The sequence below is a fragment of the Tursiops truncatus genome, chromosome 19 (genome assembly GCF_011762595.2).
Source record: "Tursiops truncatus isolate mTurTru1 chromosome 19, mTurTru1.mat.Y, whole genome shotgun sequence".
NCBI lineage: Eukaryota > Metazoa > Chordata > Mammalia > Artiodactyla > Delphinidae > Tursiops > Tursiops truncatus.
This window is the reverse complement of record NC_047052.1, coordinates 19,400,144-19,610,877: the sequence shown is the minus strand read 5'-3', so window position 1 is coordinate 19,610,877 and position 210,734 is coordinate 19,400,144. Positions and strand designations below refer to the sequence as shown.

Below are 210,734 nucleotides of genomic sequence, written 5' to 3'. Positions count from 1 at the left end.
CCCACCCAGCCTCCCCGCAAACAAAGCTGGGGTTTCCCTGCATCCTGGGCTTCTAGCACTGCTGTAGAATGAATAAATAAATGAGTGAATGAATGTCTCTTACCTAGCTGGAAAGGTTGGGGAAGTCTCTTCTGAGAAAGTGACAATGCAGTATGATCACAGAAGAAAAGGAGGAGTTAATCAGATAACACGGTGGAGAAAGAGCATTCCAGGTAGAGGGATCAGCATGTACGAAGGCCCTGTGGCAAGAGGGAGCATGGAGGAGATAAGAAGCTCTACAGGTGGGAGAGACAGAGGAAAGGATAGCAAGGGGCTGTTTTTACTCTCTATACCCAGACCCTGAGCAAGATGGAAGCTCCCAAGGTTTTTCCAGGTGAGGAGAATGGAGGTGACTGTGACTGATGATTTAAGCATCCCTCTGGCTGCCAAGAGAGGAAGCAGAGAGGCCTCCTAAAGACACCATCACAACAGTCCAGGAAGGAGACAGCAGTGGTCTGAGATCTAATGGAGAATGTGGTGATGAGATGGACAGAGATCTAAGAAAGCTTTAGGAGGCGAAGATGTGTGGGCCTTGGTGATAGATGGGGGGTGAAGGTGAGGGTGGGGTCAGGGAGAACGAGGCCAATTCCCAGGTCTCTGGCTCTTGGGGGTGGAAGGGCAGATGGCAGTGCCCTTGGCAGAGGCTCAGGCATAGTGAGAATGTCATGGGCTGGGTATTGGTCACACTGAACTCCAGACGCCCTGGAGACATGTGTGTGTTGTGTAAGGGCTGGGGCTCCGAGGTCTCTATCTGGGAGTCCTCCTGGGATGAAGATGGGGGTGCTGCCGAGCCCAGGGCTGGGGCAGACAACAAAGAGGCCGCAGGAGGCTGGGCTGGCCAAAGATGGGAGGAGTGGTCAGGGGAGAAAGAGAGAGGAAGTGGGGCAGGGAGCTGACAGTGGGGTGAAAGCCGCAGGAAGACAACAGAGAGGTCTCGCTGTTTGAAGGCCTAGGTTCCTGGATGCCCGACGCGAGCTAGGGCAGGAAGCTAGACTGGAGACAGCGAATGCAGACAATCTTCTGGGCAAGGAGAGATGGGTGGGAGCTCCGACGGGGGGCGGCAATAAAAAGGTCTCCAGCCGCCAGGACAAGGGTGAGGGGAGAATGCGGGGGTGAGCCTGAGGAAGCCCCAAGCCAGCATCACTGCCAGTCGGACCAGCGAGGGCCTAAGCAGCCCCGACAGCCAAAGTCCGAGGGGGAGGAGGAGAGGGGAAGAGGACGAAGGCGGGCGGAAGAGGGGAGAGAGGAGAGGAGCGGGGAGAGAGGAGAGGAGGGGGCAGGAGGGGGGAGGAGGGGAGAGGGAGGGAGGCGAAGAGGGGAGGAAAGGGCAGGAGAGGGCAAGAAGCGAGGAGGGGCGGAGCGCGGGCGGGGCGGGGCGGGGCGGGATGAGCCCCCGCGCCCAACTGGTCTGGCTCGATCCTCCTTCCGCACAGTCAGGGTTTCCGTTTCCCTCCTGTACGCAGAGTAAGGGGGAGCGAGGCCGAGCCGCGGCCGCCGCCGCCGCCATGTGGCCCCCAGACCCGGAGCCCGACCCAGACCGCGAGCCTGCCGGCCGCTCCCAGCCCCACGCGGCCCTTCCCGGGCTCCGCGCCCTCCTGCCGGCGCGCGCCTTCCTCTGCTCGCTCAAAGGCCGCCTCCTGCTGGCGGAGACGGTGAGTGCGGGCCCCTGGCCCCCTCCCGGCGGCGCGGAGACCCCTGCGGCAGCTCCCGCCTGCAGCTCCCGGGCGTAGGGCTAGGGGCGCCGCCTTCTGTACGGCCGGGTCCTGGCGCCCCGCCCGGCCGGTGCCCCTCGCAGCCCCGCGAAGTTGGACTGAGATCGGCAAACTTCCGCGGTTTGGGACGGGCTCGCTGAAGCTCAGCCGCGGGTCGGAGGCGAGGCGGGAGCCGCAGGGAAGCTTGGGGAGGAGGCCCCCGACGCGGCGGCCGGGCCCCTGGGAGCTCGGCCCAGCGCTGTGTGACCTCCGGCGCCTCCGCCCTCTCTGGGCCTCTGGGACGGGCTGCGTCCCCGCATCTTCTGGCCTCCATCGGGGGCACCCCGCTCCGCATAGCCTCTCGCCACGCCCGGGCCGGGCCTAGGAGGAATCGGCCGTTCGCGAACCCCAGGTCGTTTCTCTGCTCCCTGGCCCGCTTTCTTGGGCTCAGGGAGGACCGACCGGGCCTCGAGCTGCAGGGCGGAAGCCAGAGTGGAGTCCAGCCAGCTGGGAGGGGGGACCCCCGGGATTGGGTGAGGCCCGGGCCACACAGTGGGGGGCGCGCAGGGAGGCCACCCCCACCCAGGCTGCTGAGGGGCGGCCCAGCGGGGTGACTTCATCCCCCTCCTCCCCTCCCTCGCTAGGATCCAGCCGTCCCGCCCCCGCTGAGCTCCTTCCTCCTTCCCGCCCCCGCCCCCCACCCCAGGCCCGTCAAGAGGCCTTTGTCCTCGGGACACTCGGAAAACTCCTGCACTGTCAGCCTGTGGGGTTGGGGTTTGGTGCTGGGCCTCTGTGGAGGAAAGGGGAGGAAGAGGCCAAGCGGAGGGGAGGCGGGATAAGAGTGGAGCACTTGTTACTTAGATCTCCAGCAATTTGATAATCTGTCATTACTCCCACTTTGCAGACAAGAAAGCTGAGGCCCGAGCCTCTAGGGGATTTGACATGGGTCAGTTGAGGGCCAGGGGACAGCAGGGATCAGAGAGAGGAGGGTTCTGCCGCAGCCTCTCCTTTGTACCACCCAGAGCTGATAGCAGGAGGCCGTCCTACCACCTCCTCTGCCTCTGGGGTCAGCCCAGAGGTCACCAGCCTGGCACCTGCCGGACTCCCAGATGAGGCATCACGGTCCAGGACTCGCAGCTCACACTCCAGGGAGTTGCCTCCTGGTTGGCCACGCAGCCCCACTTTGGAGATTGATGGGAGCCACTTTTTTGGAGAAGCCTTGAATCCACCATCCCCTGAGGGGACCCCAACCACACCCCACTCAGGCCCACCTCATGGGTGGGGGGGATGCTGGCCAGAGCCTAGAGGAGGCCCTCGGCAAAGCTGGGCGCCAAGAATCTAGGTCTAGGAGGATTAAGTGCGGAGGAGGGACGGATGAGGAGTGGGCACTGAAGACGCAAGGGGAGCCACTGGAGGTCACTCCTGCCCCCTCAGGTCACCTCTGGCTGCCCCCAGGCCCAAGCAAGTGGGGAGGCTGACATGGGCAGGAAGGGGGAGGAAGTTGCCACCAGGAATCAGGGACTGAGGAAACAGAATCGAGAGAGGGATCCCCAGAATCAGGCTTTGGGGGTAGGGGACAGGAAAAGGAGAGACAGAACAGCCTTTGGCAGAGGAAGTAGAGGATAGGGCCAGGCCAGGCCAGAGTCCTGTGGCCTTGCCTTCCTGGGAGGCCCTAGCAGCCTCTCAGCCCATCTCTACGCCTTAGTTTCCCATCTGTTCAAGTTGGGCTCAGCTACCTCCATTGTCATGTTCAGACCAGATACGGGTGCTCTTCAGCTCATTTGTCTGAAGCTACCACAGGGCCTCCTGTAGGGCATCTGGGTGTCATCCCCACATAGCCCCCTGGCCCACTCTGAGCTACTCAGCCATGGACCTGCTCAAACCCAGCCAGAGTGACCAAAACCAGGACAGATAAAGGCCAGCAACCACAGGGCAGTGTTGCTTAAGAACTCCAGATGTGGAGTCAGCCAAGCCAGAGTTCAAATTCTGATGCCCTCTTCTTAGCTGTATGACACTGAGCACACCACTTCATCTCCCTGAACCTCACTCTTCTCATCTGCAAAGTGGGCTGTGCAGAGCACCTGGTGCCTGGGTGGTGGTGAGGAGCTGAGGAGGCCCCACAAGCCTCAGCAGGCACTGGTCCAGTGAACAGCCCCGTCATCCCCGTCTGCTCTTCAGAGCACACGGGTCTGCAGAACTAACCAGGGGCCTCGGCATCCTCACGCATCAGTTGCCGCCCACAGTGTGTGGACAGGGCTGCAGAAAACACTTTAATTCTTAATCAGTTCCTCATTACAGTTCACCCCACCTTTCACAAAGGCTGAACAAATGATGCAGCAGGGCATGAAGTGTCAGTGTCACCACTCCCTCTCCTGGATGTTTTCGCCTTATTGTGAAAATTTGCAAATATACCAAGAAAAAACCCCATATACCCACCACCTAGGTTATACTATTTGCTTTATCACATATCTATCTGTCCATCAAAACGTTTTATTTTTTGATGCATTCAAAGTAAATTGCATGGGCTTCCCTGGTGGCGCAGCGGTTGGGGGTCCGCCTGCCGATGCAGGGGACACGGGTTCGTGCCCCTGTCCGGGAGGATCCCGCATGCCGCGGAGCGGCTGGGCCCGTGGGCCGTGGCCGCTGGGCCTGCGCGTCCGGAGCCTGTGCTCCGCGGCGGGAGAGGCCACGGCAGTGAGAGGCCCGCGTACCGAAAAAAAAAAAAAAAAAAACAAAGTAAATTGCAGACATCAGTACCTTTCAACTCTGAATACTTAAGCATGTGTATCATTAACTAAAGCACCACATTTGTGTAGTTTTTCAGGTAAATTTTTCATTCAAGCACAAATCTTGGGTGTAATTTTCTGAAACTGGCTCCTGCTTAGTGGACTGCCTTTGAGACGGCTTGGGTTTGATTTTCCCGTTGGGCACCATCTGAGTTGGTGGATTCTGCCGTAGAGCCTCTGGGGTGGGTGGGAGTGGCACAGCCCCAGGAGGCAGCTTCCTGGGGGGCTGGACGCAGGAGAGGCTGGGGCTTCCTGACTGGGTCCCGGCAGGGAGCTGGCCTGAGGTCAGGATGCAGAGCCATGCCCAGAGGCACTGGGGGCAGCACGGGTGTGCGTCTGATGGAGTTCTAATCCTGCAGCTGCAGGACTGGGCAGGTCACTTCACCTGCTGGAGCCTCCTCTAGTCCTGCCTGCAGGGAGGGGCTGTGCACAGGCTCTGACTTCTCCCTCCACCACCTCCCAGGGTCTCTCTTTCATCACCTTTGTCTGCTATGTGGCGTCCTCAGCATCCGCCTTCCTCACGGCGCCCCTGCTGGAGTTCCTGCTGGCCCTCTGCTTCCTCTTTGCTGATGCCATGCAGCTGAACGACAAGTGGCAGGGCTTGTGCTGGCCCATGATGGTGAGGGCTGGGGCCCCGGGAGGAAGGGGTTGACCGGCTATCACGGAGAGTTGTGCATTTCGGCCCTCACCCTTTCTTCAATGCACTGGAGGGGGCGTTTGCAGTTGGTTGAGCCTGGTGGGTAGGCCTGGCCTCGGATGATCCAGGCCCCACCGCACGGCAGCCACATGACCCAGGGCAGGTTGCCGTGCCTCCAGGGCCTCCAGTGTCCCTCTGTGAGGCTACGAACCCCAGACGGCATCCTCCCCCCTCGCCATCAGGTGGCGCTGGTGTTCCCAACTGGGCCCATTGGCATGAGTCTTAGCCGCAGGAATTCTAGCCATTTCCACACGGGGCAGGGCAGGTTAACTGAGGACTTGCAGGGCTTACCCAGATCTCAGCCGCCTGACAACTCTTTTTATCACCTGGGAGGGCCCAGAACCCCATCCCGGACTTTGCTGTATGAAATGGGTAAGAGAGAAGGTACAGCAAAGGCTGCACTTGAACTCTGGTCTCCTGACTTCATACCCAGTGTTCTTCCTGATGGGCTGCACCCCCTGTCCCCATTTTAGGGACCGGTAGACAGAAACCATGACACATAAATGATCTGCCACAAGTATGTGGCAAAGCAAGGTCCGGGGCCAGATCTCCCTATTGGAGAGCCAGAGGGAGCAGTGACAAGATTTCCAACTTCTCCCTGCCCGCCAAACGGGGAAGTCTGCATCTGGGCCAACCCACAGGGAGAGCTGCAGCCTGGTCCGTACCCTGTTGTCCACCTGGCAGAGGACAGCAGCCTACAGGGGGCCACTGGGCAGGGGCGGGGTGGAGGTTGGGGGAGGACCAGGGAGTGCAGGTGGGGCCAGGAAGAGCGGGAGCGCCGTGGACGCTGGACCTGGGGGCCGCATGTGTCCAGGCTGCCAGGCCCATCCTCCTCTGACGGTGGGATTCCGGCCCTGTTCTTGGCACACAGTGCCTTTCTGAGCCCCCCTCCCCTGCCTCGGCTCCCAGCGGCCCCCTTCCCATGCTGTGCCCCACTCCAGGGAGCTCACGGCGCTGTGACCATGCCCCTCTCTCCCCAGGACTTCCTACGCTGTGTCACAGCGGCCCTCATCTACTTCGCCATCTCCATCACAGCTGTGGCCAAATACTCGGACGGAGCTTCCAAAGCAGCCGGAGTGAGTAGCCACTCTACCCCTGGGAGGGGGCGATGCCCAGTGATGCCCCACTCAAGTTCACCCCACTCCTAAGTGGGTGCCCCTCTTAGCTTCTTGGGCATATTCTGCCTCTGCCTCAGTACCTTGGACTTTGACGTGGATCTCAGCGACTCCACTGTCCTCTTATTGGAGATTTACTCTGCCCAGTGTTCAAAAAGGCTGTTTGCCAAACCAAGTTAACAGCTCGTTTTTCTATCTGTCATTAACGGGAGGGGTCTGTGTCCGCCAATCTGAGCTACTTATCCAAGCAGATAAAAACAAAGCTATGAGGATGGGGCAGCGGCTGCTCCGGCTGCCCCCCCCCCATTCCCAGGCTCCCAGCTCCTGATGACACGTCCCATCCTCCCTGTCCCCTGTATCCCACAGGTGTTTGGCTTCTTTGCCACCATCGTGTTTGCAATTGACTTCTACCTGATCTTTAACGATGTGGCCAAATTCCTCAAACAAGGGGACTCCGCAGGTGAGACCGCAGCTGACAAGGCAGAAGGTAGGTAGCCACCCTGTGGGTCCCACCAGGGAACCCAGCGCATCACCTGGAACGGTTGATGCAGGGGCCCTGCTCTCCCCTGGGGACACTCGGCTAGTTTGAGGCTGGGGTAAGAGCATTTCCTCTCTCCCCATGGGCAGGAAGTGTTTTCACAGCCTGATTCTCCTATCCCTTCATGCGGCACTGATCATAAAGCCCGCCGGTCCCCTCTGGGGAGCACAGGATTCCCCAGGGCCTCAGCCTTTCCAGGAAGGGCAAGCTGAGGGCACGCCCGGCACCTCCTCCTCATGAAACCTTCCCTGACGAGCCCCCAGCGCGGCCAGTCACTCGCCTTCAACTCCCTGGACGCCGTCCACTGGGCTGCAGCGTGGCCGCCTGTCCCACAGCAGCGCCTCCGCTCCCCAGTCTCGCCTACCCCCAGCTTAAGGGCCAGCGAACCAAGCTCTCATGCTTATCCGCAGCACCCAGGCAAACACAGTCAAGCTCGGGCTTGTTTCACTTTTTAGACCCAAAGAAAGTGCCACAGACTTTTTGGTCCCTCAAGCCATCCTTCAGCTCAGAATGGCTGTTGTGCTGTTACCTGATTTAAAAAACAAAAACAAAAAACCCCTGCAAGTTAGACGGCTGGTTTTTCCATCCGTGACAGCAGCCATACCAACGTGTCGCATCCTCGGGGTGCATGTGCCCAGCTGGGGGCCCTACAGGGGTGCATCCAAGCTCCAAGCTGGTTTGGAGCTTGTGATCTCCCTCAGGCCCTCCTCAGTCACAGCCCAGGGCTCTCCCGCCCGGGGAAGCCACCAGACGAGGTGGAGGTCCCTGCCCAGGGGGCAGGAGTTACAGGGGCGGTGGAGGCTCCAGCACAGAAATGCTGGGAAGCCCAGGAGCTGACCCGGGACGGAGGGCCCAGGCCATTTACCTGCCCCTTCCTCTCCACACCCCCAGGCAGGCTTTAAATGGAGAAGCAGGTGTCAGCTCCCTGCAACTGAGTAAATCGGATGTTTGGCTCAGCACCAAACTCCCCCAGCCTGGTGTCCCATGATCCCTCGCGGCCCTTCTGTCAGCCTCTGTTGACCCAAACACCTACAGAGGCTGCCATGTGCTGGGCCCTAGGGATGTGCAGACGGGCAAGGCCAACTACCTGCCCTCAGGGAATTCAGCCCAGACAGGAATTAGATCCAGAGACAAAGTGGTGATGTACACACACGGCACAAACGGGGCACGAGGAGCCCAGAGTAGATGTCAACCATAACAGCACAACGAGAGCTAACAGAGGTAGGGATGAAGCAGCTGAGGGAGCACCCACCCTATGTGCCAGCTAGGAGGCTGTGGAGGTGACCCCATTGCTGGGTTTTGATGGATGTATAGGAGTGTGCAGGCAGAAAAAAATGGGACAGGTGGAGGGAAGACAACAGAGTATAAAGGGCAGGTGAGGTGTTTCTCTGGAACAGGTGGTCGTGTCCAGTGAGGATCAGCAGTGACATGTGGCTGGACAGAAGGACAAGGGGAGGCTTTTGAGGGGCCTGTAGGCCCCGCCTTGGAGTTGGCATCTCTCCACTGAGTGCCTGCTGTCCCCAGGCAAGTGACATCGAAACTCCTGGGGCAGGGGAGACTGAAACTATGAAATGGCTAAAAAGAAGCTTCCTGATTTTCCAGTATGTTTTAGTGTCTTGGGCAATAGCTAGCCCCATTTTGACCTGCTGAACTGCGGGTTGGGGGGCAGATATACAACCCTGACACCTCCAGGTAAGAACGGCCCAGGCAGATTTGGGAGGGCCTGGAGCCCCAGAGCAAGGGGCATCTGCGCTCCCCACCTCCATTCGACTGCACCCAGAGGCTCCCAAGCACTCGATGGTCCTCGCGCCAAGCAGACGCCACCCACGGCACCATCAGCTGCAGGAGCGGCCTGAGCCCCGGGTTCCAGCTGACAGTGCCTCCCCGGAGATGGCTCCCAGGCACCGCTGGCCCCGAAACTCCTGCCAGGCATCCTCTTTGCTTTCCTTTCAGAAGAGAATTCCGACTCTGACTCCGACTGAAGACCCGACCTGCCCTGGCAGCCTGAGCCACGCAGGCTTCCGCTCCTGCACCTCCTGACCGTGCTGGCCGGAGTGTGGCCAGGGGACTGTGCATGTTGGGAGGGAGGCTGTGACTTCCCGCACAGCAGCGGGAGTTGCTGACGGAGCAGGCCTCCTCACAGCCCCAGGGTGACGTTCCTGAGCCTGGCATACACGATGACACCCCTTGGCGCTTAGCACTCTCCAGCCTCTCTCTTCGTGAGGGCGTCGTTCTGCCACTTCTCATTTCTGTCCCACAGACCTTAAGCCCTTGAACCTCTGCCAAAAATCAGCACAAGGGGACAAAGCAGATAGAGCCTTGTTATACCACTGCAGGAAGCACGTCATGCTGTGGTGAGTGTGGGGGAGAGACAAGACAGAAACCGGCAGAGGGCCATCCCTGGGCCCCAGCGGCTTCTGTCTGCATCTGGTGCCCCTGCTCACGGCAGGCATTTTGTTGAGAACGACGCTTCCAAGATTCTTTTGTTCAAGGAGCAACAGTTCCCTCTTCATTCTTTTTTTTTTTTTTTTTTTTTGCGTTATGTGGGCCTCTCACTGTTGTGGCCTCTCCCGTTGTGGAGCACAGGCTCCAGACGCGCAGGCTCAGCGGCCATGGCTCACGGGACCAGCCGCTCCACGGCATGTGGGATCTTCCCAGACTGGGGCATGAACCCGTGTCCCCTGCATCGGCAGGCGGACTCTCAACCACTGCACCGCCAGGGAAGTCCCCCTCTTCATTCTTGAAGCAGGGAGAAAACTGGCCTTTGCTGTGTGATCTAGGAGAGAGTGGGTCCCAGTGCCCATGAGTGATACTTCACACCCTTGGAGACCATATCTTCTTCAGATGACATGCCTATTCTGGGTCTAAGACTGTTTCAAGAAGAGCTCGTAGACTAGCTTACCAGGTCCAAGAGATCGAGGGCTCCACACGACAAAGTGGCAGTGACAGCCCCCAGGGCAGCTGGGCAGGCCCAGCCAAACCCTGTCTTTCCTTGGGCCGTCAGCAGGCCAGAGGCTCTCGGGCCCTCAGGACAATGTGCTTCTGAACACCTGACCCTCACGAGGGGCGAGACGTGCCTTCTGTGTTCACCTAAGGACCTTATTATGCTGTGCATGTATCTTCAATGGGATTTTGTAACTTTATAATTTTTTTTTTTTTACACAAAAGCAGCTTCTTACATGGCATTTCCTGTGACCCAAGAGGCCTTGTGAACGAGCCAGAGCTCTGGACTCATGTTTTGGACATTTGTAATCTTTGTTCTTCTCTTGCATGTGAATCTCCTACCCTGAAAAAAGCCATAATGGATTAAATCAGACTGACTTCCTGCTTGGAGTGTGTGTGTTTGAAAAAAACCTTACACACCCGGAGCAACGCTGCCGGGTGTCATGCGTCAGCAGAGTGGTCCCACGCGCTGTGTAGATCCTGGCAGCTCCAGGTTACAGCAGTGATGCACGCGCACTTGTTCCCCACCAGGCCCCCGCTAGGCGTCGGCACGTTTACTCTACACCTCACACAATCCTCTTTCACAGTTCAGGAAACTGATGGAAGGTTCGGTGACTTGCCCAGGTCCTCGCAAGAGGCCCAGGGTCTCACCCACGCATCAGGCTCACGTCCCGTGGTAAGTCAGTGCTTTGGCCCCGGCGATGGAAAAGGATCGAGGCATTCTGCCCCAACTTTCACACACAGTGTGTTCTGAAAACACATATGAAAGTCGACTGTGCAGAAGCCAACGGGCCTGTGGGTGTGGCCCCACCTCGCCAGGCCCAGCCAGGCCCAGCCAAGCCGCCTGTGGACAGCGACACTGCAGAGTCCTCACCCCCAACTGTGGCTGTGTTCAACCCCCGCCCTACGGGCCTGTTTCAGGATCCGGGCCACAGCCTTTGAAGGGGCGGGAGGCAAGGCAGAGCGAAGAAAGAGATGACACTGTTTTTACATGTCCGTTTATTAAACAAGAACTCCTTCATGACAATTTAATACAGTATTTATTAGCGATTAGTGTTGAGAAAATTATTTCCCTCTACATACAAAAATACAGATTTGAACACTATGAAAACAATCAGGACAAGTACCATGAAAAATTGGTCCTTCAAAAGAAATAAAGAGGGAAAACTGAGGGCAGCACGAGGCTTTGTCTGCTGTCAGGGACAAACCAACAGGAACAAAGGCTTTGGGGCCCCCAAACCACTCCAAATGAATAGAGTCAAACGTGGGAGCCTGTGGGAGCCGGGTGGTGCCCACCCCAGGGCATCCACACCAGCTTCAAAAGCCAGGATGGGAGCTCTGACCTACCAACAGCGTAAACCAAAGTTTGCCAACCAGGCGTCACCTCAGGTCGCCCCGCAGCTGTGTCTACACTGTTAAAGGAAATAGACTTTTAAGAAGCAAAGTGTAGTAGTTGTTAAATTAACATTGCCCCTCTCCCAAGTATCACTGGGCCAAGTACCGAGTAATCACATGGGAATTATCAGCCATCTGACTCGACTTCCTTTGTTAGAAAATGACACATTCCGACCCTTCAAAGCGACGCACACACACACACAAAAGCTACAGTTGTATGTTTTAATAAATCCATTCCTTCATTTTAAATGGGCTCAGCGAGTTTACTCAAGACTTTTCTTGACCAGACATAACTCAGTCCTGCAGGGGTGGGAAAGCAAAAAGAGCAGCCGGCACGTCCTCTGTGTCTTAATTTCATCAAGCTTGTCACAGCAGGGGATCTATTACGTTTGGGCGGGAAACCAGGAAGGGCCACGGAACCTACCCAGGGCATCCACAAACCAATCTGAGATCCGAGTGGAAGGTGAGCCCGAGACCAGCAGAGATTCCGCCCCCCCCCGCCCCCCAGCACGTCTCACGCGGGCAGAGGGAGGCTGGCCAAGGCGAAGGACGGCGGCCTGAGCTGATCCGGAAGACAGACACCAGCCAGAGAAAGGGCTTTTTTCACCGTTTTAGACCCAAAGAAGGGGAAGTCAGAGCACCGAGAATGTTCTGTTCTTTTTTTATGGAACCACTTTCCTCTTACTGTTTGAGATGAGCAGTGGCTGTTCAAACTGAAAAAGGGGTTAAAAAATGCAAAATGCAGTTATACTGATTAATAACTATTTCACAGAAATATATTCTTACTCTCAGACTGTTTAAATAAGCAGAAACGAGATGTTGGGGAGAAAGCAGCAGAAAACAAGACAGGAAAAGCCGGGGGGTTGGGGTTTTTTTTTTCTTCTTTTTTAAGATATATAATGAAGTTTAAAGGGAAAACGACCAAACCTCAAAACCAACATTGCTGGAAGCAATATTAAAAGGACAAAATCTAAAATCATGCTACAAAAATAGTGTTATCTTGTTTAACTAAATGTACATCTTTTTTTTCTTCAATTCCATGATTGACAAGAGTGTTCATGTGACTGACACACGGAAGGCACCAAAGGTGAAGTGATTATTATTTGTCTTAAAATACATGACATAATTACCTACTTTGGGAAAAGAAAAAATACAGTCATACCTGTAATAAATAGTTAAGTGTTTTTGCCACGGGTTCCTGAACCCCTACAAATTTCAACATATACAAATAGTTTCGACCCCTAGCATTCTTTTAGAGGAAACTACATCAGAATCAAGTTATGAAAAGCACTGGTTTTATCCACATACGTCAGTTTCATCATGAGGCAGGATTTGAAAACTCGGTTTTAAACGGGTTACGGAGTGACAGTTGGAAGCAGGCGAGAGGCCTTAGCGGCCTGGGCCAGTCCCGGGAGGCGGCACAGGCATCCTGCCCTCCCGCTCCCCCAGGAACCCTTGGACCAGCCAGTTCTCCCTCCAAGCACTGAGTATCTGCCTTCCTCACATCTGCAGAAAGGAGAACAGAGTTGAAACTTGCAAAACCATTTTGGAACATGCAGGAAAGCAAAACGGCCCACGAAGGGAAGCAGACAGACCCGGCCCTGCCTGCGTGGACACCAGGCCCCCATGCTGTCCTCGTTTCCTGACCGTCCCTTCAGGTGGCTTTCCTGATAAAAGGGGTGCTTCCTACCGGGTTTCAGCAGTGTCCTCCAAAGACGACTCAGATTGGATAGTTCCAGGCTACTACTGAAACCCGTACAAACCACTGTCAGATCAATTGTGTCACACGTTCTCTCCTCTGAGGTGCAGTTATGAAAAGAAACTTTGGGCCTCTCCCTAATCCCACCAACAAAGCTGATTAAGGTCATTTGAGACAAGTTCCTACTCTAAATTAGAACCATGAAAGTTCTGATGTAGCTCACTAGAGTCCAGGCTATTAACCCCTTAATGAAGGCTCTCGGCCTTGTGTAGAATGCATCCCAAAGAAAACACAACACTCCAGGGTGTCTAGATAGCAAGTCACCCAAATTAAAGTCTTGGCATAAAAACTAGACAACAGACTAACCCTGTGAAAAAGAGAGACGATTCAAGGACCCATAAACTAGACTTTATTCTAGGCAAGTCGCCACTGATTTACTCAGCGGACTTACGGGTAATTTTTTTTCTTTACTTTTATGTTTATAGAATAATCAAAACTAGAAAGGAAAAAATAAATCCCCAAGGTTGAGAAATTATATCCAAATGGAAAAAGAATCTAGACCAAACGAAGGGAAACTATATCAGAACCCACCCCTGTGTCAAGCCTAAAAGTATATGAATGCCATTTACTGGTGTGAAGAAAAGTTAAACAAACATTCAACTTTGAGAAGAAAATCCTTCTAGATCTAACAGATATCGAGGGTATTTTCTTTCAGAGACAGTTTCTAAATAAAAGAAATGTAAAGAGCCAGATATTTCAAATGACCTTCTCAACCGACAGTTATGATTTCAGAGATATCTGCTGAGAAGAGAAGAAACAGGAGATTTCATAAAGAGCCAAGAGCATTTACAAAGCCACGGCAGGCGGTGTCAGGCCTGCGTCCTCTCTGAGGGGCACCCAAATCAGAATCCGAGTCGCCTGTCCAGCCCTGTGAGTCCCCAAACTCACACCAAGAGCCCGGCGCCAAGGCACGCTGTTCCCCACGCTGGCTCCTGCTCTCCGGTGGGCTCCAGAACACAAGACCTCGCTTTTCCAAAGAGGGCAGGAAGCACCCTGGGTGGGTAACCACGTCCAGTGCTCTTGACAGGCCCACGGCAGACATTCTGAGCCTCCCCCTCCTCCCTCTCCCCTCCCAGACCCGCCCCTGCTCCCACTTCACCAGCTGTCACCTAGCTGGTCCTGGGAATGGTTGCTGATGAAATAAGAGGGAGCCCCTGAGTTCTGCGAACTTCACTAGGAGCCAGAAAACTGTCTGGAGACCTCACACGCTAATGGCAGTCGCTGGAGCAGGAAGCAACTTTTTATTTCACTTGAGACAGTCAATCGGCAGCAGCCTAGAAGGTGTTTTCACCTTTTGCTACCTGTGTAACGTCATATTTTCCTGTAAACCAGAGGTGGAGAAAATGAAAATCTGGCACTGGCACAAAGACTTCATGGTTGCTTTGTTTTGAACATGGATGGCACAACGGGACCCACTTCAGTCGTCATGGCCTCCCAGAATCACTACAGGGGCCGCACGTTGTCTCCACACTTTATTCATCCGTTAGGACAGATTCTAAAAACGACCCACAGAACATCTTGTACAGCCCGAGATTAGGAACTTGGTCCGCCTCTTAAACACGTGGGTTTCTTCCCAAACAGCACATGCGAGTCAACAAGAAAAGGTGAGCTTGGGCCACACACACATGAAACTGGGAGGGGATATTCAAGGGTCATTCGCTGCAAGCAAGAATTCACATACACGTGCAGACAAAAGGGTTAGTGCTTCATCTCCTCAGAGGCCGCATGTGGCTTAACCCAAGATTGAATCACTAAGAAACCTTCGAAGAAAGGCAGACGGAACTGCAAACTTTAAAAGAGTAGGAAAGTTTTCAACTGAGTCACAAAGCTCTCTCCAGAAGCATCCGACACAGGGTGGGGTCGGACACACTCCATGCCTGCCCATGGGCATGAGCCTTTAGCCAAAGGGCAGTGATGGTGCCCGAAGGGCAGGGGGTGGCATCCACCTTCCAGAGCCGAGCCCTCAGAACCAGGCTGTGTCCTTGGCTTCCCTGGGGCCAGGCCGGGCTTCATCCACGCTGGCATCTTGGTTCAAGTTGCCATGGAAGACATGGCCATTGGGACTGGGCAGGCTACTACATTCTTGCCTTTCTGTGGACAAAGGGAATCTCTTGGACGACTGTTGCTGTAGAGTGAAAATCTATTTTCTTTGCTTTAAATGGAACTTCTGTTGTGAGATTTTAATCTGTAACTGGCTTTGTCTTTCCCTGGCTTTATATGGAGCCAACAAGTATCTTTAGGCTCTCGTGATTAGAATCTCCCTGTATGAAAGGGAAAAGGTACTTCCCCCCGCCCCACCCCGTGCCTTCAGCAGTGTGAAGGGAGGCTAAAGGAGAATCAGAGAAAAGAAAAAATACCGCATCGACCAAATTGATGCCAGGATAAACTTTCTCTGAAGACGTCAGTGTTTGCATCCATCTAAAACCACCAGAGTTTCCACCAAATGCTTGAGGGTTTCAACCATCCAGTCTCCAGGAACAAATTCAAACATACACAAGTCTGGCACCAACTATGAAAGCCAATATCATCCCACCAGAAAACTGAGAAACACTAAGATTGCCTCAGCCTCAAAAATGCCCCAAACCAAACTGACATGGGTCCATATTGGAACTATTAAATGCAAAAATAAGCTTCCTTCAGTCTGCAAAAAACAGTCCTTTTAAGCCCCCCAAATCTAGATTGTCTTGTTTGTACACACAGACAACATACGGAAAATGCAGGCGTCTTTCCATTCACACTGGACAACCATATTCCTTCCTTCTCACCACACTGCCACGCGTGACAGGCCTTATGACTCTGCATCACACCAATTTGCATACCTGGCCACTTCTGGTTGTAGTGGGAGCTTATTAAATATAAAGAAATATATTTACAAAAACCATGGGAGAGTCTCATGGCACAAAGGACATTAAATAGTTACAGGGGAATAAATAATTCCAAGATTCTAACACTAAGATGCAAATTATTCAATAATTCCTAAGTGGCCTATAGCACAAGGTGTCACCACTTTTTATCATCTATCAGCGTTTACAACTGCGATGGGCTTCAGAACCGTTCCTTGCAGCTGACAACACATCCTCAGGAGGCCAATAGGCTCCTTTCAACCAGATGATAAACTGGTTTTACTGAAGTAACTTGGGAAAATTGGGGCAACAACCCTGCCTGAACAGTCTTCTATTTTTCAATCTCACTTCAAAGGCGGCTTTTTTATTGAGGCCAAGTAACATAAGTCCCAGCAGGAGGTTTCTGATACAGTTCAGGGTGGTCCTTCTAAGTGGGCCCCATTTAATGCAAGGCTGAGTCTTTGTGACCCTGTTTTTAAATGGAACTCTCAAAGGGAGAGAAGCCCCATTTTGACTAAGCATATACACTCAACAAATGCAAAATAAATATATAAAATGAACAGATAAAATCCAGATGTCATAATCTCCTCAAAAATCACTACACATAATAGGTATGGAGTTTGTGAAGCATGGTTTGTACGGCCTCACAACATCCACGGGAAGAGGGCTCCGTCAGACCCGCTGTGACCAGGCCTGGCTGCCCTCTGCGGGAACAGAGGGAGGGGAATTACTGCCTGATGAGCTGGGTCTGCACCTGCAGCCCAAGGCCCCTGAGCAGACCAGGGGTTTGAACAGGTGACCTGGGTCACGGCCCTGGAAAGGAACTGCGGCAGAACTGGGATTGTATGGGATGTTCAGTTCAGGGAGCCCTAACCCCGACCCTTCAGAGACAGCACAGTACCGTTTCCTGCGGAATCCCCAGGCAAGCAGTGCTACCTGATCAAGCCACCCGCGCAGGGAAATCAGACGCTGCTCTGCTCTGCAGAACGTGATGCCGTGTGTGCACAGCTGGACACTTCTCACACAGGCTCTGCTCGCCCCACCCCCAGACCCAGACCCTCTCTCTCGTTACACCGCACGCTGCTGAAGCTGTAAACACTCACTAGGACAAGATCCTGGGGACTCTCCACGTTAATGCAAAATCTTCCAACCAGCAGTAAGCGTTTTTTTCCTCGGTCAGGGAGAAACACAAAATATTAGAGCTAGAGTGAGGTTTGTAAACATTAAAAACAGTTCAGAGTGAAAACCTGACACGTTAAAACAATTTTTCCATAAAAGATACAATTAGTCTCCAACAGAAAAAAAATAAAAAACTACAGCATCGTAGGGGCTCATTTAACTCAGTCACCACAATAATCGTCACTTTATCGAGAATCAGTTCAAAACCTTACATAACTGGAACTTTCCCCTACAGATTCCAAGATCGACATTCATGGTTACGACCCTGAGGCACAGGGACGACCGTTCCTCTGAAACATCAGTGAAAGGGTGTGTCATGGTGCAGATTCAAGTATTTTCAAATCCTAGACAGATCTACTCAGAATCACTCTAGAACTCTTCTCAGGCATTTGAAAATCAGTGCACACCCCTAAAACAGAGGTGTGTCCCCACCTGTGGTCCATGATGCCAGCAAATGGGCAAGGTTTCGGGCTGGGGGAATGGACTGTATTTCTTTCATGGCTTTTACCTGGGAAGGTAAAATGACAGAGAATCTGCAGTCCAGCCTCAAAGTATTCAGGAAAGGGAGGAAACTGGAAAAAAGATGGTCCCCACATTCCTGGAGGAGAATCTGAGATTCAGGGAGGTGATTCATTTGAGGAAGCATCAAGGGATTTCTCAGCAGGGTAGGAAACAAATGGTGACCCTCCCACAGGTCAGCAGTGCCGCGGCGCTGTGCCAAGAGGATGCCAGCTTTTCCCACCCGCCTCAAACCCCAGACCCAGCGAAAAGCTCCGCCAGCACACCCACCGCCAAGACCCTCAGTGTCTCACGTGGCTTTCCAGGCTTGTGCTGGTGTCTCGATGCCCCGGGCATGGAAAACAACGGGGAGAGGGGGATCCTGGCAGCGAGACTAAAGCTGACCTGGGGCAGCTATGGGAGCTGCCCCGGAATCACTGCTCACCGACTGTTCCAACCATGTACCTTCATTCCTTGATTTCCGCCCCCCACTCCTAGCAGCCCCCATTTAATCCAAAGTCCTGACTTGTCACAAATACATATGACAGGTGGCTCAGAGTCAGACGTGAAGCCTGTGCTCAGGGACAGTGAAGTGGACATGGCAGCCTGTGAGGCCAGCGGCTCCCAGGGCCACCAAACCAGAGGATCTGGGGACCTGTCCCGCCCACCTCTTTCTGAACAGCTGGGCACGGGACTCCCTGCCTCAGGCACCCGCCACGAGGGCCACTGTGAAAACCCTTTCCCAAAATGAACTTTTACCGAGGAGGACAAAATTCAACTTAGTCACATGAAAATCTGACGTGATGAGGGACAGAAAAACTTGATTGAAAGGACGGGCACAAGGAGCAGAGGGAAGAGGACTCTGGCGCGTCCTCACGTGTCCAGGCGCTGGATCTCGGGCCGGCTGTCCACGTCTCTGGACTCCGTGCGGGCGCGGATGTAGTCACTGGCGCTCTGCTGGCGGAGGCTGACTCTCCACTTCTGCGCGGCCAGGAACGCGCTCACCGCGTGCGCCGCGGTTGCCAAGAAGCCAAATATCTACGAAACACAAACCCAGTTAGTCCATGGGCACGTCAGCCGTCTGAGGGGTCTCTGGGCAGCTTACAATGAGCCGAGCTGCAGCAGCTCTCCCAGCTCTAACCCCAACACGCAGCCCCGCTGAATGTTCAGCTTGTCATGGCCAAGTTCATAGTCGTGTGACCCACAGAAAGGCAGGCTAAGGTCTCTTTTAAAGCAATTAGTCTCCAGCAGAAGTGGTTCTACAAGGAAACAGAAGTGCCTCTTTCACAGACCTTCATGACACTGGTACTCGGAGGAAAATACAATGTAGATGAAACACCATGAGATGAAAAATCAGGGTCTCGCTGTGTGAGCCCCAAATCAAACCGCAAGACCTGACGTTCCAAATCACAGCCCCCAGCCCCCACCTGCTATCCAGCTGCCACTCACCTGGGCAGCTCTGGGTGGGCAGCTCCAGGCTGAGAAGCAGTGGAGTTTTAATGATAAGATAATGACTGATGAATCTACTGACTAAAACCTTGGAGAGCTAACAGTTTAGCATTTTTAATAAACCTTTTAACCATCCCCCCCCCCCAATTACAAAAGTGCTACATATTCTTTGCAAATACAGAACAATAAGGAAATGCAGAACACAGAGGGAGAAACTCTTTCATTGTCTGGCCCCATCCTCCCCAACCCCACCCCGACGGCAGGCATCTGCTTCATTAACACCCCATCTCGGCAGGGAAGGCCCTTAAAAGCAACACCACTAACAGACATCCAGGGCTCCACTGGGAAGAGACTAAAGCAGGAGTTCGCAAACCTGAGTGTGCATCTGAGAGCTTGTTAAAACACGTTTCTGACTCGGCAGCTCTGGGGGAGGCCGGGAAGGGCATTTCTAACACGTTCTCGGGTGATGCTGAGGCTGCTGTTCCAGGGACCACACTTTAAGAACCGCAGCACTGAAGGAACTGGGACCTCCGTTGGCCCAGTAACAGTATCATTAGCAAAGAAAAAGCTAAAGGAGAAGGAGTAGGACACAGGCCAGGGGACCAGAGGAGTAAGGCACAGAAAGTGTACAAATCAGCCCTGTTTCAACCCGTTGAGTTCACTTACCACGGCAGCAATTTCTGCTCCGGTTTTGTGGTTTAAAGCAGCCAGTACAATGGAAGCAATAAAGAAAAAGAAAGTGCTGAGTCCAGTGTTGACCAAATCCTAAAGAATAAGACAAAATAAAATCACTTGAAAAGAAGCATTTCATGCCTTGCCCTAAACGCAACTGAAGAACTTTCAAAATAAAAAGCACAATACCCCGCCTCTCTGCTGCCTCCATATTTTAGTCTTGATGGCCCACGGGTATTGGTCACACAGAGGAAGGCAAAGAGGATAACAGTTAATGATGCTATTTGATATATCACCACAGCAAAATCCACATTTTAACCAACCACGTCATGTTACCATTTCTTTTTTTATTTTTTATGTTTTTTTAGATGATGTTGGGGGTAGGAGTTTATTAATTAATTAATTTATTTTTGCTGTGTTGCATCTTCGTTTCTGTGCGAGGGCTTTCTCTAGTTGTGGCAAGCGGGGGCCACTCTTCATTGCGGTGCGCGGGCCTCTCACTATGGCGGCCTCTCTTGTTGCGGAGCACAGGCTCCAGATGCGCAGGCTCAGTAGTTGTGGCTCACGGGCCTAGTTGCTCTGTGGCATGTGGGATCCTCCCAGACCAGGGCATGAACCCGTGTCCCCTGCATTAGCAGGCAGATTCTCAACCACTGCGCCACCAGGGAAGCCCACTTACAAGCTTTTATGTAGACATATGTTTTCATTTCTCTTGGGTCATCACATGATTTTATTTTTCCTTTATTATCTGTATCTTCCACTTTTTCTATAACAAACACTTACTACTTGCACAGTTTAAAAGGCTTAAAACTGGAATACTGCAAAAGTTAGTCAGCATCAATATCTTGAGTTCCTTGGCCATGAAACAAAATTAAGGCTTGTAGATTCACCCTTCATATTAGGGAGCAGACACAGGCATGCCTTCAGATGTGGATTTGGGGATGGGTTGGGTTTAGTCAACACTGGTGCTTTTTGGTTTTGTTTGTTTTAATGCTTTTAATGGGGCATGTACTCATCGGTCACGTGCTTCATGTCTGCCGCTGTGGTAGCTCCCCTCCCTGCAGTCTCACACCCAGCCAAATTGCTTCCTGGGGTGGGGGGGCCCAGAACACCCAAGGTTGCAGCCCCTTCTTAGGCCAGGAGATGAGGAGGAAGGGCACCCTCACACACACATGCTTTCTGGTCTCTCCTTCATTAACACACCAATAAGCACAGGTGGGAGCCGAAGTAACTCCAATAACTGATCATCGGGATCCGGCCCACAGAGAGGTTTGACTTGTACACTGTTCAAAATAGATTTGAACAAGCCAGCATTTAAACATCAGAAGACTGCACATAATAAACTTCTAAAAAAAACAAACAAAATCCATCTTTCAGCTGCTCTTGAAAAACTGTCCTGAAGGCCCATGAAGTAACACAATTGGCTGTGACTGAGTAGGAGAACAACCTCTCCATCTCCCAGACCCCTGGCCCATCTTCTCACTTGCCCATTTCCGCCACATGCGCAGCCCCAGGGGACCCTGAGTCTATGACCCTGATCCAATCCTAGAGAGTGGGCCATCCTACAACGTATCCCACCCTTCCATACTCTGTGCCCAGCGAGCACCTGTTCATCCCTCAAGGCTCAGCTGGAATCTGGCGTTTTCTCCGAATTTCCCTGACTGACCTGCTCCAGGCCCCCTGCCCCGAGGAATCCATTGTGTTCTCCCAGGCCTCACACCAAACGGGATCACCCAGAGCACACATACCACAGTAGAGTGGCATCTACCTACCCTGCGCTTTCAGTTCCCAAAACCTGGCCCAAAGCAGGTGTTCAATACCACTGGGCTCTGTGGTTAGCTCGAGTCAGCCCTACACATGGACAAGAGAAGAAGTTTACAACCACTCGGACCATACAGTGCACTGACTTGTGCTCAGATGGCCCCAGTATCAAAGGGATGATCGTAGTACTGATGACAGGGGCAGCTACCATCTACAGAGAGCCCACTGTGCGAAGCATATAACTCCCAGTGTCTCACTGAGCCCTAACCTAATTACCATCCAAAATACCTATAATAAAGGGCCTTTAGAGATGAGGAAATTGAGCCCTAGAAAGGATGAGTTTGACATAATGAAAAATATATATTTGGTCTTTGTCCCAGATTCCTTGGAATTTCCTGAGTGATAGGAGTGTCTTTCGTCATTCTTTTTTTTTTTTTTTTTTTAATTTACTTTTGGCTGTGTTGGGTCTTCATTTCTGTGCGAGGGCTTTCTCTAGTTGCGGCAAGCGGGGGCCACTCTTCGTCGCGGTGCGCGGGCCTCTCACTACCGCGGCCTCTCTTGTTGTGGAGCACAGGTTCCAGACGCACAGGCTCAGTAGTTGTGGCTCACAGGCCCAGGTGCTCCGTGGCATGTGGGATCCTCCCAGACTAGAGCTCAAACCCATGACCCCCAGGCAGACTCTCAACCACCGCCCACCAGGGAAGCCCCATCTTTTGTCATTCTTAACGAGGCCCTTTCAACTGTCCCTGAGTTTATGCTAATGAAGTGACTCTCAAGCCCCTAGATAATTTCTGGATGGGGGTTGGTTATCAGAAAAACCAGCCAGGTGATTAGAGTGTTGGAACTTTCAGCTCCACAGCCCCTGTGGGCGGGAGAGGGGCTGGAGATTGAGTTCAACCTCCAAATGGCCAAAGATTTTAATCAACCACGCCTACGTAATGAAATCTCCATAAAAGCCTGAATGACGTGACGGGGTTCCACGTGCCAAGAGGGTGCTGCCCCCCAACTCCATGGGGACAGAGACTCCTCTGGACCCTGCCCTATGCATCTCTTCCTTTTGGCTACTCCTGAGTTGTATCCTTTAGAACAAGCCAGAAATCATAAATAAAGCACTTTTCCAAGTTCTTTAAGTTGTTCTAGAAAATTATCGAACCTGAGGAGGGGCTTGTGGGAACTCCTGAATCTGCAGCTGGCCAAGCAGAAGTGCAGGTCACCTGGGACCCCATCTGTGTCGGGGGCAGTCTCACGGGACTGAGCCCTTTAACCTGTGGGGTCTGCACTAACTCTGGGAGTTAGTGTCAGAACGGAATTGAATTGCTGGACACCCAGTTGGTCTTGGAGAATTAGAGAAGTACTCAGTGTGGAAAAACTACACAGATTTGGTGTCAGAAAAAACCACATACTTGGTGTCAAAAGTGGTGTCAGAAAACAGTACCCAATGAGTCGTGGCGAAAGCCTCAGAACTCTGCAAGTGGCCCTTCTGGGGGACTGTTCTCAACTCACCACAGCACCCAGCCTGGGTTCTCAGGTCGGGAGACATCTGTGGGAGGAGCAGGGGCCACAGAGGCCACTAAGAAGGAACACCAAAGAGAAAGAAGAGAGACAGATTGTGGTGTCATCAGAGGCAAGAGGAGAGAGTAGGGCAGGAGGGACTGAGCTGAGCGTATTCCGGCGCTGAAACGGTTGGGGGCGGCGGGGAGGGCTGGGGAACAACCATAGGATCCAGAAGAACAGAGGCCCCCAGTGATGCTGACCAGAGGACTTTCAAGGACAAAGTCAGGGGAGTGGACGGGGGAGGCGAAGAGGCAGTCCTCCTGTTCGGGAAGGACACAGGGAAGGCTTTTTGGGGTGCTGACACCATCCTATCTGTTGACCCATGTTATGGCCGCAGTCTTTTATCATTCTTCACTAAACGGTACATTTACTTTTACAAGTTTTTCTGAATATGCTGTATTTGACGATAAACGCTGAGATAAGACATCAGGAAGCAGCGAAGTAGAGAAGGCGTGTGCGGACCTCCGTCTGCTTTCAAAAGTTTGGCTGCGCTTACAGGGCTTGAGGGCTCTGAGTGCCGGCTAAGGAGAGTGGGAGCGCCCGGGGTCAATGGTAGGAAGAGGATGGAAGGAGAGAGGGACGGGGTGGCAGAGGAGGCCAGGGGCACCAATCAAGGTGAACACAGGTAGAACACATGGGCCTGTGAGCTCCCAATATACAGAGAAAAACACACATCACAGAATAAGTCCCATAGAGTCACTAAAAAAAACAAACAAAAAAACAAGCTGATATTAACACACTCTTTCTGATTGCATCAAATAATGCTTGTATAAAATACATACTTTGCATTGTCCTCCTTATGTACCATTTTTCATGCATATGTGAGTCAACTTATCTCCCAAAATGGCCCAGTTTTCTAAATCTATACCAATCACACCCTACGTCACTCATCAACTGGCTCTCTTGGGGTCAAGAATACTCCTACCACCTTGTTAGGGAAACACACACACCCAAGGCCAACCCACTGTGATGATTCCAGCCGGATCAGCTCTAAGAAATCACTTTTGCTCCCGTCCCTGAGAACAGATGACCTGGGCTCCCATCAGTAAGTACCATCTCCTCGAGTCCATGAAACTTACATACTCTTTTGTTGGATAAGCAGACACCTTCACCTGCTCTAAAAGGGTGGAAATCCTGCAAAGGATCCCAAAGGACAGAAAGTGTTCTCAAGTGACCACATCACCACCCGGTCATCGGCCCTAGCCAACACCATCCGAAAGGACAGGAGGGATGTTAACTTTCCAGTGAAAAAGATGCACTTCGATATAACCCCAAAAATGTGGTTGTCAACCAGTGAAAGTCTTTCACGGTTAAAATAGAAAAATCAGGATTTCAGAAAGCTCAACAAATAGGTATTTCTGGAGATAAGATAAAGGCCAGTATGAATTAGTCAGAAATCTGAAGTATGAAGTCTTTTTTGCTGTTGTTATGGTGATCTGTGATCCTTTTTTAATTAATTAATTACCTAACTAACTGATTATTTTTTTGGCTGCGCCACACAGCTTGTGGAATCTTAGTTCCCCAACTAGGAATTGAACCTGGGCTCGTGGCAGTGAAAGTGCAGAGTCCTAACCACTGGACTGCCAGGGAATTCCCAGTGATCCTTTTTTTTTAAATTGAAATGTAGTTGATTTACAATATTATATTAGTTTCAGGTGTACAGTACAGTGATTCAGTATTTTTGCAGATTACACTCCATTATAAATTATTACAAGCTAATGGTTATAAATGCCTATGTTATATAATATAGTGAAGTATAAAGTCTTCTAACAGATTTATGGCTGTCAAATAAGTAGGTAAGACAGAATTAAGGGAGTGAAGTCAAAGCTGGTGGAAGTTTACAGGAGAATGATGTGGCTGACAGACACCAAGGGCCTCTGACTCACAGTAAGGTTAATATTTCTCATACTGGCAACAGCACCCACTGCTTTGGAGCCTATATACACACTGTCTCATTTCATTCTTAAAACAGCCCTGTAAGAAAAATATTATCATCTCAACTTGGGGCTCTAAGTGACTTGCCCAGGGTCATACCCAGCTCTTAAGATCCACCTTGGACTTGAATGCAGACAGGTTGGCCTAACTTAAAGTCAGTGGGGTTTTTTGATTTTTTTTTTTTTTTGGCTGCATCGGGTCTTAGTTGCAGCATGCGGGCTCTTGCCCCGCAGCATGTGGGATCTTAGTTCCCCAACCAGGGATCAAACCTGCGTCCTCTGCATTAGAAGGCGGATTCTTAACCACTGGACCGCCACGGAAGTCCCACCCCTGGATCTTAACCATCCTAGCAGCTGCTTCTTTGTCAAACAGGATCTCCAGCATGGTTTCATTCACAGCCCGGTCCAGCCCCTCCCTCAGAAAGTATTTATTGTGGCCTTAGAAACTCCCGGGGACCTGGGTTTCCAACGTACCTTGCCCCACAACAATGCCCTTGCCCCCATGGAGCCTGTGTGTGAGTTGGTGGGGGGGCGGTTTGTGAGGTTCTCTTGCGCTACCTGTTCATTACACTATCAGTTTAGAGCACAACTCTGTAAGCATTTTCTTATGGATAACACAGACTTCATCTTAAAAAGAGCTGAGACATTAAAATCTGTCACCAAAAACTGACAAAATGCCTCCAGTATCTTGAGGTTTTAGAGCTTTTTTCTTAGTTTTCGATGCTGGGACAAAACCATCTGAGTTTGCAACTGACAACTTTTCTAGTCCAATTGTCTTTTTATTTTTCCTCCTAAAAGAGTTTGAACAACACAGAGAGAACTCTGTCAGGAAAACCATCTCCTCTTGGTCCCCCACATGAACACCATGGGAGTGGCCCCACCAGGCAAGGTGACCAGCCCAGGCCTCCTCCTCCTGGGCTCCTGCACTCGGACCACACTTTCCACGGTGCTGCATACACCCAGCACCGGCCGCCAAGAGAGGAGCCTGCATGAGGGCAGGTGGTCTCAGAGCCCCCCACCCACCCCCAGGCACAGAAGGAGAGGCAGCTCATAGTGCTTGCCTGTGTCTCCCTAACTGGTTCCCTGTGAGCTCCTGCACGTGCTGATCTGCAAAGAAATATCAAGAAAACCGAGGGCTGTGAAGTTCCCTTTTCCGTTTGGCACAGTAAGGACAAGTTACACAAGCCCAGGAAAAGGGGCCTGGGAGTGACCGGCCCTGAGATGCCTATGCCGGTCAGAAGGTAAGGCTGTCAAACAGAGTTAAGACCCCCAAACCACAGAGGGAAGAGGACACATTTCCTCAAGACTCCCTGATCAAACCAGCAAACCGTCTGGGACCTCCCAGCTGCTTTGAATTTAATAATATTCCTAGGTTTCACAAGTTAATGGCAATTTCATTCATATTTTCAATTCTTCCTGAATCAATATTTTTGCAAACAGCTTTCGGGTCCAGTGTGAAAAATATGCAAACGTATTAATTCCATGTTCTCTTTCCCATATTCTATAAATATCAACATAACCAATCTTCTCAGAGGACCCCAAAATCGAAATGACATCTTTAAAGGGGTCAGAATAATTGTTATGTTTCTATCATTAGTGAAGATTCCATTAATTTTGTAGTCATTTTATTCAACCCAGTAAGGAAATTTAAAATTTCACAGTTGCATTACAATGGAATATTTAAGTATCAAAAAGAGCTGGAACCAAACATGCCATGGACTGATTCCTGCTTTCCCTGGGAGCCGTGCAGTACCCGATGCTTTCCTAATCTGAGAGCGTGATTTCTACTCACTGTCAGGTTCCAGTTGATCTGGGGGATCCTCATGTGAAGGTTGAGACTGAACAGAATCAGCAAGACTCCAGTCACCACAAACGCACTGCAGCTCACAAACTCAAAAAAGTAGAGGCCTTCACACGGGGAGCACTCCATGATGGTCTCTATGCAGATGAACGCGATCAGGGCCAAAATCTGGGAAGAAAATTACAAACACACATGTACGTGTACGTTCAGCACACATCTGTGGACACACATGTCCGCAGCATTTAAATAAAACTCAACCACCGCCGCCACATACAGCCCCGGAGTTTTTCCCCTGGGGACAGCAGTATCACGGTCAGGGATGTGACCTGATCCAATTCTTACCCAAGAACAGGTATAGGGGGCTTAATGAAAGGATCAGATTCCTCATGGGAACAACCAAGCCCCACCACAGGACACTGACACCAGGCTGGTGCCGTGCAGCTCCTCGTGAGGAAGCAAACAGGAACATGCCCTCAGTGGTTTCAGTCTGCCTCTGCCACGAGTAAGTGGACACTGCCTACACACGCTTCTCATGCATAGTCTCCACCACAAGGATGCCAAACATCAAGAGAGCAGGGTCCTGGTGGGATCTGCAACTACCTTGCTGGTTCAGCTGAGGTCACACAGGCTGACTGAGACCCTTGATGGCTTTAGGAGAAGGATTTGTATAACCTCCTTCCCCCATTTAGAAGTCCCACCCCAAAATAAGGCCCACCTAATTAACTCATGAGCCATGCTTTTTAAAAGTTTATCATTGGACTTGATGATAAAGAGACAGCCTGGCAGTTTATAAAAACATTTTAAATCTACAAACAATAGAATCAATTTCTTTCGGAAGGACCAAAGTAACACTCTAGCAGTATGTCCCAAGCGATGAGAGATCATGAAAGCAAACAGGTATCAATGGAAATCACCAGTTTCAAAGGGAGATTTCAGGAACAGGAGGCGGCAGAGGGGCTGAGTTAGTGGCCCTGTGATCAAGGAAAAGTCAGGTGGTCTTACACCTAAAACCAGCCCAGTCTTGGGCTCCTGGTCTGTACCCCACTTCCGCAACCGAGCGCCTCGCCGCCCACTACCTGTCAAGCCTGTGCCAGAGCTTCCAGGCCGGACCTCCCCAAAAGTCAAGGAAGCACAGGCAGGCAGCTCTGTGGTTCCAGATTTGTCCTTAGAACCAGCAACGTCAGCATCACCAGGGAGCTTGTTAGAAATGCAGAATCTCTGCCTCCCCTCCTTGACCTCCAGAGTCACAGTCTGCTTTTTGGACAACAACCCTAGATGACAGAAGTGTGGGAAGCATAGGAGGCACAGGCTGCTCTGGGGCCCTTCTCCACCTCCAGGAGTCCCACTCATGCCTTTCAGTGCCACGCTCAGCTCACATCTTCCCCACGCCCTTCCTGATTGCACCTCTCCCCGCCAGACGTGACTGATCCTACCCTCTCCCAGGAAAGCTTGCACGTCTGTGGTTGCATTCCATCTATCACACTTGCCACCATGGATCTCTCTGCCTCCTGAGCTCTTTGAGGGTAGGGGCCAGTCCATCTCCCTCCACTCCCAAGGCACCAAGCTCACTAACCTGCACAAAGCCAGCGAATGGGGGCCCGGGGAGCCTCTTCAAACCCACCCCAACAATTCCTGACGGACTTGTCAGTCTCCACATGAAAGGAAGGGAGGCTCTGCTTTTTCCATGCCTTTCTAACAATATGTGGTCTTTCCATATTTCTATTCTAAGTCAATACGTAACAATTATGGGCCTTACAGCATACTTTGTGCTTCTCCTAATGGCTCTCCTTATAATTCTCTACAGAACCAGACACTTTCATTCTCAATCTGAATTACATGCCTGACTTGCAATCAATTCGCAAAGAAAGAGTTCATATAAGGGAAACTCCTAAAAAAATTTCTCTTTCTTTTTTTTTTACCCCTGTAATTGGACCTAGTAATCTTGGGCAAGAAATAACACACATCAGTATAGAGTTACAAATGTCTCTGGTATGCTAACTTCAACCGTATTTGTGTGGGAAGGTAACATCTACATTCTTAAATATTAAAATTAAAATGGTTTCAAGAATATGCAAATCCAATAGGCAATTCAATAAATACAGACAAAATTCCCTGCTCTCTAGCTCATATGCTAATGAAGGAGTTTTTAAAAAGTAGATTAATAATGTAGCATGTTACACAGTGATAAATACAAAGAAGAAAAATCAAAGCAGGGAAGGAGAATGAAGTGTAACCAGGCAAGGGTGTTCGAAATTTTAGGCAGAGTGACCACGGAAGGTCTAAGAAGGTTCTAGATTTATTACAAAGGATATTAAAGTATACGACTGAAGAGCCAGATGAAGAGATACACAGGGCAAGGTCCAGAAGGGTCTCAAACACAGGAACTTCCGTCCCCTTGGAGTTTGGAGTGCACACCCCGCCCCCCATCACCTGGATGCGTTTTTGGTTCACCAACCTGGAAGATCAATCCTCGAGTTCAAGACTTTTCACAGAGCTTAATCTGGAGCCCCTCCCCTTTTCAGAGGTCAGTGGCTAAGGTTGAAAGTTCCAACCCTCTCATCACCTGGCTGGTTCCCCTGGCAACCAGCCCCCATCCTTAGGAGCTTTCCAAAAGTCATCTCATTAACACAAACTCAGGTGTGGCTGGAAGGGATCTGTTAAGAATATCAAAAATAGGGGACTTCCCTGGTCGCACAGTGGTTAAGAATCTGCCTGCCAATGCAGGGGACACAGGTTCAATCCCAGGTCCAGGAAGATCCACATGCTGCGGAGCAACTAAGCCCGTGCACCACAACTACTGAGCCTGCGCTCTAGAGCCCAGGAGACACAACTACTGAGCCCGTGCGCCTAGAGCCTATGCTCCGCAACAAGAGAAGCCCCTGCTTGCCACAACTAGAGAAAGCCCACATGCAGCAACAAAGACCCAATGCAGCCAAAAATTAAAAAAAAAAAAAAAAGAATATCATTATCAAACACCTCTTATCACTTAGAAAATTCCAAGGGTTTTAAGAGCTCTGTACCAGAAATGGAATGAAGACGAAACATATATTTCATTATTATAAACCACAATATCACAAGTATTCCCATGTATAAAGATACAGATACATAAATACATACATATGCACAACTATATACATACAATAATTTAATCAATCCCCCACTGATAGGTAATTAGGTGGTTTGTAATTAATAAGCTGTACACTTTTTATAAAATTTATTATATTGAAGTATAGTTGATAATGTACTGATTTCTACTGGCAAAGTGATTCAGTTATACATATATTTCCCTGTGCTAAACAGTAGAACCTTGTTGTTTATCCATTCTATATATAATAGTTTGCATCTACTAATCCCAAACTCCCAGTCCATCCCTCCCCTATCCCCCACTCCCCCTTGGCAACCACAAGTCTGTTCTCTATGTCTGTGACTCTGTTTCTGTTTCATAGATAAGTTTACTTGTGTCATATTTTAGATTCCACATATAAGTGTCAAGAGTGTTCTGCCTATGTTTTCCTCTAAGAGTTTTATAGTGTCCAGTCTTACATTTAGGTCTCTAATCCATTTTGAGTTTATTTTTGTGTATGGTGTTAGGGAGTGTTCTAATTTCATTCTTTTACATGTAGCTGTCCAGTTTTCCCAGCATCACTTATTGAAGAGACTGTCTTTTCTCCATTGTATATTCTTGCCCCCTTTGTCATAGATGAATTGACCATAAGTTCTAGTAAGCAGTATACTTTTTATTTGCCTGCACTTTGGCACAGCAAATCAAATTTCTTCCAGCACATTGAAATCTAACAATCACTGCTGAAGCAAAACCTATCAATTGGCCAATAAGAAAATAGGGACTGGGGGAATTCCCTGGTGGCTCAGTGGTTAGGACTCCATGCTCTCACTGCTGAGGGCCTGGATTCAATCCCTGGTTGGGGAACTATGATCCCACAAGCCACGTGGTATGGGGAAGGAAGGAAGGAGGGAAGGAGGGAAGGAGGGAAGGAGGGAGGGAGGGAGGGAGGGAGGGAGAAATAGGGACTCAAAGTTATACTGGAAGCCAACAACTTCAAAGCACCTAAAGAATCAAAAGTAATTCAACTTATAACAATTCTGCAGTAGACAAATACACAAGGAAAATTGCACAGAGATGTTCAAAAAGATGTAAATAAGGAATAGCTATTGCAGTTGCTAATCGGGAGATCACGGGTGTGCCCTTGAAGAGAGCCCTTTCCGTGTAGCATCTACCAACTGACCAGGAGCAAATATTTGCACAGTTGATAAGTAAACTGATATTAAAACATTGTCAGATTTCCACAACTATGGCTAATTATGATTGGCAACATCAAAAAGCGGGGGGTGGGGGGGACATAGCTGGCTGATTAAGGTAACATAAAACTTTAAAAAAATTCATAACCCCCCTGTTACCAGTGGTAGGAGTGAAAACCACCAGGACCCTTCTGAAGAGCTGTGTTAATAACAGCATGGCTCACAGTACATCCCGTTCCCCTCCCTCAGGGCACACTGTAGGGTTGGAGATTTGTGCTGAGTTTCCTGGGGCAGATTTACTCTCAAGATGATGAAGCTTATGCTCCAACATCCCATCCATCACAACTCCTTTTCCCAGGTGGTGATGGAGTAACAGTGGGCGTTTTGGGGATTCAGCAAACTGGAAGTTTTGGGGGTTTAGGATTTTTAAAAAATTATTATTTATTTTTTGGCTGTGTCGGTTCTTAGTTACGGCATGCGGGCTCCTTGTTGAGGCAGGCAGGATCTTTCACTGCGGCACACGGGCTTCTCTCCAGTTGTGGCGTGCAAATTTTCTCTTCTCTAGTCGTGGCACACAGGCTCCAGGGCGTGTGGGCTCTGTAGTTGCAGCGCACAGGTTCCACAGTGCATGGCCTCTGTATTTGCAGAACGCGGGCTCTAGTTGAGGCACCAGAGCTCAGTAGTTGCAGCACGCGGGTTTAGTTGCCCCGAGACATGTGCTGTCTGAGTCCCCGACCAGGGATCAAACCCACGTCCCCTGCACTGTAAGGTGGATTCTTTACCACTGGACCACCAGGAAAGTCCCGGCTAACTGGAAGCTGAGTGAGAGAGACGGTGAGTTTGGGTTTGGTGGTCACTTTCATGTACGGCTATTGTTAGCCTTCCCTCTGATCTGACATCATGAGGAAGAAAAAGGTGCTAAAATCCACAAGATCAATGTGCCTGACAGTACCAAACTAAAAGTGTGGGTGGTGAAGGGGGAATGGGGTTTGAAACATATGGAGCCAGAAGTTAGCATTCTTTAGAAGGAGAATTCTTCAGATCATCAAACGCCCAAAACAGTAAGTGGACAATTCTGTTTTCATTGGTGCCTAAATGGAAGTTGTGCCCTATCAGGAATATATCCAATAATGCAGAGTATGCAATTACAAACACACTATATACCTTTCCTCCCTTTTCGGTGGGAATCACATGAAACAGAATCTATCATTATTCTGGGGTTCAGGGAATTCCCTGGTGGTCCAGTGGTTAGGACTCCGCAATCTCACTGCCGAGGGTCTGAGTTCAATCCCTGGTTGGGGAACTTAGATCCCACAAGCCATGCGATGCGGCCAAAAGAAAAAAAAAAAAAAAAAAAAACACATTAAAAGAAGAAATTCCAGCAGTGATACTATAAAGAGCAACTACATATATGTGGGAGATTATTACAATTTATGCATCCCCATGTATCAGATCACATCATAAAGTACCTGACAAATCTTGAACTGATAAAGTCTGACAGTCCCCAATAAAATGGCACACAAAGTTGCCTCCAACGAATGGAAATAGCCTGAAGAAACAAATGTTCCAATGACAACCTCTTACACACATTCATCAATAAGTTGATGTATGCAGTGTAAGGGTATATTGATTGTGTAATGATGGTGCTCAATACAATGGAGTGGCAAACTAAAACTTGAGTTGTTCTTGTGTACCCCTAGATTTCAGATCGATTTTGTCTACTTTTTCAGAATTAACTGATCATACTAAAATTCAAATACCATCGATCTTAGTGGAGGCCAAAAGTAAAAACAGAAAGAAAACACTTTTAGAATTTGTAATTTTGTATGCCTCTCATTCTTAAATAGTCATTATTGCACCCAGTTTTATATCTTTAATTTCCTATCTTTTTCCTTAGAGTGGGTCTCCAAAGTCATATGAGTCTCCAGCCTCTCAAAACCTGGCTCTGCTTCTGACTGTGGGCAATCAAAGGTGAGTGGATAAGATACGTTACTCCTGGCAGCAGCCTTCAGGAACTGTAAGCCATTTCACCACGCTCCCTCCCCCGCCAGCCTGCAGTGCTCCTGGTGGGGGTGGCCTCCGAGTAAGGCTGATGGGCAGCCAGCTCCCAACTGACCTGAGATGAGTGTGTAACACAGTGGAGAAGGAAACCTCCCTTGGGTTAAGTCATGGAGATTTTAGGTTTGTTTGTTACTTCAGCATAATCCAGCTCATGCCACCTAGGAAGGGCACCTTGGCACAATGTTAAATTTGCACAACAGGTCCTGGGTATTTAGTACAAAACTGCAAATTTTTACAGGATGAATGTTACCACGCCACTCACTCTTAAAGACACCCGATCCAAATGGCTTTACAGACCAATTCTTAACAGACTGTCAAGGTAAAGATACTGCCTATGTTATTTATAAATTTATTTATTTATTTATTTTTGGCTGCATTGGGTCTTCATTGCTGCACGCAGGCTTTCTCTAGTTGCGGTGAGTGGGGGCCACTCTTTGTTGCGGTGCACGGGCTTCTCATTGCGGTGGCTTCTCTTGTTGTGGAGCACGGACTCTAGGCGCATGGGCTTCAGTAGTTGTGGCTCACGGGCTCAACAGTTGTGGCACGCAGGCTCAGTAGTTGTGGCACACGGGCTTAGCTGCTCCGTGGCATGTGGGATCTTCCCAGACCAGGGATCAAACCTGTGTCTCCTGCATTGGCAGGTGGATTCTTAACCACTGCACCACCAGGGAAGTCCATGCCTGTGTTATTTAAACTAACAAAGAAAAACATAAAATATTTGGAATTTCTGGGATTTATCTATGTGGTAGGACTGTGGATAGATGTTTTTTTTAACTTAGGCTTCTATTATTTTCCAAAATTTCTACGAGTACATGTTTTTATTTTAAAAATGAAATAATTTTATGTATATAAACACTTTGGGGAAACATCCAGATTTATTATGAGTTACGTGTTAGTGACCTCTAAGAATCATTCCTTATTTGTTTTGAAACCATTCATGAATATTTTAAAATGACATTATATACTTTAATGGAAAATGAAAGTCACTCTCCAAATCTATGTCAGTCCCATTTCTTTATCAGAAGAGTTCATCATCTCCAAGGCCTCCCTGACCTCAGACCATCCTGTTTCCTGGCCACCATTGCACTTTTAGTGCAGGGAGTGGGCACGTAAGAAACAGGGCCGCCTTCTATATATATATATAAAATATATAAACAACAAGGATGTACTGTTTAACACAGGGAACTATAGTCAATATCTTATAATAACCTATAATGGAAAAGAATCTGAAAAAGAATATATATACATATCTGAACCACTTTGCTGTACACCTGAAACTCACACAATATTGTTCGCTTAATTTAAAATAAATAATTCACACTGTATTTATTTCAGTAAAAAAAAAAAAACTGTCACTTTTTCCAACTTCTGAAATACTGTCCATTGGTTTTTTTGTTGTTGTTGTTCTCACTTATAAATAAAACAAACTGTATTTCAGTAAAAAAGAAAAAAACAATTAAATATAAATTTCTTTTAACAAAAAAGAAAGGAAAAGAAAAAGGGCAGCCTTACTCTCACCAATGGGATGGCAGGGACCCTCCCCCCATGCCTCCCAAGTGAACAGTACTGTCCTGGGTATCTATGAAGGCAACTTGGAAGGTTAGACAAAATCCTAACCTTCCTTGATCACCAATTTATCAAAGGATTTAATGAAGCTCATTTTAAAATACACCTGCAAGCAAAAATCACAGTATGTAAAAACAATTTTCAGGGGACTTCCCTGGTGATGCAGTGGTTAAAAAGCCGCCTGCCAATGCAGGGGACATGGGCTCAAGTCCTGCTCCGGGAAGACCCCACATGACACGGAGCAACTAAGCCCGTGTGCCACAACTACTGAGCCCGCGCTCTAGAGCCCATGAGCCACAACTACTGAGCCTGTGTGCCACAACTACTGAAGCCCACGTGCCTAGAGCCCGTGCTCCACAACAAGAGAAGCCACCACAATGAGAAGCCCACGCACTGCAACGAAGAGTAGGCCCCGCTGACCACAACTAGAGAAAGCCCACACACAGCAACGAAGACCTAACGCAGACAAAAATAAATAAATAAATTGGGGGGAAATAAATAAAATAAAAATAATTTTCAGGACTCTTAAAAACCACCAGGTGCAAAAATGACTCTCCATTTGAAGATGTCTCTCACAACGTGAATCCGTGGTGGCTCCTATGCAGCCAGACAACTTCTTCAGTGACCCTGACAGCTCGGTGGCACCTGGGGGCTTGCTGTGCTCAAAGTCTGTTCCAATCCAGCCAACACACCCCATGATACACGCACGGACAGGTAACTAACCAGGTACCAGGAGCTCAGGGAAGGGTTGAGGTTTGGAAGGCAGAGGGTCACTGAGGGTTTGGGGAACAGCAGAAGGCTCTAGAAGGCTTCCTGGAGAGCACTGGACTCAGTGATGTTAGAGAAAAAGCAAGAGAGGAACATTTGTGCATGGCAGTGCCTAGCTTTCCAACTGAGTTCCTTGGTTGGGGGTGAGGTGGAGGGTAGGGACAGAACCCAGTCCCTCACCCAAGTACCTTTGTTTTAGAGGTTCTTAAACTCTTCTGACCAAAGAACAGGACACCTGTTAATAGTCTCCTGAACCAACACTACAGGAAGCATAGCTTGCAAATCAGCAGTCTGGTTTATACACTGGGAAAATATTTCTGTTGTGCTTTTTAAAAAGAAACTTTTTTTTAAGTTTGAAAACTGTGGCAGTCTGACCCTTCCAGTTGCAGAGAAGCAGTCCTGAATTTGCACAGTGTGGTTCGGTGTGGTCCCCATGGCCACCCACCTTTGGGTTTTCTCACGCTAAGCCCCATGCTGTTTCCATCATAACAACATCCCTCCTGGTCTTGGGGTCCTCACAGCACATCGGCATATTAACAGTTCTGAAAAGGCTCATAGTAAAAAAAAAAACCTGTTTACCTTTATTTGATGTGCGGATTATGTTACCTGAACACAGAATGTTTTTATTCCTCAGCATACCTATTAATACTACATAGCGGAAAAAAGAAACTACTACATAGTGGTGTTTGGAGAGAAATGAGTTAGGGAAACACAAAAAGCATGTGCTGGTCAGTATTCAACGTTGTCAGGTCATACACAATGTAAACTCACAGACTAAAATACAGAAGCTCATTTCCTCAGCAGGGTAGCAACTAGTAAGGACCCTGTTAACTGAGTGACACACACACACACACACACACACACACACACACAGCAAGGTCCAAAGTACCTTCAGAATCAGACCAAACTCTAATCAGCTCTAGCACGTTCAAAATGAAAATGTCTCTCTTCCACCAGTACTGAAAAATTATTTGAGAGATGAGACATGGCTTGTATTTAGCCACAAAGATCCAACAGGCAAGTTGTTAAAATGCCACTTCTGGAAGACCCCACGATGTGCAGAAGAGAGAACCCAGAGAGGGCAGCAGAGCGCACTTCAGGAAGCAGCTCCATTCTTATCACTCCCAGTGGATGCTTAGACTGGGTCCTGGGGCCAGAACTGCAGAAGAGGCACAGGAGCCCTTTCCCTTCCATCTTTCTGAGTCTGGAGGCCAAGGAATTGAAGTTGCTCTATATAGGGCCAAACAACAGATCACCTTAAAGCGTAAGCTCCCAGGCCAGAAGCCATGCGGCCTGATCTGCAAAGGGTCTCAAATAACTAGCTGTGCAGTGCCAGGCACCTCAGATTGACAACGGCTTGCATTTAGGGAGCATCACTAATGTAATTAGGATGCTCTCAGGCCCTGTGCTGGGCACGGTCCATTTGTCATCTCTGATGCTCATGACCACACCTCCATGGTGTGGCCCAGAAGCTCTGTCCCAGGCCCCAAAGGTAGTTTCTCCACATACCTCGTTCTTCTATACCAGATGCCTAATGGTTGATTTATCCAGGGTCTAGAACCTCCCCACACCCTTGGCCATGGGAAAAAGCATCAGTGTATAATTTCTCTTCAATGAACACAGCAGGAGACCCGGGGAGCCAGTGTCACGCAGGTCTCTGACAAAGCACACAACTTGATTACTCAAAGGGATCTAACAACAGTAACGTCTCACTTTTTTTAAGCAGAATAATCCATGAGTTGCTCCGCTCAAGGGACGCCATCCCATGAGGAAGGGAGATTTAAGGTATTACCCTCCTCTCCCCTGAGACAATAGAGCAATGAGCAAATATTTTTTAGTTCTGAAACAAAGGAGCTAATTACAGGTGTAAGTTATTTAACCTTCAATCAATACTTTTTGCGCATGATCTTTGGTTCCATTGTTTTTCTCCAGCTAAGTAAACAGTGTCCAAGGTACGGATTTGAGAGATGCAGAGAATTAAAAGAAAACTACCTGCTCTGGAAATGCAGGGACGCCCCCAGGAGCTACAGCCACCCAGGCCGGCAGGGAACACTAATTAGGCAGTAGTTAAGCAAAGGAGCCAAGGGGCAGAGGCAAATACGTTCCTGATTGTTGAGAAGGAAGAGATGAGGACAAAAGAGAGGGAGGCTGCCAAGGGCTCCGGGCAGTCAGAAGAAAAGAGGGGACCAGAGAGGCCAGTTCTGCCAGCCACACTCCAGGCTGTGGTCACTTCAAACCTCTGAGGGCTTTGTTTTTGACTGAGGACAGAAGGACTCAGGCTGTTGCTGCTCCAGGGAGCTGTCTGTTGGTTGGTCTGAGCGTGGCCCAATGTCACAAGGCCCACTTCAGCCAGTGCTCTGACATGTTTTTCAAGCTGGGTTCTCCTGTGTAAATAATTTTGCTATTTTGGAATCCTAAAGCCATATGTAAGTTAGGAGCTGAACTCAGCAGACTGCAGTTCGATTTCTTTTTCTGGCAAGACTCTCACCTTTCACATAAATTATTATACTTAACAGCATAAGCGAGCTCTAACGCACACGTATTAAACCCCCACGTTACTTGTTGGCAACGGCTGGCCATAGCCTATGACCGTCTCAGACAAATTAAAATAGGCTTATTTGGGGACATCCAACAACTTAAAGCACACACACAGTATTATCCAATGAAGTGCAAAACACATTTCCTTGTTTTTTTTTTAAAAAAAAAAAAGTCTTGAAAACTTTATTATGTGGTTGATGATATAACTGCACATGATTTCAGAAAACCACAGGACGGTCAGCATCTTTTTTGCCAAAAGAATGCCCACAACATTCTACTGCAAATGCCATCCTGGCCAAAAAGCTACATTTTCAGACCATTTAAATTAGTAATGGAGCAAAAAAAATGCACATGTAGAGGACACAGGAAACAAGCGCCTTCAAACCATACACATCTGAAGATGTTTAACTACACTGCTGGCATTTGGACTTTCTTCTCCCCCTTCCTTTCTCATATCCTAGCTTCATGCATGAAGCTGAAATCCCGGGAAGCAGTGTCACATCCCCAAAGTGATTCAAAAGCAGAACGCAACCCCCACCCCCCCCCACCCCCCCCCACACACCCCCGCTCCTTGCTCTCTCTGCTTTAATTCCCGGGCGTCTCCCGGCCCCAACATCTCTGACAAACCACCTTGACAGATGGGAAAAAGGGGACAGCTTTTCTCAGTGAATGAGAAACCAGCAGGCCATGAGCAGCTTTTTGCTAAAGATTAATTTAGGCCAAAATAGCGACCTGCATAATTTAAGAGGCAAGGAGGACGTGCGCCTAGAAAACCCAACTCAGCCTTAAGATCTACAGCCGTAAAGGCCCCCAGCACCTCAGCATCATCCAACTGAGGAAGGGTCCCACAGGAGAGGAGGCAACTTAAGTGGCCGAAGCCCAGGGCCCTGCGCACAGATTCAGAGACTTAAGAGACTCAGGTACCTTCCTCCACACCTTAGCACACAAATCAAGGCACTACGGTTCAGCAGAGTCTTTGTAAACTGGTGTCCCTAGCGCCACAGACAATAAAGACAGTGTCCCTAGAATGTGTGATCCGGTGGTCCTCCTAAAAAAAAACCAACATTTGCTGAGTCCTTTTACTGTGGGTCAAATGCTGTGCTGGGCACTGTCACAAGATTCTCCCCTTTTATTTAACCTCCATCCAATCCTGGGAGGAACATGGTTGGTTTGCTTGGGGTTTTTTTTGTTTGTTTGTTTGTTTGTTTGCGGTACTCGAGCCTCTCACTGTTGTGGCCTCCCCCGTTGCAGGGCACAGGCTCACACAGGACGCGCAGGCTCAGCGGCCATGGCTCATGGGCCCAGCCGCTCCGCGGCATGTGGGATCTTCCCAGACCGGGTCACGAACCTGTGTCCCCTGCATCGGCAGGGGGACTCTCAACCACTGCGCCACCAGGGAAGCCCCGGTTTGCTTGTTTTTAATTGAGATGTAATTCACCCATACCATAAAAATCATCCATTTAAAGTGTACATACAATTCAGTGGTTTTTTAGCATATTCAAAGTTATGCAACCATCACCATTATATAATTGCAGGACATTTTCATCACCTCAAGAGAAAAATCCTTTGTTTGTTTTTTATTTATTTTATTTATTTTTGGCTGCGTTGGGTCTTCGTTGCTGCGCGCGGGCTTTCTCTAGTTGTGGCGAGCAGGGGCTACTCTTCATTGTGGTGCGCAGGCTTCTCATTGTGGTGGCTTCTCTTGTTGCGGAGCACGGGCTCTAGGCGCGCGGGCTTCAGTAGTTGTGGCACATGGGCTCACCAGCTGTGGCTCACGGGCTCTAGAGCACAGGCTTCAGTAGCTGTGGCACACAGGCTTAGTGCTCCACAGCATGTGGGATCTTCCCAGACCAGGGCTCGAACCTGTGTCCCCTGCATTGGCAGGCGGATTCTTAACCACTGTGCCACCAGGGAAGTCTCAGGAGCATCGTTTTTAATCCCCATGCTGTTGATGAGGAAAATGAGGGAACCATGTTAAGCACCCCATCCAGAATCACGAAGTCTCCAGCAGAGCTGAGGTGAAACCCAGTCCCTGAAGCCCTCACAGCACTGGCTGCCACAGCACTGATCACCCCTCCATCCACCCGTGGCTTCCGCCACTCCCTTCCCGTCCTACCAGCCCGCAAACAGTGGGTGCTCCCCAGGGCTTTCCCTCTGCTGCTTCCTCACCAGATAAGTGTACCCAACAGACTTCCCTGATCCTGACTCCCACTCCCAAATCTACTTCTCTAGTCTGAGCCCCGGATCCAGGCTGCAATACTGTCCCACTGGGCATCTCCACCTAAATGTTCCCAGGCACCCACAAATGTAAGAGCAGAAATCTCCTTCCCTGATGCAGTCAATGGCACCACCAGCCATTATCAATAGCACTCAGCATAGTAGTTAAAGAGCTGGGACTCTGGAGTCTCACAATCCTGAGTTCTGATTTCAGCTCTGCCACTTATTAGCTCTGTGCCCTGGGCACACTGCTTCTCTTCTCTGGGCCTCTATGGCTGCTTCGAGGATCAAACGTAAGACATTTAGCGCCACGCCCAGCACACAGTGAGTGTTAAGTAAATGGTAGCTGTTGTCATTACTATGTGAAAGGTCCAGCAGAACTCAGATACAGCCTCTGTCTTCACCAAGCTGACTCTTGTGGGGAAATGTGCCCATGTTGTAACGTATGTCAGAATTTCCTTGTGAAGGCTGAATGATATTCCATTACATGTATATACCACACTCTGTTTATTCATTCATCTGTTGATGGACACTTGGGTTGCTTTTACCTCTTGGCTACTGTGAATAATGCTGCTATGAACATGGCTGTAGAAATATCCATTTGAGTCCCTGCTTTCAATTCTTTTGAGTACATACCCAGAAGTAGAACTGCTGGGTCACACAGTAATTCTACATCTAATTTTTAGGAGTCAACAATTTAAGCTCAGGGCTTCCCTGGTGGCGCAGTGGTTGAGAATCTGCCTGCCAATACAGGGGACACAGGTTCGAGCCCTGGTCTGGGAAGATCCCACATGCCACGGAGCAACTAGGCCCGGGAGCCACAACTACTGAGCCTGCGCGTCTGGAGCTTGTCCGCAACAAGAGAGGCCGCAACAGTGAGAGGCCCATGCACCGCAATGAAGAGTGGCCCCCGCTCGCCACAACTAGAGAAAGCCCTCGCACAGAAACGAAGACCCAACACAGCCAAAAATAAATAATAAATAAATAAATAAATAAAAATTTAAGCTCAACATCACTAATCATTAGAGAAATGCAAATCAAAACTACAATGAGGTATCACCTCACACCAGTCAGAATGGCCATCATCAAAAAATATACAAACAATAAATGCTGGAGAAGGTGTGGAGAAAAGTGAACCCTCTTGCACTGTTGGTGGGAATGTAAATTGACACAGCCACGATGGAAAACAGTATGGAGGTTCCTTAAAAAACTAAAAATAGAACTACCATATGACCCAGCAATCCCACTACTGGGCATATACCCAAAGAAAACCATAATTCAAAAAGACACATGCACCCCAGTGTTCATAGTAGCATTATTTACAATAGCCAGGACATGGAAGCAACCTAAATGTCCATCAACAGAGGAATGGATAAAGATGTCGTACACATATACAATGGAATATTACTCAGCCATAAAAAGGAATGAAATTAGGTCATTTGTAGAGACATGGATGAACCTAGAGAATGCCATACACAGTGAAGTAAGTCAAAAAGAGAAAAGCAAATATCATATAATGCATATGTATGGAATCTAGAAAAATGGTATAGATGATCTTATTTGCAAAGCAGAAATAGAGACACAGACGTGGAGAACAAATGTATGGATACCAAGGGGGAAAGGGGTGGAGTGGGAGGAACTGGGAGACTGGGATTGACACATATACATTATTGATACTATGCATAAAATAGACAACTGACGGGAACATATTGTATAGCACAGGGAACTCTACCTAATGCACTGTGGTGACCTAAATGGGAGGGAAGTCCAAAAGGGAGGCTGATTGTATGGCTGATTCATTTTGTTGTGCAGTGGAGGCTAACACAACATTGTAAAGCAACCACACTCCAATAAAAATTAATAACATAAATAAATAATTAAAAATAAAAATAGCTGTATCCATTGAAAAGGGCTAGAAACAATAACTCAATAACAATGAGCACCTCAAGTGCCCAGAACAAGGTCCTAAATATTATTTCCCACTAACAAACGGAAACTTCTTGGAGAAATGACTGATTCCAGGTCTGGGACAGGACGTACACAAGACAAGCATATCAGAAAGTGAGGATGCTATTAAAGACTACTGAGACTGAGTCAGAAGGACACAAGTGAACTCGAAGGGGCTGCCAATGGCCAACAAGAGGACAATATAAGCATCAAAGTATTTATTTATTCATTTATTTATTTAATTAAAATAACACCCAAATCTTGGTTTCTAAATACCATTCTTTTTCACTGAAAGGAACCAGGGCTCCTTGGAGAATTGCAGGGCTGAGGAACAAGAGTCTGAGATGAGCTTGGAAACCTTGTGTTAGAGAATGAAGGGAACATGTGTAAAGGACATTGGAGCCAATTCAAAGGGGCTCTCATTGGCCAAATCCAGGACAATTCGATCATCAAAATAAATAATGATAATTAAGTATTAAAACCCACGACTAAAATATGAACTCATGAGTCCACACTGATATAAACAAACAGGGAAGAAGGGAAAACTCTTCTGTAAGACTGAAAATCCTGTTAATAAATACAGAAAGAACAATGGATTTATAAAATTGCCATTTGGCAGCCATCATAACAATACTTGATTCAAGCAAGAATCATCAATGGATATTAAAACCACTGAGTGAAATGCTGGAGAAATTACAGGATATTTACATGGTCTAAAAGTATCTCTCCACAAAAATACTTACTAATTACATAGAAAAAAACAGTAACCTCACAGTAGGGAAGCCTGGAAGACATCATTTTAACTAAGTTAAGATCACCAGCGAAGGAACGAATCTGTATCATTTGCTTCTAATACCATGGACTGAAAAGAATACCTCTGTGGTATTCCTGACAATACTACAAAACAAACAGAATCTAAACAGGAGAATACGTCAGACAAACCCAAATTAAGGGACATTCTACAAAATAACTGGCCTGTATTCTTCCAAAATGTCAATGTCATGAAACACAAAGGCTCCAGACCAAAGGAGATTAAAGAGACATGACAAGTGAATGCAACACCAATCCAGGACTTTCTTGTACTATAAAGAACAGTTTTGAGACAACCAGGGAACAAGACTAAGGTGTATAGTTTAGCAATAGTATTGTATCAACGTTAATTTCCTGACTTCTATCATTGTACTACGGTTACTTAAAAAGTGGTCTTGTCTTTAAGGATTCTGAAGTATTTAGGCATAAAGAGCCATCAAGTCTGCCACATATTCTCAAAAGACTTAAAATATTATAAAAATATACATATGGGGCTTTCCCTGGTGGTGCAGTGGTTGAGAGTCCACCTGCCGATGCAGGGGACACAGGTTCTTGCCCCGGTCCGGGAAGATCCCACATGCCGCTGAGCGGCTGGGCCCGTGAGCCATGGCCGCTGGACCTGCGCGTCCAGAGCCTGTGCTCCGCAACGGGAGAGGCCACAACAGTGAGAGGCCCGCATACCGCAAACAAACAAACAAAAAACAACATATACACATGTGTACATACACACATATAAACAGGAAAATAGAAAGGATGAAGCAAATGTGGTAAAAAGTTAACATTTGGAGAATCTAGGTAAGAGTATACATCATTCTGTACTCTTGCAACCTTTATGTAGTACTGAAATTATTTCAAAATAAAGTATTTTTAGATGACCACAAAATACTGAGATATATTAAATACATAAAAATTCACAAGTTTGTATGGACATTACCAGGGGGAAAAGCCCATTGTTCATTCACCTTTGGAAGTTGCTCAAGCATCAGCTTGTTATTACGAAAACTGATAAATAAAGGAAAAGAATCAAGCATGTACCTTGCCTTTCCTGTACAAACTGTATTTCAGGGTAATCAAATGGATAATGAGGGAAAGTTCCTTACAGAATTCCAGCTAATAAATGCAGAAGGATGGATAGATTTAGAAAATCACCATTTTGTAATGGACAAAGGCCAGAGTTTCTCAATCCATTTGAAAACTAGAAGATGTTAACTTTGCTGGACTCAACCAAAAAGCTTTTTTTTCTGTCTGCTCACTTATCAAAATCATTCTTCTATCTTCCATTTGAGTCATCCTCCACGAAAGCTTTCTCTGGCTCTTTCTTCCGCCCAAACCAGTCTTCTCTCTCTCTCTGATTTCCTGTAGCTCTTGGTCTATACCAGTGGTTCACATCCTTGGTGCACTGGGGGATCGTTTCAAAATTCTGATACCCGGGTTTCCCTGGTGGTGCAGTGGTTGAGAGTCTGCCTGCCAATGCAGGGGACGCGGGTTCGTGTCCCGGTTTGGGAGGATCCCGCATGCCGCGGAGCGGCTGGGCCCGTGAGCCATGGCCACTGAGCCTGCGCGTCCGGAGCCTGTGCTCCGAGCGGGAGAGGCCACAACAGTGAGAGGCCTGCGTACCGCAAAAAAAAAAAAAAATTCTGATACCCACACTGTACCCACCCTGTACTCCAGTACAAGGTTTTTGCAAACTCAGCACTACTGACACTGTGGGCCAGATCATTTGTTGTAGGGATGGTCCTGTGCACTGCAGATGTATAAGCAGCATCCCTGGCCTCTACCCTCTAGATGCCAGTACTCACTCCAACCCCAGTGGTGACAACCAAAAACTGTCTCCAGATATTGTCAAATGTCCCCTGGGGGATGGGGGCAAAACCTCCTCCCACCTCCAATGGGGACCAGTGACCTAGGCCACGCTCATTAATGGCTGTTAGGCTACTAGGTAAAAGGATGATGAGGAATTTTAAATAGATAGATCAGACATCAGACTCACAACACTTGCATCTGAAACCAAGTCCCCCTAAAATTGAGTTCCCCTGCAGAGTTTATGATTAACCTCTCTATCCAAAACTTTATGCCCTTTCTTGTCTCGCCCCTGTTCCCCTCGGGACTGAGGAGTGTCAGAGAAAAGGGGGGACTGAAACCAAGCAGGACTCTGCAGGACTTTCCTGGGTACAAAAGCCCCTCTGTGCCCCTGGTTCTTGTTTGTAGAAGAAGGCTTTAGTCTCCTAGGTCTTCTGAAGAGCAGACTCAACAGTTACTAATTAGAGAAAAGAGGGAATGCAGAAACAAAGGAAAAGCAGTTAAGCAAGAAAAGTAATGATGGCTTTTTTTTTTTTTTTTTTTTTTTTTGGCTGTACCACATGGCTTGTGGGATCTTAGTTCCCTGACCAGGGACGGAACCCATGCCCTCAGCAGTGAAAGCGTGGAGTCCTAACCACTGGACCGCCAGGGAATTCCCAATCATGACTTAAACAATAGTTCAGCGGTAAAACAGAGTCTTCCTCAAGGGATATAGATAACAATCTGATGCATACCTTTGAGTTAGTCTGCAGAAAACTAAGATCCATACCCAGGTGGAGTTTGGTGGCTACATGTAGTTCACAAGCACGGAGCCCCCAGACTGGCGATTAAGATTTCCAAAACATCACCCTGTTACCACCAACTAATCAGAAGAAAGTCCATGAGCTGATCATGCACCCTGCAACCCTCACCCCTAATGTAAGCAGATAGGGTGGGGGATGGGGGTCTCTGGAGAAAGAAAACAAGGCATGGTTTTCTTGACATAAGAGAAGCCGTTTTTGACCTAAGCTATTCTGTGATCTAAGCCTGGGCACAATGCTTGCCCTTGAACAGGTCTCATTATTAATGATCTTAAGGGAACAAAAGAATGCAGAAACACACAACTGTTAGCTGGCAAGAGAAGTAACAGTAGCAAAGATAATTTACCAGTTGTAAAGACTCCCAGTTTTGTTTCAATGATAAAGATTAGCCTGAAGTGCTCAAGCACCAGATGGGCTGGAACCTAAGGGATGATGAGGTTGACCTTTTCTGACCCTTGAGATTTCAATCAACTAAAGCTTGGACCCTGTCTACCACCCAAGCCCATTCATGAATATGCATGAACCCTTAGCTTAAAACTTCCCCAGTTATGTTGTTGGAGGGGGAAATACTGCCTTGGGAAAGATCCCTGGTGTTCTCCCTATTCGCTGCAAATAATAATGAATCCTTCTTTCTCCCAGTCTTGGCTTGGCTGTGTCTTTTGGTTTGACACCCACCAAGAGGCAAACCCAGTTTTTCGGGTAACACTAATGTTGCTTTTTAAAACCCTTCCTGAAAGCCACTGGGGAGTTTGGGTCTTTTGAGGATGAGCTGCCCGTTCTCCTTGCTTGGCACCCTGCTATAAATGTTGTACTTTCCTTCACCACAACCCAGTGTCAACAGATTGGCTTTGCTTGGTGTTGGTTCCGTAACACACCCACCAATCAGCCTCTTGTCTCTAAAAAGTGACTCAGTGAGACCCTACTGCCTGCTGATGTGGAGGCAGTAGGCCATACACAGCAGTACCTATAAAGATTTCTTGCAGGTCCCCTCCCCCCAAATCAAGCCTCTAGAGTCAACCAGCTTACAGGAAATAGAAGAGTTAGAGAAACGTGTTAAAACTGCACTAGAGGGGCCATCAGCCAAATCCAAAATGTGGGAAATTCTACATAACAAATTAGCTCATTTCATCAACAAATAAACAGCATAAAAGGAGAGGGAAGCTGTTGCAGACTAAGAGAGATTAAAAATACAAAGCAACAGAAGCAATGTGTGGATCTTGTTTAGATCCTAATTCATTCAAACCAAAAAGGCATTTTTGAGACCACTGGAGAAGAATGTACACATACTGGATATTAAATGATACTAAGGAATTAAGATTATTAATTATTTAGATGTGATAACTGTGAATGTATCATTTGGGGAAAACCACCTTTAACTGTTAGGGACGCATACTAAGCATTTACAGTTGAAATGCTACGGTATCTGAGACTTGCTTTAAAATACTACAGCCAAAAAAACGAGAGGAGTTGAAGAAACAAAAATGCAAAATGTTGATAGCTGTTGAAGCTGGGTGAAAGGTATACTAGCTGATGGTTAATTTTATGTGTCAACTTGAGTGAGTCACAGGGCTCGAGTCACAGGGCGCCCAAATTAAACATTGTTTCTGGGTGTGTCTGTGAGGGTGTTTCTAGGTGAGATTAGCATTCGAATCAATTGAGTAAAGCAGACTGCCTTCCCCAGAGTGGTTGAGCACCATCCAGTCTGTTAAGGGCCTGTATAGAATAAAAGAGGAAGGGGGATTTGTCTCTTTTTCCTGCCTCACTGTTGAGCTGGGACATCTCATCACATCTTTTCCTGCCCTTGGACTCATCATCAGCCCCGCTGGTTCTCAGGCCTTCAGACTCGGAGTAAATGACACCACTGGCTTTCTTGGGTCTTTAGCTTGCAGATGACAGATCAAGGAACTTCTCGGCCTCCATAACCACATGAACCAACTCCTCATAATAAATCTTTTATATGCTACTGGTTCTGTTTCTCTGGAGAACCCCGATTAATACTAGTAAATGTTTGAAAGTTTCCATAATAAAAAGTTAAATTTTAAAAAGAATATTGAGGGACTTCCCTGGTGGCGCAGTGGTTGAGAATCTGCCTGCCAATGCAGGGGACATGGGTTTGAGCCCTGGTCTGGGAAGATCCCACATGCCGTGGAGCAACTAGGCCCGTGAGCCACAATTACTGAGCCTGCGCGTCTGGAGCTTGTGCTCCGCAACAAGAGAGGCCGCGACAGTGAGAGGCCCGCGCACCGCGATGAAGAGTGGCCCCCGCTCGCCGCAACTAGAGAAAGTCCTCGCACAGAAACGAAGACTCAACACAGCCAAAAATAAATAAATAAATTATATATACATAAAATAAATAAAATTAAATTAAAATTTTTAAAAATAAAAAGAATATTGAAGGACATATCCAGAATATATAGAGGACTCTCAAATCTTTACAATAAGAAAACAATCCATGGGAGTTCCCTGGTGGTCTAGTGGTTAGGATTTGGCACTTTCAGTGTTGCGGGCTGGGTTCAGTCCCTGGTCAGGAAACTGAGATCCCACAAGCCAGGCAGCGTGGCCAAAAAATAAATAAATAAATAAAATAGAAAGAAAGAAAGGGAGGGAGGGAGAAACGGAGAGAGAGAGAAAGAGACAGAGAAAGGAAGAGATGAAAGAAAGGAAAGGAAAGGAAGGGAGGGAGGGAGGGGGTAGGGAGGGAGGGAGGCAGAAAGGAAGAAAGAAAGGAAGAGAGAGAGAAAGGAAACAACCCAATTAAAAGGTGGGTAGAAGGAACTTCCCTGGTGGTCCAGTGGGTAAGACTTTGTGCTCCCAATGCAGGGGGCCTGGGTTCAATCCCTGGTCAGGGAACTAGATCCTGCATGTATGCCACAACTAAGAGTTCGTATGCCGCAACTAAGAAGTCTGCATGCTGCAACTAAGACCTGGTGCAGCCAAAGTAAATAAATAAATATTAAAAAAAAAAGTGGGTAGAAGATATGAACAGACACTTCATGAAAGAAGATACCAAGATGGCAAATAAGCACAAGAAAAGATCCTTAACATAATTAGCCACTAGGGAAATACAAACTAAAATCACAATGACATGCCACTTCACACTCACTACAATGGCTATAATTTTTAAAAATTTTAAGTCAATATCCAGTGATGGTAAGGTGCAAAAGTGACTAGGACTCTCATACACTACTGGTAAGGATGTAAAATAGTACAGCCACTCCGAAAATGTCTTGGCAGTTTCTTATAAAGTCAAACATACACTTGCCATATGCCCCAGTAACCCCCCTCCTAGGTAACTGCCCTAGAGAAATGGAATTTATGATCCTATACCTAAATGTAAATGTTCATAGCAGCTCTATTTATAATCGCCCCCAAACTGGAAACAATCCAAATGTCCTTCAGTGGGCAAATGGATAAGCAAACAGTGGTATGTCCATAAAATGGAACACTACTCAGCAATAAAAAGGATCAAACCGGGCTTCCCTGGTGGTGCAGTGGTTGGGAGTCTGCCTGCCGATGCAGGGGACGCGAGTTCGTGCCCGGGTCCGGGAGGATCCCGCATGCCGCGGAGCGGCTGGGCCCGTGAACCATGGCTGCTTAGCCTGCGCATCCTGCGCGTTCGGAGCCTGTGCTCCGCAACAGGAGAGGCCACAACGGTGAGAGGCCCGCGTACCGCAAAAAAAAAAAAAAAAAAAAAGGATCAAACCATTGATACGTGTATCAACATGGAAGAATATCTCAAATACACGATGCTAAGTGAAAAAAGCCAGGCTCAAAAGGCTACACACTGTATGATTCTATTTACGTGACATTCTGGAAAAGGCAAAACTACAGGGATCGAAAAAAGATCACTGGTTGCCAAGGCTTGGATCGAAGTAGAGAGAGGGACTGACAACAAAACTGCAGCATGAGACAATTTTGAGGGGTGATGAAAGCATTCTGAGCTATGCAGTGGTGGACACATGGATATATGTTTGTCAAAATCAGAACTGTACACTATAAAAAGTGAATTTATTGTATGTAAATTAAAAATAAAGAAAAACAGAAAAAAGAAAATGCTATGAAGCCTGTTGGTAAAGAGAGGCATGTATAAAATTGTTGTGTTATAAATCAATTTGTAGTTAGTGTGCGTGTATTTGTGCATGTGTATGTACACACCCATATTTACACATGTTAATAAATACACACACAGACAAAAGTATTATATGTGCAATGTGAATAATGCTCATCTCTGATTAGCCAGATTCCAGGAAACTTGTTTTCTTCTTTTAACTTACTGATGTTTTCTGATTTTTTTTCTAAAATAAATTAGTATTGCTTTTATTATTTCTTTTTTAAAAAATAAATTTATTTATTTATTTGTTTTTAGCTTTGGCTGTGTTGGGTCTTCATTGCTTCGCAAGGGCTGTCTCTAGTTGCGGCGAGCAGGGGCTATTCTTTGTTGCAGTGCGCGGGCATCTCACTGTGGTGGCTTCTCTTGTTGTGGAGCACAGGTTCTAGGCACGTGCGCTCAGTAGTTGTGGCTCGTGGGCTCTAGGGCGCAGGCTCAGTAGTTGTGGTGCAAGGGCTTAGTTGCTCCACGGCATGTGGGATATTCCCAGACCAGGGATCAAACCTGCGCCCCCTGCATTGGCAGGCAGATTCTTAACCACTGCATCACCAGGGAAGCCCCTGTGATTTCTTTAAAAAGTAACTTTAAGACAAGCAGATAAAAAGAAAAATGCAAGCTCCTCTGAGATGCTTTTCCTGATTCCTCCACAACTAACCTTTTGCCTTGCACGCCTCCCCTCCATCTCCTCCAAGCACCTACCACAGCCTCAATTCTCTCTGTAGCCTCAGCCTCCCCTGTTGATGAGCTAAAGTGCCTCATCACCCACCTTGTTCCTGTGTTCACTCCAGTTTACTCCAGGAGGCGCCTGTCTCAGGAATCATGTCCATCTGGTTCCTTGCTCTATCCCAACAGCCACCCCCAACAGGCACTCAGTAAAGAGCTGGTCAGTGACTGACCAAGCAACTGGGAATGAACATGCATCTAATGACCAGTAAACCATATCTACAGGTAACTGGACACAATCCAAAGGGTGATAATTAATGTTTCAAGTCAGCTTAGAATATGGACTCAGGTGAAGGGCCTTTGGGATGACGCCTGCCCACTTAAGTTTCTAGAAATTATTTGGGAGAAAACATACAAGCCTAGCTTATCACTTACCATATTTGTGGATAAGAGGCTTGGAACTGTTAATACTTAAAATGAGAACTTTCAGAATCATCCCAACATGTGGTAAGGTGGACTCTAACTGGTGCATATTTAAGGTTCAAAGAGTCAGCTGTAGGAATACAGAAGAGCAGAAATCAGACTTGATAAAAGAGGTCAAGTGAAAACAGACCTGGTGACTTGACGTGACATTAGTCTTGCTGAAGCTAAGAAGAAGTAAACGACAAATTTTGGTGGCAGGGGTTGAGCTGAGTGATCACAAATCTTTTCTCATCTAGGACCCTCCATCTTCACATCTACAGGCTGAAGTCTATTCATTAGTTTGAAAAGATATTAAGTCCAAAACTTATTACAATGGATATTTTTATGATTCCCTTCACGTGCCAGGAATATCCAGAGTGATATTTTAAACGTCCTTACTTCAAAAATAAACAACAACATAAACAAACCAAAATATCACAGCATTCTAACTTCTCCCTAGCCTAAGCAGACCAAGGTCCTAGCAGCCTGCAAGCCAGTAACCTATCTGCTAAATAAAAACATATCAGGGCTTCCCTGGTGGCGCAGTGGTTGGGAGTCCGCCTGCCGATGCGGGGGACAGGGGTTCGTGCCCCGGTCCGGGAAGATCCCACATGGGTCCGTGAGCCATGGCCGCTGTGCTTGCGCGTCCAGAGCCTGTGCTCCGCAATGGGAGAGGCCACAACAGTGAGAGGCCCGTGTACCGCAAAAAATAAATAAATAAAAATAAAAACATATCAGAAAGCTTCCAAAATATCACAACTTTGGAATTCCAGTTGCAGTTAATGGAGTAAGTACACTCTACCCTGAATGCTGCTATAATATCCGGAAACAATGCATGGAGCAGCTATTTCAGGACTCTGAAAAATAAATAGTAGTAGGTAAATGGAGGAAGAAGACCAGAATTCAAAGTTCCGCTGAGCCGGCAGTCAGTTTCCTATTTTTCCTCCAAGATTGCCCAGCTTAGACTCAAAGCAGCCTCAAATCCAGAAAAGAGAACCAGGTGTGGACAGAGAGAGCCCCAGGACAATCCCTCCTATTCTGGCTGGAGATGTGGGCAAGGGGACTCTTAACACTATAAACACTGGAGGAAATTCTGTTTTTTGTTTTGTTTTATTTTTTTTCCCTTCATTCTCTCCTATTTCAGACCCCAGGCAAGCCTGAAGTGGCATAAGCAGCTGCAGCAACAGAAGCCTGAAGATGCCTGAAACTGATGGAGGGGACTCTTCCTGTATGATCAAGAGGAAGGAGAATTCCAAGAGAATGGGTGAACCCCCATTGCTTTTTTCTATCCCTGTCTTCCCACTGCTTGGCCCCAGACAAACAGTAGTGATAGTAATTACAATAGTAACTAAAGTGGCAGCTTTCTGGACACACACCTGAAAGGGGAGTTACAGAGAACTGGAAAGTACCAAGGAGACAGCAGAAAGAGAAAGCGAATCCATAAAGCTGCTTATAAACGCGGGGCCCACTCCAAGCTGTACATGCAAAGATCTGATTCTAAACAGCATGTTAAAGACTTTAAGAATTGAACTATGGGACAGGTCACCACACAGGTCCCAGATCGGCCATTGGGCGGCACACACAAAGGAAAGATCCAATTAGTACTGCAACAGCTTTGAAACAATTGACACTGAATTCTCAACCCACAGAAGACTGGCCACAACTTGCCACCTGAACCCAATCAGGCTGACTGCCTTATAGAACAAAACAAAACAAAAATCAGCATTCTTCACAGGATTTAAACAAGACCAGAGTTTCAAAATATAATAATCAAATGTCTGTGATATAATCCAAAATTACTTGAAATACAGAAAGTAGGAAAATCCCAGCTCACATGGAAAAAGACAATCAACAGATGCCAATGCTGAGATGACACAGTTGTTGGAATTATCAGACTGTAAAGTAGCTATAACAAGAATAATCCAAGAAAAAAAGATGGACACTCTTGAAAAGAATGGAAAGAAAGTCTCAGCAAAGAAATTGAGATATAAAGAAGAACCAAATGGAAATTTTAGAACTATAAAATGCAATATCCAAAATAAAAAACTCAATGTATGAGCTTAATAGCAGAATGGAGCTGACAGAGGAAAATAATCAGTGAACCTGAAGATAAATCAATAGAAATTACCAAATCTAAACAACAAAGAGAAAAAAATGAACAGAGCCTCAGGAAACTATGCAATAATACAAAAAGGTCTACTGTTTGTGTCACTGGAGTCCCAAAAGTAGAGGAGAAAGAATGTGGAATGGAAAAAAAGTATTTGAAGAAACAATCACAGACAACTTCCCATATTTGGCAAAAAAACATAAATTCAAAGATTCAAGAAACTCATCAAACCCCAAACAGAAAAAACTCAAAGAAATTTATGCCCAGATGCATCATAAACTGCTGAAAACTGAAAAAGAAAAAGTCCTAAAAGTAGCCAGAGAAAAATGATGCATTATACATAACAAAACAATGATTCAAATGATGCAGATTTATCATCAGAAACCACAGAGGCCACAAAGAAGTGGAATAACGTTTTTAAAGTGCTGAGAAACAAACTGACAACCCAGAATTCTACATCCAGCAAAACTATCCTTTAAGAATAAAGGTGAGGGGGCTTCCCTGGTGGCACAGTGGTTGAGAGTCTGCCTGCCGATGCAGGGGACATGGGTTCGTGCCCCGGTCCGGGAAGATCCCACATGCCGTGGAGCGGCTGGGCCTGTGAGCCATGGCCGCTGAGCCTGCACATGCGGAGCCTGTGCTCCGCAACGGGAGAGGCCACAACAGTGAGAGGCCTGCGTACCGCAAAAAAAAAAAGAATAAAGGTGAGGACTTCCCTGGTGGTACAGTGGTTAAGAATCCGCCTGCCAATGCAGGGGACACGAGTTCGAGCCCTGGTACGGGAAGATCCCACATGCCGCGAAGCCACTAAGCCCATGCGCCAAAACTACTGAGCGTGTGCTCTAGAGCCCACAAGCCACAACTACTGAGCCCACGTGCCACAACTACTGAAGCAAGAGCGCCTAGAGCCCATGCTCTGCAACAAAGAAAGCCACTGCAGTGAGAAGCCCGAGAACTGCAACAAAGAGTAGCCCCTACTCCCCACAACTAGAGAAAGCCTGCCTGCAGCACCAAAGACCCAAAAATAAAATACATAAATAAATTTATTTTAAAAAAAAGAAGAAAGGTAAAATAAAGACATTCTCAGACAAAAGAAAATTAAGACAATTCATAGCCAGCAGAGGAACTCTAAATGAAATGATAAAATTTCAAATCTTCAGATGGAATAAAAATTATACCAGAAAGAAACTTGGAACATCAGGAAGAGGAGCAACAGAAATGGTAAAAAGCTGAGTAAATAGACAATTTTTCTCCTTTTGAGTTCTTTAAAATATGCATGATGGTTGAGAGCAAAATTTATAACATAGTCTGACGGGATTTTCAATGTATATGACAACGAAAACAAGGGAGGAGGGTAAAGAGGTAAAGAAACCTACGTACTGGTAATGTTTCTATATTTTACCTTAAGTAGTATAATAGTAATTATAATTAGACTGTAAAATGTTAATGTTCTGTTAATTATGTATTATGTAATTTCTAGAGCAAATACTGAAAAACCCTATGTAAAGGGATATAGTCAAAACTCAGTAGATTAATTCTAATGGAATACTGGCAAATATTCAAATAATCTAAAAGAAGAGAGTAAGGGAAAACAGAGGAACAAAGCACAGAGGGAACAAGTAGGAAATAAATCATAAAGCTGTAGGCCTAAATACAAATGTAATAACAACAACATTAAATGTAAATGGTCTAAACACACACCAAGTAAAAGATGGAGATTGTCAGAATGGATTTAAAAAACAGGACCCAACTATAATGCTATCTATAAGAAACTTCAAATAGGATGATTTAAGTAGGTTAGAAGAAAATGATGGAAACAAACAAACATCAATAAGAGAAAGCTGGAGTGGCTGTATTAATATCTGATAAAAGATACTTCATAAGTCAGAAAGAGAAAAACAAATATCGTATATTAACACATATATGTGGAACCTAGAAAAATGGTACAGATGAACTGGTTTGCAGGGCAGAAATAGAGACAAAGATGCAGAGAACAAACATATGGACACCAAGGGGGGAAAGTGGCGGGGGGGGGGGCGTGGTGGTGGGATGAATTGGGAGATTGGGATTGTCATATATACATTAATATGCATAAAATAGATAACTAATAAGAACCTGCTGTATAAAAATAAAAAGATTCTTCAGAGCATACAAAATTACCAGGGATAAAAAAAGAGATTACATAAAAATAAGTTTCAATTCACTAAGAAGGTATAATACAACCAATAACAGAGCCTCAAAATACATGAAGCAAAACTGATCAAACTGAAAGAAATGGGCAAATATAGTCGAAGACTTCAACATTCCTCTCTCCAAAGAACTAGGAGACAGAAAATCAGCAAGAATACAGAAGTACTGATGGATCAAACACTGAAACATAAGACCTAAAATAATAAAACTCTTATAAGAAAACATAGGGGAAAAGTTTCATGACACTGGATTTGGTAATAATTTTTTGGATATGATACCAAAGCACAGGGTAAAAAAGTAAAAATAAATAAACTGAACTACACCAAAATTTAAACTCTGTACACCAGGGGACACAATCAACAGAGTAAAAAGACAACTAGAGAATAGGAGAACGTATCTGCAAATCATTTATCTAGTAAGAGTTAATATCCAGAATATATGAAGTACTTCTACAGCTCAACAACAAAAAAAAACAAACAGGGCTTCCCTGGTGGCACAGTGGTTGAGAGTCCGCCTGCCGATTCAGGGGACACGGGTTCATGCCCCGGTCCGGGAAGATCCCACATGCCGCGGAGCGGCTGCGCCCGTGAGCCATGGCCGCTGAGCCTGCGTGTCCGGAGCCTGGGCTCCGCAACGGGAGAGGCCACAACAGTGAGAGGCCCGCGTACCGCAAAAATAAATAAATAAATAAATAAATAAATAAAATGCTTAAAACAGTAATTTTTACATTATGTATATTTTATCACAATTTAAAAAAGCATACAGACGTACTGAACAATATCATCAACCACCTGTATCTAACTGATATTTATAAAACGCTTCACCTATCAAAAGGAGAGAACACATCCTTCACAAGTACACATGGAACATCACCAAGATAAATAATATCTTTGATGAGAAAACATACTTTTTTTTTGGTCGCACCATGTGGCATGTGGGATCTCAACCAGGGATGGAACCCGTACCCCCTGCAATGGAACCAGAGTCTTAACCACTGTACAGCCAGGGAAGTCCTGAAAACATACTTTAATAAATTTAAAAGAAAATCACATAAAGTATGTGCTCTGATCATAATGGAACTAAACTAGAATTAATAATGGAAAGAAAATTGGAAAAATCTCCCATCTCCTGGCAATTAAACAACATGTTCTTAAATAACTGATGAGTTAAAGAGCAAGTTTCACGAGAAATTAGAAAATATTTTGAACTGAATGAAAATGAGAATACCACTTACGAAAAACTTGTGAGATATAGCTGAACCAGTACTCACTGGGAAAGTTGTAACACTGAATGCTTACCTTAGAAAAGAGCAGGGGCTTCCCTGGTGGCTCAGTGGTTGAGAATCTGCCTGCTAATGTAGGGGACACGGGCTTGAGCCCTGGTGTGGGAGGATCCCACATGCCGCGGAGCAACTAGGCCCGTGAACCACAACTACTGAGCCTGCGCATCTGGAGCCTGTGCCCCACAACAAGAGAGGCCACGACAGTGAGAGGCCCGCGCACCGCGATGAAGAGTGGCCCCCGCTTGCCACAACTAGAGAAAGCCCTCGCACAGAAACGAAGACGCAACACAGCAAAAATTAATTAATTAATTAATAAACTCCTACCCCCAACATCTTAGGAAAAGAGCAAAGATCTCAAATCAACAATCTAAATTTCCACCTTAAGAAACTAGAAAAAAAAGTAATCCTAAAATAAGTAGAAGAAAGGAAATAATAAAGAGCTAAAATCAATAAAATGGGAAAAAATAGAGAAATGTCAACGAAACAAAAAACTGGTTTTAGAAAAAAAGAAACTGGTTTACTTCTGTAGCCAGATGGCCACAGGAAAAAAAAGAAAAAAATTTACCAATTATCAGGAATAAGAAGATATACCAACAGACCCTCACAAACATTAAAAGGATAATAGAGAAATACTGCAAACAACTCTACACACATAAATTTGACAATGATAGGGACCAATTTCTTGAAAGCCACAAACTACCAAAACTCACCCAAGAAGTAAAAGATAACTAAATCTATATTCCTCATGAACAAAGACACAAAAATCCTCAACAAAATACTAGGAAATCTAATCCAGTGATATTATGTAAAAAGAATAGTACCCCACAATCATTGTGATTTATCCCAGGAACAAAAGGCTGCTTCAGTTTTCCAAAATCAGTAAATGTAATCCACCATAAAACACTTCATTATGTCAATGGATGCAGAAAAAACATTTGACAAAATTCAACATTCATTCATGATAAATGTTGCCAGCAAACTAGGAAGGGAACTTCCTCAACCCAAGAAAAGGGCATCTACCAAAAATCTACAGCTAATATCATACTTTCTGAAGAAAATGAATACTTTCCCCCTAGGATGGGGAACAAAGCAATGACCTCTACTCTCATCACTGATATTCCACATCCCACTGGAAGTGCTAGCCAGTGCAAGAAAAACAGATAGAAGGCATACAGATCGGAAGGAAAGAACAGCTGTCCCTATTCACAGACGGCATGATTGTCTATGTAGTTCCACGGGAATCTATAAAAAAGCTCCAAGGACTAATGTGTGAGTTAGCCAGGTGGCAGGATCCCAGGTTAACACACAAAAATCTATTGTATTTCTGTATCCTAGCAATAAATCATCAAAAATTGAAATTTTAAAAATATATATCAGTTACAATAGATTTGAAAAGAATAAAACGCTTACATATAAATCTAACAAAACAGGTACAGGACCTGCACAATGAAAAGTACAAAATATTGAAGAAAGAAATAAAAAATAGGTAGACAGACATACTGTGTTCATGGACTGGAAGACTCAATACAGTTGCAATATCAATTCTCTACAAATCGATCTGTAGGTTTAACACAATCCCAAAATCCCAGCAAGATTTTTCTATAGACAGAAACAAGTTGATTGTAAAATTTATATGGAAAGTCAAAGGAATGATCAAAATTTTGAAGAACTAAGCTGAAGGATTCTTGCTACCTGATTTGAGAAGTACTATAAAGCTACAGTAGGGGACTTGCCTGGTGGCACAGTGGTTGACTCTGCACTCCCAGTGCAGGGGGCCCCAGGTTCAATCCCTGGTCAGAGAACTAGATCTCACATGCATGCCGCAACTAAGAGTTCGCATGCCACAACTAAGGAGCCCACATGCTGTGACTAAGGGGCCCGCCTGCCACAACTAAGACCCAGCACAACCAAATAAATAAATAAATTTTTTTTAAAAAAAAGCTACAGCAATCAAGACAGTATAACAGCAATAAAAGGATGGACACATAGATCTACAGAACAGAGTCCAGAAACAGACATACACAAATATGGCCAACTGATTTTTGACAAAGGTGGAAAGGCAATTCAATAGAGAAAGGATAGCCTTTTCAACAGTGTTGGAACAACTAGATGTCAGCAAGTATATAAACCTCAAGCTAAATTTTCCAACTTGTATAAAAACGAACTAAATCTAGATCTAAATTAATATAAAACATGAAACTATAATTCTTAGAAGAAAACATGGAAAATTTTTCATGACCTGAGATTAGTTCTTAGATATGACTCAAAGAGCAGAATCCATGAGAAAAAAAAAAAAAGATAAACTGATTTTCGTCAAAACTAAAAACTTGTTCTGCAAGACATGGTTAAGAGAATGCAAAGACAAACCACAAAATGAGTTTAAAATATTTTCAAGTCATGTATCTGGCAAAGCTCTTATATCCAAAGTATATAAAGAATTCTTAAAACGCAACAGTAAAAAACAAACTGTCTAACAAAAAAACAGGCAAAAGACTCAAATTCTTCACCAAAGAGAACATACAGATAGCAAATAAGCGCAAAATGCTTACATCATTAGCCATTTAGGGAAATGCAAATTAAAACCACTATGAGATGCCACTGCACACCTATTACATTGGCGTTAAAAAAAAAAAAAAAGAAGGGCTTCCCTGGTGGTGGCAGTGGTTAAGAATCCGCCTGCCAATGCAGGGGACATGAATTTGAGCCCTGGTCCGTGAAGATCCCACATGCCACAGAGCAACTAAGCCCGTGCACAACAACTACTGAAGCCCACGCGCCTAGAGCCCCTGCTCCGTAACAAGAGAAGCCACCGCAATGAGAAGCCCACGCACCGCAAGGAAGAATAGCCCCCGCTCATGGCAACTACAGAAAGCCCACGTGGAGCAACGAAGACCCAACGGAGCCAAAATTAAATAAATAAAATTTGTTTTAAAAAAAGATAACACCAAGTGCTATAGCCAGGATGCAGAGCAACTGGAACTCTCATATACTGATGGTAAAATGCAAAATAGTGCAGACACTCTGGAAAACTATTCAGCAGCTTCTTATACATTTAAACATACACTTACCAGGGACCTCCCTGGTGGTGCAGTGGTTAAGACTCTGCGCTCCCAATGCAGGGGGCCAGGTTCTATCCCTAGTCAGGGAACTAGATACCGCATGGCTCAACGAAAAGATCCCACGTGTTGCAATGAACATCCCACACACAGCAACGAAGATCCCACGTGCCGCAACTAAGACCCAGTTCAGCCAAACAAATAAATAAATAAATATTCAAAAAAATAAACAAACAGACACTTAACGTATAATCCAGCAATTTCAATCCTAGGTTTAACCCCAGTGAAATAAAAACCTATGTTCACACAAAAACTGTATATGAATGTTTATAGCAGCTCCATTCATAATCACTAAAAATTGGAAACAACCCCAAATGTCCTTCAACAGTAAACGATTATAAAGAAACTGTAGTACATACCTACAGTACACAGCAATAAAAAGGAATGAACTACTGATAAAACACAACATGAATGAATCTCAAATGCATCACCTTAAGTGAAAGACAAAACCAAAAGGTTGCATACTCTGTGATGCTCTGCAAAAGACACAACTATAGTGATGGGGAAGAGATGAGTGGTTGTCAAAGGGTGGGTGTGACCACAAAGGAGAAGAATGAGGAAGTTTTGTGGGTTGATGAAACTGTTCTGTATCCTGATTGAGGTAGTGGTTATGTGAATGTATATCTGTGTTAAAACTCATAGACCTGAATGCCAAAAAAAGTCAATTTTATTGTATTTCAATTTAAAAAATAGAACATGTGGAGACCACCAACATCCTTAGCATGTCCCCAACCTCTAGAGCTCAAATTTCTGCCAGTTTTCTTATGCTCTCGGAAAGAAAATGGTGTGAACTCCCTTATTAAATTTTTTTCTTGTTGGTTTAACTCAAAACCACAATGTGACGAATTTCAAATTAGCTTTTAAATGCTGTTTTTCCAGAATTCAAAATATAGAATAAAAGCCCTTCAATTTTGCCACTCAGTCATGAAACAAAACAAAAATAATCTAAAGAAAGAAACAGATCAATTTCCAAAACGGGAACCAAAACAACAGCAAGACTGAGTCTACTGGATGGGGCCGACCAGCTAGAGTCTAAAACATAATGAATCATAATGTTCAGACATTAGCTGTGCATTTAAGACTTGTGCACTCCGCAACAAGAGAAGCCACCGCAATGAGAAGCCCGTGCACCACAACGAAGAGTAGCCCCCGCTCACCGCAACTAGAGAAAGCCAGTGTGCAGCAACGAAGGCCCAACTCAGCCAAAAACAAATAAATAAATGAAATAAATTTTTTAAAAAAGATGTGCAGTTTTCTAAATATATACTATACTTCCATAAAAAGTCCTTAAAAGCAATAACATAAATCTACAGTTATAACTCCAAAAAAAAAAAAAACAAAACCCACCACTCTGTGCCATACCCAAAAGCAAGTTATAGAACAGCATGTACAATATCCCATGTTTACAAATATGCACACACAGCAACGAAGTCTAAAACAACAGATACCTGTTAACAGAAGTTCTCCCTAGCTGATGAGAATACGGGTGATTTTTACTTCTTTCTTCATTTTTCTATAGTAGTCTTTTTTTTTTTTTTAACCACAGAGACAAATACTTTTATAATCAGAAAAATTTTTTTCTCATTTTGGAAAATAGCATTCAAGTTAAAAATGTGATATTTATACTACAGATCAATCTATATATGACTTAGGCTGTGGGCTCCTTGACATAAAGGAGCTTTGTAAGCCTCATACAGTACCAGATTCCCAAAAGACATTTTACCAGATGTGTGTCTGGAGAAGGAAGAATAAAATATGCAAGGCTTCTCACGAGAAGTGGTAACTTCTCTGGCATCTCTGAATAAAAAGAGGGGAAGAAATCAGGCAAGTGGCAAAGGTAGGTCTGGATGGAGGGAGACCTGTCAGTGATGGCAAAGAGGCAGAATAGATCCTGACACGGAAGGAAGGCAGGGAAGCAGACCGAGAGGGAGACCAGGAAATCTGGAAGAGGTGTGAAGCAAAAGACCAGTGTGCTCACTAAAAATCAGAGAGCTAACTATTCCATCCCTCTCCCCTCCCCTGCCTTCCCACCCCTAAGAGAAGTGACCCCGAGGCTGTTCCTTGCACAGGGGTGCCATGCTCAGGACCCCAAGTGCCTAACGGGGGCGGGTCCCTGACCCAAGGGCAGCCAACCCACAGGATGGCGAAGCACCTCTAATTTGGCCTGGCTAGGAAAGCTCCACCCAAATAGAGACAGTGGTAATCAGGCCAATCAGACACTCTCTGGAATTCAACCGCAGTCAGCAAGTTAGCGTCAGAGAGAGCAGACAGACCTGGGATGAACATTTTAAATAATCTATCAGAATATACTTATAAGATGTACATCAGAAAACGTAACGCCTGCAACTTTGTCTAAGCGTTCTTTTACGACTCCTCTGACCTTTTAGGAGTTGCTTTTTGGTTTATACTGTCATTTACATAAAATACCTAAGTGCACACACTGCAGAGCCTGAAAATGCTGTCCTGCACTTTTGTGCTGCTACTTAACAGTGAAATGTGGTTTGTTCCATAGGGCCTCTTACTATGGCAATTCCTTACAACAGGAGATTGTGTTTCCCACTGCTAACAAGTTAGGCAGCAATGTTTTTAACATACTCCCCTTTGCAGTCTTTTCCTCAGCCAGTTTTCTCTTCTTGGAAGTAACCAAGCAGAAGGTTCACATTTTATTAAGAAAACTGCCTTCCTCTGCGTAGTTTTCAACCTCCACTCAGGTCCGTGTCCAGACTTGCTGATGGGATTCTTTCAGGTTAACAGCACCCAGTCCTTGGCTACCTGAGACAGACACCCTGCCACGTGCTGCCCTCCACAGTGGGGCATGGCCCCTGTGCCCCTCCAGCCAGTTCTCGTCCCCAAGTTCTCAGACCAAGGCAGTCAGTGCTCACAAGCCCCTGCCAGATAAGCCCAACGGACAGATCCCCGTCCCTAAGCAGGCCCAGCTGGCAGCGGATGAGGCACTTGGCTGGCCTCGGGCTAGAACGGGGCCAGCACAGAGCTGAGCAGAGCCCAATCCTCTTTCAGATGTGATGAGGTCACAGGCTGGGCTATGAAGAGAGGACATGGGCCCTCTGTGGCCCAGGAGCCATGGGCTGCCCTTAATCCAGCAGCTAGAAAGAAAAACTGAGTCCTGCTGAGTGAAGCACTGACTCGAGTCCAAGATTCATGAGGCCCAGCTGCTTGGCCCTTCCAGGGTTCCCTCCAAGGCCTGGTGTACCTGGTCCTGCAGTCAACCCAAAGCAACCCACGTGTCTCTCTGTTCCTGGCAACTCAGAGCTGACCGACACTGCAGGGATGGGCTCAGCCTTGGGAGCAGCCCACCCAGTCAGAGGCGCCTCAGTGCTCACACCCAGACAGGAGCTCCTGGGGCGGAAAGTGTGTCAGGATATCTGCCCCGGCCTCGACTACCCAAGCACACATCATCAGTTGTTTGACGGATGTTCTAACAATAATTTAGGTTCGGAGCGGGACCGAAAGTTTAATTTCAACAACGTGGGAGCTCGTGTTTAAATGAGTCAGAAAGTTAACTTTTTATCTGTGTTCATCCATTCGGTCATGCAGTACTGACTTCATCTTCATGCACACACCTCACAGAGGACCACAGAAAAGGCCAGAAGGCCCTGCACATGCTTACCAATCTAAAAAAAATCTGTTTTAAATACCGTATCTGGAAAACAAAATTTAAAGTTCACATTTTTGTTTTATTTGGTCTTATTTTAAAAATGCACTCCCCTATCTAGCTTAATATCATGGCTAAGCCACGCCTCTAAAATAAGTTTCCCAATTAAATAATCAAGACAGAAGCTGCTTCACATGGCACCCGTGTGCCAGTTAGAAACATTCCAGTCTGGGTGGCAGCTTGGCTTGGCAAGAGGATAGCAAATTAAAAACAGCACCTGCTCTGGACTGATGAATTGGGACGCTGCCTAGTACCAGGGCATGTGCCTTGGCAAGCAGAGCATGCAGGCTGGATCTCAGCCTCCCTCACCCTCTCGGTTAGACCCACGGTGCAGTGCACAATCTGCCCAACTGTACAAAGTAGCCTTGGACAATAGAGATTTAGAGCAGGAGCTCAGGAACTTTCTTTGTTCCTCTATGACAATAATAATAATAATACGGCTAAACTAATCTTGCTAAATCCTCTACTTGGCCGGTCTTGATGATCTGATTGTCAAATATTAAGAAGTTTACAAACCGGTAGAATTTTAAAATATTGTTTTACTTTGTTTTCATTTATATTGATCTGGTCTGAGACTCAATGATAGATTTCACAGTCCATTAAAAAAAAAAAACAAAGGGACTTCCCTGGTGGTCCAGTGGTTAAGACTCCGAGCTCCCAATGCAGGGGGTCCGGGTTCAATCCCTGGTCGGGGAACTAAGATCCCACACGCTGCACGGCACAGCCAAAAAGAAAAAAACAAAAACAAAACTGCAGGTCTCCTACAGAACTCCATGGAGCTAAACACAGAGGAGACCCTTTACAAACTACTGGGCTCCCCCAGGCTTCCCTCAACCTGGCAATTCATCATTCTCTGTGGATTTCACTCATCTAACTAGCTTCGCAACCCCTAGGCCTGCAAAGTCTCAGACCAACAGCTGAAGCTTTCCCAAAGCGTCTAGTGAGGCAGGTGCAGTATCTCCCCAGCTGCCTCACCAAAACCACCTCTGAGCACAACGCCAGTTACATCCTCATCACCACCTTGGCCACCATGGCACATCTCGGGACCATGCAAACAGCCATGTGAATGAGTTCACCTGTGACAAGTGGGGGGGTCTGTCTCCCTAGCTTCAGCTCCAAAACCATACTTGAAAGGAATACAGATCGATTTGCTGGCAAATTATCCTGATGTCAATTTATTATCAGAGAAATTAAGGAACTAAAAGGCAAATTCTATCTACCAATATCAGGCTTTTGTTACAATCCAAACTTTGAGGGCTCCCAAGTCCACTGCCTGCCCCAGTACATTCACTTGGGCCATTTGTCTGGGCGGAGTAAACACCTGAACTTTTTTATTTTTTTAATGTTTATTTATTTATTTACTTAGGCTGCGCCAGGTCTTAGTTTCGGCACGCGGGCTTCTTAGTTGCAGCATGCCTGCGGGATCTAGTTCCCCGACCAGGGATTGAACCTGGGCCCCCTGCTTTGGAAGCGCAGAGTCTTACCCACTGGACCACCAGGGAGGTCCCAACACCTGCACTTTAAACAGAGTATCACAGGGGAATCCCCTGGCGATCCCAGTGGTTAGGACTCCCCGCTTTTACTGCCGAGGGCCTGGGGTTCAATCCCTGGTCGGGGAACCAAGATCCCCCAAGCCGTGTGGCGCGGCCAAAATAAATAAATAAACAGAGTATCACAGGCAAAGACTTGATTTATCATATACAGGCTTTCCTAAAACTACTATCCTAGAAAATGTCTGAGGATGTTAACTATTCATCTGTCTTCCCCGTAATCACATAAAGGGTAAGGAAGATTATCAGAATTCACAGAGCTATCCCACATCTGGCTTCACCGAAAGGAATCAAACTGTCACCCTAGAGCAGGAGCCAGTCACAGGGGAAAGAACGCCAGCCTGAGGCCCAGGTTCCAAGATGACCAACAAACTGGACAGCCATAGGTAAGTCACAACTTCTCTAGGGTCAGGTTCCTCACGTGTGAAAGTGCCATAAACGTTAGCTTCAGTATCTCTTTGATGGAGAAATAAACAATGAAAAATAAAAACAAGGAATATAATAAACCTAACTGCCACCTCTTTACTCCCACTTGCCACGGTCCTTCCCGTCCCCAATCCTCACCTGGACTCCTCAGAGTCTCTTAGCAGGCTTTGGATCATCTCATCCTTCTCAAAGCCAGTCCTCACACCCTCTAACCCAGCGACAGCCAACAAAAACACGTGAGCCGTGTAAGTAATTTTAAATTTTCTAAGAGCCGTATTTTAAAAAGTAAAAGGTAGAGTTCACTTTAATAGTAAATTTATATAGACAAAATACCACCATTTCAACATGTAATTTTACATTCTGCTTTTTTCCTATTACCTCTTTGAACTCCAGCATGTTTTTTACACCTATGCACGCCTGAAAATTCATACTAGCCACACTGCTCAACAGCCACAGCTCTGACTGTTCCTCATCTCCTTCAGAAAATCCAAATTCATTAGCCTAACAAGTCAGGCCCAAACCGGGTCCCCCTCATCCCTCCCCTTCCATACCTCTGCCTGGTGAACCATACCTGGTACTTCCTTCCCACCCGTTTCCTGGGCTTGCCCTCAACTCCCAGGACCTGGTATACTCCTTCTCCACAGGACACACCACACCTCCTAGCCAAGCCCACTGTCCCCACCCCTATTACAGCACTTGGCTCCGGTGATCAGGAAGGTTGTGTACTTTCTCTGCCTCATACCAAACCCTCCTCCAAATGGACTGTGAACCCCTTGGAGGCAGGGACTTTTGTCCTATTTATGTATGTCTAACAGTATCTGGCCCAGCCCCGACGTTCACACACATATGAAGTAGAGATTTTTTTTTTTAAGGGGGAAAATACGTTAGAATTTTTACCAACATCTAGCTACTGACCTTGATCTAACTCTAAAGTTGTCTAGCCAACTCTTAACCTGAAATTATACACATGTGTAGGGTTTGGACCAAAAATGGTTGAGAGAAAGTAGACAAGCTAAAGAAGCAACTACTGCTGGAAGAGCTGTTGCTCCTTGGGGTTTGTTTTTTTTCCACTGGCACAAAAAACTTTCAGCCTTAAACTGTTTTTCATAGCTGTGCTGGAATAAACGGGAAACCACAAAAATGAAGGCTTCCCTTGCACCAGTCATCAAATTGTAGTGGCAAGAAAGAAACCATTCAAAACTATCCACGTTTGATGAAACTCTGAACATTTTAAGTGTTTATTAACCCATTTAATTCCCAAATTTAACCAATCATTTGAAATGTTCAGAGACAAAATTCTGGATTCCAGTATTTCCTACAGACCTCTCCAATCTTCACTGGAGATGAAGGCCTCCCTTCTCAGGCCTCACAGAACGGCTGTTCTTTTATTTTCATCAGAGAGGTCCATAAAAACAAGCACAAGGACCCTCAGCCTCAATCCCAGTTGTGACTTCTTTACACACGTTAAGTGTCTGCTCTAAGGATTCTTAAAATACTGACGTGGCAGATCCTCAGTGACCCTCTCCCCCAACATGTTAATCAGAAAGCAGACAACTTTAGTAATAATTACAGAACCCCTGGTTTTCATTTTATACGTTCCTAAGCAAAAAGCTTGGCAAAGCCTCTTATGGTTTCCCCTCTTACAAAAATCTGTCTCCTAAGCAAAAGCTTCTGTTTCCTAGTAGCACTAGATACACTTAAAACTCACGGTTAAAAAAAGAAAAAAATCATTACAATGGCATTTTATTTCCATACTTTCTCCCCAATATTTTCCACTTACAACAGAGTCCAGAAGCTTATTTGCTTATAAATATATAAATGTTATTGTTCCCTTATAGATCCCATGTTTTCAAATAATTTGACCTTACAAACTATGTTAAATAATACATGAACTGTTATTTTTTTTCATTCTCCTGTGAAACAGATATGTGTATTCACCTGTTCATTCGGTGCCTCACTATGGGCCAGGCACTGTTTTAGACACTGAGGATACCTCAGGGAACTCAAAACACAAAGCCTCTGCTCTCGTGGAGTTGGTATTCTAGTTGGGTGGTAAATGCTGAGAAGAAAAGTAAAGCAGGGTGAGGGGGATAAAGAGCAGGGATGGGGGAGTGTCCTACTTTTGGCAGGTGGTCGGGGAAGGTCTCTGGAGCAGAAGAGAAGGACAGCAGTTCTGAAGAACAGAGCCAAGTGGGCATTTCTGGGAAGGGGTGGAGGGGATGGAAGAATAAACCTCAGACGCAAAGACTCTAAGGCAGGAGTATGTTACTCAAAAAGTTAATCAAAGCTTCTGGTCAAGTGAAATAAATAATCAGTACCTTAAAACCCCAGTCAAAAAAGAAACTGGGCTTACTGTGTTTAATGCAGTTTATATTAGACTTTCTGAAACACAGTTGGTACCCAGCCCCTCAGTCTGATTCTCAACCCCCACTTCTAAATTAATAAACTCAGGGCTCCCAGGGGACCCCCCCCCACACTCTGAAAACCAGTGGCAGACCCCACCATTCTATGTGAGGACACAAGGCCACACACGAGAGGTGCTGAGAGGAGGGCTGGGCGCCACCCCTGCCTTTAAGTGAGAATTTTTCACACAAAAATCCCCCCCATCAAGAAGTTAAACCGCTTCAAAATAAGATAGTTTCCAAATGCTAAAAAGGCAAGATCTTCTCCCGAAGGAGGTGTCACTTTCTGACCTCCGTACCCTTCTACTCATCTGTCCCCTCTTCAGCCAGCTGCAGGCCTGTTCCCAGCTCTGGACCACTTTGAACTGAGCCTTTGAAAGTTTAAACTGGCTCTTCGCCACCAGACAAGATGCTGAGGCCATCCCCTCGTCCGGAGGTGCCCTGCTCTCTTACTCTCTGCCTTTCCTCCTCCTTCTAGACTCTCTGAAGTCTCACCCTGCTAATGAATCCAAATCCCAGTTCATCTCGCCCTGCCTTTTACCTCTCTTGCACACACAGGAATCGTCTTATTTTCCAAACAAAAACCTCAGGACTCACTGTCAATATATGGTACTTGCTGCTCTAATTTCAATGCTTGGAATATTTCATAATTTAAAAGTACAGTAATTTTTTAAAACTTAGGATGTACTTATATATGGTCTGAGACAGCACAGAAAATTGAGACTGGGGAAATTTAGGCTCTGTGATCACAGTTACAGGCCTTTGACTATTGCGCTATGCTCTAACAAACAACTTTATTTTCCAAAGAAATACGACATCACCCTACAAAAGGATTCGGAGCTACTTCCAGGAATGAGGATGAAGAGGCAGTGAGTAATAGCTGTGGGTTGAAGGCCAGACTGCTGCTATTTCCAGGTCATTTCAACAGCTCAGGGAGCTAAATGGACCATCATGGAACATAATCAGCTTTGGCAGCCATACAGACCTCAGCCCTTAATGGGGTGGATCACATATGTGCTGCATCTCAGGTAAATCCAGCACTACCTCTAGGCTGGAAACATGCCTCTCTCCAGCATGCAGGTAAGCATCCATTCATTCTACCAGAAGGGAGAAGCATCATGGATTTGGCAGGGCATGTACACTGCCCTTGCCCCCTCTAAGCATCCTATTAAGTGCCATGACCTGGGAAAGGCTCTTAGTACTTTGTAATTAAGAAAAAAGGTCATCAGGGACTTCCCTGGTGGTCGAGTGGTTAAGAATCCGCCTTCCAATGCAGGGGACACAGGTTCGATCCCTGGCTGGGGAACTAAGATCCCTCGTGCCACAGGGCAACGAAGCCCCGTGCGCCGCAACTAAGATCCGACGCAGCCAAATAAATAAATATTTCTTAAAAAGAAAGAAAAGATAGGGCTTCCCTGGTGGCGCAGTGGTTGAGAGTCCGCCTGCCGATTCAGGGGACACGTGTTCGTGCCCCCATCCGGGAAGATCCCGCATGCCACAGAGCGGCTGGGCCCGTGAGCCATGACCGCTGAGCCTGCGCGTCCGGAGCCTGTGCTCCGCAACGGAGAGGCCACAACAGTGAGAGGCCCGCGTACCGCAAAAAAAAAAAAAAAAAAAAAAGAAAGAAGGAAAAGATAAAAGGTCATCACAATGATCATTTTGAGGTGTACAGAAATATCAAATCGCTATGCTGTATAACAGGAACTAACGTAGTGTTGTAGGTCAATTATACTTCAACATCAAACTCATAGAAAAAGAGATCAGAATTGTGGTTACCAGAGGCGGCACGCAGGGGAGAGGGGGATGGATGAGGGTGGTCACAAGGTACAAACTTCCAGGTACAAGATAAAGAAGTACTAGGGATGTGATGCACAACATGGTGCGTATAATAAACACTGCTGCTGTTATATATGAAAGTTAAGCGAGTAAATCCTAAGAATTATTCTCATCACAAGGAAAAAAAGTTTTTTTTCTATTTCTTTAATTTTGTAACTATCTGAGATGGTGGATGTTCACTAAACTTATAGTGGTAATCATTTCATGATGTATGTAAATCAAATCATTATGCTGCACACCTTAAACTTATACAGTGTCTATGTCAAATATATCTCAATAAAACTGGAAGAGAAAAAATAAATTTTTTTAAAAAAGAAAGAAAGAACCAAGGTTTCCAGGGCTATCAAGAAAGAAAAAAAATTTTTTTTTAATTTTGGCTGCACCAGGTCTTATGGTATGCAGGATCTTTTAGCTGCTGCATGTGAACTCTTAGTTGCGGCATGTGGGATCTAGTTCCCTGACCAAGGATTGAACCCTGGTCCCCTGAATTGGGGGCATGGAGTCTTAGCCACTGGACCACCAGGGAAGTCCCAAGAAAAAATTAATTTGGCCCTATGACCCAGGAGGAGTCCTGAAGGTCTTACTGAACTCAGCATTTCCCAGTGGTAAGTTCTTGTGGGTAAGCACACTGTTAACTTGGGATAAAGTGAGACCTTTACATATGTTGTAGGACCAAGTCCATATATTTTTTTTAATGTTCAGAAATGTAATGATATTGCCCTTTGATCTAGTAATAGCACTCCCTGAAATTTAACAAAAAATAGTCACAATTCAAAAGAAGAATGAAGGACATTTACTGAAGGATCCTTCCTAATAGCAAAATATTGGAAACCATGATCAGGGGATCTTATGCAGCCTTTGGAAGGGAAAAATTCCAAAGTGGTTTTCATTTGACTAAGATTTTTTCCCTAATCTCCTTCAATGTTACAATGTTTTTTTAATTGAGATATAACTGGAATATAACATTACATTAGTTTCAGGTGTACAACATAATGATTCAGTATTTCTATATATCAATATTTGTATCAATAATGATATACACATTATCACAATAAGTCTTATTTAACATGCGTCACCATATATAGTTTAAAAAAATTTTTTTCTTGTGATGAGAGCTTATCAGATCTATTCTCTTAGCAACTTTCAATTACAACTGCAATACAGTATTATTAACTATAGTAGCCAGCCCTATAGGGTAGATTCCTTTCAAATGGGAGAAATTTTTTCATTAGCATCAACAAATTTATTAAGCACCCACAATTGTGCAGAAGGTTTCTTTTTAAAAAAAAAAAAACAGGAAAATAGATTGAAAAAACTTTTAAGCTTCAAGTTTCTTCAAGATGTCTGTACTGTATTATCTAAATCATTCTCCCTAAAAGAGCCTCCAAATTAAAAGTAAGAAAGTAATAAAAGGTTAACTAAAGATTATGATTGGTATAATAGCTTTAAGGCTAACCTATACTAAGGTAGAGCTAGTAACAGCTGATGCTTTGGGAATTTTTGAATAGAAGATATCTGCATGTGGTATACAATTCAAATACAGTGAAAAATAAATCTCCCTTCCACCCTGACCCTTGGTCACCCAGTTTCCCAATTTGTACCATTCCAGAGATATTCGATAGTGGTAACAGGTTGGTGTGACTTCCATGTGAGAGACACTTTGCTAAGGACTTTGTACGGAAGGCTCACAGGTGCCAGTAACACTCTCATCAGCCCTGATTTACAAATAAGGAGACCTGCTTGTGTCCTGAAGTGAACAAGCAACTGGCCAAAAGTCTCATGGTGATAAGAGACATAAAGTCCATACTCTCAGAGCCCCTCCCCATCCCAGCCCCCAACACACACACACACACACCCCTAAACTCCATGTTCTATCTTCATGTTGTGTTGTTCCCTCTGCCCTCAAAACCAATCCTTCATCATCCCTCTGCCTGGCTAACCTGACTTTCCGTATCAATTTTAGAATCAGCTTCTCTATCTAAAAAAGTCTTGCTGGGATTTTGGGATAGTGTTAAACCTACAGATCAATCTGTGGAGAAGCGATACATATTTTTTTAATTTATTTTTTTAAAGCTTTTATATATTTTTTTTAATTTATTTTTGGCTGCACTGGGTCTTCGTTGCTGCATGCGGGCTTTCTCTAGTCGCGGTGAGCGGGGGCTACTCTTCGTTGTGGTGTGCGGGCTTCTCACTGTGGTGGCTTCTCTTGTTGCGGAGCACAGGCTCTAGGCGCATGGGCTCAGTAGTTGCAGCACGCAGGCTCAGTAGTTGTGGCTCGCGGGCTCTAGAGCACAGGCTCGGTAGTTGTGGCGCGGCATGTGGGATTTTTCCCGACCAGGGTCAAACGCATGTCCCCTGCATTGGTAGGTGGATTCTCAACCACTGCGCCACCAGGGAAGCCCAAGAAGTGATATTTTAATAACTATATTGAATCTTCCAATCCATGAGCACAGTATGTCTGCCCACTTATTTCAGTGGTCTTTGATTTCCTTCTTCGGTGTTTTGTAGTTTTCAGCATGTAGATCCTGTACATGTTTTGTTAGATTTAGCCCTAAGTATTTCATTCTTTTTAGAGCTATCATAACTGATATGGGTTGCTTTTTTTTTTTCAATTTCAGTTTCCAATGATTGATTGCTAGGATATAAAAATATGACTGATTTTTGTGTGTTGACCTTGTATGCTACCACCTTGCTGACACATTAGTCCTAGGAGCTTTTTTATAGATTTCCATGGGATTGTCTACATAGACAATCATGCCATCTGCAAATAGGGAGTTTTTCTTTCTTTCCAGTCTGAATGCCTTCTATTTATTTTTCTTGCACTGGCTAGCACTTCCAGTAGGATGTGGAAGACAGAAGAGACATGTGGTGAGAACAGACATCATTGCCTTGCTCCCCATCTTAAGGGGAAAGTATTTTCACCACTAAGTATGTTAGCTGTAGATTTCTGGCAGATGCCCTTTTCCAGGTTGAGGCAGTTCCCTTATCTTACTAGTCTTCTTGGCCACATTTATCGTGAATGAATGTTGAATTCTGTCAAAAGTTCTTTTCTGCATCCCCTGACATAATCAAGTGCTTTTTGTGCTTTAAACTGTTAGTATGGCGGATTATATCTCCTGATTTTGGAAAACTGAACCAGCCTTTTCTTCCTGGGATAAGTCACAATGATTGTCCTGTACTATTCTTTTTACATAACATTGCTGGATTCGATTTCCTAGATTTCCTAGTAGTTCGTTGAGGATTTCTGTGCCTTTGTTCATGAGGATGATGTTCATGAGGATGAGGTCTGAAGCTTTCTTTTCTTGAACCATCTTTGTCTGGATTTATAAAACAGATGTGTACTAGACACTTTCATGAGGTCTTGGATGATAATTTTACTATTTTTAATCATCATAAAAACTTAAGAGTGGTTTTAATCTTTGCTTAAATTCTGCTAGAATTTATTTGACTTCAAGTTTTTGACCAGGAAGACAACTCCCAAAGATAACAAACTGCCCAAAGGAAAATGGGACTGTTTTATAAGGAGCCACCTTAAGGTAGAAGTGAGAATCCAATGCAGTGAAACTACTTCACTGGCCATTCTGTGCACGCCCCTGCCCTGCTTCTGTATAGCCCAAGAAAGCCAGAAAGGTGAGGGAAGTGCTCACCAGCATGCGATGAAAAACTGACAGTTTCCATCAAATAAAAGATACTTATCACCCAACCCTGAAATGCAAACGCTCACATCTGTCTTTGAGTTACCTAAGAAAGCACCTGTCAAACATTAACCGTTTAGTTCTTACAATTCCTAAAATGCTCAGTCATTACCACTCACATTCTACTACGGAGGAAGCCAAGAAACAATGGGGTTAAGAGATTTCAAGGAGATCAGCAGAGCTAAAATTTGAATTTAAACATCACCTATTACCCAACTTTGTTTAAAAAATAGTCCTAGGGCTTCCCTGGTGGCGCAGTGGTTGAGAGTCCGCCTGACGATGCAGAGGACGCGGGTTTGTGCCCCGGTCTGGGAAGATCCCACATGCCGCAGAGCGGCTGGGCCCATGAGCCATGGCCTCTGAGCCTGCGTCCGGAGCCTGTGCTCTGCTATGGGAGAGGCCACAAAAAAAAAAAAAAAAAAAAAAGTCCTAAACAAATGCAATGCAATGTCAGAAGGTCAATCAGTCGTGGGAGGGGCTCAAGAAAGGGATCCAGGGACTTCCCTGGTGGTCCAGTGGTTAAGACTCTGAACTCCCACTGCAGGGGACTCAGGTTCGATCCCTGGTCAGGGATCTAAGATCCCACATGCCACGGGGCGCGGCCAAAAAATAAAATAAAATAAATGTAAACAAAAAAGAAAAAAAAAAGAAAGGGATCAGAAGCAAAAGAGCTCCTTGAGAGGTGTTTTTGGATCTTAAAAGCTGATTCTGCTCTTGGCTCTTTTGAGAAGGCCTATCCCCTCAAGGCAGAAAGTGGCAGGTCTGCTGGGTGAGGAACAGGAACTGCACACCTAGGGACAGCGCAATGGCCACTGAGAAATCAAAACCCTTGTTAAGTGTATCACTTCAGCACGTAAAAGTCACCCAAAAAGTCACCAGGCTGACCAAAGACCTCAGAAATGTCCTTGGAGTCAAGGTCTCCTCTGCTCTGTGGAACAACTCAAAATGATGTGTTCAGGAGGCAGGAAAGAGCACACCACCTGGATTCAAATCCCAGCTCCACCAACCACTAGCCACGTGACCTTAAACGAGTCATGACCTCGGTGCCTCTAACTTTCTCAACCATAAAATAAAGGTGATAACAGTAGAGTAAGCACTCATTAATGATGCCTGCTGTTGTGATTCAGAAAGTTGTCCCATCTAGGTCCTGTCCTCTTCTGACACTGTCCTAACATCATGGTATAAGCGATAGTACGCCCCACCCCAATCCCAAGAGCAAAATTCTTCTTTCAACCAAGTGCTTTGGAAAAAAAATCAAAACCAAACAATAAACAAAAGGCCCCTGGGCTTCCCTGGTGGTGCAGTGGTTGGGAGTCCGCCTGCCGATGCAGGGGACGCGGGTTCGCGCCCCAGTCCAGGAGGATCCCACATACCGCGTAGTGGCTGGGCCCGTGAGCCATGGCTGCTGGGCCTGCGCTGCGCAACGGGAGAGGCCGCAGCAGTGAGAGGCCCGCGTACCGCAAAAAAAAAAAAAAAAAGGCCCACATTAACTATTTCATTAAATGATGTCTGAGAGCTAAAAACCAATAAGCGCTCATAGAATCCACATTCAAAAGAAAGAAGAAGGTATTTAAATCAATAGCTTAAACCAACTCTTTTCCTACAAAAAGTACATTTATATTGTTTAAAATAACCACAGGAGATACACTCCCCAACTAAGAAATAGGTATGAGTTTCGTTTCTTTTTTTTGCGGTACGCGGGCCTCTCACTGTTGTGGCCTCTCCCGTTGCAGAGCACAGGCTCCGGACGCGCAGGCTCAGCGGCCATTGCTCACGGGCCCAGCCGCTCCGTGGCACGCGGGACCCTCCCGGACCGGGGCACAAACCCGTGTTCCCTGAATCGGCAGGCGGACTCTCAACCACTGCACCACCAGGGAAGCCCCGAGTTTCATTTTTAAAACATATAATCTAGGACTTCCCTGGTGGCACAGTGGTTAAGAATCCGCCTGCCAATGCAGGGGACACGGGTTCAGCCCACATGCCTCGGGGCAACTAAGGCTGTGCGCCACAACTACTGAGCCTGCGCCCTAGAGACCACAAGCCACAACTACTGAAGCCCATGCGCCTAGAGCCCATGCTCGGCAACAAGAGAAGCCCCCACAGTGAGAAGCCCGTGCACCTCAACAAAGAGTAGCCCCCGCTCGCCACAACTAGAGAAAGGCCACGCGCAGCAACGAAGACCCAATGCAGCCAAAAATAAATTAATTTTTAAAAAGATATAATCTATGAAAATGCATTGATTAATTTCCATAATATTTCAGATTAGTTTTACTATCAAATAGCATTCCATTTAAAATATCGATTTAACTTTTAAATCACTAGGAAGTAAACTGTCTTTAATTCAAATATATATAATTATAAAATTATAATTATAAAATATATAATTATAATTTGGGGGTGGCATTTTCACCAAGTTTCTTTAAAGACAGGAAGTATTAGTTAGCAACAGTGACAACTGACGTTTTATTACACACTAACTAAGCGCCTAATAAACTAGGTGCTAATTTCTACATACTACCTCATTCTCTTAATCCTTTTTGAGAGATATAGGCTCATTTTACAGAAAAACCTCAGCTTTGAGGTTGACTATTTACGGTTCTGATAGACAACTGATTGCTAGTACTGTGTAAGGTTTTAACACTAAAATGATACAGAAAGGTAAGTCTCAAACTTTAATGTGCACGAGAATCTCCCGGAGAATCTTGCTAAACTGCAGATTATGATTCAGAAAGTCTGGGGTTAGGCCTCTGATTCTGCATTTCTAATAAGCTCTCAGGTGCTGGCAATGCAGCTGACCACACTTGGAGCAAGGACCTGCAGGTGGCAATAGGCCACAAACCACAAAAAATGTCTCTAAAACCTAAAACGAAAAAAAGTCAAATTTTTTCTCAAAAACTTATATTAGAATTAGAACTTATATTAGACATATTTCTTGATGGGATTCTGAGCTTTGTAACATCTTAGAAATATCTTCAGGGACTTCCCTGGCGGTGCAGTGGGCAGGACTCCATGCTTCCGAGGCAAGGGGCACAGGTTTGATCCCTGGTCGGAGAACTAAGATGCCCCACGGCATGGCCAAAAACAAAAAGAAATATCTTCATAACGACTCTTGTCTTCTTTTCCAGTTTAAGTTGAGAGTCCACTATCTTGAAGTTTTATGGCGGTTCTTCCCCCTAAAAACCCTGATTTTTTTTTTTAACAAGGCTGAAAAGCTAAATGCATGGAACTGTTTCATGTTGCCATACCCTTCAAGCAGGTCCCCATCCTTCACTCACCCACACATAACATAACCTCTCGCTGTTTAAATTCTAGAGATTAGACAAAAGACAAGAGTTAGGCGAGATTTTAGGGGCTGGGCCCCAAAGTTCTTCCAGATGAAAAGTAAAGCTCTACAAAAAAAAAAAAAAAAAAAAAAACAGCACCTTACGAAAAGGCAGTGATAAATACCACTGGCTTCCATTTCTGGCTTTAGGTGACAAAATTCCAACAATTAGGTGATATCTAACATTTTATATAAACTACTGGATTTCATTCTTTTATCAGATCTTTTGAATGGCAAGCTCTATGTACTTTCAAAAGTCCAGAGTAAACAAAACAAGGTACTTAACAAGGCCCTAAATTCCACCTGGGCCCAGGTTGCCTCCCATCCTGCTCTTTAATTCACTTCTGATTATCAGTGCTGTACTCAAACATCAGCTAGCTGCCTCTTTTTAAAGGCAGTTATACACCTCCCCCACTCCTCCATTCACTTTGCTAACAACAATGCCTAACTACAGAACAAATATATCTCTTGGAACATTCCACTTTTCCAGATAAGGTCAGTTTAAAATTCTAGAGAGGAATAACCTGCTCCGTTTGTCTTTCCTGAGAGCCCTTCAAAAATACCCTCCTGCAATCAGCAGAAGAAGCCTTTCACCCGAGCGAGAGAGCGAGAGAGCGAGAACAGTCTATGATTCTGCAATTTACAAACACTGAGACCTTTATTTAAAGGATATCCACACATTAAATGATTCCCAAGGAACCTTTATCTATGTACTCAAGTAAGCACAAGAAGACCAATGCTTGGAAGAAACAAAATGCACATACATTACACCTCTGTGCAAATGGCTTCTCTAGATGAGAAGTCGCTGCCAGGCCTCAGAGAAAGGCCTACCTGTGTCAGGGGATATAGGGACAGTTTTTTCCGAACTGGAGTATGCTCTATTCACAGCAGAGCTAAGTAACAAACCAAAGAGGCCTGTTAGAAAACCACAAAAGAGGGGCAGAGGGGACAGGCCCCTGCCCTGAACACCCTGAAAGCTAAAAATAAGAATTCTGAGAAATGAGCTCTACCATAGACAAGCCCAAAAGAAAGTTCTCTGTTTCTGTTACCTCCAAACCTGGCTGCCCTCCCATAGTGATTTAACTCTGGGTACCAACTGGGCAATGCCAGCCACCGTGCTGGGGCGGAGGATTCAGGGATGCCGGTTCTACCTTCTGGGCTAATTAGAAGGAATCAAAACCTCTGCAGCAGGGACTTCCTTGGTGGCCAGTGGTTAAGAATCCGCCTGCCAATGCAGGGGACACTGGTTCGAGCCCTGGTCCAGTAAGATCCCACATGCCGTAGAGCAACTAAGCCCGTGCACCACAACTACTGAGCCTGCACTCTAGAGCCCGGGAGCCACAACTATCGAGCCCACGTGCCACAACTACTGAAGCCCGAGTGCCTGGAGCCCGTGCTCCGCAACAAGAGAAGCCACCGCAATGAGAAGCCCGTGAAACGCAGCAAAGAGTAGCTCCCACTCACTGCAACTACAGAAAGCCCCCGTGCAGCAACGAAGACCCAATGCTGCCATAAATAAATAACAAAAAACAAACAAAACCTCTGCAGCATAAACTGGAGACTCTGGGCAGATCTGGGCTCCCCCAATGCATCTGGACTACATGCCTCCATTCAACATTTATTTGAGCGTCTACCATATGCCCAGCACTGTGCTGGGCGCCGGGGAAGAAACCGAGCCACAGTCCCCAGTGGTGGAAGCCGAGACAAACGAGGACCATCCGGAGGAGTGGAGGATGTGCGGGCCCCGAACACCTAACACAAGTTGCTATGACCAGCAGTACCCAGGGGACAGCATGACCGCGGCCGGGTTTCGCTCACCACCAAACCCAACAGTGAAAGAGGCTCGCGACAGCGAAGGCTGGAGTAGACAGGAAGGCCCGGGGGCAGGTGTTCAGGTAGAAGGCGCACACCTGAGGCGGCAGGGTCCCCAGGGGAGGCGGGAGGGCGGCACGGGGACCCAGCGAAGGAGAGGGAGCGCAAGGACTGGGGCCATGGGAAGCGAGTGCGCGGTGGAGGCCGGCCGGGCCTGCGCCCCCTGAAGCGGGAGCAGGGAGGGAAGGCGCGCGGCTAGGCCGCCCGCCGGCACCTGGGGCCCCGCCCGGCACCTACCACTTGGGCGACCTTGAGGCAGCCAAACGCGCCGCGCAGGTAGTCCGGGTCGCAGCGCAGGCCAGCCAGCCCGCGGCGCTGGCTCACCGGCTCGGTGGTGGGCTGGTACGGACTGCTGGCGCCCGAGATCATGGAGGTGCTCGAGGCCTCGCCCTCGAAGCCGTCCAGCTCCTCGCCGCTCCGCATGCTGCCGCCCGGCCCGGGCCGCCTTGCGCGGCTGGCCTCAGGCGCCCGGAGCTAGCGGGCTCAGCGGGGCCGCCGCATCGCCGCCGCCGCCGACGACGACTAACTGCCCGCACCGCCGCCGCCTCTGCGCCCGCCGCCCGGCTGCGGCCGCGGCTCGGTCCGCTCGGGCTCGGCTCCCGCCGCCTCGGCAGCGGAAAGGGAGGGAGGCGGGAGCTGGCGGAGAGGGAAGGAGGCGGGAGCCGGCGCGGCCAGCCGGGAGGGGGCGGAGCGAATGCCCGCCCGCCGGCCGCTCGGCGGCGCTCCGCGGCTCCCGCGGGTGGAGGTGGCAGCCCGCGCTGCGGGGCCTCGGGAGGGCGGGGCGGAGCGGGGCGGGGCGCCAGGGCCTCTGGCTCCGCCCTCACCTGAGTATGCGCGGGGGTCGGGGTCGCGGCTGCGCGCCAGGCGATCATAGCGTGGGAGGGCGAAGGTCGGGGAAAGAGGGGTAGTGGGGAGCAGGGAAAATGGGGGTTGACGGAGGGTCGAGGTGGACCTAGGGGGCACGGAGCTGCTTTCCCACAGCGCTGCCTCCGTTTCTTCCCTGGAGGAAGTGGGGTCTTCTTCAGGTAGGCCAGGGGACTTATCGGTGAAGACCAAGGTGTGCTGTGCGACCCCCGTGCTGGAAACAGTACGGGGCCCAGGGTGGGCCTGACTTGGACTGTTTGACAAGAGGGGGCTAAGTGTCTGGGCTCCCACACTGGGCAACAAACCAGTACCGAAGTCAGGGACTGAACGGGACAGGGGTGAGAAGTCGGGGTGAGTGAGGTCGCTTAGTACTGGGTCTGTAAGACAGACAGGCGGCAGTATTTGTGAATAACTCCCAATGTACGCTCTGGATTCACCGGCCTGACGGAGAATGGGAGCTAGCCCACAGGAGACCCTCGGTGACTAACATTAGTTTCCTCTCTTAGCTGAAAAGGTTTTGCAATCTCTGCCTAATCACCAAGGCAGGTTAAGCACAGATTTTTGCACTGAAGGGCATTAATTAGGGACCAATTTGCAATTCAAGTGTAAAGGATAGTTTTAAGCTTAAGTAAAACACCGACTTTCTAAGAATTGTCCCTTTGGTATTGAACCCTCCCACACCACAAATATCTAGAGCTTACCATGCTTTAGACACTGAGGAAGGCACTTGAAACTGTTATTCCCATTTTACAGAAGACCAGACTAAGGTTTCAGACTGGTAGTCCCAGGCCACACAATTGGTGAGCAGAGCCCACTCACTTCCAAATTTTTTCACTACACAGTGTTGCCTAGTATATAATTCAGATGGGCTTGTGAACTTAGGAAGTGAGAAGCAGTAAATGTCATAACTCAGGAGATCTCAATTTAAAGGGCTCTCACCTTTTGGTTACCAAAGATGGGAACGACAATGACTCTAACACTCCATTCAGCCCACAAATATTTATTGGGCACTTATATGCTAAAGAATATGCTAGGACCTGGAGGTTGCCAATGAAAGATAACAAGTTGAATGGTTGGATGCAGACTCTGGCCTCTGCTTTCTCCCCGAATCCCAGTGAAAGGACAGTTACAGAGACATCTTTTAAGGGCATAAAACCACAGGGACAAAGAATGGGAAAGGAGACAATGGCAACAAAATGTTGGAAGCAGAAAAGCAAATGGGCAAGTGGTAGCTAACTTAGCAGATCCAAGAAAGCTAAACCCTAAGTTGGCACAGGGGAAGGCTGAAATGCAACCTAGGTCATATCACAGGAAAAAAGGCTCAGGAATGGGCAGCACCAAGCACATCTAGAAGTGGGGGGGTGAAAGCAGGAATTTAAAAAAAAGACCAAATGGAAGTCTTTTTAAGAAGCAAATGGGGAGGGCTTCCCTGGTGGTGCAGTGGTTAAGAATCCGCCTGCCAATGCACGCAACAGGTTCGAACCCTGGTCTGGGAAGATCCCACATGCCACGGAGCAACTAAGCCTGTGAGCCACAAATATTGAGCCTGCGCTCTAGAGCCCACGAGCCACACAAGAGAAGCCACCGCAATGAGAAGCCTGCACACTGCAACAAGAGTAGCCCCCACTCACTGCAACTAGAGAAAGCCCACGCGCAGCAATGAAGACCCAAGGCAGCCAAAAATTAATTAATTAAATTTTAAAAAAAAAAGAAGCAAATGGATCCCTGGATCCCCACCCATGACCATCCCCCAAGACTGGAATCTTTTTTCTCTGGAGAAGGTAAAACAGAGGGTCCCTTAGCTAGGGATCACTAGGCACAGTTGAGGGCAGGAGTACCATACTAAAGATTATATATATTTATGTGTGTGTGTCCTTGGATACTAAATAAAATGAAAGCAAAAAAAATTTTTTTTTTTTTTTTTTTGCGGTACGCAGGCCTCTCACTGTTGTGGCCTCTCCCGTTGCGGAGCACAGGCTCCGGCCACACAGGCTCAGCGGCCATGGCTCACAGGCCCAGCTGTTCTGCGGCATGCAGGATCTTCCCGGACTGGGGCACGAACCCGTGTCCCCTGCAGCAGCAGGCAAACTCTCTACCACTGCACCACCAGGGAAGCCCTGCAAAAAGGTTTTTAATTCAATATAAGAGTTAAAGAGAATCTCACAGGAAATAGAACCAAAAGACAAAGAGATGGAAAATGAGAGAAAAGATAAGAATATTAGAGGTATAGTCCAAGAGAATAATAGAATAATAAGACTCTAATAAAGTTAGAACAGAGAATATAGAGGGAAGAAAACAAAAAATAATAATTAAAAAAAAATTCAGTAACACTTTCCAGAACCAAAGGACATGAGTTTTGGATTTAAAAGACTCACCAGTGCCCAGCACAATGAATGAACATGAATCAGCACCAGGTACACCAGACGACCGGGGGCAAAGAGAAGATCCTCAAGGTTCCAGAGAAGAACAGAGCATGTTTCGTTATAAAGGATCAGGAATCAGAAAGGCAACAGACTTTTCCACAGCAGCTTTGGGAATGGAGTAAACCATTCCACATCCTGAGGAAAAATGATCCCCACTTAGAAGTCTGGTTCCAGCTGCAGTATCAATCGGGTATGAGGATTGATGAAGGACTCTTTTGGACATGCAAAGACTCCCTCTGTCTCTTCTTAGGAGGCTGCTGGAGGAGGACACCACCAGAACAAGGATTTAAACCAAGGAAGCAGAGGACATAGGAGCCAGGAAAGGGTGAGAGAGAGAGAGATGATAAGGGTCCTATGGTGAAGGGGACAGAGGCCCCTGTGCAGCAGGGCTGGGGGTTAAGCAGCCCAGATTGGAGCAGCCAGAGCTTCGAGAGATGTCTTCAAGATGAAATTAAGAACGTGTTTAGGGCTTCCCTGGTGGTGCAGTGGTTGAGAGTCTGCCTGCCGATGCAGGGGACACGGGTTCGTGCCCCGGTCCGGGAAGATCCCACATTCCGCGGAGCGGCTGGGCCCGTGAGCCATGGCCGCTGAGCCTGCGCGTCCGGAGTCTATGCTCCGCAACGGAAGAGGCCACAGCAGTGAGAGGCCCGCGTGCCGGAAAAAAAAAAAAAAAAAAAAAAAAAGAATGTGTTTGAATACACAGAAAAGAAAGGTTCATAGTTTCTGGAAAGTTTTGAGATAAATTAGTGATAAATGCATAGAAAATTAAGCAAATATTCATAGACGAACTGCAGGAAATAAAATGATATATAGAAAAGAAGTATGCTAAATTACATGTGAATAACATTTGCATAATTATAACAATGTAAACAATGAGTGCAGATCTAACCAAAAGTACCTGACCCTATTAGGAGGAAAAGATAGAGGGACAGGATGTGTGCATGTATGATAGGGAGAAGGGAAAGGTGGGCAAGAGACCTAAATACTCATCATCCATCATGGGAGATCAGTAGATGCTTAAAACTGAGAACTCAACAGGAAGCAGTATATGTATGTTAATTAAATATATAAAGGTAAAGGGACTTCCCTGGCGGTTCAGTGGTTAAGACTCTGCGCTTCCACTTCAGGGGGCACGGGTTTGATCCCTGGTCGAGGAACTAAGATCCCACATGCCACGTGGTGAGGCCAAAAAAAAAAAACCATATATATATATGTGTGTGTATATATATATATATATATATATATATGTAAATATAAAAATAATTGGTTAAAAGTTAAAAAACGTCAATTCTGGGGAGCAGGATATATAATGGGGGTTATAGGCCTTGTAGAACTATTTGATTCTCTCAACTATGTGCTCATATAATTTTAATAAAAGCTAAATTTAAAATGATTTTTTTAAAAAGGAACTTGAGAGTCAGATATAGTCCCTGCCAGCACAGACATGGAGACCAAGCATTGAAACCAGTAAATATACAATAGAGCATGTGCTGAGTATTGTTCATGGTGGTATGGGAATTTCCAGGAAGGATTTCATTGAGTCTGTGGGTCAGAATTTCAGCTGAGGTCTGAAATACGAAGAGCAGTTAGCAAGGCAAAGAGATGGTAAGGGTTGGTAGACGAGCATTCCCGGAAGAGGCAACAACATGTGCAAAGGCCAAGAGATAAGAAAGCGAAGTACAGTGAAGAGGCTCAAGTGCAGAATTCAAGGGTGAAAGGTGGCCTTGGGTGTCCCTGCAGGGCCTCAGGGACTATGTGAGAGGGTAGATTCTGGACTGAAGCGTGTTAAGCAGGAGAGTGGCCCAGTGAGGCCTCCTTTTAGAATGCTCTCTTTGGCTTCATCGAAGGAAGTAGATTGAGCGGAAGCAAGATAGGAGGCTCCTCTCCAGTACTTGTTAACTGTTCCCTGTTCCTGGACACTAGCCTACGTTTATTTTTAGTCCCGGGGAAAGACTCGAAATTTTTCCTTCTAGTTTTTAACAGAAGTTCACAGACTTCCAACGGGTGTTATTGGGAATCCCACATATTAAGAGTAGATAAAACTTGGTATTGTGCCTTCCTCAAGTGTTCAGTCGTAGTACAGCATGAGTCTGTGGCTATAGCTGTGCCTCCAGGTGTCTTCAAGTGCTGAAGACAAAATGAGGGTGATAAATGACAGAGAAGTGGGTCGCCTCAGGTCCCTGGCTCCAGGGTCTGATCCACATATCCAGGGCTGACTCAAGGAAACCAGACTCAGAAGAGACTGATAAAGAAACCAGATGCTGCTTTGTTAATTGTTGCCAGTGGATAGGCTTTGCCAGCAACCATAATGCTGATCCTTATCTCAGTCCCTGAACTCATCCTGAAAAAAAACTGCTCAGAGTATAGCATCCTTAGATACATGCTAAGCCCCAGTATATGCCGCTTCACCTACATCGGGCTGGCCTCTTCCCAAGCCTCTCAGCCTCTCATTTAGCGGAAGGGCAACGACCTCCAAGCCTGGGGGATTCCCCACTCTAGCCCCCCTCCCCCCTCCTCCTCCTCCTCCTTCTCCCCAAGCACACTGATTCCATAAAGCATTGGTCCTACAAGGACTTTAGAATCTGAATTCCATGAAGGGCTGGGAGCAAAACACCTTCCCAAACTGGGGTCCCTGCGTGTTCTGTCCCTGGAGGCAGTGCCTGATAACGTTGAGGAGGGAAGAAGTTCCAGTTTCACTTTGTTTCTTACTGAGGCCCCTCCCCAGGGCAACCCTTAGTGTTGGGGGTAGGGCTGCTTTTCCTGTAACTTCAATTAAGCAATAGTGCTCATCTACTACTTTTAATAAGGTCAGTAATTAGGAGGTCCCTAGAGACTCCTACTTCAAACAGAAAAATACCGTAGTTATGGAGAACATCGCAAGCATAAAGCATGCAGTGGGAAGACTGAGTTTATCACGAACAACTATCAATGTTAAGCATGAACCAAACATCCAAGAAAATCATGTTTAATGTTTCAAGACTAACAGCTTGGTCTGAAATGATTCTCTACCTTTAAAGGGCCTTTTAAAGAAAGGTACTGGTATAAACTCCTAATGTCTGAGGATTGTAGTCAAAGATGTGAAAAGCAAACAACCTCTTTTTGTGTTTGAAAGGACCAAATGTCCCTCTCCTCCTCCCGCAGTGTTCCCACGAGCCTGGAGGGAGGGGCCGGGCCTGGGCAGATTCCAGGCGGGAGCGGTTCAGGGGTTAGAGTCAACTGCTGCTTCTGAAAGAACTCGTCCCTTCAGCTGGAAAAATGCTCTCCAAGTCGTCTCTAAAAATAGTGCTCGCCGGGATTTTCCAGTTTGACATTCCTTCGGTTCCTATGACCAAGGACAACCCCGGGCCAAACCATCTGCGCCCCTTACTGGGTCCTCCGGTGGAATCCCACCCTCCGTGGGACCCCAGTTTGTTGTTCCCGCTGCCTCCAAACCCCGCTGGCACTTGATTCAGGGGAAGATTCGCCTGCTCAGCAGCTGCCTGGCTTCTCCCTGGCTGCCCTGCTCTGCTTTCTCTTCCCAGGGCAGGGGATGGGGAATGGTTTTCTGGGGAAGAAGGCAGAAAGTGTGGCTACAAGGGAATGTGGACATTGCCTACACTTACCTCCGATACCCGTGGCCATGCCGGCCTGGGCTGGCTAAACTAGCCTGTGAGCCTCTGGGAGCTGCCCAGGTAGCCAGGAGGCAACGTACATACACCAAACATTTGCTGATGGCCCACCCCCCTGTGCCAGGCACCGAGCCACATTGTGGGGCCTCAAGGCTCTCTGAAAAGAACTGTGGAACTGTAGCAGACATGCTTGCTTCTCTCTGCCTAGCACCATCTGCTGCTTTTAATAACAGCAGCCCTCCTTGTTCTGGGGCTGCTCCTCTTCTACGCCAACACCTGCCTTCCTCCTCCCAAGTGATGCCCACCTAGGAAGAGTCGGCAGCTGACCCAAGAATGACCAATTATGGTTCTCTTCCACCCTAGATTGGCTCAGGGTGGGCATGGGACCCAAGCTGAGCCAATGAGAATCCTACCCTGGGTTTTTTCTCTCTAGAATACTGGCATCTGCAAACTTTAATGTGCATAGGACTCACTCAAGGGGTAGATTTTCAGGACCTCCCCCAAGAGTCTGATGCTTAGGCCTCAGGTGGGGTACAGGAATCTGCTGCTACAATATTTACAGGACTACAAGGCCAGTACAATTGCCCAGGGTGGGAGAGGCCAGGGAAAGCTTCGAGGAGCTAAACTGGGTCTTGAAGGCTAAGTAGGAGTTCACCCAACAGCATGTGATCCTGCCAACTGCTTCTGCCTTCTTGTGACGGTCTCCTTGCGTGGCACAGATGGCCCCAGGCACTCCAGATTTTCCTCCCACCTCTCTGGTTGCTCTTTTCAGTCATTTTTATGGGCTTAGCCCCTAGAGTTCAGTGTTCCTCAGGGTGCTACCTTCATCCCCTTTCCCATGACCTTTCTCCCCCTAGACGTCACCCTTGGGCGTCCTGAATTCCATTAGGCCAGAACATAACTCATACTCCTACCTGCTGTTCCCTCTCCCACAATAAAAACATCCATTCCTTTATAAGGCCAAGAGGAGGAGGAGGAGGGAAGAGGAGGCAAAGGAGGCGGCGGTCCTTTTTTTTTTTTTTGCGGTACGTGGGCCTCTCACTGTTGTGGCCTCTCCCGTTGCGCAGCACAGGCTCCAGACGCACAGGCTCAGTGGCCATGGCTCACGGGCCCAGCCGCTCCGCGGCATGTGGGAATCTTCCCAGACCAGGGCACGAACCCGTGTCCCCTGCATCGGCAGGCGGACTCTCAACCACTGCGCCACCAGGGAAGCCCGGCGGCAGTACTTTTATCATGCTTCCTACATGCCAGAACCTGATCTACTTGGTTTTCACATATTAACACATTTAATCCTCAGAACAGCCCAGTGTGGATGGCTAGCTCCTGCATATCAGGAACACCTTCCTGAGTTCCCAGACTGGGTCAGGTATTCCTGCCCTGGCTTCCATGGCCCCTTGTATCAAAGTGTTTATTACACTCTGTTATGACTCACTGTTTACCCATCAGTCTCAGACCATGAGCTCTGAGAGGGCAAAGGCCACATTTATCTCTGTTGTACCCTCTGGGCCTGGCTCAGGGCCAGACACGGGGTAGACATGCAAGGAAGCATTTGTGCAACACAGGTTTGTATTCACCGGCTGTATGACCTCAGACAAGTTGTGAACATCTGTGGGCCTCAGTTTCCCCATCTGTAAATTGTAAAGGGTTTAGAATTGCGTCCGAGACAAAGTAGACACTCAGCAAATGTTTACGCATTATTGTTGCCATTATTCTCAACAAGCAAGGCAGGGCAAAGCATTCTGGAAAAAGGACCCAGCCTAAGCAAAGTCCTTGATGGAAAGGCTTGAGAGGTTCAGAAAGAGATGAGCAGTCTGTGTTCTTGCTCAGGCAGAAAGGGGTTAGAAGGCACGCGAAGGCAGGGGCAGGGACAGATTCTGAAGGCCCCTGCAGTCAGGGGAGCCATCAGGGCTGCACTGTGCTCTTTAAGAAGCAGGGTGCTGACATGATTGGATTTGGGTGCAAGTAAAGTGCAGATGAATAATTCAGTCTTATCTCCACTGTATCAAATGGGTAGTAGAGATTGTTGTCTTGAAAAATGTACAGAGCCCTTTATTTTTATTTTAAAATTTATTTATTTTTGGCTGTGTTGGGTCTTCGTTGCTGTGTGCGGGCTTTCCCTAGTTGCGGCGAGCGGGGCTACTCTTTGTTGTCGTGCGCGGGCTTCTCATTGCGGTGGCTTTTGTTGCACAGCATGGGCTCTAGGTGTGCGGGCTTCAGTAGTTGTAGCATGCAGGCTTCAGTAGTTGTGGCTCGCGGGCTCTAGATTGCAGGCTCAGTAGTTGTGGCGCATGGGCTTAGTTGCTCTGCGGCATGTGGGATCTTCCCAGATCAGGGCTCGAACCCATTTCCCCTGCATTGGCAGATGGATTCTTAACCACTGCGCCACCAGGGAAGTCCTACAGAGCCCTTTAAAAGAAGAAAAGTCGGGCTTCCCTGGTGGCGCAGTGGTTGAGAATCTGCTTGCCAATGCAGGGGACACAGGTTCGAGCCCTGGTCTGGGAAGATCCCACATGCCGCGGAGCAACTAGGCCTGTGAGCCACAACTACTGAGCCTGCGCGTCTGGAGCTTGTGCTCCGCAAGACAGTGAGAGGCCCACGCGCCGTGATGAAGAGTGGCCGCAACTAGAGAAAGCCCTCGCACAGAAACGAAGACCCAACACAGTCAAACATAGATAAATAAATAAAATTAAAAAAAAAAAAGAAGAAGAAAAGTCTCAGAGCCCCCAAGAGTGTATCTGTGGATGCCTAGGGGGTCCCCAGACCTATTCAGGGAAAGCTTGGGACAGCCATAAAAGCCCCAGGAGTTCAACAACCTGGTTCTTGGAGCGGGCATGGAGGCCCCCTGGATCAATGGGCACCTGAGCTAAGCGTCAAAAAACAGACAGGACTTAGGTAAGTGATCAGAGTGGGCAGGAAAGCATGATGGTAGGACACACCAAGGGTCAAGTCTGGGAAGCCAGGAGACTAGGGGAGCAAGAATGAAATACGAGCTGAGAAAAACACAAGGAAGTCCTGACAGCGGAAAGGTTTTAGGAGTTACTGTGAGTGGCCTGAATGTCACACCACCTGGCTCTTCAGTCAATATGCATGGGTAGACTCAAAGGTGGTTGGTTTGTTTTAATTAAATGTATTTATTTGGAAACAGTCTCAAAAAAACAGTTGTAAGTGCAGAATGAAGAACTTTTTTCCTCTAAACTATTTGAGAGTAAGTTGCCAACCTAATACTGCATCACCCCAAATACTTTAGTATTTATGCTTCTGTTCTATCCTCCTAAAGGAAGATGTTCTCCTCCTTCACCAGAATACGACCATCAAAACCCAGAAGTTATTCATGTTGCATTACTACCATCTAACCATTGGATCCCATTCAAGTTTTGCCAAATGTCCCTGTCTTTGTAAGAAAATGGTCCCATTGAGAATCACATGTTACCTTTAGTCGTCATGCTTCTTTAGTCTCCTTCAGATTGGAAGAGGTCCTCACACTCGCCTTGACTTTCACAACCTTCACACTTTGGAAGATTACAGCCAATTATCTTGCAGAACGTCCCTCAGTTTGGCTTGTCTGATGTCTCCTCACCATTAGATTCCGATTATACACTTTTGGCAGAAATACCCTACATGTGATGTTGTATTCTTCTCAGTACAGCCTATCAGGAGGCACAAGATTTCTGTTTGTCCTATTGCTAATGGCATTCACTTTTCGGGATTAGGCTTGTGTCTCCCAGGCTTCTCCATTACTCTTTTTTCCCCCTTGTGATGAACAAACCTGGGACAGAGTGAGCAATCGAATAAGTATTGACTGTAATGGATTATAACCCATCAAAGAAATCACATCAACTGAAATTTTGATGAGGCGGGGAATGCTGTTTCTCATTAAACTTTCAATTTATTTCATTATATCAATATAGACTCACGACTTTCTTTTCTTTTAATGGGCTGTAATCCATTACAATCTTTTTTTTTTTTTAATGCTCAAATTGTTCCTCAAATCTGGCCACTGGGCTGCTGTGTTTTTTTGACATGTTTCCATTGTTCTCTGAGCCCTTTCTTACTTTCTAACAGACATTCCAAGCTTACTTATACTGTCCCTGGCCCAGCCCTGGAATCAGCCATTTCTCCAAGGAGCCCTGATTTATTTTATTGGAGAATGGTACCTAGAAACTAAGTCTAGGCATGAGGTGTGTTCAATGGGCCGTTGCTGCTCCTAGGCCTGAGCTCTCAGTGCAAACAGCTAGGGAATATATGTATATAAACACACACTTATACATACACATATTTACATCTATATATTTTTTCTCTCTGTGTGTGTACTGAAAATCATGAGTTCACACTGATACCTCCAACTCCAATTCAACGTTCCAGTTTTCTCTCTTTCCATTCTTTGTAACTCCCTTCTAGGGCAGTGAGAAACCTGGCTACTGTCTTTCATACAGTAATTTGCTTGATCAATGCCTCTGTATTAATCCCTTTTCCATCTCCACCATCACCCCATCCCTGCACAGATGCCCCCCTACCACATGACCCCAAACTGGGCCACCCCTCTCTTGTGGAGGCTCTCTTCACCTAACTCAGGTTCTGACACCCCCTCTGGATGCCTTCCTCAGCCCACCCAGGCTGATAGCCTGAGTCAGGTCAGCCCTCTATGGGTTTGCTCTCTTCACCCGACTTGGGCTCTGACACCCTGTGTCCCCGCCCCCCTCCTAACCCCTGCCCTGTACAGGAAGCTGCCCTCTTCACCCTGCTTGGGTTAACACTCCATGCCAGGCCATTCCCTCATCCCTACCCATAGCTGGGATTCTCTTCACCCAGCTCAGTTTCCAAAAACCAGCTCTGGGTCACCACAGCTCCCCACCCCACCCCAACCTATCATGTTCTGCCCACCTAAAGGGTTTAGGGCCAGATCGGTGGGGAAGAGGAAGAGCCAGCACAAAGACCTCTTCTTTTAATTTGTGCAGAGCTGATTGTGGTGTTAGGGACAGCAGTTGGCTTGTCTCTTGCTCCCGGAAGACTACAAGCCCTGCAGGGGAGGACCCACCTGGTTCACCTATCACCAGCATCTTGAATGTCACCCACTCCTGCCCACAGTTCCTTGGAAGAGGACAATGGTTGCTGAGGAGAGGCAGGGAGGAGGCCGCAGGAGGCCCCATACCTCAACCACGTATTCGGATGCCCACGCATGCAGATAGTGGAGAGCTGCCTTGTCCAAGAAATCAGGCAGTTGCCCAGGTGATGGAGTTTATGGTGTGCTGAAAGCCTGTCTGCCCTAAAATAGCTCTTGCTCACAGTCTAAACTAGCAATTTTCTTTCTTCAGATTTAAGACCTGGTGTTTAGCACTCCCCGCGCTGGGGAAGGGTATGCAGATTAGGTAGCAGAAGGCAGGGAAGGAGCAGCAATGACACTTGGATTCTCAGTCCCAACTGCTCCTTTCTGTGTAAACTTCATAAGTAATTTCCCTCCCTGGCCTTATTTCCCCATCTTGAAAGTGGCGATTTCTAAGATCCTTTCAAACACTAAGGTCTGTCTCTCACACAATTAGTTCCGGGCTGGTTCGGTTTCAGGACTGTCTGCACACCAGGCACTGTGCTGTGCACCCATCTCAATGCATCCAGCCTCCCTGTGAGGTAGGTGAGATTGTCCTCACCACTTTCCAGATGAAGATGCTAGGATTCAGAGGTTAAGTTACTTATTTGTCACCCAAGTCCACTAGACTCGAGGTTCTCAGCTGAGTCAGCCCAGGCGTCCGGGCTGGAACTGTGGGCAATGGTTTTCCCTTTTATGTTAGAGCAGTTCTAGTTCAGCTCAACGCCAGAAACTCTTCTGGTTCCAAGTGTGGGCAGACTGGCTGGTTTGAAGCTGTGTTTGGTGATGCCTCCCTTAAGGACCCAGAGCCAGCAGCAGGGTGGTGTTTGCTGGCCTCCTTTGTGTCTAGGACCAAGCCACCCATGGGAGTCACTGGAGAAACCTGCTCTCAGGGGCAAAACCTCCTAGGGGTTGTCCTAGTTATGGCAAACCCACCAATTTGAAGCTGATTTCCCCTGAGGTAGCGAGAGGGAAGAGAAGGCGGGGACAGGAGAGAGGATACTGAGAGGCTATACGCAAAGATCACCAGAGTCCACATTCCAAGAGTCATGAAAACATGGACCTTGACCAAGCCTTAGAAACCCTGTGTGTGGATGTTCTCAAAGGGCATTCTGTGGAACCTAGAGGATGTCCACAGTCACAGTCGGCTGGGAAAGCCCACACTTGAGCCTTTCTGAAGACTCACACCAACACAGTCACCCATAAAACAAATCAAAACAAAAACCTGTTTCATTTAGTTAAAACTTGAGTCTTCTAATCCTTCTTAACCACCTATATGATATGCCCAGAACACACTTTGGGAAACGTAGATTTAGGCTTCGACAAATGCGAAGAGGAATGTCAAGAGCAAGGCTGCTGGAGAGGGGCAGAGCCTGCCCAGAACCAGGGGGTGTGCTGGCGCAGCTGCTTTACTACAAAGCAAAGCCTTGCAGTTTGCTCATCTCCTGTAGCTCTGCTGTAAGAGAGAACAGATCCTCTCAGATGGGTCTTCAGGGTGCAAAGCCACCTAACATTAACTGGAACCTATGAAATACCTCAATATGCACATATCATCTGTATACATAGTTTAAACAATTACAGTGTTTAGTTTCCCATGTACTCCAAAGTCTAATTCCAGGCTAGCATTTGTTAGATGGTTGAGTAGGTCAAAATGGATTCACACTAAAATGGCGCCAAATATTTTAAATATCAAGGACAGATGTACCACGCCATGGGCTGCTGACAGATGAACAAAGCACCCCACTCTTTAAAATCAATAACTGCCTTAAAATGGGACATAGTTAAAATCTTTAAATTTTTCCCCAAATGAAACTTAAGATCTTATAATCTGAAGTTCATATCTTGTTTGTCTAGAACGTTAAAACAGTTCCATGAAGAAGCTGATTGGGTGAGGTGGGTTTGCAGGGAGGCAGGGTGAGGAAGACAGTGGAGGCTGATGATCACTTAGGAATGTTAACTCGGTTCTACACAAAAAAGTTCAATTATATGTTCTAGGAAAACATCATACAATTGAATACCTCATATCACTCTTGAGATCTATCTTGAGTTGATTGATGAAAACAATCAAGATGGAACACAAAGTTAAACGTTCACATTACTGGAAAAAATTTTTACCTTTACCCACATAGGAATTTCTTAACAAGATCAGAAACACTTGGCAGGCTAGGCTCCTCTTGTCTGAAATGCTGCCCAAGGCTGGGGAAAAGATATCATGACCTCTCAATCCTCCCACACAGAACCCTGGCACCCAGTGATCTGGTGACCACCCCACGCCCCATTCCTAGCCTCTCAAACCCCTGCCATCTCAGCAGTGTCTCCTCTCCCTTCAAGCTGTTGAGTCCCTCAGAGCCCAGGGAGAGGCTTCTGAGCTGTCTCAACTGCGGCCTGGCTCTCTGCACCCGTGGGGGGCAATGTCCACCCACAGTGGGAGCTCTGGCTTCTTCCTCCTGCTCCCAACAACACTGCCACAGGCCTGTCATGTCCATCTCCCCCTAGTCAGAACTCACCATCTGCGCCTCATCAACCAAGTCCGAAGGAGCATCCAGACAGCACTCTGCATCCTCGTGGCTATCTGCAGGCCTTTACAGGGTAAGGAATACAGTACTAAGTAACAAGCACTGTCCTTGCCTCTGGAATCCAGGGCTCAGGAGTGGGATCCCATGGGAACTTCACCAGGTGAACGGTTACAGGAGGATATCCATCCCTCTAACCTCTATTTTCTTTAGAGATGAGATGATATTTAGACCACTAACTGTGAAATGCCATAAATGGAAAGGGTAGATTCTACAGGGGTACAAATGGGGTTGCCGGGACTTCCCTGGTGGCCCAGTGGTTAAGAATCCGCCTACCAATGCAGGGAACATGGGTTCGAACCCTGGTCTGGGAAGATCCCACATGCCACAGAGCAATTGAGCCCGTGTGCCACAACTGCTGAGCCAGTGCTCTGGAACCCGTGAGCCACAACTACTGAGGCCCGCAAGCCTGGAGGCCATGCTCCACAGCAAGAGACGCCACTGCTGTGAGAAGCCCGCGCACCGCAATGAAGAGTAGCCCCCTCTCGCCGCAACTAGAAAAAGCCTGGGCGCAACAAAGACCCAACACAGCCAAAAATAAATAATAAATAAATAAATTTATTTAAAACAAACAAACAAAAAAAAACAAATGGGCTTGCTGGAACAACATTAACTGAAGAGTTTCCTACAGGGTCAACCATCACACTGAAGACCTACTATATGCCGGGCACACGTGCACCTCCTCTAATGTTCACAATGACAGGAAAGAAATTTTATCCCCACTTTACAAAGAAAGGAGGCCTAAGAGAAGTGAAGTTCCCCAGTTTTGACTGTTTTCTTGTTCTACTTCTTGATCAATTTCTCATCTGTCTAAACTGTACTTTCCTGATTCAAAAGTAGTGAGACTTCCGTAGGTCAAAGAAAGCACCAGGATTGGAACCCACTGGAGCCCATGCCCTCCCCCTTACTTGTATATTCAGGAGTATTTGTACTGATGAAGGTCTACATCTCAGGCCAAGAGCCCTTACCACAGATGACCCCCAAAGCCATTCATGCCTTAAGAGGCAGAGATCCTTCCAAGAAGCAGAGTGGCAGGCATCCCAACCTGCCTTTCTCAGCAAAGTAACTGACTGCAATCCCATCCCCCTTTGCCTAGGTGATTGTACACCTTCCCTTTGGGTACATTCTCTGCCATTTTTCTTCCTGGCATATACCCGGAGAAAACCATAATTTGAAAAGATTCATGCAGCACTATTTACAATAGCCAAGACGTGGAAGCAACCTAAATGTCCATTGGCAGATAAACGGATAAAGAAGATGTGGTATATATATATATATATATATATATATATATATATATATATATACACACAATAGAATACTAGTCAGTCATAAAAAATAATAATGCCATCTGCAGCAACATGGATGGACCTAGAGATTATCATACTAAGTAAGCCAGACAGAGACAAATACATGATATTGCTTACATGTGGGATCTTAAAAAATGATACAAATGAACTTATTTACAAACAGACTCAAAGACACAGAAAACAAACTTACGGTTACCAGGGTGTAAGAGGGGTGGGGAGGGATAGATTGGGAGATTGGGATTGACATATACACATTACTATACATAAAATAGATAAGGAAAAAAAATAGATAAGGATCTACTGTATAGCACAGGGACTCTACTCAATATTTTGTAATGGCCTATATGAGAAAATAATCTAAAAAAGAGTGGATATATGTATATGTATAACTGATTCACTTTGCTGTACAGCAGAAAGTAACACAACACTGTAAATCAACTATACTCCAATTAAAACAACAAAAAAAAGGGAGGACTTCCCTGGTGGTGCAGTGGTTAAGAATCCGCCTGCCAACGCAGGGGACACGGGTTCAATCCCTGGTTTGGGAAGATCTCACATGCCGTGGAGCAACTAAGCCCATGCGCCACAACTACTGAGCCTGTGCTCTAGAGCCTGCGAGCCGCAACTACTGAGCCTGCGTGCCACAACTACCAAAGCCCACGCACTCTAGGGCCCTCATGCCACAACTACTGAGCCCACGTGTTGCAACTACTGAAGCTTGTGCACCTAGAGCCCATGCTCTGCAACAAGAGAAGCCACCACAATAAGACAACACGCACCACAACAAAGAGTAGCCCCTGCTCACCACAACTAGAGAAGCCCGTGCGCAGCAATGAAGACCGAATGCAGCCAAAAACAACAACAACAAAGGGAGTATTGCAATAAAGGAATTCACACGAAATTTAAAAACAAAACAAAACAAACTACATTTATCTTTTGACAAGGAAGACCCATGGCTAGGAATTTACCCTGAAGGTGCATCTCCAGAAATAAAAGCAACACACACACAAGGTTATTCATTGCAGCATTATGTAAAAACAAAAGACTGGAAATGTCTTAAATGTCTATCTATAAGAGACTGGTTGAATAAACTATGGTACATCCACATAATCAAGTACTATGCAGCCATAAACAAGAATACTATACAGCCATAAACAAGAATAGTAAACTGAACTGACATATAACTTTTAGGCAATGTTCAGTGAAAAAGTACATATTGCATGTCCACCGAAAGGGCCTAGATGCAACAGCACCCAGTAACACTAAGCATGCCTACAGTCCAGATCTTGGTTTCTAAATACCAATCCCCACTAAAAGAAACCAGGACTCGCTGGGAAAATGGCTGATTCCAGGTCAGAGGCAGGGGAAATGCAAGGTGGGCCTGGAACATCTTTTTGTGCCAGGAAGTAGGGAAATGTTCAAAGAACGATGGGGGCGAGTCAAAAGGACACAGCTGTATCTGTAAGAGTCTAGTATCCAGAATATATAAAGAACTCTTACAATTATGCAGTAAGACAAATAATTTTAAAGTGGGCAAAGGATATGAATAGACATCTCTCCTAAGAAGCTATGTAAATAGCCAATAACAACATGAAAAGATGCTCAACATCATTAGTCACTAAGGTACCATTTCACTCACTAGGATAACTATAGTTAAACAAACAAAAAACTCCCAGAAAACAAGTGTTGGCCAAGATATGGAGAAAGAACATTATACATTGCTAGCAGGAACATAAAATGGTTCAGTTGCTATGGAAAAGTTTGGTGATTTTCTGCTAAAATAGAATTATCATATGACCCAGCACTTCCACTTCTAGGTATCTGCCAAAAGAACATATGTTTACACAAAAACTTATATATGAATGTTCACAGCAGCCTCATTCATAATAACAATTGGAAATAACCCAAATATACATCAACAGATGAATGGATAAACTAAATATGGTTTTCCATGCAGTGGGACATTATTCAGCTACAAAAAGGAATGAAGCACTGACACAATGCTACAACATGGATGAACCTAGAAAACATGCTAAATGAAAGAAGCCAGATACAAAAAGGCCACATATTGTATGATTCCACTTATGTAAAATATCCAGAATAGGCAAATCCATAGACAGAAAGATTCGTGGTTGCTAGGAATGGTGGGAGGGAAGAAATGGGACTAATAGGTATGGAGTTTCTTTTTGGGGTGATGGAAATGCTCTGGAATTTGATGGTGGCAATGGGTGCACAACAGAGTGAATATACATACTAAAAACCCCTGAAATGAACTTTTTTTTTTTGCAGTCCGCGGGCCCCTCACCGCTGCGGCCCCTCCCGTCCCGGAGCACAGGCTCTGGACGCGCAGGCCCAGCGGCCACGGCCCACGGGCCTAACCGCTCCACAGCATGCAAGATCCTCCCGGACCAGGGCACGAACCCGCATCCCCTGCATAGGCAGGCGGACCCTCAACCACTGCGCCACCAGGGAAGCCCTGAAATGAACAGTTTAAAATGATGAATTTTATATTGTGAATTGTATCTCAATAAAAGGGAACAAAAAGGGGCTTCCCTGGTGGCGCAGTGGTTGAGAACCTGCCTGCCAATGCAGGGGACACGGGTTCGAGCCCTGGTCTGGGAAGATCCCACATGCCGCAGAGCAACTAGGCCCATGAGCCACAACTACTGAGCCTGTGCGTCTGGAGCCTGTGCTCCGCAACAAGAGAGGCCGCGATAGTGAGAGGCCTGCACACTGCAATGAAGAGTGGCCCCCGCTTGCCACAACTAGAGAAAGCCCTTGCACAGAAACGAAGACCCAACACAGCCAAAAATAAATAAATAATAAAAATAAAGGAATTCCCTTAAAAAAATTTTTTTTTAAAAAAGGGAAAAAAAGGACACAACTGGTTGAAGAGGCTCCCACTCATCAAATCTGGAACAATTTGAGCATTAAAAAGTATGAGTTATTAGATTATAACACTTTGAATTAAAAAAACAAAACTGTAAATTCATAGTGAAAATAACTACCCAAAAAGGGTAGAGGAAAGAAAACTCTTCTTTATAGATGAATGCCAGCTAATACATGTAGGGGAATGATGGGATAAGAAAATTACCATTTAAGAACTCCTAATGTGGTAACTGATTTAGGTAAGATCATCAGTGGATGTCATAAAAATGATGTGTAAAAAGGTGGCTGAAATCCAACATCTTCAATGGTATCACCCCACTTTGATAGATATAGGGGACACTACCTTAAACAAGGCATCGAACCCAGCAGCACCAATACAGGGACAACCTGATGTGCAATACTGGAACATACACAATCTCACTTATAGCATTCTTACAAAAAATGTTTAACCTAAATGAAATCATGAGGAAACAATAAGACAAATCCAGATTGTGGGATATTCTATAAGACAACTGGCCTGGACTCAGCTAATATATTTAGGGGTGAAATGCCCTGGTGTTTAAAACTTATTTTAAATGACTCGGAGAAAAAAGTATACGTGTGTGTATTGAGACAGATATAGGGAAGGAGGGAGGGAGGAAGAGAGGGACAGAGAAAGCAAATATGGCAAAAAGTTAGTAACTGGTGAATCTATGTAAAAGAACATGGGTATTCAATATATCCTCTTCCAACTTTTCTGTAGGTTTACAATTTTTCAAAATAAAAAGTTGGGGAGAAAAGCTGTGTAATAAATCAGCTTTAAAGAACAGAAAATTCAACATGCTTAAAGTGTAATAATCAGAAACACAATTCATCTCTAATATAAAGTGTCCGATTTTCTTAAACATACTTTACTGTTGCCCATTTCAGCAGGTGAGAAGCATTACGGTACAGCTGCTCTGAAATTCCTCTATGAATCCTCAAGGCTTCTAAATTAGTTAAGTGAAAATTTCTTACCCAATTCAGATAATCAAAAACTTATCTAATAGACAAGAAAATATGTTGGACAACTCACACCCCCTTGCACTTTACTTACAGCCTGGAACTCCACATATATCAAAATATGGTTTTAAAATATTCTTTAACAGAATTTCTGATAATTTCAAATGAGAGAGGTATACATTTTTAGCTACATGGTAGATACCTTATATGACTAGCAGACAATTCAGTGTATCTCCAGTGGGATGATTTATCATAAAGAAAGTCACCAAAAATTGTAAGCAGTCTGGATTCGTGTTTATTGAAGCCAGTAATTAGAGACATCTTCTTTTCCAGCACTAGAAAGCAAGGTTCCACATGACTGCATACTGCATCTGGACAGAGCCACACCCCTGGACTAAGGCTGGTGGGGGAATAATCTGCAGTCCTAATTTTAAGTTAAAAACACCAATAAACCTAGTATAGAGACAACAGTGAACTTTCACATACAGCATCAACATTGTTAAGGTCATGATGTACAGAGCAGTCACTTTCAACTTTGTTAAACTAATAAAACACATCTTCAGTTTAAATACTGGTTTAAAAATGCCAATCCAAAAAAAAAAAGTGCAAACAAAATTAAATAATTCTAGCAGCATACCCGTTGCATTTTTAGGAAAGACCAATTCATGGCCTTTATCGTGGCCTTATCTTCAAGGTTGGGCTTACTTCTTTGATTTTTCCATTTTAAAGACAAACAGCAGATGTAACCACTACAATGTACATAAATAGTCATAAAATTATCTTTAACAGTCTACCATACAAGTGTATTCTGCAAATGAAATGAATTTTACTTTAAAAAGTAAAGGCTGTTTATTGTTTGGCCTTTGGTTCCAATGCATGAAAATCCCAAAATAACAAAAAATATGCTCCCTCCTCCCACCCCCCCTAAAAAGAACCCTGCAGCTCCCCAAAGTTGGTAGACTTTGGCAACCACTGAGCACATGACACTATACATCAGTTTCTTCTGATCCTAGGAGTATCCACTTGTTATGAGAAACTAAAGTGATCTCCAAGAAACCTTCCTTCACAAGACAGGTGTCTTAGCATTTCTTCGGTTTTAGTACATTTTATATTGACACAAAAAGTGCTTATCAGTTTAAATGATAAAAAATAAACAAAAAGTAAAGTTTTGCATTAAAATTTAAAATCACACTGTATCCCTCTTAGGCATGTGCCGTTCGAAGAATTCTTTCTTATTTCTGAGGTCACTCATTTTGTGCTCCCTGCCCCTGCCAGCTGCTATGGAGGGATTAAGTGACCCCATCATTCGTGTGGCCACAAGCTGTTTGGCATCTATTGGTCATTACACCACAACCATCATTCCAAGTCAGTTTACTGTCATTACCTGGAAAATCTGGTAACTGGAAGCCAGAATACATTAAAAAAAAAAAAAAACTGAATTAAAAAGGGGGGAAAAAAGTGTATTTTCAACAATAAGACTGGCACAAGAAACACATTTTTATGTTTGTCAGAAAGGCAAGTAAATACTCAGCTTTCTCCTTAACAGTGTTCAGACCTTTACAGAAAAGCAACTCAAGACAGTCTTAGAGTCTTGTTATATAACATATGATATTAAGTTATGTCCAGTATGGTTAGTGGTCAGTCAAATCTGGTATGTAAAAGTAATGACATTAGGGAAGTTATGCTTAGACACAGTACAACAAACATTCATATAAAAAAAGTAAATTCCACATAAGTGAACTGTAGTTTTTCCCTTGATTTGACAACAAACGTTTTATATATTAAATTAATGGTAGTGTTTGCATTTTAATGTTCTGTGTCATGTATAAAATTAAAAGTGCCATTTTAAATCCATAGAAGTCACTTCCAGGATGATGGTGTGGCATGACAATGTGCATGAATTCGCCCTAAATGGAGACACTTGAAACACTTATTTCCATAAGAAAAAAATGCTACAGTTTATGAAAAACATAAAACAAGAGAAATTTCCATTTTCAATATAAAACATTCACACTTATTTGTCCATCTGATAGCACTGATGAGACCAGGGAGCTAGGACAAAACCCTTTTGCATCAAAGGAACTCCACGAAGGTTTCCAATGACCATAAGGCAGGGACTGGTGTAAGCCAATTAACTGGAGTGTATTTACATTGAAAACCTCCTTCAAACTTTCTGTAGCACACTGCATTATGGTAAAATGAGAGGTTGGTCACCCATTCTCTACTAGTAGGCCAGCCTGTGGTAGTTAAAAAAAAAATTATTTTTAAAAACAAAGCAGAAGCTATTTAGAAAACACAATTCAAAGTAAACTAAATTTGTAACTGCTGACTTTAAACATACCCCACAGTGACTGCCCCACGACACACACGCGTGGAGCCCAACACCTCCCACAAGGACATGGCCTGGGCTAAGCACGTGAGTCCTGGGCAGCTGCCATCTTCCCCACCCCCATACCGGCTCCACCTGACTCAGGCATCCCCACACTTAACACATCTTTCATAAGTTAAAGATGCATTCAGAACAAGTCCAATTCCCATTTTGCTTAGTGTTTAGTTTGGAAATGCTTCTGATTTTAAGTCTTAAAAATGATTATTCGACTTCTACTGAACACACAGTATTTACTAACACTGCTCATCTCCTCCTCCTCCACTTCCTGCAACATTCAGCTTCCCTACCAACACTTCTCTCATTCCTCCTTTCAGTCTTTCTCTTTCCTCGACTTTCTGCTACTTAATCTGCTTCCCAAGAACAAGTGAATCTGTTAACATGCAACTGGTCAGACTAGCCACCATCTGATCAATGACTTCCTGGTCTCATTGGCTCCACCCTGAAAGTAAGTGGGCCCTCTTTCTCTCCATCTACCTTCCCCTCCCCAAGAAGCCCAGCTGCACTTGCTGCCCATGAGAGAGCCACATGCCTGAGAGTCCAAGGGTTATCCTTCACAAAGGGGTCTGACACATAACCTTCCTAAAGGTGCATTTCACACTCGGACAAGCCAATGAAGTATTTTTTTTTTTTAAGTTCATCTCCCCTGCCCCAAAAAACTGATAGCATGTGCCATATCAGAAAAATCCTGGTCTTAGAGCAGATCAATATAGTTATTTGGTCATTTTACATATGCACTTTTTAAGGAGGATCAGGCTTCATTTTCTGTTGAAGAGTTTGTTACCATGGAGTCTGGTTTTCGAGTCATTCTATCCAGTTCTTCCTGAACATTTGTCAACACAGTCTTTTGTCCTTTAAAGAAAAAAAAAAAGCAGCAGTGATGAGAGAAGAAAAAAAAATTTTTTTTAAGTAACATTTAAAATTATACAGATTTCAAAAAAAACCTATACAGATTTCTATAATCATTTTTGGTGATAATAACTCCAATAAGAATGAGGAAAGTCTTTTTTCATTGCAATGGTTATAAGGAGACAGACTCTAATTCAGCCCTTCTTAATTCCAAATGCCACAGGTCTGGGCTCCCCAACTACATTACTGCCCCCTGCCTGGGGATGCCTTTGTGCCAAACACAAAGGCCTTTCTGAAAACCCTCTCACCCCTATGCTCTCTCATCACCATCTTCCTAGAGGTGGTATTTGAGTTTCTGGCATGCAGCAAACGACTTTCTGTACCTCAGACAGAACAGGTGTTTATGTTTTGTTACTAATTACAACTGATTCACATGGATATCCTGGAACACCATATTTCAATAAGAATATAAGACTAAGGTTGGCCATTTCGATACAGCACAAAGTTGGTGCACATACTTTTTGTTGTTGAACATTAACTGGGGCCTAGAAGTGACCCCTATTTCCTCCCAGGGAATACCAGTTTATAGCCTGGGCCAACAGATCAGACAGATTCTGAGTCTTCAAGAACTCCAGAGCACCTGAAAGCACAGGCTGACCTGACGATGGAGTGATTTCTTGAGGGTTTCCTTTGATTGGAAAACATCAATTAAGGAAAATACTCTATTAATATTACTTACAGCCAATGGAAAATTAAAACCCTTTGGAAATGGCCTCAAGCTTTCTGGGAAAATCTGTAATTCCCAAGGAACCTGTTTCTTTTGTTTCAGAGACCAAAAAGACATAGACTTGCCCTATGTGCCCACATGGAAGAACAGATGGGTGGGCTGTCACAGAGATGTCTATGTGTGACAAGGGTGGGGAGCTTCATGGAGGAGAAAATGACGACCCTCCAGTGAGACAGTGAGGGTTCACAGGCAGCTGACGGCAAGACTGGAGGCAGTAGAGTGAGCAAAATCCTTGTAAAGCAACGCAGAATATTAAAGACTAAATAAAATGTCAATGGTACACTCTAGACCATGACTTCCAATGGACAGAACTTCTACACCTGGCCCATGTACTGGGCTGACCAAAAAGTTCGTTACGTAAGATGTTACAGAAAAACCCGAACGAACTTTTTGGCCAGCCCAATATTTAGGATCTACCTCAACTCAGCCAACAGTCAGTTCTTGAGAACCTGAATATACATAAATCCCACCTTATAAGTATCAAGAAACATGCATGGTAATAAGGTAATCCTACTGTAAAGTATACTGCTCAGTGTAAGGTGGAAATCTGTTCAGAACATCAAGGGGTCCGCAGGTCAGTGAAAGCAGACACTCCTGTCCACCACCCCACCTTCCAGCACTCCTTGATCACAAGGGTCCTAAGTCTTTGGGGGCCCTTCAGTACCTGACTTCTTGGCTGTGCCCTGCACCCCACCAGCACCAGGACTTCCAGGAGAGCCTGTTTTTTTACTCAACAGACTATTGAAGAAGCTGGCCAACACCCCTTCACTTGCTGCATTATCTAAGGAAACATTAAGAAAAAAAGCATCACACAAACTGAATGACCCAATTAAACAGCAACAAACTATTTTTCAGCTTGGAATTATCCATTTGTGGTTATGATCTTCCTGGGATACTGAGCAGATTCATTCACTATGATGCCTTATACATTGCCACTGCTAAGGCTGATTATGTGTTAGCATAATTAATAAGTGGAAACCTGTTTAGATTTCCCACCTGTTCAGAGGCATAATAGATAACCTGTGCTCCATATCATCTCCCTGTCCATGAGGCAGTGTTTTTCAAAGTTTTATAAGCCCGTAACGTTCCAAAGCTGCTGTGAAAAGTTCTTATTCAGAATAGAAGACAGTCATCGAACATGCAAGAACTAAATATAATTTGAGCGTTTTACTGCAGCCAACATCTTGGGGTGTTATTAAGTCACTGGGGTAAGGGCTACTTAAACTAGTAAGTAACTGAGCTTGACAAAACAAGTGACAATTCATAAATGGTAATAATATAAACCTAATAAGCAACAAAACCGAGAACTCAAAATATACATTTTAAAGTGACTTCTTATGCTGTATTCTTCTCTGAATATAGAGGCCTAACCAAGGTCTTAAACAAAGCCAGGTGCAAGGGCCACCAATTCCAACAAAGGAAGAGGCCTTGGTCTCTGCCAACCATGAACTCCCTCTCTGAGAGAGAGGAAGTGGGAAGCAGCCCTTCTTGGGAAAGAAAACAGCTCAGCTGCCTTGAGTCTCCACCTTCCAAACCCAGCTACTCAGCCCCTAAAGTAGGAACGAGGCCTAGGACTAAACCACTCTCCAAAGAGACAGGATACATACTTTTGATGTTTGGGTCCGGCTTCTTTACTGATGTGCCTGGGGAGGCACTAGGCACGCTGGCTGGCCCTCCCCGGCCCTGGGTTCTTGGAGAGCCAGAGGGTCCTCTTGCAGGGGATTCCTAAGTCCAAAACCAGCCCAAGTCACACACAGGCATAAAAATAACAGAAGGTACATATTCCAAAAATGAAGACATGCTTCTGCAGGGTATTTTTCACAGTCTAGGGAGAAGGGTGGCAGGAATGGGAGTTTGTGCCCAGCTCAGTCCCTTTTTTAGATCCCAATTTCTCCTGAGAGAAGAGATACCAAGATAACAAAACCCGTTCACTCTAATTCCCAGAGCTGTATTCCTTCATTAGACATTTTCTGAGTTCCTACCATGTTCCTGGCCCTGGGCTTTTAGAGGGACCAAATTCCCTCCGAATATACAAAAGCTCACACAAATGTAAGCTCTCACAAATAATGGTATAAAGTTTGAAGACATGACATTGGGTCTTGACCCTCTGTTTAGTTTAAGGTACTCACGGAGGCTCTCGTGGGTGTGGCTGGCTGCTTGGCAAGGAGTGACTGCAAAGAGAGGGACACACCGATCATTAACCAAGGCCTGCAGAGTGTACTGAAGGTCCGGAGAAACACTTCCAAGTATTCCACTAGAGGGCACCATTAACAACAACCAAGTCAGAGGTTCTACACTATAAATGCAAAATATTTAAATTGAGCAATTTGGTATATGGTGAACAAAAAATATTCCCAGTAACCAGTTTTGAAACTAAAGAAGCAATGAGAGCACAAAAGGAAAAGTTGGTAAAAAAAAAAACATCAACACCCCCTGCTGACCTGCCTGCATCATCAGGCAAACCCGTGATGTGTCTAACACCACTCTCAGTGAAACAGAAAGGTGGGACTGGGTCTGCATTCTGAACTGTCAGCTTGGGTTTACTCTCCTCACCTACATAATGTGTATATCAGCTCACCTGCCTTCACGTACAGGGCTCTGTGGGACTATGTGAACTAACGGAAGTGAGGTCAGGGCGTCTGGTAAACTGTCAACATGGGAAATACTACGCCAGACAATCTACATTTGCAGACAGAGCAGGTACTTAATAAGATACTAAGCCTATCACTGTAGGAGAATCTGCAAGGCAGGAAGGGGATCCCCTGAGGGGCCCCCTACCCTGTACCAATCCTAGAAACGGGAGAGAACAAGAACTGGTGGCAACCCCTTTGTCCCTGCAAGCTCTTTGTGATACCCCCACTTCATGCCAGGGAGCTGGTTTCATTCATGAGAAGGCCTCTGCTCTGGCCTCACTGGTCTTCTTACCTGTTGCTTCATTAGGAACACCTGCTCATCCTCCGCTGCCAACTCTTTGTCGTGGACCAGCTGTGAAGTGAAGTGACACACTCATTTGTGGTCATAGACCAAGAACACCCCCAACTACTTGTCAAAATTCATGCTGAAAGGAGAATCTTGTGCTCATGTCTCAACATGGGTTTGGGGAGTCCCTGCGGAGACTGCAGAGGTCAAGTCTTTCTAGCCTGGCAAAGACCCTGTTCCAAGACCAGCCTTGGCATATGGCCAAATGACATTTTTAAGTCTGGCAGGTTCTAAACAATACCTCCCAGATCCGGGTCTGCAGGTGATCACAGGAGCAAGTGGGATCTACTAACAGTAATCCAGAGGCAGCAGTGGCAGTCCATCACTCATGCTGTGCCACCCAGAGCCAATTACATAACACGATTTCATCTAAAGACTTTTTTTAAAAGGCCCTTGGATTATTTCTTTTTACCCCCCCAAATGGTTCAATGTGTAAGACTTGTTTCTTTATGTTTCTTTTCCCATGAAAAAAACCTACAACTATTTCTTTTTTTTTTTTTTTGGTGGTTGAGGGGGGAGGCCACGCTGCGCAGCTTGTGGGATCTTAGTTCCCTGACCAGGGATCGAACCCAGTCACTCGGCAGTGAAAGCGCAGAGTCCCAACCACTGAGCCGCTGGGGAATTCCCCACCTGCAACTCTTAAAGTGATTGATTTTGGTACCTTTCTCACAGGAGGTTTCACAATAAAGTCTTCATATGCATCTTCTGGCTTCACAGTTGTGAAATTTTCATGTAAAATAGCTATTTTCTTTTCATTGTCCCAGCCTGCAGGTCTAAAGGCAAAGACACAGAGACTGACTTGCTTTTTCTGGGACTGCCTTATGGAATACTCAGCACACCGGGTTAGAGAGGACTCCTGGCTGAGATCCTTTCCCACAAGTTCTGGTCTGCAGTTGCTGGGCCGGCTTGTAGCTTTTGGCAGACAAGCCAATATTCACTGCAAGTGTAGTCCATCAGCTCAACCTCACAGGTCCTGCTCCATACTGAGTTCATGAGGCCCAAGGCCTAAGGAGCCAGAGCGAGATCTTACTGACTATACATGCTGACCCACAGGAAGTGTTCAGAGCTTTTCCACAACTCTGCTGAGAAGAACAAGGACACAATGGGGCCCTTTTCTGACAGAGTGGAGAATACAGAGCAACACATAGGATAGAGCTCAGGATAGGGCTGTTTCTCTGGGCTTTGGTATGAAGACACCCCTGTGAGCTGTTTCTCTGAGAACTCTTCTGACAACAGTTTTCTTATGGATTGGTTAATTTTACTGATGTGTGAATATGTACCCTGGAGCCAAGGGGAGTAGCAGGACCTGCACTATCCTGGGCCTCAAACCAGAGGGACACAAGTTCTTGAGGATCCTATGTGGGAGCTGCCCAGCTTGACATCGCAGGGCAGGATGGCACCCAGGTTCCATTAAGCTAAGCTGCAGCCTAGGATAAGGAACAATTGTAAAATGCCCTATATGACATACTTTTATCTAGAAGCTCTTAAAGATGGCAACTGATTGTTCCCACAGGCTTCTCATTCTCCATCCAACTCCTGCTCCACAGCTCTAGAACCAAGAAGGTGCTTAGCCAGGGCTCTCCACCCCAATGGCTCCGACGACTTCACTGGCTCCCCAACAGGCAACTACCAACAGGACCAAAGGTGCAAAGGGACAGAGCATGACCAAGATACTGCCATGACCTGTGTCACCTTCAGAAGCTCTGAGCTTCTTCTCCACTCCAGACCAGCCCTGAACACATCCAGTCTCCCTGATCCTCCCTCTCCTCAGGATCACAAGTGATTTGGGTACTGACTGACTCCAAAAGCATACCACTCACTGAGAGCTTGTGGCTTTGGTGCTGGCCTGACTGCTCTAGACAACAATTCTCTAAAATCAGTCTAAGTCTCTTGTCTGCTGTCTGGGAAGAGCCCAAGTGAGGCTCTCCCTAAATGTTGAGGAGGCAGCCTATTCGGTCCTGAGAGCTCTCAGCTTTCACACCTTCAGTCTTCTCCCAGACTCTCCCACCCTTCCACTCCTTCTGGCCTGCCTGGGACGCACCACTCACCCTCCCAGCATTACTCCTCTGCTCTCCCTGCCACATTGTCTCTACTACCCCAGTACTGCCCTACCCCTCCTCGGCTGTGTGTGTCCATTAAAGTGCCATGTGCAGGGACCACATCTCATTCATTTCTGCCCTCAGCATAGAACCTGGTCTCCGAGGAAGTGCTCAGTATTTGTTGAACGAACTGTAATTCTTTCTTAAGAGGATATCTAAGCCTAAAAGCATGATTCTAGCACAAGTCCTCTCAGGGACCACACCTTCAACATTTACTTATGCATGAACAACACCCACCATTCTCCACTGAGAGAATGACACAAATTAGGACTAACAGGTATCCAAGTCTCTGCCCAGGACAATCAGCCCCAGTGGCTCCTCAAATGTGAAACACCAGAAACACAACAGGCGTTCAGTACAGCCAAAGCCCAAGCTGATGGGATGCGAAGGAGGGCGTAGGCAGTCATCCCTGCCAATGGATGCCAATAAACCAGATGCTTCAACGGAAAACGTTCAGAATCCTCAAAGCACCAATTCCCTATACTGCAACTCCCTCACTCAGCCGGTATTCTATCAGAGTTGACAGTAAGTGGCAAAAATGTTTTAGCAACTTGCTCTCAATGAAGAAAGGCAGCACCCCTAACCTCACTCCACCCAGTTCCCCCAGACTGGAAGCAGAATGGCAACTAATCTGGAAAAGAGCAGAGATGGAAAGGTGGGTGTATATATCCCCTGTGAGGTCCAACTCCAAGCACTTTGCCCCAAGGTAGTAGAAAGCTGTCTGTATAAGAGAGAGACAGAGCCATCTTACTTGGAAGGACAGAATGTAAAGAGCAAATGTACCAGGAAGAGAAGCGTTTGAAAGCATCACCTATAAAGAACTCACATAAAAACTGCTTCCTTTTCCACAACTAAGGCAGGCGTGGTAAAGTGGAAACCATATGTTTTATGAACTATGTACTTATACAACAAGTCGAGGTTTTTCTCTTCCTTCACTGATGTGTAAATCAAGGCCGCTCCATCTAATCAATCTGCTTAAGGAAAACCAATTCACTGCAAGAGGAGACAAAAGCAAATACATACAAGCACAATCCTCAAAGTACTAGTCACAGGATACTCAGTTTTTGATCAACACACAATTAATAGAAAGTGTTAAAATGTTAAGAACTAAAAAGGTAATAGTAGCAGAAGAAGCAGGTCAAAAGCATAAAGCATGTTGATAGCGGGCCACGTAGTTCATTTCTGAACATGTAAACTGTTGTCTTCTGACCCATCAGGTTGCGTCCCAGTCAACTTAATGGTTCTGAGGGTAGCCCAGGAAAACCCTCAGCATATCCAGGGTACACAGATTCTTTCCTAGACAGATGCCCACATGTGATCAAGTTGGTCATTAAGCATATAAGAGTTGGGTACCTACATGTTATTGGCACCCTCCACTGAGCTGGACAAGCTTAAGAGCCCAAAGGAAGTAGTGGAGCCCACCCTTACCCTCCCCCGCCCAGGATGTGTGATGATGGCACCAACTGCTATTGGATTTTTACAGAAACAAGACTCAAAAGTCTGCTGACACAGCACCTCTCTCACGGACAGCACAAAACATAAACATAAAGGAAACCCTGTAGCAGCCAAAACACTATCATGTTGGATAATTAACCTCTTCTATAAAAAACGCAAAGTTTAAAAATATTTCCAAGATATGATAAAAATAATTTGCAATAAAAGTATCACATATCAGCTTTCTTCTTAATACAAAAGCCTATCAAATGTACACCATTAAAAATAAAAAGTGATCAAAAATAGGCAAAAATTATTAAGTCTCAAATTCCAACACAGTAAACTTTCAGAAAGTAAAATGATGTATACCACGGGTTCCCAACCCCGGGTCCACAGACCAGTATTGGTCCTCAGCCTGTTAGGAACCGGGCCACAAAGCAGGAGGTGAGTGGTGGGCAAGTGAGTGAAGTTTCATCTGCCGCTCCCCATCGATCGCATTACTGCCTGAACCCTCCCCTGCCCCCCATGGTCCGTGGAAAAACTGTCTTCCACGAAACCGGTCTCTGGTGCCCAAAAGGTTGGGGACCGCTGATGTACACAGTTTCACCCTGGCAAAAAACTATTCTGGATTCAGGAAGTACTTTATCTCTTTGAAGATGCCCCATCTGGAGGAAGCCTGGATTAGCACACACAGAAGGGAGCCTGTGCCCCTGGGCCCCAACACAGCGCCCCAAGGATACACTGGAGGCAGAACCTCCGTAGGTGTGACTGGATGAAGTCAAAGTGCTCGTCCCTGTAATCATGCTCCTTCTCCAGGACACTCACCGCATCACACTGCAGGTAAGATAGAAAGAGAAAGGAGTCATCTTTTTGCCTCTCTGCCTGCTAAGGATGGGAACACTGTCTTTGTTAGTAATAAAGTATCATGGCTTCAAAGGCGGCGGCCATGGGACTTCCCTGGTGGTACAATGGTTAAGACTCCGCGCTCCCAATGCAGGGGGCCCGGGTTCAATCTCTGGTCAGGGAAATAGATCGTACATTCATGCTGCAACTAAGAGTTTGCATGCCACAACTAAGGAGCCCGCCAACCACAACTAAGATCCAGAGCAACCAAAATAAATAAATTAATTTAAAAAAAAAAAAGGCGGCAGCCACAGCCCAAAGTCCAAGCATTAATTAAATAAATAGACAAGAGTGAAAAGCCACTGGAGATTCTTCTTTCATCCTGGGCCTCGGTTTCCACATCTATAAAGTAGGGATATGATAGCCCTGATCACCTCACAGTTGCTCTAAGCATCAAACAAGGTCACATCAAGAAACAGGCCCACTGGACATGGCTGTGCACTGCACACTCCACAGGGCTCCATTCTCACAGAATATGATGTGAATGGCACATGCTGCAGTTGGGCAACCTAGTGGCTCTGACTAGGATCAAAGAACTTTTGAAACCCCCCATTTTTTTGTTTGTTCTTTATTGGATTTTTTTTCTTAATGCATTTTATTTGCTGCACTGCCAAACCCAGCCAAGCGTACAATTCCCTGGCACACACCTTTGTGCACACCACCAACACTGGGATCCCCAGGTTATGAGTCAGCACGTTGTTACCAAGAGGCAGGGCAACATTTTCTTCATCAGGACCTGAGGTCAGAGGCCCTCTTCTCTGTGGGGAACCTTGACAACCTTCCTCAGGCTCAACATAGTCTTGAAAATCTTTCACAACTACAGGTGAAAAAGAAAAAGAAAATTACACACACACACACACAATAAAAAATGCACATGCCAGCTTTAGAAAACTGAAGCAGGTAGTAATAAGCACAAAACATAAAGAGTTGTGACAAACTTCCTAACTGCATCTGACTTAACTGCAATATTAGGGATTTAGGGATGGTGATACAAAACCGCAATTCTGACATTTTCAGTCAGTCTGAGCAGTATAACTTCAGAGCAGTAAAGATATTCCCCCGGTCATCTTTAATTGTATCTAACTCTTAACAATTAAACAGGTTTTTAAAAACTCCTAAGGCTTCAATAGTTCCTACTATGAAAAACAAAACAAAACACTTTTTTTGGACCATGCTGCAAGGCTTGCAGGATCTTAGTCCCGCTACCAGGGATTGAACCCAGGCCATGGCAGTGAAAGAGCCAAGTCCTAATCACTGGACCACCAGGGAATTCCCAACACTTTTCCTATATATTTTACATTTTCAAATATTAGGATAGTCGAACTGTGTTACTTCAACAGACGGGACCACTAGAATACGTTACAACTTATAAAACTCCTCAGAGTTCTCATCAGAACCACCTGAATTACCAAGAACATGCTGTTTCCATACAGCTGAGGTGCGTCCGTGCTAAAGAGCGAGGCTGGACTTACCAGCACCATCTGCATCTCATCATCCTCACTCTTGTGGACTCAGTTTCATCTTTAGGAGATCCTGAGTCACATGTGTCACGGACCTGTTCCTGCCTAACACAATAAGGGGTGAGTGATATAACATCTACTTCTTGGCACTATTTTGGCCATGGGTGCAACCCCACAGGAGGGCCTTCAAGCTGAGTGGTCCATGGTCTTGGTTAAGGCAAGTGAACACAAAGTCCACAGACCTGCACCTTTTCCTGGGTGCTTCAAGGTTATATGTCAGGCCAGAGAACAAGGACATGGTGATAAAAGCTACTTCGAGCCGGCAGCTCTACTCTTCTACACACAACATGACTAAAGGACCAAAAGGACTTTTACTCTCATCCACAACATGCTCACTGAGGAAAACACAGACAACTAGATTAAAGAGAATCTAGAGAAAAGTGCATGTACTCTTCTTCAACCACAGAACAGGTTTCGAATATTTTAAAACAGTGAGTCCTCATTTACAAAGACTTTAGGTTATTGTTATATAAGCTTCTGGAATTACCTGGGAGCACAATATCTTTCATATAATACTGGGAAAAAACCACTGCCTAAACCCTAAAGCACAGATATAACATTTCATCTCTACAACTTCTCTTTAATTAAGCTCATTCATATAATTTCATTGCCAATATAAATAATCTACTCATGGGACTTCCCTGGAAGTCCAGTGGTTAAGACTCCATGCTTCCAATGCAGGGGGCGCAGGTTCAATCCCTGGTCAGGGAACTAGGATCCTGCATGCCGCGTGGCCAAAAACAAAAAAAAACGCACAAAAACAATCTACTCAAGAGATTTTTTTTTTTAACCATCAGTGCAGTTTATTTCTTCAGATTCAATAAATGAATACTCAAGAGATCTTTACTGCATTGCACTTTGGACAAAAACAGAGAAGCATTTTCTGATGACTGTTGAAGGCTCTTAAGAAATCAAAGGCTCCCACATTTTCTCTCTTTTTTTTTTTTAAATCTGCTTTACTTTAGCTTTAGGGAGCCAAGATTGACACACAAGAAACTGCGCATGTTTAAAATGTAAATCTTATTTTTTTTTTTCTTTCTGGCATGGCTCACAGCTTGCAGGATCTTAGTTCTCCGACAGGGATTGAATCCGGGCCACGGCAGTGAGAGCCTGGAATCCTAACCACTAGGCCACCAGGGGACTCCCTAAATTTGGTATTTTTGACATATGAATACACTCATGAGTCAGTACCACAATCAAGACAGTGCGTTCGGGGGCTTCCCTGGTGGCGCAGTGGTTGAGAGTCCACCTGCCGATGCAGGGGACATGGGTTCGTGCCCCGGTCCGGGAAGATCCCACATGCCGCAGAGCGGTTGGGCCCATGAGCCATGGCCGCTGACCCTGCGCGTCCGGAGCCTGTGCTCCGCAACGGGAGAGGCCACGACAGTGAGAGGCCCGCATACCGCAAAAAAAAAAAAAAAGACAGTGCATTTATCTATCACCCCCAGAAGTTTCCTTGTACCTTTTGGTAATCTATCTTCCCCACCTGTCCTCAACACCATCCCTAACTCCAGGCAACCACTGATCTGCTTTTTTTTTTCAATACAGATGAGTTTGCATTTTCTAGAGTTATAAATGTAATTTATATGTATGTAATTAATTTACATATGTAATTACATTTAAAATATAATTGAGAATATGTACTCTTTTTAGTCTTCCCACATTTTCTCTTTAAAAGCATTTTAACAAATCTTCAAGTCAATGAAAAATACAATGGCTTAACTGTCTGGGTAATATCTATAATTGCCCAAGGTCACGTGAGGCACTCAACCGGGCTTCCAAGACAGTGAGCATGGCAGAGCCTGGAACAGGTTACAGGTAAGCTAAGTGACTGTGGGAAGGAAGGCAGGGATGGGGCAGCTCCAGCAGTCTGCTCCACGAACCTCCACTACCCAGCATGCTGTATAAACTCTGCTGTATTCTACACAGGCCATGATATGAAAATGGTTGGGAAACCCTGGGCTAGGCTATTCTCTGAAGGAATGACTGAATTATGGCTATCCAAAAACAGTAGGAAACGCACATGTGTTTTTAATAACTCAGCATTTTAGAAAATAAGCTGGAAGGCAGAGCAAATATTCATAACGGGGGTGGTGAAAAGGAATGATAAAAACATAGTGAGGACTGTGTAATTTGGATAATAAAATGTGCATTTCCCTTAGGGTACACACATACCACAGTATTAGCAGTTTCTCTCTAGGTGGCGGGATGGCCAGTATTTCACAGCAGGGGCCATCAGCCCACCAGGGGCTCCCCTTTAGCATCAGATGGGAGTGGCTATGGGAAGGAGACTGCAGAGTGCCGCCTCTTTCTCTTCTTTTCCCTCCTACCTCATTGATCACCCGTTAGTTCCACAGTTCTGAGAAGACCCAAGAGACTGCACCTAATCTTTTTCCTCTACTTGATAAGCAACTGAAACCCCAGACACAAAGCAGGAAAGACAAGACTAACCTACACACAAGCACCACCTTCTGGCAGCTTTAGGGGTTGCTCTGCCCTCCCCCTCAGACAAACCCTGCAGCCAAGCAGCTGCCACAGATTCAGGACCACTGAGGAACCTAATCCAGAAAGAGACTGGCTGGCCATGGAGCACTTTCCAAACTCAGCAGATTGGAGACTGGTGTTGGATCAGAAAGCAGGTTGGGTGACAGCCCTTTGCTCATTCAATACAATACCTAGAGTCCAATTAATCTGGAAAGTGGGAGTCCTCTAAGCAAGAGGATGGCCAACCACTTTATTAAAATGTAACCTAAAACTAGCACTAACCAAGGCACTCCTTCAACGGGTAACAGAAAGGCGTGAGTACCATTCCAAACACCTCAGAGGAAAAGTGGTGAACACACGAGAGGCTCTCAGAAGGTTAGCCAGAGCCATGAGGCACGGTTGTGGTTCCAGCAATCGCCAGCCGCCCTCCAGTGTCCTCTCCTCTTCCTCCTTACAACCAAACCGAGCACTGATACTTAGAACACACGGCCACACAGACTACATTTCCTTAGGAAATGTCTCCTTAGGAAGACAGCAGGCACACACCCTTCAGCCCTTCTTTGCGTTTCCTCCATCCTGCTGCCTGCAACACAGATGTGAAGGCTGGAGCTCTGGTTGCCAAGAGGAAGAGAACCACACCCTAAAGATGACAAAGCAGTAAGTACAAAGGAGCCAGGGTCCTTGACTTGTCTTCCTCAAGATGCTTTCCAGGCCTGAACTGCCTCTGGATTTCATTCACAGGAGAGAGAAATAAAACCCAGTCTTGTTTAGGCCACTGTTATTTTGGGCTTGTGTCACAAAGCAGCTCAATCTAATCCTAAGCAACACAGACATCAATGACCAAGACCACAAAATAAATTCAGTGTGTCATGGGAGCACAAGCTCCCCAGGAGCGGGCACCTTGTCTGCTGTATGTATCCCCAATGCCTTGAACAGATCTGGCACCAGGCAGACAGTCTCCCTATTTGGGAAAGAAAAACATCCTTGGCTCAATCTCTTCCTTTTTTTGTTTAACAAATCTTTACAAGGTTATAACTCTAGGAAAACAGATTGAGAAACTGAAATCTCCTGTGCATTAACCCACTAGTCTGGGTACGATGGTAAATGCGTAGCGAAAGGAGAACAGCTCTTCAGGCTCTGAACTATTCTCAGAAGTTGTCTTTAGGGTCTCTATTTCAGGGGAAAAATAGGCTTTATCTAGAAAGGTCAGTGTTTGAGGACAGATGTGCTGAGCTGCATAACAATCACTGCAGCACACATGGGTGTCCCAGGAAACACACATGCACACAGTAAACTAAAGAATTCTATGTTAAACTCCCTGTTTTAGCTAATGTAGTCAGGAGCAAGTGAAGTTATGACAGGAAGACACACAGCAAGAAATCTCATTTGAAAAGCACATCAAAATTTCTGAACCCTTCTGCCAGTACGTTTGAAGATCCTGTGTGCCATGCTCCAGAAGCCCTCATTAATTCACTAAAGGGAATGATGTCATCCCGTGGAAATAAGCCAGGCTAAGCCAAGACTGCCCTGGCCAAGACAGCACTGCTGATGCCACAGCTCCAGCCCCTGCCCCTCCCATTTCCCTGGCAAGTGAACAGAAGCTGATGTAACTGCACAGAAGCAACGAAAAGGAAAAACAAGCTTCTGAACCACATTAAGGAAAACAAAACAAAACAAAAAGAACTTCCTTTAAAGTTCTCTGTTCTCAAAAGGGCTTGGATGCCTTGAGTCTTAAAATATCCTTTCATTTTAATGAAAAAAAAAAGAATTTCTTATTTCTAACTAAAATCATATTTGCTGGATCCCCAAAGGAACTAAGGTAGGAACTCAAAGATTTATCTTTTGTGGGTCTTCCTTTAAACGTGTCAACAAGAGGGTCCATAGGACCTCAATGGAAATACAGGGAAATGGACTCAAGCTGCAGAGATCCCAGTAAATCTCTACACCCACTGATACTAACTCAGCAGACCACGAGTTAACAGAACAGCAAAAAGACTCACAGAACTGATCACATTTTGGGGGTGAAGGAAGAACCCTTATTATAAAAGAGAACCAATGAAAATAGTAAGGAATACTGATTTACTTTCTTCAACTGCGACAGCTGAGATAAAGACTGCTTTGAAGACTTTCTGACTACTGAATCTACAAAAGCAAATCTGAAATAAATGGTGCAAACAAAACACAAACACTCTGTAAGGGAAGCTTTGCAGCCTCTTGACACTGTGAAAAGGAAGGTGGCTGGAACCATCCAAAAAGACGAGTGAATTTTCCAATTAAGAAAATCCTGTTTTACTTACACTTCCGTTCCAGCTCCCTCATTTCTTCTGGTGGAATTTTCATTTTATCAATGTGCTCACGTAAAACACTAGCCCATTTCTGTAGAGATTCCATCATAGTCCAAGGCCTAGACATGTCTGCAACAAAAATCACCAGGGTCTCCGGCAAGAATTCAGCAGAAACTGCAAATTTCAGCAGACCTTTGTGATACAAGTCTCCATCCAGAATCCACACATTGCAGCGTGTGTGATCTAAGAAAAGAAGTGAAGCTAAGTTACTGACAATGACCATCAGCACAGCTCAAAGAGCCACATAAGGAAGAACTTAAAGGTGACAGCCACAGAATTCCACACAGAACAGAGACAGAAATCCTAACCAGAAAAGGGTCCAAGTGCTCAGTGGACAGCAACTCTTCATCAAAGTGCCTTGTGAACTGTTTAAACTATAAAATTTTTTAACAACCATAATATACTGTGTCCACATCCAAAAAGATTCCAGCAATGTCTGAGGAGTAAAGAGTGAAGGACATTTTATCTTTCAATAAGAATCAAAAGATACTAATAAAAGCTACAAATGTTCCCCGGACGACTGTGCCATAGTCTAAATAATCCATTCTTCTAAGATATCAGCAATCTGTGAGGCAGCAAGCTGTGCCGAAGAGCCTGTGGTTAAACAAGCTCTTCTTGTGTCAGTCACACTAAACAGTGTGCTCACATACCACAAAGGGTGCCAAAGAGACAGGACCTTTGTATTTAAATGCCAAGATAAACTCATTACTTATATAAACTGAGATATGAATTACGGGGTGCCTGATAATATTAAGGAATTACACTTATTTTTGATATGATAATATGATTATTTTTTTTAAATCCTAATCTTTTAGACATACATATGGAAGTAGTTACAGATAAAAAGATATAATGTCTGAAATTTGTTTTAATAATCAAATGTGGAGTGAAAAGAGAAGAGGGTGAGAATACAGCTGAAATAAAATTGACCTAGAACTTTTAACCTGAAGGCAGGTGACAGATATATTGGGGTTCATCAAAATGGTCTATGCTTTTATGTAGTTTTGTTTTCCACAGTAAAGTTAAAAACATATACAGACAAATGAGCAAGTGCTGACATTTAATGAAGCATGTGATTCTAAAATTATATCTGGAAGATCAAACTGTAGAAGATAGTTCTCCAAATTAATAATATACTTTTTAAAAAATTTTAGACATGTTTTTGAGAATTTTTTTTAATAAAAGCACCATGAGGGAGAAATCCTACTATCAAAAATATCATTTCATTAATTTCTTCCCCAATAAATTGCAACTTACCCTTTAAAAACCTGTCTTCTGTTAGCTACCTTTTTTTGGGTATAATCAATTCACTAACATGCTGTGAAAAATTTTATATTCATGACTTTATTTCAACAGTACAACAAAGGTATCTACATCTAGCTATACTTTCAACACTCTAATGCATTTCAGATAGCGGTTTTGATTTGGATTCTACGAATGCCTTCAAAAATACTGCACTGTTGGGACTTCCCTGTCGGTCCAGTGGTTAAGACTCTGTGCTCCCAAGGCAGGGGACACGGGTTCGATCTCTCGTTGGGAAACTAAGCTCCCGCATGCTGCACGACGTGGCCAAAATACAAACAAACAAACAAACAAACTGTACCTGAAGTCTACAGATTTTAATGTCTGCCCCTCACCAGACACGGTTCTTTTTTTTAGCCTTTCTTCCCACTGCCCACTACATATAACTCACCCATGTGCATGGAATTACACATACCACATGTGGCATTAAATGGATGCCCCCAACCCTTAAGTCAGAGGTCCTTTGACATGCCATGTCCTACCACAAAACAAGGACAAGCCAGAACCTATTTTCTCTACCTGGGTGATTCCTTGCAAAATGTATATTTATAACCTAGTCACACCACACAATAAAAAATACTGGGGCTAAAAGATGTTTAATTAACCACAAGTAAGGGCAACTCTTTCATCAAAGAGGAACTTGCAAGTAGGCAGCTTAAAAAAAATCCCATAAATGCAGAGATCTAAGTTTTTAAGGCAACCTTAAGGAATCTGAAATAAAAATTAACATGTATTTTAACTCAAAGGTAAGTGAATATAGTTACTTTGATCCTTGGCATGAAATATGTTTATGCCCCTTTGAAACAAGCAGCTATAGCAATGTCAGAGTATCTACACCATGTTTCATATACTTTCAAAAGGGTACTAGATCTACCACCTGTCTCAAGCACTCAGCTACACTTGACACATGCCACCTCTCATTCTGTCAACCTACAAACTGGTACCATTGCCCAATACTACAAATAAGGAAACTGAGGTGTAGAGTGGTTAAGTCAGTCACAACTAGTAACTACCGGAGTGGATTCTGAACCAGTTCTGCCTGGCTCCAAAGCCCAAGTTCTTTCCACAATAATCATCAAAGACAGGAAGCAAAACACTCAGACATATGAGGCCCCCTAGCCCAGCTCGGTGACCCCTGAGTCCCAACCCTACCTACACAAACTCCGGTGGGCCTAGGTGGGCACTGGAAAGCCTCTGCTCTCCTTACACAAGGAGAGCCCTTAACACCAGGTCTACCTCCTACCTTTCTTTCACATCCTTCAGAGAATGTTCAGTATGGCAAAGGAAGCCAGGGAAGAAGGAGCAGGAATAAAATCTTGGGGTTCTAAGGTGACTACTAAGTTAAGATTAAAGGGTTTTTCCCCTCTATTTAAATGATTCTTGGATCTCGAAGAATTAAGGTGCAAGGAAGGACCTGGGTTCAGCTTCTTCATTTTAGCAATAAGGAAATGGGGAACCAGAGGTGGTGGGGTTTGCCCCCTTATATAATCACCCCTACATCATGGTCCTTATTGTACAAATGGGTAAACGCAATTTTAAGAAAGTAATTTAATGAAGATATTTCATCCTTACACGGTAACTTTTCTACAAATAAAAAAATCTAGGCATTAATAATTATTTACTTTAGAGCCATCCAAGATCTAACACAAAGCCTAAAATTTTACAAAGGAGGTATTACTGACTAGTGGTAACCAAAAACCATTATTCCAATCCAACTCACAATCGTACTTATCACAATTTTAAATGATATCTAATCCTTATAATAGGGCTTACCACGCACTTTTTTTTTTTTTTTACCATGCACTTTTAACCATCCCAATTACCCAGAAGGTAGAAAACGATTATTATCCACATTCTAGACGTGAGAAATTAAGAGAACGTTATTACCTCTGAGCCTCTATTCTCTCCACTGGGGGAAAAAACAAAACAAAACAAAACAAAAACACACAAGCGATCAGCATTTCTACACTGTCACAAAAAGACTCAAAACTCTCTTGTGAATATCTGTTAAGCTTTTATACTCTAAACCACATCAATTTCAGATTCTCCACTAAAACCAGGCAGAGTAACAATGGTGCCCAGATCAGTCTGCCAAGTGTTTCTCTCATAGAAAAGTCCAAAGCACTTAAAAACTTCTTGGTTTCTTAATAAATTTTATCTATCTATCTATCTATGGCCATGCTGGGTCTTCGTTGCTGCACGCGGGCTTTCTCTACTTGTGGCGAGCAGGCGGCTGCTCTTCATTGCGGTGCACTGGCTTCTCATTGTGGTGGCTTCTCCTGTTGTAGAGCACGGGCTTTAGGCGCGCGGGCTTCAGTAGTTGTGGTGCACGGGCTTAGCTGCTCTGCGGCATGTGGGAGCTTACTGGACCAGGGCTCGAACCCGTATCCCCTGCGTTGGCAGGTGGATTCTTAACCACTGAGCCACCAGGGAAGTCCAAAAACTTCTCAGTTTCTTACTTTCATGTGCATTTGAAACTTTAGCCTCAGTCTCTCCTCTTAAGTAAGGGCTACCCAGAGCAGCAGGTAACAGGCCCATTCCCCATTTTGCTAACATACTCTGTAAAGAAAAATAGGTAAAGTCCTACAAAGAGATACACTTCATCTATTCCCCTGCGACTAATTCTCTTAGCCCTAAAGAGAAAATTGAGAATGCCTGGGCATGTTGCAGGAGTGGCAACCGAGGAGTCAGAGACTTGCATGGATCAATGCTTCACTCACCATCTCGGTCCTCGTCGTGGACACTGAGGTAGAGATACTCTAGGCCTCTTCCTTTTTTGCCATGCTCAGCTCCTTGAAGTTTAGTCATGAGGGTTGTTTTACCAGAACCATCTTCACCTATAAGTGATGCACGTAAGACAAAGCGTACCGCTTATTCTAGGCAAGGATGGGGAGTCTGGACATTCACACAAGGAACTTTCATGTAGAGCTTGCTATTGAGGTCTCACCTGTATTCATAAACAAAGTAGGACCTGCTGTAAGAGTGGTCAGGGTGGGGAGAGGTGATAAAGGTGGCAATTTCCAAGATCTAAAATGACAATCTACTGCAGTCATCCTTACCTCACAAGGAAAGGAAGAAGGCAGGCCCGCAGGCCCTACCTATAATTTATAAGACACGCATCTGGAAAAGTGAAAGTAAAAGGAGGGGCTAGTTTCTCACAAAATAAACTTTTACCATAAGGAAAGCAAGAAATCTTCAGAATATAATTAACCTTAAAACCTAGGGACTCTGAACTGAAAAAGTCTGATCCTGCCTCATAATCATAAAGAATGAAGCTGTTATTCACCTTTGATTTTACTACATTTCTTTCATAAGCACCCTGAAGACTAGGAAACTGATGAAAATAATTACAGACCTAAGCAAAACTCTTAAGCACTACCTTAGTAATGACCAAGCGCCTCCTCATCCCCCTCCACCCAGCTAACAACTCTCCCTCCCCCCAAAAGAAACCTTAAACATCAGCAAGAGCCACCACCAAAACACACTACTAAGCACCCCTGGGATTTAGTAATATGGAATTACAGAACATGAGAACTGAAAGGCATCCCACAGGTCCAAGTCCTCCTTTCCACCGCCAATGCCACTACCTTACTCAGGCCCTCCACATCCCATCTGGACACGGTGAGCACTCAGCCTGACTTCAGTACCTGCTCATTTTGAGCCACCTGCCACTCTGCTGCCAGCACCCCCTTTCTAAACACACATCTGGTGCCCTTGATCCCCCAATTCGTGATGACCTCTAAGGGTCTTCTGTTACCCGCTGCAGTGGTCATCAACTAAAGACCAGCCACTCACCTCAAAAACAGTGGGAAAACCACCCTCACAGTGATTCCCGTGAGAATCAGAGGATGGAGGTAAAATAAAAGGCCCTTGAGAATCGGGTGCCTTCAGGAAAAAGCATCGACTCTTCAGCCTTCCACCATCTGCCTCGAACTTACCTCATCAGACACCTTCCACAAGGAGGCTGTGGTAACTTCCAACACCCCCGCCTCGCCTTGTCACCTCTGTATTCCTCCAAACACTAACCCTCTGGGCCCCTACACGTTAACACCTACCCTTCAAAACACCTAACTCCAAACAGCAACAAGCCATATGATGTGCCCCAAATCATCTGTCTATACCCAACATGGTGTAGTGCAATCACCAACACATCTATCTGTGTCTCACTAAACTGACATTCTTGTGTAGTGTCTGAGGAATGTCTGTGCTGTCCCAGTGCCCAAACCGACAGTAAACAACCCACTCAACAAATGGGTCTGCTGTATAAATGAACCCAGCCAAACTCCCTTACTTGTATGAGGAAAGGAGACCAGAGACGCTGAGAGACCTAACCCAGGTAACCCAGCAGTGAAGGCTAAAATAATGTAGGAAAAGTCCCTGGGGAGGACTCCAAGACCTGCTGTCCTTTGCAGCGCCCCTCCCACCGTGCACCGCTCATCAAGATAGAGAAATGGCTCCTGTGGCATTTCCCCACAGCCCGATGACCCCCAGTCACCTCGTTCGCCCGCCTCCTCCGCTCACTTCATCTACTCCCTCCCCTCTCTACGCCCGCAGTTCGGTGAACTTCGAGGCTATGAGCGCAGGAAGTCAGGGACATTTAAAGCAAAGCTGATGTTGCGGCCAAAAGACTATGGAATGTGCCGACGAGCCCTTGCCAGCATCCCTGGGCTCTCGAAAAGGGGCAACGTCCTGACCTCGGCCGTGGTGGACTTGGCCACTCTCAGGCTGTCCAGCCAGGGTCTCCAGGCTCTCCCGGGCAGGAAGCAGGGGAGAGGAAGGCTGGCACCAGTGAGAGGGCGCCCGCCTCGCCCACCCCAGCTCCCCGGGCAACGCCCCGCCACCGGCGCTCACCGAAAACCAGGATGTTCTTGCCGGACGGCAGCTTGGACCTGGCGCGGGTGGACACCTCGCTCAGGATCGAGGACCTGTGGGGACAATGGCACAGCGGTCGGCCCTGGGGCCAGCCTGAACCTGACTGGCCCGCGACGGCCCGTTAAGTCTGTCCGACGGTCCGGCCCGGCCCGGCCAGCCCAGCCCGGCCGCCTCGCGGTCTCACCATAGGCTCTGGCCCTCCTCCTCCTCAGTGGTCAGGTCGCCGGCGGCCGCCACCGCGGGCCCGTTAGGGCCCAGCAGCAGCTTCTTCTCCACCCCCACCGGCGCCATCTTGCCAACTGCAGCCACAAAGAGGGCCCTCCCCCGGGCCCGCCGAGGACCCGCGAGGACCCCGCCGGCCCGCCCGCGCCTGCCGCGCCCCCAGCCGCCCGCCCCGCAGGGTCCGCGCCGCCCGCCGCGCTCCGCCGGGCTTGCGATGTCCGCGGCTCCCGCAGGGTCTTGAGGCCAACGCGGTGGCGGGAGGTGGGCGCCGGTCAGGCGGCCGCCGGGGCAGCCCTGCTCGGGGAGGCGGCGGCGCGAGCGGGAGCCACCCGGGTGGAGGGCGCGCTAGCGGCCTCTGCCGGCCGAGGGGCGCAAAGACACCCGTTCCCGGTCCTCCGTCAGCTGGCCGCTCCAGCTGCGCCGTCTGGGGCCGAGGCACCCGACGGACTGAAGCGAAAAGCTCAGGCCTTGGGATGAGATCAGTACAGGATATCTCACTAAATCTTGTCTAACTCTTTTACGGGTGAGGAACTTGAAGCTCATAAATCTTGAGAAACCTGACCAAGGATCCAGTGCTTTCTGGCTATCTTCTGATAGCATCCCGGTACTTCCAATTTTACCGATCTTAACCTGTTCTATCATGAACTTTGCTTAATCCTAATCGAACCACGAATTGAAAGACCGGCCTTAAACTAGACCCCCAAATCCTCACAAATATCCTGCTTTTCACCTCCTCCTTCCTTGACCCTATTAAGACCACGAGGTAGTGATCTTTACTGTAGTGAGTAATTCGCTTGATTTTACTTATAAACAGGTGTTTGGTTTTTCTTAATGATATTTTTCTGGGAGCCAGCATTTGACACCAGAAATAGGAGGCTTTAATTTCCTTTCTTCAGGAAAAAAGAAAGAAAAAGAGAAAGAAAGGAAGGAAGGAAGGGAGGAAGGAAGGAAGGAAAAAAGAGATATGAAGGGGGAAGGGAGGGGAGAGAAGGGGAAGGAAGAGGGTATTGGAAGAAAAGGAAGGAAAAAATACATTTCACCTATCGAGTTTCACTTTAGGTCTGGCCGCTACCTGAGGGCTCTTGCTAGCCTCTGCGGAAGCAGAGGCATTTTACAAGGCATTTCTAAATATCACAAGAAAGTAGGATATGTCAGAAAAGCAACCATGTATGTGGGATGCAGATGAGTAGGATTCTGATCCTGACTCTGCCAGAATTTTGGCAGCATGAATTATGGCAGATCCAACAAATGGGCATATCATCTGCCAACCTGAATATAAGGTTCAAACAAGACAATGGGAGTGAAAACCTATTAAGAATTATACCCTGGAAATCTAGGAAGAGCAGGAAAAGTGCTCTAAGTCATAAAAAGGTAAGCAGTGTCTGAATTTTCACAGGACAAAAGATGGAGTTGAAAACTACAGGCTAGTGAACTTCATCAGCCCTAGGTGAAATTCTCTAATGTGACCAGTTGGAAAAGGAAAAGACAGCACCAGATTTACACAGTTTCTATTTTGCAGGAATAGCAGGTAGGAGGATGCTGCAGACCTTGAAAATTCAGATTTCAACGGGGCATTTGCCGATGCACATCATAGACAAGAAAGTGAAATGTAGGCTGGATGATAGTGTTGAGGCTTGTTAAAGACCAGGCCCAGAGGGGGCTGATGAGGAAGGACCACCAGAGGAGGCTGCTAGGGACCCGGCCCAATCTCCTGCTCTGACCCAGCCAATTCAGGGTGCCATCCATGACTTGGATGAGAATGCAGCAGCACACTCACAGAAGCTGTGGATGACCTGAAGCAGGAAGGGAGGCCTAACACACTGGATGACAAACTGAGTACAAACTAATTCTAACAAGATTAAATTTAACAGGGGCCACTGAAGTCCTGTAGTGGAGTTAAAAATAAATGTGTAAGAACAAGATAGAAATTAATAAAAATTATAAGTCTTAACTATATCAACTATAATCGGAGAGTTGGTCATGTAGAATGCCAAGAAGTATCTTAGGTAAGGTCCATAAAACCTCTTTGGTCCTAGCAAAGAAGTTGATCCCCCTACTCTGCCAGTCAGGCCACATTTCTTTCTGGACACAGTTTATAAACAAAAAGGTACCCAGCGGTCAGTGACTACGCTCATAAGGGGACATAACACTGTTCAGCTGAAACAGGAAGTAGCTGGGGCTCATCAGCATGCAGGATAAAGGATGTAGAGGAGAAAGTGATAGATATCTATCTGTAACTCTCTCAAGGGCTGGTATGTGGAAAAGAGATTCAACTTTTGTGGTTCTGCAGGAGGTACTCCAGAAAAGTATATTTCATTTTAGCATAATGAAGAACTGACCATCAATTATCACCCTGTGAAACAGTAAATTCCAGGTTTCTGAGGATATATGCAAAACTAAAGTTAGCCAATGTCCAGATCGTTGTACAGCAGTTTATGCCTCCGGCAGGGAACTATAACTGAGGTCAGCCCCAACTCCAAGGGTCTGACATTATTGCAATCCCTTTTTATTCCCTGTTGAACTGGCCAGGTCTGAGTCCCTAAAGTCAAACAGTCCTCTAATATGTGATCATTCTTTGGCTTTCCTTTTGATGTGTATTCACTTACTTTACTACCAAATTCTATTTGAGGGAAAAAAGCAGTTCACATTAACCAAAAGTTAGCCAAGGGTTAGGATAAAATTTCAAGGTTTCAGAAGGCAGTATAGGTTATTTTAAATATAGTGTCAGTGACTGACACAAAACAGTGTCCCAGCTACAGTATGTCATACTCTTGGGGATGCTCTGTAAGTAGTATTTGATTTCCTGTTACATAGATAATTTCCAATCAATCAAAAAAAAAAAAAACTATTGCCAGTAAGGCTGAGGCAACAGACAAAATATTTTCCCCTTTGACCTAAAACAACATTCATACATCTTGAGAAATATACATCAAAATAACCCAGCAGACCATTTAAATCATCCCCATAGTGCTTAGGAAATACTGACAGATAATGGACTAGAGTCATTCACACTTTAAATGATACAAAGAATTTTCCTAATTGTAAATTATTCTCAAGCTTAAAATTTTTCTGCTTATTAAACCTCTGGAATTTTCATTGTGGATCAGAATAAAAGATATTTAATAAAAATTCTGCTTTATCTAAGTAAACATGGTCATGATCTGAAAGGGTGAAAGAATACATGCTTATAGGGAAATACCCTTTGGTATTTATATGAATGACATGAAGCAGTGACCCAATGAGTACATAAGCACAACTGAGCTTTCATGCCCTGATACTTGATCACTTTGCCATAGCAACAGCATTTTAGGTATAATGGAGGATGCATCAGCATGATGGAATATAAAAAGAGTAAGAAAAATAGAAGTTTGAGATCTAATAGTTTGGTTTCCAACTAGAAGAAAACTAACTTAAAAGCAAACAATAAAAAGTTGTTTTAAACAATTTTTGTTGTTGTTGTTATTGTTGTTGCTTTGGCCGTGCTGCGAGGCATGTGGGATCTTAGTTCCCTGACCGGGGATCAAACCCATGTCCCCTGCATTGGAAGTGTGGAGTCTTAACCACTGGATCACCAGGGAAATCCAAAAGTGTATTTGTTTTATAAATTATTTTAATAGTTTGATGAGCTACAGCATCACAAAAAGTAATTAAAACAGTATCCCCATTGCCACATTTCCTGCCTCATAAGAGTTTATAAGAATATTTAAAATTTTGTATTTTCAACACACTGTTTTTTAAGATATCAAACTAAAAACTGACAAGTCTTCCAATCAAGGAGCCACACACTTGGGGCGTTTGGTCAGCTTGTGGTATTTGTGAGCAAGGTCCACAGCCTTCCGTCCTTGCTGAAAGGGGAAAGACCACAAAATTAAATTCCAGTGATTTCCCATTTTCTTAACTCCACTGAAAAGGTAATTTACTTCTTCTTCAGTAAAGTTTTTACGAATTCTTCTTTTTTCTGCAATTAATGAGAATTGTAGAATACATTAGTACTTGCTGAAAAAAGAGTTCTTGAGACCCAAATAAATGCTTAACTTATTCTAAGGATATGGATTACACAGTGAGAAAAATTCATGCCTGGACTACTCATCATTTAGAAATCCACTTCAATTAAAACAAAACAAAACTGAGTGCTTACTATTAAACTAGATGCTATCACTGTGATCTCTTCAATAATTGTAACAATCCTATTGCGATAATATTCTCAAAATCCTTCAATCAAGAAACACAAAATTTTATAAACATTTGATTGTTAATTCTCTCAACATTCCTGTGAGGACAGTTAACAAACAGCTTACCTATCTTACAGATACAGTCTTCCCAAAGGGCTCCATAACTTCATAGAATAGAATCCGCGTCCCCTGCGTTGGAAGGTGGATTCTTAACCACCGGACCACCGGGGAAGTCCCTTAAGCTTTTTAATTCACTGTTAATGCACATTAACATTGTGGGTAGATGCAGATGAGGAAGAGTTTTTGTATTTCCAATTAAGTCTGCTATTTACTTTAGTAGGACCTTGAATAGCTATGCTGGGACATCCTTCGAAAATCTTGCCTTTGCATGTCATGACTGTTGGTCCATCTCTCCTCAGATAGGAGCCATAGTTCAGATCTTTTAAAGCAGGAGGGAAAAATCTTACCAGCAGAAGGCCAAGAAATCAATGAAAATAATGTCTAAATATTACTTAATGGTATTCCTTAGAATGCAGGCTCCATGAAGACTGGGATTTTTGTCTGTTTTACTCCCCATGTGTCCCCAGTGCCTAAGACAGTGTCTGACACATAGTAGGTGATCAATAAATATTTGTTGATGGAAAAATATTACTACCAGTAAAAACTTTTAAAACTTATCAATGAAGTTAATTCTTACTTGGGTCTACTGGAAAACTGTGGTTATCCGAGAAACATGATTTCAACTTCACTTGCTAAATGATTTGAACTCATTATAATCAGGACCAGATGGGTTATTATAACATTCAAGATATTGGGTCCTGGGGGTGTTCATGTAGAGCCAATCCCCACTTTTCCCCTGCAGTTGCCATCTCACTGACTTCTACACTTAAATTAGCATCTGTGCCAAATACCTCAATGGTTACCACAGCAGCATAGTTGACAGACTAGAAGAAGGAAACAGCTCTCTACACCACAAGACTCTCTTCTGTGACTTCTTTAGTGCTCCTCCTAATACTGACTGGGCATTAGAAAAAAGCAGGGAAAAATAGGCAAGAGGGCTCAGTCCTAGAGACTCTTGTTTTTCAAACCCTCTCAAGATATCAATCCATCCTAAAAGAGAGCCTTGCCCCCAAGGCTCTTTAAATACTTAAGATACTGCAAATGGTCCCTTCTCAAAAGAAGAGTCTCAAATTTGAGTGTAACCTATAACCAAATGAAAGGTGATGAATGTCTCTAGTATGAAAGGGAAATTTATTAAGAGGGGGAAAAATGGCAGTACATCAAATATTCCTGGCCTGCTTGTAAAAGAGATATAAGACCAATCTAATCACTACCTCCTCAAGATGCCTTTCTAAATTTGAAAAAAGCAGGCCAACTTATTAACTATTGGATTTTAGCTAAGCAACTCGAACCTACAAAAAAGATGTAGGTATTTACGAGCTGAAAGTGACTTAAAAATATTTAGGATCCTTCTGTATAATCAATATATAACCATAATTATGTATATTTCATGATGCTCTGCAAATGATTTTACTATGAAAAATGATTATAGAATACTTTTAGTTGTTATATATTTGCTTTTAAGACATGCTGCTCAAGAAATTCTATTATTGGGCTTCCCTGGTGGTGCAGTGGTTGACAGTCGCCTGCCGATGCAGGGGACATGGGTTTGTGCCCCGGTCTGGGAAGATCCCACGTGTCGCGGAGCGGCTGGGCCCATGAGCCATGGCCACTGAGCCTGCGCGTCCGGAGCACCTGTGCTCCGCAACGGGAGAGGCCACAACAGTGAGAGGCCCGTGTACTGCAAAAAAAAAAAAAGAAAAAAAAAAAAAATAAATTCTATTATTTGATGCCAACTCCTTGTCAAAAAGATTTCCAACTGCAACGTTTCTATGGAAAAATACCCATTTTCTAACAGTTTCTACAGAAAATATTACTTCAAAAAGTGGGCTACCCTGTAGTGGTACTGCACTTAATTTTAATTTGTATGCAGAAATTTTAACCTAGAAAAAGACCTAGTTATAAAAAGTAAATTTGAAATTTCTTTCAAGGTTTTGGCAGTGAAAATGGCCAAACAAAAGTATGTGGCAAAATGTTTCCTGGATGGATCAAGTCCAAATGTCTTCACAATAAATAACTGAATGGCTCTACAGATATTACTAATTTCAAGGTGACTTTGACAAGGAGTGTACTCAACTGCTTAGTCTTACTCTGCACATACTAATTCCATATGAACAGAAGATAATGGTAATGTTCTTTAAGTCTTGTGATAAATTTGAAATGGTGATTAACCCTGTAGTTAAAGAAAAACTCCTGTAAATTAACTCATAGTTTAGAAATATTTTAATTTTTAAACAGGGCTCTAAGGTTTATACTATTTGTCTCTTCAATTTTGATTGTTCAAAGTGCTACAGATGTGAACCAAAATCTTCCACAAAATTTGTCTGAAGCACTTGTGCATAGAATAATTTTGCTCTTAAAACAGAGAAGTGATCCGGAGGATAGAAAAGGGGATTCTGGAGAAAGACAGGCTTGCATTTGAATCTAAGTTCTGCCATTTGCCAACTCATTGGCAAATTTCAGCTATTTTCCTACTGCTATGCAACCTAAAAGAAAACAAATTAAAGTGGGAATAAAATAATACCTTATCTTACAATGTTATTATATCAAATAAAGCAAATAACATGTATAAAACACCTAACACATAGGAGGTTCTTAATAAATGTTAGTTTTCTCCTGCCCCTTCCCCAGACGGAAAGTAATAGATGAGCAAGCAACATGAAAAAGGGAAGAGGGAAGCCTCTTTTGTCAGGAAGTATGACCCTCATCAGAAGCAAGAGTTATCATTTAAAAGCCATTAATGATGTGACTGAGAACAATCATTCAGCTGTTCTTTTTCAGGAATATATGAAATTTATATTTATTTAAAAATTAAATATATTCACTTATTCCTCCAGGGGTAGTAGATTCATTATTGAGTTTTCCTCTTCTACGTGGGGTCAGCAGAATTTCTGAAAAATACAGAAAACATTTAGTGTACTTAGAGTATCAATCTGAGTAGTATCACATCAATTCCATTAGTATGATATTCCCTTTTTCCCTCTTCTAATGGGAATCCTTAGGTGGATTAGGAAGAATTTTTAAATTACTAGAGACTAAACCTACTCCCTGGGAACATTTTAAATCACAGTTGCTCAGAGACAGATTTTCTTTTTTTTTTTTATTAATTAATTAATTTATTTTTGGCTGTGTTGGGTCTTCGTTTCTGTGTGAGGGCTTTCTCTAGTTGTGGCGAGCGGGGGCTACTCTTCATCGCCGTGCGCGGGTCTCTCACTATCGTGGCCTCGCGGCCTCTCTTGTTGTAGAGCACAGGCTCCAGACGCGCAGGCTCAGTAATTGTCGGGCCTGGTTGCTCCGCGGCATGTGGGATCTTCCCAGGCCAGAGCTCAAACCTGTGTCCCCTGCATTGGCAGGCAGATTCTCAGCCACTGCGCCACCAGGGAAGCCCCAGATTTTCTTTTCAACATTATTTTACCCTTTATCTTTTAATATACTTAATGTTCTAGATCATAGTTCAGAAGGTATGGTTATAATTACAGTTTTGGGTTTTTTTTAACATCTTTCTTGGAGTATAATTGCTTTACATTGTTGTGTTAGTTGTTGCTGTATAACAAAGTTAATCAGCTATACATATACATATATCCCCATATCTCCTCCCTCTTGCGTCTCCCTCCCATCTTCCCTATCCCACTCCTCTAGGTGGTCACAAAGTACCGAGCTGATCTCCCTGTGCTATGCAGCTGCTTCCCACTAGCTATCTATTTTACATTTGGTAGTGTATATATGTCCATGCCGCTTGCTCACTTCATTCCAGCTTACCCTTCCCCCTCCCCGTGTCCTCAACTGCATTCTCTATGTCTGCGTCTTTATTCCTGTCCTGCCCCTAGGTTCCTCAGAACCATTTTTTTTTTTTTTAGATTCTATATACATGTGTGTTAGCATATGGTATTTGTTTTTCTCTTTCTCACTTACTATAATTACAGTTTTAAAATTGCTGAATTAATTACTTTTGTTACAGATAAGTGATTTCCTTAGTCCATTTTTATATCTGTCTTCAGCTTCCACAATGACTTTGTGACGATCACATTGGTATGGGCAAGAGTGTAAGAGCTTGCTAAAGGTTCGGCTATTCAGGGATTTTCCTACTGCTATGCAACCTAAAAGAAAACAAATTTAAGTGATGTATAGATGTTACAAAAAATCTAATAACAAATTTATGAAAGCAAATATCTTTATGATGGTAACTGAAGTGAAATCAGCAACTTAATTATAAATACATCAAGAAACTCCAAGTCATGTCATGTGAGAGAGTAAAGACACCAAATATAATACAGTGAAATAAGTGTTGCCATAGTGGTGTGAACAGAGTTATGGTGATATAGAAAAGCAGCATCTACCTTGGCCTAATTCTGAGCAGGAGTCACTATCAGGGAAGATATCCAAAGGAAGTGACCCTTATGCCCAGTCGTCTTTTTTTTCTTCTTCTTTTTTTTAATGTTTTACTATGGGACATTTCAAACACACGAGAATAAAGAGAAAAGTATAATTACCCACCACGTATCCATCATCCAGCTTCAACAATTATTAACTCATGGTCTGTCATATTTTATCTTCCCCCACCTACTCAGCTCTGCCCCCCATGTACACACTGGATTATGAAGGCTGCAATTTGCATTCTAGTATCATTTCATCTGTAAATACTTCATATGCATTCTTAACAGATAAGAACTCTTTTTAAAAAAAAACCACTTACTTTGTTTTATTTTTTCAATGGCAAAACCACTATCACACCTAAGAAAATTATGCTTAATATCATCTAATATCCAGTCAGTGTTCAAATTTCCCCATCATTTCAAAACTTTCTCTTTACAGTTGGTTTATTTGAATCATGATCCAAACAAGGTCCACCATTACATTCAGCTGGTATGTCTCTTGAGGTTCTTTTAATCTACCAATTCTCCTCTCTTCCTCTTTGTCATTTACTTGTTGTAGACCCTGGGTCATTTGTAATGTGCAGTTTCCCAAAGGCTGAGTTTTGCTGATTACATCCTAGCTGCATCCTTTAAAATATTCCTGTGTGCCCAAGAAACTTGTAATTAGATCTAGATGATTGATCAGATTCAGGTTCAATTGTTTTTTGTGTGTTTTTGTTTTTTTGCTTTTTCGATACACGAGCCTCTCACTGTTGTGGCCTCTCCCGTTGCGGAGCACAGGCTCCGGACGCGCAGCCTCAGCAGCCATGGCTCACGGGCCCAGCCGCTCCGCGGCATGTGGGATCTTCCCCGACCAGGGCACGAACTCGTGTCCCCTGCATCGGCAGGCGGACTCTCAACCACTGCGCCACCAGGGAAGCCCAAGTTCAATTGTTTTTAGTAGAACTCCTCACAGGTAGTATTGTGTACTTCTTACTGCATCACATTAACAGGAACATAAAGTTTGACTATCTCTCTTTTTATATTAAGATTGATCAGTAGGTTCAGGTAATGTTAGCCACATCCATCCATTATAAAGTTCTCTATCCACCTGTCACCTACAGGAAAAGTTAGCCAGGCAGAAAGTTGGCAAGGATGAGGACATTTCAAGTACAAAGAACACGTCAAAAGCACAGAAGAGTAAAAAAGCATAGTATGTTCAGAGAATCACAGTACTATGTGTGGCTGGAGTATAAGGTATGAGAGAACTGTGGGAGAAAAGTTGAGGTTGGTAAGGGTTGCAAGGGGCCAGGTCAAAAACGGTCTTGAAAGTCATCTTAAGGATTTTTAACTACTATCTTCAAGTCAATGGGAAGAACTGATGGATATTTATTAAGCAGGGAAATGACAAGATTTGTCTACAGAAAGCTCAACTGAAGGTAAGAGGATCAGTTGAGGGGTAACTTAAACAGTCCAGATAAATAAGGAGATTCTGAAACACAGCATTTGCAGGGAGAATGCAGAGATTTCTGAGGTAAAATTGGTGAATAATGAGCTGTCGGGGTAAGGGAGACATTTAGGACAATTCGATTGTAATGGATCGAATGGCAAAGTTTGGAATAAGCATGGCACATTTCTGGTGGACTTAAACAGACCAAATTGCAGTAAAATTTAACAAGTGGAAGCAGGACAAAATTCCACACAATTCTGAAAGCCAGGCAGAGAGTTTGATTTAGTGAGTTACAGAGAAGCGCTGAGGGTTATTTAGCATGGTGACATGATACAAAGCACATATGAGGAAGAGAAGTTAATAGCAATACACGTTACTTGGGGGTTGGTGAGACTTGAGACTGAAAGACTGCTAGTAATTTAGGCATGAAGGAAAAGGGGCCTGTGTGGGAAAGAAAGAAAGAACCAAATATGATAGACTAGAAATAGGGGATGTAAGGAGAAAAGATAGTTATAGATGATTCAAGGTTTGAAATCTGGGGGGCCAGAAGAATAATGGCAACACTAATAAAAATGGAGTGGCTGGAGGGGGGGCAGTTTAAGAGGGAGAAAGATGTTTTGTTTTGAATACATTAAGCTTGAAATAACAAAATATTAAAGTGAGTATGTCCTAGGTACAGCTGGATATGGAAGAATGAGGCTATAACCTGAAGTAGAAGTGAAGTGTGGAGATACAGATTTGAAAATCATTGGTAAAATGATAGATGATGCTAGCTGCATCTATGATGCTGCAGCAGAGTTGAGTAAGTGCTGTAGACTATATATTGGGGGGAGTATCTGTAGAAATTTGGCAGGAAGATAAGATAAAGGAATAAAGGTAATAAAACGGAGAGCTTTATAGACTGTAAACTTCCTGAAGTGAGGACTGAGTTCTATTCATCTCTGATTCCAGTGCCTGCTGCAGAATAAGCACTCCCTAAGTGTCTGCAAAATGAATGGTCACTGAGGGAGCAAAGCAACTAGGAAGGAACTATCTCAAACAAACTAAGGGATGAAAGGGAGTTAACAGTTATAGAGCATCCATTCTACGAACTGGAATATTTTTGACCAGAGGTTCCCAACTGTCTCACTCTGTGGCATCTTTAAGAGCTTGGTGATTGGGACTTCCCTGGTGGCGCAGTGCTTAAGAATCCACCTGCCAATGCAGAAGATACGGGTTCGATCCCTGGTCCAGGAAGATCCCACATGCTGCGGAGCAACTAAGCCTGTGCACCACAACTACTGAGCCCACATGCCGCAACTACTGAAGCCCCTGCACCTAGAGCGCGTGCTCTGCAGCAAGAGAAGCCCGCGCACTGCAACAAAGGGTAGCCCCCACTCACTGCAACTAGAGAAAGGCCGCGCGCAACAATGAAGACCCAACACAGCCAAAAAAAAATTAAAAAAAAAAGATCTTGGTGATTTTTTCACAGCACCCTTAGGCCAAAAGAAATACCAAATGTTCTGTTAGGTCCAAAACAACTCAATACGTATTTATGTTCTAACAACTTGGTAGCCATTTAAAAAAATAATAGACCTAAATTTGAAATATATATATATATTTGTATTTCATTCTTATTAATTACGATTACTTCCTAATGGGATTTGTGCAACAATTGGGTACAGCACAAGTTCTCAAAACTTGTAATCAGACTGGACACTGCCACCCTCATTTCCTGTTCCACAGATTTTCACGTGGTGCTTGCTTTTTAAAAATCACAACAACTGGGACTTCCCTGGTGGTGCAATGGTTAAGAATCCGCCTGCCAATGCAGGGGACACGGGTTCGAACCCTGGTCTGGGAAGATCCCACATGCCACAGAGCAACTAAGCCCGTGCACCACAACTACTGAGCCTGTGCTCTAGAGCCCGCGTGTCACAACTACTGATGCCCACAATGAGAAGCCACCGCAGTAAGAAGCCTGCACACCACAACGAAGAGTAGCCCCCGCTCGCCACAACTAGAGAAAGCCTGCGTGCAGCAACAAAGACCCAACACAGCCAAAAATAAATAAATTAATAAATAAATTAATTAAAAAATCACAACAACCACTGAAAACCCAGCTTCACAAAGATGTGACATCATCAAAAGAGGTGTAGTACAATCTAATGGTGAAACTGTGAACTACTTTGAGCTAGTAGTTTACGTGGTGTCCAGAAGATGTTGACCATTTTGTGTTTCACTTATAAAATTTTAAATATTGTGTAGTGCCCTTGTGAGTTCACTGCAGAGCCCCAGGGAGCTCGGGTGGACAGTTTGGGAACTATGGTTTTCAAATGAGAGGAGAGGATTTCAAGGAATGGTAGTTGACAGTGCAGAAATACTAAAGACAATAAGAATCTTTTAAAAAGTCATTGGTTTGGGGGTTAAGAAAGAGGTTTCAGGTAACCTTTAACATTAAAGTTTAGTAGAATGGCAATAAAAGAAGCTAGACTGCAGGGAGTTAAGAAGGGAAAGAATACGCTGAAAGAGAAGGGAACAAGAGCAGGAATCTGGTAATAGATGGTGGAAGAAAGAACAGATGAATACTTGAAGGGACAGCAAATCACACAAAGTATTTGGGTATTTTTTAAGATGAGGAGAAATGAACATAGTTTAAGGTGGGACAAATGGAGGTAACGAATAGAAAGGGACTAAAGAGAAAGCCTACACAAGTATTATTATAAAATGGGGAGAAAACATAGATGGGATTTGGATTATAGCTAGATATTAGTTTTAGAGTAAAAGAGATAAACCCTTCATCTAAGACAGAAGAATAGTAATATTTTGAGCCTAGTGTGGAATAGCCTCAGTTTTCTCCAAAGAGCAGGGTGCAACAGTAAGAGTAAACGAAGAGCAAATACTGGGATATGAAGGAGAAGAAGGGAGGGAATAAGCACTGTGGAATTCTGGATTATTTATAATCCAGAACATATACCTATTTATTGGCTCTCTGAAAATATAAAAAATGTTTACCTTACTCAGTAAAGTTAAACTTATAGATGGTGACAGAAAGAGAATAATAAAGTAATTTTTTAAGAGTATTAGCTGCTGAACCGGCTTGCAGGGCAGAAATTGAGACACAGATGTAGAGAACAAACGTATGGACACGAAGGGGGAAAGCGCTGGAGGGGGGTGGTGGTGCTGTGATGAACTGGGAGATTGGGATTGACATATATATACTAATATGTATAAAATGGATAACTAATAAGAACCTGCTGTATAAAAAAATAAATAAAATAAAATTCAAAAAAAGAAAAAAGAGTATTAGCTGCATTGATTCATATGAGCAAATACTGGGAACACAGACTAATGCAGATAGAAGGTATTAATTCGAGTGTTTTATGAGACCCCAGATTGTTATTTCTCCAAAGGGAATGAACTTTAAATCACACAGGTAGAACTATTACAAATTCTAGTTAATTAACATCATATAAAGCTTTAATTATGAAACAACTACAATTAAAAAAATATTTACCTGAGCATCTATACTTCAATATTTTGGAACAATTGTCTGTTGCTAGAAAACCAATGACTTCTTTATTTATTATATCTGAACATAATGTCAATGGATCTGGGGAAAAAAATTGCAAAATGAAAGATATTTTTGATTAGTGAAAAGGACCTGACATTTATAAGATTTATTAATTCTCAAGAGTTTCATAAACTGTAGCCCAGTACTCCACTTCCAGTCATCCTAGTGGATATACGGAAAGGATATCAATAAAAGGTGACTAAGGCGTTTAGACCAGAAAGAGAGTCAAAGGCATGGCTTATATGTTAGAGGGAAGATATTACTTTTAGCTATATTAATCACCTAAATATGTTTTCTTGAACAATCAAAGAAGAAACATTTTTAGTCATACCTGTTACTGGTAACTGTTGCTTTGTGTTTTTGCCAATAGGAGTTGGATGTTTAAAAATATGGTCGCTAAAAGAAAATAGACACCAGATTAATAAAAGTAAACATATTGTTTGGTATGTGAACAAATCTTTCCATAAGCAGTAGTGTGATTCTGATGTTTGACAGGCAGAAAGAGCTGGAGTCAGGATCTACCAAAATCTACCAAATTCTGCCAAAGTATGGTATGCAATGGTTATAGCCTTGTTTCTAAAAGTGGAGTTAACTACTATATATAATAAAAAATAGATAAACAATAAGGACCTATAGTATAGAACAGGGAACTTTATTCAATATCTTGTAATAATGTATAATGGAAAAGAATCTGATAAAGTATATATGTGTGTGTGTGTGTGTATATAACTGAATCACTTTGCTGTACACCTGAAACATTGTAAATCAACTCTACTTCAATTAAAAAAAAAAAAAAGTGGAGTTAAACAAGACGCCAGAGGTCAATAATACTGATGCCAGCAGAAACATGGAAAAAAAAAGTTATAAAAGAGGAAAACAGGAAGGAAGGAGAGCAAAAAAGAGGAAATAACAAATTCATTGGGCCAGAGGGCAAGAAGGTTGGCCCAAGAGCATATCCCACTACTTCCCAATTCTATATCCCTGAGAAATCGGGTTAAAATTACATGAAGAATGGTTTTGAAAAGGAAAAAGGGGGTGTGATGATGTAATCCATCTGTCTAACACTTAGTTTACCCTGCAGCCTCCCCAGAACATAGCACCATTCTCTTCAGTTTCCCTCCTAGCCCAATAACTATCAGAAGAGCAGAACACAAGAAAGGCTTTAGGAAGAAAAGCTGCAATTCCAGGTCCAGCCCCACAGGCTACCCATGAGCAAGAAAGGACATACACTGGAGGTGAGGTACAGGGAACAAATGAAAAGACAAGCCTAAACCAGATTTTCATCACTCCTTACTCCCTTTTATCAAGTTAAACTTACAAACTGGCTTTTGCTAAATTACTGATGGATTATCAATACGTGCATTGTTATTTCAGCTACAGAGGTTCAGTTTAAGTTTTCTGAGTATCCCTTCTAAAATTCAAATCTGATCTTGCCACTCAATTTAAAATCGTCAGCGGCTCCCTATACTCTATAAGTTATAACAGAAAATCTTGAGTAGTATTACATGCAAGGCCCTAGATAAACTGGCCCATACTGGCCCATCCAAACTCCTTTCCCAACATTTCCTACATTAGGCTCCTCCTAAAACCATGCTTATCATTTCTATATCCCAGTGTTTAAGAGTATGGCACATAGTACTACACACACACACACAAATGCTGAATAAATAAAAGTTAGAAACAATTATTAAACTATACCTTGATTGAGAAACAAAATTCTTTTTTTCAAAGGTTGTTTCTTCACGTAAGTTTTGATTGCAGCTTGAATTGGCTTTACATAAAGTCTTATTTTGCTTACTCTCCCTATAACAAGCATTAACTGGATTTGCACTCTTTAACAGGGTCTTCATTTGATCATCATTTGTACATGCTTTGGACATGACTTCATGGGACTTATAACTCTGAAGCTTTCTAGACTGGCTTTTATCCCTATCTTCTGCTTTGGAACCTCCACCACTGCTATCTGCATGGAGGTGTTTCAATGTATTTTGAATATTTATGTTCATAGATGAAACATAATCCTTATATTTTTCTCTTTGTACTCTTTCCTGTAATGTAAAAATAAGTAAATAATTTCAAAATAATCATTTGCTTTATAATTCAATTTACACTCCCTTTAAATAATGCAGAAAAAGTTTATGATTGTCAATAGAATATACATTATAAAGGGGGTAGTTTACATTAGGAAGGAAGGGGAGAATATTCTTTAAATGATTTGGGGACATTGGGTAGTCAACTTGGGAAAAAGATAAACTGAATACATATCTCACAATTTACACAAAAATAAAGTAAAAATTAACTAAATATTTAAATATAAAAAAATGAAATTATATATGTTCTAAAAGAAACCATGATGTTTTAATATTCTCAATGGGAGGAATACCTTTCCAAGTATTACAAAAAAATCAATAAATCATAAAAGAAAAACCTATACTTTACCACATAAAAATTTTTTTTAAGTTCTGCTAGAGATGAAGAATATTGGGGGGTGGGGACCCAGAGGAAAAAAGGGCCAAAAGCAAAATCAAATACAAATCAAAACAGCTAGAAAGAATATGTATGTCATATCTTGAGTTACAGTAGAATTTTTCTAGTAACATTTATAAAAAGCTACTACAATGAACTATGAAAAAGATCAGTAACAGTGTAGAAACATAGGAAAGGAGATGAACAGTTCACAAGAAAGGAAATATAAATAAATAGCTCTTACACATATGAAAAATGCTCCAACTCACTTTAATAAGAGAAATAAACATTAAAGGTAAATGAGATATCTTTCTTTATTTTATTTTTTTTACATTTTGGCCCCACCGCACAGCATGTGGGATCTTAGTTCCCCGACCAGGGATCGAACCCGCGCCCCCTGCATTGGAAGTTCGGAGTCTTAACCACTGGACTGCCAGGGAAGTGCCATAGACATCTTTTTTTTCTTTTTTTTGCGATACGCGGGCTTCTCACTGTTGTGGCTTCTCCCGTTGCGGAGCACAGGCTCCGGATGCGCAGGCTCAGAGGCCATGGCTCACGGGCCCAGCCGCTCCGCGACATGCGGGATCTTCCCGGACCGGGGCACAAACCCGTGTCCCTTGCATCAGCAAGCAGACTCTCAACCACTGTACCACCAGGGAAGTCCCTAGACATCTTTCTTCATCTATGACATTGGCAAAGACCAAAAGGGTATAGGGAAACATTCTGTACATTATGGGGGAGAGTGTAAACTGGTACACCTCTATGGAGAAACAATTTGACAGTATCTTTCATAATAAAAACTGTGGGACTTCCCTGGTGGCACAGTGGTTAAGAATCCGCCTGCCAATGCAGGGGACACCGGTTTGATCCCTGGTCTGAGAAGATCTCACATGCCACGGAGCAACTAAGCCTGTGTGCCACAACTATTGAGCCTGAGCTCTAGAGCCCATGAGCCACAACTACTGAAGTCCGTGCGTTCTAGGGCCCACGTACCGTAACTACTAAGCCCACGTGCTACAACTACTGAAGCCCGCGCACCTAGAGCCTGTGCTCCGCAACAAGAGAAACCACCGAAATGAGAAGCCCACGCACTGCAACGAAGAGTAGCCCCCGCTGGCCACAACTAGAGCGAGAAAAGCCCAAGTGCAGCAACGAAGACCCAACGCAGCACAAAACAAACAAACAAAAACATTGTGTATATCTTTTAAAAAAATCCTATAGATATACTTTTACATGTGCAAAATGTTAATGTTATTAACTGCAGTATGGTTTGTAATAGCTAAAAGTTGGAATCTGAAAGTTCATCTCAAGGGGAACTAGCATATCCATCAGTGGAATACTCTGCAATTGTAAGATATATAGGTAGACAGATAGATAGATAGGACTTCCAGGTAAAGATGATGACTTTAACACCCATATTTACTTTCGTTCCTTCCAAAAAAACAATTAGAACAACAGTTCTTAAAAAGGCATAGGTGGACTTCCCTGGTGGCGCAGCAACAAAGACCCAACACAGCTAAAAATAAATAAATAAACAAATTTATTAAAATAAATAAATAAAAAATAAAAAGGCATAGGGATTTCCCTGGTGGCACAGTGGTTAAGAATCTGCCTGCCAATGCAGGGGACACGGGTTTGATCCCTGATCCGGGAAGATCCCACACACCGCGGAGCAACTAAGCCCATGTGCCACAACTACTGAGGCTGCGCTCTAGAGCCCGCAAGCCACAACTACTGAGCCCGCGTGCACCTAGAGCCCGTGCTCTGTGACAAGAGAAGCCACCGCAATGAGAAGCCCACGCACCGTAATGAAGAGTAGCTCCCACCTGCCGCAACTAGAGAAAAGTCCTTGTGCAGCAATGAAGACCCAACGCAGTCAAAAAAAAAAAAAAAAAAAAGGCATAAACCCACAAGGAGAAGCATAAATTCCACAAGGAAAAATGGAAGAAGATACAAATGGAACAAAATTTTGGAATTGGAAAGCAGATAGGTGAATGACAGCCTATTTAGCAGACTTGATAAAGTTGAATTTAAATAAATGAAGCAGGGTTTCCCTGGTGGCACAGTGGTTAGGAATCCGCCTGCCAATGCAGGGGACACAGGTTCGAGCCCTGGTCTGGGAAGATCGCACATGCCACAGAGCAACTAAGCCCGTGCGCCACAACTACTGAAGCCCACGCGCCTAGAGTCCGTGCTCCACAACAAGAGAAGCCACCACAATGAGAAGCCTGCACACTGCAACGAAGAGTAGCCCCTGCTCACTGCAACTAGAGAAAGCCCGCACACAGCAACAAAGACCCAACGTAGCCAAAATAAATATAAATAAATAAATAAAGCAGACTTAGGCTTCCCTGGTGGTGCAGTGGTTGAGAATCTGCCTTCCAATGCAGGGGACATGGGTTCGATCCCTGGTCCGGGAAGATCCCACATGCCGCGGAGCAACTAAGCCTGTGTGCCACAACTACTGAGCCTGTGCTCTAGAGCCCGCGAACCACAACTACTGAAGCCCGCACAACTAGAGCCCGTGCTCCACAATGAGAGAAGCCACCGCAATAAGAAGCCTGAGCACTGCAATAAAGAGTAGCCCCCGCTCGCCGCAACTAGAGAAAACACCTTGTTTTAGATGCAGGGCCTCCCCATCCCCAGGTCTGCCCAATAAACTCTTTGGGAAAACCAGGAGAAAAAATCAGAATTGTCATTGATATATTTAAAAGAAGAATGCCTGTTAAGTCTTAAGTCCATGAAATGAGAATAAGATAATTGAAAAGGAGTAAAAAAGAGGCTTTGGTAACTAAAAACATAATAGCAGAAGTGAAAAACTTAATAGGTTAGTTTAAAAAGTAAATATGAGAACATTTCCCAGAATGTAGAACAAAAAAAGAGAAGAAAATAAGAGAGAAATGATAAGAAGGAATACCAGCTCAAGAAGTTCAACAAATAAATAATAGGAGTCTCAGAAAACAAGGGAAGAGAAAACAGGGAAGCAATCATCACAGCATAATGCTATAAACTTTCCCAGAACTGAAGGACATAAGTCGACAGATTGAAAGGGCCCACTATGTATATAACACAATGAATGAAAAGAGACTGACACCACACTGTAAAATTTTAAAACACTGGGGATAAAAATTATATAAGCTTCCAGAAGGAGAACACAGGTCACACCAAAGGATCAGAATGGCTTTGGACCTCAAGAGTAACACTGGAAACTACAAGACTATGGAGCAACACGTTTAATATACTGAGGTGATTTCCAATCTAGAATATTTTGTCCAACCAAACTATCAATTAATTCTGAAGGCAAAATAAAATTATTTTCATATTTACAAGATCTCAAAAAAATTACATACTATGTACCCTTTTTCAGAAAGCTAAAGAAGAATGTAGCCCACCAAATGGGAAACTAAACCAAAAAAGAGAGAATGACACAGGATCCAGGAAATCAGGAATCAAGGAAAGATACAAAGAGAATCATTAAGATGATGGTAAAGGAGTATCCCAGGGTAACAGCTGTGTACATGACATAAAGGAGGTACCAGTTCTTAATTTATTGCTCCTCAACTCCAAACCTATCCTCCTTTGTCCTGCATTGTAAAACTTAAACTAGACTCTATAGACCACTATTCTAGGGCTAGCCAGTGTTAGACTCTGACATCAGAATGTGCTAGAGGGGCAATACAAGGATGGAATAAAAAGAAGGGACTTTTTCTTCTTTTGGTGCCGTGTTGTTTTGAGTGGTGGCAAGTGGAGGCAGACTTGTATTATAGGAAATGCTAAAAGAGGTTCGTAGGGCTTCCCTGGTGGCGCAGTGGTTGGGAGTCCGCCTGCTGATGCGGGGGATACGGGTTCGTGCCCCGGTCCAGGAGGATCCCGCATGCCGCGCAGTGGCTGGGCCCGTGAGCCATGGCCGCTGGGTCTGCACGTCCGGAGCCTGTGCTCCGCAACGGGAGAGGCCACAGCGGTGAGAGGCCCGCATACGGCAAAAAAAAAAAAAAAAAAAAAAAAAATTATTAAAAGAAAATATATCATAAGTCAAACTGAATGCTTAAAATGTGTGATTACCATTGTATGTAAATATTATTTTATTAAACATTAAAATATTTTTAGAAAAAAGATAGCTGTTTAAAGCAAAAATAATATTACTGGGCAGTTTATGACAAATGTAGCAGTAAAACGTATGGCAATAGCACAAAGAACAAATGGAAATGTAAGCACACTATTGCAAAGGTCTTACAATATTACATGAGTGGAATGATATTATTTGAATATAGACCATGATGAGTTAAAGATGTGTATTATAAATCCTAAAGCAATCCCTTAAAAAACCAAGAATATTTAGCCAATAATCTAACATGAAATATAGAAGAATATTTAAAAATAATATAAAAGGTGGCAGGAGAGCAGGAATAAAAGGAACAAAGAACAAATGGGACAAACAGGAAGCAAATAGCAATATGGTAGACTTAAACCCAAATATATCAGTAATTACATTAAATGGTAATGAAATGATCACATCAATTAAAAAGCAGAAATACACAGGATAATAAAGACCAAACTATATACTGAAACCCATGCTAACTATAAAGACATAGGCTATAGGTAAAAGAGTATGTCCAGGGACTTCCCTGGTGGCGCAGTAGTTAAGAATTCACCTGCCAATGCAGGGGATATGGGTTCAATCCCTGGTCCAGCAAGATCCCACATGCCGCGGAGCAACTAAGTCCATGCACCACAACTACTGAGCCTGTGCTCTAGAGCCCACAAGCCACAACTACTGAAACCCCCGCGTCTAGAGCCTGTGCTCCGCAACAAGAGAAGCCACCACAATGAGAAGCCCGCACACCGCAACAAAGAGTAGCCCCTGCTCGCCACAACTAGAGAAAGCCCATGCACAGCAACGAAGACCCAATGTAGCCAAAAATATATAAATTAAAAATAAATTTAAAAAAATAGAGTATGTCCATCAACTGATAAATGGATAAGTAAAATGTAGTACACACAATGGAAAACTCTTTGGCCATAAAAAGCAATGAAATACTGATACATGCTGAAAGATGAATGAGCCTTGAAAACATGCTAAGTGAAAGAAGCCAGTCACAAAAGACCACATACTATGTGATTCCATTCTTATGAAATACCCAGAATAGGCAAATCTGTAGAGTTAGAATAGAAGATTGGTGGTTGCTTATGGCTGCGGATCAGAGTGTTCAGGGAAATAGCTAAAGGGTACAGAGTTTCTTTTTGAAGGAATAAAAATATTCTAAAGTTGACTTTGGTGATTATTGCACATATCTGTGAATAAAAACTACTGAACTGTACACTTTAAATAGGCAAATGGTATATGAATTACATCTCAATAAATCTATTTTTTTAAAAAAGGAAAGAAGTACTGATATATACTACAACATGGATGAACCTTGAAAATGCACTAAATGAAAGAAGTCAGTCACAAAAGACCACATATTATATAATTCAATTTATATAAAAAGTCCAGAATAGACAAATACAGAGAGACAAAAAATAGATCAGTGGTTGCCTAGGGTTGGGGGAGGATGGATGGGGGAATACAGAGGGTGACTGCTAAATGGTATGGAGTTTCTTTTTTGGGGTGATAAAAATGTTTTAAAATTAAATGTGGTAATGGTCACACAATTCTGTGAGTATACTAAAAACCAATGAAATGTATACTTCAACTGGGTCAATTGTATGGAATGTGATTTATATCTCAATAAAGCTCTTACAAAGATATAAATGTAGCAGGATACTTACTCTAGAGTTGGTTACACTGGTGAGAGATTAAATATTTTCTACATGTCCATCAATAAAAGACTAGTTAAATCAAATATGGTAATCTATGATATTGAATACTACTCAGTCATTTAAAAGAATAAAATTACTATACTAAATTAGATACTGTGTTTTTATTTTTTTAAATGCATGCACATACAAAGACACAAAGCATACATACATAGTAAAAATATGGAAATGGGGTTTCCTTGGTGGCTCAGTGGTTAAGAATCTGCCTGCCAATGCAGGGGACATGGGTTTGAGCCCTGGTCTGGAAGATCCCACATGCTGTGGAGCAACTGGGCCTGTGAGCCACAACTACAGAGCCTGCACTCTAGAGCCCGTGAGCCACAATTATTGAGGCAGCATGCCACAACTATTGAAGCCCGCATGCCTAGAGCCTGTGCTCGGCAACAAGAGAAGCCACTGCAATGAGAAGCCCACACATGGCAACGAAGAGTAGTCCCCGCTCGCCTCAACTAAAGAAACCCTGGGGGCAGCAACGAAGACCCAACGCAGCCAAAAATAAATAAATTAATTATTTTTTTAAAATATGGAAATGTGTGTATGTGTATATATACATACATAAACATGTGTATATATACAGTTGACCCTTGAACAACATGGGGCAGTTGAAAATCCACATATAACTTTACAGTCAGCCCTTCATATCCACATTTCCACATCCATTGAATCAACCAACCTGAGAGCCTGAGACTGTGTAGTGCTGTAGTACATATTCATTGAAAAAAATCCATGTATGAGTGGATTCAAGCAGTTCAAACACCTGTTCAAGGGTCAACTGTATGTGTGTGTATATATATACACACACATACAGAGAGAGAGAGATTATTACTTCTCCATTCTTTCTCCTTCTTGAACGCTTATTATACAAATGATAGATCTCTTGGCTCTATCTTCCATGTCTCTTATTTTTTCAGTCATCATTTCCACTTTTTAAAAATATTTTTTCTGTGTTCAAGGATGATTCCTCAAGTATTACTAATGAATTTTAAATTTAAAACCATTAAAATAAAAAGTAACTTGGCAAGAAAAATATTTTACCCTCCAATCTGTATTATTAAAAAATATTTTAAAAAAGTTCTACATTCTTTGAAACAAAGAAGCCAACCTCATTTCCTTCTCTTTCAAGCTGTTCTATTCTGTGTAGAATTTCCTTCGCTTTCTTCCAGTAATCTTCAAGATTCTTCTCTTTCATATTTATGTCCTTTAATTGTTCTTCATTTTCATCAAAAGAATATTCTCCTAGACTTAGAGATAACTTCTCAGCTTTATAATATGGGAAAAAATAGGAGTTTATCTATTACTAGAAATGTTATTTTAACACTTTTAATAAAGACAAACTCATACCCCATACCCCCTTCTCTAAATTTTGCACATCCAAACCATCTTAACTGCCTAAGTGGTACTGAAAATAAGTGGAAAGCAAGTGCTTGGCAGAGGCTGAGGACACAAAGAGTCATAAATTAGATTTTACTCTTCAGAATTATAGAGAAAAGAAAATAGCAAGAAAACATGTTATGCTAGGCATACAAACACCCTCAGGTTTATGGCTACTGGTTTTAGTTTTTTTTTTTAACACAGTTTCCATAAAGTGGTTCCTTCCTATATTCTTTTAAATTCTCTTTTTACATATTGTGGCAGCAGTTTTCTCCCAAAAGACCAAAATCCTTTTCATGGCCACTTTCTCTATGCTTCAGCCATCAATTCCTTCAATGCACCAGGCTCCCTCCTCTCACAGGACATTTGTGCCTCACTGTTGCGTATGCCTGAGACACTGGACCATAACAAACTCCCTTCTTTTCACCCAATTAACTCTCTACATTCAGATTTCAGATGAAGAATCACTTCCTCCCAAAGCCTTTTCTGCTCCAAGTCTAGGTCACAGTCCCTGTTACAGGTTAAGATCTGTGCTCCATCCATTCTTAACCTGTACGTTAATTTATAATAACACATTCATTTTTGGGATTATTCAATTACTACCTATTTCTGTAGTTACACTAACCTCTGTAAACACATAGACTATTGTTTCTTATCACTGTATCCCTAATGCCTAGCACAGTGCCTGGCAAATAAGAGACACTCAAACATTTTTTAAATAAATAAATTAAGGTATTTTATGTTATGATTTAATCATAAGTCACTTGTAGCCCTCAAATTTAAGTCCTACAGCTAACTCTGTCCACACTGCATTAAATAAGTGAATTATCTATACTGTTGTTCTCTTCCATATAAGTTTTTTACACGCTGTAGTACTCCAGTTGTCACGTCAAAATTATATAATCTGCTTTTCAAATGTAAGAAGAGCTTGGGAGCTAAAGGGGCTTGGTTCATCAAAGCAGATATAATTCTCTTGCATAAAGTTTGGTTAGTATTTTTTTAAAGTAATAGTAAACTTACTAATTTTTTTGCAGTTGTGAAGCACAAAAGTGGCAGCTTTGTTTAGTTCCTCGTCCTGAGATTCAGTTAAGACTTGTATCATGAGTGGAAGCCCATTGCTTTTAAAAAGGTCATACTGATTTTCCTCTGGAAAACACATCAAAGAGTAAAGCAGAAGATAGTTACTTTATTTATTTATTTATTTATTTATTGGCCACACTGCGCGGCTTGCAGGATCTTAGTTCCCTGACCAGAGATTGAATCCTGGCCCCGGCAGTGGAAGTGCAGAGTCCTAGCCGCTGGACCACCAGGGAATTCCCAATAGTTATTTTATCTTAAACTATATGCATGAGGTCATAATTCTTCCTTGTGATAATTATGAACATAGTTCAAATTTTAAGATACAGAAAAACAAAGTTTAAAGGTATTTTCAATTTAGAAAATAATCTACTTATATAAGATACCTAAGTCTCATAAGTGATAATCTCTTAAACACAGTGATAAACACAGCCACAGAGCAGTGTCACACCTCATAAGAGTAAAGAAACTGCCCTCACTTGGTTTAAAAAAAGGTTTTGTTGTCAATTATACCTCAATAAAAAAATAAAAATTAAATTAAAATTTTAAAGGTATAGTGAATCCTAAATTATACAGAGGTGAAGAGAAAGTATAGAGAAATAAACGAATGGAGAGAATGGAAAATGAGGGAAGAGAGAGCAGAAGAAGCAAGAGAGAATAAAAAGAGGGAAGTGGAAAAGTGGGAGGAGGAGAGAGAGGAGATTGGAGGAAGGGAGAAAGGAGAGAGGAAAGTGAAAAGTGTTGGGGGACTTCCCTGGTGGCGCAGTGGTTAAGATCCGCCTGCCAATACATGGGACACGGGTTCAAGCCCTGGTCTGGGGAGATCACACATGCCACGGAGCAACTAAGCCCGTGCGCCACAACTACTGAAGCCCGCATGCCTAGAGCCCGTGCTCTCCAACAGAGAAGCCACCGCAACAGAGAAGCCACCACAACAAGAGAAGCTACTGCAATGAGAAGCCCATGCACCACAACGAAGAGTAGCCCCCTCTTGCTGCAACTAGAGAAACCCCACATACAGCAATAAAGACCCAATGCAAAAATAAAATAAATAAATTTATTTTAAAAAAAAGTGAAGAGGGTTGGAAAGGAGGAAAGTGGAAAGAGGAAGAATGGCAGGAAAGTGGAGAGAAGGAGAAAATGGAAGGGGAAGAGAAAAAAGAGAGAGAGGAGAGAATGATAAGTAGAGAAAGAAAGAACTTTCTAAGGTTTTCAACAAGGAAAAACAGGATCGTATCTGTGCAGCAGTGTGAAGAGTGGATTGAAAAATGGAGATAGAAGGAAGAGGACACAGGGAGGAATCTATTGTAATAACATTGGTGAAAGATGTTGAGGGGCTGAGGGCTTAAATGAGGAAAATAGCACTGGAATTGAGCAGAAGGGAATAAGGAGGGGTAAACAGAAGTAGAGCCACAGGTCTTAGGGACTGACTGAATACCACGGCTGAAGAAGGATGAGGAGCAAAATGACTGGTTTGGGGATTAGGAGAAAGGCAATACTTTTAAGCTGGGTGGGTGGGAAGGAATAGTGTATTTCCACTCCACCGTTTTAACTAACACACAAAATAAATCCAATACTTACCACAATCCTCTGTACAATGACCAACAGTAAGTATGATACTAAATTTTTCTCCTGAATCCAGACTTTCATGAAGCAGTAATGCTAGAAGTTTTGAAACAATGTGGTACTTGGATAGTACTACCCCAAAAGTAGCTAAAACAGGAAAAAAAGAACAAGTACAAACTTAAAACGTATAGCTATACATATAGTATTTTCCAGATATTACATTATACTATTTTTCAGATCTTATCCTGGGAGAATGACATTATGTAACTACATAATATCTAAAATTCACATCTCATATAACATCTAATATATATGTATATATATGTGTGACTATAAACAAATTCATTGTAATAAAATGGTGGCTTATATAGCCCTCATTAATTCCTCTTCCCATACTAAAGACATTATACTAAAGCAAGTTTTTTGAAGAATGCTTTCTTCTAAGTTGTCCTGCATAATGTTGTGAATATGAAGTAATAATACTACCTTCCTAAAAGCTACTTACTCTCACCTTACATTCCTCCTCTTATCTAGATTGACAGTAAAGACCTTCCTATGAAATCGATTCCTGCCTGTCATTGAAATACACTATTAACTGGCCACGGTTCTACTGACGTTAATGATGCAGTGGAGCATACCTGAAGCTATACTGAGATGTGAAAAATTCAAGAAGCCCACCAATTTAAGCTACACTTCTCACGGTTTTGTTCTTCGTGTGTATGTGTGGTGTTTTTTTTTTCTTTTGTAACAGAGTTCAGAGTCTAACTACTGACAGCAACAAAAAGGTTGTGAATTCCTCAGCAGACTACATCTTAATAATTTTTGTATCTCTAGAGCTCACATAGAGCCCAGCACATAGCAGGCCCTAAATAACTGATTTTTTAAAAAATGATCTATTTTTTTCAGTTATTTGTGAATGTCGAGAGTTACAGAGATTTATAGACTATCATTCCTCAGTATCTGTACATGTGAGAAGCAGCCATGAGTTCAAGTGTGGTTCTGTTACTCACTGGTTACAGTAGGGTAAGTCTATCTCACACTTATCAGATAGAGGCATACCTTAATTCTTTATCTCACTTTTTAAAATCTATAAATTGGGCTTTCCATTCCCTATGTCTCCAAAATGTCCCTTGATTTCTCATCTAAAATTTTTTTTTTATCACAAGTTGCCAACAGCACTTTATTTTTTCTTTTCAACATCCTGTTCTGCGGCTTCCTTGGCCCTTTTTGCCCGGATGCCAAAGAGCCGGGCATTGGCACGGGCCATGTGGAGTAAACTTTTTCATTTAATGCAGCTTTTTAAGTGAAACAAAGGTTTAGGACTGACAGACTCTTATCTTGATTCTATCATCAAACCGGAACTCAGAAGACCTAGATTTGAATTCTTAGGGAAGTCATAACCTCCATGAGAAAATAAGGAGTTGGATTAGATAATTTCTAAGTTTCTCTCCCACTTATGAGAAACTGGAAGTCCAATCCATGTTAGCGTTCAATCTATCATTTTAACATTCACCATGCTGAATTGAAGCAAAATGCAATTGCAGAAAAATTACTAAGTGTTTTCACTCACGATTATCAGCAATACATGCATCCACTGTCTTTGTCACCACCACTGCAAGCTTAGCACTGGAAAGAGTCTTGTGTGAATCAGATTCCAACTGCACAAGAACTTGAGACAATATATCCAGTCCACCCACAGATATAAAGTATTTCTGCACGTATGCTTAAGGAATAAAGTAGCAGAACTATTATACTTCAAACAAGTATATGGTTTCATTAAATTAATTTGCACTAAATATAACATTAACTTGACTTTTTAAAATACTTACTAAAAATCCCGAAATGAAAAATCCAATCTTTACCTGTGCATATACATAATCACAAGATTGATTTTATTTACTTACATAAGAAACTCACTTTGACATAGTACAACTACATGTATAGTACAGTACTTCTTTCTTGTATGTTAGATATCTTGTTTCATTTAGCAAGAACTGGTATATTTTGCAAGAATGACATTAAATTCAAGTCCTTCAAGAGCTATAAAGAATAGATTCATTCATTTAGCTTGGTATTACAATTAGCAGGCTGACTACTTTCTGAATTCCAACATAACTCATTCCTCAAATCTGAATCAACAAAGGGCAGAGAAAATTAACTGTTTCAGAAAAACCACATATTTCATCCATCTTATTTAAGCCTAATTCTTTTACTTCTTGGAGCATAAAAGTATAACATATTGTTGAGTCATAACAACTATTCCAAGCAAAGATTGGATGACAGATACATTTTTAAAAAGCATTTAGTCTTTTGTTCCCCTGTAGGAAATGATTCTGATGGCAAAGTACCCCACAGGTCTGTGAATTCAACAGCCCCTATCCCAGCAATGGGCATATATCAAATGGATATATGGGCTAGTGATTATAATTCTGTCACAAACCTTCTTCCCAGTCTACCCTAGTACCACAAATTGAGCCAGGATGATTTAAACACAAAAATTACTTTTCGTATTGTTCAATAAAACACAAAAATCTTAATCTAAAAAAATCATGTTCAAAAATTTCTACATCAGAACAGAACTGTTAGGAAATGTTATTTAAGGATAAGCAAACATTTTCAATATTATGGAGACTCCAAAATAGGCTTCTTTACTACAAAGTATTTTCATTAAAAAAATCTTTAAAAAAGGAAGTATCTTAAAATTCTTAGATGAAATTGGGCACTATGTTACCACAAAGATTTTCATTTATAGCCTATGTAATGAAAATTCAGGCTTATAAGCAGAAGAACATCCCAGTCTACACCTGTACACTGAATATTTCAAATTACCTCTAATCTATTTCATGTCAGTTTGCTGAGAGTAATAAGGTCCTATAAGTAGGACACAGCAGTGTTACTCATCTAAGTTGGTACTTAAAGAAAGAGGAAATGTCAAAGCATCATGGAAATAGATTTCAATTTTTGAAATTATAGAGATATGTTCCTTTGCATGTGAAACATGACTATTTGCTTTAAACATCTGAATATAGATACACACCAGGAACGTGTGAGAAGGTTCTAGTTGTTCCACATCCTCATCACTATTTAATATCACTAGCCTTTCTACTTTTAGCCATGCTAGTGGGTGTATAGGGCTACCTCCTTGGGGTTTTCCTGGGTACAAGTTCTTTATCAGATGTACATTTCACAAATATTTTCTCCCACCCTATGGCTTGCCTTTTCACCTTAACAGGATCTTTTGAAGAGTAAAAGATTTTAATTTCAGTGCAGTCCGATTTATAATCTTTTCTTTAGTGGCTCATGCTTTTTGTGTCCTAAGAAATCTGTCTACTCCCAAATTATAAAGATATGTTTTTGTCTAGATGTTTTATAGTTTTAGTTCTTACATTAAGGTGTAGGGATCATTTCAAGTTAATTTGTGTATACTGTGTAAGGTAAGGGTTGAGCTTCATATTTCACAGATAGATAAGTACTTTTTCCAGCACCATTTGTTTCTACCTTTTCCAACACAGAGTTACTGTGGCACCTTTATAGAAAATCAACATTCGTAGAAAATCAATCATATATATACGTCTATTTCTAGGTTCTCTACTTTTTCCATTGATCTATGTCTACACTTACACCAATGCTACACTCTTGATTACTGTATAGTAAGTATTGAAATCAGGTAATATAAACCCTACAATTTTGTCCTTTTTCAAAATAATTTTGACTATCCTAGCCCCTTTGCATTTCCATGTAAATTTTAGAATCAGCTTGTCAATTTCTGCAGAAAAGCCCGTTGAGATTTTGATGGGGAGTGCCAAGAATCTAGAGGTGAATTTGAGAAGTGACAGTATAACAATATTGAATCTTACAATCCATGAATATGATATCTCTCCCATTAATTTAAAGTTCTATCTCAGCAATGTTTTATAGTTTTCAGCATATAGATATAGCAGATTAAATCATTAAATGTACCCCTAAGTATTTTGTTTTTTTAATATTATTGTAAATGGCAGTTACTTTAAGTTCCCAAGTGTTGCTAGTATTTCTGTATATGACCTTGTATCCTGCAACCTTGCTAAAATCGCTTATTAGCTCTGTAGCTTTTTGTAGATTCTTCGGACAATCATGTCATCTATGAATAAATACTATATTTTCTTCTTCCTTTTCAATCTCTATGCCTTTTATTTCATTTTTGTGCCTTACTGCACTGACTTGGATGTCCAGTCAAATGAGAGTGGCCATCCTTGTCTTTTTTACAATCTTAGGGGGAAAGCATTAAGTCTTTCACCATTTAAGTATGTTAGCTGTAGTACTTTGTAGAAGCCCTTCATCACATTGAGGAAGTTCCCTTCTATTCCTGGCTTACCAAAATCTTCTGTCATGAATGTATGTTGAATTATGTGAAAAGCTTTTCCTGCATCTTTGGAGATCATATAGTTTTTCTTTTCTAGTCTATGTATATTGTGAATTTCCTAATGTTAAACCAATCTTGCATGCCTAAAGTGAATGCCACTTGGTCAGAATATATTATCCTTTCTATATATTGCTGGATTGATTTGTTAATATTTTGTTATGGATGTTTGCATCTATGATCATAAAGGATATTGGGCTACAGTTTTCTTGTAATGTCTTTTTCAAGATTTCGTGTGGAAATAATGCTGCCCTTAAAAGTTTGTTGGGAAGTGTTTCTTCTACTTGTATTTCCTGGAATAATTTATGTAGAATTTTTTTTCCTTAAATGTTTGGTAGAATGCACCAGTGAAGCCTTTTTTCTTTTCTTTTATTTATTTTTGGCTGCGTTTGGTCTTTGTTGCTGCGTGCAGGCTTTCTCTAGTTGTGGCGAGTTGGGGCTACTCTTCGTTGCAGTGCACGGGTTTCTCATTGTGGTGGCTTCTCTTGTTGTGGAGCACAAGTTCTAGGCACGTGGGCTTCAGTAGTTGTGGCATGTGGGCTCATAGTTGTGGCTTGCAGGCTCATAGTTGTGGCTCGTGGGGTCTAGAGCACAGGCTTCAGCAGTTGTGGCGCACGGGCTTCGTTGCTCTGAAGCATGTGGGATCCTCCCGGACCAGGCCTCAAACCCATGTCCCCTGCACTGGTAGGCGGATTCTTAACCACTGTGCCACCAGGGAAGCCCCAGTGAAGCCTTTATGACCTGGAATTTCCTGTGTTAAGGTTTTAAACTACAAATTCAATTTCACTATTAGATATAGGAATATTCAGGTTATCTATTTCTTCTTGAGTGAGCTTTTGTAGTTTGTGTCTTTCAAAGAATTTGTCCAGTTCATTTAAGTTATCAAATTTAATGGCATAAGGTTGTTTCTACTATTCCTTTGTTATCCTGTTAATATCTGTTAAGATATAGAGATGTCATCTCTCATCTCTTATAATTTGGGCCTTCTATTTCGTGGTTAGTCTGGGTAAAGGATCCATTTTAGTGATCTTTTCAAAGAACTAGCTTTTGGTTTAATTGATTACTCTGTTCTTTTTCTATTTCATTGATTGCTAATCTTCTCTTTGTTATTTCCTTTGTTATGCTTACTTTGAGTTTAACTTGCTCTGACTTCTAGTTTCTTAGGTGGAAACTAATATAATTGATTTGAGACCTTCCTTCTTTCCTATGCAAGCCTTATTGCTATAAATTTCCATCTAAACACTGATTTTGCAGCATCCCACTGTTTAATTTTGTGTTTTCATTACCATTAAGTTAAAAACATTTCTAATTTCCTTTATGATTTGTGATTCATAGGTTTGTATTTTTATTTTGATGTGGGTTTTTTTAGTACTGTGTTGCTTAATTTCTAGATATTAGGGACTTTTCTAGATGTTTTACTTTTATTAATTTCTAATTTAATTCTATGTGGTCAGAGAACACTCTCTGTGGGTTTTTACAGTTTTGCTGTGTAGGTGTTCTGTTTTGTGAGGATATATGGGAAGACTCAAAACTATGCTGCCACCACCATCTTCCCATATCTTCTTAACAACATCTATTTTTAAGATTTTCTATGTATAAGATTTTAACTTATACAATAGTATAAATGGATCCAAAATGACACAACTTACTGGAGTTCATTAATTCAATAGGTTTTTGTTATGCTTTAAAATATGTTTTTTAAAGTATAACCTAGAGAATAATGAATACTTACTGTTGTTTGCAAGAGTGAGTCCAATAAATGAGCAAATAGGGCGAATTATCTCAGGTTTCGTGCAATTTATTAGCCAGTCATTAGCATGTGGAAAAAGTGAAGAGCAAAGCATTTGATTTTCATCTGAAAGGAGAAAAAGGCAATCATATTTTAATATACTTGGAAAATATCAGTTTTTTATTTGTTTTTATCTTTATTTTTATATGTAAATATTTGAGATAATTACCATTTTGAGGATTGTTGACACAGACACACAGAGTACTACACACTGAAGACCACAACTGATAACTCTGGAAAACATTTTCATCTGACAAATTCAACTCATATTTTGAAAGGACTGTCCTAGTAGGTTAAATAGAAAAGGAAGTAATTAATACAAATGTGTTAAGGTCTTAAGAAATCAATAATTAATAACAAGAAATGTATATTTACTTACTTGAACAACTGTGATAGAACTGAAATACAACCTGTTTCTCTCACAAGCGTCTGTCCAGTCCCTTAAAAAAATAGCCATATATTACATGAATATGACTTCTGTTTAGAAAATAATTTTGTAGAAATGGAGAACAACATTTAAGTAGTATTTTTTTAAGCAGCTTTTTTTTTTTTTTTTTTTTTGCGGTACGCGGGCCTCTCACTGTTGTGGCCTCTCCCATTGCAGAGCAACAGGCTCCGGACGCGCAGGCCCAGCGGCCATGGCTCACGGGCCCAGCCGCTCCGCGGCATGTGGGATCTTCCCGGACCGGGGTACGAACCCGTGTCCCCTGCATCGGCAGGCGGACTCTCAACCACTGCACCACCAGGGAAGCCCAGTAGTATTTTTAATAAATAACTTTCAGTCACTTTAAAGTATTATAAAGTACAATAGAGAATTACAGTAGGTAAAAATCTGTAATCAAGATTATTACGGAAAATACATTACTTACGTTTAGAGAATGATAGTATTCAAATTTCCTCTAAAAATTGCAAAACACTTATTTTGCATGGTTCTGTGTTACAATACCAAAATATGTTCCAAAATAGAAAAAAAATTAATTCAAAACATAAAAATAGAAAAAATAAAATCTAGAAGCATTTAAAATGCATATAATATTTCTAACAATTTGAAGATTTAAATAAGCAATGTTAATAAAATAACCTTAGCCTGGGCAATAGGTATACAGGAACACTCTATACACTACCCTTGCAACTTTTCTGTAAATCTAAGATTGTTCCAAAAGAAAAACTAAAACAACAAAAACAAAGTGAAACTTTCGTCAATCAAGAGATACATGAAATTTAACACCATTGCTGACTGATAAAATGACCTTAAATACAATGATAATTAAATGGCCAATTCAGTGGAAAATCAACCAAACTAATTCATTAAACGCTCCCCTTTTGCTTTTAAAGCTGTTTCTTTTCAATGTTAATTAAATAATGCAAATCACTTTAGTATTTTTTAAAATACTAAATTAATAAATATCAAACAATTAAATGCATGCTATTAATTCTCTTTTCTTTAAAGCTGTAGTTCTCAGAAGTTAGTAAGATTAAAAAAGGTACTGACATAAAGACTAGAATAAAAGGACTAATAATGACTGTTCCAATTTATTATTTTAAAAATATTTCCATAACATAAGAGAATGTACTTACTATTATTTGAAACTAGAACCAAAATAACATAGACAGACATTCTTTTCAAATTTGTGTTTGAATCATTGTTAGATAAGAACCAAGTTAAGTCTTCAAACAATTCTGAAGTGCACAAAGTCTGCTGACAGTAAACTGAAATATGAAAATATAATTTTAATTTCTATGTATTAGCACAGACAAGTTTTAAAATATGCTGAACAAAATATAAAATTGCCATATGGACAATTCTCAACCAATTCTCATTTCACTGACATTTATTAGTCATAAAACAAATTCTGACAAACTTATGTGCTTACTCAATTAACAGACCAAAGAAGCAATATTTTAATCAGAAGTAGTTGACTAGGTTCTAAACATGTATTGCAATCTCACAGAATTTCCAATAAAAGCCTAACTGAACAAAAATTTAAAATAAAACATGACCAAAAAATTGACGATAAGTAACAAAACATAGCCAAAGAAAAATTTAAGAAAATTCAGAAACCTGCTTTAGAAAAGAAGGACAAATGATACTTGTGGTATTTTTAAAGACTTTTCTAGATATAAAAATATCTTTCCCAAAGACAAAAATGATACCTACACGACAGGAGAGGCTTTTTGGTGATAATCATGCAATAAGCAGAATTTTTAAAAAATAATTTGAACACATATATCCAGTGTCTAGAATAGCTTTTAGACACTCTCAAAGGCAAAGGCAATGTCTTATTTATCCCCAATGCCTAGCACACAGCTTGGTTCTCAACAAGTGGTGAAGAAATATTTAACGGTTGAAAATATAAGAATATAAAGTTATTTGACAAACTAATAGTTGAGATTTAACCTCAGGTTAAATTTCAGGTATGCTAATATTTCAGGTATGCTACAGAAACATGTTTTTGTTGGCCATACAGAAAGCATATTTATCCACATGTAAGATGGCTGTAAGTTATCTTCATATTTTGATTCAAGTACCTGGATATATAGATAATGAACAGAATAGAAAAACTAGAAATAGACTCATTAAGTGATAATGGTAGCATCTCAAATCAATGTGAAAAAGATCTACTTTTAATAAGAAGTGTTGGGATAGCTGGATTGCCATATTAAAAAAAAGATAAAACTGGAACCTTCACCACATCATATCCCAGGAAAATTCAAAAAGAATAAAACATGTATAACTAAAAAATAAAATCATACAAGTACCAAAAGAAAACATGGGTGGATTCCCCTGTAATCTGGGAGTATGGAAAATTTTCTTATGATTCAAAATCCAAAAGCAAAAAAGAGAAAGAATGATGAATATTTATTTTTATAAAAATAAAAAACATTCATATGGCAAAAAAAAAGCATAGTAAAAGATAAAGTAAAAAAAATGTTTCCAACTAATGGCAAGAAAAATTGTGAAAGATTTTGAAATGGATGATAACAATTACTGAATGTCCTGTCTAGCACACCCTTCTAGATTATTTGTCTTTTACTGTCTTTGGGCTATTTTATAACTCTGTAAATTGTAGAAAACTGATATTAATGCAAGTTATTCTTGTCCACAGAAATGCAAAACATTTCGACTGGTAGAACATAATTGATTTTTAACCTGCAGACACTGACCAGTTATGTGCCTATTCCTAAATTTCAGCTTTCCCAAATGCCTATAGTATTGTTTTTTGCCATTACTTTTGAAACAGTTGTAACATTTCACTCGTTCCCTCATTAGTTAATAAGATAAATAAAATCTTTGGTATGCATTAATTTAAATAAAATACCTGGGAAAAACTATCCAGACATGTAAAAAAGGAATTGAATTCTAAAATTATTTTTTAGTAGTTTGTTGAAGTATAACACAATGATTAAAGGATAGTGAAATAAAGTTTTCTTATTTTACCATTTTGTTCTGCAACAGCTCCTAATGTATATAATGCTGCTTCTTTTACCATACTATGTTCACTTGACTTTGCAAGATCTTTTACAAACATCAAACCACCAATTTCCCGAAAATAAAGACCTGCATTACCTGTAGAGTGTGCAGACAAAACAAAGAAGAATATTTATTGTAATTATTATTTTAAGGACAATAAATCACATGAACCCAGTAACATAATATGTAAAATAACTGAGTAGAAGAGAAAGAACTATGCATATTTCATATATCACAATACTAAACAACTAGAATCACAAATAAAAATTCACTATCATGTCTTACTGTTTTGTTGGCAAATTGAATGAATAGTGACCAGAGCTTCCTTTTGCGAAAAAGCATTGTCCATTTGATACTTCAGACACTCCAATAATAAGTTCAGGTCAGTCTTCATTCCTAAAGAACAAAAATTTCATTATTTTAAACCAAACATTTCCTTTCAAAATTTAACCATTTAAATTTCACACTCTAAATACATATCTTTGTATTTGCTTTTTAAATAATATGTATTACTTTTTAAAATCTAATAAGCAGGGGCTTCCCTGGTGGCGCAGTGGTTGAGAATCTGCCTGCCATTGCAGGGGACACGGGTTCGAGCCCTAGTCTGGGAAGATCCCACATGCCGCGGAGCAACTAGGCCCATGAGACACAACTACTGAGCCTGCGCATATGGAGCTTGTGCTCTGCAACAAGAGAGGCCGCGACAGTGAGAGGCCCGCGCACTGCAATGAAGAGCGGCCCACGCTCACTGAAACTAGAGAAAGCCCACGCACAGAAACGAAGACCCAACACAGCAAAAAACAAATAAATAAATAAAATTTTTAAAAAATCTAATAAGCAATAAAGATATGTAAAAGAAAGATGTTCCTTAGATAATATAACCTGAAATGAACTTCTTATAATTATTTGATTTTCCCTTTGCATGAAATATATGAAAAGAAAATCCAAATATTATTCTCTTTAATTAAAGCCACATTGGTTTAAATATCTGCTATTTAGAATGAACTGAATGAAAATGAAAATACACTATATTAGGGGCTTCCCTGGTGGCACAGTGGTTAGGAATCCGCCTGCCAATGCAGGGGACACGGGTTCAATCCCTGGCTCAGGAAGATCCCACATGCCACGAAGCAACGAAGCCCGTGCACCACAACTACTGAGCCTGCTCTCCAGAGCCCGCGAGCCACAACTCCTGAAGCCTGGGCGCCTAGAGCCCATGCTCTGCAACAAGAGAAGCCACCACAATGAGAAGCCCACACACTGCAATGAAAAGTAGCCCCGACTCCCCACAGCTAGAGAAAGCCCGCGCACAGCAACAAAGACCCAATGCAGCCAAAAATAAATACAATAAATAAATTTTTAAAATACCTTTAAAATAAAAGTAGTGTTTTCTGAAGTGAAGATAAGCCACAAATGGAGAAAATACTTGTAAAGCACATATCTGATAAAAACATATCCAGAAAACATATAGACCTTTCAAAACTCAACGAGAGCAATAAAACAATGAGCCAAAGATTTGAACAGACAAAAAAGATACACAGATAGCAGATGAGCACATGAAAAGCTCCTCAACATCATTAATCATTAGGAAAATGCAAATTAAAACCGTAAGGAGACATTATTACATGCCCACTAGAATGACTAAAATTTAAAAGACTGACCACAACATATTTTGACAAGGATACAAAGGAACTATAACTCTCATATACTGCTGGTGGACACATAAAATAGTACAACCACTTTGAAAGTTTAGCAGTTTCATAAATTGTTAAACATACACCTAAAATTTGATGCAGTCATTCTACTCCTAAGTACTTACTCAAAATAAAAGGAGATATATGTACATACAAAGACTTGTACACAAATGTTCATGGTGACATTATATGTAATAACCAAAAATTGTAAACAACTGAAATGTCCATCATCAGATGAATGGATAAAGAAGTTGTGGTATAACCATACAATGGAATACTATTTAGCGATAAAAAGGAACTAAGTATTCATACATACAACCACATGGATAAATCTCAAAATACTTATGCTGAGTGAAATAAACTACACACAAAGAAGAGTATACGATAGTATACTGTACAATTCCACATACTGAAAAAACACAAACTAGTCTACAGTAATGGAAGGCACATCAGTGGTTGCTTGGGGAAAGGAGGTCCAGGAAGGCATAGAAGGGAGGTATTACAAAGGGACATGAGGCTATGTTCACTATACTGATTATGCTGATGTTTACACAATGCTGGGTATATACACATGTTAAAATTTATCAAAATACAAAGTTTAAATATTTATTTACGGGCTTCCCTGGTGGCACAGTGGTTGGGGGTCCGTCTGCCGATGCGGGGGACGTGGGTTTGTGCCCCGGTCCAGGAGGATCCCGCGTGCCGCGGAGCACCTGGGCCCGTGGGCCGTGGCCGCTGGGCCTGAGCGTCCGGAGCCTGTGCTCCGCAGCGGGAGAGGCTGCAGCGGTGAGAGGCCCACGTACCGCAAAAAAAACAAAAAAACAAAAAAAAACATATTTATTTACAACTAAAAGGAAACAACAGACAATCATTTCCCTATAAAATTCTTTACAATAGCCTTTAAACAATTTCTTGTCTTGGTTTTAAGGATTTAAATAAAATTGTACATAGACTTTGACATAATGCTTGAATTAATATTTAAAGTTTTCAAAGATATAGGATGAAAGGAGGAAAAAAATATAGAGAAGCACACTAAAAAAAAAACAACTAAGATCTATTGTGAATCAATTAGTCTTCCTCTTGACAGAAATTCAACTGGCAATTTGGTTCAATGAAATAATTCATGACTCAATTTGTTAGTAAAATATCATAGTACAAAGGTTATCACTGAGTTGTCTTGGAGTAACAGCAAACTTTTATTGATCATGTTCTACATTAATAGAAACCATAAGAAGGTTAGTGTGACTGTACAGATATCAATAAGCCATTCATCATCAATAACAAGCCAAAGAGGATTTTTGATGGGGCATGGTGATTTTCAATTCTAGGCACAGAAACTTTTTATGTACTTTTCTTAATTCCTTCTGTACTTCTTTTTCATACTTTAATATTTCCTATCATAATCCCTCCCTTCCCAGACAAAGCACCTACTGATAACTACAACTGGGTTTTTATCTTCTCCAGGCTATGCAAGCTAGCTCCTTCAATAACTCCTGAAGAAAATAAACAAGCAAACAAAAACTGAAGTGTTTACAATACCAAAACCACAAGCAATAAAAGCAAATTCAATAAATTGGACTTAAAACTGAAAATTTCTGAGCTTCAAAAGGTATCATTAAGAATGTAAAAAGACAACGCACAGACTGAAAGAAAATATCTGCAAATCAGATATATCCAATAAGGAAGGGGCTTGTGTTCAGAATGCATAAGGAACTCCTAAAACTCAACAGTAAAAGACAACCCAATTAAAAAGCATGCAAAGGATTTAAATAGACATTTCTCCAAAGAACATATACAAATGGTCAATAAGTATATGAAAAGATGCTCAATATCATTAGTTCTTAGGGAAGTACAAACTAAAGCCACAATTAGATACCACTTCACAACCACTAGGATGGCTATAATCAAAAATAGTCTAACATTCTGACCAAAGATTTGGAGAAATTGGAACCCTTATACATTGCTGTGGGAATGTAAAATGGTACAGCTGCTTTGGTAAACAGTCTAGCAGTTCCTCAAAAGGTTAAACATAAATTTACCATAGATTCAGCAATTCCACTCCTGGGTATATACCCAAAAGAAATGAAAACATATGTCTACCCCAAAACTTATACATGGATATTCATAGCAGCGCTATTCATAATAGCCAAACAGTGGAGACCCAAATGTCCATCAACTCTTGAATGGATAAATAAAATATGATATATCCATTCAATGGAATCATTCCACAAAAAAGAGGAATGAAGATACTGAGACAACATGGATGATCCTTGAAAACATTATGCTAAGTGAAAGAAGCTAGTCAAAAAGGCCCACATATTATATGATTCCATTTATATAAAATGTCCTGAATAGGCAAATTTAGAGACATAGAACAGCTTAGTGGTTGTCTAGGGTTAACAGGGGTGTGTGTGGGGGGTGTGTGACTGCTAAAGGGTACAGGTTTCTTTGAGGGTGATGAAAATGTTCTAAAATTGATTGTGGTGATGGTTGTACAACACTGTGAATATATGGAAACAAGTGAACTGTATATTTTAAATGCGTAAATTACGTGGTATGTCAATTACATCTTAATAAATTTGTAGGTATATGTATATATTTTTTAAATTACTGGTTGACCTAATGACTGAAGTGGCCCCAATCACAGTTCTTTTGGGTGATTGATATGGATGCTGGGAAAGACACAGTCTCTCTCCTTTGCAAGTCGCAAACTGTATGTAAATTTGGCTATTCACTTCCGAGGCCAAATCTGGACCCTTGTCATTCATTAGTCAGAACAGCTCTACCACTGATATTTTCAACTCCATTATTTCATTTTCTGAATATTACTCCTAATTCTTTCAACTGGCTTACTTCCTTATTCTTATATTTACTCTTTGACCCCTATGATCTCTACTTCCTTTACTCATGTTCTCAGAGACTTGGTTTCATTTCCTTCCCTCTTCATCCCAGATCCCATGATTTATCACCTCAACCATTATCTTGCTAGGATTCCTTGGACCCCTTCTCCTTCTACCAAACATGTTTTATAATCCTAATTGTGACTCAAAACAGTTTCTTTTCTCTGTTCTTTCAGCTCAAATTTAGGCATTGCTAAAAGGAAAAAAAAATTAAGCAGTTATGCCATTGCAGATATTTGGTATGCATTCCAGGTTACACCCCCCAACTCTACTCAGCAACCCCACATGGTCAGCTCCATCTCCAATTCCCTTCTGTTGATTCTCCCATTTTCCACAATGGCTACTCCAAATCTTCAGCTCTCTTCAAACCTCATCTCTTTCTCTTCCACTTCATGTTTTAATTTCAGGCCTCCCAGAAGTAGACCATGAAACAAAAATTTGAGTGCAAGTACTTTTTTGAAAAGATGAAACAGAAAGGGAAGGTAGACACAAGCAACCCCACCAGGAAACTCTGGGAGCTAGGGTAGAGCCATGTGTCTCAGAGTCATCCCAGTGAAAGTGTGAAGAGTATTTATCTATCAGCTCCCGTCAGTTGTTTAGGGCTGATTCCAGAGAATAAGCCGTTAATTATTTGTCATCTCTGTCTCGGCCTTGCTCTCTGGGCAAAGCAGGTTATAAATGCTATAATAAACTCTCAGTCAAAAAGACACAGATGTTAGGCCTTCACAGAATTCCCAGAACACTTTCCACAACACAGAATTCCTACAAAAATATCTGCAGCCACACCCATTCTTACCTCTTCCTCTACAATATCACACCAGGACCCAGCTCCCATCCTGTTCATGGTTAACACATTCACCTGTGTTTTGGGATCCTGCAATGACTACAACTACAGTTGGCCCACGAACAACACGGGGATTAAGGGCACCGACCCTCCACTCAGTTGAAAACCCACATATAATTTGTGATCCGCCCTCCATATTTGTGGTTCCACATCCTCATATTCAACCAACCTCAGATCATGTAGTACTATCAAAAAAAATCTGAATATAAGTGGACCCACACAGTTCAAACCCATGTTGTTCAAGGTTCAACTGTACTATAGTTTTTTTCTTGCCCAGAATGATTTCCCTCTTCCTTCTTGTGGTTCCTTCGGAGAACATTTCCTCACAACTCTGAGTTTCCCAGTTGTATGAACTGATACGTTTCCTTTTTTTTCTTGAACTAGTTTGAGTTGTATTTCTCTCGCATACAACTCAAAAGGCACTATTACAGGCCTATGACCTTCTTTAAAATATATTCATATAACAAATCTTTATTGAATGTCTACTATGCATCCACTCTGTATCAGATAGGGATTCTGATTCCAAGGAACTCACAATCTGGTGATAGAGACAGAAGAGGATGTAAGTAATTCCCATAGTGTGATAAATGATCTGAGAGGAGCATCTCCACAATTATCCCGTCTTTCCAGTTTCTTCAATTTCTCCCTCTCCATAATCCCCACTCCCTCTTCACATATTCTCTTATCTCTATACCTCTTATAAGACTCCTTAACATTACATCCTCCCTCTAGTTAATGCCATATATCTTCAGACAAGCTTTTAAGAAGAGTAAGCTATTCATACTGTCTCCAGACTATTTCCCACCCAGACCTCAATATACTGCAATCTGGTTGAAATCTATTAAATTTACTATTAATAAAACAAAAGACCTCGTAAATGAAAAATCCAGTGGATACTTCAGTCTTCATCTGTGATACTTAACACTGAGGCTCTTGGGTAATCTTTCTCAAAGCATTCTCCTAAGGCTGATTTCCAAAATACCACATTCCTGACCTTTCTGAAATGTTTTTCTCGGTCTTTTTTTGAGGGTCCTCTTCCTCAGTCAAACCCTGATGTGATGGGGTCCATTAGGGAATACTATTCCCCATCCTTTTCTATTTTAATATTTCCTCTCTGGTTAACCTCCTTTATGCCCATGAATTAAATTTCCATTTTTCTGAGGACAGCTCTGAAATTTGATGGTGGTCCTCTCAGGTTTCCACTGTTCTTATATATACCTCCATTAAATCAGCTATCATATGATATTCTAATTATCAACATGCCATCTCCCATTAGAATGTCAGTTTCCTGAAGTCAGTGTGACAGGCACAGAGTAGATGCTTAATAAATATTCATGTAAATTGCTGAATAATTCTTTTATTTCCTGGAGCCTGTCAGATAATCTGCAGTATATCCCACAAATACACTATAAAACAAATTCCAGATATATGATCCATAAATTTCTCACCTTGTATTTTCTTTGTGTCCTCACTTTCCATGCTTGTCTGCATTCTTTTACCTATATTTCATCTATAAGATAAAGGTATTTTCTCAATTTAAATCAATTTTGAGAATTCCAGAATTATATATGCAAAGGGGTAGGAAAAGAATAGTTTTCTCAAACCAGAAGAGCAAAGATTGAATCTGAAACTTATTAGGTGTGTGGTATTAGGTATGCTTAAGTTCTCTAAGGCTCAGTTTCCTCATCTGTAAAATATAAATTTCCAACTTCATAGAGTTGTTACAAGAATTAAATTTGAAAACATACATAAATGCACCTCGCACTCAAGTACTACAGGCATTCAACACATTTTATTAAACAAACACAGGAATGATTGGTTGACTGAATCTAGTTGCTCCACTTCTGGTTCTCCTTCCTTATTTTCTTTTCTGTAAATTTTTATCCCATGATTTCAGATTGGGCACTCCTCCATGAATCAGAGGTTTAAAACACAAATATGCACACACTCTTTAGATGTGCATTTCTCTTCACAAGCTTAGCTTAATACTAAAATTTTTTCTAACAACTCATGGTTATTTTCAAGCTTAAACCTCTGTTTATATTCATTAGATGAATTTTAAAAATAACTGGCAACCCTGATACGGCCTCTCACATTCTTTAAAATGCTAAACTGATTTTTTAGAAAAATAAATCAGAGTCCAATTAATTTCTTAGAGCTATAATTCAGGACTCACAAAACTCTAAAATTCTTATTTACTAAAGCACTGGGTGGTTAAAGAGAAATAGTTAATTATCCTTTCTTTCATTTTAACTCTCAAACTGAAAATTCCCAAACAAAAAATTTAATGATAAATATGAGAATTTTTTATAAAGTAATATACAAATATTTACTAGTTTTGTCATTTTTTTAACCTAAATATTCCATTTAAAAAGGAATGGGTAGGTACATCATAGTATATCCACAGGACAGGATATTGTTACAAGAATATTGACATTTACTTGAAATGTTTGACAGTATGGAAAAATGCTTATGATACAACGTAATCAAGGGCTTCCCTGGTGGCGCAGTGGTTGGGAGTCCACCTGCCGATGCGGGGGATGCGGGTTCGTGCCCCGGTCCGGGAGGATCCCACATTACGCGGAGCGGGTAGGTCCGTGAGCCATGGCCGCTGAGCCTGTGCGTCCGGAGCCTGTGCTCCGCAACGGGAGAGACCACAACAGTGATAGGCCTGTGTACCGCCAAAAAAAAAAAAAAAAAAAACAACAAAAACAATGTAATCAAAAGAGCAAGACTCAAAATTTTATCTACAGTATGACCCCAATTATGTAGAGGCAAACATAAAATAAAACTTGATGGAAAAGAGCAACGTATTAACACTTGTTGTCTTTAGCTGGTGGTGTTTTATTTCACTGTTTTTCATTTTTCACGAATTTTATAATAGAAGCTTCTAATGTTCAGCAAGCCCAATGATAGACCAGGCTCTATAAACCCCTATAAACCTTATAAATACTATCTTTTTAGTCTTTACAATAACCCTACAAGGGAGCTGTAAGGATAAAGATAGATGAGGAGAAAGTAAACAATTTGCTCAAGTTCAAACAGCTAGTAAGTGCCAGAGCTAGAATGGGAACCAAGAAAATCTGAGGCAAGGGCTATACTCTTGTTATACTGCCTCCTACATATAATTTGGAGACATATTATAAACAAACATACTATATGTCTGTTTCATTTATACTATATATAAATGAAAATTTACAGGAAAATTTACATCCTTTTTTAAAGGCTGCATTATCTTTGAGCAAATGGGTTAGGATTTGGAAAAAGACTAGATTAAAAAACAGCCTGTTAAAAAAAAAAGACGTACCACACATGGAGGTTTTTGCTTTGTGAGGGAGTTTAAGGACTATCTCCTTAATTTTAATTAGTCAATCTATTCTGCTTTTTAATATAATTTTCATATTTAAAGAAGGATATGTTTTAAATTGAAGCTGACAACACAAACTACCTTCTGTTCCCCTTTGCCTGTCTTTCTTATACTGTTTTCTAATAAATGGTTACTTTGCACAGTAAAATAAGATAAAGTTTGCCAAATATCTAGTAGCATTAATACAAGTCATCTATTTACCTGCTACATGCTTAAAAACATCCACAGCAAAGGACAAGTTATGACTTCTAAGGGAGGGATAACTATAAAATTATATTTAAAATATAGTATAATCCCAAGAACAAAATCATCTGCCCAATAAAACATATTATTAAGTATTTTCAGTAACTTAGTGAATAGATGCAGACTGCCATGAACAAGATTTCAAAATTATTTACTGTATTCTCACAGGGGGAAAAAGGGATTTTTTTTCCCGGTAACAGGAAGAAACTATCCTACTTACAGTTTGCGCTCAATCAATTCCCCAAAACACTACTGTTAAATTCAAATTTAAGCAAGAAAATGAGCTGAACATTCCTCTTTTACGTGGCCTAGAAAATGTTAACATGAAAAGCTTTTTGAAATCTAAATAGCACCCTCAAAATATCTGAAAGATAAATGACATCTTTCTGTGCATAAGGCTGGCAGGGCTGAAAATCCCACCATATCTGCCACCACTAAGTTGTTGACAGTGGATCCCCAGCTTGGGCTCATACCAAGTGGAAACTTTCCCCTAAAGTAGGAGAGGCAAGGGAGAAACGGCCAAGATGCAAGTAATGTAACGTAAACTTTCTGTTACAATAGTTTAGACTGAGAAAAAACAGTCGATCAGGTCCAGAAACAGGCTGAGGGTACCAGGAGCCATTTCACTACAACATCAACACTCCCGGCCTCAGGAGACTGGAGCAGCCGTTCCGCATTCATCCTCATCACCTCATCCCAGTTTCCACAGGTAACCGATAGACATCTTTCCCAGGAGAGAAGACTAACTCCACCCTGTTTCGTCCATTTGCGCTCATTAACACCACGACCTGGCTCACCTAAAGAGCTGGAGGAACTCCTTTTGAAGAGCACAGGTGGTCCCTCGGGCCCTTCCCTCCTAGACCAGGGTTCTCCAACTCCTGCAGGGACGTGGCCGCTCGTTAGCGACCCGAGGCCGGCTCCACCACGGGCGATTCACCGGCAGGGCAGCGGGTGGGTCTGAATGTCCGTCCCGTTAACGTGCCCTCCCCCTCAGGTGATGCGGAACACAGGTTCCCACCCCCCGATCTGAGAACAACTGCCCCAGCAGCGCCCACCCACTTCATACATCAGAACCACCTAGGGAGGAGCCCGAGAATTCTGGTGTACAATCGGCCAGGCTCTAGCCGCCTAAGTGGTACGTGACAATTCTCTTTTTCCCTGTGCGGGCCTCAGCCCGGGGCAACCGCCTCCTCAGAAAGGCCTCATCGCCCCATCCCCTCATGTGGGTCGGTTAAGAAGGTTAGAGCGGGGTGTTCTGCAGCCCAGACCTTCCACAGGAGGCGACGGGCGGGTTCCGAGGCGGGGCTGAGGCAGGACCCAAACGCGCAGGGAGTGGAGGCCGTGGCCTTTACCCTTAAGTCGCAGCGCCCTGGGATTCGCCCTTTCTCCCTCGCCGCCCGCCTCGCACGACGCCCGACCTGGTTTCCCGCCGAGAATACCCGGCGCACTTCGGTGGGGCGGGACTTCCGGTCGCACCGACCCCACGCCGAGTCTCTCGCCGGCCACTGCTCACCCACATTCCAAAGGGCAGCGGATAGCAAGTGTGCGCCTGTTTAAGTAGTGGAAAGTCGCAATATGAAGGGGAAATCCTCTAATCTCACTGCTCCCTGTGTAAAGGGCTTTCTTTGCCCAAAGGGGCATTCGCCCGAAGGAGTTAGAACGGGCTCTGGGGTCGCTGAGGCCGGCATCGTGGCCTCGGGTAGGTGTGCGCAGGCGTGGGGAGGAGGCCGTCTGAACCCCAAGCACTGCCAGCATTAATCTTTTACAACCTTCCCTCCTCTTTGTATCCTGTTCTTGTTTTCTGATAAAACTATACATATGAAACATGTCTTTTTAAAATTGTATTTAAAAATAATTTTTTAAAATTTATTTTTATTTTTGGCCATGTGCGAGCTCTCTCTAGTGTGGCTACACTTCGTTGCGGTGCGTGGGCTTCTCACTGCAGTGGCTTCTCTTGTTGCAGAGTGCGGGTTCTAGGCGCACAGGCTTCAGAAGTTGTGGCACATGGGCTCAGTAGTTGTGGCTTGCGGGCTCTAGAGCGCAGGCTCAGTAGCTTGTGGCACACGGGCTTAGTTGCTCTGCAGCATGTGGGATCTTTCTGGACCAGGGCTCGAACCTGTGTCCCCTTCATTGGCAGGTGGATTCTTAACCACTGTGCCACCAGGGAAAGCCCCTTTTATTTTTTTTTAACATCTTTATTGGAGTATAATTGCTTTACAATGTTGTGTTAGTTGCTGCTGTAAAACAAAGTGAATCAGCTATATGTATAAACATATCCCCATATCCCCTCCCTCTTGCATCTCCCTCCCACCCTCCCTATCCTATCCCTTTAGGTGCACACAAAGCACCAGCTGATCTCCCTGTGCTATGCAGCTGCTTCCCACTAGCTAGCTATTTTACATTTGGTAGTGTATATATGTCTATGCCACTCTCACTTCCTCCCAGCTTACCCTTCCCCCTCCCTGTGTCCTCAAGTCCATGCTCTACATCTGCATTTTTATTCTCTACATCTGCATCTTTATTCCTGTCCTGCCCCTAGGTTCTTCAGAACCTTTTTTTTTAAGGTTCCGTATTTATGTGTTAGCATACAGTATTTGTTTCTCTTTCTGACTTACTTTACTCTGTATGACAGTCTCTAGGTCTATCCACCTCACTACAAATAATTTCATTTCTTTTTACGGCTGAGTAATATTCCATTTTATATATGTGCCATATCTTCTTTATCCATTCATCTGTTGATGGACACTGGTTGCTTCCATGTCCTGGGGGAAGCCCCTTTTAAATTGTATTTTAACAAACAGTGACGGTATTAAGATGTCCACAGCTAAAATCTGCACGTGCCTTAAATTCATTAAGATTATAAGAAAAAATATTTTAAGCTATTTCTAATGTAACACAAGAACTTTTTTTAAAATTTTTTAATTTATTTTTGGCTGCATTGGGTCTTCATTGCTGTCTGTGGGCTTTTCTCTAGTTGTGGTGAGCAGGGGCTACTCTTCGTTGCGGTGTGCGGGCTGTGCGGGCTTCTCATTGCGGTGGCTTCTCTTGTTGCGGAGCACAGGCTCTAGGCACGTGGGCTTCAGTAGTTGTGGCACACGGGCTCAGTAGTTGTCGCTCACAAGCTCTAGAGTGCAGGCTCAGTAGTTGTGGTGCACGGGCTTAGTTGCTCCACGGCATGTGGGATCTTCCTGGACCAGGGATCGAACCCATGTCCCCTGCATTGGCAGACGGATTCTTATCCGCTGCACCACCAGGGAAGTCCATACATTTCTATGTTAAGTAACTTTGAAATAGCAAGCCAGAAATAATGAGCTCAGTTAGAAATGGATAGCTTTTATTCTCTGAGAAAACCGTTTCCTTCCTCCCTCCACCTCAGCTCCCCAAAGAACAAGACTACATTATTACAAATGAGAAAAATGTTTATTAAGGAAACAACTTAACAGTTCTCCCTTAGCAGAACTTTACAGACTGGAGCACAACCTGAAGGCAATTACAGTTTCAATCATTAACACACTATAGGGTACTTATTCTACAACTGGAAAGTTGCTGAAGTTTGTGACATGCCACTATAAATGTAAGTATTATTAAAAATTACAAATTGTTTGGTGATTACTTTGATAACCTCTTGAGCAGCAGCTCCTGCAAGGAAAAAGGAGAAAAGCAAATCTTTGAAAAAGGTAAATTTCAAGAGTTCTATAAAAATATTCAATTCTGTACAGAAAACCTTTCCTTTCCAAAACCAAAGATGTTTAAAAGCAATCCAAAAGAGACATAACTTACTGAGTCATATCAAAACAAAGGACTACAATTTTTTATAACTATGTTATTAAAGGAAATAAAACTTTTGTTATATACATTCACACCCTGGCATATTATGCCACAGTTTAAAAGAAGTATTTTTAATTATGGTGGTTTAAAAAGACTGGCAAAATATATTAAGCAAGAAAAACTCAAAACAATAGTATGGATGACTGCACTTTTTTTAAAGGCTAAATATAGGCAGAAAGGATTCTCAAAGGATACCCTTCTGTTGCATTTGAATTTTACCCTGTGCATGTTTTATAATAAAAAGGGGGGGGGGCGTTTCCCTGGTGGCGCAGTGGTTGAGAGTCCGCCTGCCGATGCAGGGGACGTGGGTTCGTGTCCCGGTCCGGGAGGATCCTGCATGCTGTGGAGCGGCTGGGCCCGTGAGCCATGGCCGCTGGGCCTGCACGTCCAGAGCCTGTGCTCCGCAACGGGAGAGGCCACAACGGTGAGGCCCGCGTACCGCAAAAAAAAAAAAAAAAAAAAAGAGGGGATAAAGGGGCTTCCCTGGTAGTGCAGTGGTTAAGAATCTGCCTGCCTGCCAATGCAGGGGACACGGGTTTGACCCCTGGTCCAGGAAGATCTCACATGCCATGGAGCAACGAAGCCCGTGTGCCACAACTACTGAGCCTGCGCTCCAGAGCGCGTGAGCCACACTCCAGAAGCCCGGGCGCCTAGAGCCCGTGCTCTGCAACAGGAGAAGCCACCACAATGAGAAGCCCGCACACCACAACTAGAGAAAGCCCGCGTGCAGCAACAAAGACCCAATGCAGCCAAAAATAAATAAATAAATATTTTTAAAAAGGGAGGGTAAAGGAATATCTGTAATTTGGAAAGGATCTATATTAGATACCCAGACTGCTATACTCAGTAACAGTCTGAGTATATAGTAACAGTAACAAGTTTTAAAGTTACTATTCAAAACAAAACAACAGAAAAAAAAAAAAAACGACCAAGAAAACAATTTTTCATCTTTTATAATCTGAAGCTTCCGCTTTCACATTCACTGATTCAATAAAATTTGAGACTCTACTGTGTACCAGATACTGTCCTAGGCACTAGGGATACAGCAGGGAACAAAAGACAAAAATCCTTATCCTCATGGATCTTACTTTTCAGTAGTGAGGGAGAGAGAATTTACAAATAAGTAAAACGTCAAGTGACTAAGTGCTAAAGAGAAAAAGCAAGGAAGGGGGATATGATGCAAGAGGAGGGACTGTTTTAAATGAATCAGGGATGGCCTCACAGGGAAGATAATATTTTTAAAAAGACCTGAAAGAAATGACTTGTGCAGAATGATTATAGAATGCACATGTTATAGACCGAATGCATGTCCCCCAAAATTCATATGTTAAAGCCTTAACCCCCAATGTTACCATATTTGGAGATGGAGTTGAAGTCTTTGGGAGGTAATTAGGTAATTGAGGTCATGGGGGTGGGGCCCTCATGATGGGATTAGTATACTTATAAGAAGAGACGCCAGAGAGCCTCCTCACCTTCCTGCACAAAGAAGAGGTTATGGCACACAGCAAGATTGTGACTGCCTACAAGCCACAAAGAGAGGCCTCACCAGAAACCAACTATGCTGGCCCTGACCTCAAACTTCCAGGCTCCAAGGAGTTTTATTTAAGAGATGGTATTGTTGAGTTGGGTCCTGAAGAACAGGTAGATTTTAGACATGCAGGCAAGAGGGAAACTTAAGGCAAATGGGCCCAGATTGGGGTAAAGATTCAAGGAGCGGGAAATCAAAGGGCATGTCTAGGGGAAAAGCAAGTAACTTGAAAAAACCAAGGCCAGAAAGGCTGGGTAAAACCAGAACACAGAATTTTTTTTTTTTTTTTGTGGTACGCGGGCCTCTCACTGTTGTGGCCTCTCCCGTTGCGGAGCACAGGCTCCGGACGCGCAGGCTCAGCGGCCATGGCTCACGGGCCCAGCCGCTCCGCGGCATGTGGGATCTTCCCGGAACAGGGCACGAACCCGTGTCCCCTGCATCGGCAGGCGGACTCTCAACCACTGTGCCACCAGGGAAGCCCAACACAGAATGTTTTAAATGTCAAATGAAAGACTCTGGATTTATTTTCTGAGGACTACTGTAGTGTATATGTGTGTACTGCCAGGTGAGAGGGTTAAGTGAGAGACACAATCAGAGCTATGCTTTAGAAAGATTAATTACTCTTCAGGAGTTTAAAATGGACAGCAGTGGGAGAGACGGAAAGCAGGGAGACCAGTTTGGGGGGTACCAAAATAATCTAAACTCAATATTAACATTGTGCTTCACTGACCTCCCTAGTTATAACAGCTGGGAAAACAAAACTTCGTAACTGTACTATATAACAACAGGTGACAGTCTTCTCATCTCTGGAACTCACCCCCTAAGAATGCAGCAATGGTGTGTGGTTCAGCAGCTCCGTATCTGCAACTACAGGAAAGGATGGAGACATGAACATAGATTAGCCTTATGACAGGACAGTATTGTCTCTTGCATTCCCTAAAAAAATACTCACAATTCATGGACATAATCATCTTTCACTATTATGGATAATCCATATTCCTGAAGGAAGCCAGTGAGACAAGACTTCAACTTGCCTATATCTTCTTCAACTTGATAGTTAGATACCCCTAAAATATATATATGCAAATTAATTTTCATTAAAATAAATATGTGACTCAAAATTATTGGCTATCTCCTTTATTTAATCCAGTTTTAGGTATTCTAGTCAAAACATTAAGGTGTAAAACTGAATTAAGAACAAAAATAATGGAAAGTATGAGACAAATATTTGCAGCTATCACAAACCTGTAACAATCAAAGAAACCGTCTAAAATCTATTAAAAATTTGAGTTTGACAAATCTGCTTTGTTCAGTGCTCCTTACCCAGTATCTAGAAGAGTATCTGACACGTAGTGGTGCTCAGTAATTATTTGATAGAACTGAATGAATGAGAAAGTAATGTCCTATTTATACCCTTTATAAAACTTATAGCGTTTACTACCCATTTCCAGGAGATTAAATGACATATATAAAACTATAATAATAGATAACACTTACGGAGCATTAATAGATGCTGGACATTGTTCTAAACACCATCTAAAATATTAATTCATTTAATCCTTACAGCAACCCTACGAAGTAGGCACTATTATTATCTTCATTTTACAGATAAGGAAACTGAGGCACAGACAGATTAAGTTATTTGCCCGAGTTACTTAGCTCATAAGTAGCAAAACTGTGATATGAGCCCAGGCAGTTCTTAATGATGAAACTATGATGTCTCCAAAGGTAAGCTATTATTATTATTACTGCTGGAAGGAAAAATGTAATTGCCATAATATCCAGGTATTACTAAAACCCTCTAGTTTATTTTTTAACCCCTCTAGTTTAAAAACTATCATTGGGACTTCCCTGGTGGCGCAGTGGTTAAGAATCCACCTGCCAATGCAGGAGACACGGGTTTGAGCCCTGGTCTGGGAAGATGCCACATGCCGCGGAGCAACGAAGCCCGTGCGCCACAACTACTGAGCCTGCGCTCTAGAGCCTGCGAGCCACAACTACTAAGCCCGCATGCCACAACTACTGAAGCCTGCACACCTAGAGCCCGTGCTCTGCAACAAGAGAAGCCACCACAACGGGAAGCCCGCACACCGCAATGAAGAGTAGCCCCCACTTGCCGCAACTAGAGAAAGCCCGTGTGCAGTAACGAAGACCCAATGCAGCCAAAAATAAAAATTAATTAATAAAAAAAAAACCTATCATCACTCCTCCTCAAAATAGTAGCATCTACCCTTTATTGAGTACTTAAAAAAAGCTAAGCAGTATGTTAAGTGATTTTCATACATCACGTATCTAACCCTTACAATCTAATAGAGTAGTTATTATTATCACCTTTCCATACTGAGAGAACTGAGACTTGGAGGGAAATAGTGACTCACCCAAGATCAAGAGATAATAAGTGATAGATAGAACTTGGATTTGGACCTAGGTTTAACTCCAAAGCGTATGCTCTATGTAATAGCTAATCTCCCATGATGGCTCCCCCATGAACACCTCTTTGTGCCCTGTGTGGTCCCCCTTCTGCTCTTAATCTAATGTGACCCTGTGAAGCCAACAGAACATGACATAAGTGATGCTGTGACTTCCAAGGCCAAGTCATAAAAAGCCTTGTACCTTCCACCTGGGTCTTTTGGAATGTTAACTCTGGGGAAGGCAGCCACTATGTAAGAAATCTAGGACTCCCATGCTAAAAGGAAGCCCCAAGTAGCCATGTGGAGAGAGAGGCCTGACCAGCACCCGCCCGCTTCCCCCACAGCAGTTCCGGATATCCCAACTAAAGTGCCACACACGTGAGTGAGCATGTCTTCTTGGATGACTCCAGCCCCAGGCGTCATGCAACTCCATGAGATCCCCTTCCCCCAGTGAAAACTGCCTAACCGAGCCCAGCCCATCCACAAAGCAATGAGACAGAAAAATCGACTGTTTTAAACTACTAAATTTGGGGATGGTTGGTTATGCAAGAGATAACCAAAAATACATTCTAAGCAAACAATACAAATAAAGCAATACATATTTGGTGTTTATTCCTTTTCCTTTTCTGGTAAGCTTGCTCATGAAGATTATAACTCAGTGGGTATACTACGTCAGTTGGGGCAACAGGTTTTATGACACACCCAGAATGTGCTGCTATGCAATAATCCTGCACAATTAAAATTACAATCTTAATAAAGATACCCTGGGCAACTGAAGACCTTTGAGCATATGCCAATTCCCCAATTACTACATTAACAGATAACAAAAAATAGATACTGAGCAAAGAAACATCTTCAGAGTTCTGAGCTGAGAAATCACAGGCATACTTCTTGTGGTTTTCTCATTCCACTAAATCAAACTCAGTGTGAGTCTTAGAAGTAAACTGTACAAAGTGACAGGAAAAAATTTTATCCTATATGCAATCAACCAACAGTCCCCTGTGTTGAGTCAAACACTACTTGCAACTGGTTACACTTAAAAAACAAATGGTATTTCCTCACTGAGACGAACCAGGTGTAAATTGTTTACAGTGTGACTTCAAGCATCACTACTGCAAACACCCCAAGAATCCTTTAAGATTTCATTCTATTTAAGTATTTATTTAAGATTTTATTGGGGACTTCCCTGGTGGCGCAGTGGTTAAGAATCTGCCTGCCAATGCAGGGGTCATGGGTTCGAGCCCTGGTCCGGGGAGATCCCACATGCCGCGGAGCAACTAAGCCCATATGCCACAACTACTGAGCCATGTGCCACAACTACTGAAACTTGCATGCCTAGAGCCCGTGCTCTGCAACACAGACAAGCCACTGCAATGAGAAGCCCGCACACCGCAAGAAAAGTAGCCCCCGCTCACTGCAACTAGAGAAAGCCTGCGTGCAGCAACAAAGACCCAACGCAGACAAAAATAAATTAATTAATTTAAAAAAAAAAGATTTTATTGGGAATTCCCTGGTGGTCCAGTGGTTAGGACTTGGAGCTTTCACTGCTGTGGCCTGGGTTCAATCCCTGGTCAGGGAACTAAGATCCCACAAGCCATGCTGTGTGGCCAAAAAACAAGATTTTATTGTATTTGATAATTTGATTGCTATTCTTACCTGGATATCTACCATGTTGTTTATGAAATCTATCAACAGCCCGTAACATTAAGTATAATACTATCTCATTATCTGGATTGTCCATGCTGGAAACTGAAAGGAAAAAAATTTCAGTATAATTTGTGTAATTCATGACATAAAAACAAGGAAGGACTGAATTTACTATATACTCAAGTTTCAGAATACAAGGCAATTCTATCATAAAATTTAAATATTTTGTGACAATAAAATAGAAAATGATAAATAACTATAAAATAAAGGGAGATACGTTACTGAGATAAAACCCAAAGGTCTTATAGACTATTAGCTATGGTCACATAACCTCTACTATGGTCGTAGTATGCTCACTTTAGATCTTCTACATATCACACAACTTACTCAGTGACCTAAATAGGATTTTATGTATGTATATATTAAGTTTTATATTTGAAATTATGACTTCTTGGATAGGTTTATAGAATAAAATTTAGAGTATAAATATTTACATTATCCTTTATGTTATCACCATACACTCTACTATACATTCTGTTATACACAAAATATTTATATCCTTAGAATTAATTAATAACCTAGCATCAAAAGGTTATTACTGGGGCTTCCCTGGTGGCGCAGTGGTCGAGAGTCTGCCTGCCAATGCAGGGGACACGGGTTCGAGCCCTGGTCTGGGAGGATCCCACATGCCGCAGAGCAACTGGGCCCGTGAGCCACAACTACTGAGCCTGCACGTCTGGAGCCTGTGCTCCGCAACAAGAGAGGCCGCGACAGTGAGAGGCCCGCGCACCACGATGAAGGCTGGCCCCCCCGGCCGCAACTAGAGAAAGCCCTCGCACAGAAACGAAGACCCAACACAGCCAAAAATAAATAAATAAATAAATTTTAAAAAGAAAAAAACCTCACTTTAAAAAAAAAAAGGTTATTACTTACTAATTTCATCCTTGTTAACTGTATGCAAGCCATATTCTTCAGCTAAGGATCGACATCTCACCACTCGAAGAAATGCAGAATTGCTGCCTGAACACAGAAAAGACATTATGGAAGTAAATGGTTAAGATATATGACTATCCCAATTAAGAAGAGGAAATTCTGTGTATCCTCTTCACAGACATGGAAGTATGAAGAAAAGGTTCTAATAGTTAGCAGAGATGGCACCAGAACACAAGTTATCTTAAATTCATGTCCTTGGCATTACAACCAGGTCAGCACTGACTACACAGGTGATGGCACTTCTCTGAGCCTCAGTTTTCACTTGTGAAATGGAGATATACTGTTTACCTTTGAGCTGTTCTGTGGATCAAAAGTGTAACTGTGTACAGAACGTACCAAGCAGAATGCCTGATAGGGCTCAATGAATAGTAGTTTTTATCATTATTAATGGACAAGCAGTACTGAAGGAGAGTGTTATACATACTGTGCTCTGAGAATATGTAAGGCTTTAAAAAAAAAAAAAAAAAACTTTGTATTATGGAAATTTTCAAACACATTCCAATAGAGACCAGAATAATAAACTCTCAAATACCCAACACATCTAGCTTTTAATCTGGTATCATATAATCTAGTAGCACAAACACTAATGCATAAACACGGTGTAAGATTAGTAATGGAACAAAACATTGAAACTAAGCCTAAACAAACATGTTGAAGAGTCTTAAAATGAATAATTTGGATAAATAATTTTAAGGATGGGTAACACACAAAATGTAGACTTTTGCAGAAACTAGGGGTCATAGCTACAGGGAAAAATCCTCAGATGGCATGTAAAATAGATTTTATTACTCTTAAACTAACTCTTAAATTCTCTGGGCCTACTCAGGAGTTATCAAGAAGACCCCGGGAGCCTAGCCACTCTGAAACTAGATGGCAAAATTCTTAATTCTATCACAGTCATTTAACACTGATCGAAGTTAGTATTTAAACCAATACTGTCAATGTACATGTGACTCAAGACTTCACACCCAAAGTCTTCAGATAAAACTTTCCCAAGTTATTTAAAATGAGTAAGCTGAAAATAACTGTGTTACTGATAATTTTCAATTAATTGATCTTCATGTCTTTTTAGCATTAGATAAATATGCTCTACCTCTGACCAGTCTTAGAATACCCTCTCCATTTATTATGAGAAAAAAAAACCTTACCCAATAATTACCTATGTCAATACCACTGAGACCATGGAAAATTTTTAATTTCAACCATTTAAAATTGCTGGGAACATTTCCCATGGCACATTTTTATCAAACAAAATAAGGAAATTAAGTCAAGGTGACTTACAGAGTAATTTTAATTCTTTCTCTGAAATGGACTCTGGTGCCTGTAAAGAGATAAATGCAGATTTTGCTCCAGTATAAAAGCAGATTAACAGAGGGTGCAGCACAAAGCCCATCACTATGACAGGCCTTTTCATTAGCAGGTAAGTGAGGACACCTCTAAAGAAGCTTTGAGGCAGTGCCACACCTTCTCTCTAAGCCTTTTCTGGCTGGAGTTACATGATGCAATCAGTCCTATATGGAGCTGTACTGTCCATCAAAGGCAGTGTGCCCGGCAGCTTACCTGGCCTATAGACTGAAGCAATTTGGCAACGTGATTACCCACAGCAGCAGCATCTTTCTTTGCTTTTTCACGGTAACTGGAAAAGAACAACAAAAAGCTACTATTAACGAATATTTAAATTACCAAATTTGGGGACTTCCCTGGTGGCGCAGTGGTTAAGAATCTGCCTGCCAGTGCAGGGGACACGGGTTCGAGCCCTGGGCCGGGAAGATCCCACATGCCGCGGAGCAACTAAGCCCATGTGCCACAACTACTGAGCCTGAGCTCTAGAGCCCATGAGCCACAACTACTGAGCCCACGTGCCACAACTACTGAAGCCCGCGTGCCTAGAGCCCATGCTCCGCAACAAGAGAAGCCACGGCAATGAGAAAACGGTGCACCGCAACAAAGAGTAGCCCCCACTCGGCACAACTGGAGAAAGCCCGTGCGCAGCAACAAAGACCCAACGCAGCCAAATATAAATAAATAAATAAATAATTACAAATTTAAATCTCACCATGAATCAAACAAAAAATGTCTTTCCCTTTCATGAAAAAATACTGATCTGAAAACACATCAAATGTGACAATGCCATGGAAATTCTACCAGCACCTGTTAGTGGTTGGTGATGGATTCTTGGACTGCACTAATAACCTAGGCTCCCTCAATACTAACTTAAAAACTGCCCTTCTAGAGAGATCCATGATCCATGCTTCTCTGACAGAGGACCTAACAAAATATGTTGCAAAAGAACACAATCTCCTTGAGGTCAAGTCCAAGGAAAGTTAAATACTTCAAAACTGTCCATCTACAAATTCATGTAAAACTTTTAAGTCTATTTACATTTTCACCCTCTAGAGATGATCAGTGTTAAGCTGACTACCTCTGATATGAGGTCATAATTCTTTTGTCCTCAACTGACTTTTCCCAAGTTTTAGGTAGTTGAACTTTTAGGCTAGGGCAATAAAGATGTGTAGGAGAATGACTGAGATGAAGCGTACAATCTGTCTAGGGAAGAGAGACCTTCTCTGTGTGTCATTATCTGGCCCCTGAAGAAACAAGGCCAGTGGCCCTGGATTCATCAGCACCATGCCCAAAGTACACAAGGGTAATATCCATTGAGACCTGTCCTTATGACAATCTACCTGGGTTCAGGCTAGTGATACCTGGATAGCAGGTGTCTATCTATAGTCATGAACTCTTTAAATTATGAAAATTAATGACAAAAAATTCATCAAAACTAAAGACTTCAAAGTTTTAAATTACAGATAAAAGAGAGTATAGGGCCATGGTTAAGAGTATAGAGGTGAGTTGCATAGATTTAAATCTTGGTTTTGCCATTTCCCAGTTGTCAGACCCTGAAAAAATTACCTCTACTATGTCTTAGTTTTCTCACCTGTAAAACTGGGACAATAATAGTATCTCTCTCATAGGGCTATTGTGAATACTAAATTAGTTAATACATAGAACAGCTGACAGCACAGAGTTAAGTGCTCAAATGTTAGGTTTTATCTTGAAATATGAAAAACAAAATCTGACCCTTCAGGGGGTATATGGGAACTCTATACTTTCTGCCCAATTTTGCTGTGAACTTAAAACTATTCTTAAAATTAAAATATGGGCTTCCCTGGTGGCGCAGTGGTTGAGAGTCTGCCTGCTGATGCAGGGGACACGGGTTCATGCCCCGGTCTGGGAAGATCCCACATGCCGTGGAGCGGCTGGGCCCGTGAGCCATGGCCGCTGGGCCTGCGCGTCCGGAGCCTGTGCTCCGCAACGGGAGAGGCCACAACAGTGAGAGGCCCATGTACCGCCAAAAAAAAAAATATATATATATATATATATATATATATATATATATATATATATTTTAAAAATCTGCCCCCTAAATTTTTTAGCTTATTTTTATAAATTTATTTATTTATTTTTGGCTGCATTGGGTCTTCGTTGTTGCACATGGGCTTTCTCTAGCTGTGGCGAGCGGGGGCTACTCTGTCGCAGTGTGCAGGCTTCTCATTGCAGTGGCTTCTCTTGTTGTGGAACACGGGCTCTAGGCGTGCAGGCTTCCATAGCTGTGGTTCGCAGGCTCTAGAGCACAGGCTCAGTAGTTGTGGCGCACGGGCTTAGTTACTCTGCGGCATGTGGAATCTTCCCGGACCAGGGATAGAACCTGTGTCCCCGCATTGGCAGGGGGATTCTTAACCACTACACCCCTAGGGAAGTCTCTTAGATTATTTTTAAAGTGATAAGATTATAACAGGTTTCCATTTGATTTCTGATTTCTGGTAGACTGATAAAATATGTTCATCTCTAATATAAACAGATTGATTTTTCTACTACACAGTTTGAAAACAGGTGACTTACACATTTTGCAGTTTTATATATTTGCCTGAATCTGCAATCATATCAGGAATTGTGCCTCGAACAGGTAAATTTCCTTGACCCTCTTTGGCCACAAATTCCTTTAAGGCACGAGCTAAAATCCAAAATGTCGGAGTCTAAAAGAAGCAAAAAAAATTAATATTAAGTGACATCTGAATTTGACCCAAAGGTTAAGGTGTCATTATTTTTACTTTTTTTGTTATTGTTACCTGTTTGGTGATATTTATGCAGCGATCATCATTAAATATATCTTCAATACTGCTTGGGATCTAACAAAGGAACAGGAAACATTTACTTATAATAAGAATTAATATAAGTTCACTTTTATTTTCACTGCCCACTTTAACTTCCACTGCAATTTTCCAAACAAGTTCAAATACAAACTTAGACTTTTATTCAGAATCACCACCAGATGGATTTATTGGCGAAAGAGCGAATGGAAGAAAGTCCCCTCCTGCCCACTGCTGTTAGCATTAAAGACTGACCTATTCTCTTACATCATAAATAGAGTAAAGAAGGAGTCTAAGTAAATCTTTTTATAGTCATATTTGAAGACAGAACAAAGATAACAGACATTAATACCAAGCTAGATTTGTAGTCCTTCATGTTTTTCCATCTTGTCAAAAATCTGAAACCCTTACACCCTAATTAGTGACTGCTGAAAGAGACAACCACTCTGACAGAAATAAGGTAGTTAAATTAAGGACGTTTAATGCTAGCAAGAACATCATACATTAATAAAAACTATAGATTTCTTAGGCTTTGATTCTACTGTTGAGTGGAAAATAGAACTTTCTTACTGGTAATTCCTAACTGCTCTCTCTGCTTCCACTCCCAGTCCCCTACAGTCTTTTGACCTCACAAGAGCCAGAATAAGTTTTTTAGAAATATAAATCAGGTCACTCCATTCCCCTGCTCAAAACACTTTAGTGGCCTGCAGTGCCTTTATGATCAGGCCCTTTCTGCCTCTCCAAACTTAAATCCCTCCCACCTCTTTCCCCTTTGTTTACTTCATTCCAATCACAGTGGCTTTCATACTGATCCTTGAACAAATGCCAAGCATCATCCCACTTCTGGGCCTTTGCACATGTGCTTCCTTGGCCTGAAAAGTTCTTCCTCCAGACCTCTGCATGACACTTCACTTAGGCTTCTGCTTAAACACATCTCTTTGAGAGTCTCCCTGGCCCCTCCTGATCCCAGACCTCCTCTCCATCATACTCTACCCCTTTGTTCTACTCTAATTTTGTTCACAGCACCTGGTACATTTGTCTGTTTGCTTAGTTCACTGTCCCCCAACCATGAGAACCTTGTTTTTTTTAATTGGGGTAAATTTTACATTCAGCAAAATGTACAAATCTTTTTTGTTTTGGGTTTTTTTTTTTTTTTTTTTTTTTGTGGTACGTGGGCCTCTCACTGTTTTTTTGTATTTTTGTTGTGTCCATTATAACTTCTTTTTCATTTCTAATTTTATTGATTTGAGTCCTCCCTTTTTTCCTTGATGAGTCTGGCTAAAGTTTTATCAATTTTGTTTATCTTTTCAAAGAACCAGCTTTTAGTTTTTTTTGTTTCTGTTTTTGTTTTTGTTTTTTGCGGTACACGGGCCTCTCACTGTTGTGGCCTCTCCCGTTGCGGAGCACAGGCTCCGGATGCGCAGGCTCAGCGGCCATGGCTTACGGGCCTAGCTGATCCGCGGCATGTGGGATCTTCCTGGACCGGGACATGAACCCATGTCCCCTGCATCAGCAGGCGGACTCTCAATCACTGCGTCACCAGGGAAGCCCCAAATGTACAAATCTTAAATGTAAAATTCAATGATTTTTGATAACTATACACATACTTCTAACCATCACCCCAACTGAGACACAGAAAATTTTCATTACCCCAGAAAACTGTGTGATTCACAGAGCACACACTTTTAATCACTCAGCAACACTACCTCATTGTCTCCAAAAAGTATGTAATGACACCTTGAGTGCTTTCCTAACTTGAAAGGTAGCATTTTTTCCTGTTTTAAATTATAAGAAAATTCTGGGAATTCCCTGGTGGTCCAGTGGTTAGGATTCCACACTGCTAACTGTTAGGCCCTCACTGCTGAGGGCCCAGGTTCAATCCCTGTCAGGGAACTAAGATCCCACAATCTGTGTGGTGCAGCCAAAAAAAAGATTAAAAAAAAAAAAAAGGATTAAAAAAATTATAAGAAAATTCTAACTTACACTACCAGTTGTATTATTCCAAAGTTCCCCAAAGAACTCACTGGCCAGAATTCAAAAACAAAACAACAACAAAACAAAGGGCATCTAAACTAGGTTATCCTCCAAGTAATTTTTAAGGTATACAATGTCATTAAGAACATCTTCCTATATATCCAAATAATTACTGTCAAAAGCAAAGCAGGGTAAGATTTAACTTTTCAGGCAACACTATTTTGGACCAGCAAAATACCACCTTCATTATATAATTCCTACCCCAAAACACTTATTATTCACAAATCATGTACTTCAAACAATTAATTTATATAAATCACTGTATCAAATTATATGCTGAAGCACTGAGATCCATTTTAACAAGGACAATACAGAATCTTATTAAAAGAATATTCAAGCTGTATTATAGACATTAACTTCTAACCAACTCTACAGTTTGAGAAATATTAAATTAAAATTAAAATCAACTATTTCACGTATGAGGACTTCAGAAAACACCTTTCATTTGTGAATACCTCATCAGCTCTTAATACCTGAGTTGTATTTAGTGCTGTGTTCACATTTTTAATAGCTTCTTCAAAATTCTCTTCATCTTCCGGAGCCCCATTTTCATTCTTTAGAATTCCTATTAAAATAGAAATTGATTAGCAAACGACAGCCCTTTTCTTTTCACTCTTTCTCTCCCCCCAGCATTATGGAGATAACCTTGTCAGATTCTGAAGGGAGGACTGGATACTGAACCTTAAGAAGAAATATGGCTAATCACTAGTCATTCTTTTTTTTTTTTTTTTTTTGCGGTACGCGGGCCTCTCACTGTTGTGGCCTCTCCCGTTGTAGAGCACAGGCTCCCGACGCGCAGGCTCAGCGGCCATGGCTCACAGGCCTAGCCGCACCGTGGCATGTGGGATCTTCCCAGACCGGGGCACGAACCCGTGTCCCCTGCATCGGCAGGTGGACTCTCAACCACTGCGCCACCAGGGAAGCCCACTGGTCATTCTTAAAACTACACAAGGAGTGGCTCCTTAACCTCCCGAGGAAAATAAAATAAAAGCTCATGATGGGGGCTTCCCTGGTGGCACAGTGGTTAAGAATCCGCCTGCCAATGCAGCGGACACCAGTTCAAGCCCTGGTTCAGGAAGATCCCACATGCCGCGAAGCAACTAAGCCCGTGCGCCAAAACTACTGAGCCTGCACTCTAGAGCCCACGAGCCACAACTACTGAAGCCCACGCGCCTAGAGCCCGCGCGCCTAGAGCCCGTGCTCCTCAACAAGAGAAGCCACCGCAATGAGAAGCCCGTGCACCGAACCAAAGAGTAGCCCCCGCTCACTGCAAGTAAAGAAAGCCCATGTGCAGCAACGAAGAACCAATGCAGCCAAAAATAAACAAATTAAAAAAAAAAAATCTCATGATGGCATCATCTGACAAAGGTGTTGACAGAAATTCAATAAACATTAGCTTCAAGCAATATGCTTTTCCAACTTTATACATTTAATCACATCCCATATTACCTTGTCTAATCAAATCTCTGAAGTCTTCTTTTTCTTTATACGTTTTAGGTATTCGTCCATTTGTCTAAATTGGGTTAAAAAAAATTTTAATCTAGTTGTAAAAACTCAAAATATGGAAACTGAAAGTCCAGTTTCCCCCTACCCATATGAGATTTCATCAGCAAATCTATACCTTGGTGAAATCAGCTGACTTGATAGAAAACAGAAACTGTGGGCCATTTCTCTACATTCATTCCCCACTGCCAGTTTCAGAATGACATTTGTTCAAATTTCATTTTGTTAATAAAAATGTCAGTATCAAAAGAGAAACTGCTAGATTTAAACTAGCAGTTTAAATCAGCTGCCCTATAACCACATAAGGAAAAAAAATCAATGTCCCACCCCCTCCAATGAAATTCTTTATAATAAACTGAAAAAATACAGTCATATATGGAATTTCTCTTTTCAAGAAAGGACATACTTCACTATACCACTGTGCTAAATATTTAGCTATGATCACAATCCATGGAGTGTGGCTATGGTCCTAAAAATAAAAGAATCAAAGGAAATATCAGTATTAGTTAACATTTATTTTTCACTATACCACATCATTTTCAACAAATTCAACAATATTTATTAAATTCAATTATTCAACAATGTTTACATCTCTCAGTATATGTGGAATAATGAACGAAGGAAAATGAACTGGGTTAACAAAAACTGCTTTACAAAGATTTTGAAGGCAGTGTCCAATTTAATTCTAATAAGGCAGGTATATACTATGATTGTCCCCATTCTACCATTAAGAAAACTGTCTCAGGGACTGCCACCCAAAAATAAAGCTCAAGTATCCTGATTTCAGATACCAATCCTAGACTAAGGAAAAGGGATCCTTTCTGTGTTTTCTGATGAACCAAATACCTGCATTTAATTAATGGGTAGTCAGGGGGAAAAAAGTGTGTGTGTGTGTGTGTGTGTGTGCGTGTGCGTGTGTGTGTGTGTGTGTGTGTGTGTGTGTGCGCCTTAAATTACATGGCCTGTTATAAATATCATTATTTCTATAATGAAATATGCAGTTGCCTTGGTAATTCTCAAACACTAAAAATAAGTTTTAAGAGGAGTCAATTTCAACAAACACCACCCCAAATTCAAACTGTTTTAAAAAGGACATCTATTTGTTTAGGAAAGAGCCATGAAGAGGGCTTCTGGGATATGTTAATGTCCAATTTCTTGATCTGGGTGTTGATTACACATATGTTCAGTTAATGTACTTTTCTTCAATAAAAAAGTTTTTAAATTTTGGGGAAAGATAGATTTATTCAAAACAAATTAGGTACAATGTTGTTACTATGTGACCTGGATGACAGGACTATGGAGGTTTATAGTATTTCCTCACTTTGTAATTCAAAAACCTTAGGTTAAAAACAAAGTTTTAAGTATACCTATAAATGGAAGGTCACACACACTACCAACCTTTTTTTCCATATGATCCAAATCATAAGACTGAAAATGTTCTCTCAGTTCAGGAAATGGCTTATCCAGTCGTAGATCCTCTAATGCATTATCTGGATGAGATTCTATTACTGTGAAACAAATAATCCCAAAAGATAAACTTACTTCTTTAGCAATACTGCTGGCAGTACATACATTATAGGAACTTAGGAAATCTGTAATTTTTTTTGTGTGTGTGTGCTACGCGGGCCTCTCACTGTTGTGGCCTCTCCCGTTGCGGAGCACAGGCTCTGGACGCGCAGGCTCAGCGGCCATGGCTCACAGGCCCAGCCGCTCCGCGGCATGTGGGATCTTCCCGGACCAGGGCACGAACCCGTGTCCCCTGCATCGGCAGGTGGACTCTCAACCACTGCGCCACCAGGGAAGCCCGGAAATCTGTAATTTTTAAATGGGCATAGGGCCTACAGGTTTTTCTCATTGTTTTGTTCATTATTGAGTTAAATTTACATATATATATAAATTTGTATTTTACTAAATGCACAAATTTTAAGTGAACTATAGTTTTTTTTTTTTGGACTATAGTTTCAATAAAAGTAAAACCAAGATTCCTTTAGTGAAGAATTTTCTTATTACAATTGGAAAAGATCAAAATAGGTAAAATTTGCGCTCCGATAGCACCCAACAACCTACCCTTCCTCCGCCTGTGGTCTTCAACAGACAGCATCACCATCCACCTAGACCTCTTCCCTAGAAATGTGATGGTCTTCCCTGACTTCGAGCTTCCTTGGCCCAGTATCAGTCCCTCCCCACATCCTGATGTCACGTCATACACAGCTCTCCACATAGGGGAGCGTGGGAAAGTGTGTAGTTTCAGTGAGTGTTTAGAGCTAGGCTCCATTCTGTCACTTGCTAGCTGTGTGACCTTAGGCAAATAGCTTAATCTCTCTATGCCTCAGCATCCTTATCTGTAAAAAGCAGATAAAACAGTATCAGCCTTACAAGGATGTTGGAAAGATTAAATGAAATAATCCACATAAAGGCAGGCACACAGCTAGCAATGTTAACCTTCATTACCATCTACCCCCTCTTCCCTATCCTTATAACATCTGCCCTCAGTCAGGGGCTCTCTCTCTGTCTCTCTCTTTCTCTCACCTAGACGACTGAAAATCTCCTAAAAGCAACCCTTGTCTCCAATCTTTACCCCTTCAAATCCATTCATTCTCCACCGGGTTTCAGAGTGACCGGTTTAAAACAAAATGTTTGCCTTGTCACTTTCCTACTTACAACTCCTAAATGACCCAGCACCACTGCCAAAAACTTATCCTCAAAAGCCACTCCTTAGCTGCCCAGGCAGATGCTACCAATGCCAATGACTGTCATTACACTAGCAGAGTACCTGGCTCAGAGCAATGCAGGAGTACTGAACGAAAACTTTATATGATGATTTAAGATTAAAATTTTCTAAATAAAGGGACTTGAACTGATGCAAGCCTGCCTATGGATGAGTTCAGTCTCCTATAAACACTGTTTCCTTGGAACAGTAGTTAGGTAAATGCCTTGCTTGCTGTGTGCAATTACACCTGAACTGGGGAAGCCTAATGCCTGTATAAGAATGGAATAGAATACTGGTGGGGGAAAAGGTGGCATATCCTTTCTGTGTCAGTGTAACCCACATACCTTGGCTCTTACCTGTGCCAGACATACATGCCCTATGTAGGTTAGGAGGCAAAAAAAGCTAGGTATTTGCATAGCTGCTGGGCCTCCTAATAAGATGAAGCAGCTGCACCTATTGTATCTCCTGCTTTGTATCCTTCTATAATGCTAAGTAAAGGAAATACAAAGATTAAAGCCTACTGATTCTGACTGCCACTTTGAACGTGTAACCAGAGTTGAGCTGCTACAAATTTACTCTGTGATTTAAAATTGACTTTCTAAATTGTCAAGTTCCTAAAATTATAGCTAAAGCAACCAATAGGAAGCCCCATATGTGCAACAATTTTACCTGGATGTTCTTTTATAATGATCCTCATATAACCAACTAGTCCATATGTCCTACAGATCAAAAGAGGGATTTGGGAACTCCAGAGGACATCTGCTAAACGTAGTAATGTACTGTAAAAGAAGGCACAAAAGATAAGAACATAAGCAAATGGAAACATGCCAAATGTGAAAATGCTTTAAAATAAAGCAACTTTCTTACTAAATAATAAATGCAAAGGTATATCTATTGAATTTACATAAACAGCATATTTACATAAACATATGCTGAAAAGCAAGAAATTCCACAAGGTTGCAGTCTCAAAGAAAGTATAGACTAGAGAGATATGAAAACCTAGTCCTTTGTATTAGGGAGAATGCTACTGAAAGACATCTCCTAAACATTTCCATAATAAAGAAGAAAATATTTATAAAACCTTTGTATACAGCGCCAAGCACTCCCTATAGTTAATTCTAACTAGTTTTTTTTTTTCACTAAAAAAATAACCAATGTTCAATTTAACTGTTCTAAATATATTTTTTTTAAAGTTTCACATCTCAGTATTTTTCTCTTCCCTATCTTTTTAGTGCTGGAGATCTATAAGCACTTCTAATTAAAGATTTCTATGAAGTTTAAGAATTTTAAGGACCACAAACTCTGCAGTGAAAACAAAACTATGCAAATCTAATAAGAGATTAAAATAAAAACAAATTAACTTAAAAATTTACCTTTCAGGAAGCTGAGTTGCAACCACAATGGTAAACCTACAGAAAAATGAAGGATCATTGTCTAGAAGGTTTTCTGGACTCTAAATAGGACAGGGGAAAGAAAATCCAACAATTTGACAATCATATTAAAGATGACAGAAACAGTTAAGCTACTTTAGAACAAGTGAGGTAAATGCTAGACTCCAATGTTAAAATAATTCAACTCTCAACATAAATATACAAAGATTCAAAATTCTAAATTCCTAGGGCTCTGAATTACTAAAAAATTAAATTTCTGACCAGAAATAATAATGTGTATATATATACATATATATATATACCTCTTCCACAAAATTCCCAGAGACATCGTTATTTAATTCTTGTAAGAATTCCATGGCGGCTTGAGCTCGGTTCTTTTTAAAAACAAAACATTTTACTTGAATTAGAAAAAAATTTGGTTAAAATTAACCCCTTAATTTACAGATCAGGCAAAAACACTGTAAAACAACCCAAATTCCATGCACAGATATGACAACTCTGCTTTACATATTGTGTTTAAACTGGGACTAAACCAGAGTATTACTTAAAACAGAGCTAAACCATCATTATTCAGAATTCTTAAATGCTTACATGACTTGCACTCTACTTTTCTGATTAGGCAAATGACCAGAAAACCCTGGGGAGCAGGTAGGGAGATTCTGAGTCAAGTTGAGACTTACTCTAACCTCCCACATTTACAGTCCTGCACATGAGACGTCAGTCATTAAAGAAACAGTCATTTCTATTCAGAATACTACACTAAGTTGACCCATATGGTTTTGTAAGATTTTTAATATGAAATACAAAACTAAGACACATTCTGACTAACTCTTGGTAAAAAAAAATCTTCTTAACCAAAATACTCCAACCTCTGAACATTAACATCACTGAATATTTAACTTTAATACAGGATAATAAAAACACGAATAGTACTTCTAAGTTCTTAAACTACCAAGCATATAAAGATTTACGAGATCAGAAAAAAAATGAGATAATTAGCTTTTTTCTCAGAGGAATAGTAAGCTCTTTTAAAGTAAAGCTTTTCAAACAATCGAAACACAGTGGCATCACTAGATGTTCAAATACAACTATATTCTATAACAAACTGATTTTTTACCTTGCCAATACTGCTTCTCTGAAGGAAAAAACTAAAACAGAATAAAAACAAATTTAATGGCTTCTCTGACTATAAAGGAAAGGTTATTTGTAATACCAGGTGCATTTCATTCACAGTTTAAAACAAACTATATTTTAATTTCAGACTGTAACAGCCTTCCTGGAGGAAGAAAGCTGGATGAAACTTGTAACCAAAGACAGGCTAATAAATCAATGTTACCCAAAGTATGTACCACAGAACATGAATTTCACAAAATGCTCTGAGAAAAGGGTTCCCGGGCTTTAAAAAGTTTGGGAAACAACATATGTTATATTCTCTCTTGGAAATTCATAATATATGTAATACGCATGATGTTGAAGTCTTACACTAAAGAAATGTTTAGTTTCATTTGACCCATTTCCCAAACTCATTTGACCATGGAATCCATTTGCCCATTTAACAGCTACTGACCACACTTGGGAAATGCTGCATTGAATAGTCTGCTTTTGCAGGTAACTATAACAGATTTATTCAGGCTTCCTCCCACACATACCCTTGTTGTGCCCCAAGGTCCAGATCTGAGTCTGCTGATCAGAGTCAGGGTACCCTTGGAGCACAAGCTCAGCAGCTCCACAAGAGAAAGAAACCTCATTCTGTTCTAACCAACCAAGCAAGCAAAGATAAAAGGACTTTTTCTTTATAGATACCAATAAAAGGGTGTTGTGGTAGTGAAACTTGTATTACCACCCAGAGAAAAGATAACAAAGCTCAATGTGAACCAAATTCTGATTTCCCTTCTATTTACTCATTGTTGTTGTTTACTGACAAATATAATGAGAGACCCCAGATTCCAAGTCCCTGAAAAGGCAAGCATGAAATCCAAATTGGGGAATGCTCTGAAAGCCTAAATATGATCATCTTTAAAGAATGATATGCAGGCCATCTTTAAAACAGCATTTTTAGGGCTTCCCTGGTGGCGCAGTGATTAAGAATCCACCTGCCAATGCAGGGGACACGGGTTTGAGCCCTGGCCCGGGAAGATCCCACATGTCGCAGAGTAACTAAGCCCGTGCACCACAACTGGTGAGCCTGCACTCTAGAGCCCGCGTGCTGCAACTAGTGAAGCCCACGCACCTAGAGCCTGTGCTGCGCAACCAGAGAAGCCAATGCAATGAGAAGCCTGCACACCGCAACAAAGAGTAATGCCTGCTCGCCGCAACTAGAGAAAATCTGTGCACAGTAACGAAGACCCAATACAGCCAAAAAAATAAAATAAATTAAATAAATAAATTTATTTAAAAAAAACGAACAGCATTTTTACAGACAGTGTAGTGTAGAAAGAGATATACCTGGACTAAGCTTAGAAGACACCACAAACAAAAGGTAGCTTTTACTATCTTATAATCCGAAAATACAATTATTGTTAATTATATACTAACATCTAGGAATCAATATAAGGACTCAGGAAGGATCCAGATTTCACAAATAAAGTAATAATGACTACCCTTTTTCATTAATAACAACAATAAAGACAGTAATGATGGGTATCTTTTACTAAAGGCCTATTTGCCAGACACTGTGCTAGCACTTTACCTATATTAACTCACTTCATCCTTGCCATGATCCTAAGCATAGGGACTATTTCCACCTGGAAGTTAAGTCACCCTGATTGAGGAGTTGAAGCTGGAATTCAGGCCTTGCTCTCCCATGACAAGGCACTGCCTTCCCTAACATGCAGGTATTTGAAAAGAATAGAACATACTTATTTCCAGCATCTTCTCCGCTGACCTGATTTCCATCAATAATCGTAAATGAACCAATACCTGGGAGACAAAACAAGAGTCAGTCAAGAATATATATTTCTAGCTCAAAACCTTAAAGAAGTAAATCTACAACAACAAAAGTATAATACCTGGTAGTACCAAGTTTTTAAGAATTTCAGTTCCTGTAGCTGTTGCATTTATTAGGCAAACATGAGCAGATTCTAAAGCCTCTTGCCCATGATCACCCCACAACCTACAAAAGAACACACAAATTTAACGTTTTCAAAGCTTTCATGAAAACACAACTTTATTTGAATCATGATCTTTGATCTTTAAAGTGTTCTCGTATAGAATAACTGATGTGACAACCACGGCAAATATGCGAGACAGGAACAGCAGGAGGTGTTACGGGGATTATATAGCTGACTAACCTGAGACTCAAACAGGTTGATGACTGGCATGGTTAAAGGGGGGGTTAAATCAGAACTAAAAATTTGGTCTTCCAGCTCCTAGTCCATTATTCTTTTCAAGCCAGATAACTTACAGAACAGAAAGTCTTTGTAGTCATTAACATTAGAGAAGAAACTTAGATTTATTTATTATTATTATTCTTTTTTTTGGCCGTGTCACGTGGCATGTGGGCCATGTGGGATCTTGGTTCTCCTCCCAGGGATTGAACCTGCGCCCCCTGCAGTGGAAGTGTGGAATCTTAACCACTGGACCGCCAGGAAAGTCCCGAGAAGTACCTTAGATTTAAAACCTATTATTCTCTATTTCATTTCTCCTTAAGTTATAGGGATCCAGAATATTTAAGATCTTGACATAGGACTTATCACCATGACGTCTGCCAAGAGTGAGAAAAGATTTACCAAGAAAATTGAATTATCATCTGAAAAGCCTTCACACTGACTTCAATAAGAGTGCTTTAAAATGTAATTCCCAATGAACATTCTAATAGCATGATTAATAAATGCATATATTAAAAAACAGAAAGATGTAATAAGGATTAGAAATATATGTTATAACCTGAAATATATGTTATATCCTGTCACACCAGCATATCATGAACATGGCAAGGTACATGATCAAATAAGCATCATGACAGCTGATCCAACCTGGTTACCTTCGCCCAGAAAGCCTATTAACTAATGTATCTTTTCTTGTCAGTATAGGAACTAGTATAGGGGGAGCCCAAGTCATTAGAAAAGTTTCATAGCCTGGAGGACTGATAGACTTTAAGGTGCTTTCCCTGTCACCTGATCTAAAGCAGATTCCCTCTTTTTATGTAGCCCATATGTCTTCCAGAGCATATCACAACTGTAACTGCCTCATTTCGGGTTTTTTTCTTTAATTAATTTATTTTATTTATTTATTTTTGGCTGTGCTTGGTCTTCGTGGCCGTGCCTGGGCTTTCTCTAGTTGCAGTAGCTGGGGCTACTCTTCGTTGCGGTGCGGTGGCTTCTCTTGCTGCGGAGCACGGGCTCTAGGCGCGCAGGCTTCGGTAGTTGTGGCTCGTGGGCTCCAGAGCGCAGGCTCAGTAGTTGTGGCACACGGGCTTAGTTACTCCGCAGCATGTGGGATCTTCCCAGACCAGGGATCGAACCCGTGTCCCCTGCATTGGCAGGCAGATTCTTAACCACTGCGCCACCAGGGAAGCCCTCATTTGGTGTTTTATTTGCTGAACACCCATCTCTCCATTCCACTCTAAGCTCCATAAGGGTCCAGACCACTCCCACTGTTCACCACTGGAACCCCAATGCCCGATACAGTGCTCTGCCCAGGATAAGTGATCACTGAATAACTGTCAAATGCATGGAGGAATAGCCTAGAAGAACCAGACAGACTGGAAATGTCTGTTTTTTCTGTGAAAGTAGGGCATACAGAAGACACCTGACATATTTGGTTGATGGATACCCGGGTAGTTGGAAAGTAAGCCTAAAAGAATACTGGTGCATCTCTAGGTAATATATTTCAAGAAACGGCCCAAACAAGAAATCAATCCTCTCTATTCTCTTGCTGGCCTAAGGAAAGCAGGGCCTGCTGACTGCTAGCTGGCTCAACAGCTTTGCTGCTTTGCTTGTAACCGCTTCCCTCTGACACTTCAAAGCCAATAAACAGTTCTCACGGTGAAAGGTAAAGTTTGGTCCTTAAATGGACTGGACTCAGCAAAAATGCTTTTTTGTCACAGTTACTTAGTAATCTAAAATATCTTCTCAGCTCTGTCATGTATGGTTACATCTGCATTCAAAACACAAGGATCTCCAAGAATTTACAAGAGAACACAAGTTGGTTACAAGGGCTCTGCCACCTTGCTTCTTTCCCCAGAAGCTCAGGAGCAGATAGTACCAGCTCTGAAAAAGCCAGAAGGACCTGAGTTTACAACTTGGTTCAAATACATGGGAAACTGGGCAGGTTACAGAACTTTTCTAAGACTCAGTTTCCCCATCTATAAAGCAGAGAGAATATCTACCTTCAAGGCTGGTCTCCGAATTGAGTGCATAAAGCCCCTAACACAGCACTAAGCTATAGGTACAAATGGGTTCCAGTCCTTAGGGACACACTGTAACTTCTGGCTTGGGGGCTCCAGAAAGGAAGCGGGCCAAACATCTGTGTTACTTCTGCTGCCTTAACACACAGAAGATGATCAATAAATAAGGAATGGGGAGTGTTAGGAGAAAAGGCATGGGAGAGGAAGTAGTCAAGAACCAGCCCGATGGCTTAGACCTGCAGTGTCCATTAAGGTAGCCATTAGCCACATGTGGCTAATGAATAAGGCTAGTCCAAACTGAGATGTGCTATAAGTGTAAAGCGCTGGATTTCAAGGACAGAATGGAAAAAAATGTTAAATATCTCGAATAACTTTTTATACTGATTATGCATTAAAATGGTAATAATTTGGATATATTGGGTTAAATAAAATAAAATGCATTATTAAAATTATTTTCACCTGTTTATTTTTCCTTTCTTAATGTGGCTACCAAAAAATATATATAACTACACAGGTGGTTTACATGAGACTAGCATTATATTTCTAGTGGACAGCTCCGGCTTAGAACAATACCTAAGACTCGGTGCTGCTCTCTGCGGCCGGGATGGGGTATTCCCGATCCCCTCATTCTGCAAAACGAGAAGCCTGAGCACAGCGAGGTGGAACTGGCAGCTGCCCCGGTGACCCGGCTGACGCTGGGACGGTGCACCTCGACCTGCACACAGCGTGGCGAGCGGGCGGGCGCGCCCCTCGGGGAAGGCGAGTCCCGGCCCTCGAGAAGCACCGCCGGCCCCAGGCCGGAACCCTGAGCGCCGGCTGCACGGCCCGGCCCAGCCCGGTGGGAGGCCTGAGGGAGGCCCAACCACGCCGCCCGCCCGCTTAGCCCCGGCCCGGACGCGAGGAACCCGCTGGCTCGCCCGACTCGGTGAGCCCTGGCTCACCTCAGCTGCCGGTCGTACTTCTGCTCCTTAAGCAGCTTTCCCGGCTGCGCCATGGCCGCGCCCGCCGCCCGGAGAACCGCCGGGCCACTACCGAGAACAGCCACCACCTCCACGAGCGCGCAGGCGCACTAAGCTCCCTTCGCTGCAGCTGCCTCCTGCGCGCTGCCCGCAGGGGGCGCCGCCACTGCACTGCGCACGCGTCGCCTGTACGCCAGGCGTGTGCGGCCAAAGCTCAGACTCCGGGCTGGTAATCTAGTCCTCCCCAGTGCACCAGCCCCTCTAGTCCGCCAGTCCGAGAATATGTACGCAGTAGCTGTGGGGAACTCGAGCTTTGGAATCAGGCAGATTTAGATTTTAACCACTTACTTGTTGTGAGATCTGATCTTTACCGCTCATATCCTCAGTTTGTTCCTCTGTGCAATGGGGATAAATGAGCCTCCTTCACAGAGTTCTATTAGTCTTTAATGAGATTTTGAATACACAGAACAAGACTCACAAAAAATCATGTCTGAATAATAACTTTCATTATTATGATCATTATTATTCACCCATTTCTTCCATCCTGTCATTCAACAAGCTCACACTAGGGCAGGTTTCCAATCACAAAGTTAGCTGCTCCTGGATGCAGATGCAAAGAGGAATAAGTCTGGGGCTCTGTTCTAGGGGAGTTCATTGTCCCAAGACAGGAGAGGGACAGTAAACGAGTACTCACCAGACAATATGAAGCTGGGGAGCTGAGAGGTGGGCAGAGGAACTCCACCCACTCCCCCTCTCCAGGAATGTTTCACGTGGTGTGGGCAAAGTAGAATGTTTTAAGCAGAAGGAACAGCAGGTGTCATCCCTGGGAGGCAGAGAAGGCATGACAGGCTGAAGCACTAAACTTTGGTGTGGTGTGGAGTTAGGTGAAGGGTAGGGAGTGGTCAGGGGAAGTTTGAGGGACAGCAGGGGCCAGGTCACGAGGACTGAGAAGAGAACATAAAAGCAAGGTGGAATTTAAAGCCCTCCACTTCCTGAAAAGAAACATCCCTTTGGGGGTGGGTGCCAAAGAAGGGGATTACCCCGTGAGGAAGGGGGAGAGAAAGGAGACTGGAGGGACATGAGGATTCCTTCCTCTCTATCTCCCAGACTCTACAGGCATCTTCAGGTTAATAATTACCTGAAATAAGGTGAAAATGGGCACAGATCTCCACCCCAACCCACCCTGGAATGGGAACAGGGGAAGGGGCACAGTTTGACAGTAATGATGCAGCGATGATGGATGTAATTCCCCCTAGGTGCTGTCTCCAGGATCAGGTGGGGGCACACCCACTCATGACTTCCCTGATCCCTACGTAGCACCCATGGAACACAAATGATGGGAAACAGAGGCATGAGACTCTCCCAGTTTGTCATGTGCTTATGCTGTCACATGTCCTCCTTTCGATTGGACAGGTGAAATATAAGGGATAATAAAATACAACCACGGAATGTGGGAAGGTCAAAAGGTGACAGGTGAGGGTTCAGTGCAATCATGGACTGCATGAATGAAAACATCCCCAAATTTGGCAGAGGGGAGTCATACTGCCTATGAAGAAATATAAGATTTTGAAAAAGGTTTGTGTTGGTGGTGTCCCATAAAAAAGATACTTCAGTGTATTATTTTCCTAAAACGGCTGTAACAAAGTACCACAGACTGGTACAAACTATAGAAATTCATTGTTTCACAGTTCTGAAAGCTGGAAGTCCAAAATCAAAGTGTGCGCAGTATGCTCCTTCTGAAGCTTAAAGGGAAGAACCTGTCCTGGCCTTCCTAGCTTCTGGTGGTTTGCTAGTACTCCTTGGCTTGCAGCTGTATGTAGCTCTTCAGTCTCTGCCTGCATCATCATGGATATTCTCCCCTCATGTCTCTGTATTTCTTCTCTTCTTATAAGTCACATTGGATCAGGGCCCGCCCTAATGACCTCATCTTAACTTGATTATATCTACAAAAACCATATTTCCAAATAAGATTACATTCAAAAGTCCTGGGGGTTAGGACTTCAACAACTTTTGGGGGATCTAATTCAACCCATAACAGCATGTAAAGGTGCCTGTGATGGAGCCATGGCGGTTGACCAGACACAAACCCTGCCATCTGGGAACTCAGGGCACCTCACAAGTTCTTCCTATTATAGAAGACAGGGAATCAAAGGTATCAGACCAGGAAACAAAGGCTGCATTCATTTAGACCATTGGTTTTCTAAGTGAGGCCCCGGACCAGAAGCATCAATATCACCTGTGAACTTGTTAGAAGTGCAAATTCTCAGGCCCCATTCCAGACCTGCTGAAACAGAAACTCTGGAGTGAGGCCTCGGAAACTTTTAAGAAGCTCTCCTGGTGATTCTGATGCATGCTCAAGTTTGAGAACCACCAACCTAGGCCAATCTCCCACTTAACAGGTGGGAAAACTGAGCCCCCAAATCCCTATACAACCCCTGTTTACTGAGTACTCATATGCCAGGCAGGCCCTTGACACGCATCACCATTCTGTGCTCATTGTACTCACCCCATGCAATAGATACTACTGTTTACCCCATTTTATACCCAAGAGAGCAGACACTTGGAGAGGTGAGTAAAATTCCAAATTCTCACAGCTATTAAAAGGTGGCACAGGGATTAGAAACAAACACCCCTACAGATCTAGCCAGACCCAGCTTAGGTCTATTATTTTACCCATCCTGGTTGGTCTCAGCTGGAGCAGACAGGATACTTGGGCTTCCAGGAAGTTTGGGGCTACCTCTGCCCTGGAAGAGGTTATAATCTGTGGGAAACCAGCCAGGAAGAATGAATCACAACCTAGGACACACTCCCAGGCCTTAGCCACTAGCCCTCCCTACCTGACCTTATCTATCCCAGCCCTTCTCATCCTGGTGCTCATTGGCCAATCTCTTGCCTCTTTCCTCCACCCCTCGGCTGAGAAAACTGTGGGTCTGTAATGTTCACAATTGTATCACCCATGCCTGGCTCAGCCCTTCGCATCTAATAAGTCTTCAATAAATGCTTTGAATGAAAGAATAAATTTCTAAAACTATTTCCACCATACTTTCTACATTTTAAAATGCCTTACCCACAATGTGTACCTCATCTTATTTGGTTATACCACTTTCCCAGGGAAATCATCAGACACACACACAAAGATGGATAAATAAGGATGTCCACTGCAGTGCATTTACAATTGTGAAAACTGGAAATAATCCACATACTAGAGCACTGTGCAATTAGTAAGTGTCAAGTTCTCCAAGACTGATGACACAGGGAAACGCTTATCATAGGGCATGAAGTGAAAAAAAAAAAAAGGTCACAAAGCTCCACATATGATTCCGATTGTCTTTTAAGTACTACTAATAAATATGGAAAAAGCCCGGCAGCATGGTCACTACAATGTTAACAGCGGTGATTCTTGGGTGGTAATATGACCAGTGATTTTAATTTTCTTTACTATGCTTTTCTGATTCTCCCAAATTTTCTACAATAAATAGGTGCTACCACTGTAACTGGAAAAGGAATGTTCGGTTTAAATGTGCCCAAACAAGCTAAGGAGAAGGGGAAAGAACAGAGGTCTGAGAGTACATGCTTGGTTCCAGGACACTCACAGATATCACCTCACCTGACCATCCTATTAGCCCTCTCGATTCTCTATTCCCATCTGATAGATTGGAAAACAGGTGCAGGACTTCCCTGGTGGTGCAGTGGTTGAGAATCCACCTGCCAATGCAGGGGACACGGGTTCGATCCCTAGTCCGGGAAGATCCCACATGCCGCGGAGCAACTAAGCCCGTGCGCCACACACAACTACTGAGCCTGTGCTCTAGAGCCCGCGAGCCACAACGACTGAAGCCCGCGCACCTAGAGTCCGTGCTCCACAACAAGAGAAGCCACCGCAATGCAAAGCCCGTGCACCCCAATGAAGAGTAGCTCCTGCTCTCCACAGCTAGAGAAAGCCCACGTGCAGCAATGAAGACCCAATGCAGCCAAAAATAAATAAATTTTTTAAAAAACAAAAAACAACCCACAATAAGCTGTAATTTTGATCTTAGAGTCTCTAGGTCTTCGGTCTGGCCCGTTTGCCATGTGCACAACACACAGTGAAGAGCAGGCAAGATTCTGCCTGTTGGTGCAGCACTGGACAACTGTTGTCTCAACCAAGGTTCACAGGGATCCCATGAGGTGGTCAGGGCTGGGATGATGCCCTAATCACCTCATTGTTATAGAGAAGAGAGACTTGTAACTTTGAGAGGGGAAGTGAGATCTGGTCAAGTTCGCGATGAATGAGGTGTGGCTGTGCAATCTGCTCCAGCCCTCCTTCCCCAGCCCTTCCTTATGGCTCGCACATCCCTGCCCTCCCTCTCCGCCAGAAACAGCAAAATCCAGGAGGCCGCTGATGCCAGTGAGACCAAAGAGTAAACTCCAGAGCAGTGAAATCAATTCAGCTTTAAAGACGGCACGTAATTGAGACAGGAGGTGCCTGAATGGGGGCACAGTCTTTCCCAAGTTGACCTGAGTGGGCTGCGGGGAAAGTGGAGCTTCACCTGAGACAGGCAGACTCCAACAGCTCCTCTTACCTACCTGAGTTCCCAGTTCTCCAGCACCCAGAGAAAATTGCCAAAGACAGGATATAGGAAGGAAAGAATTGGATCAACTTTTATCTGGTTGTTAAAGAGGCAATACTTTAATTCTTTCAAAAGGAGTAGGCAGTAAAGAGTGTCCCTCCCACCCCCATTCCGCACCCTTCCCCACCCTTCGGGGCTCCCAGTCTCCACCCTGGAGGGAAACACTCTCCCCAGCTTCTCTTAAGTCACTGTGAAGAGAGTCTCGCATATATACACAAATGACAATCAAATTTAAAATCCACTTCCTCCCCTCTCCTGGTGATTTTAGACATGCTGAATAAGGGACTCAGCAGCCCTGGGTTTTCATTCTTGCTCAGTTGCTCACAGTACAGCCTAACTCAACTTCTCTGAGCCTTGCTTTCCTCATCTGTAAAGTGGGGTTGCTGTGCGGATGAAACTGGATTCAAAACTAAGTAATCCCAACATTTTTAGCACTATAAATAAACATGGAAATGTCTTCTGGGTCACAGTGAGGGGGAAGTAGGTCAATGAAGTAGACACATTTGGGCCCATCCCCAGGCCCTGAAAGTGTTGCAACTCCCCCAGGAGAAGAGTGGCTGGCTCTTCTGGGAGAGGAACAGAGACTGCAGTCCTCACTCTGAAGCTAGTCTTTGTCTTCTTGGTCTAAGGATGACATTTCTGGTTCGGAGACCTGGGACCTTGACAAGGTTGCATGCCCTGTCACATGCCAGTCTTGGGCGCCACCCCCTACATGCTTATTATGATGCCCTGCCCCCCTGCCCTAGGGTCAGATTTCTATTAAGGGCCCCTTCCAGCTCTTGGGTCAGGGAGGAGCATCTAGGCAGTGTTGGGAAGTCACTGACTGACCTTGGCCCAGCGACCAGTTGTCCCTTGATCTCCACAACTCTACTTGGGGACCTGAGGGGTTCAGGGCCTGGAAGAGGGAAACCAAGACAGCCACACAGATATAGGGGAGCCTGGCAGACAAGATGGTACATTCCTTCACAAGGTCAGCCAACAACAGGGCCTGAAATAGTCTCCTCTGGTAGAGGTCAGACCAGCAGACATTTCACAAATGGCCCTTCAACTCTGGTTGGGTACAAGCCCCTGGGTGGGATCAGTTGTCTGTCCTTCTATCCACTCATCTGTTTGTCTTCCCAAAACTGCCTGCTGCGGCCTAGCCAGAGACAAGCCCTATCCTTGGCATAAGGCCACATCCTCAGATGAGTCGGATTGGGCCGGCTGGAGCCCGTGGGTGGAAGACAGAGGACGTCCCAGGTGGAGGGCACAGCAAGGACCAGGCCTTGTGGGTGGGAAAATGTTGGGCCAAGGCAGATACTGAGATTGAGTGCAGGGTGGAGGCCCTGAGCTCCCAGCAGGTGTGCCAAAGGTCATGGAGAGGCAAGGAAAGGAGGGACAAACAGCGGGCTGTAGAGGAATAGGCAAAGAGACCCAGACAGAGGAGGAAGCCAGGAAGAGAAGGAGAGGGTGGAGGCAAGGCCTCAGACTTAGTTCCATGGGAAAGCCAGCTGGTGTCTGTGGGTCTGTCTGTCTTAATGACCAGTGGTTAAAGCCCAAACTCCCCACTCCCCCTTTGAGGCTCCGGTTCTGCCTGAGGCCTCCTCCTAGCCCAGGGCTCCCAGATCCCAACCACAGGACCCCTTTGCCCCCAGCACCAAGGGGAAGTAGTAAAGAGCACAAGAGCCTAGGAGTGAGACAAACTAAGAGTAAATCCCTCACTCTCTGGCTAGATGACCTCGGGCAAGTCACTTCACCCCTCTGGGCCTCAGTCTCCTGTTCTGTGAAATAGGGCTAATGCAAGGACCACCCATTGTTGTAGGGAAGCTGAGAGGGTTAGATGACAGGAAGGACCCAAAGCTTGGCCCAGAACTTGCCAGTGTCTGGCAAACAGGGGAAGCTCCAGTTCTGGACACCTGATGGTCAGTGCAATCTGCAGTTTAAAAGGGTCCCAGTCCAAGAGGACTCAGGGCCCAGAGCCCAGGTCTCTGGTGGTGGGATTTACTGCCCAGTGATAAGCCTGGGGAATAGATGGGATGTGGAGAAACAGAGGCCGCCCTCAGCATTGGCCGTTTCTCCTGCCCCAGAGCCTGTACACGGGCTGGAGGTAAGGAGGGAGAGTGCTCCGACCAGGGCCAGGGTGGGGATGGGGCTGGGGTTTAGGTCCCCTTGACCGCCCCCCACCCACCCCCCGCATCTCGCATCTCAACTCGGGGCTCAACTGGCCTGAGGGCGGGTGGGCGAGGGCGGGGCAGGGCCGGCCCCTCTCGCCCTGCTGGGGGGGGGGTGGGGGGCGGGTCGCCTGGGAACTGCTCCTCCCGCCTGCCGCCGCTTTAAGAGGCTGCTCCGCGGCAGCGAGCGGGGCCGGAGCCGCAGTCCGAGCGAGCAGAACTGAGCCGAGCCGGCAGGTGCACGGCTGCGGGGACGGCAACAGCATGACCGGCCACCACGGCTGGGGCTACGGCCACAACGACGGTAGGCGCAGACCCCGGCCGGCCCCCACCCGCTGGGACTCGCTCCTGACCCTCGCGCCCAGCCGGGTTTGCGGGACCCTCAAGCCCCCTATCCTCTAGGCGGGACCGGGATCCCTCTCCCATCCGTCCCCCAGAACCCGGCCCACCCGCCCGGCCCGAGCCCTGCCTCCCCCCGCACCTGGCGCAAAGTCCGCGCTGCACCCCGGCCGGCCCCGCCGCCGGCGAGCCACCCCGCGGCCGAACGCGTTCAGCCGCCTCTTCCGCGCAGCCCCTGACGGCCCCGCACGCTCTGACCCGGGCCGGGACACTCACTCATCGCCGGAGTGCGCAGCGGGTGAAGGTAGCCCAGGGCAGCGGGGGGCGGTCCCGGCGGAGCGCTGTGCGCGGTGTCTGTGCGGGGAGCGCGCACGCGTGTGTGCCGGGACCTCCGGCGAGCTGGGCTCCCCGTGGGCAAGGGCGCGGTGTCCTGCGCAGAGAGTTTCCCGGTCGAAGCGTCCGAGCTTTCGAGTCGGCAGGTATGTGAAGGAAGGGAGCATCTGGGGGCTCTCGGATGTGTCTGGGTGTCTGCCTCGGGCAGGGTGTTTGAGCACGTCCAGGTGTGAGGCATGGGAGCCCGTGGCCCACACCAGCCTCCTGGTCTGACCGGGAGAATAGCTCCTCGATCCTGCCTCAGTTTACTTAAGATGCAGAGGAAGGGAGAAGAGGCAGACGGTGAGAGCCAGAAGGCTCGAGTGTGAGACTGGGACAAGTCAGTTCCTTTTGGGCTATTTCTTACCAAACTGGGGTCGGGGTGTGGGATAAGGGTTTCTTGCTTTTCCCGAGATGAACAATGAGGAGCCAAGATCCAGGCTGCCAGGATGAAACCCAGGCAAGGCAGGTGGGGGTGGGGAGAAGCGGAAGTGCTGGTGGGAGGAACGCCCCCGTCCCACTCATCTGAGGAGAGACAGGCACTCTGTGAGGGTGGGCGGGGGTCCTAGGCTACAAAGTCTGGGGGTTTGGAGGTTACAATGGGCCAGAAGGAGTTAGGGAGGTGCTGTGGTGTCTCTGGCCCCTCTGGGACCCCAAGCACACAGGAGAATATTCTGGAGGGGAGAACCCCAAATCTAGACATGCAAAAGCTAGAAAGAGACTTTCAGAAAAAGGCAACAGAGATCAGCAGAGGTGTAGAGAGAGGCAGAGAAGGGGCAGGTTGACACGACCCATAGAAGATCCTCTTCCCCCCCAGCACCTGCTCCCAGCCAGCTTCAGGGTGCTTCCCCCTGACTCCAGCCTTCTTGCTGGTCCTGCCCACCAGCACTGCATCCAGTATCCCAATAGGCCTGCCCCATAGCTGGCCACCCTGAAGCTGCTGCCCCTCGCCCAGTCCTGGGCCATCCAGTCTAGTTGCGATGAGGGAGGAAAAGACAGAGGATGAAGGTGCCGGCATGCAGCATGCTCACAGGACTTCAAAAATAACCCAGTGGGTCTGGGCCATGATTCTGAGTCATCCACTGGGGACACAGTTTTGTCGGCACCTGCTGCTGTTTTCTCAGGAAAACTTAAGAAGCCAAAAACGGGGAGAAGCACCAGCCGGCAATAGCTCTAAAAATAGGCTGCATCTCAGGATGTTCCCCGGGGAGATGCCGAGCCTCTCGGCTGCAGATGGAGTCTCTGGGAGGCAGGTGGTGGGTGCTCGTGGGTGTGCATGCAGGTGTGTGTGCATGTGTGTGCGTGTGTGTATGTGTGTGCACGAGCATGTGTTTTGCTGTAGTCTCTTAGTGCAGACCTGGGTTTGCAACAGGGGATAGCTGTGTGTGAGGGTGCATATGTGTGTGTCAGAGGTAGTTGGCAGGGCTATGTGTTTGTACACATGTGTTACTGGGCCTGATGGCTCTGGGTGCGGTGAGCTCAGGTCACTGTGCATATATGTGTGCACACGTGAAAGTCTCCCCGGACCTGCACATGTCTGGGGAGGGCAGCTGGGGGCAATGCATGCACACACTGTGTATTTATACCAGTGCCCAAGTGTGTGCGCGCACATGCGCCAGTGGCCCTCAGTTCCTTCATCTGTGAAATGGGGATCATGCTCGTTTCTACTTCACGAGGCTGGTATGAGGAGCAAATTCATGTCACAGAGCCAAAGCGAGGTTGATGTGAACTTTTGTTGTCATTTTCACAAACACCAACTCGAACTTGGCCAAAGTGCAGGAAGAGGCCAGATACCTGGTAGGGTCAGGTGAGGGAGTTCGGGAGCCCGGGGACCTCTCTAAGCAATACTGCCTGTCGGGGAGGACCCACTACCCCAAACTGCCCCTGAGCCTGTAGCTTTTTTGTGCTGCCTTCCATGCATTACCTCTCTGGGTCTCCTATCAGCTCTGGGTGGAGAGTTTTAGTGAGGCCATTTCGCAGACAAGGAAATGGAGGCTGAGAGGGGAAGTGGCAGAGCTGGGATTGGAGCTCCAGACTTCATGGCTCCAAAGCAGGGGCTAATCTCTGAAAGGACAGCACGGAGACCATCCCCTACAGGTGCCCTCAGTCTGCAGCCCAGAGATTCAGGTTGGCCTGAGTCCTTGCCCTCTCCCCATCTGCAGGCCCCTCACACTGGCACAAGCTGTATCCCATTGCCCGGGGAGACCGCCAGTCACCAATCAATATCGTATCCAGAAAGGCTGTGTACTCGCCCAGCCTGAGGACATTGGATCTTTCCTATGAGTCCTGCACGTCCCTCAGCATCGCCAACAATGGCCACTCTGTCCAAGTGGACTTCAATGACAGTGATGACCGAAGTGGTAAGTGGCCCTTATGGTGATGTTTGCCGGACCCTGGTACCCTTCCCCCTGGGATCCTAACCTGTTTTGGGCAGGCTCAGGAGGGGCAATGTGCTGTGGTAGGGAAGGAAGGCTGCACTTCTCCCCAGCTGTGAAGCCTTAGGCTGAGCCTCAGTCTCCTGATGCATAGGGTGGGAGCATTAGGACCCTATTTTCCTCCCTAGGATCATAGAGAGGAGAAACGAAAAACTGAAGTGATGTTTGTCGTGCTGGCATATAGCAGATGCTCAAGAAATGCTAATTCTCTTTCTTCTCTTTCAGTTGTGCTTTAGGTCAGGTTTGTTTTCACTCCCTGCCCCATCACTGAGCTGCTGTGTGGCCTAAGGCCAAACCCTCCTCTTTGTGTGATCTGGCCAAGCCCAGCAGAGAGAGAACGGAAATAAAATGTTCAGTGTGCCAGGCCCCTTGCCAAGGTCACAGGCAGTTCTTTTATTCTTCTCAAGAACCTACCTCTAAGTTGGGCAAGTAGAGACTCACTGAGCTGGGGAGGGCCAGAACCAGCCTGCTCCCACTCCGAAGGTCTTTTCTCCAACCCACCTACAGCTTCAAGATCCCAACCGTCCTGGACAAAAGAGAGGCCAGTGGGAACTTGTAGCAGCTCCTTCCAAGGTCTCTTTGCCCTGGGATTAGAGTTCGGGTTCCTTCATGATAAATTCTTGGACGGAAGCCTCGGGAGTGCTCCTTAGTAAAGGGATTTTTGTCCTTATGACCAGGCCTGTGAGGGATGAAGTGGGGTAAGGAGGGAACCTGCTAAAGTTTCTTATGTAAGGAAGTGACTGGTACTTTGCCCCTCTGTCGCCTCCCCAACCCCCCCATACGCACAATGAAAGCACTCAGGGAAACTTAAGTTTCAAATAGAAAATCAGAGGGCAGAGAAGGGGAGGAAAACCAGATAGGAATGATCTTAGTTGCTTGACTCTGAGTTCCCTGGTAGGCTAGGGAAAAGGGGAAAGAGGATCAGTTATAGTTCTTGTTGCAGAAGGTAGGAAATCCAACAGATCCTCAGAAGAGAGACACAGCATTCTTGGTACTGAATTCTAAGAAAAGCCTCCCACCCAGAACTTTGGGGAGGGACATGGAGCTCTTGATGACCTTAGATCACAGTTTATGAAGGAGCAGTTTTCAAATGGTTGGATCTTCTAAACAGCCTTCAGAGGGCACTGAGGGCTCAATTCAGACATCAATAGCTCAGTGAAGGCCACTCTTGGCAGGCGAAGGCCCAAGGAAACGTTCCTCTGGACCACTGATCCAGGGGCTCACTTTCTGACTTGGTTTGGGTTCCGTCCCCTATCAGAATGCCCAGGCCTGAGGGGTAGGGGACAAGTGGGAAGAAAGTAGGCTTGGGAGCGAGACAGTTGGGTCTCTGCCACTCCCCAGCTGTGTGACCTTGGGCAGGATACCTACCTTTCTGAGCCTCAGTCCCACGTCTGGCCAAGGGGGTAACAGGTAACAATGTGTCCCCCTCTAGGTCACTGTGGGGATTAATGTCTGCAGACTGCTGAACACATAGGAAGTACACAGTGAATGGCAGTGTGTTCTACGGTCAGGATGGAGAGAGGAGGCTAAGGGAGCCAAGCTCAAGGTTTAGGGAGGCAGTTCACTCCCTAAGAGACTGCACTGTGGAGTCCCAGGTGGGTCATGCTCAGAAGAGTGGGCCCTCCCAGCCCATAGCAGGGAGCTCAGCCTGCAGGTCTGTCTACTCCTGCCTCCCCAGGATGGAGCAGCCTGACTGGGCCTGTGGGCCCTGGCCCACAGCCATCACCCCCAGGCTCAGTCAACCACCCAGCATTGCCATGGACAGGCCCCGCTTCTCAGATGAGGCAGGACAGCAAGAATGGGCCTCTGGGCTGTCCCATGGTCCTCCTCCTTGAAGGGCCCACGGGGGGCAAGGCCCTGCCCTGGTCACCCGTCCTCAAGGGGCCTAGTGGAACTCTGAGCCCAGGGCCGTCACCTGATCCAGGAGCTCACATTCTGCCCTGGCTGGGGCTCCCTCCACTGCCAGATCTCTTTCAGCTGGAAATTCAATCAGTCCCAGGAGGCCTTGTGAGTGGCCCCAGCTCGCCAGGTATCAGAGTGGGAAATTCACAAAACCAGCATAAGTGGGGCTTGCCAAAGAGGGCATGAAGGAGGGACATTGGAGGTACCTGGGCCTGACCATCAGAGTGGGGACCCTTAGGAGCTGGCCTCTAGACATCAGGTCCTGGGGATCCTCCAGGTTCTGGGGAGGCAGCACGACCTGGTGATTAGGGCCTTGGGCTCTGAACTTATATGAAGTAGATGCAGGCTTATATCCTAGCTCAGTGCCTTGCTGTGTGACCTTGGGCAAATGCCTTGCCCTCTCTGTGCCTCAGTTCCTCCTTTATAAAATAGAAATAATAATAGGTTTTGTCTTTCATAAGCTACTATGAGGACTAAAGAAAAGAATTTTTCCAACCCAGTTCTGGGTCAGGGCTCCAGACCTGGGAGGTCTACTGTTAGTGATAATCGGGGCCTGAGAGGCAAAGTCCCAGCTTCCACTCGAAACTGGGCAAGAGTGGGGAGGATCCAGATGGAGAGATATACCCACTCAGTGTACCAGACTCCTCTGTCACCTACAGGGCTCCAGGATTTCTGCCCTGGCCCAGCTAAGGGCATAGGGAACTGGGCGGGGACTGATCCAAGTCCACTTAGAGCAAGGAATGTTGCAAATGAAAAGTTTATCCCTCTCCTGAGCACTGCCCTGATATTGGCGCTGCTGTCTGCGGGCGGTGTGGGCTCTCTCACAGCAATTGCTACACACCGCCCTTCTCCCCCGCAGTGGTGACTGGGGGCCCCCTGGATGGGCCCTACCGGCTCAGGCAGCTCCATTTCCACTGGGGCAAGAAGCACAGTGAGGGCTCAGAGCACACGGTGGACGGCAAGTCATTCCCCAGCGAAGTAAGACCCTCCTCTACCTGAATCCCTTTACCACTTGGGGAAAAGTTGGGGACTGGGGAGCCAGGGTCTTGACAGTTGCCTGGTGTGGGGTACTGGAGAGAGTGAAGTCACTCGGGGACCTTTGGGAGAGACGCCCTTCACCTGAAGTTCAGGTCTTCCACCTGAACTCTGCCTACTGTCGTCCTGATCTGTGTGTCCAGAAGGAATTTTATGACGGACAAATCCAGTCCCACCACAGCCTTACTAACAACCCTTCAAGGATTAAGCCTGGCATTCAAGGCCCTGCATGAACTGGCCTTGCCTGGCCTCATGTCCCTTGACCTCTTCCCATACTGACCTGCATGTGATGAATCCCCTGCCCACACCTGGCTCTTTCGTATCTCCAGGCTGCTGTTCTTTCAGCCTGGAATACCTTGTCCCAAGAGTTCCATCTGATAACCCCCTTCTTATTCTTTGGACTCAGCTGCAGGCTTCACTTCCTCAGGGAGGTGTCACACTGGATAGTCATTATCTGTTTCACAGTTCACGGAGGGCAGGGCCTGATCTCTTTGGTCCCTTGGGGCTCAGAAAAGGGTCAGGCCCAGAACAGGGTAAATGCTATCTGTGGCCCGCCCCTCCCGCAGAGGGGCCAGGCGTCCGGTGGGAGTGAGGGAAGCCTGGCTCTGAGCTCCCATGGCCCCTGGGAGGCACTAAGCACTGGCCTGGCCTGTCGTTGCCCCTGTAGCTGCACCTGGTTCATTGGAATGCCAAGAAGTACAGCACCTTTGGGGAGGCGGCCTCAGCACCCGATGGCCTGGCTGTGGTTGGTGTCTTCCTGGAGGTGAGGGGGTTACCTGGGCCCAGAAGGCCGTGGGAGGCCTGGTACCACCCCTAGTTCCAGAACACAGTGAGATCTGGCCTCACACTACTTCTCCCTGACAGACGGGGGACGAGCACCCCAGCATGAACCGTCTGACAGATGCACTCTACATGGTTCGGTTTAAGGTGAGACCAGGGGTCCATGCTCTTGATCTACAGCAGCCTGGTGGGGAGGAAGGAAGAGGCTAGATCATGGAGTGGGCCCATCCACTCCTCCATCCTGGCAGCAAACCCTGGCAGAGGTGAAGGGTGCAGGTCAGCACCTGTGGTGCCCTGCAACTGACTCCTCGTCATCAGGGTCCATGGCCCCACTGAATGCCCAGCGTGAAGTCTGGTTGGGCATAGGATTGATAAGATGCCTGTCACATTAATGGTTCTCTGACCAGCAGCGCCATTAAGTTCTGTTGAAGGCAAGGGAGAGAACATGGTGCCCAAAGAGCTTTAGGAACCACAGCTTTTACATACAAGGGAATGGGTGGAGAGGGCCAGCCAGGCTGGAATATAGCCTCTGGGATCACAGACATCTGGCCACAATTTGCATCAATGGGCCAAGGAGAAGCCTAAATCCTATTGACAGAAATGGGTGGGGAGGGTGTTGGTCTCATCCTGTTGGGAGGTCTTTGCTGACTCCTGGGTCCCCCACCCTGCCCCAGGGCACCAAGGCCCAGTTCAGCTGCTTCAACCCCAAATACCTCCTGCCTGCCAGCCGGCACTACTGGACCTACCCTGGCTCCCTGACAACACCCCCACTGACCGAGAGTGTCACCTGGATTGTGCTCCGGGAGCCCATCAGCATCTCTGAGAGGCAGGTGAGCCCTCCCAGAGTACCAGACGGAAGGATGTGACACTCAGGCACACCTGGGCAGTGTGACTCTCCCAACCAGCAGCCCACAGCCTGTGGTCCCACCATCAAGGCTCCCATCTTTTGCTAATAAATGTTTTGATTCTTGGGTGGGAGTCAGCTTGGTTGTTAGTTATTAGGACCTGGACACAGACTAGGAGAGATCCCTGGATCCTGGGACCACCCCTAGTGTGTTAGAAACTGAATGCTGCATTTGCTGATGATTCTTAGCTAGACAGGAACTGGAACTAGGTGGAGCAGGGTCCAGGTTCAGAGGCTCTTTAGTGAGTAAGTAACTGAGGTTGGGTTCCCAAAGAAGAAATGAGTGGGGAGAAGTAGGGACAAGCCCTAGGGGGAAGAGGAGAGAGGGGCAGAACTGGCTGGGCAGGGTATGCCAGATGTTGTGTCTGGGATCAGAGAGGACCACAACGCCCCCATTCTGCACTGAGTATCTCTTCTGCCTTAAGATGGAGAAATTCCGGAGCCTGCTTTTCACCACAGAGGAGGATGAGAGGATCCACATGGTGAACAACTTCCGGCCGCCACAGCCACTGAAGGGCCGTGTGGTCAAGGCCTCCTTCTGGGCCTGAGCTGCCTACCTGCCCAGCCGGCCACTGAAGCACCATCTTCCCAAGGGCTTCCATGTCAGCAGACACCAAACCATCCAAGGCTCCCTGCCTAGGGCTGCTGTGGACCCCACTTCAGCTGGCTTGCTCCTTGGCCACCTGGAGGCTTCTCGATGGGACCCTCAAGTTGGGGGACACCTTTCAGCTGCCCTGGGGACAGGAAGGACAGGAGCTGAGCATGGTCCAAGCCTAAGGCTGCCTCTGCTCTCCAACACCCAAAGGCCCCTGGGAACCTCCTCTTGTCTTCCCCGCTGGCAATGGCAGCAGCCCCACCCTGAGCTCACACTGTGATGGATGAGACCAAACTCTCCAGGGCAGGCAGCTGGCATTGCCAGAAAGACTCAAGCAATAATTAGAAGTGGGCAGAGCTGCCCTCTCGGTGTTACCTCTTCTGCAGGCCTCCGCCATGCACGCACCTCACTGCCAGGCCATTAAAATCA

General features: G+C 44.0%; 6 protein-coding genes across 16 annotated transcripts; 2 read left to right on the top strand and 4 right to left on the bottom strand.

Moving 5' to 3' along the window:
* The first annotated feature begins 1,462 nt into the window (after nucleotides 1-1,462).
* CMTM3 (CKLF like MARVEL transmembrane domain containing 3) lies at nucleotides 1,463-10,193 on the top strand. The gene is made up of 5 exons (XM_019935716.3): nucleotides 1,463-1,691; nucleotides 4,980-5,135; nucleotides 6,194-6,289; nucleotides 6,695-6,815; nucleotides 8,820-10,193. The coding sequence occupies exons 1-5, from the start codon at nucleotides 1,545-1,547 to the stop codon at nucleotides 8,846-8,848; spliced, it is 549 nt and encodes a 182-aa protein (XP_019791275.1). The 5' UTR covers nucleotides 1,463-1,544; the 3' UTR covers nucleotides 8,849-10,193.
* CMTM4 (CKLF like MARVEL transmembrane domain containing 4) lies at nucleotides 9,379-78,746 on the bottom strand. The gene is made up of 4 exons (XM_019935715.3): nucleotides 78,360-78,746; nucleotides 26,646-26,822; nucleotides 19,599-19,697; nucleotides 9,379-18,521 (listed from the first exon to the last, which is right to left on the bottom strand). Exons 1-4 carry the CDS (start codon nucleotides 78,543-78,545, stop codon nucleotides 18,357-18,359), a joined length of 627 nt encoding a protein of 208 aa, XP_019791274.1. The 5' UTR covers nucleotides 78,546-78,746; the 3' UTR covers nucleotides 9,379-18,356.
* Nucleotides 78,747-93,208: 14,462 nt separating this feature from the next.
* DYNC1LI2 (dynein cytoplasmic 1 light intermediate chain 2) lies at nucleotides 93,209-122,148 on the bottom strand. 3 transcript variants are annotated; one of them, XM_004323256.4, is made up of 13 exons: nucleotides 121,995-122,148; nucleotides 121,790-121,863; nucleotides 119,659-119,775; nucleotides 115,589-115,819; nucleotides 109,935-110,104; nucleotides 109,125-109,218; nucleotides 107,777-107,912; nucleotides 105,513-105,624; nucleotides 104,798-104,857; nucleotides 104,002-104,043; nucleotides 103,480-103,597; nucleotides 102,537-102,653; nucleotides 93,209-101,088 (listed from the first exon to the last, which is right to left on the bottom strand). In XM_004323256.4, the coding sequence occupies exons 1-13, from the start codon at nucleotides 122,099-122,101 to the stop codon at nucleotides 100,988-100,990; spliced, it is 1,479 nt and encodes a 492-aa protein (XP_004323304.3). In that variant the 5' UTR covers nucleotides 122,102-122,148; the 3' UTR covers nucleotides 93,209-100,987. The 3 variants fall into 3 exon arrangements, with proteins under 3 accessions (XP_004323304.3, XP_019791272.2, XP_019791273.2); XM_019935713.3 differs by lacking the exon at nucleotides 102,537-102,653; XM_019935714.3 differs by lacking the exon at nucleotides 115,589-115,819.
* Nucleotides 122,149-125,644: 3,496 nt separating this feature from the next.
* Nucleotides 125,645-155,850, bottom strand: TERB1 (telomere repeat binding bouquet formation protein 1). The gene is made up of 14 exons (XM_033845354.2): nucleotides 155,743-155,850; nucleotides 154,544-154,604; nucleotides 154,334-154,449; nucleotides 154,108-154,230; nucleotides 149,547-149,699; nucleotides 147,992-148,123; nucleotides 146,354-146,479; nucleotides 145,065-145,222; nucleotides 137,378-137,727; nucleotides 136,011-136,075; nucleotides 135,623-135,718; nucleotides 130,272-130,421; nucleotides 129,150-129,215; nucleotides 125,645-125,990 (listed from the first exon to the last, which is right to left on the bottom strand). The coding sequence occupies exons 1-14, from the start codon at nucleotides 155,780-155,782 to the stop codon at nucleotides 125,803-125,805; spliced, it is 1,824 nt and encodes a 607-aa protein (XP_033701245.2). The 5' UTR covers nucleotides 155,783-155,850; the 3' UTR covers nucleotides 125,645-125,802.
* A 14,232-nt stretch (nucleotides 155,851-170,082) lies between these two features.
* On the bottom strand, nucleotides 170,083-195,278 carry NAE1 (NEDD8 activating enzyme E1 subunit 1). 9 transcript variants are annotated; one of them, XR_012328337.1, is made up of 20 exons: nucleotides 195,166-195,278; nucleotides 191,886-191,989; nucleotides 191,736-191,796; nucleotides 189,995-190,025; nucleotides 189,180-189,251; nucleotides 188,860-188,939; nucleotides 188,156-188,265; nucleotides 186,175-186,284; nucleotides 185,183-185,245; nucleotides 184,723-184,786; nucleotides 183,747-183,838; nucleotides 181,219-181,278; nucleotides 180,992-181,125; nucleotides 178,652-178,727; nucleotides 178,373-178,412; nucleotides 177,032-177,118; nucleotides 176,108-176,200; nucleotides 172,993-173,107; nucleotides 172,771-172,907; nucleotides 170,083-170,323 (listed from the first exon to the last, which is right to left on the bottom strand). XR_012328337.1 is itself a non-coding variant. In XM_019935706.3 (20 exons), exons 1-20 carry the CDS (start codon nucleotides 195,216-195,218, stop codon nucleotides 170,214-170,216), a joined length of 1,605 nt encoding a protein of 534 aa, XP_019791265.1. In that variant the 5' UTR covers nucleotides 195,219-195,278; the 3' UTR covers nucleotides 170,083-170,213. The 9 variants fall into 9 exon arrangements, 7 of the variants coding, with proteins under 7 accessions (XP_019791265.1, XP_073653069.1, XP_019791267.1 ...); XM_019935706.3 differs by having other exon boundaries at nucleotides 172,858-172,907; XM_073796968.1 differs by lacking the exon at nucleotides 185,183-185,245 and having other exon boundaries at nucleotides 172,858-172,907.
* Nucleotides 195,279-202,207: 6,929 nt separating this feature from the next.
* On the top strand, nucleotides 202,208-210,406 carry CA7 (carbonic anhydrase 7). Its single transcript, XM_004311008.4, has 7 exons — nucleotides 202,208-202,247; nucleotides 204,817-205,014; nucleotides 207,851-207,969; nucleotides 208,694-208,789; nucleotides 208,891-208,953; nucleotides 209,481-209,636; nucleotides 210,136-210,406. Exons 1-7 carry the CDS (start codon nucleotides 202,208-202,210, stop codon nucleotides 210,256-210,258), a joined length of 795 nt encoding a protein of 264 aa, XP_004311056.1. The 3' UTR covers nucleotides 210,259-210,406.
* The last annotated feature ends 328 nt before the right edge of the window (nucleotides 210,407-210,734 follow it).

What these genes read in the sequence shown, in the direction of transcription:
- CA7 (XM_004311008.4), top strand. Translation starts at nt 202,208, where the DNA reads ATGACCGGCCACCACGGCTGGGGCTACGGCCACAACGACG. An exon ending in TGACAGTGATGACCGAAGTG is followed by an intron (nt 205,015 to 207,850) that starts GTAAGTGGCCCT and finishes TCTCCCCCGCAG; the next exon opens with TGGTGACTGGGGGCCCCCTG. An exon ending in TCAGCATCTCTGAGAGGCAG is followed by an intron (nt 209,637 to 210,135) that starts GTGAGCCCTCCC and finishes TTCTGCCTTAAG; the next exon opens with ATGGAGAAATTCCGGAGCCT.
- TERB1 (XM_033845354.2), bottom strand. Translation starts at nt 155,782, where the DNA reads ATGTCTGTCTATGTTATTTTGGTTCTAGTTTCAAATAATA. An exon ending in GTTCTATCACAGTTGTTCAA is followed by an intron (nt 154,450 to 154,543) that starts GTAAGTAAATAT and finishes TTAACCTACTAG; the next exon opens with GACAGTCCTTTCAAAATATG. An exon ending in ACTCACTCTTGCAAACAACA is followed by an intron (nt 149,700 to 154,107) that starts GTAAGTATTCAT and finishes TTATTCCTTAAG; the next exon opens with CATACGTGCAGAAATACTTT.
- DYNC1LI2 (XM_004323256.4), bottom strand. Translation starts at nt 122,101, where the DNA reads ATGGCGCCGGTGGGGGTGGAGAAGAAGCTGCTGCTGGGCCCTAACGGG. An exon ending in ACGGAGGTTCTGCCTCCAGT is followed by an intron (nt 107,913 to 109,124) that starts GTATCCTTGGGG and finishes CAGATTGATTAG; the next exon opens with ATGGAGCGGCCTTGATTTAC. An exon ending in TGAAACCTCCTGTGAGAAAG is followed by an intron (nt 104,858 to 105,512) that starts GTACCAAAATCA and finishes TTCACTTCACAG; the next exon opens with CTGGTCCACGACAAAGAGTT.
- NAE1 (XM_019935706.3), bottom strand. Translation starts at nt 195,218, where the DNA reads ATGGCGCAGCCGGGAAAGCTGCTTAAGGAGCAGAAGTACGACCGGCAG. An exon ending in CAGAGATTTGATTAGACAAG is followed by an intron (nt 183,839 to 184,722) that starts GTAATATGGGAT and finishes CTATTTTAATAG; the next exon opens with GAATTCTAAAGAATGAAAAT. An exon ending in TATATAAAACTGCAAAATGT is followed by an intron (nt 178,728 to 180,991) that starts GTAAGTCACCTG and finishes GTTCTTTTCCAG; the next exon opens with TTACCGTGAAAAAGCAAAGA.
- CMTM4 (XM_019935715.3), bottom strand. Translation starts at nt 78,545, where the DNA reads ATGCGGAGCGGCGAGGAGCTGGACGGCTTCGAGGGCGAGGCCTCGAGC. An exon ending in GCCTCAAGGTCGCCCAAGTG is followed by an intron (nt 26,823 to 78,359) that starts GTAGGTGCCGGG and finishes TTTTCTTCCCAG; the next exon opens with ATTTTGGCCCTGATCGCGTT. An exon ending in AGATCAACTGGAACCTGACA is followed by an intron (nt 19,698 to 26,645) that starts GTGAGTAGAAAT and finishes CTTATTCTTTAG; the next exon opens with GATTTGGTCAACACTGGACT.
- CMTM3 (XM_019935716.3), top strand. Translation starts at nt 1,545, where the DNA reads ATGTGGCCCCCAGACCCGGAGCCCGACCCAGACCGCGAGCCTGCCGGC. An exon ending in GCTTGTGCTGGCCCATGATG is followed by an intron (nt 5,136 to 6,193) that starts GTGAGGGCTGGG and finishes CTCTCTCCCCAG; the next exon opens with GACTTCCTACGCTGTGTCAC. An exon ending in CGCAGCTGACAAGGCAGAAG is followed by an intron (nt 6,816 to 8,819) that starts GTAGGTAGCCAC and finishes CTTTCCTTTCAG; the next exon opens with AAGAGAATTCCGACTCTGAC.